The sequence below is a fragment of the Balaenoptera borealis genome, assembly GCF_965194805.1.
Source record: "Balaenoptera borealis genome assembly, chromosome: 14".
Taxonomy (NCBI): domain Eukaryota; kingdom Metazoa; phylum Chordata; class Mammalia; order Artiodactyla; family Balaenopteridae; genus Balaenoptera; species Balaenoptera borealis.
This window is the reverse complement of record NC_138875.1, coordinates 9,330,648-9,619,005: the sequence shown is the minus strand read 5'-3', so window position 1 is coordinate 9,619,005 and position 288,358 is coordinate 9,330,648. Positions and strand designations below refer to the sequence as shown.

The following is a 288,358-nucleotide window of genomic DNA, read 5'->3' as shown; positions in this document are numbered from 1 at the left end:
TGGGATGTCTCAGGAGGCAGAGTAAAGATCTCACATGGTGGAGTCAAAAGACATGTAGAACAATGAACTAGGGATGGATTCCCACAGATTAGAACTAGGCGAAGTGACATACACTGCTGCTTCAGCAGGTGGGCCTGGCACCAGATGCCCACTGGAATTTCATGTTTTCTGTGGACCAGTAACTCCATGTACATCTCACTCTTCATGTCTTAAAACATGAGGGTTTATTACAGTTATCCACCAGCTGTCTCACCATGATATTTACAAGTGTGAAAAGATCATTTGTTTCTTAGTTTATAGGACTGGAGATTAAGAGGTACCACACTTGAAAAACTGCACTGGGAGCATCTCCTTTCCACCTGAACTTCATATATATAATGGGTGTAATGTAGATCATAATCTGGGATTTTGATATCATAATTGGATGATAATTTTGGAAGTCTTTGGATGGAAGTGATATTTTACACATGAGGAATGCAACAAAGACTAGGGTAGATTTCAAAATTAATTTTAAATTCTTCTCTTTTCATCAAAAGTGGATCTATTATTTAACTCTTAAATCTAGGTTGACCATGTGTGTTTTCTTGGCTAGTAGAACATTACCATTTCATAAAAGATATATACAAATATTTCATTCTAGATTTGATTATAGTATATTACCCTAACAAGTAGCTAAATGTTTTGCCGTATAAAGCTCTTTGTGGAATATTCATGTTTGCCTAGTGGTAAATAAATTAACATTGTGTACAAAAAAAAAGAGACAATTTTCACTGTTTTATTTACTCTGAAATCTTTTGCAGTCGTGGAGCATAGTGTAGGTAAAAGCTAAATAATAGTTTTATTGATGCATAAGAGAGTATTTCAATTACAATACAGTAATATGACTAAATTTTCTTAGCCTGTTAAGTTAGACATCAAACCAAAAATATGCTAATAATATAAGGTTTAAATATATAAAATTACACATAATTGTAAAACACTGATGATAATAGTAAAATACATGATTTAATAAACTTTAGTAATTTTAGTCATGATATTCAAAAATGGAAACACAAAGACAAATATTTTTCTCTTTTAATTACCATTCTATATTACTTTGCAATTGAAATAATTAGTGTTAGAAATCAAGTCAAGTTTTTTCTTTCCTTCACCTAAAAAATATATATGTATATATAAAAAACACAAGTACTTATACATATTGTATATACGATATATATTATTTCTTCACAGTAAATATATATACATATATAATATTTAGTTATATAGTGTGTAATGTAACAACCCACAAATATAATTTTGTGTTTTAAAATAATTTGAAAAGAAAATATACATAAGCTTTTTTGCATGATAAAATGTCATCTATTTAAATTCAAATATACTATAATATACACTGTAGTATAAATTAATATGTATTGATCTGCTGCAAGAAGATAGTTATGGATTTAATAAACACTTATTAAGCAACTGCTATGTATAGGGCATTTCATTATAAATGTTACACATACAAAAAGAACTAAAAGGTAATTCTTTTGATTGAAAGATTAAGTGTTCATCTATCTGGAACATTTAAGCATATTGATTAATGACAACAAACTCCTTTCAACATACAGAAAACAACTTAGTTCTTGTCTGCTCAATCCAAGACTTTGGTTTGAATGATGAGCCCATAAGCCTTTCAGATAATCCTAGGAAGGAGCTAAATATTAACTTTCAAAAGCAACCAAAAATAAGCCTTTCAAATATAAACTTAGGTGTATACCTCTTCCTAACTCTAACATCTACACATTACAAAACCCTTAACTCAGACAGGTGTTTAAGAAAAGTTTGTTGATTGATATTTGTTGAATAACTTCAGCTTGGATTTACCTCACTGTGATGATGGCCTTTCTGATATCCCTAGACATCAGCAGTGAATTGGATGTTTGTTCTCAAATTTTCATACCTTCACTGTTTTGGAATTATCCATCTGTGCTCTTTGACATTTGGCTTTTTATTTCCTCCCACAATAGATGGAATGTTATCTCTCATCCCTTTGATGTTGGGCTGTCTGATGACTGTGTTTTGCCCAGACAATAAGGGCAGAACTATATCCGTTCTCAGCATAGGTCTTAGGAGACAGCACATGTTTTTGCTCACTCTCTGGCATCCTGTAGATGAGTGGGGGCCTGTGATCCCAGATCACAAAGAATTATGGAGTAGACCTGAACCTAACCAGCCATGGCTCATAAAGCCTAGCCACTCCATTTGCCCCCATGAAGATCAATCAGTCAATCAATACAGTATTTGTTATTAAAAGACAATGAGATTTATTGTTGCTTTCTGTACAGCATTATTGCAGAAAAAGGCAAAAGTCTTTTTGGATGTTGTAAATCCTATTGAGTTATAAGTAGAAATAGAGTTAGGATTTTTAAAAAAGAAGTGCCAAAACTATCTTTTCCTTCCCTCCCTCCCTCCCTTCCTTCCTTCCTTCTGTTTTTATTAAAATTTAAAAGAATAGGTAAAAAATAGAATATATAGTATGTCTAGGATGTGTTTTTATGAAATTCAAATTTCCAAACAGTATCACTGATCATTAAAGTAAAGTTAAAAAGTAGCTTATGTAACTATTCAAATTTATACTTATACCCTTTGCATGTATAGCAAATAGTAAATGATTTTTTGCTCATCTTCCTAAAATTGCTAGATATTTCTTTTTTTTGATTACAAAGAAAAAGCAAAGTAGTGTTTCTTTATTGTTTTCATATTTAATATTGATCTATGATGTTTCAGTAACAGTTTTCCCTGTCCCAGGGAGCTCACTATTGTTTGAGCATTAGGATTGATGTCAACAAACCTTCCCTACTATTATAATAATTTCCTTTATGTATCATCAGAAACATAGAAAGTTAATACTTACACATGAATCAAGTAGATTAATGACATCACAGGCTTATCAGTGTGTCATATGTTTACAAATATAGAACCTTCTGACATTAGTCAGTCATTGATCGTCGTTCGCTACATTCTCCTTACAGTTAAGTTCAAAGAAATTTGATGAAATTTTAATACTGCAAAACCTCTGTAAACATTTTCCTACAGCAATCAAGGTGCATAAATTGTAGTAAATCAAATTTCCTTGCACTAGGTAAGAATTTAAACGCTGGTTTTATGAAGGACCATTTTTTTCCAATATATCATTTGTTTTAATTAATTTTTATTGGAGTATAGTTGCTTTACAACGTTGTGTTAGTTTCTACTGTACAGCAAAGTGACCCAGTTATACCTATACATATATCCACTCTTTTTTTAGATTCTTTTCCCATATAGGCCATTACAGTGTATTGAGTAGAGTTCCCTGTGCTATACAGTAGGTTCTCATTAGTTATCTACTTTATACATAGTATCAGTAGTGTATATATGTCAATCCCAATCTCCCAATTCCTCCCACCCCACCCTTTCCCCCTTGGTATCTATACATTTGTTCTCTATGTCTGTCTCTACTTCTGCTTTGCAAATAAGATCCTCTATACCATTTTTCTAGATCCTGCATATATGCATTAATACACAATATTTGTTTTTCTCTTTCTGACTTACTTCACTCTGTATGACAGTCTCTAAGTCCATCCACATCTCTACAAATGCTAGATACTTCTTATTCTCCTGTTGAAAATAGATGGGATTGATACATTTCACACCGTAAGAAACTTGATGCCCAGGCTGAAGTTCAGCACAATGACATCATAAAAGCATAACTTTTATATCTTAGAACATTCTTTACATCCAACAAGAAAAACCAGGGAAGAAATTCTTCCTAGATTTTGTACATAGATATTTCTTAATAGACTTTATATTTACTGTATCAGCAGACTTACTGATAACAAAAAAATTCAAATGTGAATCAGGAAGTAAAGGGAAGAAATGAAACGTAGACATTCCTGGACTCCTGAGAGATTAAATCCTTCCTGTATTAATTGTATTTTCTTCTCCTTCTCCTTCTGTTTCTTTGTACCTAAAGCCATGACATCAATACATGGGAAGTAAAAATTGAGGCAACTACACTTTTACTTGTGGGCGCAACACTAAAATACTTTAATGTACATTCATGTGGGAGGAGGACAGTCTGTCAACTTTGAGAGAGGCACCACCGTGGGACAGCTACTGTGCATCTGGAGGCCACTTGGGGCCTGGGAGTAAGAGGGAAATGGACAGTTTGCTTTCTTTGTTGCTTTCACTTACTCTTCTTTACCTATTTTGCTTAAGGCCAGTTTTCATTACCCGTAACAGAAAGATAGGGTACAGATAGAAAGTGTGGGTCTTGTTACTGAGATAAATGACTGTTCCAAGTCATATTTTTCTACCAAGAAAAAATAAGACCAGCCAAGATGCTCTCATAAATAAAAAGCATATATTTAAACATTAATATCATATTTTTCCAGATGAGTCATTTATTCAATAACTAATTAAATGTTGATTATTACATGACTCATATACTGTGCCCGTTTTTCTCTATATCAGCATAAAATTTAAAATGCTGATTTAAAATTTCACAGGAAATAGAGATGGGCTTTATCGATGGCCTCAAGTTATCACCATAAAAATCTGTCACTAACACAAAGGCATGTTAACAATAATACCAGGAATCAAGGTACCCAGGAAATGGTTAACATTCAGGGGGAAAAAATTAAGAGCTAGAAATTAAAAATAAATGTGGAAATTCTGTAACCATGGGTTTATTTAAGGTTTTATAGATTTCAAAAACAACTCCATCCCCCAAAGAATTAGGAAGATCCAAATACGTATTTTGCTGGATTTGGTCTTCCAGTTTCGCATGCTAAAACCAAACATTTTGTCTATGATTATTGGAAACTGCCCAAAATTTCTGGAATATTTAATGTCAATCCTCAAATATGTTTCCCCAAAACACATTCAACTCTGTTTTAATCAGCAGTTACTCCTCATGTTGCTTTTATATTCCATATGAAATATTAAGTTTCCCCATATGACCAAATTAATGTAGAGGAACCAGGGTTAAGAAAATGTAAAGAATAAAAAATTCATGGCATAGCAAATACATGTAATTCCAATTTAAATAAATATACATAGTTTATGCTTTGGTGGCTTCATTTTATTTTCTTTTAGTGCATATGCATTTGTGTTTTTCTTTCATCTGTGTCCTCAAATTATATTGTATTTTAATCCACTTTCATTCTATCTGAAATAAAATATCCAAATTCCCTCTATTATGATATGAGTAGTTGATAGGGTATATTTTAACTAGCTGGGGACAGGCTAGTTACAGGTGCTGAAAAGAGTCCAAACAGAGTATTGTCGATATTGTCAACTGAAATAGCAGAGGACACCAAAAACAAAGGTTCACACAAAGTCAGAAAGCATGCAAGTAGGCCGAGTCTTCCAAAGGAAGGTGGGTAAACCCCATTGTCGGTAGATTTAAAAAGAGCATGGAAATTAGAAGTCCTATGCCAAGGAAATGAGGACAAGAAGATGTGAATCAGAAGCAAAGGGTGGAGGGATTGATGTGAAAAGAAAAAAAAAAATCACTAATTTGGTTTTAGTTTGTTTTTATGAAATGACAAAGACTTGGTGGATTGGCTGGACTTAAAGAACTGACTGGTGTTCATCTGGTCCTCTCAAATGTAGACTTTGTATTATTCACCTCTGTATTCCTCACTGTATCTGATCAAAATGCTTTCCAAATAAAAGGTGCACAATGACTATTGTTGAATGGATGAATACGTGGATCATAAGACAGAGCTCTCTGAACCAGGTAACTGTGAGTGGCCTTCTGTTTGTCCCGGAATAAATCCTGATGCTCTTGCTGTTTTGGCAAGTTTTCACAAGATGCCCAAGGCATTCTAGGTGCTACAAACTGCTTCCCGACTCTTGCCGTGTGCAGGTTTTCAGAGCTCAAACTATCCTATGAATCCCTCCCTTTCTCTACAGACTTCCTTCCCCAGTATCAAATCGCCTTGGTGATGTCCATTGGGGCTTATTACTTTCACTTTTTTTATTTTCCCTTGGACATATATTTTTTTCCAGCCTCTGAAACAAAGAAACATGAGATCCTGAAAATGAATGGTCACATTAACCCTTTCTTTAGTATCAGCTGAAAGGCAAAAATGTCACTTTATCTCATGCCTGGACAATGTTTTTCTGTATTTGTTTTCTTAGAATCTTTCACTTGCAGCCAATGCATTGTTAAAGTAATTATTCAGAGCAAATGCCTATTTCTGCAAATGAATATATAAGTAATTAGTTAAAATGGATTAAGTGACAAATAGAATATTTATCATAGTACTTTCTAACTGAATTTTTTCTTAATAGGTATTAAAATTATGTTAAGAAAATAATATTGAATACAAAACACTTCAGAATAAATAGTCTTTAACTTCTGTTATACCAAGTCTCCTTTGGTTTAATATGTTAGTGTTTAAAATTGAATGAAATAAAATCACCAGCCATTTGTTTGAAGTACTGTGTGAGCAGTATTTTGACTGTATTTAAATCGCCATCACATATAGTTATAAACATCTTATCGTGTACATCGTCTCTGTTGATGTGTTCACCCACACTTCATTACTTTTTCATGTATCATTTTAGGGGTTTTTTATAAGGATATAGTCAATGTTTGGGGAAAATGAAGAAATGTGCATGCTCTTCTCTCTTAAAAACCATCTTCAAATTCGAAATCAATCTTTATTATTTATTATACATTAATTAGCCTTTTCAAAAGTTGAATTTCACAAAGACTTTCTACCACAGTTGATTTGAATTTCACAAAGACTTTCTACCACAGTTGGTTGCTTCTACTTTATATGCAATGCTCAGTTTGCTAGGACACATAATGTGAATGAGGAGTCATAGATGTATAAATATATAATATTTATACATTTTAAATCTTTCTTTAAAACAAGAGAGATGATGATTTTCAAACTATATTAGTCTCATTTATCTCCATGATGCCATTAATGTTGTAAAATGTTGCAGCGACATTACTAACTTCTGAAGGCCTGCATCAGCCTTTAGCTACTCAGCCGCATTATTAGATTGTCAACATAATTCAGACATCTCATATAGAAGGAGCCAACCCGCTGGCTCCAATGCTTTGTAAATGTATTTGCTTGATGAAGTAGCTCTGAACATATTGAGGCCTTTACTATTTCTATGCATATCACACTTGCAGAATTATCTCTATTGCTGCTTCAAAAATGCACTTAGATTTACACCTTTGTTTTCCTGTCTCGTACACTTCAATATATCTCAATTCTCAGTCACCAAGGAGCAGAGGATAAAAGAAAATACAACTTGAGGGCTTCCCTGGTGGCGCAGTGGTTGAGAGTCTGCCTGCCGGTGCAGGGGACGCGGGCTCGAGCCCTGGTCTGGGAAGATCCCACATGCCGCGGAGCGACTGGGCCCGTGGGCCACAGCTACTGAGCCTGCGCGTCTGGAGCCTGTGCTCCGCAACAAGAGAGGCCGCGATAGTGAGAGGCCCGCGCACCGCGATGAAGAGTGGCCCCCGCTTGCCGCAACTAGAGAAAGCCCTAGCACAGAAACGAAGACCCAACATAGTAATCAATCAATCAATAAATCTTTAAAAAAAAATAAAAAGCCTGTGCCTTTAAAAACCATATTAAAAAAAAAAAAAAAAAGAAAATACAACTTGTAAAATTAGCTTAAAAAATCAGTGTTATACTGATCAGCATTACAAAATGACATTTTCATTTACTTTTCCAATTAAGAGATAAAATAAAGCCTCCAAATGTAAAGATAAGATAACATATTTAAGAAATCTGCCCAAATATTTATGGGGTAGAGTGGATGCTTTGGTTTTGCAATTAATGGGTATAGCCCTGTCAGGTGAGTTTTACATATCAAAATAGAAAAAAAAAAAGCAAAAATAATAGTTCCCTTTTAAACTAAATTCAAACATGGAGCACATACGCAAAAATCCAGAACTGAATTTAACATCAGAGTGGAAAAACAGTGGAGATCTGTTTGAAGAGACAGGACACTTGAAATCACAGTGGATCAACAGAGGATACATGAAGTTGAAAGACACAAAATAGAGAACATTCTGTTGTACGCAGAATTTACTTCATCACTCCCTGTCTGCAGATGCAATACTAATTTGAATTGACTTAGCACTCCCAAGTTAAGCTTTATTTATTTTGGATTATTTTGTTTTTCTAATGCCTCAAAGATAATCACAACGTGTATATTTAGAAGATCTAAGTTGGATAAAGAATCAAACTCTATCACCAACTAAAACAACCTTCCAGGCAACCCAGTGAGAGGAAATAATGTGGCATAGTACACATAGTGTAGTACACATGGTGGTGATTCTGGAATCCCCTTTTCTTTCCCTACATCTGCTCGGCTTATCAATCATTTAATCACAACAGACTCTATCTCTTATGCTGGGAGCTTAGTTACAGAATCATTCAATGCAATCTGGGAGTTTAGCTACAGAATCATTCAGTGCTATCTGCAAATACTTACTGAATCCTTGTTATGAGCTAGATACCATGCTAGGCACGCAAGAATCAAAGATGTGAAGCTGAGAACATGCAGCCTCAGAAAAGAGACAAGCTCCTAGATGGGACAAGTATGCAAGCCGACAAAGCAACACGCTGTGAGAAGTAAAACAACAAAGTACGAACAAAGTGGCCACAGATTTGGGTTGCAGTCATTTCATCTGCTTGGAGGCACTATGGATTAACTACAAGCAGAAATATATTCATTGTTTTTTTTTCCAGCTTTATTGAGGATATAACTGATGTATAACACTTTGTAAGTCTAAGGTATACAATGTGATGATTTGATACATGTATATATTGTGAAATGACTATCACAATAAGATTAGTTAACACGTGCATAGTTACATAATCACATAATTATAATTCTTTTTGTGGTGAGAACATTTAAGATTCATCTCTTAGGAACTTTCAAGTATATAATACAGTATTGTTTACTATCATCACCATGCTGAATATTAGATCCCAAGAATTTATTCATTTTATAACTGGAAGTTTATACCCTTTGACTGACATTTCCTCATTTCCCCGACCCTAGCCCCTGGTAACCACCAAGCTACTCTATGTTTCTCTGGGTTTTGGTTTTTTTTAGATTCCACTAAGTGAGATTAGTATTTGTCTTTCTCTGTCTGACTTATTTCACTTAGCATAATGCCCTCAAAGTCTAGCCGCATTATCGAAAATGGCAGAATTTCCTTCTTTTTTTATGGCTAAGTATATATTTATTTTTCATTGTTTATGTATATATATATATAAACATCTTCATTTATATATATATATATAAAACATCTTCTTTATATATTCATTTGTTAATGAACACTTACATTGTCTTCATATCTTGGCTACTGTAAAAAATGCTGCAATGAACATGGGAGTGTAGATATCTCTTTGAGATAGTGATTTCATCCCCATTGTATATATACCCAAAAGTGGTTTGCTGGATCATATGGTAGTTATAGTCTTAATTCTTTGAGGAACCTCCATACTATTTCCATACTGGCTGCATCAATTTATATTCCCACCAATAGTGTGCAAGGGTTTCCCTTACTCCACAGGCCTCTCCAATACTTGTCTCTTTGACTTTTTGTGCTAGCCACTCTAACAGGTGTGAGAAGATATCACATTGTGGTTTTGATTTGCGTTTCCCTGATGATTAGTGATGTTGAGCTTCTTTTAATGTACTAATTGGCTATTTCCCTGTCTTCTTTGGGAAAATGTCTATTTCACATCCTTTGTCCATTTTTAAATTGGATCGTTTGTAGGTTATTTTGTTTTGCTTTGTTTTAGCTATTGAGTTGTATGAGTTTCTTACATATTTTGGCGATTAACTTCCAAACTGATATATGGTTTGCAAATGTTTTCTCCCATTCTGTAGGTGCCTTTTAGTTCTGTTGATTATTTCTTTTGCTCTGCAGAAGTTTTTAGTTTGATGATGTAGTTCCACTTTTTTTTTTTTCTTTGCTTTTGTGCTTGTACTTTTGGTGTCGTATCCAAAAAATCATTGCCAAGGCCAACGTCAAGGAGTTTTTACCTATATTTTCCTGCAGGAATTTTACATTTCTACACATTACATTTAAGTCCTTTAATCCATTTCAATTTTTGTGAGTGGTGTAAGATAGGGGTCCAATTTTGTTCTTTTTGTGTGAATATCCAGTTTTCCCAGCATAATTTATTGAAAAACTTTCTTTTACCCATTGAGTATTTTTGGCTTCCTTGTCAAATATTAGTTGACCATGGGTTTACTTCCAGATTCTTGATTTTATTCCATTGTTCTTTGTGTCTATTTTTAGGCCAGTGCTATACTGTTTTGATTATTATAGTTTTGTAATATAGTTTGAAATCAGAAAGTGCAATGCCTTTAGATTTGTTCTTCTTGCTTTGGCTATTTGGGGTCTTTTGTGGATCTATACAAATTTTAGGTTTCTTCTATTTCTATGAAAAAATATCATAAAAATTTTGATAGGAATTACATTGACCCTATAGATAGTTTTGAGTACTTTGGATATTTTAACAATATTAATCCTTCTGATCCACAGACACAGGATATCTTTCAATTTATTTGTGTCTTCTTCAGTTTATTTCATTTACATGTTATAGTTTTCAGTGTACAAATCTTTCATATTCTTGGTTAAACTTATTCCTAAATATTTTATTGTTTTTTTTTATTCTATTGTAAATGTAATTGTTTTCTTTATTTTGCTTTCAGATATGTTGTTGTTAGTTTATAGAAATGCAGTTGATTTTTGTATGTTGATTTTTTTTTATGCTGAAACTTTCCTGACTTCATTGATTAGCTCTACCAGTTTTTTTATTTGTTTGTTTGTTTTTGGTGCAATTTAGGGTTTTCTATATATTAGTGTAATCTGCAAATAGAGACCATTTTACTTCTTTTCATTCCTTCTGGATTTTTTTTTCCTAGCCTAATACCTGTGGTCAGGACTTCGAGTACTATGTTGAATAAAAGTGGAGAGGAAGCAAACTTGTCTTGTTCCCGACTTTAGAGAAAAAGCTTTTAGCTTTTCAACATCGACTATGATGTTAGCTGTGGGTTTGTTATATATGGCATTTATTATGTTAAGGTGTGTTCCTTCTATCTCTAATTTGTTGAGAGCTTTTATTTTGCAACATGGTTTTAGAAAGATAAATCTGAGCTGAGTTGCTGGGTTGAGGAGAAGGGTATTCCAGACATAGAGATGTAACAGTCATGTTTAGAATATTGTTTTATAATGATAAAGATGAAAGAATCCTAAGAAATCATTTTTTTAAGGTCTGTTATTTTACTGATGAGAAAATCAAGGCCCATTCAAATCTATTGACTTGTCCAAGTCAGTTAGCTAGTTATTGGTAGAAGCAACTTTAGAAGATATACTCTAATCACCAGACAATTCTCTGTGTGATGTCCTATACCCTGTTGTCCTTTACCCTTTTTTTTAATCATTTGGCCTTATGCTACTATACATTTCAAGTCTTGTCTCTTTCCTCAGAATTCTCTTGCTTTTTATGCTTTTGCTATTGTTTCATATTCTGTTATTTTCCTGACTTGATCTTGCTTGGTACTCCAAGGATATTGAAGGCTAGCACTTTGTCAGTGGTTTCTATATGGACCTTATCATATTTTAGTTAAAATACATTTTGCACTTCCAAAACAGGATACACAATAAACATACAGAAGTAGGTAAAAAAAAATTAAGAAAATATCTCATAGCCTCACCACCCAAAGATTATCACTGTTAACACATCTGTGTAGATCCTTCCAAATATTTTCCTGTTCTACATTTTTATCCTATGTATTTGAGTTAGTAATTTTGACCTTTCCATTTCTATACATTTAATTTTTAATACTCATTCCATATTCAAATTCCCCATTGTCCCTAAAATTTTCTTCATGGCTGGTTTGTTCCAGTCTAGATCAACTGACAACCTCTCATTTCAATGGAGTCTTATTGTTACAGCTCCTTTTATCTAGAACAGTTTTATTATTTTTTCCTATCTCTGACTTACGGAAAAGATCAGGCTGTTTATTCCCCAGATTATTCCAACTCCTCAACATTTCTAACTACTTTTTTGAGGTATTATCTTCCTCCTAATATTCAATATTTTCTGTAAAATAGAAATTAATTCTTAAAATGTAGATTCAGGTTTTTGGCTAAAATACATCTTAATGGTTATTTACTTTGTAGTGCTTCACATCCCATAATACTAATCATCCTGTATGTCCAACCATACTGTTGCTAGGATTCATTAATAATTTAGGCATTGATATTAGTTACTTTTCCTCTTCTAAGTAGCAAGTAATATGCATAATATTTCTTTGGCATCGTACAAATATCTTATTCCCATCAAGCATTCCCTTAACAGTCTTGAAAGCAGTTATTGGCACCTGAAATAATATCTCTCTCTCTCACTATCTATCTATCTATCTACCTATCTAATATAGGGTTATAAAATTATGATTTTCAAAATAGTTCATTCCCTTATTGACTGATGCCCTTTGGTTATCCTGACATAGAGTTTCTACTGAGAATGTTGGATCAATGTTTAATTTTCTCTATTTAATTACCTTATTTTCAAGGAAGAAACAGGTTTAATAACTATCTCTAATGATAACATATGGGTGTTATCCAGCTTTCCCTATTGTGAGCAAAATGAGGAGTTAATGGATTTTTAATAATTCAATTAATATTTATCCAATAAAATAATTATTATTTTAGCAAACATTAATAGTGGAATTATCTTCAAACAGATGTCTATATCCTGTTTATATAGCTCCCTAAATTACTATGTTTCCTTTTCTTCCACCACAATATATTATAATATCCCAAGTTCATCTTGTGTCCTTCTTGCTTTACTCCTGGAATCAGCTGTTGTTCAAGGAATCCTGATTCTGTTTAATGTAAACTGGCATTAGAAATCTCTACTTTATCTACGTGATGTTAGGGTTACTCATTTTACTGAGATAAAATTGCTTCCAAGAAATTTCAATTGACAGAGCTAAAAAAAAAATAGTACACATACATGCATACATGTATTTAAACATTTTAACTATAAATAAACATATAATATAAACATTAAAATACATGTATTTACTTTATATGTATATATTTATATATTACATATTACATGTATTATAAAATTACATTTCATGAACTAAAAGCTTATATATGCATATATCTTAAGTCCATGAATTTGTATTGAAAGTTCTAATTTAATTTTAATATTTTAGTTCTTTTGTTATGCTTTATAATTGTACATATTTTCTCCGAATCCAAAAATCTTGATTTGTAACACAGTTTACATAGTAATTACTTAATCTGGCAATATATAACAGTAGTTTCAAAACAAAATATCAACTTTGTTACTAAAAATAACACATAGTGTGAAATTTTAAACGTCCTTGTACTTTTTTTTTCATTCATGCATCACATAAAGTACAATCTTACAGTACAGTCAACACCTTTCCCTTCAATTACTTGACATAAGTTATTTCTTCCTGTGTTAATACTATGAAATTGATCCAAGATTAGGTTGATTTGTTTCAGTTTGTATTCATTTATAGAACTTTTTTATAATTTAGATTTTTATACTTATTTTTTGGAATTAGGAGTGTATTTATTTGATCAAAGACAAAGATTATGTGGAAATTTGTCTTACCTTCCCCCTTAAGCTTGTGACCATATAACCTCTCACCAACTAAAGGTAACTAATGGTATTGGTTTCTTGGTTATACCGTAGGGTCATTGCGTTTTCCATATGAGTATAAAAAATACATACTCATGTGGATTTAAATATGTATTCTGACTACATCTACCACCTCCTTTTTCTTTCCTTCTTCTTAAAAGTGCAAATGTTCATGTATTAAGTACATTGTTCTGAACTCTGCTTATCAAAATAAACAGGAACCCTCTACTGTTTTTTTTTTTTTTAACATCTTTATTGGAGTATAATTGCTTTACAATGGTGTGTTAGTTTCTGCTTTATAACAAAGTGAATCAGTTATACATATACATATATCCAAATATCTCTTCCCTCTTGTGTCTCCCTCCCTCCCACCCTCCCTATCCCACCTCTCTAGGTGGTCACAAAGCACTGAGCTGATCTCCCTGTGCTGTGTGGCTGCTTCCCACTAGCTATCTATTTTACATTTGGTAGTGTATATATGTCCATGCCACTCTCTCACTTTGTCCCAGCTTACCCTTCCCCTTCCCCATATCCTCATGTCCATTCTCTAGGAGATCTGCATCTTTATTCCTGTCTTGCCCCTAGGTTTTTCATGACTTTTTTTTTTTTTTTTAGATTCCATATATATGTGTTGCATACGGTATTTGTATTTTTCTTTCTGACTTACTTCACTCTGTACGACAGACTCTAGGTCCATCCACCTCACTACAAATAACTCAATTTCGTTTCTTTTTATGGCTGAGTAATATTCTATTGTATATATGTGCCACATCTTCTTTATCCATTCATCTGTTGATGGACACTTAGGTTGCTTCCATGTCCTGGCTATTGTAAATAGAGCTGCAGTGAACATTGTGGTTCCTGGCTCATTTTGAATTATGGTTTTCTCGGGGTATATGCCCAGTAGTGGGATTGCTGGGTCATATGGTAGTTCTATTTTTAGTTTTTTAAGGAACCTCCATACTATTCTCCATAGTGGCTGTATCAGTTTACATTCCCACCAACAGTGCAAGAGGGTTCCCTTTTCTCCACATCCTCTCCAGCATTTATTGTTTGTAGATTTTTTGATGATGGGCATTCTGACAAGTGTAAGGTGATACCTCATTATAGTTTTGATTTGCATTTCTCTAATGATTAATGATGTTGAGCATTCGTTCATGTGTTTGTTGGCACTCTGTATATCTTCTTTGGAGAAATGTCTAGGTCTTCTGCCCATTTTTGGATTGGGTTGTTTGTTTTTTTGATATTGAGCTGCATGAGTTGCTTGTAAATTTTGGAGATTAATCCTTTGTCAGTTGCTTCATTTGCAAATATTTTCTCCCATTCTGAGGGTTGTCTTTTCGTCTTGTTTATGGTTTCCTTTGCTGTGCAAAAGCTTTTAAGTTTCATTAGGTCCCATTTGTTTATTTTTGTTTTTATTTCCATTTCTCTAAGAGGTGGGTCAAAAAGGATCTTGCTGTGATTTATGTCATAGAGTGTTCTGCCTGTATTTTCCTCTAAGAGTTTGTTAGAATCTGGCCTTACATTTAGGTCTTTAATCCATTTTGAATTTATTTTTGTGTTTGGTGTTAGGGAGTGTTCTAATTTCATTCTTTTACATGTAGCTGTCCAGTTTGCCAAGCACCACTTATTGAAGAGGCTGTCTTTTCTCCACTGTATATTCTTGCCTCCTTTATCGAAGATAAGGTGACCATATGTGCGTGTGTTTAACTCTGGGCTTTCTCTCCTGTTCCCTTGATCTATATTTCTGTTTTTGTGCCAGTACCATACTGTCTTGATTACTGTAGCTTTGTAGTATAGTCTGAAGTCAGGGAGCCTTATTCCTCCAGCTCCGTTTTCCTTTCTCAAGATTGCTTTGGCTATTTGGGTTCTTTTGTGTCTCCATACAAATTGTGAAATTTTTTGTTCTAGTTCTGTGAAAAATGCCATTGGTAGTTTGATAGGGATTGCATTGAATCTGTAGATTGCTTTGGGTAGTACAGTCGTTTTCACAATGTTGATTCTTCCAATCCAAGAATATGATATATCTCTCCATCTATTTGTATCATCTTTAATTTCTTTCATCCGTGTCTTATAATTTTCTGCATACAGGTCTTTTGTCTCCTTAGGTAGGTTTACTCCTAGATATTTTATTCTTTTTGTTGCAGTGGTAAATGGGAGTGTTTTCTTAATTTCACTTTCAGATTTTTCATCATTAGTGTATAGGAATGCAAGAGATTTCTGTGCATTAATTTTGTATCCTCTACTTTACCAAATTCATTGATTAGCTCTAGTAGTTTTCTGGTAGCATCTTTAGGATTCTCTATGTATAGTATCATGTTATCTGCAAACAGTGACATCTTTACTTCTTCTTTTCCAGTTTGGATTTCTTTTATTTCTTTTTCTTCTCTGATTGCTGTGGCTAAAACTTCCAAAACTATGTTGAATAGTAGTGGTGAGAGTGGGCAACCTTGTCTTGTTCCTGATCTTAGTGGAAATGATTTCAATTTTTCACCATTGAGGATGATGTTGGCTGTGGGTTTGTCATATATGGCCTTTATCATGTTTAGGTAAGTTCCCTCTATGCCAACTTTCTGGAGGGTTTTTATCATAAATGGGTGTTGAATTTTGTTGAAAGCTTTCTCTGCATCTATTGAGATGATCATATGTTTTTTTCTCATCCAATTTGTTAATATGGTATATCACATTGATTGATTTATCAAGTCCAGAAAGCACAGAGTGTCCCATACAGGATAAATCCAAGGAGAAACACGCCAAGACACATATTAATCAAACTATCAAAAATTAAATACAAAGAAAAAATTAAAAGCAGCAAGGGAAAAACAGCAAATGACATACAAGGGAATCCCCATAAGGTTAATAGCTGATATTTCAGCAGAAACTCTGCAAGCCAGAAGGGAGTGGGAGGACATATTTAAAGTGATATAGGGGAAAAGCCTACAACCAAGATTACTCTACCCAGCAAGGATATCATTCAGATTTGATGGAGAAATTAAAACCTTTACAGACAAGCAAAAGCTAAGAGAATTCAGCACCACCAAACCAGCTTTACAACAAACGCTAAAGGAACTTCTCTAGGCAGGAAACATAAGAGAAGGAAAAGATCTATAATAATAAACCCAAAATAATTAAGAAAATGGTAATAGGAACATACATATCGATAATTACCTTAAATGTATATGGATTAAATGCTCCAACCAAAAGACATAGACTGGCTGAATGGATACAAAAACAAGACCCATATATATGCTGTCTACAAGAGACCCACTTCAGCCCTAGGGACACATACAGACTGAAAGTGAAGGGATGGAAAAAGTTTTTCCATGCAAGTGGAAATCAAAAGAAAGCTGGAGTAGCAATTCTCATATCAGGCAAAATAGACCCCCTACTGTTTTTAGGCTCTTTGTTTATACTTCTATGATAGTTTAAATAATTTTCCAGTGTTCTTTGAGTTACAGTCATTAATATTTGTTTGTTCCTCCATTGGATTATGAGTCCCTGGATATAGAAATCATGTTCTATCAGAATTTTACAATATAAAAAATTTTTCATTTATTAATTAATCATTTATCTGTTTCTTTTATTTTTGACCCATAATAGGTGCTTACTGATTCCTTCTTAAGCAAGAGTGTAAATAAAATTTTTTTCCCAAGAGTCTAAACCATTCTTCAAGGATTCAGTAATGTTGTATTCTTTTTTCCAATTCTACAGAAAGTAAAATTTAATTTCTTCACAGCAGACTTGCTCCACAGCACCCATAGCAGCAGTGTCCCTCCTGCTCCATCTGCTTGTCTTATCCAACTTCAGCCTGCTCTTTTGGGAAGTGAGTCTTTCACTTTAAAGAGTTAGTCTTTAACTTTGAAGGGTTTCATCAGAAAGGGACAGAGGCGTCTTACAGATGTTCATGACCCATTTAGAGAATTCTTGGGTTCTTGATGAATTCCAGCTTTCCTGTTTACCTTGAACTGCTTATAAATTCCGAAAAGCACAGATCATTTTTCTTCCTCTCCTCAGGAGTCATCTGTATTTTTATAGATCAGAAAAGAATTCTTTTTAACATATCTTACAAATGGTTTGTGGTAACCATGATATCTGTAATCTAGAGATTATTACAATTCTTCCAGCAATTGTTTTATATGTATTATTTCTTTCCCTTAATCTTCCTAATAGCCCTACAAAGACATCAATATCTTTTTCTTTTTATCATGAAACTATATCTTAAATTTTAGGTATTTTCTCAAGAGTTTCCAGTTAACACTAATTTTTAAAAGGGCCACAATTATGAATTAAATCTGTATGACTTCAATATCTGAGCTCTGACCACTGCAATTCATGTCCTAACAGGATAAAAGTATTTAAAAATTGAATTCACCTAGATGTTCCATAGGATTGCTGGTGTCATTCTGTCATTTCAGCTCTGTGTTTACAGTTACCAATAGATTAAAAGAATGATGAAAAGACCCCATATATGTAATTTTTTCTCACCTTATAAATAAGCATTGTCGTACTGAGTGATACTAGGGCCCGAGACATAAGGTAAAATTAGTAATACTGATCCTGTATTTATTTAAAATTATATATTTTGTTCATTATGAATTTTTGCATTAATTGTAATTTTTAAAATATATTACATTCATTATTTATCTTGCTGCATGAGAGGTTTTTTTGGTGCTCCCCTTAGTTTTGCACTCAAAGTGAGTACCACATTTACTTCCTCCGAGCCCCAGCCCTGTAAATAAGAAAGGTGTTTGTTATTAGGGAACCATGTAAAACTCAGTCATTATCTACAGGACCAAAATAGGATGGGCATCTTGGGGAATAATAAGAATCAGAGTCATGGTCTTGGGCTTGAGAAGTTTTCGGTGAGGTTGTGTCCATAAACTATTAGTATGCAAATGCACTATAGGGATGAGCATATGGCAAGTTCAAAATAAAAATAATTTGCTTTCTAGTTCTGACAATAGCAGGATCTGAATGTGTCAGAGGAGCTAGAGAAGGTGTTATTGTGTAGATGGACCTTGATTTGGAGCTTTCAGAATTTGTAATAATCAAACTGAGGAGACCAGGAGGACACTGCATTTCAGGGAAATATCATGAGCCATTAAAGGTTAGAATTTGGAGGGTTTGGGAGGAGGGACTAATATAAATGGATCAGAAAGTTCATGCAGTGAATTAGTATAAGTGAATTTGTAAGATTTGATTGTGAAAACTTTGTAAGATTACCAAATCCAGGACAAACCTTAAAAAAAAAGGGGAGGGAATCATATTTCATAGGAAGTTTCTGGACAAGCTTATTTTGGCAAACAGGAAGAGTTGCAAGGATAGAAAATTATCCCTGCATATTGAAATCTGAAATGAAGTAATAGGGACCTAATAACATGAAGTGGAACATTTTAATGTCCATCATTTAATAAAAAATAACTATATTCCATCAAAAATAATAGTTGCAGAGCTAACAATTATTGAACATATACCACGTGGTAGGCTCTGCTTCTAAGGCTGCAAAATGGTTGATAGAAACAGAGAGATTTATTAAAGAACTTAGAAGAAAAATTCTTAATTTATTTGCCATTTGAATGATGTTACTTGTATTTATTTTAGACACTTTATCATATTAAGAAACTGTTTTATAGCAAATGATTTTTTCAGCATCCATTGAATTGTTCATATGTTTTTTCTACTTCTTTCTGCTAATGTGAAAAATCACATTGTTAATAAATTTAAGTGTAAATCACCTTTCAATTCTAAACATAATCATTACATGGTTATGATACAGCATCCTTTGTTATATTTTGGTAGGTTTGATTTGTTGACATTTTTATTGAATTTTACATCTGTAGTTCCCCCACCTTGGTATCTTTTTCAGATTTTAGTACAGTCGTTATACTGAATCCATAAAATGATTTGAGAACTTCTACCTCCTCTTCCTTTTTCTGGAAGTTTAAGATGGAGATCATATTTTCCTTAAGTATATGGAAGAATACACAAGCAAATCTGTTCTGGATCTGGAGTACTGTTGTGGTTCATTACATTTTTGCTGATCGTGGATATTTTTGAAGAGGTTTAATTATATATTTAATTTTTTTACAATATCTAGGTGCATTTTCCCCAAGTTAGATATTTAAAAGTACTCACAAGAGTCTACAGAGATTTAGAGTGAGGGATATGATGCAGTAAGAGAAAGAGAACACGAGTTCCAAGTCTGAGGGACACCCCTGTGCATGCACTGTCCTTGGACAGCTGTTCGTGTGTATCACACTGTGTCCCCAGCCTGAACCTCCATATCTGTTTGAGGACCCTTGGCTTGGGAGAGCTCTTAGCATCCCTGTATATAACTAGAAACTTTATTAAACTCCTCATGACTTTTTCTACCTAATCATATTACGTCAGAGAAAAGTTCTGCGTCTGACATTCCCTATTGTATATCCTTTCTTGAATTGTATTATCTTTGACTTAGTCTCATTAACGCTGCTGAAATATTAAGGTCAAACTTTTATTTATAAATGATATTTGAAAAGTCAGCGCAATTGGCAACATCATGAAGTGAATCACAGAGGGAACTTTGCCTGTAATAATTCAACATTAGTGGGAGAAAAATCTTTCATCAAGCAAACTTCCATCTTTGATATTAGGTCATGTGTCTGTATTATTATCTCCTAATCGGTCATCAGTCTGTCTTGTCGCTCTGACATAGGATCCTAAATGGTAAAATATGATTCCCTATGACAGGTTATTTTTTCCCTTTCAATTTTTTCCCAACACTTTCCCTATATGTCACTGTTCAGTTGAGGATAAGGAAGTAATTTTCTACTTGGAAGTCAGAACACTCAACTGCCAAAATGGCACAAAATAATCCCATTTGACAATGGCTGGCACTGCATCAATAATGCTTCAAGTCACAAAATACTTTTCCAGAACATTGTTCTTCTCTTCCTTCTTCTTTTTCACTCTCTCCTCTCGCTCTATTATCACTCCAGTTAAGCTGCACTTTTTTTTTTTTCATTAAGTAGAAGGTACAAAGCATGCCAACTTTTAACAGGCCCAACTGTAAGTCACACTGTAAGTGGAGATTTCTTGACTTTTCCTTAGCATAACTGAAGCTGCCCTTTACTCTGAGAAATTTTTAAACTCTAGCTCTACTGTTTGAACTATGTTTCATTAAAAAAGTGTTCTAAATCAAATAATTAATAATATATTAGGCACTATAGTATATGCCCTCTTAAAGGCAGAATAAGAATAAAAATTTCTAAAATAGTGGAGCAAAAGGTAATTGACTGTTTGTCTATGGGGGGAGGTTACAGAGGTCAGCAAAGGCCAGAGTATATTGTAATAGGCACGGTGTGAGTCAAGCTACTTCCTACTATAAAGGATTAAATTACCACACACACACCCCACCCTGTTGAGAAGTCTGACAGAAAAAGAGGGGTGCCCTTTGCTAGGTATAAATATCATTTACCTTAGTCTCTACTGTTCTTCTGCTCTCTACTCTTCCTTTACTTGGGTTTGAAAATGAGCTTTACTGCTCTCTGGCTGCAGGAGAATGTGAAAATTGCTTAATACTTTGTTTGAAAATTGCACAGTGTATGAAAAATTGTAGAGGTTCAGTCTAATGTTATCTTCTTCCTGTAAGAATAAATTTGCTCCTAGAAACTTGTAAATCTAGGGTCAAATCACCTTTATCTAATCAGTGTTTGAGATGATTTGAACCTGGTTACAGTATTTATAAGTTTGCCCCTACTATTATGTTTTAGCCTCAAGGGGTCTCCTTTGAAAGTGTGGGCTGTTAACCAGGCCACCTCTCCCTTTGTAGATCCTGGGTTTACACTGCTTCCCTTCTCAGCACTGAGATGGCTGAAAGTCCTCCCTAGCTCTTTGGCCTTTTAAGTTGATGCTCTCTTATTGGCCTCTTGCTCTACACAGCTTAGGCGCCCCAGATGCTTTGAGACAACGTGTGAAACAGAATATCAGGCTGACTTCACTGTGGTTCCCAATCTCTACGTTTTTGGCTGCTCAAATTCAGACCATGCTTAGGAACTCTCAGCAGCATTCTTCCATTTTTGTAAGACTGCAGAAAGTGTGACACTGGGCCCCTTATTGCCTGTGGGTTGTCAATCCTCTCAAACGGAGAATTAGTGGAGAGTGATGGACTTGCCTGAATTCATGTCCCTTCTCCAAGGATCTTGGCTATTTCATCCTGGCTAACTCAGTTGCTCTATAGTTCATTCAAAGAACTGTTCTATTTTTTTCCCCTGGTTTGTTTTATTTTATGTCATTAGAGGAGTTTGATTAAAAACTACCCATTGCCTTCAAAAGCAGATATATAGCAATAGAGCAGATGGTGAAATTTAGTTTGTTTATTTTCTGAGAAACATAGGGACCCAGGACCATACAAGCTTTTTTTAAACTTCATGTCCTTGGCACTTTTATGATCAACCTGGGGCAATTTCTTTTTTTTCTTTTTTTTTTTTTAATTTTATTTTTATTTATTTATTTATGGCTGTGTTGGGTCTTCGTTTCTGTGTGAGGGCTTCCTCCAATTGTGGCAAGCGGGGGCCACTCTTCATCGCGGTGCGCGGGCCTCTCACTATCACGGCCTCTCTTGTTGCGGAGCACAGGCTCCAGACGCGCAGGCTCGGTAATTGTGGCTCACGGGCCCAGTTGCTCCGCGGCATGTGGGATCCTCCCAGACCAGGGCTCGAACCCGTGTTCCCTGCACTGGCAGGCAGATTCTCAACCACTGCGCCACCAGGGAAGCCCGACCATACAAGCTTTTAGCTGCACAGTCAGAAGTGGGATTCTGTTCCTTGAGAGAGGGGGAGAAAAAAAAAAAGAAAGAGAGAAGGAAAGAAGGAAAAGAATGCCTAGTTTCCTGACTTCCTACATTGCTATATCCGTTTCCACTGTGTGAATTCAGTTACTATTATACTGGGAATGAGATGTGATATGATTCATCAGACCATTGAAGGAATCACTATTTCAGTTAGACCAAAAAGGTATCTACCATTTTCACTTGTGGAACACTCTATATAAAACTACTCTTTGTTTTGAGTCAGAGAACAATTGTGTCTTATTAAAAGCCTTTTTGTAGAACTAATTTTGTCTGAATATATTAATTGAACTTCTTATTTTTGATACTAGTATTGAACTTCAAGAAATTAGTTACATTTCTCTGTATCAATATATTATAAATGTATAATAATAGCTACTAAATATTTTCAAAATTGAATCACACATGTTAACCAACATTTATATTGTCTCCACTGTTCTTCCTCAATTGCAAAGATATTTGTATTTTCTTAGTTCCCATACTCATTCTTAAACCTAGATCCAATCCCTATGTTTAACTATACTAAGCTATGTGTTAAGTCACTTTGCGGATAATTAACAGAAATATTTTTATAAATAATAAAAATAGAAACAAAGTTGAAAATTGTAGTGGTCTAAAGTCCTATATTTTATCTAATACTATAATTTATTCAATAATTTCACCATACTATTTAGTTTATACTTGCATGCTTCTAGGTTTGTAACTAATGCTATACAAATTTTATGTTACTCAAATTTGTTCTGGTAATGAAAATAAAATGTATTTCTTTTAGAAAATGTAGAAAAGCAAATATATAGATATATCCATATCAATACCAAGATCATCCATAAATAAACTAAAATATAAGAAGTATTTATTTGAAAATTTCAATAATACTTTTAAAGAATGAAAAGATAGTATAATGAACACCTATTAATGTGTGTTTATCCATACAAACATGGTCAGATTTTGTATAATTCTTTTTCTTTAGAGCTGTGTAAGGGTCACAGCAAAAATGAGGGAAAAATACAATGATATCCTGTATCTCCCCTGCCCTACACAAGCATAGCCTCCACCATATTCAACATCCCCTATCAGAGTGGTACATTTGTTACAGTTGACGAACCTAATTAGACACATTGTAATCACCCAAAGACCATAGTTTACACTACATTCCACTCTTGGTGTGCACATTATGTGGATTTGGACAAATGTATATTGACATGTATCCATCATTATGGTATCATACAGAGTATTTTGCCCTAAAAATACTCTGTTCCCTGCCTATTCATTCCTCCCACAACCTTAATCCCTAGCAAACACTGATCTTTTTACTGTCTTCATAGTTTTGCCTTTTTCAAAATGTCATGCAGTTGAATCATACACTATGTAGCCTTTTCAGATTCTTTCACTTAGTATCAATAATATGCATTTAAATTTCCTCTATGTCTTTTCTTGGATTGATAACTCATTGCTTCTAGTGCTGAATAATACCATACAGTTTTTTATATGTAATTTAATTTCACTGTAGTCAGAGATCCTACTGTGTATGAACTGACTCCTTTTAGATTTATTTTGACTCAGTGAGTGGGCCAGAATATGACCCATTTTGATAAATACTCCATATGCTCTTGGAAAGAATGTGCGTTCGTTCTACTGATGTTGTTTAGAGGGTTCTATCCAAATCACCTTGGTCAAGTTGTTTGATAGCACTGCTTAAGTTTTCTATTTTCTCACTGATTTTCTGTCTACCTGCTCTTTCAGTTATTGAGAAAGAGAGGTGTTAAAATTTCTGACTATATATGTATATTTCTCTGTTTAAAAAAATGCTATCAGTCTTTGTTTCATATAAATTGAAGCTTTGTTTTTAGATACATAAAATGCTTATATTCTTTATGTACTCCTCATTAATAAATGCCTTTATCATCAGGAAATATCCACTTTACCCTTGGTAATATTCTTTGTTCTGAAACCTACTTTGTCTGATATTAATAGCCACTCTAGTTTTCTTCTGATTATTATTAGTACATTATACCTTAGTCTGTCCATTATCTTTTAATATTTTGTGTCTTTATATATAAAGTAAGCTTCCAATAGGCAATATATAGTTAAGTCTTATTTGTGTGTGCGTGTGTGTGTGTGCATGTGTGTTTTTGTGCATGCACATTTTCAATCAACGACCTTCAGTGTGCTAGTCCATATGCTTTATGTTGTAACAAAAATATAAATCAGACTGTGTACTCAGGAGTTCTGCATTCAGTTAAATAAGCTCATATATACCCAGTTAACTATATGTAACAAAAAAGGGCAGAGCAGGTGATCTAAACGTAATATTGTGAGTTCTCAGAAGATGCAACAATATTAAGCTAATCTAAATTATAACTTTATTCTGATCATTTAAGTGATTATCCAGGTTGTTAATCAAACCTTCTATTAAAAATATTTGAATTGTGTTAAATAAGTTAAGGTATAATAGTATATCATATAAAACATGGCACAAGTTAATATTTTGCCATTCATCATTTCTTAGTCCAACAGATCAGGGCCAGAAGAACCAAACAGCAAACAAAGTGAAAAACACTTTCACCAGAGAAAATAGCTGAACCTGCAAATCAGCAGCAGTCTCTCATGCTGAGACATTCTCGGGTTCGATTGGGGGAAAATGAAAAGCTACAGGGAACAAGATATGAAAAGCTATTGAAAATCCAGGTGAACTGGATAAGGAAAAATAACATCCTACCATATTTCAAATGTGCATCAGTGAAAAGCAGTAGTTACAGGCAAAAAATATTTCCAAATGTTATCAAAAACCCTGAAATAATTGATTTAAAAGGTGTGTCATATTTATCCCATTATGTCTCTGGGGAAAATAATTTTAATTATGATGTGGTTTCAAACTTTAACCAATAGAATTTGTGATATGATTTTAATCATTATTTTCTATGTTATTTTCTGCACTATAGGTCAATTTCTCAAACAGAAGATGCTTACTCTCTGATTTAGTTCATATTTGTTAGAAATAGCTAACTTTACGATATGTTGGCTATTAGTAATAAGCCCAGATATTTTAAGTAATTACCCCCATAAGTTCAGTATTCTTAGCAAAATTCTGCCGCTGATCAAAAAAGAGATACACCATGGCAGTTGCCAGAGTCAGGGTGGCCTTGTTTTTTATACCCATGAAAGTTCTATTATGGGATCCCCAAAGCAGGCTAGATTTGTCCTATAACTTCTACCATAATCTAAAGCTGAAATATCTAATCATCTCAGGCATGGAGATTCTTTACACACTTCAGATAACTTTATGGACCCCCACGACATGTATGATAGTTGAATTTTTGGTATCAAAAGCAAATAGCAAAAGAATAATGACAAAGGTTTCCATAAATTCAGTAATGTTTTAAAATAAACTTCTCTATATAATTGTGAGACAACAGGTATTAAGTACATAAACAATGCTCATTTTCCATGGAGATTGTGAACACTTTCTAATAAGCATTACTTTCTAATAAAAAGCTTCCTAATAACAAGACATGTAAAAATGTTGGTATGTATTTTCATCTATTGTTCTTTTCTGAAAGTTCAGAATATGGTAAATAAAAGTTTCTCATCAATAGTGAAATAAGGCAGCACTTAGCTAATTTGAAACTGTTTTTATATATATGGGTCATAACCATAAAGCATTTAAATCCAATAATGATTCAGTCATTTAGTAACTGCTATTTCAATCTTGGTCAAAAGCATTTTAATAGATTCACTTATAATTAATTTCAATGTCTGATATAGTGCACACAATTATTTGAAAGTCCAGTTAAACAAAATACCTTAATAAAATGCTTTACATGTGTTGCAATAGAGTCAAGCTAATAAAATCACACAGATTGTTGATGTACCCCATCTCCTAAGATAATAGGTCAACCTGTGGAATTTTTGTAGCAGCAGCATTCTTATCTTTTATCAGGAAGACTGATGCTCAAACTAACGAAAGGATAAGAAGAAGAGATGACAGAACCAGCAGTTTCTGGACCAAAGTATACTTACGTATTTTATACACTCAAGAATTCTCGATCCATTGAAAAAACGTATATAAGTTTAAAAAAATCATTGACAAAAATATACATACAAAATGACGTTTAATGTGTATTTAAAGAAGGTTTAATTTGCAACAAATTAAATCATTTTATTAGTCTTTTTATGCAACTTCATAACGTTTATATGACAAACTCATTTCTAGGGATAAGAGTAAGAATTACAATGAGTAATCAAAGGCTTTTTATTGTGTCAAGTGCTTTGCATTGACTATCACATATACTCCTTATGATGACTCTGTGAGCTAGGTGCTTTTTCAACATCTATGTAATAAATGAGGAAATTGAAGCTTAGATGGTTAAATAATTTACAGAAGCTTAAAAGGTTTAATAAGTCTCACAGCATTGTAACATATATTCATGCTACTACTATGGTGTTACTATTTTTTGAAGGTTGTAGACCTAAAAGAAACAAAATATTAAAATAGTCTGTATAACTACACTAATACAAACAATATATACTTCTTCACATTGATAATACAAACTAATATTTTTTGGGCACTTACTAAGTATCAAATAAAGTTGCACATGCTTTACACATAATAACTAAACAGTAATCTCAGAAAACATTTAGGAAAATATTAACCTTGTCTCTAATTTGTAGACAGAAAATACAGGCACAGAGGTATTAATTAGATTGCTTAAGCCTCAGGCAAAATGGAGCAACAAAGAAGAGCTTTAAATTCTACTTGAAACAACCAAAAAATTTTGACAAAATATTTTTTGAAATAATGAACCTTAAGACATTAGTATCAAGCAGCAATGAATAATGATTCCTGAGAGATGGGAAACAAATGAGGTGAGTCCTATAACTGCTCAAGGCTACTTCCTTAAGAGCATCTTCAGGTAGTAGTTCAGGAGGGGGAACCCAGACTGCAGCTCAGTGGACTCCATGAACAAAATTGTAGAAGTCACAGGAGGCTATATCACAGAGGAGAAAGAACCCTCAAGATCTGGAGAGGCGAGAAACAAACTTTCATAAAGAATGTAGGGAACAGGGCCAAGGATCCACATAGGGCCAGTAGTAGAGCTTACTTCCACCAGCCAAACAGGAAAATCTCATAATTTATAGGGCAACAGGTAGAGCACTTAGAAAGATATTGCCTCACTAACTAGTCCTGCATAACTAGTCCTATATTAAACATAGTTCTGACCCCCCCCCCCATAAATCTTTAAAGCCAAGCACTGAAAGCATCAAACTATTTCCAAGTAACTTAACTTCATCCCAGAACTGTGCTCAAGAATATAGGAATACAAAAATATCAGACACCAATAAGTTAAAATTTATAATGACTAGCATCCAGTCAAAGATCACCAGGTATGAAAAGCAGCAGAAAAAGCAACCCATAATGATAAAAAAAAAATCATAATAGACCCATGATCAACACTATATGATAATTAGGAGACAAGAAAATTAAAAGTTATTCCTACCACATTCCACATGTTCGAAAGTTAAGTAGAGCCATGGAAGTTAAAAAAAAAAAAAAAGATCCAGAAAATTGGTATGATGACACAACTTTTCAAATTGTACATTTTAAATGTGTATAGTTTATTGTATGCTATTTATGCCTTAGTAAAACTGTAAAAAAGAAAAAAAAAAAGATGGTATGGAAATAAATGAAGAAATATTGACTCAGGCACACAACTAAACCTCAAACCAGAATGTAAACCCAAACCTTTTGACTCTAGTTCCCTTACCCACTCTGCTGGAATAGCTCTAATAGAATCTGTTACACAGAGAAGTCAACATAAAGTACCACTGTGAGAGGCACCTGCTGTGTAGTTTCTTAAACATGAAGCAGTTTTTTTGCTTTTAATATATGACCAAGATATGCCTGATTTCTTTAGCACGGCCAGCCAAGAAAGATTTGGCATTAAGCCTCCTATTTTTCTTCACTAATTTAACTGAAGATTACGGATTGATTGATATTGAAACAATAATAATTAATTATCCCCTTCTCATTTCCCCACTATGATATCAATACTGCATTTCAAATCTTTTAAATGTTCATAATCTTAAAATGATAAATTGAATACAATATCACACTGATGTCTTAAGATAATTTTACAAAAAAATAAACAACAAAAACCAAGAAGCATACATTATTAAGGAAGCATGGTTTCACTGGAAGTTTACACTGTACCTAGAATCAGGACAACTTTTCTCCTTTATCCAGAGAACTTTTTTTTTTTCCTGAAAGTTAAGTCCAAGCTTCATTCAAGCTGAAACTCCTTCTCTCCTGACATAATCCAATGACCAGAATCTTCTCTCCTCTGTTTCTTTTGACTTTCACATGTTCCTCGATATGTCCCCTATGTAAGTTAGAAAACTCAACCAACAAAAACCAATGCCCACAGCCCTGGTCCCATCTGCATCAAGCTTTTGCTGACATGATTATGTATACCATGTCCTTACCATATAGGACAGAGGCCCTCACCCCAAGGTTTCCTGGTCACAAATGTGTTTTTCTTGGAAATGAGCCTCCATGATACCCCAAGCTCGTTAGCTCAATTCCACCAACCCTAAAATTCTGCAGCTTCACCCTGCACCCAGTGAATACTATTGCATATAAATCATCAGGGTGGGTATACCTCATAACATCTTCTGAAGTCCTGAGTATTCAACAAGCATCAATCACTTCCTCTTATCTCTGGTGTATCTTCCTTGCAAGCTATTTCCTGGAACTCAGGGTTCAGTCCACCCCAAGTTCTCAAAGTCCCTCCTGAGTTCCCTGTGTTTCCCTTGCATTCACTCTTTTCTTTCAAGCTCGTTTCTTAACTCTGATTTTTTTTTATAAACTAGTGATTGCTTACATAAAACTTCAGTTATTACAGAAATCTTGTGAAAATATCTTATCCCTCATACTGGAACACATGATTGACACAATATTCTGTGAGATTTCTTTCCATTTCCAACAACATGTCCTCATTCCTTTATACTATGTATGTGTTTTCCCACTCTCACAACTTAAAAAAATGATGTTTCAATCACTATTTTTATACAACATGGGTTGGGAAATAATCCTCATAACATATAAACCTATTTCAATTTAATTAATTTAAATAAAAATTTTAAAACTATACTGACTTAAAATTCATTACTTAAGAATATAATTATTTGAAGTAAAAAGCAATTACATCATATGTAATGTTGAATATGATTGTATAACAAAATACTGGTTTCTAAAGTTTTGTATAAAATTTTGCATTTCTTCACAATTTAGATAATTCTTGGGAAATGATGGGAGAGGAACAATTAACAACAATACAAAGGAATCCATCTTTTAAGATGAAAATATCCATTAGATGTAAGAATATTCCAGTAATCATTACACAAAACATTTAAAAGTCATGCCATTTTGTACAACAGTGAAGATACACACACACACACACACACACACACACACCACAATTATCCTTAAAGTAATATCTGAATTATAGGAGACTTCGTTTTAAATACATATGACACCCGTAAATTGCTTTTTAAATTACTATAAATTGCCCAAATCACAATGCAAACATGCAGACCAATAAATCTAAAAAAAAGTGTACTTATAGTCGAATATAATCACCTATGAAATATCTATCTGTAAATATATTTATATATTATTTATCTATACCTATCTGCATTTTCTAGTTTGGTGAATTATTTTAAATGTTTTTAGTCAAATTAAAAATCATTTTGTTGATTGAAACAACTTCTAATCCCAACAGATGATATAATGCAGATCCAAAAATTTCTAAAGTGCTAGGGGTTTATCCTGCTTGAATGGAAGCCTCACTAAACCTCAGTTGCATCCAGACATTGTGTTCTACCTCAATGGTAATGAGTAACAGAAGAAAAAAATCCATTCCTTCAGTTAACTCATGGCAGCATTAAGTTAATATTCTATACTAAGGTGACAGCAAATGATTTATTCACATCCCTATTGCTGGAGTGATGTACAATTGCATAAGATGATAGGCTGGTAAAAACCACTGTCGATGTAATACCGCTGTAGTGCCATGATGCTGATGACTTGAGGGAAGACATTATTAAGGAAATACCACGCTGATTACTTGCCTCTGTAATCTATCATTAATCTGATGACATTACTAAGATGTATAAGTGTAATCTATAATCTGCAAAGTGGAAGGTGAGAGCAAGACTTTCATCTAAGTAATCGATTAAAGGATTTATTTTTGAAAACTTTATTTTAAGTACTTAGGAGAAGGTTTGGTGAGTTAAGATTAATTAAAGATGAAGGTCATATATTGAAGTCATAGAACAGGTATAATGGAAAGATTTGGTTGAATCACTGTCAGTTTTCATTGTGAGGCGGGCCAAGCAATGGCCCTGCCCAGAATTTTTGGTTTAATCAAGAATTCCATCTCAATAATGGCAGGCTAATTTAAGACCTGTGACAAGTGCCCTAGTTTAAAAAGCATTTTGGCATGTTTTAACTTCCATTTTGATGATGTTTCTTATTAAGATCGTTGAGGAAGGAATTCTGAGGCTTTTTAAATAATTAAACAGTCAGATATTAAAATCTACTTATCTCATGTAACTGCAGTAGCACAGTGGAGGAATAGGATGTAAGGTGGGTATTCAAGATTCTCATCTCGCATGCCAATAATAATCCGTGATTATAATCAACTTGGCCGTCTTGACATTAGTTTTCTTCATCTATAAAATAGCTTAATTTAAATAAGGTAATCTTCACGATTATAGTTGAATTTGATTCCAAGTACTTTCTTTAGAGCAAAAAAGCAATTATTCAACACAGTCTTTCAAAAATAATAATAGGAAAAAAACCCAATGTACTTGATGTTTCACAAGAAATAATTTCCTAACCCTGTGGAAATATGAAGCCACTTTCTGTGTTCTTAAATTTGAGGATACATAAGCAGATTGTTTAATAATACATTTCAAACAATATGTTTAGTTTATCATAGGATTAAAAGTTAACACCAAAATGACCCTTAGAAACACATTTCTTCATGAATATACCTTCCAGTGCATTTGCCCACCAACTGTCCAGAAAAACCTAGACAGCTCTGTGCTCATAGAGGATAAAGAACTCTCCTCATTCTGAGAGCCTCAAATATAAAACATTACTGAACATTTTCACAAATAAAACCATTATGAAAGTCCTAATTCTAAGATCTTTAATTCCCTCTTTAGAAATAGAAATAAAAACTATGTCCAGAATTATTCTAAAATTCAGTCAACGCCATAGCCAAACACCTTTATGTATACGAATCTCCCAATCAGGACATTTTTCATGCAACTCTGTTTTCCAAAAAATTACTCTTTTCCCAGGGTGTTCTGCAATAGGCTCACTTCAGTTGTGAATCTGGCTAAAAGTAACAACTCCTTTATAGAATTCACTAAGGCTTTGCTTATTTAAATAACATTCATAACTGAAGAAAGAGGAGACATAGGGAAAATACAGTGTAATTAGAGTGAGTAGGAAGACAAGGAAGAATGCTCATATGTGGTTTTCTAATATGCAGATTTTTTTGTTTTGCTTTCTGTCCGCAGGTTTAGTGAGGTATAATTGACATACAAATAACTGAACATATCTAATGCACGCAGTTTAGTGAGTTTGGACATATGAACATACCAGTGATGCCATCACCACAAACAAGGAAATAGATATATACAACACCTTCCCACCTCCCAGCAGTGTTTTTGTTTTTGTTTTTGTTTTTTGGAGTTGTTTTCTTTTGTTGTAAAACACTTCTCATGAAATCTGCCCTCTTAACACACTGTGAAGTGCACAATACGATACTGTTATCTATAGGTACTATGCTGCACAGCACATCTCTATAACTTAGTCATCTGTCCTAACAGAAATGGTACACCCAATTGAACAACTCCCCATTTACCCCCAACATCCAGACCCTGGAAACCACACTTGTATTCTCTGTTTCTATGAGTTTGACTATTTCAGATTCTTCATATAAGTGGAATCATGTAGTACTTGTCTTTCTGTAACCGGCTTATTTCACTTAACATAATGTCCTCCAGGTTCATCCACATTGCAGCAAGTGACAGAACTTTCTTCCTTTATGAGGCTGAATAATATTCCATTGTATGTATACACCATTTTCTTTACCCATTAATCTGGATGAATATTTAGGTTGTTTCCATATCTTGGCCATTGTGAATAATGCTGCAATAAACATAGGAGTGCAAATATCTCTTTAAGATCCTGATTTCAGTTCTTTTGTATATATACCCAGAAGTGGGATTGTGATTCATATGGGAGTCTACTTTTAATTTTTTGAGGAACTTCCATACTGTTTTTCCATAGTTGCCTCACTATTTTACATTCCCACCAACAGTGTACAATTGTTCCATTTTCTTCACATCCTCACCAACACTTAACTTTGGATTTTTTTTTTTTTTTTTTTTTTTTTTTGGATAATAGCCATCCTGACAGATATGAAGTGATATCTCATTGTAGTTTTTATTTTCATATCACTGATAATTATTGATGTTGAGCATCTTTTAATATACCTTTTGGCCATTTGTATGTCTTTGGAGAAATGTCTGTTCAAGTTCTTTGCCCATTTTTTTTAAATTGGGCTATTTTGTTTTGTTTTGTTTTGCTATTGAGTTGTATGAGTTCCTTATACATTTTGGATATTAACCTCTTGTCAGATGTGTGGCTTACAAATATTTACTCCAACTCTGGAGGTTGCCTTATTATACCGAATGTAAAGGCAAAACTTGTTATTAAGGCATGATACTGACAAAACTTTTTGCCCTTTGGAGATGGTGTGGTGTGTACCGATGTGTGACATAGATAGTGGGTCCTTGCCACAGTTATTTGGCAACACACATACTCCAAATACTCTGTAAATTTGGTTTACCTTAAGATTTAAGTGTTTACCAAGAGTCTTGGAAACACTGAAGAAAATTTCTGCCATTATCAGGTTGCTGAGTGTGTGTCTTAAACAATTCTGTGCATGTTTCCTAAAAAACAAAAATAATTCGGCTCCAGAGAAAGTAAGTGAACTGCCATAGAGAATCCCTGCTGTGCACCTCACTACAAATAACTCAATTTCGTTTCTTTTTATGGCTGAGTAATATTCCATTGTATATATGTGCCACATCTTCTTTATCCATTCATCTGTCGATGGACACTAAGGTTGCTTCCATGTCCTGGCTATTGTAAATAGTGTTGCAAAGAGGGGTGGGACAGGGAGGGTAGGAGGGAGATGCAAGAGGGAGGGGATATGGGGATATATGTATACCTATAGCTGATTCACTTTGTTATACAGCAGAAACTAACTAACACAACAATGTAAAGCAATTATACTCCAATAAAGATGTTAAAAAAAAAAGAAAGAAAGAAAATCCCTGCTGTGGCTAGCTCTAGGGAATGTATTGAATCTTTTGATAAAATGAGCTTTTTGTCTCTTGAAAATGTGTCTGAGTTGGCCATTTTAGGTTTGTGTTTATATTTTAGAATTGACTCAATATGCTGTTGGTATTAAATAATTAGCAGAGAAATGGCTGTTGGGGGGGGGATCCTTATACCCAGGTTATATCTGTTAGGAAAGCATAGCATTTTAAATGCAACTTATTAAATTGAATGGAGTGAGCCAATATCAATAGAAAAAACTACAGTAAATCAAAGTATAGTACAAAGTGAAAATAACTCAATTTATCTTCTTTAACTGCTTTTCTAATGGCTACACACTCTTAAGGCTGGTTTAAATCCCTGTACCTAATACCTTCATTCCATGAACCCTAGGACTCTCTGTAGCTTCTGTAATGCTTATTGTCACTTTAAAAATGTAGACTTCAAATTCAGTACTCATGGGTTCGAACTCTAAGCAAACTCTCTATTTCTTTGTATTTTTATCTTGCAAGAAATAGAGAACTGAGGTTCACAAAATCTCAATTCACTCTTATCCTTCATGCCCTCTCTGCCCCTGTAAATTCATGATTCTATGATCATATAATTAATATATATTAAAAGAATTAAATAAAACTTGTTATTTTCCACATGATGTTAATGAAAAGAAATTGCTTTAATAAGGACCCCAAGCTACAAAACTGTCAATTTTAAATATTTCAGTAAATTAAAAAATATATATATATCTTCTATTATTACAATCACTTTTATATTGGAATCTCTAATTCTAATATGCTTCTTACTAAGATGAGAGGAGTTAATAATCTTCACTTGCTTACCTGTGTTGTCACCAGTCCCCTAACTTGTTTTCAAGTAGCTACTACCTAAAAGCATCTAAAAATAATCCTTGTAAAAATATATATAGAAAAAAAATACTTGAAAACATCAAAAAGCCAAAATGTGCCAGACACTGAGAGAAAATAACCGTCAGTGCAACTGAGTTGGAAATCACAATAGTTATCCAGCAAAAAAGTTAATGCTGAAAGAGACAAATATTCTTTTTCCCTCACCCCAGGTCCTGAGCAGGGCTCTGAGACTGTCAGAAAAATAAGTAGCTTCTCTAGGACTGTGGTTCCTGGTATTTGAAGCAGCCACACAATGAAAATTCCTGCCCCTTAACCTAAAATTTCTTCCACTTAAGTGTTTACTCAGACATTGCCATTCTTGACAATTTTACATCTTCCTTTCTAATTTGGATGCCTTTCATTCCTTTTATTGATTCATTATTTTGAGCAAAGCTGCCAGTATAATATTGAATAGCAGTGATGAAAGTGAGCTTTCTTGTCTACTTTCTGATCCTAGGGAAAGCTTTCAGTTTTTCACCATTGCGTAAAATGTTTGCTGTGGATTTTTTGTGAATGCCCTTTATCATGTTGAGGAAGCTACTTTATGCTCCTAGTTTCCTGGGCAATTTTATCATGAAGGGGTTTTGGATTTTGAGAAATGTCTTTTCCTGTGTCAGTTGGAATGGTTATATATTTCATTCCTTCATTCCTCTAATGTAGTGTATTATTTAATTGACTTTCTTATGAAACACCTTGCATTCTTGAGATAAATCCCATGCAATCATGGGGTATTATCCTTTCAATATGCTGTTGTGTTCACTTTGCTAGTATTTTGTTGACATTTTGCATCAGTGTTCATAAGGGGGATAGTCTGTAGTTTTCTTGTGGTGTCTTCATCTGGTTCTGGTAACAGAGTAATACTGGTAACATAGAATTAATTAGGAAATGTTCCCTCCTGTTCTGTTTTTGGAAGTTTGACAAGGCTGTAGTAGAAGTGGAGCTTTCATACAATCCTGGTGGAATGTAAAATGGTGTAGTCACATGAGGAAGGAGTTTGACAGCTTATCAAAAAGTTATATTAGTCAGGGTTCTCCCAAGAAACAAGCAATAGTATCTACGTAGAGAGAAACTATTATAAGGTATTGGCTGATGTGATTGTGGAGGCTGAGAGTCCCAGGACTGGCAGTCTGCACTGGAGATGCAGGAAAGCCCAAGGTGAAGTTTGAAGGCCCGAGAGCCGGAGAGCTGACGGTCTAGGTTCCAGTTTGAGTCCAAAGGCCTGAGCACCAGGAGTGCTGAGGGCAGGAGAAGATCAATGTTCCAGCTCAGCAATTAGGTAGAGAGCAAATCCCATATGATCCGGCCATTCCACTCCCAAGAATTTACCCCAAGAGGAAAGAAGTCATATGTTCATATAAGTTTTGTACATGTTTATAGCAGTTGTGTTTGTAATCACAGAATCTAGAAATAACTCAAAATTTATCAATCAGTAAAAGTATAAACAAATTGTAGTGTATACGAACAATAGGGTTCTACTCAGGAAAAATAATTATTGAAACATACAATGTCATAAATAATTATAAGTGAAAAAAGGCAAAAAAGAAAGTATATACTATGATTCTGTTCACTAGAAACTTTAAAAAAATCTAATTTGTAGTGGCAGATAACAGATCAGTAGTCATCTAGGAGGGGGATTTGGGGAGGGATGGGGAAGAGAGATAACAGAAGGTCACATGGAAACTTATGAGGGTGATAGATTTGTTCACTTTCTTGACTGTGGTGATAAATTCACAAATGTAGGTATGAATTTATCAAATTGCACAGTGCAAATATGTACGGATTATTGTGTGTTAATCATACCTCAGTAAAATTGTTAAAAAATCAGCATCAGTCTACACTTCTTCCATACCCTCTTCCAGATAGAGTGGAAAATTCCACATTCATTGTTTCAAGTTTTGTTCGTTAAAAGAATTCCTGTCATTGTCTTTTGGAGCCATGACTAGGTGAAGTTTATAATCCTCAAGCTATCTAGTTTCATGTGTTCCACTTTCATGTGTAGAATCATCCAAACACCGGAAAAATAATACCTTCTTCTAGAGTCAATGAGTCATAGTGATTTCCCTATGATGCTATAGATATGGGTTGAGGGATAGGATTTAACGTAATAGTCATAGTTACGCTAATAATCTAAACTACTTGCTGTGCTTCTGTCCTTCAGAATTGTCTTAAATCTGACCTACCTTGTAGTACTATGACCACATCCACATCAGTTTCTTGATGGGCAGCTCAGGGCACCCCATGATCAAGTGTTCAATCTATACCAGGGATCAACAGCCAGCCAGAAACCGTTTTTCAATAGGATACTAAATGTTTGCAGATGTTCGCATATATTTTCAGGTATCTGCACGTGTGTGTGCAGGAAAGAATATGCAGGCCTGATCTAAGAAGGGCTTACTTACAGGATGGTGCCAGTCTGTCCACAGTGTTTCTACCATGTGAATATTTGATTTCCTTCTAGAAGTCCAGAATTTTGGTGGGTGGAAAGTGTCTGTGTGATTAGTCCTCAGTAAAACTCAGGCATTTAAGTCACAACAGGGCTTCCCTGGACAAAAATACTGCGCGCACACATTGATGCATGTTGCTGCTTGAGAAAAGGTCGTGACACCCTCCAAGGAGTGGGAGAAAGCATAGGAAGTCAACGCATGGATTTCTCCAGACTCTACCTGATGTGTCTTTTTCCCTGACTGGCCCAGTGGCATAGCCTCACTGTGTCCCTGTAGTAAACCTTACCTGTGAGTACAATCATATACTGAGTACAGTGAGTTCTTGTAGTGAAACACTGAACGTGCCGGTGATCTTGGCACCCCCGACCCAGCAAGTCAGTGATAGGAGAACCTCTCATGAAAACCTACCAAAGCCTGCAAATGGAATGACACAGACGCTTCACTCCTATAATCACCGTTTTCTTGGATGGATCATGTGGCCCAGCTAGCACGTGAGCTTGCGTGGCACTCAGGAGCGGCTGGAGAGCCTTGTCTTGCCTTTGGCGCAAACAAAACTGACCACCATAGGCTATCAGTAAGGGAACTGTAATTTCACACTCAAATATGTTATTTAAAATGTGTAGTTCTAAGAAGACCACCAGAAAGCTGCTTCAGTTTTCAGGAAGCTCTCAAACTCCCACCCTGTCTCTCCTCATGCAGCCTCAAAATGAGTGTTTCCCAAGGACTCACCACGAATCTGCTGGGAGTCTCAGGCCTGCAGGAGAGTCTGGAGGCAATTCTACCTACAAATGCAGCACCTTCCAAATAGAACCCCTTCCAAATATCACATGAGTTTATTGTGTTGGCAAATCGTAACCTGGAGCACAGAGGGAAGGGGATTCTGAGAAGTGAAGTCCTTAGCTTATTCTCTGAAATGCAGAGAAAAACTTAGAAGGCTTTGGGGATGATTCCAAGTTGGTAATAGACAATCCAGTACAGATAAATAATATCATATACAAATGTTCAATCGTCCTTTATTATATATGCATATTCTATATATGCATCTCATATTCTCATATTCATCTCAAATTCAAATTAATTATGAAATTTTAAGGGTTTAAATGTCAAGTCTGATTAAGCTTTGCAAGTCAAACTGTTTATTAATAGTGACAAATATAATAATTTAAAGTTTTTCTCTTTTCAAATAAAAAGAGAAGACAATCTCAGCTATCATTAAAAATCTGTGGATATTTCTCCATACCAGTATTTGTGTGTAGCATGCTGATTTTACCAGATTAGAAAAATAAAAGACTCACATAAGAGAAGGAGTGGCTGACTTAGGTAGCTTGAAACCAGTGTGAAAACAGAGAATCTCTCAGGATTCAGGTCCAAGAATGTGCACATTAAAGAAAAAGAAATATTTCAACTGAAGCTTAAAAGGGAAGAAGAGACATCTGCCTAGGGAGACAGAAAAATGCATGTCTTCTGTAATTGTTCTGTTATTTATTACATAATACCACCTTAGCTGTTATTCGAAAGGGAAATAGTTTTCAGCAGAGCCTGAAAGTAGGAGGTTGAGATTTTTCAAGGTTTCTCCTCAATCAGATGAACAGAACAGCAGTTCTGTCACCAGCCAGGTGCAGTGAGTATACATCCAGTTTCGCATCCTTTTTCTGAGAACTTCCTCCTTGTTGAAAATGGAGGGGTAAGAATTCAATAGAAACAGATTGCAGGTGACAAAGCCACTAGATTTTAAAAACACATTCATTGAAGCCAAGTTTGCTCTTTAATAAAAAGTAAAGAAGAAATCAAAATTACTTCACCTAGGACACTTTGTTGTAGGCTACATATTAAAGATACAAACAGACTGAAAGTAGTTATTTTTCAGGTTTATAAATAACACACATCTTTCTACTTTCTAATAAATTGTATAGCTCATAAGTCAGCTGATGTAACATGGTTAATGAAGGAAGACATGGTAGATAGTCTAGATGTGTCCATGGAGATATCCAAACCTTTTTATGAATCTAAAAAGCAAATGATTCCTTTCCAATATTTTAAAGATATTTGTGGATGAAAGTCATTTAAAAATAATACCATGTTTTTCATAAAAGGAGAGATAAAATTGGCCTGTTTCAGTTGGATAAAAACTATATTTCACTCTATATGATAATTTTTAAAGGTTAATATAGCACCAGAGGATGATAAACTGATATAATGGTTTCAAGTTAAAAGTTTTGTTCTCTTCAAAAATATAAGAATTCTTGAAGCATCACTGCCCTGATTATTTTTAACGATTTGACATGTTTATACTCTTTACATAATGCTAATTCATCATGGGAAAAATCTTCTTGGATCCCAACTTTTAATTTCTATATAAGTGTTCTCACTGTACTTTGTATATCTTTACTTCTTATAAACTCTATGTCAAAAAGCACATTAGATCATTTATTTTCATTGTTTATATTCTCTTTTCCTTTACATCACTCCTCACATACTTAGAAATGATAAAAAATAATGGGCAAGGAGAATTTCATCTGTAGTTATCCAGTTATATAAATACATAACTTGTACCGTGTTGTGTAAATCAATCCAAGGCTGTCTTATAGATCAACTCAAAAATTTTGAAAGAAATACTCAAATTTAGTAGATGTGTAGTTGAAATGAGTATTTTCTTTGAAAATATGTGATTATACTACAGTAATTATATAATTTTATGTTTATATATATGGTTTGTATAATAAATCAGATAATTTTAGTTCCTGTCTTTCTTTGATATAAACTTCTATTCTTGCCCCCTAAGAAGTTATTTGGGATAAAAATTCTTGGCAATAAAGACACACTAGGATTTGTGAATTTGGGTCTCTTTTTTGTGCAGTCTTCATCTTCATAATGCTTTTCAAATCCCTTTCCAAACCAAAGAGACACATTTTTTTTCTTTTTGGCTAATACATCAGCATTTATGAATCTACAATGATCTGGGCCCTTGACTAGGCTTTTTCCTGTAAATATATAAAGAAGAGGGAAACACATAGTCATTATTTCTGGATTTCATTTCAAAGCATCAAGCCTGAAAATGCTCCCCAAACTAAGGAGTCAGAATAGAGCCAAAGTGTGAGAGCCAGAAGCAAGTAAATGGATCTACATCAGAGCTGGAAAGGTTAAACGGAAACCAGGTGTGAAAGTGACCCGTAAAGCAGTCATAGCAAAGAGCTGCAGGTTCAGGAGAGATGGATTCTTCACCAGTTAGGGCAGTCACCCTCAAGCTTTCACACAATGACATTTATCATTCAGCCTGGTAAGGGATGGAGGCTGAGATGCATCAGACTGGAGATACTGATTACATGCTGCTCTTTATAGCAGCATTCCTCATCATGAGTCCACTTACAGAAATAGTGAGCTTCTTGAATTGTCAGACACTAAGCGAAGTAACTAAAAAATATGAGCAAAATTTTAGATTAAATTTTTTTTCATAAGGTAGGTGTTACTATATCTTTTTTATAGAGTAAGAATTTTGAGAATTAGCTTTCTGAAGAAAGCAACTAAACAATCAAGCAAATATACCACCTAAAAAAATGGCTAGTGATACATCTTTTAGTGTCCATTGGCTATTTATTAATAAACTAAAAGACTGTTTATTGGCTGTTCACTTGTTTGTTTTTGTTTACACAAACATAATTTTTTATTTTATTTTTCCAGCTTTATTAATACATAATTAACAAATTAAAATTGCATAAATTAGGTTGTACTATGTGATGATTTGTGTATACATTGTGAAATGATCACCGCAATCAAGTTAATTAACACATCCCTCAATTCATATAGTTACTATGATTTTGGTTTTTATGTGTGTATATGTGTAGTGAGAACATTTAAGATCTATTTTCTTGACAAATTTCAAGTATGCAATACAGAATTGTTCACTGTAATCACCATGCTGTACATTTGATCCCAGAACTTATTCATCTTATAACTTACAATTTATAATCTCTGGCCTGAAGAACTCTACATTCTATAGTCATATCACATACATACAACACAGCACACATACACACACACAAATACTAACAGAACTTAGCCTCACCAATATATTTTTCAAATGTTATGCAAATTCTGTGGATTCTGATACTCATTCATTTTATATATATATATTTTTTATTGAACTATAGTTGATTCACAATGTTGTGTTAGTTTCAGGTGTACAGCACAGTGATTTGGATATATATATATATATATATATATATATATATATATATATATATATATATACACACACATACATACACACACATTTATATATATACATACATATATATATTCTTTTTTAAGATTCTTTTCCTTTACAGATGATTACAAAATATCGAGCATATTTCCCTGTGCTATAGTCCTTGTTGGCTATCTATTTTATATACAGTAGTGTGTATGTTAATCCCAAACTCCTAATTTATCCCTCCACCACCCCTTTCCCCTTTGGTAACCATAAATTTATTTTCTATGTCTGTGGGTCTATTTCTGTTTTGCAAATAAGTTCATTTGTATCATGTTTTTTAGATTCCACATATAAGCAGTATCGTATGATAGCAGTCTTTGTCTGGCTTACGTCACTTAGTATGATAATCTCTAGATCTATCCATGTTGCTGCAAATGGCATTATTTCATTCTTTTTTACGGCTGAGTAATATTCCATTGTATATATGTACCACATCTTCTTTATCCATTCATCTGTTGATGGACACTTAGGTTGCTTCCATGTCTTGGCTATTATAAATAGTGCTGCAATGAACATTGGGGTGCATGTATCTCTTCTAATTATATTTTTCTCCAGATATATGCCCGGGGGGGGATTGCTGGATTATATGGTAACTCAACTCATTCCTTTTTGCTGAAAAAAATATTGAAATATATTAGGCTGCCTGAAAGTAAAGCAGAGAGTTGGAACATATGAAAAGGAGGGAGGGAGAAAAGAAAGGACAGAAAGAAGGAGAAAAGGAAGAGAAAGAGACAGGGACGGAGGGAGGGGGAGGGAGGAGAGAAAGAAACGAGGAGACTGGAGAGTTTGGGAGCAGGAGAACTAGGAGGAAAAGGAGTTTCCTAAATGGTGCTTTGAGGGATTACCATACGTTAAAAACTTTCCACCTTTATTATTTAACCTCAGAACAATCTAGCAAAGTAAATATTGCACTTTGTATATTTTTTTTCAAAAGTCACTCTTTTTTTTTTTTTTTAATATATATATATTTATTTATTTATTTCTGGCTGTGTTGGATCTTCGTTTCTGCGCGAGGGCTTTCTCCAGTTGCGGTGAGCGGGGGCCACTCTTCGTCGCGGTGCACGGGCCTCTCACTATCGCGGCGTCTCCCGTTGTGGAGCACAGGCTCCAGACGCGCAGGCTCAGTAGTTGTGGCTCACGGGCCCAGTCGCTCCGCAGCATGTGGGATCTTCCCAGACCAGGGCTCGAACCCGTGTCCCCTGCATTGGCAGGCGGATTCCCAACCACTGCACCACCAGGGAAGCCCTGTATATTTTTTAATGAGGGCAACATGGTGAGAGATGAGATTTACACCAGGCTAAACAGAAAGTAGGAAAGTCAGATTCTAGTTTGGCTTATCTGCTTCCAAGACACCTGCCCCCTGTCACACAGCACACTCTGCAGGGACTGTCTCAGTGTCCCTGACCTCATACATTTGATGGTATTGATCACATCACCCTCCCAGTTCTGTGGAAATGTAATCCACACTGATCTCTTTTTGTTTCTCAAAATTTTGGAGAAAACTTTTTAAAAAGAGAGAAAAAGTTCATAAGCCTTTACTCTCTGGAGAAACCGATATATAGAAATGATATAAAAATAAAATAACAATATGATCTTAATGAAATAAAAAGGAAAGGGTATTGCAGGAGGAAACTGAGATATAGTTTGAGCATGAGAGACATATATTCTCTGGGATCTGTCAACTAAAATGACTTATAAAACATGGAGAGTAATCCAGCGACTGTTGCCAAATATGCAACTGAAAGAAGTACCATTAATCATCTTTAAAAAAAAAATCCTCTTGTAAATCAGTGTTATAAATTAAAAGAACTCTGTCTGCAACAACAATTTCTCCCTGGACATTTGCCCACAGTAAGTCACAACTACCAAATGCTGTGCTTTCCCTCAAGTGTCAAGCCCATATTCCTGGGCCTGCTCCCTTCTGGACCTTCTCACTAAGCTGTTCACATCAGGCTTAATACCCACATAACTGTCTTCTTTGGCCAACAGTCAAAAATTGGTCCAATATCCCTTCACAAATATATATGCCTGGGTTCTAAAAACAAACTCAACTTATGACCACTGATAAGTTGACTTCTGGTTGATATGTGTGCACTTTATTATTATTACATTTAAACTAACCAAAATGTTACAATTATTCTTTAGTACTTATAAATCTTATATGTAATTAAAATTTAGAAATATTAATCATAATAATCCTCAATAAATTAATTAATCTTTTAGAACATCTGTCAAATTAGAATTTAAATATAGCAAAAATCTAATTAGATACTTTGGAAAAGGTAGACATAAGCCATGGATGATTTCATATCATTAAAAATAAAGCAATTTAAAAAAATTAATCAGAAAAATATTAAGCAAAAAATTGAAATAGTTTTTAATACATAGATATATGCATATTTCTACCTGTATGTGTGTGTGTATTTAAAGAGGAATACTACTGCTTTGTGATAAAAGAACAGTCCATTAAAACCCTTAACACTTGTGAAATTACAGTAAAATGAAGTCAGAATTCAATGTGGATTGAGAATCTTTTTTTTACATTTTTTGTGAGCAATTCAAGTTTTTCTTCTATTAATCAACGGTTCATAAACAGGAGGCCTCTGTTTCTTACTTGTTCAACTTGTGTTCTAAAACCACACTACAGATTTATCATAAGCCATGATATGTGTTGGGAAACACCTCCCAGTTTATGTTTCTTGAGAAATGTTTTGGCTATTCTCAGCCTTTTGCTCATCTATATAATTTTAAAATATGTTTGTCAGTATTCATCATAATTTTTATAGAAGCTCCATTAAGGGGCTTCCCTGGTGGCACAGTGGTTAAGAATACGCCTGCCAATGCAGGAGACACGGGTTCTATCCCTGGTCCAGGAGGATCCCGCATACCGTGGAGCAACTAAGCCCATGCGCCACAACTACTGAGCCTGCGCTCTAGAGCCCACGAACCACAACTACCGAGCCTGCGTGCCACAACTACTGAAGCTCGCGCGCCTGGAGCCCATGCTCCGCAACAAGAGAAGCCACCACAATGAGAAGCCCACGCACTGCAACGAAGAGTAGCCCCCGCTCGCCGCAACTAGAGAAAGCCCGCGGACAACAAAGAAGACCCAACGCATCCAAAAATAAATAAATAAATAAATTTATATAAAAAAAGAAATTTTATTAAATATACAGATAAATTTGGAAAGATTGATCATGTTTATGATATAATATTAATACTTATGTTTGCATTTACCTTCTCATATATTTAGGTCTTTAATGTATTATAAAACTTTCATACTGCTTCCAAAAATTCTGGCAAACTATCAGTGCAATATTTGCAGATACCTTATATTGTACTATCACTTTTTACCTTGCTGTTGCTATTAGATTTGCTATCTTTATTTAAATTGCTTTTCTAAGTCTTTTGCTGATGTATAGAAAGGATATATATATATATATATTCCTTATTTATAAAATGCCAAACTTAATTTCCTAATACTATGCTGAGAGTTTTTGCACCTATATTTATAGATGAACATGTCTGTAATTTTAAAATATTTTTTGGATTTGTGTTCAAAGGGTCAAGAGACTAAACAATCGATTGGGAAATGGTTTCTCTTTCTCCATTATCAGAAAGTTTATGGCAGCATTCACCTCTGTAAACATCTGGGCCTGTGTTTTGTGGGAAGATTTTTTTAAATCCAGTGGTTCACATGTAACTAATATGTGCTAGACTTATCCAACCTATTTCCTCCTTCAACCAGCTGTCGTGGGCTAATTTTTTTTGTGTAGAAAGTTGTGTGTTTGGCGCAGCTCCCTAATGAAGTGACATGGAGTTGGTTATTCACTGACTACCATTTTTTCAGTCATTTAAAAAGCTGATTTATGCTGTGATGCTCCCTTTTCATTTTCAATATTTTTGTCTAAAATATTTTTTGTTAACTGTTGTAGAGTACCAAGTTTTGGCATTGTCACTCCTCTTTACTGCATTTTTGTTTGTTATTGTATTCAAATGACAAGATGCCCATTTTTTCCCGTACACATTTGGAATCAATATATTTCCCTCCCATTGCTGATCACTTTTAATGTTTTACATGCATACTTACCTTAACAATTTGTAAAAAACTGTACCCACATTGGGTCCTCCCCCAGAATAAGATATGAATTTTAGAGCCTTGGCTCTTGGTACCTCTCTCTGACTTAACTAGTGTTCTTGTCTTCAGTTATATTTTTTTCATTATCTCCAAATCAAACACTCTTTTCGGTGTTGTAGCTATAAGCACTGGAGGTTTTTTTTTTGTTTTTTGTTTTGTTTTTTTTAGGTTTATCTGCTTATTTACCAAGGTTTTTGCCTATCCTTCCGTCAGCTCAGACATTCCTTCTAAAATCATTGTCTATTTTCCTTAAATCTTCTCGATTCCTAGTTGCCAGTTAGGTCTTACATTTTCAGCTTGGAGTTGTCTTCTGCTGAAATTGGCGACGTCCCAGATCTAGTTACAGAGCTGGTTCACGGATGGGTGGGTTCAGACCCTACTCCTGGGCAGTGCCTGTGTCTTCTCCCTAGGAAGTAACATACAAGAAACAGAGGGAGAGCAGCAGCTTTCTATTTTTCTGTGAGCAAAAGACCCTCATTGCTTCTTTCACATTTTGAAAAGTGTTCATGTTTTTAATCTTCTCTTTTTACAATTGATTTTTCTATTCCTATTTATCTTTTCTATGTGTTTGGAGTGATGCATATAGAATATGGCCTAAAACAGAAAACCTTACATTACTTTTATTTGTAGTTCAGTAAAACCACATTAATAAACTTTGAGCATTTTCAAATATTATAATCAATCAGCACTTATTATTTTTAAACACAGAAATAATAATGTCTTGGTAAATAAATAAATGAACAGTATAAAAGAGAATCTGTAGATGCAGAACTATCTACAAAGAGTAGTCTAGAGAAATATGTTTACCTCATTCACATGAGAAAAGATTATCTCCATAGAGAGCTTCTTAACACCTACATTCTGTTGCCTGTATCTTTTTAATTATGTGAGACAAATGAGAAATTGGCATACCCTACAGAATCTTATTATACTGAAACTTATCCACGTTTAGCTGTGATTTTAGCAAAATAATTATTTTCTGGCTTTTGAAAGTTTTGGCTGTTGGTGAATTCTTCTGGCTATTGGTAAAATCTGAAATTGTGAATGAGGTTGCTATAAAAATAAAGTTAGGCTTTTTAAATCCAATATAAAAATTCATGTTTATAGACACAGTAGTGAATTAGGCCTTCAGATTTCGAATACCATGTTGTAAAGATTTTCTCTTTCAGGGCTATCCACCCTCCAGTATGAGAAATCTTTTCAGCTCAAAACATAAGTGACTAACATGCCTTTTATAACTTTAGGGAAATGTGGGATTCATCTTGTATAATAAACTGATGAACATAAAATAAAATAAATAAAATGATAACCAAATCTCTTGACAACCACATGGCCCTAAAATAAACTTACATACTATATAAGAAACTTACATTCTGGTAATGTACCTCAGACAAAGTCTTGTTACTCTTTCTAGTATGCATTTGTTCTTTAAAATGAGATTGTCAGTCACTGTTTACAATTGTAGAGCCATTCCATATTTTTTCCTTATTTTTCCAATGAGCAAGCAGCCCTCAGCTGTATTACCAGTGCATTTGGAGGCATTTGGAGTGGGTCAAACAAGCCTTCTAGTGCTCTGTACTCTAAGAAGTACCCTGTGAGCCGTATCCCATGTTTGAAGTAATATGGACACTTCTAAGACCAACAGCTCCTTGTGCTGGTGGAGCTATTTGAGGGTAGTATTGAGTTGATTCTTTTACTGGCCTGGATGGTCCCTGCCACCTGAATGAGAAAAGCTCTGAATGTGAAGGTGCTGGGGGAGATTTCTCCTGTGCCAGGTGCCTTGCCATGGTCTTATTTTCCTGACTAATTCTTTCTAGATCTGGTCCCCATAATCAGGCCAGTTTCTCCTTTTCCACGCCTTGTCTCCTACCAGAGTGTGTGTGTGTGTCCTTGCGTGTGTTCTCATATTAAGTTGTAAACTGGCACCATCCTCACTGTTCCATGTAGACCTGTTTGATATCCTACCAAGGCCTTTACAACACCCCCTTGATTATCCATGCCGGCCTGGAATCAGGCTGCTCTTCCACATCTGGCTTTGGTTGTACCTCGGCGGTCACTTACCATATCCTTGATTGTTGCAACATGCAGGCACTCTCCTAAGGACTCCTTCCCCAGAGAGCTTGTCCTTCAATCATTGCTGTTGAAGGACAATATTCATGGTGACTGAGGCCTTAGGCACTTTCTACCATAGATATGTTTGTTTGGAGAAAATAAAATCCATATGATTGCATCCCTATTGTCAATTTTCTTAAACTGTTATTCTGAAAAAAAATATTTATTTTGTTTGCACTTATTTTTTGTGCCCTGTCACTATTATTGTCCATTTATTCATTTAGCAGTGAGTCTGAGGGAGATTCTTTCCAAAAAGTGTAGTGTGGAGACATCTGGTGGTCTTTCCGCAATATTCCATTTCACCATGTAATTGTTCATATTGGTTTATCAGATTTATAAATGCTGTACCATTCTATATCAACATTAAGTTAGGAAAAAGCTAGATCGTTCTTCAAAAAATGCATCCATAGCATCAATAATGAGGATCAGTTTCAAAACATAAAACATATGACAACATATGACAAGTTGCCTTTGGTGAAACACAAAGTTTTCCATGCCTATGAAGTAAATTTCCAAAGCAACATTTAAATAAGTGCTTATCTGACCTAGAACATATCCATGCTAAGGGAGAGAAAATCCTTCAAATAATAAATATTAGATTTAATAGTAACAATTACAATTATTGCAATGCAATTTATTTAATAAATGTTCTATATGTATTTATTGGATGTATTACAGACTTTCATTTAATATTTTGGGTGAGTTAATTTATATCAAATGAAATTTATGTTATAATAGACATTGGAAATTATGAATTCATCAAATAAATATTTTTATGATGCATAATGAAATAAAAGAAAATATTGAAGGTAAATTTGCAAAATAATAAGAAAACAACTTATATATATTTAAACACAATTTCCATACTAAGTTTTAAGGAATGAGGACATATCTAAGTCTCTGCTGACAGTCATAAAATAACTCATTTTTCCAATTACGTAAATTGTTGCTACAATATGACATTTCATAAAGTGACCTTAGAAATTATTGAGAGTAATTTGTGTCTAAAACAGTCTAAAACACTGTTTCAAAAGTAATTAATAACAATGAATAAAACAGTACATGGTTATTAATAATTACAATAATAATTTCCACTAATTTAATACTAATAAGTGGCAGGCTATAAATTTCATGAAACCCTATGAGGTGAGTTCTAATTTTATAAAGGCTTAGTGGAGTTCAGCAAGAGATAAATTACATGCACAAAGTCACATTAAGTTCCAGAATGAAAATCAAGTATTATTTTTTGCTATATTTTAACAATGCTAATTTGTGTGTGTATATATATATATATATATTTATTTATTCATTTATCAAAATTTGTAATTGATATTTTAAAGGAAAAAATCTATTTTGTTTGTGTAAAGTAATAACATATATGAGCTTTTTATTTAAAAATAGAATTTGGTTAGCATCTTAAATTTAGCAGTGCTCTACTTCTTTTTAAATTTCAAATCAGATGCAAGCAAAGTTGTAGCTCACAAGACTGAAAATGAAGACTGACAAATATTTATCTAGATCTCTGATAGGGTGAAATAACTATGAGGCAGATTGAGAAAAATCCATACAGACTTCAGAGTACTGCAGTCTTAAGTTTGCATGAAAAAAAAAAAAAAAGAAAAACAAAAATAAAGCATTATGCACCCTCACCATCAAATCCTAAATCATAGATTTGTGTATGAACAGTTAAGGAACCAGAAACTCATGCCCTGCTCTGACTTCTGGGGCACATTGAAAATGATGCAGAAAAGTGTATATCTCTCCCTATCTTCTTTTTTCTATATTTACCTATTCAGAGGAAGAATAAGAAAACTAAAGGTCAAAAAGTTGAAAGGAACTGAGAAAAATCTGATAGCAGTGATCTGTTTTATGAGAGATTAAAATCTCCGTGGAAATCATTTTATGTAGCAGCATAAATAAGAACAACTTTGGTAGAAATACAATGAGCCTTGTAGTTTTCTCAAGCTTTGCTTGAGTATGTAAGAATGAAAAATACATATTGCTGGATACATGAAATAAAAAGCATGCTTCACTTAATAAAGAAAATTGTTAAATAAAATTATGAGCTGAAAATAAAGATAGCATGGAAGTCAGACAAGGAAGAGTCAACAACTAAATGATTGGTCTTGAATGGTGCTGCAGAAGAAATAAATAAAGATATAATAGAAGAAAATATTCCTCAGCTAAATAAAAATCTACAAATGCAGACAAAAGTGTTGATGCATAGCTTGACACCTTTACATCATCAAATGCAAATAGTTTCTTGTAATCATGTCTGAAGTGAAATTGTTTTGTGTGTTAATCTCCAAGATTCCTCATTATTTATGATAAGAGCAACTCTATCATTAACTATGAACAGATGAAGTTTATTTTTCATTAATATAACTGGCATCTTATCCAAAGGAAAGGCAATCAATCTGAAGTTTGAACAGTTATAAAGCAAAAGTTAATAAATATGTCTGGGTATTTTTTAACATGGGTGTCTGTTTATTGGCATTCATTTGACTGTCATAATTCTGATGTTCAGAGTGTACAAGCTAAGAATTAATATTTAGAAAATTGTTAAATAAACAAAGTCTGTTTCTTCTGAGATCTGATTCATTTCACTTGAATTGCTTTTTAATAATACAGATAGAGAGAAAAATATTTCTACTTTTCAATGAGCTTTTTCAATGAGCGTGTTGTATCAAGTAAATACTTGAAGTTATTTTAGATTTATTAAATGTGACTACTACTGAAAATTGCCTTACTTTCTCTATTTTTAAACACAAAATATGATGATGATTTACTGCTAAAAATAGTGATATTATTTTGATTTCATATATTATATAATTTAAAGTCACACTATTAAAAGGAGTTTGGAAGGAGTGGGATTGATATATATGATGATATACGGATATAGTATCAGAATAAAAAGAGTCCAATAATAATAATATAACAAGTGGCTGTAAAATTAAATTTCAAATAGAATTATTGAGTAAGTCTAGATAGAAACCGTTTTTCAAAAAACTAGAATTATTGGTTTTGAGTGCACATAGAAAGCTACACATTTCTTGACTCTGAAAAAGAAATTACATCTCTTCATTCAACAATATTTATTACATCACTGTTTATTGAGTTTTACCACGTGTCAATCACTGTTGTAGGCACTAGGAATATAGCAGTAAACACAATAAATGAAAATTCTTGCTGTCCTGGAGCTGCCATTCTAGTATAAGGATTCATTCTGAAGACTGCACCACCCCCTAAACAGTGTCTGATACATTGCCTATACTCATCAAAGACTAACTGACTAATTGATTGATTGACACCTGTGTGAATGATAAAATTAATAAATAAAATAATTACTCTTTTAGTTTTTCCCAGACCACTTCATCTGTCATGGTCATATCCACTCCTGTACTCCTGTACAGTACACCCATGAAGTTCTCCTTGGAGTCTAGCCTATGCCTGTTTTTTGCTTTTTGACATCTTTTGTTAATATACCACCTGCTCTAGTAGATCCTGGGATCAGAACTGCCACCCCAGTGAGTCCAGAAGGCAGAACATCAAGCCAAAGCTTATTCTCAAAACTTAAGATCTCATTGTTTGTCAAATAAGCTCAAATATGACTGAGGAAATATGTTCAAACTAATTCATATTTTTAATAAAATTTTATCCTTTAATTTTTGTCTTTTCAATATTTCATAATATTTATTTATTCCATTTATAGAATAATTTGAGTTTATCTTCTTGGGCCAGTCACAGAAAATTATTCATAATGTGATGGTTCTCCTTAGTATATTATCAAATATAATAGGGAACTGAAATGTTGCTTAAATGGAAGCAAGACATTTTTCCATCTTACCAAATCAGCTTGATGTTTAAATACATTTTATGTAAATTGATTCATCTTATTTTTAGGTACATGTAACATTCCTTAAAAAATATTTCATTACTGCAACCATTCAAAAGAGAAGAAGAATTTACTTTTATGGTGTATAGTAGAAGATCAATAATATCAGAAATAACAAGTTGTGTCATATATAAATGATGAGAATGAGCAAGTTGGATAATGATTTCATTAACTCATTTTAATTGTGACTTGGGGAGATGAAGATGCAGACAACTTGGTGTATGTGTTGAAATATGTTGTGTTAAAATATAATGAGCTGTGAATTATATTTCTGAGTATTACTTTTGGATTCCTAGTGAGATGGTGAATTATGCGAGGAAAGTGTGACACCAAACCAATGCTATTAATCTGTAGACCAGTAAATGACGAGGCTCAGAGTGTGGCAATTTAAAATATTTTATAAAGAGTTACCATAAATGTGAATGCTTTGGTAAAATGAAAGGTCATGTCTTCACAAGTTTGAGTCATATTTAACTGATAATCATTTGAATAGTGCATTAGAAGTATTGTGAGTTTCCATTTTGCTGTTTTCGGCTGTTTAACACTAACTTTATTTAACAAAGTTAGTCTCTAGATTGTTGTTAATATAAATATTATTTTCCTGGGCTTATCATTTGTTTATATGTTTGTGTTATGACTATAGAACATGTGAAAACTAAATCAAGACTATAAACTTGGATAAAGCTGTGTATTGCATCTTATCAAACATATGGATTTTCATTTTTAAAGTTAGTTTTAAGGACTATTAACTTTTAATTCTAGAGTCAGGTATTGGTCTTATATAGTTGTAGGTGAAGTATTCTATTAACAAATTAGCAAATAAAAATAAATAATAAATCATTTTGTCTGCAGATCATATTTTGATAGGACTAGGAGAGATATTCTGAATACAAGAGTATATGTTTGATAAGTATATCATGCAGGTGAGGAAAAGGCTGGAAATTAGAGGCCTGGCCTTGAAAAAGAGCACTTAGGTTAAAATATTTTATGGTACAGGCTCTAGGGTCAAAATATTAGGATTCAAATTCTAAATCAGACATCCAGTAGGTATTTAACTGTGAGCAAGTTATTTAATCTTTCTGTGCTTCTGTTCCCTTATCTAAACACGTGAATACTATCAGTACCTACCTTATAATTCTGTTGTGAGGATTACTGAGGACTTGTCAAAGGCCTGTGTATGGTAAATGCAGTAAATTTAACCATTATTATCATCAACATTATTATTAAAACTATACTATATGCAAGATCCATTTCTAAATGCCTGATGAAATAGAAAGATGAATAAATCATGATCCCTTCTCAAAGGAGCAACTCCATGATTAAAATTATGATAATATGATCAGATCAGTATCAGCATCAGCATTTATCTCTTCTTCAGACAAAAATGTCATGAAAGAATGAAAATGGAATTTAAATCAATCAATCCTTAAGAATGCAGTGAAACTAGAAAGGCTTCTAAGAGTACATTTCCAATTTTAAGAATTGCTGAAATAGTTTAAATGCCAACATTATTAGGTTTATTTTTTAAAAAGCAAGTAGAAAGACAAACTAAAACCCAATAGATGCACATGAGCAGACAGCTGAGGAGGTAAGACAGTTCCAGAAATCACTAACTTAGAGGTGGCACAGCTATGGAGTATGTAGGATTCCTGAAGTAACCAGAAGCATAATTTATGAGGGAACTCTCTTTTAGGAACTGTGTGTTCATACTCCATCCATCTCGCTGAATGGCAAAAAAGTGCAGTATCGGCTTCCAAGATATGGCAGTGTAAGTAAACATGACCCAGGGCTGGAGAGTAGTGTTTCATCCAGAAACAACCTACGCTTATAAATACAACCTACCCAGCTATCCTCCCCCACAATCAGAAGAAGCTGACTACAGTACTAAGGAGCCAATGTACATTTCTCATATATGAGTATACAAAAATCAATAAATAGTTTATCCAGTCACTACAATAAACAGAGAAAAGCTAAAACCAGAGGAAACTCATATAATGTAGTCATAATCACTATAGTCAATTTCAATGGATAAGATATTATACCTATAAAATAATAACTTCCTATGAATAATTAATATCAATAATATTGGGAATACAAAGTGATCATAATGTGATCATCTAACTAAAAATTAATAGCGTAGAAGAGCAGAGCAAATATAATTGAAAAGGAAACCTGTTATATTAACTAAAGTAAATCTAGAACACAGAGCAAGTTGTTAGAAGTAAGAAGCAGAAATAAGGTATATAATTCCCATAGCACTTCAGGAAAAAATGGAACAAAGACATGACATCCATGATTTAGTAAATTGAAGGGAACAACAAAAACAAGATACCAAGACAGAGGTAGCCCTTCAGCTTTGTTCTTATTTTTCAAATTTTTCAAGAAGAGTAAAAATCTTTAAAATTTTTTTCTTGAATATTCTAGATGACTGAAAACTTCAACTTGTGGTATTATATACACATACAAAGTGATACAGGGAATTAAATATACTTTATTTGTATTGCACAATCATTGATTTTTATTTATTTAAATTGTACTATGTTTAGAGAGTGATAGGATGCCAAACAACTGGGATATTTTCTTTAACATATTCATCATATAATTGAAAAATTACTTTGCCATTATATTGTCATAGATAAAGGAAAAAATATATTCTCCATCCTGATATTAAATTTAATCTTGATTGTTTTTCTAAAGTATCTTCCAAATAATGATCTAGTATTTTCAGATTTCTTTTTTAAATTAGTTTATTGAAGGGTGATTGACATGTAAAAAATCTGTACATATTTAATATATATAACTCGGTGAGTTTGGGGAGAAGTACACACCCATGAAACCATCACAACCATAAAGGTCACAGACATAACCAATCACCTCACAAAGTTTCTGCCAACTTCCATTATTAGTAGTACTTTTTTGTGGTTAGACTACTTAACATAAGATCTGCTCTCACTCAAAATCCAAATAGTTTATGGGGGAAATTTAGGAGCTAGAGCCAACTGTAATGCAAGCCCTTATGTCCTATTTCCATTTCCCAATACAGCTCTCATTTGCCGAGTTGGAAAGGATCCAATTCATATAGGGATTTTTGATTCTGGATGGACATAAGGTCCCTTGATGACTCTTTTTATTATTGTTTTTGTATGGTGATAGTGGTAGTGATCGTTAAAATTTGTTTTTCTCCAACTAAGTCACAGTGAGAATCCAGCAACTGACTTTCAAAGGGACTAGTATTTCATATAACAGATTTAGGGAAGTGATAGTTCTTGAATTCCAAATTTGGGCCTTATATTTCCCCTACATGGGCCATTCAAAGGCTCTATGACATGAAATAGACACCTGAGATATTCAGAGTTGTTTCTAGGTGATGTGTGCTAAAGAAGGCTTGCGGCTTTCTCTCGGGCTTTGCAGCTATTGTTCACTATCCCAAACAGCAAAGATGTCATTTTTAGCAATTTAGAGCAAAAGATGAATATATATTCAATCTCTGTAAGATCTTAATCATGTCAATTAAATTGTGTTTACTAATATAACCTCTAGAATCAATCTGTCCTTTGATTATCCAAGTCTGTGGCTTAAATAAAAGTTCATCAATTCAACAAATAGATATTGAAAACCTACTGTTTGTCATGTCTTAGCAGACATCCATAAGTAAAAGGAATATTGATTTCTCAGAGAAGCACAGATGCAATTATCTTCATTTTGTCAAACTCCCTATAGGTAGTTTTGGCTTGAATTACTTCTGCTGGCATTAAGTATGTAAATGTTTACATTGACACTGTCCTTGCTGGGGCACTTTCACAGGCTGTGTTTTTTCAGTGGTCACCAGTTTATGCTATGCTCTATCCATTTAAGTTTGGCTTCTTCCCGTGCACATGATTGTAATAAATCAGTTATAAAAGTACAGAGACAGGGAAACCACCCTAAAAATTACTTGATTCCTTTTTTTTCAATATATCATATAATATTAGAGCAAGTCATCAAACTTTCATGACTCTTTTCTCATAATTTCTAAAGTTTAAAGTAGTTGCACTTCTAATTTTTTAATAGACAGATTACCTCTAATACTGTATCTAAATATTTCTGAATGTTTGAACCTTATATTTGGTCTAGACCATGTGAGTTCAGGCATAATTAATGTGGTAATGGAAGGAAAGATAATTGGTGTTTTTTGTCTTCTTCCAACAAGGCCCCTTCTGAACTGTACTCTTTTAGGAAACTCTCCTTACATTTAGAAAAATTAGGATAAATTAAAATAGTATGATATATGTACTCCCTTGCTGTTTAAATGCAGAGAGAAACAATTATAGTTATGATTGGAATGTTTCTTATTTGATACTGTTCTTGTATTGGATTTGTTCCCAAAACTTTTGAACTGGTAAAATGAGAGTTTGCCAAGGTTTTTGTTATGGCTGCAACAAAAATCGGAAATTTAATTTGCGTAGTACTACATTAACTTCTTTTACAATTTATAAATTAAATTTGTAAATGCACCAGTAAGCTTATTGTTCTTTTAAATGTTATTATTCCCAAAGCTGTGACCAAACCCATTACTTAATCTGGGCAATATTGCCAGGACCAGACAATGGGGCTTCAGATTGTCTTTCTTTAGCCAATAGTCAAAATTTCTTTCTCAGTAGGCCAGTCTACCTTAAAACATTTTCAGCAAAAAGGAGATAAGTTTTCAAAAACAGATTTAAGAAAACGTTTTCCTTCTTTTAGAAGGAAATGTGTCTGACTGGTTAGATTATAGAGTCAAAAAGGGCTTTCCTGAAGCAGCAAGGGTCTTGATACTTAATTCAAAGATTTTTAACAAAGAAATAATGGCCATGCACTTAAATTGATTCAGGCCAAAAGGTATGTCTTAATGGTCAGGCTTATAATTTTAATTTTTTGCCCCATCAATATGTCAAGTTAATAATCTTTTACCACCTACAAATGATAAAAATGTGAAACAGTTCATTTTTCTATCCTAAATCTCTATACCTCCTCTAATTCTGCTTGGATACTTCCTTACTATACTTTATCACTTATAGGTATAGGAACCAGCTTAACTTTCTAGCATTCTATCTGAAAAATATCTTGTCCAAGTCCACAAGTTCAGTGAGTATGCTTACAAGTTACCATAGACAAGTGTCCTACCAATTGTTTTACCACTGCTTAACTCATTTTTAAAAAAGCTGAAATTGATAAAATAGAAACAAACAGAATGAAGGAAATAGTTAAAAACAAAGTTATTTATTTGAAAAGACTAATTAATGAATCCCTGGCAAGCCTGATAAAAATAGATAAAATATTCAAATACATACCTGAATAATCCTGTTACTAAAGAAATTGAATCCATATATAAAACTCTTTCAACAAATAAGACATCAAGCCCAAGTAGATTTGATGTTTTATTTTCCCCCATATTTTACTGAGAAAGAATATCAAATCTACTATATCCTCCAGAATGTGGAAATCTTCCAAGCCTTTTATCACTTTCCTTTTTTTAAAAAAATTTCTTCCTCCTTTTCCCACTTTTTCCTCCATCTTTTCTTCCTTCCTTCTTTCCCTATTTTCTTTACTACATAGTTTTCAAGATTTCCTAATTTGGTTGAAATGCTTTAGTTTAAAGAAAACTGGAATAGTCTAATCATAAACTTTTGGTATGGAAGTCATTTATAATGATGTCACCAGTATTTTCTTATTCAGGGCAGTATCCTATAGCTCAGCAATGATGTTTTAATAGTATTTTTTGTAGTCTATATTATATCATACAAAATAATATGATATATTTTTCTTTCCTTTTAAATCCATTCATTTACTCTTATATAATTTTGTTAGAATTTTCAGTAAATTTCCATTACATATATAAAGATATAATACTGGAAATATTTAAAAATTAAAAGAAATTAAGGCCAAGGTACTGATGGGAGACCAATGTAAAATCTGACTTTTTCTTCAGTTGTTTTAAGATTTTGGAAATATGCTATGAATGGTGAATTAAAGTAAATCATAAATATTCATAAGGCTATAAGTTGATCTTCTTTGTGATTTACTTTGACTTCCTTTTTAGTGGTTGATGTAAAATTTGGCAGGGAGTATGGGTTAGAAGCGAGAATAATGAAGCACAATTACAGCCAAAATCAACAATAAGTTAACCCTCATTTAGATACTACTCATGTTTAGTTACCTTTATGGATAATTATATTGAATAAATTATTTAGTGTTACTTTTAATAAACTATTTTTATAATGGATCTCTTGATTAAGTTTAATGACTGGAGGTAATTAGCTACAATACAGATATCACAGTTAATTAAAATATTTGGCTACGTGCATGGATGAGTGTATCTTTATGATCCAGAATGATCTTAATTGTTGTCTAAGTACTTAATTTTAATATTGAGTTTAAGTGATTAAACTATACATTTGGCTAATATCATGAAAAATGATTCATGAGAAAAAGTTAAATGGAGCATAGATGTCAAAATTTTATAAATCAAAAATATATTGCTAAATTGAATATGACAGGTTAACTTCTAATATTTTGCTTATCCTTCGAGCTATAGCTCTGGAAGCAGAAGAGAAGAAAGATCTCAAAATTTCTAAAAAGTCTTATATCTAAAAATTTGGTAGCAATACAAAAATAGTTAATTCTTTCTATTTACCAGCATGTGAAAACGAACTGTCAGAATTAATTCTTTTTTTTTTTTCAAAAGAAAGTTTTAACTCTCGTGGAAAATTAGCCTTTTTGTTTCCCTAAGAGTTATTATGCTTTATTTTTGAATAATAATGGTGATTTTTATATATGTGGATATTAGAAAAAATTTTGTAAAATTCATAATACCCAATTTTGCGGTCAAGCAAGAACTCATAATATAAATCACCACTAATTGAAAAACATTGTAAGGTTGAACAGGAGATTTATTTTTTAGATTCAACAAAAGTTTTTTAAGCCCTTACTATATGCAGAGTCTGTTCTGAATATGGGAGATTATCATTTAACTAAGCATTCATGTAATTTATATTCTAGCTTGTGGAAATAGCCAACAAACAAAATAAAAATGGAAATATATAGTATGATAGAAAGTAACATGTGAGTTGGAGAAAAATAAAATATAGAAGGCGAATATGTGTTGAGAGAAGTTGTAAGTTTCAAAGGATGGGTTAGGGAAGGTGTGAAAATGACATTTAAGGAAAGATCTGAAGAATGTGAGGAAGTGAGATGAGGTCTTCAGAGGAGAGAACGATGCAGAGGGAACAGCAAGTGCATGTGCCTTCAGGGGGAGGGGGTGTTTTCTGACGACACACCAAGAAGAGCAGTATGATGAAGGGAGTATGGAAGGGGGTGTTATTAGGAGAAAAATACCGGGAGTGGATGATAGGTTCTTTGGCTTTTCATCTGAGTAATATGGGAAGCCACTGAAGGTTTTTAGAAAAAGAAATAAATAAGTACATTTGACAGGACGTGGTTGTGTTGAATACAGACTAAAAGAGGGCACAGATAGGGACAGGAATTGAATTATTCAGCTAAGAGAAGATGGTGTCTTGACACAAGATGTATCGTTTAGATCATTAACAGTGCATGGACACTGGATATACCCTGAGGATTATCTGATTGAGAAAGTAAGCTTTGAGGAAAACAATGTCAAGAATGATTCTAAGTTTGCCCTGAGGAACTGAAATGCCAATACATGAGATAGAGAGACAGCACAATTAGGCTTCCAAAGCAAGGTCAGGATTTAAGCTTGTAACATGCAAATATGTGCTACCTATTAAACATCCAGGTACAGAGATCAAGTAGACAGTTGCCTATATGAATTAGTAAATTAGGGGAAAGCTTTAGGGTATAGATACAAATTTAGGAGTTGCAGGCATGTATATGGCATAAAACACATGAGACTGAATAAAAATCACCAAAGGAGTGAATGATGATAGGGAAGAAAAAAGTCAGAGTCCTCGAGCTCAACTTTAAGTTGTTGGAGACTGAGAAAAAGCAGCCAAAAAAAATGGAGGAAAACAAGGAGTGAAGACTTTCTGAAACCAGGTGAAGAAAATTATTCAAGAAGTGGTGACCCTACCAATAGAACTTTCTGTGATGATGGAAATGTTCTATCTCTCTACTGTCCAATATACAGTAGCCATTAACAATGTGTGGCTATTGAGCACTTGAAACGTGGCTAGTGTGACTGAGGAACTGAATTTTTCATTTCATTTAATTTTAATTAATTAAAATTTAAATCTAAATAACCACATGTGGCTAGTGGCTGCTGTATTGGACAGTGTGGTTCTATAATGAGTACATATTACTTTGTTGCTTTATTTCCAAGGTTTATTTTTCCACTTTTAAAAATTGAGGTATAACATATAATAAAGTGTACAAATTTTAAGTTTGTAGCTTGATGAATTTTGGAAAAAAAACAAAAGAAGTAGTGACCATCTTTAACAAATACCTCTGTTGGGTCAATTAAGATACATACTGAGAAATGACCATTGGCTTTTCAACATGGAGGCCATTGGTAGACTTGACAAAAGAAAATTTGAAGGGCTTGATTTCAAGTGGGAGTGGGAGGAAACATGTAGAGACAAGTATAACCAATGCCTTTGAGGAGTTTGCTGAATGGAGATGGGAATGGTACAAAAAAATATTGGATACTGGTTGGGAAGAAGGAACATTTTTCTTTTTTAGATGAGGAAAATAATAGAAAGAATTTCCAATTTGAAATATCTGGTAGAGAGTGAAAAAGATCATGATAAAGAAGGAAAGTTGCATTTCATTTAACGTGATGTAGATGTAGAGAATAAGGAACTGGAATGGGACGTTTTTAATTATCTTTTTGTGAATAATGTAGTGAGTGTAACAGAATAAACCTATAGGGTTGTTAGACATCTTCTACTCACTTCCTTCCTCCCTGGATATTTAAGATGATTTGGTGCACGTGTCGTGAATTGATATATTTCAAATCTATTCATGTCTCTCTCTTTTTTTTTTTTTTCCAGTATTTTTGTTGATACAGTTAGCAAAAACCAGTTAAACACGTATTAGCGGTTAAGGGAAAAGAAAAAAATGAGAAATTAATAAAGGCAAAGAAGGCCACAATTAACCCTAGTTACTCTATAAAAAGATTAGCAAGAAATTCCCTTCATATCAAGGCATTTAGCAGTCATTTTGTAGTAAAAAATATAGCTGGTATCAGCTGTCTTTTTGTCATGATGCCTCTCTCTCCACCTTCTCCACTCTTGTTTGCTGTAGTTTCTCATGCATGTAGCTTTCAGTTGGCTTAGGTCAATGGGCTGCCCCAGAGAGACTAAGAGGGAAAAGTGTGGTCAGCGTATTTATCCCCATCCCCTCTCATCAGCCTGGTGCTGTGCTGTCCATGGCGAAGGTTACTACTCCTCCCGAGGGGCAAACTATATGGCATTGCTGCTCAAATTGTGCTTTGCTGACCAGCATGGCTCTGCCAGTTATTGTTACAAGCCTGCAATGAACTATGCACAAAAATGGTGAGCAGAGTTTAGAAAATGTTATAGCAGTTTCACAGGGTAAATTTATATCTGTCCAATCTAATAATACCAAAACTAGACTTGTATTTAAAGTATCTTTTTGCTGCATTTTTCTAGCGATTGATTTTCATTTTCCAAAATTTAATTTCACAAATTTCTAGTCATTTATTTTCTTTTTAATTGACCTTAATTTTCAAGTATTGATCTTCAACAGACTGGAAATGTGGAAAACAAACAAGCAAAGAACTAAACCTGATTCTTTAGCACGGTTTGAGAAGCCCAGCTCTATGGGACTTTCTCCATGAAAGTCCCCTCCTATTTATCCTTCAGGTTTATGAGCATTAACCACTAGGTGCTTCTAAGCTAGAAGTTAGACACCATCTCTGGTGTTCCCACACCGTCATCTTTGTCCACGGTATCTTTCAAAAAGAGAATCAAATGGGTCATCAATTTCCAGCTGGGACCTAACCTAATAATAACATTTTCATTTTAATATGAAACTTGCTTTTAGCTGAATGAAGACTCAATTCTTGGTAGAAGTAGAGAGAATCTCACATGGATTTCATTTTCAAGTGAAATAAGTCAATATCTGTCCTGGCTCACAGTGCTTGTTAGATAAGAGGAAGCTTTTCATGTGTAAGAAGTTGAACACTGCAGCAAAACATTTATTGTTTTCACTGAAACCCAAAGTGTGTCTAGGGGCAGATCAATATTTCGCATCTGGACTCCACAACCAGCCTTTACCTCACAGAATTCTTCCTCTTCTCACAAAGTCAATTTATGAGGCTGAACATAAGTTCCCCTGAACAGGTCTGTCATCTGGTCCCGCATTTGTGTTGAAAGGGAGGGAAACTTTTTCAATTTTGGTTCTGCAGTTCATCCAGGTGGTTTTCAATAAGACTCGAGATTTTCTGATAGCTTTCTCGCTCTGAATCTCCTGTGAGAATGGAAACATTTCAGAATTTCCTTTTGCGACACAGTCTTTCCAAAGATCTGTTTCCTTCTCAATCACTTGAAGACAAAACATGTGCCCTCTGGTCGTGTAGATTCCTGTCTGTCTGGTTCATGCGGTGAGGCTCTTCTTCTTAGTAGGCTATGCTCGTCAGCTGTCCTTCCTCTCCACAGCAGACAGAATATATGGCCTCCTATTTTCTTAGGAGTGTTCCTGCAATTCACCTTTCACTTCAGATATCCTGGTGAGAAGTCTTTCTCTGCTAAGCCACTAGATTACTCACTGTCGCAGGAGAATTAGGCATCTGTTATTCTGGTTTCCATATACTTTTGAACATCCTCAGTTGAACTAGCCCTACAGCACCAGCCATTATGTAACATCTTCCAGAACTATTTTTCATTTCCTATCCAAGTGTTTTTACCAAAAATTTCTCTCTGTGAAGAAGGCAGTGTTTTATGAAACATCAGGATTTTCGTTGTTTGTTTGCAATGAGAGGAGTGAAACATTTAAAACCCAAACATTGATTAATGGGCATCATCAGTACAGACACCAACAAAGTACCTCCGAGATAAACTTTTTGTTTCCAGATGAAGACAAAACACTAAATATATTTAAACTTCTGCTAGTCTGGGGCAGCTTACTGGAAGAATAATATAATGTTGTGGAATGTCACCATTATTTGCAAATCTTATGTTGAGGAGAATGATTTCCCACTTAGCCCACTTGGTTCTTTTGGCTGGTCTAATAATTAAATTGACATAACAGATTAATAGGCGAAAAAAAGAAAAAGCAAATTTAATTTATATGTACTGAGGGCTCATAGAAATAAGACCTAAGAAATGGCCAAAGCAGGCAGGTTTTACACCATTTTACACTTTTTAAAAAAATACTTTTTAGACAAAGAAATTTAAAAGTTGTGAGGAATTGGCAGGACAAAGAAACTTGGACTTGGGTGCTTAATTACTGAAGAATCTAAACAGAATTTGGGCTTGGGGTAGTAAATTAGTAAAGAAGTACAGTTGGCCCTCAGTATCACAAGGAATTGGTTCCAGGACCCGCCACGGATACCAAACTTTGCAGATGCTCAAATCCCATAGTCCACCCTCCATATCCCTGGATTCAACCAGCTACAGATCATGTAGTATTTCTTGAAAAAAAAAAATCTGCATATAATTGGACCCACACAATTCAAACCCACGTTGTTGAAGGGTCAGTCATATCAAGGTTTGTCTGCACAGCTTTCTCAGCCCTGGATTCCCTATCTCTGATGATAAGGATGTCTCTCTACCTCCTGATATAAGGAGGGTGCCTTTCACATGGGAGATTTATTTCCTGTTTTCAGGGAGATGGAGGGGATGGACATGGTCAGACAGAGAGTCGATATCAGCTGTTTCTCAGTTAACTTTAATCCAAAATAATCAATATTTCACTTTGACATATTTTGGAATGTCCTGTCTTGAGCCCCAACACTTACAATGCTACACATCACATATCTTGATACAATCAATCTGGAGAGAAAAAAGTTGTTCCCCAGCTTCTCACACTCAGCTTCCTTGGCATCACGTATGTGTCTTCAGCACTTACACTCGTGGTCCTGTTGGAGAAAGGGATCTTTTCAAGTTCTCATTCTGCATTCTGTCCTTGCATGTTACTTCACTCTAAATTTACAGGCAAATGCTATTAGGTCTTTACCAGTTGTGGGCCTTTTCTTCTTCTGGGCAAAAAATTCTGCTAATAAAGATCTTGTTTCCTGAGACTTTTTAAAGAATGTGACTTTTTTGTTTAACAAAATCTTAACTGTGTTTGAGATTCCCAATAGCCACTTAAAATAATCAGCACCTTTACTCCTTCAAAAGCTCTGATTTGTAGTTAAGTCCTTCTTGGATTTGCAGAGGGCATTGTTGTCTTTGTACACTGTTTTTCACAGATATTTCATAATGGAAAAGGGCAACATGGGGCACTAGCCCCTGTAAACCCCATTGGTAAGTAGCTCTTTTTGTGCATCTGGCCTTCTCTTGTGTCTTCTGTCACACTCATGAGCTCAAGTGCCTCAGATGATCATAACTCCGCATCAGTAACCTCATTTGAACTGTCCATTGGCCAACAACTGTAGCCATCCTTTTACATGTCACATCTTGTCTCAAAAATCACCTAGATGGGTGGGATGGTGGGGGGAGTGGGAGGGAGGTCCAAGAGGGAGGGGATATATGTATACATGTGGCTGAATCACTTCGTTGTACAGTAGAAACTAACACAACATTGTAAAGCAGCTATACCCCAATTAAAACAAAATCACCATATCAGGAATTCACACGTCTGCAAAACACAGCTCCTAAGAAAATACAAACAGAAGGAAATAATAAATAAATGAGGAAGCTCCAAAAAATTTAAAAGTTAAACATTTTACAATACAGTTCACCTTTGACCCATACCATCTGTGTTTCTAAGTCCTACAATACCAACAAAATGACAAAGTGGAAGCAGCTGAATGGCAGCATATAAAAATGCCGTTTTTCAAGACCAAAAGACAAGCCTCAGAATGGAGAAAATATTTGCAAATGAAGCAACTGACAAAGGATTAATCTCCAAAATTTACAAGCAGCTCATGCAGCTCAATAACAAAAAAACAAATAACTCAATCCAAAAATGGGCAGAAGACCTAAATAGACATTTCTCCAAAGAAGATATACAGATTGCCAACAAACACATGAAACAATGTTCAACATCATTAAGCATTAGAGAAATGCAAATCAAAACTACAATGAGATATCATCTCACACAGGTCAGAATGGCCATCATCAAAAAATCTAGAAACAGTAATGCTGGAGAGGGTGTGGAGAAAAGGGAACACTCTTGCACTGTTGGTGGGAATGTAAATTGATACAGCCACTATGGAGAACAGTATGGAGGTTCCTTAAAAAACTAAAAATAGAATTACCATACGACCCAGCAATCCCACTACTGGGCATATACCCTGAGAAAACCATAATTCAAAAAGAGTCATGTACCAAAATATTCATTGCAGCTCTATTTACAATAGCCAGGACATGGAAGCAACCTAAGTGTCCATCAGCAGATGAATGGATAAAGAAGATGTGGCACATATATACAATGGAATATTAGCCATAAAAAGAAATGAAATTGAGTTATTTGTAGTGAGGTGGATGGACCTAGAGTCTGTCATACAGAGTGAAGTAAGTCAGAAAGAGAAAAACAAATACCATATGCTAACACATACATATGGAATCTAAGAAAAAAAAAAAAAAAAGGTCATGAAGAACCTCGGGGTAAGACAGGAAAAAAGACACAGACCTACTAGAGAATGGACTTGAGGACACGGGGAGCGGGAAGGGTAAGCTGGGATGAAGTGAGAGAGTGGCATGGACATATATACACTACCAAATGTAAAATAGATAGCTAGTGGGAAGCAGTCGCATAGCACAGGGAGATCAGCTCAGTGGTTTGTGACCACCTAGCGGGGTGGGATAGGGTGGGTGGGAGGAGGGAAATGCAACAGGGAAGAGATATGGAGACATATGTATATGTATAACTGATTCACTTTGTTATAAAGCAGAAACTAACACACCATTGTAAAGCAATTATACTCCAATAAAGATGTTTAAAAAAAATGCCGTTTTTAGGTTGTAAATCCCCCTCTATTATTTTACACTTAAAGACCTTATTTGTCTCATAAAAATTAGTTAGAGGTGTGTAAGAAGAGTTTGGAAGAGTTAATGCAGGAAGAGACCGACGTTGCCAGGCTACGAACATCTCTGTACGCAGTACTCACCATCTGTCAACGGACATCTCTGTTTCTCTCCAAAAACTGAGATTGGATTTAGGCAAGCAACACAGTCCTACTGCGCCTTGTTATGTGGTGCTGAGAGACCTCAAACGAAAGAGTGAATGCTCTATCACCCCATGGGCATGTGGCATACAAAGTAAAAAAGAAAAAGAGCATTTTTTTAATCATAATTTCTTGCAGAACCCCTTAGAGAAAGTGTGTGGGATCTTAAGTTTCTACAGAATCTCCACTGACACACTGTAGTCTAGAGGACAAAACAGAACTCACTCTACTTACTTTTATGGCTAACGTGTGTATGTGAGTTTGGCAAGGGTGCGGGTTGGGGTGTGAATATAACATTTAGATGAATTATTCAGGAGTTAGAAAGGGAGGGTGCACCCAAAAAATATGAGATATACATGACACATTTATTGATATTTGCAAATGGCTGTGAATTCGTGTTCTTTGAATTACTTCAAATGAAACGTCTAAGTAGATGTGATGAGATAATAGATCTCAAGAAATATCACATCTTGTTGGGCAAAAATTAATCTAAATCCTCCTCACTATAGCACTTCATATTATTCGTTGAAAACAAAATGAAACTCATTAGAACTGCTGGGTGGGTATATGTGTGTAAATGTGTATGTGTGTATGTGAACAGTGATTCGGACGATTCAGCCATGAGATATAAATATGTGGAAAGCAAGTGCTTAAACTAAAAGGGATTTACAAGGATTTACTAGTTTTTCTAATCGGAGAATGTGCCGCAGTCTTTAGATTGTCCACCAGATGGCAAGCTTTCACTAGTAATCAGCCAACCATGCCCTGACACTAACATTTACTCCGGATGAAAATCATCCCATCAATAGAAGTCTTCTTTGGAAGAAAATACTGTAACATCAATCATATATTGAAACAAGTAAAATTATTTCTAAATACTTTTGATTTTTTTACAAACATGGTTTTCTTTCTAATTTGACTTTGAATTGACTTTAGCCAATATTAATTAATCATAATTGAAAAGAAAATAGCTCCAAAACATAACCTTAATCTCACCATAATTCTCCATACTTCAGATCACCAATCTACATCATTTAATTTAAATAATTCTGGCCAATTGTTTCTATGCGTCCATGAATACTTTAGTTTTGAATAAGACTTTCAAAGTGTCAAAACACTTTCCTCCACATTTTCCCCTCATAAGACTCCTTAGAGGCAGATATTGTTGTATTAATAAGAAAAAGGAACCGCAGGGAGGTTGCATGCCTTGTTTAAGTAATATATTTACTTTCAGAATTATAATCTGCAGAATTCAATCCTAGAACAATGTGCCTTCTTAAAATATTTAAAAGTGCAGAAAATAAAATGTAGAAAATAAAGCAATAATGATTAGCACCTAGCTTTATCAAATCTTAACAACGGCCCTATTTGCTTCAGATTTTTTTTTTCTAAGTGAATATTACGGAAAGAATTGAAGCCCAATTAAACCTTCCCAAACTGGTTCCCTTTCCTCCCATTCTAGAGGTGATACTTTGAAAGTAGTCAATATTCTATGTGGGGCATTTATTTCTTGTGCAAGTTTTATAATACAATTTCATATTCCACATTAATAAATTGTATGGATTTTGTTATAGTATCATGCTACTGTATCATGTATGGTTCTGCATCTTTCATTTATTTACATAACATAGTCGGTGAATTTTATTCAAGTCGATACGTGTAACTATTTTCCTATTTTAGGAAGTTATAAAATTTTCTTTTACAACTATAAAACAATTATAGATGTTCTTGTTAATGATTATTTGACCTAATTTCCATTTTACAGAAATGATAAAACATATTGCTGTGCTTATTTACTTGTAAACATATGTAAGAGTTTGGTGGGGTGTTTTTTTTGTTTTTTTTGGGTTTTTTTTTTGAGTAAGTACTTAGAAATGGAATTTCTGGTTCAAAGCTTAAGTATATGATATACATTACAATATTTTTTCTTCTAAAACAAATATTATTGTATTAAACTTGCTATCACTTGGTATTAAATTTTAAGACAAAATTTTAAAATGTTGTCAATGAAGTTGTTATATTTTCAGCATGGATTCTTTGCTTCAAACCAAATGCAGTCAAAAGGCCAACACACAAACTAGATGATGTGGGGTAAAGTGTGTCCACCGAAAAAAGATATGCTGAAGTCCTATCTCCTAGTAACTCAGAATATGGCCTCATTTGGAAATAGGGTCTTTACAAAAGTAATCGATTTAAAATGAGGTCCTTAGTGTGGGTCTTAATCAAATATGACTGGTATCATTATAAGAAGGGGAAATTTGGACATGGAGGCAGACACCCCTAGAGGAAAAAAGATAGAAAGAGACACGGAGAGAAAGCCACGTGTAGATGGACAATTGGAGTGATACTTCTATAAACCAGTGAGTGCCGAAGATTGCTGGCCAGCCACCAGAAACCTGAAAGAGGCAAGGAAGGATTCCCCTACAGGTTTCAGAGGGAGCACGGCCCTACCAAAACCTTGATTTTGGACTTCTAGGCCCCAGAACTCTGAGACAATAAATCTCTGGTGTTCTAGGCCAGTAAGTTTGTGGTACTTTGTTACTTCAGCCCTAGGAAGCTAATAGAGTTCCCAAAGTTTCCAGCTTCTTATATACACATACCGTCTCCCAACTATGATGTTAAAGAACTAATCTAGGTACCGCTGTGAAGGGATTTGGCAGATGTAGTTAATGTCCTAAATCAATTGAGCTTAAAATAAGGAGATTTTCTGGATCTAGCTTATCACATGAACCCATCCTGTGGAGTAGAGGATGGGAGTGATGCATCTACAAGCCATGGAATGGCAAAGATTGCAGACAAAGCACCAGAAGCTGGGACACAGGAGGGAACAGCTTCTCTCTAGTAGCCCTGCAAAAGAGTCATCTCTGCCCACATCTTGATTTTGGACTTACAGCCTCCAGAATGATGAGAGGATAAATCTGTGTTCTCCTAAAGCACCAAGTTTGTGCTACTTTGTCACAGCATCCTTAGGAAACCAATATGCCACATACAAGTGAATCTGTTTTGCCAAAGCCAGTCCGGGCTCAGCAGCCTGGTCACTCTTTCTCTGACCTCACTTCTGACCTCTGTGTTTCCTGAGCTTTTCAGAAGATACATTTGAGAAGGATAGTACTAAATTATATATCCTGAGAGACTTGAAAAAAAAAATGCAAATTACCTTTGATGAAATATCTTTAAAGAGATTCTTTGTAAGGTTTAACTCAATAACAACATGAAACAGTGTAGCACAGAAGCAGTCTATAAATCTATGGGACAGCTTTGTGGTCTTATTTAAACTAGATTAGACAAAATACTATGCAAGAAATGTATGTATATTTACAGAAAATATGTCTACATTTGCAAATGGTACTATGGTCTCTGATGGTGAGAAAGAGTAAAAATCAGATTATTCTTTCTCAATCATTTTAAACCTATCTATCCCTGGCAAATTACTTTCCTGGAATCATTAGTCACAGCCTCCTATATTTCCCTACCCCAAAATGAACCAGTTGTTTGATCCAGATTGTCTTCTGTCCTGTTCTCAATAGTATTCATCATTAAAATTGGTATATAGGCGATATATTTCAGTATGAAGAGTGTGGACTCAGGAATCATATTCTGTGTGCTCTTGGACAAATTACAACTATATTTATATACTATATATATACTACTACATAATTTTCCCCATCTGAAAAATGAGGATGATATGTTTACCTCTTAAACTAAATCGCTTCACATATGTTTACACCCAAAGAAAAATACATGACACATATTGTTTGGTGAATATTAGGTATTTTTATGCTGTGCCATGTAATTGTTAAATTTATATGTTCAGTACTTTTAAATGTATATATAGGTAATACTATATATATTTAATGATAGTATTAATAATATATGTATATGTTACTTTGTGCATCACTGTAAGTAACTAAAATATAGCATGACTCACTAATTCTATAAAATTCATTTAATATTTTTAAATCCTGTAAAATGTTTTCTTACTGTCAGTTTATTACTGAAATGAGAATTGGATGACACATACCATTAGGTATTAAAGATTATATCACGATCCTTTTAAAAAACATACATTGGGGGGGGCTTCCCTGGTGGCGCAGTGGTTGAGAATCTGCCTGCCAATGTAGGGGACATGGGTTCGAGCCCTGGTCTGGGAAGATCCCACAAGCCGCGGAGCAACTAGGCCCGTGAGCCACAACTACTGAGCCTGTGTGTCTGGAGCCTGTGCTCCACAACAAGAGAGGCCGCGATAATGAGAGGCCCGCGCACCGCCATGAAGAGTGGTCCCCGCTCGCCGCAACTAGAGAAAGCCCTCGCACAGAAACGAAGACCCAACACAGCCATAAAATAATTAATTAATTAATTAAAAAACAACAACAACAACAACAACAAAAAATCATACATTGGCAAATTGGTAAGAAGCTTAGGAAGATAAGACTTATAAATTACACCAAGTATATATTTCCAAATGAGACAAACAGTTCTTGAAAAAGAAAACAGAACTGAGATGGGAAATCACCTAAAAGCTCAGTGTTTGTTTGAATTTTCTTATCCATAAAAAATGTAGAGCAAGAGATTTTTATGTTCCTTTCCAGTTCTGAAACACTATTTCTCTATTTCAGTGCCTAACTGAAGTTAAAATAATTATATTCACAACATTTCCAAGTCTTTTTCATAGTAGAAGTATGTTTTACTTGAAATATATGCACTTTCTAATATTTGCCCTGTCTTACCTAAGGCAAAAATATACGACTATTTGAGCATTTGTGCTAGATTGTTGAATAATAAACATGAAAAGAAAAAACCTTACATAAGAGTACGTATTTTAGCCCTGAGTCTAAATTTTGACATTTTTCATATGTATAGGAACAATAATTTTAACCAAGCTTCTTACAGGAAGATGATATTTGCTCAGTTCCTAATATCTTTATCTGTCAAGAACTAGATAAGTCTCTTAAACCAGGAAGTGGAGAGTCCACGTCACAATACAGCTTGTGAGAGATTTCAGTGACAGCAAGAGGAAAGGACTTTTTGGGGCAGAGAGAGATCTTCAGAGGATACAAATGGGTCGATGTCCTTCTCAGGAAACCCACTGTCAAGCCCACCTGGCCCACAGCCTCAGGGTTGGAAAGGGACAGTGCAGTGGGATAGGGCAGGGAAGCTCTGTGGAAACCAGGGTAGCTTGAGAAAGAAACTGAGAACACCCGTCAGCCTTCTGCCTCCCTGCCATCTGCGGTCCCAGGCAAGCGCAGCTTAAACGGAGGAGGATTTCTAGGTGGGTGCTGGATCACGAAATAGTGTGAAAAAGAGAATTTTCTATGTGCCTACATGCCCCTCCTAGAGGGAAGGGGTGGGGAAGATTTTCACTTGTTGAGAGGACTGTAGATTGGGAGAGCCCAGTGTCTGGAGGAAGCAGCAGAGTATGGGAAACTAGAGATATAATAAGGTTTAATGTCTCCATAGGAAAGTATGGTAGCACCCCCTACCCCAAAAAACAGACACCCGGGAACCAGATTGTATCAGCCTCACTTCCAGAGAATTCAGAGAGGACGAAAGGATTTGTTATGTATTTAGTCTACATACTAAATACTATTCTGTAGCTAATGTCATAATATAACTGGGGAAAATAAAATTGTGTATATCTAAGATGTGGCTAAATTACAGTAGAGTTGTTAGAACAGAATTAGTTTTTGCTTCTGGATAAGATAGAGTCATTTCTTTCAGCTCGTTGCTCCCAGAGAGAACAAATAGAACAGGTGAATAAAGTACAAACCTCGTATTTTTTCAATATATCAAATTGCTGAGGGAGTACAAGGACTAAGGAGACGAAGATTTCTATTTCTATGGATGGGACAATGTATGAGCTGGGAATGTGCAGATCCCTTTTTCCCCCTGAGAGCAACTTATCAATTCTTGGCATGGCCTGTAGGCTGGGAATCCAGGCTTGCACCAGAAAAGGGTCGCTGCTGGGGGACAAACTACCCAGCAGTCCTTCAGGGAGCTTTATGGGACTGCAGTGAAATATTAGAAACTTAAGTTGTCACAAACACATGTTCAGTTTCTACCAAAATCCCTTGGTGAAACCTGCATTTGGAGGAGGTCAGAGACTGAAGAGTTAGGCTGAAAAACTCTGAAAAGCATAGTAGATTTTCCCTCATTCCCATTTAATGCTGTACGAACAAATATCTGCCCGAGAGAAACACCAGAGGAGAGTTGAAGACCCTAGTAGGAAACGTGAACCTAGAAGAATCTCCGTAGCCATTGTTCCCTGGACGTGCCCTTCTGAGGCCAGGTCCCGTCCCTGGATGAGTCTGGCATCAGCAGCGCGGTTGCTTGTTGCAGAGCTGGAAGGTCCTTCAGCAAGCTATGCAGAACAAAGAGCGTGAGAATTTGAGGAATAAATCTCTGAAAAATCAGAGTGGAATTTCCTCCAGCCTATCAGTGTGGAGGTCCGAATAATTCGTCAGATTCTGAATTGAAAGCTCTGGAGAGCCGGACGTGCCTCAGGAATAGGGACAGGCCAGAAGTACGCTGGGGGGGCAGCACGGACCCTGCGCTCACTGCCCCCGGGCTGTGGCGGAAGGTTATCGCCGTCGGCACCACTGCGGTGTAAACAGTCTACGGAGCATGTCATAAAAATGCACTATGAATGCTGACAGGTAGCACCGTACGGACAAGAATCGAAAGAAAACTCTAGAATAGGAGCGAGACAAGAGGTGGTGTTCATAGTGATGCTGGTAGATGAGGATGTTAATGAGTTAAAATAAATATGAGTAATATATTCCAGAAAAGAGAAAATGCAAACTAGATAAAAGGATGGGGGAAATGTAGCCAGATAATTGAAATTTTAAGAAATATAAAGTTATTATAAACAAATTTGGAAATTGCAAAACACAGGATCTGAAATTGAGAAATCATTGGATGGGCTTAACCACTGATTGTGTACTATAGAATTCAGGATTAATAAAATGAAAAAGTTGTCCACAGAAAATATCCAAGTTGAATACAGATAGAAAAATATAGATAATATATAATACAGATAGAAAATATGCATACACAATAGACAAAAATCATGAGACATGTGAGCCACTCTCAAAAGTTATACAGTTTAAATCTCAGAAGAAGAAAGAATGGACCAGAAAATTAGTTGAAAAATGAATTGGTAAGAATTATTTGTAACAAATGAATGACATCAACTCACAGAGTCAAAACAAGCAAACAAAAAAAAAACCTATGAGTATTCCAGTCAGAAATATTCTAACAGCACTTCTTTAAACATAGGAACAACAAAAAAAAAATGGGGGGCGGAGGGGAAGAAAGGGAGGAAGGAAGGGATAAAATCTTAAAGGTAAATAGATGTTTTAAAAAATAGAACTACTGTATGATCCAGCAACCCCACTTCTGGGTATATACCCAAAGCAATTGAAATGAGAATCTGCAAGATATATCTGCACATCAATGTTTATTGCAGCATTATCACAATATTTTAGGAAACAATCTAAATATCCATTGATGGATGAATGGATATAGAAAATGTGGTAGATACACACAGTGGAATATTTTCCAGCCTTAAAAAAGAAATTCTGTCATTTATGACAACATGGATAGACCTGGAGAACATTATGCTAAGAGAAGTAAGCAGACACAGAAAGACAACTACTGTATTATCTTACTTATACATAGAATCTAAAATAGTCAAGCTCATTGAAACGGAAACTAGAATGATGGTTGCCAGGGCCTGGGGTGAGGGGAAATGGGAATGTGATGGTCAAAATGTACAGTTTCAGATATATGACATAAGTTCTGGTGATCTACTATACAGCACAGTGCCTATAGCTAACAGTACCACATTGTACACTTAAAATTTGTTAAGATGGTAGACCTTATGTTAAGTGTTCTTAGTACTACTACTACTAAAAATAATTATAATAATAATAAAAGGGGCTGAAGGAAATTTTGGGTGGTGATGGATATGTTTATGGCTTTGATGGTGGTCTTGGTGTCATGGGTGTATACTTATCCCCAAATCATCAAGTTGCATGTATTAAGTATAAACACCTTTTTATATGACAATCATACCTCAATAACGTGGTTTAAAAATAACTAATACCTGTACATTCTATGATTCAACAGTATCAGACTGCTTACATCATAAAAGAAATGATAGAAGCCAGAACGCAATAATATGGTAACTGTATGGTGCTGAAAGAAAACTTCCCACCTAGAATTCTATATATAATGCCGTCTTTAAAAATTAAGAGAAATATGGATATATTCTAACAGACAAAACTGAGACAATTCATCTTCAACAGTATAAGTTAAGAAATGTACAAATAGGAATCCTGAAGGCAAAAAAAAAAAGAACCCCAATGGAAGCATAAAAATCAGGGAGGAGTAAATAGTACTATAAAGGTAACGATGTGGTAAAATTAAAAAAAAAATATATATATATATATATTCACATACACACACACATATCATTTATTAATTATGAAGTTTAAAATATGTTATAATACAATACAAAATTTAAATGCATATTTAAATTAAATTTATAAATACAAAAATTATATTTAAAGTTAAATGCATAAAATAGGAATAAGGTAAAACAAGTTAAATAGGAATAAGGTAAAACAAGTTACAATGCCTAGGGTTTCTATCCTTATCAGGATAATGGTAAAGTAAGAAGTCAAGCATGCGTGCTGTAATTTCTAGTGTGATCACAAAATAATAGAGAATGTATGTATATAGAACAAGTAAATAGAGGGCATTATAATCATTGTTAAACATTTGTTTAATCAAAATTAAGCAAGAAAGAAGCAATAAAGCAATATAAAAGAATCATGGAATAAAAAAATAGTAAAATAGCTAATAAAAATTCAAATAAATCAGTAATCACATTAGATTTAAATGGACTAAATGAAGGGAATAAGATTTTGAGATTAGATAAAAATATACCCTACTAAATTCTACTGAAAAGAGATGCTTTTTAAATATAAGCACAAAAAGTTGTTGAAAGTAACAGAATGAAATAACATACATCATGCAACATTAACCAAAAAACAAGCTGATGTAGCTATATTAACAGCAGAAAATGCAGACTTTACAGCAAGAAATGTAATTTGAGATTAAAAATGCGTATGTCATAGTGATTAAGGAATAATTTACCAGAAAGTTTTCAGTAGACTAATATTATGCCTTCAAAGTATATAAAGCAAAAAATTTAAGAAGACAAAAGGAGAAAAATTACATCTTAATATCTATTGGAAAAAGAAAACAGAAAAAGATCATTGACCTAAAAACTCATTTCAAAAATTTGACCTGATATTAATAATTGCAAAGTATATAATCTTTAAAAGATATATGGAATATATACCCTTACCTAATATATTGATGTGTTGATGCATATAAGAAGTATCAGTATACTTGGAATTACTGATTCCAAGGGCTGGAATTACTCAGAATATATATCTAACCACTGAGTAATTAAGCTGGATATCATAATAAAAATCTAAATAGAAAATACCCAGCTGTCTGAACATTCAGCAATATAGTTTTAAATAATTCACTAATCAAAGAAAAAAATAAGAAATTATAAAATATTTTCAACTGAATGAAAATTAAGATATAGTATATCAAAACTGATGAAATGAAGATAAAATAGTGTTTAAAAGCTACTTTACAGTGTCCAATGCATACGTGAAAAGAGTTCTCAATTGTCATGAAGAATAGACTCTAATTTTTGTGTTTTTCATTAGAAGATGCTCTCCTCATTTAGTAAGCACAATGTTTTTCTATGGAAATAAAGCACGTATTCAAAGATTTCACCACTTCCTGCAACTGGGTCCTTTGCCATGTGACCTTGAATTTCTTCCCATTAGAGGCAGAGGATTCCCACCCCTTGAGTATAAGCTGGCTCATGTGACTTGCTTTAACCAGTGGGATTTTAACAGTTGTGATAAGAGCAGAAGCCCAGAGTGTGCCTGTGTGATTGAGCTTGCTGTCATGAGCCTTAGCCATTGCCAGGAGAAGAACTTTCCCCCATGACCACTGCTTCTTCACTCTGAGCTCCTACTAAGCAGACACCAGCAGACCTGAGCCCAAACTATAGCAAGAACCAAGCTCTGGACGAGCAGCTTGAAGCAGAGGAGCTGACTTGAGCCCCAGCTGACCTATGTCTTGTTCAGACACATGAACAAGAATAAATAACTGTTCCTGTTCCTTTCAGCCTTAGATTTTTGGGATAATTTGTTATAAAGGAAATTTGACAGGTACACTCGCTAAAAAATATCTTGGAACAATAAACAACTGTGAATAATATTAGTTGATTACAAATACATGGAAGGATCACCAGGCAATGACCTGTTTTTTGGTTCATCAACGTATATACCAATTTAAATTTCTCTCAATTCTAGAGCAAGTATGAATATTTAGATTGATATTACATGAATAATGTATGTGTATGCGTTTATTCAATCTTATTTTAAAATATTAAATATCTAAATTCATCTGTTTCTTTTCAGAACTAAGCGGTTTTTTTAGTGAGAGGTTAATAAAACATTGAACTCCCACATTTAAAATAATCTTAAAAAATAAAATTCATGTGCTAAAATTTTCCATGTCAAAGAACTTACACTTAAGTTGAAATAACTAGTGGAATGTTTATTAAGCCTCATAATCCCTTTTAGTTCCAGTGGTAGCAGTTTTATCATGCGAACGTGGGACCACTATTTTCCCTGTTATGGTCCTCAACTGAAAAGTAATTTATTTCTTTAGATTTCTTGTAGTAAATTCGATCATTTATTCTGCAGGGTGACCTAAGCCAGGCTTTCAGTTTGTTTTACTAATAGAACATATTTCTGGCACATTCTCAGATTTTGTCTGATAAATGAGCTTAGTGAGAACAGGAGCAGAACAAAGAGTCAATACTATTTTTCTTGCTTATTAGCTTCCAAACATCTCAGGATACAAACACGAAGTGAACTGTAAACTGTTCAGCATATCTCTAATTGCTTTTGTGATGCTATTCAAGTGATGTCAGCAGGAACAAGAGCAACTGGCTTTCTTTGGCCACTCAGATTGCAGTTGTCTAAGGCTGGAAACCAAAGAATCAATAACTGTTAGAATTTTTTTTTTTTTTTTAAGTGGAGCACAAGAGGGAGATAGAGTACCTCCCTTCAAAATGTTCCTCCCCCGCCCACCCTCCATTGTTACTATTTTCCATTAGAAATCAGCGTCTTGGACCAGCAGAAGGTCAAGACCTGCCCAACATGATGAAAATTCTGAGCTTTTCATTCAGCCTTCTAAAGTAAAAGGAAAAGGGTTGCCTCATTTCTAGTTAAGGCTTAAACATGAAAACTCAGAAGGGTGTACATAATCTATGAAATCATGTCCTTTACAGAGAACAGGTTGGAAATATATGGTCTGAATAATTTTGATATTGATTCTTTAGAATTATCTGAATTAGCAGTTGAGTACAGGTATCCAAAGTGATTTTATATAAATTTAAAAAATCAGTTTTAACAGTAAAAAAATCTAAATTTAGTCTAACACCATATTGTGAAAGATGCCTTTTAATTTCATTGAAAAGTAAATATTACTATTTAAAGCATTTAAAAAAATAGATCCATTAAACTGTTGGTTGTGTTGCATGGAATGAAATATTTGAATCAGTTTCATATTTGAGGCATATTTGACCTTTAAACTATTTGCCTTTTTAGTTGAAAGAAAATCATAAGACATATTAATCTAAAATTAATTTTATGTAATTAAAAGTCATCTTAAAACTAACAAATATATTTAATTAAAAGTGGCACTCAGAAGAAACCTAAATTACTCTGTATTAGTCTTATATGGCTTTCCACCAAAATGTTTATCTACATTAGCTTGAAATTTTATTTATTTAATACTCAAATTCTTTACCAATTCATCATATATATATTTTGTTAAACTTTGACGGTACGGTTTTATGTGTTTAAAATCATTTAAGTAAAGAATCATTTTATTGTTTTAAAATAATTTTCAGATTTAGAATGTCCTTAATTCTTTTAAATATATGAACCTACATTTTAAGGTATTATATTGTCTTGTCACATTACATGTTCTATACCTACAGATTCCTTTTTTTTTTTTTTTTAACTCTTGACCATATTAGTATCACAGCCCATTATCTGAATACCATCTAAAGATGTTTAGGGGATGTTAACTATTTGTGCCTATATATCTTGAGAGCATAGGTAACAAGTGTGACTGCTGAGTCACAACTCTTTTCTTTCTTAAACAACCCTTGGCATCATGGATCATTTTGATTTGTTTTAAAAGCTTGTGTGTTTGTTTTAGGAATTTTATTGTTCTTACCAGTGATGAACATTCACAGCATAGCTTCAGTACTCTATTTTAAACACAAATTTGTTTATTTTTTAAAAGTATAGATAAAAATAGATCATTAAGGGTATCAAACAATTAAACAATTTGCCATTCAAATTGCCTCTTTTGTATGCTTAACAAAGAATTTACTTTATCTAAATATTCAATTTGACTCATTTCCCTTGTGCAATCAAGAGGCCCAGTTTTCCAATATCACTTGCTTATACACAGTTAGGAAATAAGATTCCTATTTAAATAAAATTATGTGTCTCAAAATCCAAGTAACCAATACAAATGATAAAATTAGTCATTTCAAATTATTATGAATCAGTCCTATTTAACATACCCATTATGAGCTTTAAGAGCAGCTCAAGGGTGCTGAAATTTCTTTTATTTGTTTATGATCAGTTAGTGGTTGTCATTCTTTGGGGGTATGACCTTTTGCAAGTTCAAGATGGTTAGAATATGAAGGAGAGATATTTCTCCCTTCTTGCCACTGCTGGCCAAGGAGATGATACCTGCACGCACAAGAGCTTCCTTTTCAAAGGAGACTTAAGTCAGACTGGAGGTGCCTGCACAGGTGATGGCTTTCCAGCTGTTTTTCTTAATTTTTCCCTTTCTTTTTTTATTTTCTCTTTTCTACGGAAAATGGAGATTGAATTGGAAACTTCAACCTCACTTGAGCAAATATCTGGATCTGTGACCAGAATAGCTTCCCCTACGCAGTCAGGCAATACCTCCCTTTTCTGTCTTGTTTCTGTCTTCTGATATTGGTGTGTCTGTGTGCCTCTTGTCCCTTTTTAGTTACAAAATTGAACACACTGTTTTTGATATATCATTGAAGATAAAAATCATCACCTTTTGACTTGTCTTAATTTTATGCTCCTTGAACTTATATGACAGTAAAAAGAGCCCACTTTTTGGTATGGTATAGCCCATTCCACTGTAGTTCTGCACATTAGAGTAGAAAGCCACTTACAGTTTTCCCTTTGAACTCTAAACCAATTGAAAAAAAAAATGGAAGAGTCATACAGAGTTTAAAATACCATCTTGGTTGCTGTTAAAAATGGATCAGACAGCTGCACTTGCACCCAAGGTCAAAATAGACTTCTCACCCCCTGCAATCAGTGAAAGACCCACCTAGCATTAAAATGTTTCTTAGCTTTTTCTTTTGTGTTTAAATTTTCTTTGGAGAGTTGATTGAGAAGAGTGTTTTGTCAAGGAGAGTTTTGATGTATTAATGGGACCGTTACCTAAATATTATCTTTTATTACTGTTATCTCCATAATAGCACAAGTCATTAATAACCATCTTCTTTGCTTCTAAACAGTATTAGCACATAATTAGTACAAAAATAATTCATAATTATTTTTACAGAAATTATTATAGGTAATTGATTTCATGGAAATTACTGGGTCAGCCTATCTTATCCCTGCATTTCCCTAGGCACCTGGAACTATTCTAAATAACAAACAAGAATACTTACTAAATATAAAGACTTAGACACTGAATTAACAAAGCATATAATGCATCACATATATCCAAAACTATGTGAGAGATTGTAAACAGGCACTAAAATTTCCCAGATAATCATAGTCTTTAGGAAACGTTCATTTTACTATTCCATTTTACTGATATGTTTGAGTCTTAATGCAGAATGGATGGTGACAGCAGTATTTTTTAATTGATGTATAAAGCAAAAACCTTTTCTAGACAAAATTACCCTAGGAAGTCTATTAAATCACCCAAAATGCATGTCATGAAATACATCATCTAGCAATAATTCCAAGTACTGTACAGCCAAATTTTTCTCCAAAACAGATTGTTATTTCTTTCAATATGTCCTGAGTGATATACTTGACCCGGGTTTGAAGGACACAATGTACACGTAGAGTTACATTTTGAGCAATATTCATAGACAGAGAGCAACATGTGCATTGTAAAAGACCAAAGGGAAATTAAATGTTCTGAGGTACAAAGTATTCAAATACCCATTTCTCTCTCACTTTGGATTATGATGAATTTGGATAACCCAAAGTATTTAAATCTTCCACTCACACACATACAGTGTTTTACTGGTAAGCAGAGGTGTGTGTGTGTGTGTGTGTGTGTGTGTTTGTGTATGTAATGTACCTGCATTGTTGGTCCTCTCCAGATTTTTGCTTTTGTACATTCTTCAAATGTACAAACTCTCAGCTTCCCAGAACTCAACTATATGTATCTGCTTTCGTCAGGTTTATGCTATAGATGGCAGGGAAGAGAAGGAGGTACCCCATTGTTACTGCTAGTTCAAAGTGCAGCTCACATAGAAATTTATAAATGTGTAAGAAATTTCTTTCAGATATGTTCTAACTAAACTGCTACCTTTCCTTTACCTTTCTGAGGGCTGGAGAGATAATTCTTTTTTCAGAAATATTTTGGGACCCACAGATTGTAGAAATCTTGTTATACTTATTATGTTCAGTTTTCTTTTGACTTGACATTCTCTTGTCACTGGAAGTTTTGGTATATTTCCAGTGGAGAAGATAACTTGATTTATGATGACAACCATCTCTTTTCTCTGTTCAAAAATCATTGTTGTGACATCTTTGATTTCCTTCCCATCTTCTCATGTCATTCGTCCAAGAAACTCTCATAAATAAATTCTTCTCTGATATTGCCTTTCTATATGATGTGTTATTAAAGCACATTCTTGAAAACAGACACGTTTTATGAAGTGTTTTTAGGAAAATCACTCATGGTGCATGGAAGTGTGTGTGTGCATGTGTGCACCTTTTTGTGTTGAAGAGGAGTTTAGTTTTTCGACTAACACGATTAAAAGAGTCAGAAAAAAAATGACCTTTGAAATTGATGTGGCATAAGTGATTGACTTTATGTTCTTAGAAGAGGACTAGATCCTTTGTCACAAAATAAAAGCTTTCTCATAATTTATCATTGATATTTTTGCATAGGATTTACATACGAGAAGCTTACTGCAAATACTTGCTTTTTACCTTTAATATAACTATTAATAGAATTCTAAATCCCTCCATTAATCTTTTTTCTTCCTAATTCAGGCAAATTGACACTGAAATGCAGATCTATTCCACAAATTCCTCACTCTCCTGGGTCTCTGCAACTATATCCACTTCTATCATCAAACAATTTAAATGGCTATTAAATGGAAAAATAGCTGGGGCTTTCCATACACCAAGTAATTCATAGTAAAACTAGGTGTCATTTCTGTTTTACAAATTCATCTTTCAAATTTCATAATACATTTTGGGGACAATCTTAACATAAAAGTATTGAAAGCTCAGCCCAGTGCATTAATTAAAATTAAATTATTATTTTGGAAGAGCAGTGCATAATGGAATGATTACTTCTGATAATAAAGTAAATTATGTTCCCCCAATATTATGATTAACTTTAGAATGTCTACTATTTATTAAATCCTTGTGTCAACAATTGTACAAATTACCTTAATTTTCTTTTTTTATTAATTAATTATTTTTATTTTTTGGCTGCATTGGGTCTTCGTTGCCGCGCGCAGACTTTCTCTAGTTGTCGCGAGCGGGGGCTACTCTTAGTTGCGGTGCGCAGGCTTCTCACTGCGGTGGTTTCTCTTGTTGCAGAGCACGGGCTCTAGGCACCCGGGCTCAGTAGTTGTGGCACACAGGCTCAGTAGTTGTGGTATGCGGGCTCTAGAGCGCAGGCTCAGCAGTTGTGACGCACGGGCTTAGTTGCTCCGTGGCATGTGGGATCTTCCTGGACCACGGCTCAAACCCATGTCCCCTGCATTGGCAGGCGGATTCTTAACCACTCTGCCACCAGGGAAGTCCCCCTTAATTTTCTAATTTAGCATCTTAGCAATCCTTTAAAAATGTATTATTTACTCTATCTTAAAGATGCAGAAACCAAGGTTTAGAGGTCTTACTACTAGTCATACCTATTACACGATTTAATCATGCAACATCTGCATGTATATTATCTCAATATATGACAAATATATATAAGTGGCCTTGAGATGCTACAGATTAAACACCATTTAAACGATCACATTAATGTAACTACTACTATTAATAATAATACCACTAAAATAAATTTGTTGACAATCCTGAGTCTGATTCCTCACTATACCCCCCAAAACCTGTATTACCTTGAAAGGATTTGATATTTAGCAATAACAGTCACTGAATGATTTGTGGGACAGCTAGTCTGAAAATTGCAAGTTCTACCATTACTAGCCTGGAGAGTCTCAAGAAGCAGTCACTCAGCAACACATCTGTGGATTCTACTTGACAATGGATTCTATGTTATTGTTAGCAGATGATTGTTCTTATATTTAAGAGGGGGAAGTCACAACCTATTGATGTTCTAATGCAGGCTCAACTTTCTTTCTAGAAAAATGTACAGAAAAAAATCTTTACGTATTGTTTACAGAGATCCATTAACCCCTAAAATACTCTCAATGAGCACCAAAAGATCTATGAATGCCAAGTTAAGAACTCCTTTATCAGATTATGCATCAGAAATTTTGAAAGCTTTGTACAGTAATTATAAGCTGAGTCTCAAAAGGTGAGAAGGATTTGGCATATGGAACTGGACTCATCAAGATATAGATATATCTTATATTATATCTACATATATATCTTGTCAGCCACCTTCTAATTCTCAGGAATCTCAAGTAGGATATATATATTCAGGACATGGGTAGGCAAAGAAATCTCTCCTTACTGGTTGTCTCTTTGGCCCTAAGATCCAATACAAAACTTGATTTCTTATGAACAGACCTAGACTACCTGGAGAAATGAGAACCTATTTGGTCTTCTTAGATTAGTTGGCTGAACCTTTGTTCCAGACTCAATTCATGGATTTATAATAAATTGGCAATATGCTCCACTTAATAAGCAAGCAAATCTCCCAAACACCACCTTACATCACATTCATGAAAGAGAAAATGAGAAGAAGATTTTCTAAATATATGCTAATCTATACAAATTGTGCAAAGGTTCCATTCCTGTTATAGGTGACCTCATTAATGTCTTAACTATAACTGATCTATACAAAAAACTCCCCCTCCTTGAGAGTGAGCACGGAAAGCACAAAAAGAGAGTAATTTAATAACTGACAACAGTTCACCACTTTCTGTTTTTATTTTCTTGTTTTCTTTTAATTCAGTGAGTTTAACAACCAAACATTCAGACTACAGGGATATTGATGTTTCCAAGGAGAAATGTAAGAGATGCTTTGTTACCTTAATGGAATCATGTACATAATTATCCTCATGGCTCTCATGTGTTTTTCTACGAATAATAAAAACAGGAAGCCTAGCCCTTTAATATATTTATAAATGTCATATTGATCCTGGCTGAAGAAAGTCTGATTTCCATTTGGACCGAACTTAAATTTATTTAAAATTATACTTCATATAATACAACAGAAAAAGGAGTAATTCCATTCTTTCTGTTCTTCTCTAATTAAGTGAAGCAATTACTTTAACAATTTTATTGGATTATACAATGTGCAACTCAAGATAGCATAGCTTAAGTGATATGGTTCCTGTTAAATGTCCATAACCTGCTACTACACTACATCCCTGAGCAAATAAACGTCCGTGCATCTTTATGTAAACCCTTGAACTACAGAGAAATTAAAGTTCGCCAAGTTATCTGTCCTCTCCTCTTTCATATTGGGAAATTAAAGACCCAGGAAATATTCTTCTCTAAAGAATATTCTTGCCATATGAAGATTTACTCCCCAGCCCTAAAGTAGTCTACATAAAAGGTTGGTAGAACTGCATAGGGATGGCCAAGCTTAAGCTGCAATGACCTGAAACTTAGACACAAAACAGGGAATTAACTCCTTGAATTCTTTCTCTAGAAGTTCACTACAAATTCCAGACTTTACCGCTTACAGGGAACATAATAGGTTAAAAGTGGAAGTTCATGATAAGGAAAGAGGATAATTTCCACCACAGGTTTGTTTGATAGCTCTCATTAAGCCTTTACAACTAGAAAATTATGCTTGCTATTTAGCCATGCATTTTCTTTTTGAAGGTTGAGTAAGCTGAAAAGGAACTGTGATCTTCTGTTACACGGAAATTTGATGTACAAAAACGAACCTACTGCTGCAGTAAATCTTTATACATTCACACAACTATATATATCTATATAACAGGAAGGAGGGATAAAGGATAAAGATAGTGGTAGAAACTGCACTGCACTGAGTCAGTCAGCAGATCTTTTGCCAAACAGGTGCAGGTATTTGATTATTTGCAAGTCACCATTTCTCAATTGTTTAATCATTTGTATGATAAACAGATTGGTAGGACTCGCAAGTATTGTGAACCCTCCTTGCAGGTTTAATGAGCAAGAAATGATACTCTTCAGTTATAGCAATGTCAGCAAGACATCAAAACTAAAATTAGATTCAAATAAGATATCTTGCTATATCTATAAGCTAAAATAAATCATTTATAATAAAAGACATTTGCCTCTTTCAAAGAAAAAAATCTCAAAACTTGTCTTCAAGTAAAACTCTTGAAGTTTCTAAAATAAATTTGAGAAGATTAAAACTCACAAATTCATTGTGCAATCCCAGTTTCACAAAACACTATGATTCACCCCAGCAGCAAGGATTATTACTTGTATCATCCATTTCACATTGTATTCAATTGAATTGTAGTGACCGGAATTGGCATAAAAGTAAATGATGTCGGGGGAAGGGCAAACTGTGACAAAGTGAGAGAGTGGCATGGACATATATACACTACCAAACGTAAAATAGGTAGCTAGTGGGAAGCAGCCGCATAGCACAGGGAGATCAGCTCGGTGCTTTGTGACCACCTAGAGGGGTGGGATAGGGAGGGTGGGAGGGAGGGAGATGCAAGAGGGAAGAGATATGGGAACATATGTATATGTATAACTGATTCACTTTGTTATAAAGCAGAAACTAACACAGCCTTGTAAAGCAATTATACTCCAATAAAGATGTTAAAAAAAAAAAAAAAGTAAATGATGTCAACCACTGGCAAGAAAATACATAACAAAATTATTAGGAAAAAAGCATTTTATGTTTTCTAATATAAAGCTTGGATTCCCATACTTATGCAATCTGAGTTTCCAAAACAAGCTAATTTTTAAGCCCACTGTGAAATCCAGCAGGACTGATGACAGCTTCTTTTGACCTAAGGAGCTTCTTCTAATGTAGACCCTTTCTGTCTGTGTGTCTCTGTCTCCCAGTCTATGCTCAGGGCACAGAGGGGAAAATATCTCTACTTTCCCACCAGGTAAACTCCCAGAGGAAGACCCTAGTCCTGCAACCGTCACCTGTATTTTGGCAGTAGTTTCAAGTATAGTGAAGCCTAAAATGCCTGTACATCTAAGTCATATCCTGCAATCCAGATTTTTATATTAAAAAATTAAAAATTCATACCCGTAAGGCAGATTGCCACCTCTGTCTCAATTCTGAACTTAAAGGAAAAGATAGACATTGCTATTAAACCCGAAAAACCCCAACCTTTTCCTAAACTATAATTTTAACCAAACTCAGACCACTCTTGTTAAATATTCTACAAATATTCTTCTGTAGCCCAAGATATTTAGGAAAGTATAAATTGTTAGGTATATACTATAGGCTAAACACAGTGCAAATTATTTGGCTTACTTAGTTATTATTTCAAATGTGCAAGGTGGATGTTATTTCTTCAATTTTATATGTGAGGTCACTGAAGGTCAAAGCAAAGGCTTATGATGTTTAGGAGCTCTAAGCCATGAAAAGATTTTGTGTGTACTTCCACATGCAGTTAAAAAGAAATGCTAAACCATTAAATAAGTGTTAGCAACACTAATTAAATTTAATTTCCCATTACAACCATATATTTTTAGAGCAATGACATTTTCTTTGTAAAGTTCCTTCTCATTCTTCTGGTTGTCCTGCTGCTTGAAGCCCACTACATGTGATTAGGCTCCCAATTAGACCGTGGCACAGGAAGGTCAGAAAGGTTAAATAACTAGTAAGTGGCTAAGCCAAGAGTCTAAAGCCGATGTTCATTCTTCTGCAATATATCATGTTTGTTATCCTGAAAATTCAGTCCCACTTTGTCTTATAATTTCCTGTAATGTAAGAGATGAATTCCTTTTAAATTCCTAGGGGGCCCTGTTATTTTACATACTATTTATCAAAAAGTTTTATTATAAATATACTCCATTACATCACACTTTCTTCACCCCTTGGAACTAAAGGAGTTTCCAAATGTTTGCTTTTTTGATTTCCATCTAAAGAATGGTATACAATCATATTCATCCTACCCAATTTGAATGCATTCCAAAATATGTTCTGTTTTCTTAATGGTTACCATCATTATTTCTAAGTTTTTACAAACCTTTTATTCTATTTTTCAAGTAGCTTCAAAATCATAGTATCCCTTTTATCTTATTTTAAGTTCTTAATTCTCTAATATCTAAATTTGTGAGTTAACATAATTTTAGCACTAGCTACCTACATGTAGAAACTTATATTTGATTTATATTTATTACTTAGGGAGAACAGCTTAAATTTCTGTGTAAACATTAGGTAATTTTTATAGTGTATAGATTCTCAGGGCACATGAAAAACAACTGTTATGGAAGTGGCAGATGTGGAAACCCTAAATGCTCTTCAGTGATACGTTTTATGACAAATATGTATATACGGAATACATTTATGAATCATTCAGTGGTCAAGTAGGTAAATCACCTTTTTTTGTAAATTTTGTACTGAAGCTTTCCTTTCCCTCTCCCCCAGGACTCAGTTGATGACTTCTGCTTGGGCTTTGCTCTAAGAATGATGAGGGCTGGGCTTTTGGCTACAGACGTTCAGAGAGACTCAGGATCCAGATGTGAACTGAGGGTTAAGGTAAGAGATTAATTCTGAGTCCCATGGAGAAAAAAAAAAAATGTTATATAAAAATTAAGAATTAAAATTCATATGTACTTATAAAAATATACATTATACTCATTTATTCTGCAAATATTCACTGAGTCAGGCATGTTTCAATCACAGGGGTTACCGTGGTGAACAATTCATACAATGATTCTCATACTCATAATTTTCATTTTATTGGGCTGACAAAAAGTAAACCACTCTTATTTATATATAATTAATAAAATATGGTAGATGGAGATACAAGGAATAATAATAATAATGAGCAGATGATGATGATAAGAATAAAATGCCAATTTTGAATAGTTATTATCTGCCAGACACTGTTCTAAATGATTTATATGCTTTGATTCATTCAATGAGCAGAACCTTAGGAGGTATGTAATATGATGATTTCCATTTTATGGATGAAAAGAACTGAAGGACTGATTAAGTAACCAAATAACAGAGCAAAAATGGGTATAGTGAGGATCAGGGTCCACACAGAGTAACAATTTTGAAGTGAAGTTCCAACATTGATCAGTCAAAGCACAGTTGTTTCATATCTTACTATTCCTAGAGATACAGAGAGTGTGCCTTAAGCAGGTAGGTGAGCGGAAATAGCAGATAAAACACAGTCCAAAATACTGAGGATGAGAGAAGGGGATATGATAGCAGAGTAAAGAAGCAAATTTTTTTTTTTTTGCAATTTACCTACTTTGTTCTTAATCAATTTTATTTTTTTAAATGAGGAAAATAAAAGTGGAAAAATAATGAGAAAAGACTTAAATGTGGCTGATTTCAATGAAGGCTATAGTTGAATCCAGGTAAGACTTAAATGCAGTTAACAGCATTCTCAGTTGACTCTTATCAGTGATATTAAGAGTAACCTAGGATATGAATATCAGTGCACTTTTTAATCCATAAGGAAGCTTCCCTTGTTAAATTCTTTAATATGTGCACCTTTCATATTTATAACATGTTTACAATATATATTCATATATATGCATTTGTAGGCATCTTTTTCTAAGAGAAATCTGAAGGTATTACATAGCTCTTCAAGGGGCTTTGAATATCCAGAAGGGCAATGTGATAGGTGGATGAATGGACTCTAAAACAAAAGGCAGAATTATTGTTTATCTCTGCAGTGCACAATGTTTTGCTATAAGCACTGTCTATATTTTCTGTTTCAATACTGGCCCTAAACATATACATATACACAATGAAACAGAAAATTTATATCAAATTATTTAGAAAATGCAATATGTGTCAATATGCTTCTGACTAAAAAAACAGTAAATTGAAGGCTCATATGGGAACATCAACTAATTAGGTAAATATCTTTTATAAAAAAGCTTAGTTCCAAAACAAATAGATGACATTATTTCTAGATGTAGAGTAGATTTCCAAGAAGTCAAAATGTCCCAAACACATATAGGGTAAGAAGCGGTTGAACTAATTTTTATTTCTATTAATTTTTAAATACAGAAGTGATAAAACATATTTCAGTATCTAAAAATGCTCATTCAAATTTAATGAAAACTATAGTTTTGCTTATGAATGGTGGTGTTTTTCTTTTAATTTTATTGTCTTTATGATGTTTATAGGAAGTCATGAACTGTTACCTATGTTTTCTTTCACTTGGCTTTTAGGAAATGGATTTTGTCTTCCAGAAATGTGATGATCCCACATATATTTTATTATGTTTCTCATTATTATAAAGAGGTTTGCTACTGTTGACAGATGATAAAATATGAAAACTGTAGAATTACATAGTTTAATGGTTGAGCAAATACATATATACATATAGAAAAGGCAAGCAAAATTTAAAGTATTGACAATTGTAGAATCTAGGTGATGGGTAGACAGATGTTCATTGTATCATTCTTTCAACTTTTCTCTATGTGTTCAATTTTTAATAATAGAATTATTTTATTTAATGTTTTATTGCTTAACTGTGAGTATGTAGGGGACTTACTGTACTTGGAAGTAGGAACCCAGTTTTTACTTCATGTCTTATCTCCCAAATTCAGTAGAATGCTTAACACACACACAGAACTCAATGGATAGGTATGAAGAAAATGAATACAAATAAAAATGCAAGTGAGAATAAAAGAATGCAATTATATTTATGAACATATGACTTCATACTAAACACAGTACTAAGTGCTTTACATGAACGATTTCAGTTAATTATTACATAAATTCACTGGGAAAGGTGTTGCAAATACAAGTTTATGTATGCAGAAACTGGGAATCAGAAAGTTAAATAACTGCCTCAAGCCAACCAAGTGTTAAGTGAATAAATGAATCAATAAAGATTCTGGAATAGGAGTTGTGAATAATTCACTATCCCATGTTTCATTCTATATTAAAGAGAATAAATAAAAGAATCCAAGGTAAACAGAGACTGATAATGAGATGGATGAAATCATTGAAGCTGGAACAGCGTACAAGGGAAAATTAAATCAAGTCATTCTACCAAAGTCACCATTACTTACTATTCCAACATAAATGCAAGTGTAAAATCTTGGCATTCTGGTGCTTTAAACCATGTTTTACTGATAATGGAGCTGCAGAGGAAGGGGAGTTTTAATTCCTGATTCCCGTGGAGTCTGGGTGACTCTTAAATTTAGTACTCTTTCAAGTCCCTACACTGACTGTATCTCTATTTTCACTTTTATCCTGCTTAACATGATTGCTTCTGAAAATATCTTTTTTTCTTTTGACAGTTTTTTTCTTTTGATTAATTTATAGGTGCTAAATTCTACCATGATCTATTAATGGGTTTTTAATATGCAGATGAGTAAGCATGAGTACTTAGTGTTAATTGGCTAATCACTCAAATAATTTTTACTCATTTCCCATAGTCTGAAGATATATGAAGGTCATTTTTGTGTTTGAAAAGTGCCTTTAAGTAAAGCCTAGAGCCAAGTAAATACAGAGGAGATGTATACTAATAATGATCTTTGTAGTATTATATAGCTCGTTTGTTTTCTCTTTAACAGAGCTGATTTTTGTGAGCTTACTATAAGGCAGTGGATAAATACTACACAGACAGACATATCGTCATTATACAAGAGCATACAACAATTAGTGTTTGAAAGCGCAATTAGACCCTCAGTTGCATTATCAGTATATACCTTGTGAATTAACTTGGTATTGAACCACAGATACATATATAACTGTCACTATTCTTAATCATTGTATGTTTTAAAGTTTGGGCTTTTACATTCAAATCACCATTTATAAAAATAATCTGCCACCGAGAAGCTTATTCAAAATCTTGTCTATATTATGTTGCTGATTCCATAAACCTTGTCATTTGTCCTTGACGTGACATTTATTGAGTTCCCACTGGGTGCCAGGCGCTGCATTGTGAATTGACAGGAAGAGGAGATTTTAATGTGAGATGCTGCTGAACGCAGTTCATGCAGCTCTAATTTATTTTAAAGACAGGAGGCACCTGCCACTGCCATAGGTGACAACAAGGGCTCAAGAGTGGTGGCAGACATTAAGCTTCACCCTATAGGCGGCACATGGGTGCTGGAGCACCGATCTAATACAAACTTCCCAGAGCTCGTAAGCTAGCCCACATTCCCTGTACTTGCACCACTGCAGTCATAACACAGTCTGTGTCATCTCCTCTCTATATCCTAGCATAAACTGTTAGAATCATAAAAGAAAACACCTCTATGGGTGTGGGATAGGGAGGGCGGGAGGGAGGGAGATGCAAGAGGGAAGAGATATGGGAACATATGTATATGTATAACTGATTCACTTTGTTATAAAGCAGAAACTAACACACCATTGTAAAGCAATTATACTCCAATAAAGACGTTAAAAAAAAAAAAAGAAAACACCTCTATGGAGCTCAGTTACCTGCTTTTAAAAAGAGGGGGTTGGCTTAGGTAATATTCCCTATTCATGTCAGTGCTAATTGTATGCAGCTAGGTATTTTCAGAATCAGCTCCACTCTGACTGCACCGCCCTGATTACTGTTACCCACAGTCAAGTAGTTATTTGAAAGCAAAGGAGGTCAACACGATGGAATATCTTGTTGAGGCTACACCAATGAGCAGAAGTGAGGAAGAACAAACCTGGGTGATGCTTTAATCGTTTCTCCTACTAAAGAAGACAAGGAAGAAATTAAGGAACATCACTTTATCTTTTCAGTGATATATCTAACATGGGAGCAAATGAGTGACTCTTTGTGAAGAAATTTTTTAAATATTTCATAAATATACTTATATTTATAGACATGGAAGTGAAAAATGAACTATTTCAGTTTCTTGTAGGGCCAGGAAGTAGACAATCAGAGAAAGGGTGGGAGAGCGGGATTCTGTATTTAGGACCTTTCAGGAGATTTGCTTACTGACTTAGAAGGGCTGTGCTATGGGTCTGTCTGGTGCTGCATCATCAGTTGGTGCAGGTTGGAAAAGATGCACCAGCCTCATCCTGGCTCATTCACTCTGTTTTGAAGCTTCCAAGTCACCAAGTATCCTATCATAGCGGCTGGACAAAGTAATGAAAAAATCCAGGGCAAGATGAACATCACGCTGCACAGTGTGCTATTTCAGGGATTGTAGGTCAGCATTCAGTGTCACGTTAGAAGGCCTAAGGTGGAGAGTCAGTCAATCCTAGGAAGGATGTCAGGGACCAAACCCACCTGCCAGGCCTGGACTTGCTACATCGCGATCAGATGGCTCAGCATAGAGAGGCTATATGCCAGCGGTCACTGGTAAGTCTCAGGCCCTCTTCATTTCATATACACAGGGAATACTTATTAATCCAATAAAAAAACTAATTAAGCTCTTATTAAATGCCTAATCTGACTGGAATCAAAGGAGGCTAGGCGACCTATGATAGCCTCTAGTGGACCCCCCTATTTAAACAATGAAAGGTGGAGACAGTTGTAGGAGAGAGAGCTCATTAAAGCAACCCTCTTACTGAGTGCTTTTTGATAATAGGAACCATTTTCTCAAGTGCCCGGAGCCAATTCCTTTGATGTGGAAAAGGCCAGTGATTAATGCAGCACTCAGTTACCAGATTTCATCTCAATGGCTCATCAGCGGCATTTGACATCACTGTTTCCGTCCTTATAGACACATCAGTTTCTCTAAACTCTCTCCACTTTGCTCCTCACTCTTGGAGAGTTCCTTTTTTAGTCTCATTGGCTGATTTAACTCTTTCTACATGAGCTCTTAATATTTTTCTGTGCCAGAACTGAATCTTCCGTCTTTTCCTCATTGGTGTTTACACTCATATTTTCGTTGGTCTCATCAAGTTTCATGGTTTCACACCTGTATTGTTAGAAAAAATTAGGTTTTAAAAAGTTTCATTTAGTAGAGTTGGGGAGAGAACACAGAGTTTCTCATATAAAATATAACCATAAAATTTGAGATGGATTAAGTAGAGGCATCAAATTGTAATTTTCAACTTCAAACCTGTTGTGGTAAATAGAATAATGACCCTTCAAAGACGTCCACGTCCAAATCCCCAGGACCTCTACATATGTTATGTTACACGGCAGGGGCTAATTAGGGTTGCAGATGGAAGCAGGTTGCTCATCAGCTGACCTTAAAAAATGGAAATTATTCTAGATTATCTCTGTGGGTTCATTGTCATTGCAAGGGTCTTTTAAAGTGGAAGAGAGGCAGAAAAGAAGAGCATTGACAGAGGGAAATTTGAAGATGCTAAACTCCTGACTTTGAAGGTGGAACCAAAGGAAATGAGCACCCAAAATGCAGGTAGTGCCCAAAAGCTGGAAAAGGCAAGAAAACAGATTCTCCCCCAGAGCCTCAAAAAAGAAACATAGCTCTGCTATCACCTTGGTTTTTAACCCTGGAAACCCGTTTCAGATTTGTGACCTCCAGAATCATAAGAAAATAAATGTGTGTTCTTCGAAGCCACTCAGTTTGTCATAATTTATTACAGCACTAATAGGAAACGGATTTACCCACTCAGATACTAACATCATACTTTTTGTTTTACAACTCATTGTTCTTCCACTTGCATAGAATAGATAAAGTTTAAATACTTATCTTCACAGAGGCTCACAGTGTTATCTTTCACATTAACTTGGATGACTTATCTTGCTTTGAAACTGTTTCCTGACACACCGGCATTTATTCTTCTTACTCTGCAGTTTTGTTCCCATTACTGTCCAACATGCTGCTTCCTACCCACGGCTTCTCTAGGGTTTTGGCCTCATATCTCTTTTATTCACAGTTTCAGCATTAATCTTTTGCTGACGCTGCTACTACTTTGTCACAGATATCTTCTGCTTAATGTACTTCCCATGGGCAAGTTTCTCAAGCAACATTTATCACTGTTGCCTGATACAAAGTGAAAATCAGCTTCTAGTGTCATGTGGAAATTTAACAACATTTATTACAAAGGAAAATTATGTTAATACAAATAAAAATATAGCCACTTATGATTATCCTTTGCGCTAGAACATATTTTGAAATGTGTAAGCATAATTTAAAGAAATACATCATTGTTTGTCCTGCGTAAATGAAAAAGAAATGTATGCATGTTTTGGTTTAATATATGGAAGCTTTTAGATATTTTTTTTTTTTAATTAAAATTTACTTTTTTTTAACATCTTTATTGGAGCATAATTGCTTTACATTGTTGTGTTAGTTGCTGCTTTATAACAAAGTGAATATTTTTGATGCATCACTTTATTCAGCTTAACTCATGTACCTCAATTTTTTGCAGCTATGTAATTTCTAAGACTTATTTCCCTTTTCTCATCCCCCAATTCCTCCTTTCTGGTACTGCTGTAAAGTCAAGTCAGTAATATTCCTAAATAAATTATAGTAAATAATCCTAAAGCCAGATTTAGATTAGACATAGATGTAACATCACCATTTGAAATCATAATATATATTTATTTCTTTAAAGTTAAAAAAGAATTGCTGAACTTCCAGATAAACATTTTATTGATACAAGAAATATATGTTTCAAAAGTTTCCCTGTGAATAAGTAATATGCAAAAATATTAGGAGGCTGGAATAATATGGATTTATAAATGCCATTTTCAATTTTAGGAGTTGAACTGCATATAGATCTCTTGTCATGCATGGTGAAGTCTGTACTCCTGCACAGCATTTCACATCCACTCACTGGATGGGTGACTAAGTCATTATTCATATTTTGTCAAGATTTATAATATTTATAATGTCACAATAATCCCCTTAGTTGATTATTCTTATTTCTCTAATTAATATATTCCATTTATACATATATTCTCTATCATTTATTTATTTATTGAAGAGCTGAATTTATTGTCAATAATTTATTTTTAAAAGAAGAAATTGTAATTGTTTCTAAGAAGTCAGGCAATTGATAATAAGAAGTGATTGCTTTTATATTCAAGGGAATATAAACTGGCTTGAATATAAAATATAAACTGGCTGGCTGTAATGTTATTGGCTCACACATGTTTTCCTTTAGAACATTGATTTTGCTCTGCCCTCTTTTTGCACTGGGATTACTGTGGCTGATTACTACCGTTACTTTCAGGCTAGCCTAACTTCTTTCTCTTGTGGATGACATGCCTTTACTGTTTGAATCCCTGAAGATGTGTTTATTTTTCCTAGAGGGTAAATAACCATAAAATGTAGTTGATATAATTGTTCTATATCAAATTTTCCTGGAATACGAAAAGCACATATTTTTTAAAAATTCAGTTATTCTTACATTCCAGGGAATTTTTCATGAATTCTAGCTCTGGAAATCTTTTCTCTTCCATTTATTTAATTCTGCAAATAGAGGCCATAAAATATCTATATGTTCTATTAAAAAATTATATATATATGGTCATTAAGAGCTATAAAAGTTGTCATTTTGTCTGAATTCAGTTAATTATTGCAAGATATTCCATTTTCAGTACTTTGTACTTTCATACAAGGTAAAATCCTTTAGCCAGTTTTCCTGTTAAATACCAGTACTATTTTCTAAGTACTTTGATTTTTCATTTGTGCTTATTTATTCTCTTGTTGGTTATGCTAAATTTTTTAAGTCTGCAGATATATTTTTGATTCTCAAATTTTGTCTTCAACTCTGAAAGCCCCCTTTTCATTATTGTAAGAGATCATTTGAAGTATTACATGAAAGATGAAAGTTCTATCTATATCTCCATAATTTCAAACTTATAGTTAAAATTTTAAGACTCCTACAAATTAATAAGAAACTAGACAGAATAAAATGGCTAATGTCTTGAACAGCCACTTCCCAATACACTTATGAAAAGATGCTTAATTTTTTTTTTTTTTTTCTGGACAAAGTACCATAAATGGCAGTACCAGGGCAAGAGGGTTTGATGTGAATGCCCTTTTAACATCTTCATTAATGATCAATCAGAAGAAGTCTAGGGCACAGTGCTGACAACAGGGGCAGATAACGGTACAAGATAAGGGAAAAAAAAAGAGCAGGAAGGTCCACATCAGGAAATTCTTTTTGTTAGTAAGATTTGTGGCATCATCATGCAATTTTTGAAAGAAAGGTGAAAGTTCAAGGATATGGCCTCAGGAATGTCATTATTATGTTCATTGAATGTAGTATAGTGACCCCTGGGCTTATTCATAGGCACAACAAGAAAAGATGGCTTTTTCTTTCATACAAGGTAAAACCTTTTAGCCAGTTTTTCTTTTAAATATCAATACTATTTTCTAAGTAAATTTACCTCAGTTTTTCAAGTAAAATCTTCAAGCTCAATCATGTTTTCACTGTAAATTTTTGCTAAGTTTCCTACCACACATTATGATATCTTATTATGTCTGTTGTTCCCTTCTGTCTTTGCATTATCTTCTAGAATATAATGTGCCATCAGCCAAGTGATTTCAGTTTAAATGTTCTTTATGTGTTATTTATGGAATAATAATGATCAGCTTCATCTCCTGCCATTCACACCACTTACATAACATAGTCATTGGACAGACTACTCATTCTTTCTATACAACTTACATATGTATATTGAAATGCATTTTCTTAACGTATTAGACTGCTTATAGACTGCCTTTTTCCAAAAACTGCATGAAAAGTCTGAATCTTTAATGTCCAACTCAAGTGTCATTTCTGTGCAGTATTTTAATCATATCAGATCTTCTGGTCACACAGACCCTTCCCAACCCTTCAAGACCCAGAAAAAAATTTGTTACCCTTGTGATCCTAAAGAATTTTGTGCATACCACTAGCATGCTACCTTTCCCATTAAATTATTGCTAATTACTGTATTTGAGAACCTAATGAGAATTTGCCTTTGTATAAATTTATATAAAGCATTAGGATTATGTCTAGCACATAAATACATAATCAGAAAATATATGTTTAATTGAATTGAATAATATATGAATTGCCTCCACTGAAAAAAAGTGTTTGGGGAAAGAATTTAGAAAAAAATAGGAAAGAAAATATGTCTAAAGTTAAGAGGTAGAATGAAGGGTTTCTGCCCTTTCTAGGGTGGGCCCTCTTTGAGGAATTAACAAACATATATCTTTCACTGAAAATCTTCCACATGTGAAATACGTCATCCTTAATCATATAAGGGTTCCACTTGATAAGTATACTATCATAATAAGAATTAAGGGAACTTTCTTTCTAATATATGAGGAAGTCTTTGATCTTCATTTCGTGGACCAGCAGCAGTTTTGCTAATACTAGGAAGATACTGCCTTTGGGTATGTGTTTCAAAATGTAAAGATGAGATGTAACTTCCACTTATTAAACCTAAATACTAAGTGATACAAAGAGTGAAGAAGTGATTTCACAATTGTAAAGGTAGCATTCAGAGTTAAGTTTCAATTAGAGGCCATTTACATATGTTGGTACTCTGTGTAGTGTTGCCAGGTAGCACATGTACAACTGAATTTACCCATCTTAATATTTTCCATATTGGTGAGATGAGAGAAAAATAGGTATAAAATTGATGAACTTGGCAATAAAGTGATTAAAATAACTTACCCCATAATCCAAGGCTCAGATAATTGAAAGGACTCCTAAGACTCCACAGTCCTGTAAGGCTTTAATAAAGATACATGTCCTGTAAGGCTTTAATAAAGGTACATGATCAGTAAAGCAGAGGGAATAAACACAGTCGTTGAGAGGCCCACGGCTTCTAAATGCAACTTCCCATCCTTTCTCTAACATACAGAACACACTGTGCCTTCAGACTCTGAACCATCAAGAAATATGAAAGGTATCTTGGTTAGGGAAGCTAAGGCACAAGTTTACCGGGGGTCTTTTATACCTTGCTAGTCACATAACTAAAATCAGTCTAACAAGTCAAGGAGGGTCAAACCATCCGTCCATACATTTTCTCTAAACAGTGTAGACAAACTAGCACTGCTCAGCCTCCGGAGCAGTGTGAACATTAAACAGCACATTATAAATCACTGCATAGCACATTCCATCCTTATCCTGGCCAAGTGTCAACACCATCCTTCCAGAAATCCCTGGAGATCAGCATACTGCTCCCCCAGGACCAGATGCAAGTTCACTGTATCCTTATATATCTGGATAGGGAAATCATTTAAAATATGAGGCAGTTAATAGAAAAGGAGAAAGTTTAAGTATCCAAAGATTGCAAGAGAACAAGAAGGTGTCAAAAAACTGTAAAGGATCTGAGATTTTTGCTCTATTTGCAAGCTAACAAGTTAGCCTCTCCTGTCTCTGGGTGCTGGCAGAAGACACAAGAGTCCTGAGTCAGAGACAAAGACAAAAGACAAAAGATTTATTATTCATCACTTGTTGCACAGCAGGTAGCATGCACTGAATGTTTGCATGATCTCCCCTTTCCCCCCAAGTCTCACAGCACGCTGTGGAGCATCCCAGGTGAATGCGACATCCACAGTGGGCCTGTGTTATAGCCAGAAACCCCCAGCTTAGGAAACATCCAGTGTGAAGAAGGGCTGGGAAGAAACCTGAAGAAAGACATTATTTTTATTATCCTGATGTGCAAAAAATCTGCCTTCTGCCCCAAGGGAAACACTGTCTCTATAGCCCAAAGTTGTTAATATAAACATCCTTAGAAAGATAATCTGGAATAAAAGTTGTCCAATGTATGCAGAAACATGAGAGATCCATGAAGAATTATCTTCTAGAGAGAAAGATGTGAAAGTATGACTAGGAAGAAGATTTTTCTAAAAGTATTTTCAAGGTGAAGCAGTTCTCTGCAATCTGAATTCTAGGGCATGGCAACAGAATGAGTGGCTGAAGTAGAGTCGAGTGATGGTAGCTGGATATAAGGAGATAAGAAAATTGAGAGGCCAGGATATTAGATACGTCATGCATGTGACATTTGAGAGCTTTCCTGCTGTTGGTAGAGTGATGACTTGGACTAGGAATTGGTGCCAAAGCATGCAATTAATGAAAGGGAAAAATGACAGCAATTAGAATAGGTAAAGTCGGCATTCCTGATTATCCCTGGAATGATCTTGAAGCAACAGGGTAGAATGAGGATTCACCCCGATTCTAGATCCTAGGTGAGCAGGGTGCTTGAGCTTTCTGTTGTTGTCATAGCAAATTACCACCACCAACCACCATTTATTATCCTAGTCTTCTGCAAATCAGAAGTCTGGGTACAGCATGGCTCAGCTGAGCTTTCTGCAGTGACTCCCACAAGACTGAAATCAGGGTGCTGGAGGGGCTCTGAGCCCTGCCAGAGGCTCTAGGGATGAACCGTCCCCATGTTCATTCAGGATATTGGCCAAATTCATTTCCATGTGCTCATAGAACTGAGGTCCTCATAGGACTGAGATCCCCATTTCTTTGCTGGTTGTTGGCAGAGGGCCAGCCTTTGCTCCTAGAAGCTACCCACATTCCTTCCCCTGCTCTCTGTGTGGCTCCTTCTAGAAATAGTGGTTGGAGAAAAACGTGTGCTTCAAATCTCCCCTTTCTGCTGCATCTCTCTGATTCCAGTTGGAGAAAGTTCTGCTCTTAAGGGCTCATGTGATTAGACAGTGCCCCCCCAGATAGGCTCGGATAATCTATTATAAGACTCCTAACGTTAACTATACCTGCACTGTCCCTCTTTGTGTCATGTAACAATGTATTCACAGGTTCCAGTGATTAAGATGTGACATTTTTTTGAAGGCCAGTATTCTGACTAGCATGAAGGTATAATGAGCAACTTTTGCTTGAGACGACCACAGGGAAAGTATTATTTTAAGTGGATGAGGATGTATGGATAGACTTTAATCCATCACTGGGGTTTTTCATAATGTGCAGATCAAAGGTTGGGAAGGGAGAAGGGAAAAAGGATTCTGGGGTTAGAGGATAGACACTCAGTATCACAGGGGGGCTTAAAATCAGAATAGGACATTTGGGTTATCTAACTTCCTGCACTCCATTATATACCTGACAATATTTCTTAAATGTGAAAAATAAACCAGTATTACAAAGTACTTAAATTTTGAGGCCTCAGGAAGGAAATGAAAGGAACATAATTATATGCTGAAGACTGAACAAGGCTAATATTAGGACAAAGAGAGAAGCTATTTTGTAATCTGGGGTTGCATTATTCAAGCTTTTGTTCCAGCCTAGCAGAGCACCTCTTTCAGCAGGTTAAAAGGAAGGAGGAGAAACTGTTCTTGGTACTGCTGATGTGATAGCTCATGTGGTTTGATGTCTTTCACGAGCTGGGGTATGTTTCACATCCCTTACATGATTGCTCTGTAACTTTCATTCTCTCTGCCTCCATTATTTGGTACCCTGCTTGAATGGGAACAATTTCTCCTTTATGTGTAGGCGAATACTATTGAATTATTTGAGTGCTATTCTTATTTATATATGTCCCTCAGCATAATGCCCTATCTAGAAGCTGTGAATATGTCACCTAAGGGTGATGGAGATCTCCAAATAGTCACTTTCCAAAGTTGTAACTGGCACTTGCTTTAAATTGGTGTGATTATGTCTAAGCCATGTGATTTGAAAGGACGGTGCTGACATGCACAGACCCTTTCTATTGCTTTAACGCCTTTCTACCTATCTCAGAACCAAACAACATTTTTATCTCTTGACTGAATATGACAGCTGTGTGATTCCTTGTTCTCTGTGAATCCAATTAATCTGTCTATGCTTCTGGGCTTTGTAATTTTTTGGCATATGCCTTTTCTTTCTTTTTTTTCTAAACAAGTTGTTTACATTCTCAGAATGTTTATCTTTAGATCTTCATGCTTGTCTGCTTTTCAAATTACTTGCCCTTTTATCCTAGCTTCCTTTTATGGGTTTACTAATGATCATCCTCATCTCTCTTACTCTATACTAAGCTTTGATTTAGTTTCTTCTCTCACACATGCACTGGAATTACTTGAAGTGCATTCAATAGCTCACTTAAAAGAAGCAGACACAATAATCCTGACAAAGTCTCAGCATTGATTTTGTACTCTGTAAAGGTTTACAAGAGCTTAATGTGAATGTTATGAAAACTAAGGACATCAGACAACTAATTGTTTCAACCAATACTCTTTAAGAAATAGATAAAAACAGATACAAAGAAAAGAATCAAAAGTCATTTGTAAGGACATATGAAATGTACTGATGTAGCAGTTAAAGAAAGCAACTTGCTTGAAAGATGTCTACTTCATTCCCATCATGAAACTCATTTACAAAAACTGTTAAATGAGATAATATATGTAAACTCACATGCGGGGAACCCCGATAATGGTTAAATTGCACATTTACCCTTGCTTTACTAATTGAGAAATCAATCAAATGTAACAGCAAATGTTCATTTAATATAACATTTTTTAGTGTTTTTTTCTTTGCTACCAGATACAGTTAAATCAATTTTCAAAGATGCACAAAATCTGAGAGTTTAACCACAGTGACAATATAATTTAATGGATTAGAAGAGCAAGATTATTTTCAAAGATGTAATTGTAAGAATAAGGAAGTATGGTAGATCTGAGAAAATCATAGTTAATCACCTATAAAATTCTTATGAACTACCCCATCCAAAAAATTGTTTAAAATGGAACATCTAAAAAAAAAAAAAACAAAAGACAAAATCATATAAAACAGAGCATTAAATTTATTTCAGTTGTATCCTGATGTTCTTATGTATGTCTCATATTTAATATAGAACTTCATGATAGAAATATATTTGAGATGAAACTTAATTTTTAAATATTACAAATAAGGATATGAGTCTTAGAGGATAATTTACTTATCCATCATCACAAAATTTCTTATAGACCTAGGACTATGAAGAATATGACCCTTATATCCTAGTTTTAATCTGTTTATACTGTACCATACTGCTAACTACAACAATAGAACAAATCTCATTTTTTTCTGACCTAATAGATCACAGAAAACTTTATTTCTTTCATTTATTCTAACTGAAGCAGTGATTATCAATCATGCTCCACTCGTGTTAGTCTGAAATGACCCACAGGTTATGCTGAAACATCTCTTAGGGGACCTTGACTCATTATGTCCTGTTAAAAACAACCAAACTAGGATAACAGCTACATTCTGGTTAAGAATTTAATGTCATATCATGTTGCTTAGATATATTTCTCCCTCTGTAGTTCTGGAACTTAGTTGAGAAATAAAACATCAATAGTGTAATTTGGGGGTTGATTTCGAAGACTTTGGATATCTCATCTAAACCCTAATTTAATAAAGATATAACTTATATGTGAGAAATAGTTCATTCACTTTTGACTAATTCACTAATTAGTCAATTAATTTGAATTCTTAATTTGAATTCTGGTTCTTAGTTACTTATTTTACAAATGAAATCCCAGTTTTCTACCCAGAGAAAGGCCACAGACCATGCTTTCTTTCAGATTCTTCAGTCCTGGTAAAAATAATACATGCCCTTATTATAAAGTATTTTTATTATAAAGTATGAGGTGCAACATCAATGACAAGTCTATTAGAGGAAACATAGTTTCAGTAAATATGTACAGAGGAGGATCTGCCTCCCATGATGTATTTCATTTCTGAACATATATTTTCAAACATAAGTAACATTCTCTTCATTTTCATATTTGACACACAGATTTCTAAGCCAACAAGAAAGTGTTTCTATTCTGTGTATATAGCTAAGGTGTCTTGATAATATTTCAAAGACCCTCTGGGTTAGAAGTTAGAAAGATAAATAAATAGCAGGGTTGAACTCTCGCTCCATGAGAGGGTGATGTTGGGTTTCCTTCTCACAGCACTGTTTCCTTGGGAAAAAAATAAAGGGAGGGGGAGGAGTGGAATGATGGGAAAGAGTGGAGGGAATCAAAAGGGAGGGATAAAAAATATATATGTACATATATATAAATGTAAAAAGCAGGTAAAGGTGTAATGCTGAAGGTGTCACCAGGCAATCGTGATTATTGTCCTGACTAGTGCACTGACGAAGAGTGGACATGTGGACCCTAAAAGCCATCCTGGACTGCACGACTGACTGTCACAACAAAGCATGCTCTTTCTGGGGGCTGGAACACCCCATTCCTTTCCCACCCAAGCCTCAGATCCCAGAGCATATTAAAGGTTCTGGTGAGTGAGAGCCGGTGGTGTCCACCCTAGATTTCCCCTCATCCAACTTTCCCCTTCCTGAGACCCATGTGGAGGCTGCACTATAAGGGATTCTCCCATTTTCCCCTCTGCTCTGTGCTGGACAAAGAGAGAGGGGCTGATTCCCTGCAGTTGCCTCAGCCTGAGCCCAGGAAAGAGAGCGGCACTGACTTGAAGACAGATGCTGTGTCCTCTCTATGGGACAGAGTGACCATAATTGATCCCAAAGGCCCAGGCATCATCGTATATTTGCTCAGCCTTTTACCCCCATATTCTTTCAGCCACCAGCCTCCATGACCAGCCCCTGTCTCAGCGCAAGCCCCAACTCTTAAGGTTACTATAACAACCCTCACATTTATTCCCTTGGCAGTCAAGTTTATCCTTGGAGACTCTGGCCACACCAGGGCCCAAAGCAATTAAAAGATGCATCTGCCCAAAGCTTCCTTTTCTACTGGCACGTGTTCCCTCATTGCCAATTTCACTTAGACTTAAAAGACGGAGAACACTTGAGTACAGGAGAAGCAGCTCCCAATGCTCCCTTCGAATGAGTACTCTTCGTTTCCTCTGATTCTGGAAAGGCGGAACAGCTGACCAATGAGAGACATGGAGTGGAAACACAAGCCAATCACCATGAATGATGTGGCCTCTGGCACCGTCCCTGGCACATGCTAACATACCATCCCTGTGCTGGGGCCCCTCTTCCACATAACAGTTTCACCTGTCCCAGCACAACCTGGAGGGTGGTCTCTACCCTGACACCCTAGAGGAACCTAGGGGGTACTCAGGGGCCTTGTCAGAGCAGATGCTGATCTGCTCCCCTGGCTTCTGTGTCTGTCCCCTGAATGCATAGCCCTTGCTGTGGACCAGATTAGCCAGCCTCACTTCGTCACAAGCAACCACTGGCCACATGCTCCAGAGTTTTAGATTGTACAATGCCCATTATGTCCTAATGCCTGATCATAATGAGACCCTGGTACCAGAGATGCTGCTTAATTTTTGCACATGAACGTGTGAAGACTCTTCATTGAGGATGATGATGAGAAAAGCCCAATGATGTAGGGATGCACACTCAGTTATAAGTGCAACAGCGCTGGAGCAGAGACCTGGATGTGGGCTGCAACTCCATGGCATGTCTTTGAACCACTCGTAAAGAAACCATTTTCTCTGTCAAAGTGCAATACACAATCCAGTCACATTGGCATAGCTTGGGATTTGGTTAGAAATACAGAATCTCAGGCCTCATCCCCATAACTACTGAGTCAACATTTCCATTATAACAAGCTCTTTGTGTGATTCTTATTCACATTAGAGTTTGAGAAGACCTGCTCTATTCCAAATATCAGCTTAACCTTCCAGGAACCGAGAGCCTCAGCTCATTATGTCATAAGAACTCTTCTTATATTGCACAGAAAAATACACCCAAGCTCCCTGTGTGCATGTCTCGAGGAGTGGGTAGCAAGCAGATTTAGTGCTACTGTTAAACAGCAACGATGCCCGTGGAGGCTCCTGAGCATCTACTGTGCTTGCGTCTAAGAAGACGGACACACCTCTATCCGGTCCGGAAGAATGCACTGGCCACTTTGCTCTCATAGACCCCACCGCCTTCAGGTTAGAGCTAGAGCTACAATAATTACAAAAAATTTCCAGCAGCCCTTTTGTCCCAGGAGTGCAGATGGAGAAAAGACAAGGAGACGATACAATAAACCTAATATAAAGGAGATTACCATAAACTACAATGTGTGAAATCATCCCAAGTGGCTATTATCAGGTATCTTCTTTTTTCTGCCTTCTGTTAAATTTATTGCTGGCTAATTACATTATCTGATCCAATTTACCTCCTTGTAAAATGTCAACCTTGAATTTTTTTTTTTTCTAAGCCCATTTTATTTCAACTAGTGTGTGTATGTGAATGCAGATTGTGTTGTGTGCATTATGTATGTGACATTTTTATTATCTACCAAGATCTCTCTGGTCCTACTTGAAAAATAAAGACGTTCAGGTGAGATCAGTTCTTAATCCTGGCTGCATATTAGAAACATCTTTTTATCTGAAAATGTATACAAATACCTGGGCTACAGCCAAGACCAACCACATTTGAACCTCTGGGGGTGGGGAGTCAGGCATGGGTACTTTAAAAAATTTCCCCGGTGATTCCATCGTATAGCCAGATGGAGACTAGGTCTAACTAGACTATGCCAGGATTTTAAGCATAGAAAACTTGTTTGTTTGTTTGATATTTGCTATGGAAATGCCTGATGTGAAAGAGCCACTTGTCTGATTAAAACCAGGCTGAGGTATTTTTCATTTGCCATGCCCACACTCCCTACACCCCGTGAGCACTTAGGTCTAATTTCCAAAGCTCCACAGAGGTTGTTTAGAAACTGTGCTAGATTTAATATTGACATTTTCTAAGATTTATACTTCTATTACTTAAATCTTCATTTAAAAATAAAAGCTGAGAGAACATATGAAAGACAAATATAGTATTCAAATCTTAATTTTAAAATGAATCAAGGTGAACTATTTTTTATATTTATTCTATTTTCTTTAACTCAAAGATTTATCTAAATGACAAACATCACAAGAGGTGGCTATCAGTTTTGTATGTGTGTGTGTAAATTAGGTAGATTTCAATGATGGTTATTTAATGGCACTCTAAGAAATATATGTTGATATCTTAATGATGACAAATGTTAGGCAATGCCATCAATCTTTTGTTTTCATATTCCACACATGGCAGCGGACATAAGGTACATCTTTGATGAAAGCAGGCTATTTATCACATCCATTCCAAAGTACTAAGGCATGCATTTTTCAGCGAGGCATATTTCTCTGAAGGCAGCATTGCTAAATGACCATCTTTTCAACTTATCCTCCTTATGGGAGAATATTTTAAAGATCTTTAGAAGTAGGCCTGCCAATCTGATTCATTTTCAGAGTTTTCAGACTCGGAGGTGATTAAAGACATGAAAGGGTTCTCCAACTAATAAGCTGTGTGATTTATGCACCTGAAAGACAAAAATAAAACCCAATCCAACAGAAGTGTGATGACTAATTTGCCAGGAAATATAAAGCATGGTTAATCTTTCAAACGTAGGAAGAAACATTATTAAATCAAACTTTTGGGGAAGATAGAGGAGCTGATTCAAACATTATATGAGTCATACTTTCACCTAGTTAATTAATTCAGATCTCTATCTTCAAAAACATTTTAACAGGAACCCAAGCCAAAGTTTTATGATTGTTACATAAATTACAATTCCTCACAGGTTTCAAATGCTTATTTCTAAAAGATGCTGTGGTTGAGATGAAGTGAATTTATCTAAGTTTATCTCTATTTCAAATTTAGTCCTTCTTCAAAAATTATGACCCCCTGCTTAATAAATTACCTGAATTGAGTTAGTTTTAATCCTCTACATTCAAATAAACAGATATTTAAATCATTTAAATCATTTACTGTTTAGTTTAGTATAGGATCATAAGGGGCAAACAGATTATATCTTGCCAAAAAAGTCATGTTTTCTCAGAAAACAAAATATGAGTATAACGCACATGCAGTCTGGGTATCTGATTTGATTGACTTCCAAGCCCTAGGTCACCATGCATTCATGTGACTCTGTTTTATTTGTATTGCAGATGTACCCATAGATTTAGCTTCCTAGGAAGTATGATCATTTTAGGACTTATTATTTGGTTTGTGCTTACTTTTAAAGCTAATTAAAGCTAAAATCAGTTTTTTTCTTCAGTCATACTTTGTTTTATCAGGACTGTAAATGTAAATAACATCTTTCTGAATTCAGTTGCCTATTAAAACTTGACATCAGTAAGATATCAAATAATATCGTAGCCCTGTATCAGATACTCAAGTTGGAAGATGTTCAGTTCTGCTTTTCACCTAATTAACTGTTATAGATTTGAAAGATTGTTTATATAGATTCATTCAATATTTTCACAAACTAAAGAATGCATACGCTCAGTTAATTTACATGATTTTGGGTCCATCTCCTATTCTCTAGAATTTCTTTTATTTTCTTTATGTTATACGAATCCAACGTGTTATATACCTTATCAGATAATAAGTCGGAGGATGCATTTATAAGTGTAGATACTGACAAGAGTGTGGTAAGGTGCTTTGTGATAAGACTTTGAATAAAAAAGCTTTTGTTTTAATAATGGTATTTGTTCTAACAATATCTTTTAAAGGTCTTTGTAACATGAAATAACTAATATAGATCCCTGAAGCAATTGAAAATTACACATTTCCTTTTAACTCATGTATGTATGCTTTGAATTTCTTGTTCCAATTATATACATCTTCCAATTGTATACATCTTTTAATTGCTGTCTTAGAAAATTCTCAGCGATTAAAAAGAGACATGACATTTTTGTCAAAGGAATTTTTGCTTACTTTTTTGTGTAGCTTAAAAATATTATAATTGTAAAACTCATTTTTAGTATGTTTCTTATAATTTGAATGCAACTTTATTTCATGCTTCCTAAAAAACAATTGAGCATTCCAATTATAAAAATTATTTTAGACAAATTGCAAAAAACATATCTGTAACAGGAACTGCAAGGTTCCATACTGCTTTCAGAATGATTAAAATATTGTATCACATTTAATGTTAGTTGTATTTCTGCTAAAATATCTCCTTTAGGATGGCTTTCTGAATCTTCATACTCTCATCCTCCTCCCAGGTGCAGTAAGTGCCTTCTCTATGCATTTTCATTACAGTCCATCAATTCTCCACCTGATATCTATATGTTAATTGTTGGTTTCATTCTCTGTTTCTCCCCAGGATACCAAGGTCCCCTTGAAATTAAAGGCTATGCTTTTTTTCATTGTTATTCACAGCCCATAGGACTATGTGTGTTGCATAAAAATGATGGTGAATATTCGTTATATAAATGAATTACTTGAAAATATACATTCAATTTTAGTACCTAATCTTGTAGTTATCATACTATTATTAAACCGAATTGTAAACTACAGTGTGTTTTTTTAATGGAAAAATACTTTATGAAAATTTAGAAAAGTAAGTGAAAAGCAACAAAAATTCCCAAAGTACTACTGAGAAAGAAATCATGACTTTTAACGTCCAACAAAGAACATCAAAAACTTTGACCTGTAACTAGACCCAATATTTCAGTATTTTAAAAAGCCATTGTGGTTTCATGATTCCACACATGAGAGACACTGAAATGAGATAGCAAAGTACAAGCAAAGCAGCCATAAATATCTCTGTTGTGTTTCACCCCTAGTCTTTACCTAGCATCTTGACACATGTCTGGGCATGCATCAGTAGTCATGGTCATTTCTAAACAGGATATTTTTTTGCTGACACACAGTTTGAATCAGTATACATTATATTCCCCATGACAATATACTCTGGCAACATGAAGTCAAATGCATTTTATTCCATTCTAACAACAGAGAGAAATAGCCCATATAATATTTACATGTATAAATTTATTTCATACAGTTTTCTTAGTGATAGAGTGTTTCCTTTTATAATTCAATGAAATACTTTACAATGCAAAATTTCAGGGTGATAGAAAAATAAGACACTATAATGTATATATAGTATATATTCTATAGTAATATTATTTAAATATGAGAGTTGAGACAAATAGTATCAAAATTGTGTCTCAGTCTGACATCCCTACATGTGATATACAGAAATGATAATCTCACTCCCATATTTTAATGTGAAAATGCCTAGACAGCTCCTGAGTCATGAGACTGTAGCTTAAACTGGAACAATTCAATTTGGATTTTCATGTAGCTCAAGAAATTCTAAGCCAGTGATTAGATATCAAGTTTCATTTAATCCCTGTATGAATATCAGGTAATGATACCACTCAGGTACCCTACATTTATATTTGAAATATGATACAGCAGCTGGCAATTTCTTACAAAACTATATACACTCTTAACCTATGATCCACAAGTGTGCTCTTTGGTATACAACCAAATGAGTGAAAACATATGTCTACATAAAAACCTACACATGATATTTATAGTATCCTTATTCATAATTGCCAAAACTTGGAAGAAACCAAGATGCCCTTCAGTAGGTGAATGGATAAACAAACTCTGGTACATCCAGACATGAACTATCAAGCCATGAAAAGACATAGAAAAACCTTAAGTGTATATTACTAAGTGAAAGAAGCCAAACCAAAAAGTATACTGTATGAATCCAGCGATATGACATTCTGGAAAAGACAAAATTATGGAGACAGTAAAAAGATCAGGGATTTGGTGGGAGGGCAGGCTGAATAAGAGGAATACAGGGGATTTTTAGGGCAGTGAAACTATTCCCTGTGATATTATAATGGTGGATACATGTCATTATTCATTTGTACCCATAGAATATACAACACTAAGAGTGAACACTGATGTAAGAATGGACTTTGATTGATAACACTGTATCAATGTTGATTCATCAGTTGTAAAACCGGTACCACTCTAGGGCAGGATGTAGTATGCTAGAGGTGGGAGAGGGTCTCTGTGTGATTTGGTGAGTGTGTGAGGAAGGTATTATGGGAACTCTGTGCTTTTTGCTCAATTTTGTTGAAAATCTAAAACTGCCCTAAAAAATAAAGTCTATAAAAATATGCTACACTTCCAAATTGTTGCACTTACTTTGGTTAATTCTAATAAGCTTAGGACCCTCTATGACTTTTGTATATTGGTGTTAATCCTTCTAACTATAAATTTAATTACAAAGGAAAAGGACAACATTATCCTATACAAAATATCCTATACGATATTCACTCATTTTTTCCCCCTTTACTAACAAAACTTTGATTCTGTTCAGTATAGTGACTTATCCATTGAAAAGTGACGTTCCCCAACCTTGTTTGCAGTTAGGGGATTTCATATTTCATAATTATGATCATGAGAAATATGTGAAAGACAGCTGTGAATTTCTACTTTTTTTTCTTTTGTGACTCATGTGTCATCCCTTTTTCTTGTTTTTCTCCATTTTTCTTGCTGAAATATGGACATGGCAGTCAGTCATGGTGGCTGCAGCAGGCATATTGTAACCTTAATGAAAAGTTCAAGAATGTCTCAGTGTCCTCAGCTTTGCCCAATTCCAGACTTCTAGCTTCATGAAACAAACAAATAAACAAGGACTTCTAATCTATTCTTGGAGGTGACAGGATTTCTGTTACTCACAGCCTAATATAAGCCTAACTATTCAGAGAACCCGTATAAAATGCTAAAAATAATCATTGACAATTTATTCTAATTGATAATGAATGCTTGGGCGATTAGAATATGGGACATTTTTGGCATTCCGGAGATTATCTTCTTTCTCTATTAACATGAAATTCCATTATTCAACTTTAATGTAGAATGAATACCATAAATAGAGAAAGGCCTATAAAAAGTTTTTGTTTCCTATTACAGTAGCTTTCTTCCTTTCTAAAGCCTCTGTTCTATTTACACAAATGCCACAATCCCATATTAATTGTCCTTAGTAGAATGAGAGTGAAAGAACTTCTGGGAGATAAAATGATGGTGAAGACATGGTATCTGCCCAAAGGTTTGCAATCTAGATGGAAGGAGAAAACATATGCAAAGAGATAAATATAATGTAAATGTGGAGATGAAGCAAAATATTTTTCAATTCAGAAAGAGTAAAAAGGAAAGAAAACAGAATAATATAGTTCGAGTGAAAGATGCCTTTAGACCAGAAATACAAGTTGATGCAAATTTGAAGAGATGTTTGAATAGAAGCTCAAGGCATTTGGACTTTATTTGAAAGGCAGTAAAGATATTAGTGTGTTTGCTTAAGGAAATGTTATAGGGTGCAGGCAGTGAAATGCAAAGAGACAGATGAGGGTGTTTTTTGAAGTGAGAATTGACAGGAATAGGGAGCCATATTCACATGCACTCAATTGTCTCAGTATAGGCTGTTTGCTCTTTATTGTAGAAAGCTGAGCTCTGAGAGAAAAAAATTTTTTGGGCGGGGAAAAGGTGAGAAAACAGGAAAAACATACAAATAAAGCTAATTTCTTGATATTTATTTTTTGTAACAATTTTTGGTTCTTTCCCAATGATGAAATTCTCAAATAAAGAAATCTGCAAAGACTTTCTTCTCTAACCATGCCATAAAGAAGATAAAGAATTTCTGCATACAGTGTGAAATAGAACACTTGGTTATTTTTACTTCGATCCAAGTTACAAAAGAACAGATAAATAAGTAGCTAAAATCTATGGAAATGAGAGGCAGAATTGTTTTGGAAGAAATAACAGAAAGGTTATTTCTAGCTGGGGAAGCAGCTGCCTGGTGTCATTTCTGAACAGATGTAGAGAAGCTGAGAGTAGAGATGTTATGGAAAGGTTGTTTGATCATTTTGTTAAAGTTTTTCAGAGAATTAAGTGTGTTTGTCACAATATTGTGAGGTATACCTGACAAAGCATGAAATATTTTATTCTGATTGAGAACGACTGACTGTGAACAAAACTGATGTTGGAAAAAGAAAAAACATGGGACAGTAAAAATAATAAATTCAACTTCAAGGAGAGTATGGTGGTTTAATATCTTCATCTTTTATTATTTCCATTTTCATTGAATTAATTGCTAATACCTTTTATCCAATAGCACGGTGGAAATGAGGCAATATTTGCATGTATCTGGAGAGAATATATAAGAAAAAAGAGAGAGATTTATTATAAGAAATTGGCTCAAGTGATTATGAAGGCAGGGAAGTCCAAGATCTGCCGTCTGTTAGCTGGAGAACCAAGGAAACCAGTTATGTTTGAGGTATTGTTGTTATTCTTATTAACTGTTGTAAAAATTAGTGAACTACGTAAGATCTCTGCAACTTCATGGTTCCCATGAGGTAATGAGAATTATAATACCAACAGCACAGAACTGAGTGAGCATAAGACGAAGTACTGAATGCATATGGCATATATTCATTCATTGCTTCTAAGTGAAGTTACTATTACTACTTTTTTAAAACTAATACCTGGCTCATGTTTTCTTTGCCCCCTCTACGGGTCTATTATAGAATCTAGTGATGTCAATTTAAAAAATAATCCTCGTATTCAGTAAAATGTTTGTGTATTTTGTGTTTGTTTTCACTCATTTCTAGATCTCAAATGTCTATTTGGGGAGGCATTCAGAACACAATTGAAGAGGAGAAGGAGATTTGGTAGAGAAGGAGCCAACTCATATATATATATACTAGCCCAATTATAGGGGAGTAAAACTGGTAAAAGACTAGAACAGCTTCTAAGGAAAACAAGTATGAGACTGGAGTTATGTGGAATAATAAAACAAAACAATATAGGAGCTCCACTAGTTAGACGTCAAATCAGAGGACCTGGGTATTTTGCCACGGTCCAGTCTTCAAAACTCTTTTGGACTCAGTTTCTTCCTCTATGAAGGATGAATATTATTAATTGCTTCAAAGAGCTGATATTTGTTGATATAATGTGATGACCTGATAAATAGTAATATGTGGGTTATCACTGCCCCATACTCTCCATGACAGTAGAGGACACCATCCTCTTGTTAAAAAACTGGCTGTTGCCCCCATGTAACAGCCTACCATAGGAATTTTACAAGCGTTTGTTACACAATGAAAGAATAAAGTGGGGTGATTGGTAATCTGTTCTCCCTAGGAAGACATAAAAACACCCAAGCAGAGTGAAGGAGATTTGAAGAATAGAACTTCCCATATATTTCAGTTGTTATTGCTTGAATCCATAATCTGAGGAGAAAGACGAAGAGGACCACCCCTCTTTCAATTTATCATTTGCCAGGTTTTCCCACTCAGGTAATCATGGTGAGGAGAGAAGCAAAGATACATTCTGTTTTTTAATAAAGACTGCTACTGACGGGTTCTCCTCTCATTTGTAGACAAAGGCATGACAGATGGGATGCACAGAGAGAACTTAAATATTTAGACCCATGCCTAAAATTTAAATTAATCATTCATTCATGAAGCACTTAACGCCAAATTTATCCAGGCAGTGTGTCAGCATGTGGAATAAAGATATGAAGGGAAAAAGACAGAAAGAGAAAGAAGGAAATCAATCTCACAGCCCCATGTCCTCAAGGAATTCATTGTCCATCAGGGAAAACAAAAATATAAATAGGCAAGCACAATAAGATATGATTAAGAGCAGAGTTTGCACAGGGCCTGAGAGAAGGGGAAATTAACACTGCCTTGGGCATTTCATTTATTAACCTACTTCTAAAGTTTATTTCCTGGTGAGTGATTTTAAAAACACTGTGCTTCCTAGGTACAATTAAATTCAATTTAAAATGTATTAAGTGACATTCTGTGAAAAATACTTTACAAATAGCTCAGCTCTAGGAAACATGCTGATCTTTGAGACACAGCTCTTATTCCAAAGGTTTTGGGGTATTACTATCACAAACATCTTACACACTTGTAAGTATATCTCTAGATGTAAAATGTAATGTCACCGGCCATAAGCACCACAGGAATTTAGAGTGGGGACAGAGTAATGTGATCTAAAGGAGTTTCAAGGGGTTGGGGGTGGATTTGGGATGTGAAATGTGGGATAAAGACAGTATTTGTGTGGCTAACATGTTAATGGGCATGAAATGATTAACTAGATAGTCTGAGCTGCCCTTGCCAGGCAGAGGGAGAAAATCTAATACTGTTGCACAGAGGGTATCATTGAGACATGGTTACTGTGTAATGGTGAATGTTTTTCAAGCTGTTCTCTAACTGAAAACTGCTTTCTGGCCAAAAGAGAGTGGGATGTAATTACTTCCAACATCACTTAACAGTGATGATCGGAGGGAAAGAACAATAGAGCAAAGAGCTGAGCACTTCACAAATAGAAATGCGCTTTTTTCTTCTTCCTGAAAAATAAAAGGAGAAATGAGAAAGGGCATACTGAAGGACTACAAACTAAATTTACATTTGCATGGATTTGCACAGTAGCTGCTAGACACAAGGGAAGCCAGTGTTTTTTATTATACGACCAGTATTTTTTAAACACTTTGAACTTTGAGAAAGAAGACAGAATGAGGAACTGAATATTATCTGAAATTAATAATCACAGCACAAAACCATGGCAAGCATACTACAAGTAAAGCAATGCTACCTTTGTGCTATGAGAATTCCCTTTAGCCTTTTTCCAAAAGTCATGAAAACTAGGCTTGGAATAGAGTTCAGAAGACTGAAAAATTTGAGTGTCACTGGACTGAAATGAGATAGCAATTACAGAACATCATCACTTTCAGTATTTCAAGGGCACTTGAAGAAAGCCCAGAAGCCAGTTAGACATTCTGTCTGAACAAGATGGACAGAGGCTGAAAACAACGAGGCAGAACATAGCCAATCAGCTGCCTCTTTTTATAGACAGCACTGGGGGACTCCAAGACTGTAAATCTGGCATTACCTTTGTAAAACTCGCTGTATCTTCTTTTACACTTTTTTTTTTTTTGGTTGTTGTTATTGTTTTTATTTATTTTCAATCTTTAATTTGAACTTCTAATCGATCCTAAAAATCAAATATTTTAGATTTTTAAGTTCATTTTAGAGGTGGCTCTAATGTCTTAGAATCCTATGAAACAAACCAAAACCTAAGCCAGAGTGAATTCCTGTAAATGAACTCACATTGGAGAAAACCAAAATTAAAGATAACCAATTACACACAGCCCCTTAGACTTTCCCAGATAAGGCTACTTGCATTGCTTCTGCATCTGCACTATAAAAGCCTATAAAATGCTCCTGTCCCCAGCATTCCCAGCCACTTCTGGTTTGGCACTGCCTGACTGGAATCAAAATTTGCTCAAATAAACTCTAGAACATTTTAGTGTTCCTGAGTTTACCTTTTAACAGATTATTGCACTATTCTTAAATATATTATAGAGTACTCTACTGTTAGAGATTCTAACTGTATAGCACATTCAATTAAAATACGCCAATCTTATGAATATTTAACAGATTGTAGTGAATATAATTCTCAACATGTGATAAAAAACCATGAGATGAAATGCCAGTTTTACCATGAGCAACCATTGCTGTAAAAGAAAACATTGTCTTCCCTAGATACATTGCAGTTAGTTTGTGTGTGTGCAAGTTGAGACTGTGTATGATGAGACAATTAATAGCTTTTGAAACTGTTACAATGAAGAGTCCATTTCTCAAACATGAGTAGATGCTCCAGCAGAAAGAGATCATAACCATCCTCCCAACGCCCTCTATTTCAACCCCTATAATAACCCAAATACTTTGTACTACAGATAACTTAGCAATGAGATTATAGTTTCTTTTTGCTGTCTCTGCTTTTGCAGTTTACACCATATGGATTAATTACCTAGAAATTCATGATAATTGATTCAGAATTTTCAATAAATAGCAGAGATACATTTTGTTTCAACTTCACTCCATATTACTTCATCAAAATTAATTTTTTCTATTTTCCATTTTCAGATTCTTCATTTAGCTTTCTAATATATTGAAAAAATATATGCAAACATTATTTAAAATCTATTCAAATATAAGTTTTTATTGCTTATAATTCAAGGACTAAAAACAACCTTCACACTATTTTTGACAAAATTATAATTATATAATTATAATTTAAAAGTTTATCATTTAAAAGTTTAAATTTATAATTTAAACTTTATAATTATAAATTATAATTATATAATTTTAAAGTTATAAAGTTTGGACTCCTATTCAAAGAAAAAAGTAAATAAAAACAAATATTGTCAATGTATAATTAATGTTTTATTACAATCAGTGATTTTTATTATTGTTGGCCTCATAATTAACTTAGTTATAATGTGATATTAATTCAAATTCTTAAGCCATATTCATAAGCCAGTGAAATGATACAGCACAAAATATCTGTTTGGCTCTAGATTCATTGGATTATATATTTTATTTATATTCTTATATAAATGTGGTTACAGTTAGAAAAACTTCTAATCAAATCTTTGTGTTTTAACTTGTGTTGTTAAAATAAATATCTGTTACATGAGTCATCAGTATGTTTCCTCTGAGGAAAAAAGATTGATTTAGAAAAACACTCCCAAAATAGATTGTAAAAAAAATATTATTACAGTTATATAATCTATGACTAATATTTCTAAGAAAAGTCTTTATCTTATTTCTATAATATTAATATTTTCTCTATGACATTTAAATCTTGTTTTACAGATTTTTTTTTTAATAAAATATTCCTGGGGCTTTTTAGATAAGATAATAAAACTATTTAGTATGATAAATAACTGCCATTTGTCAAGGCTCTGGTATATATATAGTCTCCCCTGACTTTTAACTTCAGCCCATTCATTCTACCCTCCATTTCCTCACTGAACTTTAGTCACAGAACTGGTTTCTTTGCATTGTTGAGCAGCCCCATTTCATGCTTCAGACCATCAGGTCTGCAGTCTTGTCCACCTGGACTCAGGCTTCATCTGCCTCCTCACTTGGCTGGATCCTGCTTACCTGCCAGGCTTCAGCTTAAATGAGACTTCCTTGGAACCCAGAATTTATGGAGGCTCTCTCACTGTTACCTATGTTGCTTCCTCATCAGAACTGCAATAGGGGAATTAATTAAGGTATTAATTTTTGTTTTGTCTTTGCTAGCATATAAGAGTAAGAGAGACAGAGGCTCACAGCAATAGAGGGAGTGTTCACTATTCTTTTTATTATTGATGTCTTAGTCTTCTAGGGCTGCCATACAAAATACCACTGGGTGGGTGGGTGGCTCAAACAAAATAAATCTATTTTCTCACAGTTCTGGAGGCTGGAAGTTCAAGATTAATGTGTCAGCAGGTTTGGTTTCTCCTGAGGTCTCTCTCCTTGGTGTGCAGATGGCCACTTTCTCACCGTGTCCTCATAGCCTTTTCTCTGTGTGTGCATCCCTGGCGTATTTCCCTGTGCCCTAATGTCCTCTTCTTATCAGGACACCAGTCTGCTTGAATTAGGGCCCACCCTAAAGCCTCGCTTTAAAGTAATTACCTCTTTGAAGGTCCTAACTCCAAATACAAATTTTAAGGCAGTGGGGTTTAGAGCCACAACATATAAATTTTGGGGGAACTCAATTCAGTCTGTAACAGTTGAGGTTGTCATTATTCTCTATTCTCTATTTTATTCCAACAAGTTAGACTAGCTTATGTTTTCTTGCTGCACATTCATAAAGAAAACCTCCCTTCCTGAATTTTGTGAACTTCTCATCACGAATCATTTCACCTATAGCACGTATCATTAATTATTTATATCATTAAAATAATATATGTCATCTCATTACAGTCTTTTACATTATCCTATCAATTATTTATCCTAGCTAATATTTAGTGAACATTGACAATATTCTATACATATTCTCAAGCCTTTCCAAGTATTAATACATTTAATCTTCGTAATAACACTAAGAAATGGGAACTATTATGAGCACCTATTTTACAGATGAGAACATTGAGGGACAAAAGCAGTAGATGGAGCAACTGGGATTTTATTATAGAAACTCTGGCTCTAGAGCTCAGGTTCATAATCACTCCATTGTGCTGTGTTTCCTCTGTAATTTTAATATGGTAAGATTCATGAAGGCAGAGATTGTCTACATCCTAGTCTTCGTACTGTAATCTCATAGAGGGCTAAGACCACCACAATCCTTACGTATCAGAGTTACAAATCTCTGACTTTACTCTTGGTTTCCTTGATGAACACTTCGACCATCTCTTTTCAGAAACCCAGAGCTGTTAATTAATCTCTAACTCCTCACCTCTCTTGTTATTTCTTGTCTTTTTTTTCTTTCTGGTAAAGGACTGAAGTGCCCATAGCATATACATTATCTGCTAATTGCTAGGAGGTGGAGACATTATTACTCTCAAATAAAGCTTCTACTTTCCCATGTGATTTTTTTGTCATCTTACTCTAGGATCGTTGACATTCCATAAATAGTTGTGGAATAAATGAAAGCATCTAGATTCTTCCATTAAATATGCCCCTTGTTGTAAATGTCTCCTGAAAGCATGCATACTATTTTGCCCATAGGGCCTACCAGAATACTGAACACACTGTAAGTACACATCATACATTTACATAATGAATACAAACTTGATCAGAGCCATATGATTAGATATTTTATACTTATTTTATACATGTCATAAAAAAGATATTTAAAAAGCCTCTCAGCAGACTATTTTTCACAGTTCGTGTTTAAAAAGAGAATGGCTTCTTTTATAATGATGCGTGTGTATTAAATAAATGTAGCAGTTTAATTGAATAAGCCTCACTATATAAATTGTAAGTAGAAAATAACTTTACTTTCCCAACACACCCTGTTAAAATCATTTTGTCCGTTTCTTCCTGTCCTTGAAAGAAATCACAGGGTAAGTCCCATCGATTTTCTAGGTGTTCAAAGATGATAAAGTCAGACTGTTATAGTCATCCGAACATTCTGATTTATTTAGGCCTGACTTCATTTAGTTTTCTTCTCCAATATCGGCTTTCTTGCTCAGTGAGGTATTTCCTGACCCGTCTGAGTAATAGAAAGCTCATACCTTCTTTATTCCCCTGCCCTGCTTTCTGTTTCTTCACAGTTTATTGTCTCTCTTATTCAACTAAAATGCTGGTCCAGGAGAACAGGCATATTGGCTTTTTATTCACTTCTATATCCCCAGCACCCTGCAAGCATGTCTATGACATTGTAGGTACTCCATAAATATTTGTTGACTGAATGAAAGTATTAATGAAGTTAGTAATGTAAAAGCCCTGTCCAGTAAAACTTCTCCTTCTTCCTACCCTCATCCCCATCCCCTCCTAGGGAGTCTTTTAAGCTTAGATACATTCAGTGGACACAGGATAGAAGCAGGTTGATTTCTTCTTTCTTTTCTATCTCTACTGCCTCACCTTCTTGCTACTCCAGGACACATCACACCTCCTAGTGCATCAGAAATAACAGGACCTCACACACAGTTTCAATTTCAGTTTAGCAGGTGTAGATGTTTATCAAGCTCCTCAGGACCTTGACAGTGATGTGTATTCAGGAGAGAGTTCTCACCAAGGTTCTTACCAAAGTTCTGAGTCGGGCTTAGGGGCTAGAGGATTAGAGGAGCAAATGCAGCTGTAATCTAGAAATATCTCCTCCAGAGACTGGAGGCACAGATGCTGGCTCTTTCTGTCCGGGGCTCTTTCTAGGAGAGCTCTTCCCACTGTTCATTCCCGGTACCCGTGTTCTTTACCTGCCTGTATTCTCCTCTCTCAGCCTCGGGCCATAGGTTTGCCTCCCCACACAGACTGACAATGATTGAAGAAATATTGATCTTAAAGAAAGTTTCTTAATTGAAGAAATATTAATCTTACTCCCTAGTGATATTATAATCTGAAGAATAATCCTAAATAATTTCTTCTAAAAGGAATTATGAAATTTACTTATCACTAAAATTTATATTTATCTTTTCTTTAAAGTATAAAACAATGTCCTAATGTTCTTTCCCTTACATTAAAAACTGCTTCATTAATATAATTTCTAGGGAAACCAAGAACATCAGCATGGTAAATTATTCTAAAGAACATTTCTAAGAAGAAAAATGTTTTTATTTGTCTGACCTCTTCATTAGTAAAAATTAACCAAATGTCTAAATGTATATTGTAGTAAGAAAAGATTGTGAGAGACAGAAGTGCATATGAATCATTACTTCATATAATTGTTTGATGTCTAATCTAACAGCTTTGAATCAAATTCTACATAGATACCCCAAAGGAGTAATGTATGTGTGTATTTGAGAAAAATAATATCTGCTTAATGTTATTGTAAACATATGTTAAGTATATGACATTTTTAAAAAAATTTATTAAGTTATAATTGAGGTATAATAAAAGTACATATTTAAAATATACTATATGAAGAGTTTTGATGTGTATATACAATTAGCAGACATTTGGTGCTGTCCAAAATGTCCATTGAGATATTTGGTTCATGCCAAATGGTCCTTGATATTTGGTCTTGTTGAAAACATCCATGCTTAGGAGACATCCCTGAGTTCAAATAGCCCATAACGTTTATTTATACTTTTGGTTTACAGGATTAATACGTTAAAAATACTATAATGTTTTATTGGTCTAATGATTGTGTTGTCACTGTATAGCCAATAATAACCCTTCTGGCCTTGGTAGCCTAGCTGGTGATGGCACATGGGGTTAGGTAGTTGGCTCAGGATTTGAATCTTGTAGGAAAGCAGGATTTATATGAACTGTGTGTATTGAGGAAGAGCCTACAGTTAGAGAAATGCACAGAGGTTGACAGGCTGAGGATGGAATCTTTCGATGCATGGCATATTTAATATGTCACTAGACATTTGGCTGGATGTAGCTGAGTTTTTCAATAAGGGCTGAGTTTGAAAGGAGGAGATTGGTCAAGCTACAATGTAAAACAGGTGGCAAATGACCTTGATAGAAGGTCTCACTTGTTCAGGAGGAGTGAGAACAGGTATAGCTCTTCTACCACAGAGAAGGAGGGTGTAATAGCCACAATGAGGGGGATATTGGGCATTTAATTGACCCCCTACAACTATCCCATCACCCAGGGTTAATGGGCAATGTTTCCCTTCAGTCAATGTCCTATAGAGGTACGACTGCAGTAGACAGCAAGAGGCACCTCCCCCTATCTGGAGAGGTTTCAGTGGATGTAACTCTCACACTTACCTGCTAATCAGTGTCATCACCATGCCATCAGCCGGTGCCTACCTACTGGCTGATCCAACCTGGCTGAACCAGGTGGCGAGACCATAAGACACTAGTAAGGTGTTCCCTACCAATAAACCTGTGACCATTGGTCAGATGGCTACTAAAGAAAAAATAATAATAATGATGCTTTTTCTGTTGCTTGGCAGTATGACATCTTTCTTTGAAAATTCTCAGGGAATATAGCAGAAATAGTATACTCACAACAAGAAAAGACAATGTTACTTTATAAAGGTTTTTGTTACCATTACCATTTAACAAAGATAGGAATGAAAATTACTGGAGTTGTGAAGGGCAGACAATCTGTAATGCCTGATACACAACTAGTTAGAATAACATTACAGTCATTCAAGATGGTACAGGGAAACGTCAGCACAATGTTTGTGTTGAAGGGAAAGTAAGGAAAACCCTGAACAGCTTAAAACAATATGCAGAATAAGAATCAAATGCAACACCGTCCCAGGGGGCTTTGAAGAGCTCTTTGTGAGATTCATGAGGAAGAGGTCCTATTAATGCTCCCAGAAAGAAACTCATTTGAGGCAATTATAAAACATAGAATCCAAAACAGACGTCATTTCATGGAATCAAAATTCCAGAGGAGTATAAAGTGACTAGGCACAGAAAACCACTTCTTACACATGATTTCAGTGCTCAAGATGACAAAAGAATTCTTATTTACATCAAGAATTTAAATTTAAATCAGCTAGGATAATGGTAAAAATATAATTATTTAAAACGGCCTGAGCAGAAAACAAACTGAATTTTTATATAACACAATGAGAATGATCTCATATTGTCATCACAAGGAAGTGAGTTTTCTTTTTTTTTCCATGAATTTTCCTATTCTACTTTTATTATCTGAGTCAAAAAGAAGACAAATAATTATATAAAATATGCTTTTTATTTTAAATTTGGCTTTTTATTTTTTATAAAGCTTGAATTTACTGTTCCAAAAGAATTATTTAAATAACATCATAATTATATTGTCATAATTAAATTATTTAATAATATCATTTACTCCATACATTGCTGATTTTAAAAGGCAAATTTGCATGACTTAATTGACCAAAGATTTATAAGACAAATACCACAAAAGAAATATAAAGACAAGTAAAAACCTCTAGAGGAAGTGAGTTCAATCTTGTTGGTATTAAAATAACAAAGAGCTGTAATCCTTCACCAAGTTGATTTTTCTTTACTGAAGTATAGTTGATCTGCAATACTGTGTTAATTTCAGGTATACAGCACAGTGACTTGTTGGGTTTTTTGCAGATTATATTCCACTATAGGTTATTTTAAGATATTGGGTATAATTCCCTCTGCTATACAATAAATCCTTGTTGCTTATCTATTTTATGTATAGTAGTGTGTATCTGTTAATCTCATACTCCTAACTTATCCCTCCCCACCTCCCTCTCCCCTTTGGTAACCATAAGTTTGTTTTCTATGTCTCTGGATCTGTTTCTGTTTTATATATAGATTCATTTGCATTATTTTTTAGATTCCACACATAAGTTATATCATATACAGCATTTGTCTTTCTCTGTGTGACTTATTTCACTAAGCGTAATGTTCTCTAGGTCCATCCATGTTGCTGCAAATGACATTACTTCATTCTTATTTATGGCTGAGTAATATTCCATTATATATATATATAAACACACATAATCGTCTTAAGCCAATCATCTGTTGATGGGCACCTGGCTTGCTTCCATGCCTTGGCTATTGTAAGCTGCTATGAACATTGGGGTGCATGTATCTTTTTGAATTATAGTTTTCTCCAGATATATACACAGAAGTGGAGTTGCTGGATCATATGGTAGTTCTATTTTTAGTTTTTTAAGGAACCTCCATACTGTTTTCCATAGTGGCTGCACCAATTTACATTCCCATTTGCAGACTTTTTGATGATAGCCATTCTGACTAGTGTGAGGTGATACCTCATTGTGGTTTTGATTTGCATTTCTCTAATAATTAGAGATGTTGAGCATCTTTTCATGTGCCTGTTAACCATCTGTATGTCTTTGATGGAAAAAATGTCTATTTAGGTTTTCTGCCCACTTTTTTTTTTTTTAATTTTATTTTTGGCTATGTTGGGTCTGCATTTCTGTGCGAGGGCTTTCTCTAGTTGTGACGAGTGGGGGCCACTCTTCATCGCGGTGCGCGGGCCTCTCACTGTCGCGGCCTCTATTGTTGCGGAGCACAGGCTCCAGACGTGCAGGCTCAGTAGTTATGGCTCACGGGCCTAGTTGCTCCGCGGCATGTGGGATCTTCCTGGACCAGGGCTCGAACCCATGTCCCCTGCATTGGCAGGCAGATTCTCAACCACTGCGCCACCAGGGAAGCCCCTTCTGCCCACTTTTTGCTTCGGTTGCTTGGTTTTTTGATATTGAATTGTATGAGCTGTTTGTATATTTTGGATATTAACTCCTTGTCAGTTGCATTCTTTTCAAATATTTTCTCCCATTCCGTAGGTTGTCTTTTGTTTTGTTGATGGTTTCCTTTGCTGTGCAAAAGCTTTTAAATTTGACTAGGTCCCATTTGCTTATTTTTGCCTTTATTTCTTTTGCCTTGGGAGACTGATCTAAGAAAACATTGCCATGTACTTATGTCAAAGAATGTTTTGCCTCTGTTCACTTCTAGGAGTTTTATGGTGTCATGTTTTACATTTAGGTATTTAAACCATTTTGAGTTTATTTTTGTACATGGCGTGAGGGAATTTCTAATTTCACTGTTTTACATGTAGTGTCCAGCTTTCCCAACACCACTTGTTGAAGAGACTGTCTTTTCTCCATTGTATATTCTTGCCTCCTTCATCATAGATTAACTGACTGTAGGTGCATGGGTTTATTTCTGGGCTCTCTATTCTGTTCTATTGATCTATGTGTCTGTTTTGATTACTGTAGCTTTGTAGTATTCAGTTTAACATGTTTTTGGAAGTCCTAGCCACAGCAATCACACAAGAAATAAAGGGTATCCAAATTGGAAGGGAAGAGGTAAAACTGTCACTATTTGCAGATGACATGATACTCTATATAGAGAACCCTAAAATCTCCACACAAAAACTCTTAGAACTAATAAATAATTCAGCAAGGTAACAGGATACAAGATTAATATACAGAAATCTGTCACATTTCTGTACACTAATAATGAAATATCAGAAAGAGAAAGTTAAAAAATAAATTCTGTTTAAAATCACGTCAAAAAAATACCTAGAAATAAACTTAACAAAGGAGATAAAAGACCCATACACTGAAAATTGTAAAATATTGATAAGGGAAATTGAAGATGATTCAAAGAAATGGAAAGATATCCTATGCTCTTGGATTGGAAGAATTAATATTGTTAAACTGACCATACTACTCAAAGCAATCAACAGATTTAATGCAATCTCTTTCAAAATACACGTGACATTTTTCACAGAAGTAGAACAAATAATACTTAAGTTTACACGGAACCACAAAAGACCCAGGATTGTCAAAGCATTCCTGAGAAAAAAAATAAAGTTAGAGCGACAACTCTTCCAGATTTCAAACTATACCAGATTGATATTTTAAACTACATCAAGTTGGTATGAGCAGGGAATTATTAAGTTTTGATTTATGAGAATATTTATGTGACAGTAAATTTATTGAAATTTTAAAGGGCTACCTCTTTGATGATGTTTATTCAGTTTATAAGAGTGGGCCAAAAAGATTAAGATTGGTGTTTTGAATTTTATTTTAACATATTGTGCTGTAAATATTAGTTTTTATTATGTTTTATAATATTAGCCTCAGAGAGGCACTTATCCAAATATATTCTTGGCATCACATATATTTAATAAGAACCTATTCAAACTTTTCAAATAATAAATCTAGCTCATGTAAGTATAAATCATGACATTAAATACTACAGAAATGAGAGAAACAAGTGACACATGAGAATTGCTATACAACTTCACATAGAATAGAATTTTTAAAAATTTACAACTCTAATTTTAAAATTGTTTGCTTCTTAATAATGGAAGAGTCCTTGATGTATTACTTCAGTTCTTTCATATGCAAAATAAATTAGCTGGCCTGAGAAAATACTCTCCAACTTAAGTGATGTACCAATATTTTAATAAATATTTATTTACTTGCTATTCAATGCTAAAGATTTAATTTATCTTGGCAAGATATTCCTTACCTTTTAATTTTATTTTGACAATTAAAATGATACAGTTAAAATTAGAGTTTTATTTAAAAGCTATAAACTCAATTTGACAATTTTCACCAGATGTTTAAGTTTATGCCATAATTTATAAAACAGAATAAGCAATCATAAAATAGTATTTATCATGCAAATTATATGAAAAAAACACATCTTCTTCTTTGTTCTCTATTTTTAATTACCAAATAAGTACATTTGGAATCATTTCTATTAAACAATCAACAGAATTTATTGTTGAAGAAAATATTCTGAATATTAAGACAATATAAATATGTATTCAAAACATTTGAGTTGTTTTAGTTTATGTTTAGTTTACATAATGTTATGAGTAGTAAATGAAATAATTTCCTCAGATCTACTGTATAAAGACATTGAGAGCATGTTTTCATATTAATATTTTTCTAATGTTATGGTTTTTTCATTCAAATTTATTAAAATCACCTTTCATATAAAGATATCAATTTTGTAATATTAGAGAATTTTCTTTTGTGTCATGGGTTTAGAAATTTACACGTGACTAAAAAATCACAGACCCTAGATAGTTTTAAAAATGCAACTGATTGACTATTCCAGAGTATAATGAACACATTAATAATTTTTTTAGGTATAATTTTTCTATTGCTGTTGTTGTTTTGCATTTGAGAATGCTGATTTTTTTTTTTAATTTTTTTTTTTAAATTATTTTATTTATTTATTTATGGCTGTGTTGGGTCTTCATTTCCGCACGAGGGCTTTCTCTAGTTGGGGCGAGCGGGGGCCACTCCTCATTGCGGTGCGCAGGCCTCTCATTATCGCGGCCTCTCTTGTTGCGGAGCACAGGCTCCAGACGCGCAGGCTCAGCAATTGTGGCTCACGGGCCTAGTTGCTCCGTGGCATGTGGGATCCTCCCAGACCAGGGCTCAAACCGGTGTCCCCTGCATTGGCAGGCAGATTCTCAACCACTGCGCCACCAGGGAAGCCCAGAGAATGCTGATTTTTTATGCACTTAATCTGTTTCAGGCCCCATTGTACTATTTTTTTTTTTTGCTCCAATTTGAAAACTAGTTATTGATTCCTGACATTTATTGACTGGAAATTTACACTTTGTTGTTTTTGGTCTTTCTGTGTCTGAATCCAGAGTTAAATTAATCCATTTCTATTTTGCCACTTAAATTATTTCTGAAATATGATGGAGTATAAACAAAACTAAATAAACAAACTGCCATTTGTAAAAATGTTGAGAACATTTTTAAAAGACAGACTAACCAGTACATAAAATCATATTTAGCATTAGACTGATAGTTTGCTTAACAGTCTTATGTTAATAAAAGTAAAATTTCCTGGTTAATTTAAAACTCAGCCTGCTCTTCATAATCAAGCTAAACAATAATAAATGAGAATAAAATGTGCATTGCTCTAATATGTATTCTCAACTGAAATAAAGTAACCAGGAGTTACATTTACTAAAGGAAAGAGATGACCTCTCTTAGGCATTGAACTTTGTTTATCAATAATTAATTACAACAATTTCTTGGGCCAAGTCATTTATTAAACCAAATGTTTAACACATCGGTAACTTTAATTATATATTAATTGTTTCTTTCCATTTTATTAGATTCAAGCTGTTTGTCTATTAACCATGTAATGATGATTCAACAATGATGATATGCTCTTTGAACACAATAAAAGGCTATTAACTTCTATTTATGGAAAATATGGGTAAAGCATTCTGTTTACTATAAAATCCTATTTTTAGTATCAAATTTTCAAAGAAAATTTTTGAAATTAATGACAGAAAAGTTACTATAACATCCACATTTTGTTAGGAAATTGTTTTTTTCTACTATGTCCTACTAATTGCAAAATTTATTTGATACAATTTTAGAAATAAAGATAAATTTAAGGAAGAGATTGAGTTTGTCTTCAGTCTTAAAGAGACTGTGTACTATAAATCTGTTTGTGCATCCATAAATAAAATTATTCTATCTTTAGATGTTAAACTATAGTCAAAAGCATACTAGAACATTCCAATTAAGATTCTAAAGAAAAAAGATACCAGTTTACATCATATATACATAAACTTTTGTTATGATTCAGACCAACACAATAAATATAACCAGAAATAAAATGTATAATTTGGGAAAACGAGATCATACATATATCTTATTATTTGGAAACATTTTGATTATATACTCAAAAAACAAGGAAATTAATTGAGAAATTATTTGAATGTATAGGAAATGCAGTAAACCTCTTCGATACAAGATAAATATTAAATAAAGAGGCCTATTTAAAATCCTAGATAGAAAGACTAAATATTGTAAAGATGTAATGTTTTTCTAGTTAATTTAAATGTATTACAATCATATTTACGTGACCAAGTATATGTGATAAACTTAAGAAAAAACTAATAGTAATGGAAACCCAAAGGGTTTCTGGGATGTATCAGATATGAACTAACAGGAAAAGAAGACACATATATATAGAGAGAGATATATATATCTGTACATATCTATATATATATAAAATAAATCACAGTGCTCAGTCATTACCACAATATTTGGCTTAATAAAATTTTACTGCTACTATTATTGGCATAATTATTTTTATTATACAATTATCACAATATATTAGAAGCTCAATTCATGTTTAAAAGCAAAGACTCCAAAAACCAATTCCAGCTATGATAAGAGTCCCAATGTAAAATAAACAAATAAATGAGAAGATAGTTTAATAGAATATTTTCAGGAAAGCATGGTAAGAAACACTCTGTTTTAAGAGAAAATATATAAATATCATATATTGTGACAAAATGATTAATAAATATGACTGTTAAATTAATAAAACAACCTGCACTGTAAAATATAATGTAAAAAGTTTTTTAAAAAATCAACAATAGGAGACAAAATTTTCATTGTCATAGCTAGCAAAGAATTAGTATCAAGGATAAACAATTTCTTAAATCAATAAGGCAATGCAAATACCTGTGTTTTACAGAGAGTACAGAGAAAAAAATGCCAATACATGGCTGGTGACCTTAACTTGGTACAATCACTAAGGGTAACTATCGGCAGTATTTGATGGTATCCATAGTTTCCTACCTGTTCCAGTCAGGGTAAACATACCCCCAGGAGTTGTGAAAGCTAGACCCTTCCAAAACTGCCTTTGAAAGTGTTTTTCCTCGGGGGAGGCGGCGGGGGGGGGGGGGCGGGGGGGAATGAATTGGGAGATCGGGATTGACACATATACACTATTGATACTATGTATAAAATAGATAACTAATGAGAACCTACTCTATAGCTCAGAGAACTCTACTCAGTGTTCTGTGGTGACCTAAATGGGAGGGCAATCCAAAAAGGAGGGGATATATGTATACGTATAGCTGATTCACTTTGCTGTACAGTAGAAATTAACACAATATTGTAAAGCAACCATACTCCAATAAAAATAAAAAATAAAGAAAGAAAGAAAATGTTTTTTCCTCCAGTGGGTCTCCCTCTATTGGCTAAACCTGAGTGTGGCCAGAGAGAAAAGGAGCCTATGGATGAGTGATGAGGTCAGCCTCCGTGTGCACCGCAGGGCACAACAGGATCCAAAACACGGACAGAGGGACACAATGCAAATGTTTAGCCAATCCCCTAAAGACACGTTCACAGGTGAACGCTGGAAGAGGGTAATCATTGGCGGACAATTTTTATAAAAGCAAAACATTGGAAGTAAAGCGTACCAACAGAAGACTAAGAAAACAACTTGCCACAGTAACAAATAGGACATTCTCTAGCAGCGAAATTATTGAACTAACACTACCTAATCAACATGGCTCCATCAGAAAGCTTTGAAACCTATAAAAATATTTTTATTTCTCTACCAGTATTTAGGAAAAAGTGAAACAAACATGAAATTAAACAATAAACACCAGACTCAAAATAATGAAGATGAATGGGAACTGGGATTAGGGTAGGGATAGATTAGAAAGTAACATCTATATTTATAATTATCTAATTCTCTAAATATATTAGAAGCAAATATGTCATGAATATAATAATTGATAAGTGTCAACATGCCATATATCCATTAGTATTTTCATATTGATACTAGAGTAGTCTCTAAAATTAAACGAAGAAAACTAAAAGAGCCTCAAGGAAACAGTAATGAAATATAATCAGGGAAATGAAAGCTTCACATTTATCAAATTGAGAACAATTATTCTGATAAAGTTAATATTGGCAAGGAATTTGGCATATGGGAATGCTCATGAGAATATACTTTGTTGAACAAAATTACTTTGAAGAGCAATGTGTAGATACCCAGTGAGTACGTATTATACCACTAACAATTAGAGGTGGGCATCTGCTCTACATGAACACCTGTTCATAATATGCACAAGAATATCTTTCCCAGACTGCTTATAACATTTAAAAGTGTTAACAGCATCTGAATAGTCATTATCCAGTCTTACCAGGGAATGTATTAACAAAGTGTTGCTTATTATTTTTTAAAAAGCAAATTATGCAACATTAAAAATAAATGAATTTGTTCTATATGCAATATTATACATGAAGTTCAAAAGCCCCAAATTAAATAATCAGAAGTTATAGTATATGTATAACCTATGTCAATGCAAATATTTAAACATATAAAACAATTAACATATACATTTTTAGATATGTATCTTGGTAGTAAAAGTTTTCTAAGACTCATGTGAATTACTTATACCAATTTCAGAAGATAAATTACCTCTAGTGATAAGGAGGAAGTATAGATAAGAATCAGAACTTAGCTACATATGTAACAATTTATTTCTTAATTTCTGAATCACTATATTTCAGCTAAATTTAGGGCTGAAATTTTAGCACTATAAGTATGTTTCATCTTATTGTACATACTTAGATGATTATTATTTTTTTTCTATCTCTTCATCTATGAAATTTTATAGAGAAAACAATTTTTAAAAATATTCTGAGGTTGGTTCCAAAGCTAACATTGTAGAAAACACCTCAGATTATCTCAAGCAGAAAGTTTACTGGAAGGCTGTTGAGTGCCTCCTAAAATTGACAAGAAGGCTAGAAGGAGGCTCACAGTGTCACAGGAAGCATGACCAAGACCTAGGCTGAAATACGGTGCCTTTACCACTGATGGTGCCGTTTGGTGTCCATGACTTAAGCACCTTGAGGGTTTTAAATAGGATTCAAGCAGAATTATTTAAGCACAGTAGTTCTATTCTGTACAAAGCCTGATTTCTGCTCTGTTCTTTATCGACTCCTACTTGAAAAATAAGTAAACTGATGGCATTTGCTGTGTATTCAAGTAAGCTTGATAGCTGTTTTCATCGCCATAGCATGCATTCTCTTGCGTTCTTTTGGAATAAGACCAAAAATTTTCCTTTCATCTTCATCAACACCGTCTTCTAAGAAAATAGTAATTTGCAGTATTTTCTTCAACAATACATCCGAAATGATATCAAGAAACACACTTCCATGCAAGGAAGGGAAAATGGAACTCCAGATTATGTTTCACAGTGAAGTTAGCCTCACTCATTGCATGTAATCAAGGATGCATTTTGATTATTCAGCTACAGCCTTACTAAGTCACAGCGTTTAGCACTTGCTTGCCACACAGTGCTTGGCACACAACTTAGCACAAAACATAAGCTGTTATTAAAAACTCTTTTAAAAAGTAGACAGCCATTAATATCATTATCAGAGCAAATGAGAGTGCAGGGGAAAATTATTTCAAAATCTCTCCATAAACACTGGCAGAGACTTTCTGTGGTAACCGCAAGTCATTCTGTTAAACCTGATTTGGAGACAGAGTGTGTGAAAACATAATGCTCTTTTATTTTAATCCCGGTTAACTTTATTATGACCTAGAAAAGCATGGCTTAATCAAAGGTCTTCTTAAACAAATTCCAATTTTTTTCACCATTTACTTTTATTAAACCCAGCCTTGAAATTGCCCTTAAAATGTTAAGATAAGGGGGAAAAAGCAAACAACTGGAATAAGCTGAAATGACACTTTTCCCATAATTTTGTGACCAGAGTAGCCAAATGCCAGCCTTCCTTAAATTGGTCATTGTGGCATCCAACAGAGGGAAGATGGCAGACTATATGGGAGAAGGCTTGACTGCAGCCATTTTTCTCCATGTCCCGCCCACTGTTCCAACCCTCTAAGAGTGGTATCAGCAAGTAAATTGGGAACATCTGATACGATTTTATAAAATTTAAAGAAAAATGCCAGAAAGCTTGGACCATGCCTTCCCAAACCAAAGATCCATTAATTTTTTCTTAAAAGAAATAAAAAGAGGAGAAACCTATACAGGTTCTACATGTCCCCAAACAGTTTTAAAACATTTTTAAAAAGATAATTCAACATAAAACAGTTAAAAGGAAAATAATGCAACAGTGCAGACATGATGATTATTAGCTCCCTTCGCAACAAGAACTAAGATGTGTGGTACGTTTTACAATGTTGGGAGAATAGACTCATGCTGGTAGTTGGTCAGACAGAGATGACTCATTCTAGTCTGAGTTTTAGGTTTTGTTTTTGTTTGTTATTATTTTTTTAAATGCACATTAACAAAATTTAAGTTCCTCTGCTTATCAAATTTGTAGATTTATGTTGCTTTGTGTGTCTGAAATAATATATTATTTGTAACTTTCAAATAATTTTTCCCTTGGTAATTTCATTAAACAACAGGGTATCAACATTGTGCCATAGGGCTGTTGTATAGTGAACAATACAGACCTGGAATTTTCACTCCAGGGTGGGACAGAGTAAACCAAAACACAGACATAAAGCTGAAAACTCTAGTCAATTATATAGAAGAAAATAAGACTGCTATAAGAGTATATTAGAGTGAGACCCATTTCCTTCAGAGAACTTCAAGTAGACTTTTCTGGAGAAAAGACATTTTCGTTGAAATTTGAAGAATCATTAAGACTTGAGAGACTAAAAGCGGGAGGAAGAACATTCCAGGAAGTGGAAAAGGTTTGTGTGCCTTATGTGGAAACAGCTTGGTCTGTTGGAGACCTGGAAGAAGATCATGAGGCAAGAGAGTGAGGTCTGTAGATAAGGTTGCAATGTTAGATGGGGCTCCCGCTGTTCAGGGTTTGTACAGAAATCAAGGCTGCTTTATTTAATCCTAGTGAAATGGGAAAACCTTTATCATGTTTAAGAAAGGCAATGACGTGATTATTTTGGATTCTAAAGCAATTGTTTGAATTGCTGGATGGATATCGGATTGTAGGCAGGCAAAAGAACAATGGAGACTCTGTTTCGAATCCCATTATAATAATTTAAGAAAAAGGTGGTAAATTGAACTAAGGATGTTACAATGGAAGAGTGAAGCATGAAGATTTGAGATGTACTCCCTCCCCCGGCTTTATTGCAGTGTTATTAAATTTGCATTTAATAATATGCATACATTTCAAATGTAACTTTGATGAATTTTGGCAGTTATATAAAGTTCTGAAATCATAACACAATCAAGATATATAATGTTTCCATCACCCTAAAAAGTTCCCTCAGTCCTTTCTGCAAAAGATCCCAGTCCTTGGCAACCACTCAGTTTCTGCCACTATGCTTTGCCTTTTCTAAAATTACCTAAGAGTAGAATAATATAGTATATAGTCTGCATTTGACTTCTTTTTCTTAGTATTTTGTTTTTACAGATTCATCCATGTTATTAAGTGAATCAACATTCTAGTCTTTGTTATTGCTAAGTAGTATTATATAACATGGAAATAAAATAATGTGTTTACCAAATCATTCATTGATTAACATGTGGTTTCTTTCTATGTTTGAGTTATTATAAATAATGGTACTTCGAATATTTGTTTAAAAGTATTTTGTGGATATATGTTTTCATTTGCCTTAGATAAATTCTACACTCAAACTCATTTTTAGATAAATTTCCAGATATTTCTAATCTGTGGCTTGACTTTTTATTTTTCAGCTGCTTTTGAAAAGCAAACTTTGTTTTCTTTTATGATTGGCACTTTGTGACATTTTGTGTGTGTGTAATTTAAAAAATTGTGCTCTAACCTAATGTCACAAATAATTTCTTCTACATTTTCCTCAAGAAGTTTTATAGTTTTAGCTCTAACTGTTAGGTTTATGAGATATCAATATTTTGAGTTAGTTTTTGTGGATGGTGTGAAGTAAGGATGAGAGTTCATTTTTTCCCCCCTTTTCATGCAGATACCCATTTGTTCTAGAAAAATTTGTTGAAAAGACTATCCTTTCTGTATTGAATTACCCTGGCATCTTTGTAGAAAATATTTTTTTACCAAAAGTGTGGGTCTATTTCTTAAATATCTTTTCTGACACATTGGGTTATATATCTAACTTTACATAAATAACCCACTGTTTTGATTACCGTAGCTCTATACTAACTCTTTAAATCTATTAATTGTGATATACATTCTCTAACCTTGTTTTTTTACAAAAGTTTTTTACTATTTTATATCTTCTGCCTTTCAATAAAAAATTTATAACTAGACAATTTATTAAAAAAGAACAAAAACAAAACCTTGCTAGTATTTTGATTGGGATCACATCCTGAGACATTGGTAAATCTACTTGTTAATTGTAGTAACCTTTTGTTCATTCATTAGGAATTTTTATGTATACAACCATATCACCTGAAGATAAGGATTTTTACTATTTCCTTTCCAAAATGTATATCTTTTATTTGTTTTATCTGCCCTACCATACTGGTGAGAACCTCCAGTTACATAGAAGTACTGAGGGTGGATATTCTTGTTTTGTTCTGATCTTAGGTAGAAGGAATTGAATATCTCATAACTGAGTGCACATTTAACTGTATCTTTTTCACAACTGCGTTTAGTCAGAATGAGAAAGTTACTTCTTATACCTAAGTTTTTCACGAATGAATTTTTAATGCCATTTTTGCATTGATTGAAATACTGATACTGTTTTCTCCTTCAGTCTATTTAATTGATTAGCTATATTTATTAATTTGAAAATGTTATATTAACCTTGCATTCTCAGATAAATAGCAATTGCTCTTCATGTATGATCTTTTTTATATATTGTTGGATTTTAGTTGCTAAAACTTTGCTAAGAATTTTTTGTATCTATATTCATACAGGATATTAATCTGTAGGTTTATTTCCTCTTGTGATATATTTTTCTAGTTTTATCATCAGGGCAATACTGACATTATAAATATGAGGTTTCTGGAAATTTGTATATTATCTATTCAATTATTTTTATTCTGAAATATTATTTATTCTGGAAACTTGTTTTTATTTATTAAATATATGATAGAATTTCCCAATTAAGCCATGGGGGTATTGATTTTAAACTTTCTGTTTCTTCTTGAGTCTATTTTGGTAGTTTGTGTCTTCAAGGAATTTTGTCCATTTCACCTAATTCTTCAAGTTTGATTAAGAGGGAAAACTGAATGCTAAACAATTAGCTTTTTTATGCAAATGGTGTTTTACTTTGAAAAAAATTACACTGATTATCATTGTGTCTATAAATCCCAGATCAATATATTTAGAATTATTTCTACTGTTTTTGTTTTTCAAAACAGTCACTAATTTTATATCATTAAAATTACCAGAATAAATTTATGTTTGTCCAAAAGATAATTAGGATTAAGAATAGTTCATGAGAATCAACTTAACATATCTTGTTCCCATACAAGTTGCTTTCTTCTAATCACTAAGACATGATTTCCTTTAATCACTAAGCCTTTGATGACTCTGAAAGTTACTGTCAGTATCATGAGTTGTGTGTTTTTTTGGGTTTTTTTTTAGTGATTGGATCATTGTAGCTAAAACAAATGTGAATTATATATACACAGGTGGATGGTATCTGTAGAATTCTTTTGCTGTCATTACTGTGTTTCTAAAGAGAAAAAATTACAGGTTCTAATTTGCATTGTAAGTTCATAATATGATTTCATACATTTATTCTGAGGAATAGAAAAGCAGCCACTGGCAAGCAGGAACTGTTCTGGCTCTTAGAACTAGGTCTCGATATTCTTCCGTTGAACACAACCAATCTTACATCAGAAAAGATTCATCTCTGGCCTGGATGGATCAAGACAAAACAGTTTCACTCCATATCATGTTTTAAAAAAGATACAAACATAAATACCGTACAAACAAAAAAATGATTAAATGTCCTTATCCTGACTAACACAAGTGACTTCCACTTCTTAATTAGTTACAGCTTTAGTTTTCTTCGTTTCTCCCACCTTACAGATAAAATTTATTAAGATACAAAAACATAGAATTGCCCCATTTCCTGACAGCATTCAATATCAGGCAAAAACCCTGATTCCTTGAACTCTTCCCCAAATTACCCAAATGCTATAATTAGTGCATTGTAATATCCTCTTATTGTGATGACTACAGTTCCCCATAGTGTGATCTCCTTCATTGCGATGAGTTACAAACCCAGCTTCTGCAGCTACATGTGTGTAACTGGTAGTCTTTGAATGGACAGCGCTGACATATTCAATTAAACTTTAAAAGGAAATGATATTTCTATTAATTATAAGTAATATATTCTATGGTGCTTTACTAATCTTGCTACCCCCTTCTTCAAATGCCAGTTGCTATGGTAGCAGTATATCATGTTTGGAAATGAAAAGAAAATCAGGCTAACACTAATTTTGAAGAGTTGTTTCAGCTCTCTCTGAGATGTCTACTTTTAACTTCTGTCTTTATTTTAGTAAATGTACCTGGTACTGTAGAACATATATAAATTCATATTTAACTGTGTTTATTTACTCCTAAAAGATTAATAGTCACCACATGATACATTAACATTGATTTCACAGTACCCATTATAAATTAATAGGAGTCCTTGGTATATAAGTATGTCTAGCAGGCTATTGATAGCAAGTTGTAATATTTCAGATGGGTATTGCATTTGCATTGTTAGATTTTATTTTTTTAATTTTTTTTTTTTTGTTTTTTTTTTAACATATTCATTGGGATACAATTGCTTTACAATGTTGTGTTAGATTCTGCTGTATAACAAAGTGAATCAGCTATAATATACATATATCCCCATATCTCCTCCCTCTTGCATCTCCATACCACCCTCCCTATCCCACCCATCTAGTTGGACAAAAAGCACCGAGCTGATCTCCCTGTGTTATGCAGCTGCTTCCCACTAGCTATCTATTTTATATTTGGTAGTATATATATATGTCAATGCTACTCTCTCACTTCGTCCCAGATTACCCTTATCCCTCCCCATAACCTCAAGTCCATTCTCTATGTCTGTGTCTTTATTCCTGTCCTGCCCCTGGGTTCATCAGAACCATTTTTATTTTAGATTCCATATATATGTGTTAGCATACCGTATTTGTTTTTCTCTTTCTGACTTACTTAACCCTGTATAACAGACGCTAGGTCCATCCACCTCACTACAAATAACTCAATTTCATTACTTTTTGTGGCTGAGTAATATTCCATTGTACATATGTGCCACATCTTCTTTATCCATTCATCTGTTGATGGACACTTAGGTTGCTTCCATGTCCTGACTACTGTAAATAGAGCTGCAATGAACATTGTGGTACATGATTCTTTGTGAATTATGGTTTTCTCTGGGTATATGCCCAGAAGTGGGCATATGGTAGTTCTATTATTAGTTTTTTAAGGAACCTCCATACTGTTCTCCATAGTGGTTGTATCAATTTACATTCCCACCAACAGTGCAAGAGGGTTCCCTTCTCTCCACACCCTCTCCAGCATTTATTGTTTGTAGATTTTTTGATGATGGCCATTCTGACTGGTGTGAGATCATACCTCAGGGTAGTTTTGATTTGCATTTCTCTAATGATTAGTAATGTTGAGCATCCTTTCATGTGTTTGTTGGCAATCTGTATATCTTCTTTGGAGAAATGTCTATTTAGGTCTTCTGCCCATTTTTGGATTGGGTTGTTTGTTTTTTTATACTGAGCTGCATGAGCTGCTTGTAAATTTTGGAGATTAATCCTTTGTCAGCTGCTTCATTTGCAAATATTTTCTCCCATTCTGAGGGTTGTCTTTTTGTCATGTTTATGGCTTCCTTTGCTGTGCAAAAACTTTTAAGTTTCATTAGGTCCCATTGGTTTATTTTTGTTTTTATTTCCATTTCTCTAAGAGGTGGGTCAAAAATGGATCTTGCTGTGATTCATGTCATAGAGTGTTCTGCCTATGCTTTCCTCTACGAGTTTTATAGTGTCTGGCCTTACATTTAGGTCTTTAATCCATTTTGAGTTTATTTTTCTCTATGGTGTTAGGGAGTGTTCTAATTTCGTTCATTTACATGTAGCTGTCCAGTTTTCCCGGCACCAATTATTGAAGATGCTGTCTTTGCTCCATTGTATATTGTTGCCTCCTTTATCAAAGATAAGGTGACCATATGTGCATGGGTTTATCTCTGGGCTTTCTATCCTGTTCCATTGATCTATATTTCTGTTTGTGTGCCAGTACCATACTGTCTTCAGTACTGTAGCTTTGTAGTATAGTCTGAAATCAGGGAGCCTGATTCCTCCAGATCCATTTTGCTTTCTCAAGATTGCTTTGACTATTTGGGGTCTTTTGTGTTTCCATACAAATTGTGAAATTTTTTGTTCTAGTTCTGTGAAAAATGCCATTGGTAGTTTGATAGGGATTGCATTGAATCTGTAGATTGCTTTGGGTAGTGTAGTCATTTTCACAATGTTGATTCTTCCAATCAGGAACATGGTATATCTCTCCATCTGTCTGTATCATCTTTAATTTCTTTCATCAGTGTCTTACAGTTTTCTGCATACAGGTCTTTTGTCTCCTTAGGTAGGTTTATTCCTAGGAATTTTATTTTTTTTTGTTGCAATGGTAAGTGGGAGTGTTTCCTTAATTTCTCTTTCAGATTTTTCATCATTAGTGTATAGGAATGCAAGAGATTTCTGTGCATTAATTTTGTATTCTGCAACTTTACCAAATTCATTGATTAGCTCTAGTAGTTTTCTGGTAGCGTCTTTAGGATTCTCTATATATAGTATCATGTCATCTGCAATCAGTGATAGTTTTACTTCTTCTTTTCCAGTTTGGATTTCTTTTATTTCTTTTTCTTCTCTGATTGCCATGGCTAGGACTTCCAGAACTATGTTGAATAATAGTGGTGAGAGTGGACATCCTTGTCTCGTTCCTGATCTTAGAGGAAATGCTTTCAGTTTTTCACCATTGAGAATGATGTTGGCTGTAGATTTGTCATATATGGCCTTTATTATGTCGAGGTAAGTTCCCTCTATGCCTACTTCTGGAGGGTTTTTATCATAAATGGTGTTGAATTTTGTCGAAAGCTTTTTCTGCGTCTATTGAGATGATCGTATGATTTTTCTTCTTCAATTTGTTAATATGGTGTATCACATTGATTGATTTGTGTATATTGAAGAATCCTTGCATTCCTGGGATAAACCCCTTGATCATGGTGTATGATCCTTTTAATGTGCTGTTGGATTCTGTTTGCTAGTATTGTGTTGAGGATTTTTGCATCTATGTTCATCTGTGATATTGGCTTGTAGTTTTCTTTCTTTGGGACATCTTTGTCTAGTTTTGGTATCAGGGTGATGGAGGCCTCGTAGAATGAGTTTGGGAGTGTTCCCCTCTCTGCTATATTTTGGAAGAGTTTGAGAAGGATAGGTGTTAGCTCTTCTCTAAATGTTTGATAGAATTCTCCTGTGAAGCCATCTGGTCCTGGGCTTTTGTTTGTTGGAAGATTTTTAATCACAGTTTCAATTTCAGTGCTTATGATTGGTCTGTTTATATTTTCTATTTCTTCCTGGTTCAGTCTCGGAAATTGTGCTTTTCTAAGAATTTGTCCATTTCTTCCAGGTTGTCCATTTTATTGGCATAGAGTTGCTTGTAGTAATCTCTCATATCCTTTGTATTTCTGCAGTGTCTGTTGTTACTTTTCCGTTTTCATTTTTAATTCTGTTGATTTGTGTCTTTTCCCATTTTTTCTGATGAGTCTGGCTAATGGTTTATCAATTTTGTTTATCTTCTCAGAGAACCAGCTTTTAGTTTTATTGATTTTTCTATCATTTCCTTCATTATTTTTCATTTATTTCTGATCTGGTGTTTATCATTTCTTTCTTTCTGCTAACTTTGGGAGTTTTTTGTTCTTCTTTCTCTTAATGCTTTAGGTGTAAGGTTAGGTTGTTTATTTGAGATGTTTCTTGTTTCTTGAGGTAGGATTGTATTGCTATAAACTTCCCACTTAGAACTGCTTTTGCTGAATCCCATAGTCCTGAGTCATCATGTTTTCATTGTCATTTGTTTCTAGGTATTTTTTGATTTCCCCTGTGATGTCTTCAGGGATTGCTTGGTTATTTAGTAATGTATTGTTTATCCTCCATGTGTTTGTATTTTTTACATTTTTTTCCCTGTAATTGATATCTAGTCTCATAGCATTGTGGTCAGAAAAGATATCTGATACGATTTCAATTTTATTAAATTTACCAAGGTTTGATTTGTGACCCAAGATATGGTCTATCCTGGAGAATAGTCTGTGAGCACTTGAGAAGAAAGTGTATTCTCTTGGTTTTGGATCTCATGCCCTGTAGATATCAATTAAGTCCATCTCATTTAATATGTCATTTAAAGCTTGTGTTTCCTTATTTATTTTCTGTTTGGATGATCTGTCCATTGGTGAAATTAGGGTGTTACAGTCCCCTGCTATAATTGTGTTACTGTCTATTTCCCCTTTTATGGCTGTTAGCATTTGCCTTATGTATAGTGGTGCTCCTATGTTGGGTGCATAAAGATTTACAATTGGTATATCTTCTTCTTGGATTGATCAGTTGATCATTATGTAGTGTCCTTCTTTGTCTCTTGCAGTAGTCTTCATTTTAAAGTCTATTTTGTCTGATATGAGAATTGCTACTCCAGCTTTCTTTTGATTTCCATTTGCATGGAATATCTTTTTCCATACCCTCACTTTCAGTCTGTATGTGTCCCTTGGTCTGAAGTGTGGCTCATGTAGACAGCATATATATGGGTCTTGTTTTTGTACCCATTCAGCCAGTCTATATCTTTTGGTTGGAACATTTAATCCATTTACATTTAAGGTAATTATCAATATGTATGTTCCTATTACATTTTCTTAATTGTTTTGGGTTTGTTATTATAGGTCTTTTCCTTCTCTTGTGTTTCCTGCCTAAAGAAGTTCCTTTAGCATTTGTTGTAAAGCTGGTTTGGTGGTGCTGAATTCCCTTAACTTTTGCTTCTCTCTAAAGGTTTTAATTTCTCCATCAAATCTGAATGAAATCCTTGCTGGGTGACATAATCTTGGTTGTAGGTTTTTCCCTTTCATGACTTTAAATATGTCCTGCCACACCCTTCTGGCTTGCAGAGTTTGTGATGAAATATCAGCTGTTAACCTTATGGGGATTCCCTTGTATGTTATTTGTTGCTTTTCCATTGTTGCTTTTAATATTTTTTCTTTGTATTTAATTTTTGATAGTTTGATTAATATGTGTCTTGGCATGTTTCTTTTTGGATTTATCCTGTATGAGACTCTCTGCACTTCCTACACTTGATTGACTATTTCCTTTCCCATATTAGGGAAATTTTCAACTATAATCTCTTCAAATATTTTCTCAGTCCCTTTCTTTTCTCTTCTTCTTCTTGGACCCCTATAATTCAAATGTTGGTGCATTTAATGTTGTCCCAGAGGTCTCTGAAACTGTCCTCAATTCTTTTCATTCTTTATTCTTTATTCTGCTTTGTGGTATTTATTTCCACTATTTTATCTTCCAGGTCACTTATCCGTTCTTCTTCCTCAGTTATTCTGTTATTGATTCCTTCTAGAGAAATTTTAATTTCATTTATTGCGTTGTTCATCATTGGTTGTTTGCTCTTTAGTTCTTCTAAGTCCCTGTTAAACGTTTCTTGTATTTTCTCCATTGTATTTCCAAGATTTTGGATCATCTTTACTTTCATTACTCTGAATTCTTTTTCAGGTAGATTGCCTATTTCCTCCTCATTTGTTTGGTCTGGTGGATTTTTACTTTGCTCCTTCATCTGCTGAGTATTTCTCTGTCATTTCATTTTGCTTAACTTACTGTGTTTGGGGTCTCCTTTTTGCAGGCTGCAGGTTCGTAGTTCCTGTTATTTTTGGTGTCTGCCCCTAGTGGCTAAGGTTGGTTCAGTGTGTTGTGTAGGCTTCCTGGTGGAGGGGACTGGTGCCTGTGTTCTGGTGGATGAGGCTGGACCTTGTCTTTCTGGTGGGCAGGACCACATCCGGTGGTGTGTTTTGGCATGTCTTTGAACTTATTATGGTTTTTGGCAGCCTCTCTGCTAATGGGTGGGATTGTGTTCCACTCCTGCTAGTTGTTTGGCATGGGGTGTCCAGCACTGCAGCTTGCTGGTCATTTAATGGAGCTGGGTCTTAGCATTGAGATGGAGATCTCTGGGAGAGTTCTCACCAATTGATATTTGTGGGGCTGGGAGGTCTCTGGTTGTCCAATGTCCTGAAATCGGCTCTGCCACCTAAGGGGCTCAGGCCTGACACCTGGCCGGAGCACCTAGACCCTGTCAGCCACACGGCTCAGAAGTAAAGGGTGAAAAAAAAGAAAGAAGAAAAAAATAAAATAAATAAATTAAAAAGTTTTAAAATTATTAAAATAAAAAATAATAAAAACATAAAAGAAGAGAGCAACCAGACCAGTAAACAAATCCACCAATAATAACAAGTGCTAAAAACTATACTAAGATAAACATAATCAGAAACTAGTATGTCGCATACAGCAAAACTCAAGTCTACAGTTGCTCCCTAAATTCCACAGCCTCAATTTTGGGAAGATTTTTTGTCTATTCAGGTATTCCAGAGATGCAAGATTCATCAACTTGATTGTGGAGGTTTTATCTGCTGCTCTTGAGGCTGCTGGGAGAGATTTCCCCTTTCTCTTCTTTGTTCGCTCAGCTGCTGGGGTTCAGCTTTGCATTTGGCCCTGCCTCTGCGTGTAGGTCGCCTGAGGGCATCTGTTCTTCACTGAGACAGGACAGGGTTAAAGGAGTGGCTGATTAGGGGGGCTCTGGCTCACTCACACCAGGGGGAGGGAAGAGTACGGAATGCAGGGCGACCCTGTGGCAGCAGAGGCCAGCGTGACGTTGCACCAGCCTGAGGTGCGCCATATGTTCTCCCCGGGAAGTTGTCCCTGGATCACGGGAGCCTGGTAGTTGCGGGCTGCACAGGCTCCCGGCAGGGGCGGTGTGGATAGTGACCTGTGCTCGCACACAGGATTATTGGTGGCTGCAGCAGCATCCTTAGCGTCTCATGTGTCCACGCTGATAGCCGCAGCTCGTGCCCATCTCTGAAGCTCGTTTAGGCGGTATTCTGAATCTCCTCTCCTCGCGCACCCGTTTGGGAAGTCTGAGGTCTTCTGCCGGCGTTCAGTAGGTGTTCTGTATGGGCTGTTCCATACGCAGATTTTTTTTGATGTATTTGTGGGGAGGAAGGTGATCTCCATATCTTACTCCTACACCATCTTGAAGGTCCTCCAAGTTAGATATTAAAAAATGATTTGACTCTCTATAGTACAGGCTACAGTAGAATCAGACTTAGATAAGTTATATTAAAGTCCAAGTGCGTTTATGTATAATCATAATTCCACTCTACTATAGGAGTAAAAGAGAATCATAGGTAAATCAAACAGCCTGATAATGTAAAAATAAAACATATCTATATATACCTGTGGAGAAAAGGGAACCCTAGTACGCTGTGGTGGGATTTTAGATTGCTGCAGCCACCATAGAAAACAAAATGGAGATCCTCAAAATTTTAAATTTAATTACACTCAGGTCATTAGCAAAACCTATTGGATGGGTGTAGTTCTAGAATATAACAGCTCCAGTGTGGACTGAGATTGTTATTGGAAGAGTTAACTATTGGAGGAGGAATTCTGGAGTGCTATCAGTTGTCTATTTTTAATATGAATGATGATTACAAGAGTGCTAACATTATAATTATTGGTCAAATATATATTTATGTTTCATAGATTTTTCTGTATTTTATTATCACACACACAGAAGAACACACACACACACATAAACGAAGCTGATAAAAAGAGTGAATAGGCAACAGCACACTAATTCTACTCTTCCATTAACCAAAGGAAACCAAAAGCTCTATAATTACAGTTTTGGTTTGTTGCTTTGGGAAAGACATAAAATGATTTTTAGACCAATGTAAACTGAAAGGGCTCAGCAATGTGTGTGGCTAAAGAGATTTTGATTTTGGCTTTTTTTTGTCTTTATGTGGGAATCAAATTTGCCCACAGCTGTCTCACTGACATCTAAATTACAAATTGTTATGTGAGACTATTTACCCAGAAAACAGACAGTAAGAAAAAGACAAGGAACTAATGTTAACCAAAGTAACCACAAGTGGAAAAAAAAATTTGGTGAAAAGGCCATTTATTAATAGAAAAGTATAGTGAAATCTGTTATTAAAGATTTTCTGCTTTCAGTTCGGTAGAAAGTCTTTAGAGAATTATTTTGCTTTTTTGCCTCTATTTTCTTCCAACTTTTAATTTATTGCTCCAATATTCCTCTTTTGGAATAATAAACCTGGAAGTGTCCCAGGTTTTGAGTTACCTGTGGAAACAGCAAGACTATTCCCCTGCAAACACACATTGAGTCCACACTCAGTCTGAGAAAACATCAACTCTCTTTCTTTCCTGCATGTAAAGCCGTAATTTTGTAAGTCTTGGGATGTAAAAAGAAGGTGTTTCTGGAGATCATTTAATTTAATATGCAGATTATTGGTCAATGGAGATCAAAGTGATTAAACAGACCATTTTATACAAAAATGTTTTGAATAGTCTAGACAAAAGTATTTTTTCAAATTTGTTAAATTAATAGAGTTAGATATTACTTTACTCAGACACAAATGAAACTAAAGGAATGAACAATAATAACAACCACACAAAACTGCTTCAGTCTGCTCATAGCACATTTGAATTTCTTTCATTGTTCACTTACTAAATGATTTTGTAAAAATAGCTTTATTTACAAGACATGTTTTAACATTTAAACTATAGAATTTATCACCTACCCCATGGCAGCTGGAAAATTTTTATTTTACCACGTAAAATTCATAGTCATATGTACTGATGCCCAATTTGCTTTGCAACAATAACATGTGTTTCTGTATGTTACGAGTTGCGGTGCTGTCAACATAGTGCTTAATGGAATTAGCCACTGCTCTGAGATCAGCAATAGGATAATGCTCAAAAGCATCTTGCATTTGAATGCAATATTATCTGAAGTAAAGCGGTCAAGGTCCAAATTTGCTTTGGTTTTGTTTGTTTGTCTTTCTATGGCAAATCCGAAATCATTTTAATTAACGAAGTAATCACATTACTATGTGCAATGAGAATACTCTATAAAAAAATTCATTTCGTTTCAGAAGAGCTGTGCTGGCTTGCACTGCAAGTCGGTGCTATGAAAGGAAATTACCTAAATAAAAACAGGGAAAGTTCCTAGTTAGCAGGCTTTATGACAATGATTATGTGGTGTGTTTAATCTCTTGATCATATTGAGTATAATTCTCACTAGGAATGTAATAAAGTGAGATGCATAAAAAAGAAGAAAGAAAGAGAGGATACCTTTCCGCTAAAACAATTTATGCCATCTGAGCATCTCTATGATTAATATCGTAATTACTGTTTATGATATGAGGACTCAGTGATGTGTGAAGGCAATGCTAACTTCAATCGACGAGATGCAAAAGTTAATTTAATTGTCACATGGTATTTGCTATTACTAGCATATTGATGTGGCACATTTGCATAATAACTCCTTTAAGCAAAAGCACCTTTCTTTTTTAATTGAATGGAGTGGCTTCATTATTTTCCTAACCTCTGTGGACTTTTAAAAGATGTACCTTTAGTTTGCATGGGAATAAGTTGGAAAGATTGTTGCCTATGGTTGCTTTAAGCAGTCCAGGAGAAACCAGAAGAGTTTAATGGTTTTTTAAAATTCATTTACTTGTTTATTCAACAAATATGCTTCATTGTGCCAAGTGGTAGGGAAAGAGAAGTGAGCAAGACAATCTGGCTGCTGAAGTTATAAAGTTTATAATCTACTGGAGAAAAGAAGTATTAAGAAATACACACATATATATACATATATGTATATTGTTGACTTAAAAAAATTCACAATATGAGAGTTGCAAGTTACGTTTTATTTGGGGCAAAATGAGGACTATAGCCCAGGAGACAGCATGGAGAAACTGCTCCAAAGAGGTAGGGGGGAAAGTCAGTATAGATGTGATTTTGGTGAAGGGGGAGTACATTGCAATCAAGCACACATTTTTTGCAGGTTTCTGCTAGTCTCGTGAAGGTTACTGCTAGTCACGAGGAACAGACGTCACCTTGAAGGATTTTAGTGCTTTCCTAGATATGAGGAGATGCAAGAATTGGGCTCATAAAATCAGCTCCTGAAAATATCTAACTATCTGAAGACCTGGTCTGCCAGTTTTTCCCAGAGCACAGAGTGTCTCATTTCTGCTCTCCACCCTGAACTCCTGGCAGGGGGTGTTGAAGGTCAGCAGCTGCAGCAGCATATGATTTAATCCTCGTAGAGGTAGATGGCAAGTGCCAATGGCAAGTGCCAACTTGTAGTTGACAATATGTATACATATGTATATATACGTATATATTTATACATAAATTTTCTAGTTAGAATTAGGTTAAGTGCTACAACAGAGAACTACCAGGTGCAGTGAACCCATGTGCAGGGAGACCTAAATTACTAGGAGGAGTTGGGAAGGTCTTTGAGGAAGTAATATTTAAAATGAGCCCTGAAAGCTGAGCTAAAAAAGGAGTTGGTATCTGGATTGTGCTGAAGAAGAGAAATCAGTTGACACAAAAGATCTAAATTGACAGGAATGTGGCATATGTAAGGTACAGCTGAATCTTAGGGACCAAGGGAAGAACTGCATGGTGAGGACAGAGTGGAAGGCAGGGAAGGGATTCACACTTAATCAGTTACTTTCTTCCTGAACTTCCTTCTTTACGTGGCTCTAAAATCCCCACATCTCCCTCATCTTCCTCCTAACTTCCTTCTTCTCATTCTCTATGCTTACTCTTCCAGATGTTCCAGTTCCGCGGGGCCTAACCCCCTGCCAGCTTCCTTCTAGAAGTACTGTACTCCCTGGGTGCTCCTCACTGTCCTGTCTTTAAATGTTGTCTACGTTACAATTACTCTAAAAGGTATGCCTGGGACCATGACCGCTGCCCTGAATCCCAGACTGCCCAGAATTCACCTGAATTTCAACACCTGAAAGGTAATTCAAAAGTACCATGTCCTAATGAGTAACACAGGTTGCCCCTCCCCTGGATTCATAGTTTTATAAATAGTGCCACAATTCACCAATTGCTCAGATCATTTATCTTGCATTATTCCTCAACTCTCATGTCAACATAAAAATTCATGAGTAATTTCAGTCATTTTGACCTCTAAAGTATATCCCCAATCCAGTGGATCCCCTCCATTACTAACACCTTGAAGGACAAATAAAAATAAAAAATGAGAGGATTAATTCTCCCTGTTAAAAATAATGAAAGACACACTACTCCCTTTCCTTAGAGCATATCTTTTCTAAACTTGTAATTGTAAATTCTTTCTCTACCCCTTAGAGATTCACATAAATTTCCTTTTAAATAGCTTTTTGTCAGGTTTGCAACCCAGTACTGTCTTTGTTAAGAAACTGGAATTGAATGTAAAATCAAGGGAGATAAGGAGGAGCTTATTCCAAGCGTGCAAGGCATGTTCAACATTTGTAAATCAACCAACATAATCCCACACATCAAGAAACTAAAATAAAAATCAATCGATACAGAAAAAGCACTTGACAAAATCCAACATCTGTTCATGATTAAGAAAAAAAACAAACAAAAACAAAACCAACTCTCAGCATACGAGGGATAAATGGGAATTTCTTCAAATTTATAAAGAACGTCTATAAAAACACCTACAACTATCATCATACTTAATGGTAAGAAACTGGATGCATTCCCCCTAGAGCAGGGATAGGGCAAGACTCTCTTCTCTCATTTCTTCTATCCAGCATGATACTGTAGTACCTAATTCGTGCACTGATAGTAGAAAATGAAATAAAATTCTCTTTGCCTCTGTGGTCTTTCTCCTAAAAGCCCATAAACCCAGCTAACCATGAGAAAATCTCCAGGAAAATCCTAATTGAGGCACATTCTACAACATATCTGAGCAGTATTCAAAACTGTCAGGGTCATTGAAAGCAAGGAATGTCAAAGAAACTGTTACAGCTGAGAGGAAAGAACCCCAGGAGACAGGATTATTAATTGTAATGTGGGGACCTGGATGGAATCCTGGAGCAGGAAAAGCATTAAATAAAAACTAAGCAAATCTGAGTAAAGTCTGGACTTCAGGTATTTGTGCTGGTTTATTAATTGTAACTAATGTTCCAAACTAATATAAGATGTTAACAATGGGGGACAATGGATGTGAGGTATACAGGAATTCTCTGCATTATCCTCACAATTTTTCTGTAAATCTAAAATTGTTCTAAATTTTAAAAAATATTTTAAAAAAGAAACAGGAATAACCATTGAAAAATATAAATTATATTTAATTCTCCTATAATAAGAACTTTCCAGTGACATATCTTCTACATATCTTTCCATTCTCTGCCTATGGTTTTGCCCTTCTTCATTCTGTTCCAATACGTTGCCCTCCATTTATCTCAAATTCAAAACCACATTGGATCTTTGCCTTATTTTCATCTCTCTGCCTGAAAAACACTGAATTTCATGGCTTTCTGTCAGTCTTCACTCAGTACACTGTTTAGGTGCCACCTTCTCTTCAAATCCTTCTTTGAAATAAATTAAATTGCATCTATCTCTTTATTTTCCCTTTCCTTGAATAAATGGAGCAAGAAATTAGAAGTTCATTAAATATATCTAGTTTTAGTTATTTTCAGTAAAATATTATAACTCATCAGCTGTGAGAGTTTGAAAGAATGAGATGCCAGTTCTTATGCCAGTTTGCTGACACAAGTAATTAACAATGAATAAGTCACGAAATATTGAGATGAAAAGTCTGGAAATTAATGATGCTTAGATTATGGAGAAATCATGAGTAGTTTTAACATATTCACTTAGATATTATAAGTGGAAATGTCAAATTAATATTTGAGTATACAGATGTAGAGATAAAAATATGATATTTGAAGCCATAGTGATGAAATGAAATAGTCTGTGGTTGGAGCATAGTTTAAGATGAAAAAAACGAAAGACCCAGGATCAAACTTGAGGAACACAAATGATTAAAGGCCCTACAGAAAAGGGGACACCAAAAATAACTGAGATATAGAAGCTGAAAAGTCAGAGGGGAAAAGAAATGGGTGCCATGTCCCAAAAAAGGAATTTTCCCAGGATGGTGTGGTTGAGTCTCTTGATACATAGACAGGTTAAACTAAAAGGAAAAGAGTCCTGAAAATTGCCATTGGAATTAAGAACTTTCACATGATTTTAGCAAGAAAAGATTGATGATGCCTAAAATAAGACTAAATTCCTACAGACTGAAGAGTGGAGTGACAGGTGGCCAGAAAATGGAGCCAGAGTGTAAAGCAAATTGTTTTGTAAAACTTGGCCATTAAAAGCTTCAGTTGAGAAGAATGAGATCCAGAGGAAATATGTTTATTTTTTGAAATGGAAGAAACAAGAGTAGATTCTCCACACTGATTGGAGAGATCTAATAAATGGGAAGAGGTCTAGAAACAGGAAAAGAGGAATTTTTGGAGAAAGTATTGAACATAAGCATGAGGGGCTTAAAACTTTCTATTCACATTTTCTTTTCTTTTTTTTTTTTGAGTTTAAAAAGGTATTATTCTTTATTTTAAAAAATAGTGATAAAATATACATAACGTAAAACTTACCATCTTCACTATATTTAAGTGTACAGTTCAGTGGCATTAAGTACATTCACATTGTTTGTGCAACCATCACCACCATCCGTCTCCAGAACATTATTCTTTTCCTTTTTTTTCTTTTTTTTTACACACACACACACTGTATTTTATTTTTACAAGAGATAAATAGACTGACACCAAGCATTGTAAATGGATGACCACAACGAAAGCAACAATGATTGCAATTACCAAACACGAAACACACTCATACTATGTCATAATATTGACATTCAGTCCAGTAATCCTCCACTGTAACAGCTCCTTTACTTTACAGTGAAAATTGATTTGTATATTTTTTGCCTCTGAGTCCTTGTGGGATTTTTTTTTTTTATTCAAACAGAAAGTCACAAAAATTATAATCATCCTCATCAGTTCACTCAGTCCCATGTAATTTTTTTTTTCATCTTGATCTTTTCTTAGCACTTTTATGAATTCATCAGTTTTTTATTAGAGTTCTGAAAATGCTTCTTCATTCAGTTCAGCAGTATAGTCAGTTACCAGAAACCTGTACTTGTCAGAGTCTTTCCCATGAATTCCTTGAAGATGAAACCCTTTTATAGGAACATTTTTGCAAAAGCATCAGCATATACCCAGAACTGTCTGTAAATGACAAAAGATTTAAAAATGACCTCAGTTAAAGATTTGATGAAAGTTCATAATAATGCAATTGACAAGGAAATTTAGTTATTTCTGAGATATACATTTTAAAGTAATAACTAGAATTATGACTTATAACATTATACCAGAACATATAAGATTTTTAGAAATTTCATGTAATGTTTGAAACGTTTATATTAACATATTTCCATACAAATAACCCAAAGAAAGTTTAGTATTAGTTGTTTTTTGTTTGTTTGTTTGTTTGTTTGTTTTATATTCTCCACACTGATTGGAGAGATCTAATAAATGGGAAGAGGTCTAGAAACAGGAAAAGAGGAATTTTTGGAGAAAGTATTGAACATAAGCATGAAGGGCTTAAAACTTTCTATTCACATTTTCAAACCTACATACCTGAGAGGGGTGTGTTTTCCTCCACTTCCTCTTCCTCAATCTTCAGATTCAATCCTTCCTTCTTGGGAATGTTTGAGATGCTCTTTTCCTCTATTCACACCTTTGGATCTCAGGATATTTAAGGGAGAGATTCTCGGTATGTTGTCTATTTTTCAGATCCAATCTCTCCCTGGGCCAGGTTTTCACATGTACTAATCCTAGGAGAGGAAATAGGCAAGCAAATTGTGGTCACTTCTAATTTGTATTTTTCAGTATCACTTTATCATTACTAGAAGCTACTTTGAATTCTACCATTTAAATTCCTGAGTGTTGCATCTCAATTGTTTTAGAATTTGAATTGGGCTTTAAGGCAGGAGTGATTAATCAACTTGAAACTATACATCATGTTGTCCCTTTCTTATATCTATTTATTGCCTTATTACCAGATGTAAGAGTAAATATAAGTCTAGAAAATGATGAGTAGATTGGTCTCTTCAATACTTCTAGCTTTAAAATTACTTGATTATTAATTTCTTTCATACAATGCTTGTGAATTTCATATCTATTCAATGTATAAAAATACTTTGGCATAGTCACATCTATAAATAAAACTAATGATTAAAGTAGATGGTTTTATGTTCAGATTAAACCCTAATCAGCTATTACTGACTTTTTTTTATATTTGTTTTTTGATTTTGGGGTTGTTTGTTTGGTAGGGACCACAAATGTAAGCAAAGCCATTTATTAGTGAGCGACTGTTGGAGTACCCGTTTGTCCTTCTATGTTCATTCTCCAAACTTCTGTGCTGTGCGTAACATTTGTCCAGGGCCCTAATGGATGTGGATGGCATCAGAGGGCTCTTTTGCCCTAAGTCTTCCACTTGGGTTCAGCCAGTGGTCAGCACAAGCAGGAACTGGAAGAGAAGAAATGGAGTGAGGCTGAGGTGCTTATTCTTTCAGTTCATTTCTGTAGGATTGTTTTAGGATGGCTGAATCCCTCGACTGAAGGGCACAGCTCCTGCCAGATGGGTTTCTCTAAACAGCCTCCTTCTAGGTCCTAGTGATGGCTCCCTTCCCTCACCAATTCACACCTGTTTACTAGCCTGTTACCCTCACTAGTTACAGGGTACTATACTATTCATTGTAGATTCCTTGCACTTTGGTCACCTTGCTTGCTTGCTTTAAATAACATCTTCTATAAAATGTTATTTTTAAAAAGCTTTCAAATTACCCAATTTTGTCATATTGGCAAATCATAATATATAGTTAAGTACTCGATTTTAAGAAGATAATTTCAGGAAATTCACAGATCAATTTAGCAAATTGTGATTCTTGCTTGTTCATTTAATAAATATGGAAAAACTGCTATACGTCAAGAGCTCTTCAGGCTGCTAGGTATATATCACTGAACAAAAAGGTCATGGAATATTTGCCCTCATGGAGCTTCTGTAATAGCTTGTAGTAATACTTAGCCAGAAACCTAGTACTTCATCAACATTTAAATGTTGTTCTCTTTATAAAATGAACAAAATACTGAATTTTTTTTTTTATTTTATAGATAATAAGTTGTAAATCTTTTACCAGACTATACCATTATTTTTTTCTAATAGCTATTTATTATTCACAAACTTCTAAGGTTTACTATTTAATGTGATGAACAATTTAGGATATACTAACTGCTCTAGCAAGTAGTTCCAAAACTACATAGTATCTAAAATATAACAGAAGTTTGTTTTCCTCACACAGCAGTACCATGAAGTAAACAAGCCAACAGGGCAGCCCTGTAATCCATCTTTAACTAATGGCTTCCAAGTTTACTCTGGCAGTTGTTTTCAATCCAGCCAGCCAGAAAGGCAAAGGAGCACAGAGTTGGTTTCCATGGGCCATTCATGAATGTGTCATATAACACTTCTGCGTATGTTCCAGTGGCAGGCAAGCACTCAGTCACAGGAGCACTGCTAATCTCAAGGGAAACTAGGAAGTGTAGTCTAGCTGTGTGTCCAGGAAAGAGAAGAAAATTTGGAGTTCAATAATATAGCAGTCTCCACTGTATTGCATATTGCATAAACACATACCCATATACATTCGGGTTATACATTTATATATGAATATCAAACATGTATATGTGGAATATTTATATGTGTATGGAGTAATTATCCTTATGTGCATTGTGACTGTTATATCAGAAAAACATGAAAATACTTTAGTTTCTTCTATTATCTATTTGAGATGATTGTGCTCTACAACATTATTATTAATCAAACTCAGTGAAGCTAGAATTAATATTCATGGTACATCTAGACCTCAGGACTTTTGGAAGATTTATGGACCTTTTCAATACCTACTTTGAGTAGAGATCAGAGCATAAGAGCATAATGCCCTGTTCCTTGAGCCTCCGTAGTTAAACAGATTTTCTCAATTTTAATGTCAACTTTATGTTCTGGGTGACCTGTATTATGGTCAGGCTCATCTGAGCTGATTGAAAAGAAGAGAAATTCCCTCAAACATAGTATTTTATTGTGATAATACACCAGAGAAATGAACCATTGCTTGAAACCGCCTTGTAATCAAGCCTAGAGACCTCCAAGGTCTTTTGGAATATGGCAGCAGGATCCTGCTATGTCCTCAGGGGCAGGCTTTCATAGCATCTAATTCTGCAGTGGTGAAATTGAAATATTTAACCAGCAGTAAGGCACATCCTCAATCAATCAGAATAAAGGCTCCAGGCTTTAACACCTTAGCTCCTGGATGGAGGAGTAGCCAGGGCTGCTGGTGGTGAGGGGTAGATGTGCAGGAGCCTCAGAGAGGCAGCGATTTACCAAGCATTTTGAACTTATTTCAATGTTTAAGTGACAACATGGCCATGCCAGCCTGTGCCAGCTGAGTGGCAGCCCTGCATCGCTCACTGGACTGCTCTTGTGATGTGGCTTTTCTATTTATCTTCTCTGTCTACATATGAAAACACTTTCAGTGGCTTCTCCTTACTATGCTTCTCCTACTTCAGGATATTTTGTGGTCACGGCTTCCATAACTTCGTGGCTCTTATGGTTTTTCTTTATGCCTTTATATGTGTTTCTGTGTGTTTTGTGTCCAAGCTCCCTGAAGATCAGATTGGTCTAATTAGTCACAATCAAAATAGGGTGTATCTTTTGGCCAGAGTTTCATACCACCTTATTTAGGCTGTTGAAAACTGCCCTTTAAAGACCTGTCACAGTTCCCTGTGACCCAGGCATTCTGGTCTCATGATTTAAAGGAATGTATCCTATGTGTAAATAATCCCTGGTGGCTACTTTTTTAGGAGGTGCATGGAACACATCAGGTAAGATGAGTATCAGAGTTTCTTCTCCAGATCAAACATGCTCCAGTGCTCTGCAGAGCTAAAAACCTCACATTCTTACAATATTATTTATCATTTTCCTTGTGAGAAGACAACTAGAAAAAGAAAATAATATGCAGGGGTTTCAGCAAAAAAACATTTTATTAAGTGCCCTCTAATTCCTTTCCCTACATTATTACCACAACCATGTCTAGGCAAAAATGACTTTGGAAGGAGTGAGAAAAAACAACAACAACAAAAACAAGAATGTCACCTTCATAATGTTAAGCATGAAACTCTGTTAACCATTTTTAAATTAATTATTCACTTGGGAACCTACTGAAAAAAATTAATTTACTTGTGAATATGACCAGTCATCACTGCTTTTACTGTAATTCAGACATATTCATCTTTGTCTATAATATCCAGCATTGTTGGAAAGCTAACAGACAAGAAGGCATTAAAACAAACCCCAAAGGATCAGTGAAATGAATTTATAATTTATGGCTTCATGCCTATATTTTCAGACTGTCGCTAATGGGACAATTACACTCTGATGACCTTCCACTAAGTGGAAGCCAAAAATATAATTCAGTTTTGTATAAATTAAAACAAATGAAATGGCTTTCAATTTAGCACTGCTGACATCTCTCTTCAAAGAACCATTTTTAGAGTAAAAATACTAAGATTAAGACTATTTAGGGGGAAAAGTATATGCAAACAATTTATCATTTGTCAGATTGCAAGAGCCACAAATTCCAAATAGAGAGTCCATGTAAGACTCTTAAAAAAAGTTGACTTTGTCTCAAAGGCAAGAGCTATGAGATTCATTTTCTGTTACTAACTGGCAGTTTATGTCTGAAGACAAACTTCTTTAATTTAATGATATATAAATTTACATATATATGTATATTCTTTAAAAATAAAATATATTTATATTTGTATATTAACCTTAAATAAATGAATATTTATATTAGGTTCTTATAACCTGAAAACCTAGATTTTATCAGTGATCTTAATAAGAAATGATGGTTTGAAGTTTCCCAGAAAGAGATTATCTCTTGGTCATACTTCCAGGAACTCAGAAGCCTCTGAGTGATACATAAGTTACATTAAGGAGAGCTTTCAATTTCTTTTTTACCAAATTTTCACTGTTAAACTTACGAGGTGATGATATTTTTATTCTTCACCCTATGCTGACTCTATTTAAGTACTCATGATGACTTTTTTCAGGCATTTGCTACCAAAGAGTTTTTTTTTCACCATCCTTGTAAAGTTCTCATTGGATTTCTATTGTGTAGTGTTTTGATATGATTCCAAATCCACTTGTTTTATGACAAAAATGAAGCTGTTTATATAAGTAAATTTGTTTTGATATGAAAGTGAGATTGTTTCCAAGAAGTCATCATCCACAATCTGTGGTTTCTGAGAAGTACTCAGTAGCTCAGTTGCTGAGGGGCATTTCTCGGGGCTTATCAATAAGAACATAGGAAGAAGCAACTATGGCAAAGGGACCTTTAAGCTCTAAGTACCCAGATTTGTGAGGGTTGTCAGAAAGTGCTTGGTCTGGACAAGGTGACTCTTTTTTGAATGAAATAGCTCTCCGAAGACCTTGGGGAATTAGCTCCTTCCCGGGCAAGGCAACTCTTTGCCAGGTGGTGGTGAAGACCACACAGTGGCCCCGAGAAGGGGGTCATCTTGACCACCAACACCAGTGCCTTCCTTCCCAGCAATGTGCTCCAGCATCGAGGGACTCTTCCTCTTGCTCTGGCAGCTGGGCATCAGCTCTGGTTTGGCTAAGCCATCTCTCCTGAGAACCAACTCCTAGAAAGATACACCTCGAAATCAATTCGGACTTTATTCCTTTCATATCCCCTTGTCTGGAACATAGTGTAATGAATCGATCATTGGTTTGAAGTAGTTATTTCTTTATTGCTTTTTAAGAGACATTATCCTGTGTACTACTGGCTTGTGAAATTATTATAATTCCTGCAGTGAACCTGTGTTAAATAAAACATTGGCAAAGGCGATTTCAGTCTCCGAGCCACTTTCTTATGTTTCAGGCTGATCTCTTCTCCCAGCTTCTCCAACAGTAGTCTTTTCTTCCAAGTCTTGATGTCTTTGAGGGCTGTTCACAGCTCACAGCACCCAATGTCTCAGGTCTATGTTTCTCAAACTTGAGTAAAGAGAGTGAATATATAGAAGAGACATTTAGCCAACAATTTGCCTCAGTGAATTTCCCTCTGTTGTTTTAACAATAGTGGCACATAATCTTTGTCCTAAGTTTCTGGATATCTACTTATACTATACTACACTATTTCTCTTTGTTAAGCTTTGTTATGGAATGGACTTACTTCCAAATACGTGTTTGCTTTACAATAAAGCTTTCTTTCTGCTCATAAATGTAGTCTCATCTGGTGAAAGACAAAAAGACAGAATGCAAGTTGCCTAGTAAAAATATCACTAATCTTTTAAATAATTAATATATTCTGTATGTTTTTGTTCACACATGGGGGCTACAAATTTGAGGTCATTGTCATCTGTCCTCTTTACCCTGAATGCAGAAGCCTCAATTCACTTCTTATTATTGATTCTTCAAAAATATTGATGAAGTACCACCATGGCTGAGAAGACCAAAGCAAAATGAAGTTGATATGTAATCAGAGCAGGGCCTCAGTGTCTGTAAACAATAAAAACAGCATGAGAGAGAACTATATTAAATGTCCTGTTTACCCTTGGCCATTTCCACATGTCAAGAATTCCATCATCTGTGAACACATGATATTGGTACATTGTCACAGGGAAACATAGTGTATCAAGACCAATGGTGCCCTAATTTCTTGATAAATTTTCCATTATTATAATAAGGGAAAGAAAGGAAAACCTGAAATGTTCTGTCGTGAGAATTTTTGTGTGCCTACTGTTTTGTTATACTTCTCTAAGAAAATAATGAAGGTATCCTCCCAGTGCCCCAGATAAGAAAGAAAAGGTTGTAAAATATTAATCTTCTTAGAAATAAAAGAGAGAGGCAGGTCAACGAGAGGAAGAGCAGCAGTAAGTAGGCTTTGCCCAAAATGCTGGATAATTGGTCAGTCATTTTTGTTTACCTCTCAACAGGATAGAGGTAGCTGAGGAAGAGGGGGAGAGTCTCACACCTTTTAAAGAGTTGAGAGAGAGACAGAGACAGAGACAGAGAGGGAGGTGTGTTGAATCAGTAGGGGATGGCCATTTCTACTTGATTCTTTATTTTTGAACCTAATATCTAATTGTTACTTATGTTATCAAGGGCAGAAAGCCATGAACTCTTTAAAATTCCCTCAGGCTGATATCTGCAAGTTGAAGTTCTGAACCTTTCCTTTATCTTCTTAAAAATATAATTAAAAACTAATAGTTAATTTGGGAACTGTTAAGAAGAAGCTGAATCTCCCCTGATACTTAAACCAGATCCTCCTGAAACAATGAAAAAAGTAGTATTTTTGACCGATATATACAGATTAGATGAACTCTCTATATTATTCAAATACATTGAGTAATTTAAGGAAAAATGAAGGCAAAGTTCCAACTGTGAAAGATATATATGTATATATATTATTTTATTTTTATTATATGTGAATGTATTATATCTATATATTTCTATATTATGTACATTCATATTATATATATTTATTGTGTGTTTTCTATAAATAATTTCAGAAGAGAAGAATACTCTCACTCACCATCAAATCTGCAGAATTAGTTTTATTTTCTTCCTGTGTAGTATAGAAAGTGACCCATATCTAATCAGTGTTTCACTCTTTCTTATATATTGGGTCCAACCCATTGCATCTTTTCAGTGGCCTGTTTCTATTGTTTATTTTTTCCTTCATTGTCAGCTTTCTATTGGCTTTTCCCCATGAGCATTTACTGCAGCTTTCATAACTCTCAATAGTTTTAAAGACCGTCCATTGATCCCCAAAGCCCTAGAACTACCACCCTATCTCTTTCTTTCCATTGGCAACTTCCTTCTATTCTTCCTAACTTCCCTTTACTCTTCAATCTGCTCCATCCTACTTTCTATTCCTACAGCTCCAGGGAAGCTCTTCTTGTTTTCTTTACTAATTACATCCATGTTGCCAAATTCGATAAGCAAGTTTCAGGCCTCATTATTATTTGAATTCTAAGGATCATACCATATAATTAATAAAGGGTTACTTGAAACACTATTTCTTGGCCTCCATGTCACTATATACATACATTTTCTAGCTCTTTCAACTCTTTCTTTGCTTTTTGCTTATTTCTCCTGCTCTACTTCATAATATACAATGAATTTTTCTAAACTAGGTTTTTGCCTCTCTCTTCTCATTCCCGCCTTTCTCTTTATTTGTTTAAATGCCATCTATATTCCAATTGATATTTCCATATGTAACTGCCAAATTAACATCACTATTTGTATATCTCAAAGGAAATTAAAAGCTAACATGGCCAGAATGGAACTTTTATTTTGCTTCTGAAATCTCTTTCAGTTTTGCCCAGCAAAGTACTTACTATTCAATGTCATCCTCGGAAGTATTTGTGTTCCCAAAGTGGCCATCTTTCTTCACACCGCTGTCACTTTCACCTATTAGTATTCTCTCTCCCCAGCCACAGTATCTAATCCATAAACAAGTCCAAAAATGTATAGAGTTAAGATTTACTGTGAATCTTTCATTTTCACTTTCTGTATCTACTGCATTATCCTTGTCCAAGCCAACTTCATCTGCCTAGACTTCTATAATAGCAACCCTACTGGTGTTTCCAGTGTCAGTCTTGCCTCCCCTTTGCTCCTTTGTCTTAAGCTATTCTCCTAGAGAGCCTAAAGTAAGGTTTTTAGTATTAAAAATAAATCACAAAACTCCCCACTTGAAATCCTTCAATTACTTATTTTTTTCCTTAGCATAAAAGGCAAAATTGTTAATATAGTCAACAAGATCTTATATCCTCTGGTCCTGCCCAATTTCCCTCCTCAGCATCCTATCGTGCAACTCACATCCTATCAGCCACCCTGACCTCCCTCCTGTTCCTTAAATAAACCAGCATCTTCCACCCTCATGGGTTTTGAACATGTTGTTTCTTCTTGAAAATTATTTTTCACAGATCTTTGCTGCCTCAATTCTACTCAATTCCACGTCTCATAAATTTCATTCAATGAGACCTCCACTAGTTTTCATCTAATTTCAGTCCTCCTGTTGAGTGTCTATTCTAAAATTTCCCTTCACAGTGTTCATTAACACTTTTTCTTTTTTTCCTAATTACCTAATTTTGTGGCTATGTAAAAAAACAAACCAAAACAAAAAACCTATACTTTCTCTTACTTTATTAGTTTCAGATATCAGGGGCTGGTTTTTTTTGTTGTTCATCATGGTATAATCTCACCAAGTGGTTCAGAACCTTGATTTATAAAAGGAGCTTAGTGACCAAAAAATGCATATTTATATGAATAAATAGATGGACATGTTTATGAGGTCTATTCTTATATAACTCAATAGTTATTTAAGACAAGATTTTAAACAGTTAAATAGGATGAGGGTCCATGAAAAAGACGGGACTTGAACCTTTTAGACATACAGTATCACAAGGCATTTTTTCATATGAATGTCAGTAATACCTTCCCCCCAAATACCTCTAAGTGTATTGTTGTAAAATATAAGCAACAAAGAACTAATGAAATATTAGAATATGTTTAGCTTATCTCAACATTGTTTTCCTTTTCTGCAATCAAATGTATTATCATTACCCAAGTATTTCAACTTTCATCACAATCTTAATTATTATTGTTAGAACACAGACAATATACAGCCCCTTGAAACAAGAAAGTGTCAAAAAAAAACCCCCAAAAAACCTGTTTTCTTCCCTATTAGAATTTCTATTTTCAGATTCGCATGTTCTATATTCAATACTACCCTTTAACGCTTATGAAAGTTGTGCTTCCTAATTTTTATATATCAGAATTCACATTGTGAAAAATTATGGTTTAGGGGAAAAAAGAAGTATATAGGTATAGATAGCATAGGTATTTTTCTCCCCGCCCCAGACTCCTCCTCGACCCTTCGGCACAGTCACCGTGTGGGTTCGGCTAGGTTGGGGGGAGGGGCTTTGGCGCAAAGGCTGTCCAGGGGCGGAACTGCGCACGCGCGTGGCACAGTTCTGCAGCCTTCCGGAAGGCCCAGGTTAAGTTGTGCCGCTTTGTGGCACAGAATCTGGGGCCCCAGTCTGAGGTCCGCCGAGGTCCTAAGCCACAGCAGCCCTCACAGCCTTCCATCGCACAGCCTTGGGGCCAGTTGTCCCTCTGGGCAGCTTTGAGGTATCTAGCACTCGTCCTGGAGGCCGGCAGCTTTTGCTTGAACAGCCCTAGGGCCCTGCTCTCCTACTGACCCAGCCCAACTGCTCGCACCCTGCGAAGGGGAAGCTATGGCCTCCCACAAACCGCTCCATCGGGAAATCTCCTCCTGAACGCCACAGGGGACGACCAGGGCCCAGGGGCGAGGCCTGTGCGAGTGGGTGGAAAATGTGGAGTTTTCCAGAAAGGCAGACAGGGTGCGGTTGGAGCCTGCGGGTGGCTTGAGTGTGGGGGGCAGTAAGTGTGGGTCCTGGTGGAGGGCCGGGGGAGGATGGGCGGGGATGCGGGTCGGGCGGCTCCGTGAATCGCTGAATCCGGCGCCAGGCCCTGTTGCCGGCTACAGCTCTTCCCAGAGGCGGCCCAGTGTCGGGGGTCTCGGGAGATCTAAAGGGGCCACAGGGGAGGCCTGGGGTCAGAAACACCTGGTACCTCGGGTGCCGGCGGCCCCTTGCCGTATCCTCGGCTGCGAGACTCACCAAGCAGACCCCAATCCCCTTCGCCATCCCTGCCTCCCCCCCCAAGCCGTATGTATATCAATAAACTTGTCTGGTTAATAAACATAAAATATGCTTTAAATAATTAATAGTAAGATATATTAAAATTAAAGGACTGAATTAATTAATAGTAAAATGATTTAGAGTTAAGCTTAGAACTTAAAACGAATTAAAATGTAAAGATATAGCATGTTTCCATGTACTATAACAGAGGATATGTGTTTTGTTTTTTTTAATTTTATTTTATTTATTTATTTATTTATGGCAGTGTTGGGTCTTCGTTTCTGTGCGAGGGCTTTCTCTAGTTGCGGCAAGTGGGGGCCACTCTTCATCGCGGTGTGCGGGCCTCTCACTATCGCGGCCTCTCTTGTTGCAGAGCACAGGCTCCAGACGCGCAGGCTCAGCAATTGTGGCTCACGGGCCTAGTCGCTTCGCGGCATGTGGGATCTTCCCAGACCAGGGCTCGAGCCCGTGTCCCCTGCATTGGCAGGCAGATTCTCAACCACTGTGCCACCAGGGAACTCTCCGATATGTGTTTTATATTTGCTAGTAACAGGATGTTATAATACTGGCCTTACAAATTCTATTGTTCCATTCCTTCTCCTAAATGTCCTATATATTTATTGAGTTCCTTCTGTGTACTAGTAGATCATGGGAACACTGAGACAAGTTCCTGCCCTTAAGTAGATACATTCTAGAGAAAGTATTATAGATTGCCACTTTAGGAAAGGAACTTGGCAGTATGTAGAATGAACTTTAAAAGTGGTCACTAATAATTCCATTTGCAATAGTACATCCTGTGAAAGGATGTGAAAATAATTTAAACTAGTTGGTTATGCCCAAGAAAATAAATTAAAAATGGTTTATAAGGGAATGGGTTAGGGACATTTGATCAAATATTCCGCCAAAGCAATTATAGCAATTAATGGGGCTGCAAGCCAGATGATACACACCGTGAGGATAACTATGTAGGCATTATGATGTTTATGGACAATGTTAACATTGTAGGAAAATGCTTATGAAATAAATATATTTGATCCAGAATTAACACAAAAAATAAAATCTATTTGAAAATGCCGGAAGGAAGCACAGCAGGATATCTCCTGATGTTAGAAGTGGGTGCTTTGTTTATTAGATTTTCTGTATTAAAGTAAGGCAAAATAACTGTTGGTTGGAATGTAAATTGATACAGCCACTATGGAGAACAGTATGGAGGTTCCTTAAAAAACTAAAAATAGAACTACCATACGACCCAGCAATCCCACTACTGGGCATATACCCTGAGAAAACCATAATTCAAAAAGGGTCATATACCACAATGTTCATTGCAGCTCTATTTACAATAACCAGGACATGGAAGCAACCTAAATGCCCATCGACAGATGAATGGACAAAGAGGATATGGCACATATATACAATGGAATATTACTCAGCCATAAAAAGGGATGAAATGGAGTCATTTGTAGAGACGTGGCTGGACCTAGAGACTGTCATACAGAGTGAAGTAAGTCAGAAAGAGAAAAACAAATATTGTGTATTAACACATATATGTGGAACCTAGAAAAATGGTACAGATGAACTGGTTTGCAAGGCAGAAATATAGACACAGATGTAGAGAACAAATGTATGGGCACCAAAGGGGGGAAAGCGGCGGGGGCTGGTGGTGGTGGTGTGACGAATTGGGAGATTGGGATTGACATGTATACACTGATGTGTATAAAATGGATGACTAATAAGAACCTGCTATATAAAAAAATAAAACAAAATTCAAAAAAGAAAAAAGTCAAAAAAATTATATTTACTTGAAACTTCATTGGAAATAAACTATTTGATCTTAAAAAAATAAAAATAAAGTAAGGCAAAGTAGTATTTCTAAAATTCCTAACTTATAAAAGTAACATCTTGCTTTTATTTTCTATTATGAGAATATGGAACATTTTTCTGTTCTAACAATTTTTTTTCATTTAATAAAATCTCATTTGGATAATAAAATAGTAACAAAGCCAAGACAAAGAAGTCAATTCATAAATAACAATTACATATCCACTGTACATAATGCCCAGTGTAAAACTTAAAGAATTAGGGATACTTTGAGATGGTTTTTATTTTTAAGAAAGATTTTTATAAACAAACCTCAACCATCCTCAAAGCAACAGCTTAGTGAGGTACTTCAGAATTGGCTTTTGTTGTAAATATATACTTGCTCATTGTGTACCTGAAGTTAGTTTTAGGGAATATTAAAGAATTTTACAAGGACAGCATGAATGTGATTTTTCATGAATAACCTTTTCTGGGAAATAAAAAAAAAAGGCTGATACGCTTATTACTGTAATTTTTATGTCAATCACAGTAGTTTTATGTTTCTTGATTTTTGCCTCCATTTATTATTGGTCATAACATAATTTATTCTTAAGTGATGAAAGAATTTGTTTTCATCTTTAAACACACAAAACTAATGAACGTGTGTTAGAATATTCTACCTATTTTGTGTTTACACTTTTATATTTTACTGAAAGCCCCATACTCCTTTTATAAACAGATATCAAAATTGTATAAGGCATCATTTCACGATACTCTTTTCATAATACACCCTAAATCTTGATCAAATAATACTGTACTGCCCTATTAAAAAGAGTTCCTAGACTGAAAGAATCTGAAAGCATCCAGGCTCCTGTAACTTCTAGATTCCCATAGTATGAAATATTAAATTACCCGTGAAGGCGCAGCCCAGTTCCCCCGTGGTGGGCTCTGGCCAGTGCCTGTGCAATACAGTTCAGCAGGTCTTTATCCAGTGAGTCTAGCTGTGGTACTACTGGACCATGTGCCATATTTGTTCTGACTTCATAGATAATTTCATGTTATCGTATCTTATCCCCACTTTTCCCTGCAGTTGTGATAAGAACACCCTCCTGTGGGTTTTCTTTTATTTTTATTGACCGAAAAATGCAGATACCTAGACCCCTGCCTGATAAACTCTGACAGACACCAAAGTTTGAAAGTCATTGCTTTAGCTTCACTCTGATTAAAGAAAATACAGTTGCCAAAGTGACTGCATTCTCTTTTCAGTAAAGGTAGGTAAATTTTTTTGTGATTAAAATCTTACATCATTTCAGAGTTGATGTGATTGCCAATGAGCTGACCAGTAGAACATGATTTTTATTAAAAGATTTTTGTTTTTTTGAAAAATGTTTTGTATGCTGGTGTTCTAAAAGATAATTCAACAACAGAGATTTAATTACTGAAGTGATCATTAGAGTAGTGAGGTTTATGCCCCAGAAATCAACATGAGGAAATAATGATTCAAAATAGTAACACAGGTTGTATTTTTAAACCACCTATATAGTCAGTAAAATTTAGCATACCATATATTAAAAAATATTTCATGTACTAAAAATATTCTGCATTTTAACTAAACCACCTAAAACCTATGTAAAAATTATGCATTGAAGTTTAGTTACTGGGGCTAAGAAAATTAAATGCAATAAAGATTCAGAACAAAGCATAGACCAGTATTTTCCCACACTGTGTAGGTAAACAGCAGTCGTGTAGTCCTTTCACACTGGGACTTGAATGACTCCTTTATGATTTTTTTAATTTGTATCAAATTAACCAATTATAAAACGATTCCAGAGTTGTTTGTTTACTAAATATTGGCTAAAATAATGATTCTTAAGTATTGTAATGATAAATCAATATTTTATAAGACTTAGATTTAATTAATGTGATCTAAATGTACTCATTAAATTTCCTTAATATAGTAACATTATTTTAATTTTCTTTGTTGAAGTGATTCCAAAATTACCGTCCCAGATCAGAATGCAGCTAATAAAATAAAATTCTCAAAACCTAATATTTTAAAGATTAAAAGATACACAAGAAAGGGCAACACAAGAAAATTAAAGTTTATAAATTCATATTTCTCACATTATTTTTCCATTATGACTTATCAAAGAAAGTGTATTAATCCACAAAGGATACATAGGTTAATATAACAATATTTTGCCCATAGTCACCCATCATTTTAAACATTACACAAATATTTATTATGGCTTAAATATAACCATTTTTACATTTCTATCTAGAAATAACAGTAATTAATACAATATTAAGAGAAGATAAGAACTTATTTTTATCTATTTGCTAAGATTAACCTATTTTTTTCATTTTTTCTACTGTTTCTAGAGAAATTATTTGTTAGCAGTTAGCATGTAAATAAGTGTAACTCTTCATATTCTAGTTTTAATTTTTTAATAAAACATACAGCTGAGACAATTTATAAGAAGAAAGAATTTGAAATATTAAGGTAAATGATGTTAATGTGTGTTAGTATCAACTTCAAACATAATATACGCTCAAAACATGCTTCTTTCTATAATTTACCCAATATATAACTGTTATCCATGCAATTGTTTAAACTACTTTATAATCTGACATTTTATTTACTTACAACTTTTGATATAATAAAATCTATGAATTGCTTTATGCTATTGCAGTATAAGCTTTGCTATTTTTACAAAACATAGTTATTACACTTTTAAATGGTTCATCTTCATTCAGTTATAAATTTGTGGAAAAATAATTATCTTAACAAAATTCTTCATTATATAGTTGAAAATGATTCCCTCCAATAACTCTTAATTTTTATTTCTTAAATTATGAATACAAGTACTTACTTGATAGATACAAAGCTGCAATTTTTGTTCTTACGATTTTTTTTTCAAAAAATTTCAGTCAGAAAATTTAGTAAGTAGGTTGTGATTGAAGTAATAATATATAAAGGTTATCTAGGGGAAATAAATATGTTCTGCTTTGCTTCCAACATGATTCTTGAGACGCATACTGTCATATTTTTATACACATGCATATACACATAAACATACATTTCTCTGATTATGTATTTGACCTATTCAATATAGTAATTGTATCTATTAGTATATACTTTTCTGTATTATTAATAATAGTTCAGAAACATGACATTTTTTAACACTCATGCCCATAAATTTACCTATCATTATTGAAATTAATTTTCCTGTCTTTACATGATCATATAATTTGGGGAATGTTATTTAAATGGATTCATTATGACCTTGACATTTTACTACCCAATAAATCTTACAGTTTTGTAAAATCTCAACTATTTAATTGTGAATTCTTTATTTTTCATTAAAAATACCAAAATATAACTAGTTATATTTATAGAGAACATCACTATTTACACAGCTTCTTCAAAGTAAAAATAAGTTTATTGACATCTTTAATGTTGTTTTTGAATGCTAAATTCATAATGTTGATAAACATGTTACATTATTTCGTGATTAGTATGTTCTAAACACGTACACATGCACACATAAGCTTAGATGGATCGAAGGATAGATGGATGATGATGACAGATAGATAGGTAGATAGATGAATATAGATAGATATTCTGGAGTGAAATCTTGAGTATTTTTCAGAATTCCACATGAATAATACAATTTCATTACATGTTGTTTTTGTTTTAGCCACATGCACAGGTACTGTCTCAAATAGATTTAAAAGAATTGTTGAGCACGATACCACCTTCTAAATTTATTCTGATATGTGACGACTAAAGGTAGAAGTTATTACTATTCCTGGTTAATATAAAATATTGACTATTTTAACATCAGTTGACATGCTATTCTCTTATATTATGTGGCAGCTTGCTCACTTTGTCTTTCCCCATGTAAATAATTTACCCAGAAATACAGTTATAAAATAGCAACAATTTGTATAGGTATCTGCTTAGTTTTTAATTGACTTTTTAAAAGCATATGAAACTCAAACTAAAATCAAAAATAAAAATAAAAGGTAAATAATGCATTAAAAAGCTAAGGATTATATGGAATGTTACAAAAGAGATTTAAAAATAACAATTGTTTAAAAGAACTACTAATGACAGCCAGATAAGACTAACGGAAAGCTTACATAATTGATTTCAGTGTTTAAAGATCAGAATGAAATTGTTTTCTTTTATGAATCAAACTAAATTATGCTATCCTTTTTATCATTCTGTGAATTGATATCAATTTTCTGCTGGATATTATACATATCCTTCTATAGTTTTTAGAAAGAACACTCCTATAATTACTTTACTGAATAACATAAAACATGCTGCTCTCTTTACCTGGAGATAAAAAGGTTACTATTTGTACAATTATTATTTTTCCTAATTTCTAAATAAGTTTCAAAAGTATTGGAAAGTCTTTGATTTCAAATTATTTTCTACTTACCATCCTCCTATAAAAATATATCTATATATGTGCATGTGAACACATTCTGAGTGATTTTCTGAGGTCAAACATAGGGAATATCGGATTCACTATATTTGTGTAGTCACTACAAAATTTTAATAAGAAATTTCAGTGTTTGAAAGTTTGAGATATAAGACGACATGATAAATTGTGTGACTTGTGAATTTAAATATATGTGACATTTAATTAACTATATTTTGAGTTTGAGGTCAATGTTAATTTAGGAAATGAAGGTGTGGGAGAAAGTTCAAGGAATCATTTAATAAAAAACTGATTTTTTCATTGATATATATGAAATTATATATGTATAAAACTGTATATATATCAAAACTGTATTCAGTTATATATTTCAGTTATGCCTTATTATATTACTAAGTAACATAACAAAGAATTAACTTATACTCTATTTTATATATACTCTTACACTTAATCAAAATTAAAGTCCCAGGTATATATGATACAGTATAGGTTTTTGTTTAGGGGGGTTTCTAAACTTGAAGTAATTGCACTGACAAAATCTTTTTGGAAGGTGTTATTGACCTCTTGTATTGATTCTTCTAAGATGTACGTAGAAGGATAGTGTAACACATTCTCTAAAATCACCCAAACCTTAATGACTACTAATCCATTAAACCACTGAAAATGCTGACGAAAACTAAGACTTTTAAAATCAATATTTATATGTAGTATGACAGGTATTTAAAATCTATTTAGATATACTTGTTTTTGTTTTTATAAAGACTGTTGCTTTTTTTATTTATGTGTTTATTTATTTATTTATTTATTTATTTATTTATGGCTGTGTTGGGTCTTCGTTTCTATGCGAGGGCTTTCTCCAGTTGCGGCAAGTGGGGGCCACTCTTCATCGCGGTGCGCGGGCCTCTCACTGTCGCGGCCTCTCTTGTTGCGGAGCACAGGCTCCAGATGCGCAGGCTCAGTAGTTGTGGCTCACGGGCGTACTTGCTCCGCGGCATGTGGGATCTTCCCAGACCAGGGCTCGAACCCGTGTCCCCTGCATTGGCAGGCAGATTCTCAACCACTGCGCCACCAGGGAAACCCCTAGATATACTTTTAATAATACTTAAAGCTAAGATGAGTTTCTGGAGGGCTATTTTATTATTGAGAGTATACTTAATAACTGCTATCAGAAAACCCTGCTGCCTGTGAGATATTATTCACTGTGTCTCATTTACTGCTATCCGTTTTAATTATAATTTGGAGAAACCTAATCAAGCGTTTTCCCTAACTAAACAAACCACTTAGATCAAACTGCATTTATCCTTATGAAAAATTTACTATCCTTCCAAAAGCTGCAAATGGGTATTTAAACTTCAAATAGAGTTTATGCAGGAAGGTCGATCTTTATTGACTTACCCTGATCTTCCAGAGGGTCCTCTTATTTACCAAATAGGCTTCCTAAATTAGTAAAGATAGGGCTTAAACATTCTGTGAACTATCTGGAATGTGTGTATTTTAAAGTGAAAGTCTGTGTAGTATGTTTCAGAGAAAAATCAATTTGATCCAACTATATTTTTGTTTCCTTACACTAATTGGATCTAATCAGGAAGTTTTGTTTTTCGGATATCTTTCAGAACACAGTCAATAAGAATCCGCCTACTCTGGACTTGAGAAATAAAAAATCTGCATGATTTTTTTTTTTTCCCCAGAGTTAGGTTGTGGTCAAAGACATTTTAAAGAATCTAGCATTGTTAACACTTTTTTTTTTTTCCCTCTGAATACAGTTTTGTTCCCTTTAGACCTCTTCATTATGCCCAGTATCAGCTAGTATTTCGTATGGGAATTGCCTTTGCTTACGTATCTAGTTTGGTTTTGCTGTAATAAATACAGGAATGATGCTTTAGGAAAAATATCTGACTTATGTTGTTATATTAAAAAGTATTGAAGAGGACCCTTTGTGGATTTCATCGTAATTTATCATTCTGCCATTGCTCTAGGAATTTACCATTACCCTTGAATTATGTATAAATGCTCTGCTTCCTCTACTGTTATTGCTTATCAGTTTACTTAAGATAATACTTTTTCCTTCACGAACTGTATCTCAGAACAGAAAGCCTGTAGCTAGTCCGGGGTGTTGAGACTTCACAGGGCTCTAGGGTCACGTCTGATGCAGAGCCGCACCTCTGTGTGTGTTCAAAGAATGACTCACAGAAAGTCTGGAACCTGGAGAGGTCACTTGGTTTAGAAAATGATGAAATATTCCACCCTGACTCATTTAGGTCATAATAAAATTCTCTTTTCCCACATAATTGGAGAGCTTTAGAACTGCTATAGAAGAGTACACAGCCAATAATTTGTGTGGTGCACAGCTTCTACAGAGTGCAAAAATGATTTATACCTGAAAACCTGGCCCTGAAAATTGGAGGAGTATTTGGGATTCCCATGGCACCGAAACCACTAGAAATAGGTTGTTCAAAGAGTAAAACTTTCTCCACGTTTATGAAAGTGTGGTCCGGGTTTTAACTTGTGAGGGATGAAACGCAGACAATAAATTTTGAGACTGAGAATTCAGGAGATTGGAATATTTGGAAGTACTTGGAACAGAAACTGAAAATTGGAAAAGAAATGATGAGCCTAATGAAGATGACTTGCAGTGTATCTTTTTATTTTCCTTTTCACTCTTATGAATAAGAATTTGTTACCAAACCCTACTAATACGTGAAACTGAAGAAAGAGAGCATGCTTCTGAAAATTCATACAACAGGGTTTTAGGAAGAGCTGAAGGTGAAAAAGTCTGTTGACTGTGAAATAAACCAGAGAATTAGGATCAATCATCTCATCAGAGAAAAAGAGACAAAGAAGGACAATTTCTTGTCTCCACGTTCAACATAACTGACACAAAAAAAAGTTTTGGTATTAGGAGTCCTATTTCCAAATTCAGTTTTCCATTTAATATATTTGTTGTGTATGTCAATCAAATCTTTCTATATACAATGTAACAAAAGTTCATTCTAATTCAAGAGTAGAACATTACATTTCGATATTCAAAGTGAATAATGTGTATGATGTGACAAACCTTATGTTTAAATTGTGGTTAACATGAGGATAACCTGAGATTTCATAGAATGGGTTTGAAAAGAGATTTCAAGAATGGGTCTGATATAAAACTTTTTCATAAGTTTGGGAAATTCTATTTCAGTGTTTACTGGACAGAGACTATTTTTTTAATGTTCAGTTTCTACAACTGTCATTTACAATGAGAAAACCCAATTCTTGAAATATAAACATTGATTTTCTATTAATAGTAGAATTCTTTACATTCATCAAGTCTGTTGTTTTAGCACATTCTCTTTCCAATACTGTTTCAACTTTCCTTAGCTCCCTGAAGGCTAATGCTTGTGATTATCTTTTAAATTTTCTGTTACCTATACTTTTTCCTTATAGATTATCCCATTTTTATTTACTGATGGCCTAAATGTTATCTCTTCTGACTGTATCTTACTACCATCTACTAAAGAACAGACATGGCCTTTGGATTTCTCCAAATTCTCGTGTCTAAATTATTTATACCCATTGTTTCAAAATTGCAGTACTAACACTGATGTATAATGTGGATTTTGCTTACATCCAATCACATATTTATAAGACAAAGTCAAAAGTTATGTTGCTAACATTTTAAAATATTTTATCATTTGTAATTATCTTATAAAATTCAATATACATAATATAAATTACTCGTCAAGCTCTAGATTCTGTTATAGTTTTTTTTTTTTTAATAGCCCTGTTCTATTCAGGAAGGAGTAGATCACTAAAAAATAATTCTTCTCTCTTAACTATTGCAATACAGAGTTAATAGTTCCTTAAATAATTGGTTTAAGTGCAGTAAGTATTTACTTTTAATCACTATGACTAAAGTACCTATATGAAAAAAATAACTTTTGCATTTTTCTTAAAAACATTAAGTGGAACGCAGTATTATTCAATGCTGGGAAGTTTTTATAATCACTATATAACCCTATACATAAAATATTAAGGAAGTTCAGGACTTTAAAACAACTATAAAATATGATTATGTACGTTGCTGTGAAATTCCTTTCGACAAATCCACCCTAAAATTCATAAAGTTTCTCAGAGAAGAAAAGAAACAGCTTACAATTAAATTCATCATCTGTATTCTATTTGATATACTAATATAGATATTGTATCTGCTTTTCAAATATGAGAATTAACTAATTTCTCATTGTTTATAGAGAAGGTATTTAATTGCCTCTGTCTTTAATTAATCTGAAATTGAGAAATATTTTTCTATGAACTATGATAAGATAGAAATATATATTTATGTAAATTAATTTTAAAAACCTGATTCTTAAATATAGCATAATCTTTGGTTATTAATTATGACAAAGACTAAAATTCATAGTTATATAGGCTTTCTATTAAATATGTACTTAAAAATAGGTCAGTGGATAGACCAAATGTTTGTGTCCCCCCCAAATTCATATGCTGAAACCAAAATCCCCAATGTGATGGTATTAGGAAATGGGGCCTTTGGGAGATGATTAGGTAATTAAAGTGGAGCCCTCATGAATGGGATTAGTGCCCTTATAAAAGAGACCCCAGAAAGTTCCCTTACCCCTTCTGCCATGTAGGGACACAGCATGAAGACAGCTGTCTGTGAATCCGGAGGCAGGCCCTCACCAAACACCAAATCTTCCTGCAACTTGATTTTGGACTTCCAGCCTCCAGAACTGTGAGAAATGGATTTCTGTTGTTTATAAGCCACCCAGTCTATGATGTTCTGTTATAGCAGCCCAAACAGAGTAAAACAGTTAACTGATTTTAGTTCTCAACTTATCTCTATGACACTACTAACTGAAGGGTGATATAATCAAGTTAGACTGGTTTTACTAATTGGAGATTCTACTGAATATATGAGGAAATGATTGCAATGTCTACTATGGGAAATTTTAGATATTTCTTTAATGATGACTTAGAGTTTTTCCAACAGCAGATTCCAAACATGGCCATGGGCACAAGTAGTATATTTGAGGGGTAATCCCTTAATGCAGCAAGCTGGGGGAGTGAGACAGAGAAGGAGGAACAGACAATCAATGATTATTTAACTGGTTATCACTGAGCAACTAATGCTTAATATAATGTTCCTGAATTTTACTCCAAATGAACCTTGGAATTGTTTCTCCAAAGAGTGGAAGGCTGGAAATTTATTCACATTGTCCTTCCCCTCACTGTTTGAGAATTGACCTAAGGGACATTAACTGCTGTGCACTTAATAACTGTTGAAAAAGTTTGTAAAAACTCTGTGGCAGAAAACCAAGTGATCCAGCAGGTACATGCTGTGGGAAGCAGCCTGTGTTTATGGGAAGCCTATAGCCCAGCTGTAGCTAAAATCCAAGCTTGGTCATGGGATAGAGAGCTGCACACAGAAGTGGTCTGTTAGACTCAATTTTGGGCATGATTAAAGTAATGAAAATATTACACTAAGGGAAAAAATAGATCATAGGCTTTAATGTGTACTTCCTTGGGAATATCGGCTTTTTTTATTATTCCTTACTAGAAAAAAAAGAATATTCTACATATTACTTTTATCCTCATTGTCCACTTTTAAAAAGTGCTTTATTTTACGCTTTAGAGTGTACTCCTTTGTTTTAACAGTCACTCTTAATTTTTTTTTTTATGTACCTTATGTACTTTTGTAAAGTAATACATATAAAAATGCTTAAATGAGTATTTTGTATATTGGTTAGTTATCTTTTTTTTTTTTTTGGTGAGTGACTATTTATTTTATTTATTATTTTTGGCTGTGTTGGGTCTTCGTTTCTGTGCAAGGGCTTTCTCTAGTTGCGGCGAGCGGGGGCCACTCTTCATCGCAGTGCGCGGGCCTCTCACTGTCGTGGCCTCTCTTGTTGTGGAGCACAGGCTCCAGACGCGCAGGCTCAGTAATTGTGGCTCACGGGCCTAGTTGCTCCGCGGCATGTGGGATCTTCCCAGACCAGGGCTCGAACCCGTGTCCCCTGCATTAGCAGGCAGACTCTCAACCACTGCGCCAACAGGGAAGCCCCTATCTTTTTTTTTTTTTAATTTAATTTAATTTATTTATTTTTTATACAGCAGGTTCTTATTAGTTATCCATTTTATACACATTAGTGTATATATATATGTGAATCCCAATCTCCCAATTCATCACACCACCACCACCCCCCGTCCCAGCCACTTTCCCCCCATGGTGTCCATACATTTGTTCTCTACATCTGTGTAATAGTCACCCTTAATTTTTTAATGTGGATTCTTCTTTATAGATTGTTTTAGTGAATTCAAAAGCTGTCTTCTCCCTCATGATGGTTATTAACAAGAATTTTATCATACAATTGCCCATTGAACACTACCCCTCTTTTTATTATTATTGCAAAGTTTAACTTTATATTTTCAATAGTTATCATTGTGTTAGTCATTCATTGCTGCATTAAAAACACCCCAAAACTTAGCAGCTTAAAATTACAAATGTTTATTATCTCAGAGTTTCTGTGAGTCAAGAATATGGGTGTAACTTAGGTGGATGCCTTTGGCCCAAGGTCTTTCAAGTTGTTATTCTTGGCTGTGGCCTCATCTGAAGGCTTGATGGAGACTCATCTGCTTCCAAGCTCACTTAATGGTTGTTGGCAGATCTTGGTCCCTTGACACTTGGATCCGTACATGGTGCTGCCTTACAACACAAAAGCTGGCTTTTGCCTGTGTGAGATGCAAGGGAGAGCAAGAGAGAGAGTGTCAAAGCCAGCAGCCACAGTTGTTTCTGTAACCTAAGCTCAGAAGTGACATTTCATCACATCTGTCATATTAGAAATGAATTAAAAGTTCCAGCCCATACCAAAGGGGAGGTAGTAGCACAAAAACTTAAATACTAGGAGGAAGAGATTGTTAGGGGCTGTGTCAGGGGCTGCCTATCGCAATAATTTCAACTTGATATCATTCAAACTTTAATTAGCTCACAATTGCATCCCTTTTTCTTGTATTTTGTATATCTAAGTATACATTGCTACTTTTTGAATATCCTTTTTAAATAGTTTATATCTGTGAGTAGTAGAACATTGTACCTTTATAGGTCTAGAAATACCTTTATCTATACTGTTGATAACAGTTTGGTTAAGTTAAAATTATCTTCTTTTGAAAGTGTTCCATCTACTGTCATGGAAGGGAAATCTGATGTCAATCTACCTGAAACTCTTTTTTTCAGGTATTTTGTCTTTTCTCTGATTATTTAAAAATATTTTCATTATCCCTGTGAATCTGTAATTTTATTGTGGTGTGTTTAGTTTTTCAATTTTTTACTTATGTTGTTTATTACTAAGGAGTATTCTTTCAGTAAGTTTTATATCTGTACATCTTTTGGAGAATATTTCAGAAATCATTCCTGCTTTTTTGTAGTATTTTGTTTCTCCTTCATAATCTCTCACCTTTTCAAACTGCACACATATGTTCAAAAAGTATTTATTGAGGACTTATTCACTAGTTAGCGGGAACAGCAAAATTAAAAACAAACAGAAAACACAGACATGATCTCTGCCCTTAGTTTAATTGAAGTTATTCTTTCATTAATTTCTTTGAACATCTTAAACATAGTTATTATAAAATTATTTAAAATTTTCCCTACAAACTTCATTTTCTCCGGAATGACTTCATGTCCACTAAAATGAAATTTTCAGTAAGGCTGATTCCTTGTGTGATGTTTTAACTCTGTTTTTATAGTTTCTGGAACAATCTCTGGCACATTTAGAGACACAGTAAATAATTGTTAATGAATGATTGTTGATTTTGTTGATTCTCTTCCATACTAAGCTGTCTCTTCTTACATACTGAAATTTGGGCTTGCAGGACCATTTTTTTAAGATCTTTTCTTTAATTTTTTCATTATGTTTTAGAATTTTAAAAAATTCAAGTATAGCCGATTTTCAATGTTGTGTTGATTTCCGTTGTACAACAAAGTGATTCAGTTATACATATATGTGTGTGTGTGTGTGTGTATATATATATATATATATATATATATATATATATATATATACACACACACACACATTCAGTTATACATGCATATACATACATATATATATACACACGCACACTTTCTTTTTCATTTGGTTTCTTTTCCACTGTGGTTTATCCCAGGATATTGACTATAGTTCCCCGTGCTCTGCAGTAGGGCCTTGTTGTTTAGCCATTCTGTAATGTAATGGTTTGCACCTGCCAACCCCACTCTCCAAGTCCATCCTTCCCACCAGCCCCAGCAACCACAAGTCTTCTCTCTCTGTCTGTGAGTCTGTTTGGTGGAAAAGTTCATTTGCATCATATTTTAGATTTCACATATAAGTGATAATCATATGGTGTTTGTCTTTCTCTTCCTGACCTACTTCACTTAGTATGATAATCTCTGGGTCTGTCCATGTTGCTGCAAATGGCATTATTTCATTTAAAGATTTTATTTATTAAAGCAGTTTTAGGTTCACAACAAAATTGAGAAGAAGGTACAAAAATGTCCCCTATACTCCTCGCCTTTGCACCTGAATAGCCTCCCCCATTGTCAACATCCTGCATCAGAGTGGCACATTTGTTTTAATTGATAAACCTACACTGATACAGCATTGTAACCCAAAGTCCATAGTTTACATTATGATTCACTCTTGGTGCTATACACGCTATGAGTTTAGACAAATGCATAATGACACATTCATCATTGTAGTATCATACAGATGCTGCCATAAAAATCCTCTGTGTTCTACCTATTCGTGCCTGTCACCACCTGCAGGATCAGTTTTCTTTGGAGAGTTTTTTGTTTTTTTGTTTTTAATTTCCTTTATGTGTCCAGTTTCAAATATCCTTTCCTGCCAACTTGTTTAATGTTTTCTTCATTTAGCACCCTGAGCTTCCTCTATAATAGCATCTCTGTCTTCTGTGCCAAAGTGATATTGGGGATGGTACAGATCCAGATGCCCAACTACCTGTGGCTGGATTCAGTTCCTGATGGAGAGAACTAACCTTTGTTCTCTCTCTCACTATAATCATGGCTGATTATTAAATCAAATCCCAAGGAATTGACTAGTAGTAGGTTTTTCATCCCCATTTTAGCACATGCTTTCAAGGTGTGAGTCAGTTCTAGTTGCACTTCCGGAGAAGAACAGGGCTCAGTCTCAGGGCCTGAACTCCACTGCTGCCTGTGTTTTCACCAGAGGCCAGCGGCTTGAGCTGTGAATTTGCATTTCTTTGATTCTCTACAGCTCGCATTCATATCTCCATCTTCTCCTGAGTTTGACTTTACATTTCTGGTTATTTCTTTTTTATAAATATACGTCACCCATTTTTGCAGTGTGTGTTAAGAAATGGTTTGCCCAACTATGACTCACTAGGTAGATGTGTTGTGAATCAAGCAAGGTGTATCCCGTGCAGCCTGTCAGAGACTTTAATGACCTCAGCAGTTATTTCACGGAGAGTCATCCTGGGCTGTACCTATTTTTAAATGGCTGCTGTTGACACCAAGGAGCCACTGATGGGTTATCGCCAGGTGACTCCCATAAGATGAGTATCCTATTGCAAACATGGAGGTTAAAAAGGGAAAGAGTATTCGGCAGTAAGAAGACTTAGAGACTAGCACGGCAGATGATGAAGGCTTCAAGTCAGGCAATGATGGGGGTAATTGATAGAATGTGGATTCAAGGGGTACCTAAGAAGAAGTGAGGAATCTCAAGAAGCAAGAAGATATTCAAGCTCTTGAAAGAAAAAAAAAAAAAAAAAAAAAACAATGACAAAAACAAACAAAAAACCCTTGGTTTGTGTAATGTTTGCTTTAGGTTCTGATGAGTTGGAAGATAACACCAGGATAACACCAGGCAGATTGGTGATATAAGTCTGTAAATATGGAAACTGATTAAAAAGTTGAGGAAAAAAATAGGAGTTACTATTATTGATAATTAAAGACATTAAAGTGAACTCTCTTACTCAGTCATACAATCATTCATTGAACTTGCTTGTATTAAGCAGCCACCACCTGCCAAATGCCTTTTAGATGCCGAGGTTACAGTATTAACTGAAGCAGACCAAAATGTTTGCCCTAATAAGACTTCGATTTTAGTGGGGAAGACAGAAAATAAACATATAAAACAGTGCAATATCTACTTCAAGTGATGAAAAATGCAACTGAAAAAGATAAAGTGAGGAAAGGTAGATGAATGCCATTTGGGAGCTTGCTGTTTTTAGCATGGTTGTTTAGGAAAAGCTTGCTGATGCAATATGATTTGAGACTTTATGGAATTTAGGAGTCATGGTAATGAAGGATGCTCTGATATCCCTGGGATTCTTGCAGTAACTGACATAAAGAGGGATAAAAGGCATAGTGAGACTAGGCAAACAGATGGCAAGGAAAAGTAGAACTCAGGGACAGAAGGAAAAGATTTTAAAAGGTATCTAATGCTGTACTGAAAATAGGCAATTTTGTTTAATAATTAAGTTTTACTTAGTAAATTTGAGTGTCCAGTTTCATAGCATTATGATGTTTGAAAACCAAATTGCAATGGGTATGTAATAATTTTCTAGAAGTGAATAAAGTTTGATTAGAGAAGGTTGACCAGATATAATAATATGCTAATAAGCTATAATATTAAAAATGTGATACTGAAACAAGAAGGAGAAAAAATAAATAGACCCATAAAGAGGAATTTATTATGTAAGAAATAAGAAATAAGATCACAGTTGAAAAGACGGAAGAGTCAACAAATAATTCAAATAATTAAATTATTTAAATATAATAATTAAATATTAAAATAATTATTTGTTCCTTGGGAAAATATCCTAACAGATCCCAACACTGCACAATTCACAAATACATATTTTATTTAAAATGGATAAAGAAGACAATACAGAGAGAATAATACAGTAAGTGCAACAATCTCCAAAAAATATTGGAAAGAAGATGGATAAGTGATTACTGATTTAGCCCACTAGAGAAAGCTGAACAGTATTGTAGGAACAAGCATGTATTGAGGCACGGGAAATATAAGAGGCATGGGAAATATAAGAGGCATGGGAAACTGGTTCAGATCACCAGTTTTCAGAGAGATCCAGAAATAGTAATGTTACCTCAAAGGTGGGATGTGATGGGGCTGAAACCGAAAGATTAGTTGAAAGTCTGTATAAGAAACTGATAAAAATATAAAATACATATAAAGTCACTAGGATCCCTCTCTACACACACACACAGAGTAAACTCTGCTGAGCCATGTGTCTATAGCTACTCTAACCCTGCTGAAGACGGCAGGACTATTTTGCAGAGAAACAAAAGCCGTGAGACCCAACACAGTGACAAGAATCACAGCAAAGGACCTAGTAGAGAAGAACTACTGAAAACACTTCCAGGATGGAAAGCTGAAGTTAACACATTGAATGGTGAGCCTCTCCACTTCCATTGCCTGCCTTAGTTCCAAGAGACCTGGCAGAAGAAGCTTGGAGTCTTCTCCTTACGGAAAAGCAGCAGCCTGGGAGAAAAGACCCCAGCGACTGGTAATGACCTGGTCAAGCCCATACCCTAAACAAGGATTTATAAAAGACCCATAAGAAAGTACCTTATCTTCAGATTGCAAGAGACCTGAGATAAAGAGTCAATCTCAAAAGCTCCTAGATTAAAATACAGGCCATCATGAATCATTATAGATTAGATAACTTGGTACTACTTGACAACACCAGTGGAAGCATGAGGGCATTGGAACAATTAATTCATATTCTGAGGAAAAATTATTTCACTTTTGCATTATATACCCGAATCACTGTTGTTATATCAGAATAGAATAAAGATATTTTTAAGTTAAGAAGTTCTCAAAAAATTACTTACGCTCACATCATCCGAAAGCCAGTGGAAGTTAGATGTAGCAAATTAAATGAAAGAAGTCAAGAAGGAATAAGACAAAATGTGCTAGATTGCCTTGCCCTTGGGAAGACTGTACTGCTTTCTCCACGTGGGGGCTTTGTCATGTGACCTACTCAGGCTAGTGGCACGTGAGTAGAAGTGAAGTGTCACACTTCCATAGGAACGTTTTAAAGCCACTTTTAGTGCTAAAGTTTATTTGGAATGAGAAATGCGTCTTCTGCTCTCTGGCAATCTTCACTATTAGAAAAATAATCAGAAACTTTTTTATTAGATCAAAACATTTTCTAAACTTTATAATTCTATAGTAAGTGAGTTTTTAGAGGGCATGAAGATATGGCAAGTAATTAGTCTAACTAGAGATTTTCATATTATTTTGGCTTAGCACTTGTGCCTCGTCTTAGTCATCTTTAGAACTATGGATTAACATAGAGGGGTTTCTATTTTACTTCAGCTTCAAATTCAGTTACAGAGGCTTATTATATAGTAGAGGTTCTTTTGAAATATAACTCTCGATTCACACAAGGACCAACTTTAGTTTAACTTATTTTGGGTATGTACATGAACTCCAGAAATATATACTTTCTCATTTTTTATTCTGTACCTAATTATTTTCTGACTTAGATACTCATTATTTTATAATGAGCCAAACTTTGATACTGGTTTTAGGCAGCTGAAAACTAAACTGTATTTATGATCATTGCCAGTAACATCTTATTGCATATGTATATTTTATTTTTGTGTGTATGAGGCAATTGCAATTTCTTTTGATTTTTCTTTCCTTAAATGTAAAACTGTGGTATCTACTCACCATGAAAAATAACATCTAAACCATTAGATGGTAATTTTAATATGGGAGAGAAGAAAGCAGAGTATAGTTTCAGTATTCTATTGAGAAGAATGTTGGAATTCAGATGAGATATTTCCTAATCTCAGAAGGCTTTTCTATGAAATTTGCTATGTTCCTTCCCATTCAGTTTTATTGAGAGCGCTTTCATAAAGCTTTGTGGCCTTTTCTTCTTACCTTCCCCATTTTAAGTCACCAGTAGATTGACATCCTCAAATGCAGATCATTTAGATGCCAATCATTTAAAGAAATGTTTTTTAATCCAATTTTTTTTTCTATAACAGGTAAAAAAAATTCCTAAGTGTTATATTAAGACATTTATTGGTAGTAAGAGACCTTAGATTCTCAAAAGAGATTTTTTATGATGATATTTTTTAAATTCACCAGGTAACAGCAGAAGCAAGCTTTAAAATGTCAATTCTAAAATGCTTGATTAATTTATCTTTTTACAATTGACTCTTTATATGATGTGTGAAGTAAAATTTGTGAAGGATGCCTCTTGCTGCATTTTAATAGGGGTAAATCTTAACAGTGTTTGCTATACTTGAAAGTAGCAAACAGGTTTTCCCCCTACAAATGCTCCTTTGCTTATAAACTTGTTTTCTTAGAGTATAGCTATAAACATTTATATTTTTTCCCTCAAGCATTTGGCTACATTGCCTAACAGAGTTAGTCAAATATCACTATAAGCTAAAGTTATAAAGATGTTTGGACAGTACTGAAAAAATTTAGAATGTGTTAATAAGGAATGGTATGAACTGAAAACCACTTAAAAAGCTATCAAACTTTATAGCTGGGTATAATATACACATATGCATACATACACGTATACATACCTGTGTGTATGACCCACCAGAATATGCTTGGTGCAGCTGTGAACCAATAAAATATGAGGCACAACAAAAATGTCCAGTTTCTCCAATTAGTAAAAAGGCCTGACCTGCTAGAAAACATAAGGCACTGACTCTGCATTTTTCTGGAGTGTCCTGAGATTTTTGCAGACCAGTGCTGGTTGAGTTAGGGATTCAAGCCTCTTGTTCATATTGGAGTGAAGCCATCTGTAAGTGGAGGCCATGGAGCAGGCCAGCGGAGAGTGATGGCTGAGCGCGTGAGTGAGGTGGGCTGACCCCTCGACAGGTAGCCTGGGTCTCTCGCCCTCCTTGTCGGCTTGCTTACAGTTGCCATTTCATTTGTTGAAGAAAATAAGTGACGATTGTTTAAGTGGTGGTTGTGTGCCATTAGTTTTGTGTGTGTATTATTTACGTGTCAAAACCCAGCATCTGGGTTCTTGTTTTAACCTTAGGACAGAATTTGGGTCGTTTAGTGATTCATTCATTGGAGGAATTTTGACTCTGTGTCTTTCTGAACTCATCTAACTTTGAGTTTGTATACATTTTGTCAAAATCTAACAGGTTAAGAAGTTCTAAAAATTATAGTCAGCTCTGGTTATATGAGCAAAGTGAATACTGAACTACATAGTCAACAAAACTAAATCTCTTATTACTACAAAACATTGTAGTCAGGTTTTTTCCCCACGTAAGTACACTCCTAGAGCTTGTGTGTCTTTACCACAGCTCTAGTTTCCAGCCTCCTGAAATAAAACAAAACAAAAATATAATAGAAGGTACATCACTGTTTACACTAGAATTGCTTAGCTTATTTCATCTGCAATGTCTCGTCCTTGTTCACATCACTGCTTAATGCATCAGAGAACACCTAATCATGGTGTTCTATAGGCTACTAAACATATAAATCATAAAAGTGAAAAAAATCATGAAAGTTAATTCCTTATCTACAGAGAAGAACTTTACAAAGGAAATGAGAAAATGACCTTACGACAAACCAATATAAAATTTAAAAATATTTTGAGTTAAATAAAAGTTTGAAGGACAAAACGTGGTAAGCCACAAATTATTTGTAACGGACTGAAAAACAAAAGGCCATGAACTGAAGCTAAACCTAAGAAAAGACAGTGCTGCAAGGGAATTCATGAAAAATGTCCTTGGGCAGAGGGTGATTAGTGTGTGGAACAATAAGCAATTAGAGGCAAAGAACATTGTTATAAAATCTGACCGCTGCTCCTCACATGGATGGATGTAACTGGACAGCAGAGTCTTTAATTCTTAAACTCTTGTGTGTAAGCAGAAGAGCATAAAGAAGAGACACTTAAATTTTTAAAAATATAGTATATGTGTCAGTTGAATGATTAAACTAATCTTAAGAGGGCAGGTGAGTGTATGGTTGTATATGTAGAGAATAGTAATTATGGAAGATTAAGGGGTCACTGTGATCAATACCATTTGGGATAACAGCACTAACGCGGATCAAGTATGTCTAGAATAGAGGCTGAACAGATGTAGAGATTAGCATGAGGAATGCTTCCAGACCCTGGCATGCGGGGCAACCCCACTGTCCCCCCATGAGACCTACAATTTCAACATTAACTTCCAATCATTTAAATTAAGGTGATTTGACCATAGTAAAGTAATTATTTTACACATTATTTTAAAGCAATATATTAGCTTTAAACAATGCTAAAATTTTCAGGAAAAAGCAGAGTCATGAAGAAATAAAATATAAGGAAACAGATTTTAAAGAGGGCATTTGGGATTTAAAGCATTAACCAGGTGTCGGATATAAAACTTCTGCAGGGGTTTTTGGGCAGCCATGGAGAGTAGAAGGTATATGTGAAACATGGTTGATATACCTACAGGGGCGTCAGGATTTCTGGTGACAGCAGTTTCACAATTCTGTGTAAGACTATCTCTGAAAGGAACTTTCTAAATTTATAAAGTTCTGACGTTCTTACAAAGGTACTAAAATATCTTTGTAAGAGTGGCTCTCTTTCCCTGATCCCTATGATCCCAGGAATAAGTTGATGATAAAAATGTCCATTATTTAAGTTGGAGAAGGATTCAGCTTCCACTAGTTCCTGGAATGCTGTGAATCCTAGAAAACCATGGGCAGCGTAGAAAGATGCATTCAGAATATGCACATATGGCAATTATAACACGTTAGACTCAGTCTTCCAGGCTAGGCTTAACTGGCTAGCTGCCCAGGATAAATGCAGGTGTTGAATAAGAGTAACTCTAAAGCTTTGTTGTATTTATCAGGTATGATCTGAAAGAGAATTTTCCAGATCTCTGAAAACAAAAAATGTTAAGAGAATAATGAAAATCCATTATGAGGCAATTGGACAGGAACCATATACAGCGTGCTGGAGATAGAATGGTTGAAATGGAGGAAGGGTGGCTGTGCCTGGGGTAATTCCCTGAGCCAACTGAAAGAAAATACCACCTCATTTTCATAAAAAAGGGTACTTGTTTAAGGCTAATATCCCCAGCCCAGACTCAGTGGACGTACAGGAAAGAATTTTATTCGATGCACCCTCTTCTCATAAAAGGTCTCTTCAAAAATTATTTTTACTTAATGTGTCCTCATCTATATAATGTTAATTAATGCATCTCTACTATAATCCAGGTTCTCAACGGGACCCTGGGGACTCAATGCCTCATTGATCATCACAGCTGAGAAATGTACTAGTGTCCTAAGCAGGCTGATTCAGTTTTAATTGCTGTCCTAAAGGACAACCAGTGCACCTTAGCTTTTTGTTGTTTTTGTTATTTATACTTTTGTTACTAAGTTGTTGGAGGAGTTGGTCAATTTACTTTGAGACTGGTGGACTCCATTTAAATAGGAGTAATGGAAAACTACAGTTTGATGGCAAGGATTATAAGGATTATAGTTGAAAATCATCATCTGAAGAAGTGAGAATAACGATTTATAAAAGGGAAACAAGTGAAGCACAATCAAAGCCTTAGGAATGCTAACATGTGCGGAAGGCAGAATGGCCATTCTGTGATGCTTCAAAGAACAGTAAGAGGAAAGTCAGGAGGAAATTATTGGGAAGCATACTTTATGTGAAAGTATTTTCTAACAATTGGTATTGACCAGAAGACAGACATTGCTGAAAATATTCAAGTAGAGTCAAAGGAATTATATACCCATATTAGGATTGGAGTTCATTTTTAAGAAGGCTTTTTTTTTTTTTTTTTTTTTTTTTGAAGAGGTTAAGAGCATAGGTTTTAGAGTCAGATAGATTTTGGATCAAATGCCAAACTTACTACATAGTAGCTCTCTTATGTTGGGCAATTTACTAATCTTTCTAAGTGTCAGCTCAACCATTTGTGTAGCATAGATAACTATGTCTGTGTAGCCATGACAGTGGATGGCTAACTAAGGTAAGAATTTAGAGCAGTGTTTGGCATGTGGTAAATTTTGTTAAGATTGTACACTGAGTGCACATAAATTAGGGAATTATCTGGATTTCAAAACTATAACCCCCATTATTATCTATAATTTATTGCTATATATTTATTATTTGTTAAGGATAATATTAAAGAATACACCTTCTGATGATCTACTGTGAAATATTGGGAAAATATTAGTCCCAAAGAAGAAAATCATAAAAAAATAAAATATTAAGTATTATGTATTTCTAAGAATTCTTGTCTCAGGAGCTGTGATTGTTAAGTAATGATGAAATATTAATACATAATCCTTTATATCTCACAAATATTACTTGAGACAGACTGGAAAATATCAGGTGCAATTAAAGTGTAAATCTGTAAGACTTAGACAAAAGGTAAATGTGACGTATGAATGAAGTTAAGTGATATGTAAAAAAATCACCACCATCTACACCATAAAATGCTTACAGTTGAATATTATAAATTTACAAGACAAATTCCAAATCTCAGTTTTTTACGCCCTATAGCAATATTTTCCACTGAAAATATGTCAAGCGATTCTCAGTACACCCAAATATCTCAGTTGCTAAGCAACTGCTAATGAATTTTCCACCAAAAAGGTTTAAGACCAGACCTCTGAGATATCAAATACTCACACAGCCCTTGATGCTTTTGCAAATGTCCCTCTACTGTAGCATGAAAAAGTTACTGTAAATAATAAGTATCTACTGATTATAGCATAGTATTGGGAGAAAAGCAAATAAAAATCATTTTAGTTTACTGTTCCTGAGTCTCTTTTATAACTTTTCCCCCTAAGAACATACAGATAATTTAACACCCATAAATGTATTTTGTAAAAAATTAATATACCCCAATGACTTCAAATTTCCAAATTTTATGATTAAAATTTTGAATTTGTGTTATTTTTATTTAATAATTTAATTCAAGTAACTTAAATGTAATGATTTTATGTTTACTGTAATTGTGATTGTATCATTAAAAATACAGATAATTTTTATACCTAATACCAAAAAAATCTTTCCTTACGGGAAATTCTGATTCATACAGAGGCACTGTGTGGGTTAATTGTTTCTCTGAAGTAGATTGTGTATGCACGGATTCTAGAAATGGAAAATTATGAAGGAACGTATGATCGCAGTTAGCACAATTTTTTGTTTTTCTCCAGCTACACGTGCAGGAATGGAGTAGTAAATTTTAGATTTATCCAGGGTTATGTATATGGAACTTAATGAATGTGAAGGAGAGGAAACAGCCCTCACTGGAAAAGGCTGCATGGGATACGCTGGTTTTATGAAGAGCCAGATAAGAAAACAGATGGTAAAGATTTAGATAATCTGATAATCTTGATATTTTTCAACAGTGTTCCTATATTAGCCTTCAGTTGCTATGTAGCAACTTACCATGCACTTAGTGACTTAAAGCAACACACTTTTGTTGTCTCATCATTTACATGAATTAGAAGTCTGAGCATGGTTTGCTTAGGGTCACAGGTGACAATCAAGGTATCAGCCAGCTGTTTTCTCATCTGGAGTCTCCATATAGGGAAGAGAATGCTTCCAAGCTCATTCAGATTGTTGGAAGAATTCATTTCCTTGTGGTTGTATGACTGAAAGTCCTGGTTTCTTACTGGATCCAGCCTCAGGTCTGGAGGTCCGCCGCAGTTCCCTGCTCTGTGGCCCTTGACATAGGTGTTTTCTTGCAGAACAGCATGAAAATATTTCTCTTCAGTTGGAAAAAGCAGATTCTTATGACATAATCAAGGCAGTGACATCCTATTGCCTCTGCCATATAATGTAAACTAACGAAGGGAGTGGCATTCTATCACCCTTTCCACATTCTGTTGGGTAGAAGCAAGTCACATATCTTCAGGTGGTGAATGGCACTGGGTGTGATTCACAGGGTTTCATTTAGGGTGTGTCAGCTGCAGGATCCAATTGGTTTTCATCTCTTTTTCTGCTTTCTTGGGTTGATTCTGTCCTCCATCCTGTTACTTGCTTTGGCCAATGGAATAACAGCAAATTTAATGCAAGCAGAGACTTGAAAAGTGCTTGCATTTTAAGACTTGTTTTCTAGCCTCATCCACCAGAGGGCAGACAGCAGAAGCAAGAAGAGCTACAATCCTGCAGCCTGTGGAACAAAAACCACATTCACAGAAAGACAGATAAAATGAAAAGGCAGAGGACTATGTACCAGATAAAGGAACAAGATGAAACCCAAGAAAAATAATTAAATGAAGCAGGGATAGGCAACATCCCAAGAAAAGAATTCAGAATGATGATAGTTGAGATGATCCAGGACCTCAAAAAAAGAATGGAGGCAAAGATCAAGAAGATGCAAGAAATGATTAAAAAAGACCTAGAAGAATTAAAGAACAAACACCTAGAAGAATTAAAGAACAAACAAACAGAGATGAACAATACGATAACTGAAATGAAAAATACACTAGAACACATCAATAGCACAATAACTGAGGCAGAAGAATGGATAAGTGACCTGGAAGACAGAATGGTGGAAACACTGCCACAGAACAGAATAAAGAAAAAGGAATGAAAAGAAATGAAGACAGCCTAAGAGACATCTGGGACAACATTAAACACACCAACATTCACATTATAGGGGTACCAGAAGGACAAGAGAGAGAAAGGACCCAAGACAATATTTGAAGAGTTTAGAGTTGAAAACTTCCCTAACATTAGAAAAGAAATAGGCACCCAAGTCCAGGAAGTACAGAGAGTCCCAGGCAGGATAAACCCAAGGAGAAACATGCTGAGACACATATTAATCAAACTGACAAAAATTAAAGACAAAGAAAAATTATTAAAAGCAACAAGGAAAGAATGACAAATAACATGTAAGGGAACTCCCATAAGGTTAACAGCTGATTTCTCAGCAGAAACTCTACAAGCCAGAAGGGAGTGGCACGATATACTTAAAGTGATGAAAAGGAAGAACGTACAACCAAGATTACTCTACCTGGCAAAGATCTCATTCAGATTCTACAGAGAAATCAAAAGCTTTACGGAAAAGCAAAAGCTAGGAGAATTCATCACCAACAAACCAGCTCTACAACAAATGCTAAAGGAACTTCTCTAGGCAAGAAACACAAGAGAAGGAAAAGACCTACAAAAACAAACCCAAAACAATAAAAGAAAATGGTCATAGGGACATACATATCAATAATTGCCTTAAATGTGACTGGATTAAATGCTCCAACCAAAAGACACAGGCTCGCTGAATGGATCCAAAAACAAGACCCATATACATGAAGTTTACAAGAGACCCACTTCAGACCTAGGGACACATACAGACTGAAAGTCAGGGGATGGAAAAAGATATTCCATGCCAATGGAAATCAAAAGAAAGCTGGAGTAACAATACTCATATCAGATAAAATAGATTTTAAAATAAAGAATGTTACAAGAGACAAGGAAGGACCCTACATAATGATCAAGGGATCAATCCAAGAAGAAGATATAACAATTATAAATATATATGCACCCAACATAGGAGCACCTCAATACATAAGGCAACTGCTAACAGCTATAAAAGAGGAAATTGACAGTAACACAATAATAGTGGGGGACTTTAACACCTCACTTACACCAATGGAAAGATCATCCAGACAGAAAATTAATAAGGAAACACAAGCTTTAAATGGCACAATAGACCAGATAGATTTAATTGATATTTATAGAACATTTCCTTCAGAAAACAGCAGATTACACTTTCTTCTCAAGTGCACACAGAACATTCTCCGGGATAGATCACATCTTGGGCCACAAATCAAGCCTCAGTAAATTTAAGAAAACTGAAATCATATCAAGCATTTTTTCCAACCACAACACTATGAGATTAGAAATCAATTACAGGGGAAAATAAAATAAAAAACACAAACACATGAAGGCTAAACAATGTGTTACTAAATAACCAAGAGATCACTGAAGAAATCAAAGTGGAAATTACAAAATGCCTAGAGACAAATGACAATGAAAACACGATGATCCCAAACCTATGGGACAGAGCAAAAGCAGTTCTAAGAGGGAACTTTATAGCAATACAATCCTACCTCAAGAAACAAGAAAAATCTCAAATAAACAATCTAACCTTACACCTAAAGGAACTAGAGAAAGAAGAAAAACCAAAACCCAAAGTTAGTAGAAGGAAAGAAATCATAAAGATCAGAGCGGAAATAAATGAAGTAGAAACAAAGAAAACTATAGCAAAGATCAATAAAACTATAAGTTGGTTCTTTGAGAAGATAAGCAAAATTGATAAACCTTTAGCCGACTCATCAAGAAAAAGAGGGAGAGAACTCAAATCAATAAAGTTAGAAATGAAAAAGAAGTTACAATGGACACCGCAGAAATACAGAGCATCATAAGAGACTACTGCAAGCAACTCTATGCCAATAAAATGGACAACCTGGAAAAAATGGGCAAATATTTAGAAATGTATAACCTTCCAAGACTGAACCAGGAAGAAATAGAAAATATGAACAGACCAATCACAAGTGATGAAATTGAAACTGTGATTAAAAATCTTCCAACAAACAAAAGCCCAGGACCAAATGGCTTCACAGGTGAATTCTATCAAACATTTAGAGAAGAGCAAACACCCATCCTTCTCAAACTCGTCCAAAAAATTGCAGAGGAAGGAAGACTCCCACACTCATTCTACTTGGCCACAATCACCCTGATATAAAAACCAGACAAAGATACTACAAAAAAAAGAAAATTACAGACCAATATCACTGATGAATATAGATGTAAAAATCCTCAACAAAATACTAGCAAACAGAATCCAACAACACATTAAAAGGATCATACACCATGATCAAGTGGGATTTATCCCAGGGATGCAAGGATTCTTCAATATACACAAATCAATCAATGTGATGCACTATGTTAACAAATTGAAGAAAAAACCATATGATCATCTCAATATATGCAGAAAAAGCTTTTGACAAAATTCAACACCCATTTATGATAAAAACTCTCCAGAAAATGAGCATTGAGGGAAATTACCTCAACATAATAAAGGCCATATACAACAAACCCACAACAAACATCATTCCCAATGGTGAAAAACTGAAACCGTTTCCTCTAAGATCAAGAACAAGACAAGGATGTCCACTCTCACCACTATTATTCAACATAGTTTTGGAAGTCCTAGCCACAACAATCAGAGAAGAAAAAGAAAGAAAAGGAATACAAATCAGAAAAGAAGAAGTAAAACTGTCACTGTTTCCAGGTGACATGATACTATACATAGAGAATCCTTAAGGTGCTATCAGGAAACTACTAGAGCTAATCAATGAATTTGGTAAAGTAGCAGGATACAAAATTAATGCACAGAAATCTCTTGTATTCCTATACAGTAATGATGAAAAAATCTGAAAGAGAAATTAAGGAAACACTCCCATTTACCACTGCAACAAAAAGAATAAAATACGTAGGAATAAACCTACCTAAGGAGACAAAAGACATGTATGCAGAAAACTATAAGACACTGATGAAAGAAATTAAAGATGATAAAAACAGATGGAGAGATAGACCATGTTCCTAGATTGGAAGAATCAACATTGTGAAAATGACTACCCAAAGCAATCTACAGATTCAGTGCAATCCCTATCAAATTACCAATGGCATTTTTTTACAGAGCTAGAACAAAAAATCTCAGAATTTGTGTGGAGACAAAACATTCCGCATAGCCAAAGCAATCTTGAGGGGGAAAAAAACGGAGCTGGAGGAATCAGACTTCCTGACTTCAGACTATACTGCAAAGCTATAGTAATCAAGACAATATGGTACTGGCACAAAAACAGAAGTATAGGTCAGTGGAACAGTATAGAAAGCCCAGAGATAAACCCACGCACCTATGGTCAACTATTCTATGACAAAGGGGGAAAGCATATACAGTGGAGAAAAGACAGTCTCTTCAACAAGTGGTGCTGGGAAAACTGGACAGCTACATGTAAAACAATGAAATTAGAACACTCCCTAACACCATACACAAAAATAACTCAAAATGGATTAAAGACCTAAGTGTAAGACCGGACACTAAAAAACTCTTAGAGGAAAACATAGGAAGAACACTCTTTGACATAAATCACAGCAAGAACTTTTTTGACCCACCTCCTAGAGAATGGAAATAAAAATAAAAATAAACAAATGGGGGCTTCCCTGGTGGTGCAGTGGTTGGGAGTCTGCCTGCCAATGCAGGGGACACGGGTTCGAGCCCTGGTCTGGGAAGATCCCACAAGCCGCGGAGTGACTGGGCCCGTGAGCCACAACTAATGAGCCTGTGCGTCTGGAGCCTGTGCTCCGCAACAGGAGAGGCCGCGATAGCGAGAGGCCCGCGCACCGCGATGAAGAGTGGCCCCTGCTTGCCACAACTAGAGAAAGCCCTCCCACAGAAACGAAGACCCAACACAGCCATAAATTAATTAATTAATTAATTAATTAATTAATTAATTAAAAAATAAAATAAAATAAAATAAACAAATGGGACCTAATGAAACTTCAAAGCTTTTGCACAGCAAAGGAAACCATAAACAAGAAGAAAAGCAACCCTCAGAATGGGAGAAAATATTTGCAAATGAAGCAGCTGACAGAGGATTAATCTCCAAAATTTACAAGCAGCTCATGCAGCCCAATATCAAAAAAACAAACAACCCAATCCAAAAATGGGCAGAAGACCTAAACAGACATTTCTCCAAAGAAGATATACAGATTGCCAACAAACATATGAAAGGATGCTCAACATCACTAATCATTAGAGAAATGCAAATCAAAAGTACAATGAGGTATCATCTCACACCGGTTAGAATGGGCATCATCAGAAAATCTATAAGCAGCAAATGCTGGAGAGGGTGTGGAGAAAAGGGAACCCTCGTGCACTGTTGGTGGGAATGTAAAATGATACAGCCACTATGGGGAACAGTATGGAGGTTCCTTAAAAAACTAAAAATAGAATTACCATATGACCTAGCAATTCCCCTACTGGCCATATACCCAGAGAAAACTGTAATTCGAAATGTCACATGCACCCCAATGTTCATTGCAGCACTGTTTACATTATCCAGGTCATGGAAGCAGCCTAAATGCCCATTGACAGACGAATGTATAAAGAAGATGTGGTACATATATACAATGGAATATTACTCAGCATAAAAAGGAATGAAATTGGATCATTTGTAGAGATGTGGATGGACCTAGAGACTGTCATACATAATAAAGTAAGTCAGAAGGAGAAAAATGAGTTTCATATATTAACACATATATGTGGAATCTAGAAAAATGGTACAGATCCACTGGTTTTTAAGGCAGAAATAGAGACACAGATGTAGAGAACAAATGTATGGACACCAAGGGGGGAAAGTGGGGGGAGGGTGAGATGAATTGGGAGATTGGGATTGACTTATATACACTAATATGTGTAAAATAGATATCTAATGAGAACCTGCTGTATTAAAAAATAAAATAAAATAAAATTCAAAAAAAAAAAAAAAAGACCTGCTTTTTCTTGGAACCCCATTACTATTGGAAGAAGCCAGGCTAGCATGCTGGGTAGTGACAAAGTGTCACACGTGAGAGTGAGGGTGTCCTAGGTAATGCAGCTCCAGCCACTGCATCAATTGATCACAAATGCATGAGTGCCCAGGAGAGATCAGCTGAGCTTTCCCAGAGCAGCTGGCTTGCCTCTGTGACTTTACAGTTCCACTTAGATTCTGTCTACGTACTCTCTGCATTCTTTCAATAAGATGGAATTTTATATTTTACCCCTGAAACTTATATTTAATTGTCTTCTGTATAATGGTATCTGTGTAGATACCTGTCATGGGTTGAACTGTGCCCTCCTCAAAAGATATGTTGAAGTCCTGACTCACAGAATCTCAGAACGGGACCTTATTTGGAAATAGGGTTCTTGCAGGTGCAATTGCCTATTTTTAATGCATTTATGTAAGCTTGGTATTAAGTCTTCTTTAAATATTTTATATAATTTACTAGTGAAGTCATTGCAGCCTATAACTTTCTCTGTGGGAAGGATTTGCATTAGAAATTTAATTTCTTGAAGATACAGTGATACAGAATTTCTATTTCTTCTTATGCCAGTTTAAAGAGTTTGGCTACTTAAGGTAATTTTTCCATTTCCTCCAAGTTGTTGAAATTGTTACCTTAAAGCTATTTATTATAAGATGTTTAGTGATGTCCTCTTTTCTCTCCGAATATCGATATTATTTTTTAAATCCTCCATTAAGTTATTTATCATATTTATCAATCTTTCTGTAGAAACAGCTTTTGAGTACATTAATTCTTTCTATGTTTTTCTTCTCCACTTTATGGATTTATATTCCTTTAATGTCTATTCCTTTTATCCTCTACTTTGTACTTTGAGTTTAATTTTCTCTTGTTTGCTTAACTTCTAAGGTAAAATTTTAGATAATAAATTTCTGCGGTTTCTTCTTTTCAAACGTAAGCATTGGATTGGCCAATTTCCCTGCAAACACTACTGAACTGCATTCCATGGATTTTGCTGTGTTGTATTTCTACTTTCATTTGATTAAAATATTTCTAATGTACTGAGTGATTTCCTCTTTTATTCATGTGTTATTTAAAGTTATAATATTTAATTTTGGGGTATTTGGTTATTTTTAAATGTTTTGTTATTTATTTCTAATTTAAGTCCATTTGGTCAAAGACCTTACTCTAAATGATTTTAATATGTTTAAATATATTGAGACTTAGTTTTCACAGCATACGTTCTACCTATGAATGGCATGTGTGGCTATTCTATGTGCATTTGAAAATTTATAATTTGAAAACTCATTTGAGTTCCCACACCTTGCCTCTGATCTTCTAATATCTGTTTTTTCAGTTCACTCACCAAGCATATATACAGACCATTTCAAACCTTCCCTAATCTCCTCAAATTTCTAAACTTTCTCATCTATTTTTCACAGAAAATGACCTCACTTCTCACTGCATAGCGAAAATAGACGGTCCAGACAGGAGTGCTCTCACTTTCTGATACCAAATATAGAAACCTATTTTCCTTTTCACCTGATAAAGTAGTGGAGTTTTTCTTCCTATCAAAGACTAATCCCTTTGCTCAGAAACTTGTATCTCTCTCTCTTTCATAAACCTTACCCCAAAGTATATCCCTTATCTCTCATATAGTTTAAGCCCTTCAAGTAGTTCTTTCCCACTTGTTATTAAATTTGCTGCAACTAAGGAAGAATAAAAAGCAACCCGACAACTAAACCCCTTTCTTAACTGCTCATTCTCCTGGTGTTACCATCAGATATGTTTTCTCTCCCTCATGGCAAAATTTCTCAAACATTTTTTCTATAGTCTATTTATTTCCTCACCTTCTGTTCATTCCTCTCCATACAGAAATTTTACTGTTTTCCTTTCAGATAGTGTTAGTTACTCTAATACATTGACTAGAATTGTCTGTCTTTTCATTAACACATGGCATTTATTTCCCCCAGGTGAGAAAGGGTAATCTCAGACTAGTGTCAAGGACCATACAAAGTACTTGTAATCATATACTGCAAGGAACAGACTCGTGGATACAGGCTGTTCAGTCTGAGCTGATGTCACCATTCCAGTAGATGGTGGTCAGAATTCTTCAAGGGACGGAGTGAGGATTTCCATGATTCCTTTTTCATCCTAAGTAGAAAACATAATGAGAGCTGACTGAATCCAAGTTCTTACAAAAAATAAATAAATAAATAAAAATAACATAGATTATAATAATAATAATGAGAGAATATAATTTTGGTTATCTGTTTTGAAATATTGCTGTTATTGTGCTAATGTCTATATTCTGATAGCATATGCAGCAATCTTTTACATTCTTTCTAATCTACTTCTAATTTTAATACACTATGCTTATATAAACTGAAGTGAAACACTGCTAGATTGACATCTTGTTATCACTGACCCCACAGAAATACTTCTAGGAAGTAACTTTGCTTTTCATGGCAGTATAGTTATTTGCATGCATTCGAAAAGAACGTTCTCTGTTTTGCCAGGTTATAATTATACAAATCCATTGCACAATAAAGATTATATTTTGAGGCTTATGTATGAAAATAACCCTTATTTGGAAAGCGAACTATTGTGCAACATTATTGTAAATCCTTTGTGGGACAAGTGCCTTCCTGGGAAACTGGTATAGTGTCTCCTCTGCGGCTTGAAGCATTCACAGTAGGGAAAGTCACTTTCTGGCATGTCAGAAACCTTAGCAAATTTGAGGAAATGCAAAAAGAGAATAATTCACCCACGTTAAAATTTCTGTAGGCAAAACTTGGTAAAGATGAATTTCTTGGTTTTGATTTCCTAGCCTTGGAATATACAAATAACTATGCAAAATAGAAACTATTAAAAATGCAACACTACTACCCTTAAATAATATCTAATGTGAAATCTTAGTATGGTTCACCAAGTATTTGCATTAGGGTTATATTTTTTTTAACATTTTTAGGATTATCCTCTGTCAGCTTATCTGATTGGAATTAATGATAGAGATCAGTGCCTTGACTATAATTCTCTTAACCAGATTAGTCTCTGAGAACAGGCTAGCTTCCAGAAAGAAAAACACGCAACTATAAAGGACCTGATTCAGGAAAGGATAGGGCATGAGCTAGAAGCATATTTCACCAGAAAATTTACCATATGCAAATGGTAAAAAATTATACAGTTAAAAAAGTAACAAACTCAATAATTAAATATAAAAATGAGCAGATCTCAAAAATTTAATGCCAAGTAAAAAAAGTAAAATCAGCGCAATAGGGGGTGTGTATTAGAGGAGTGCCAAAAAGAGTAAGAATGGGTTATGAAAGCAGGGAATAGAAACTAAAATATAACAAAATCAATTTAAAATGGTGACATCTATACAGCCAGGACTATGATTTGCTGTAAAGGAGAATGATGATCAAAATGAATGAAAGAGGCAAGAGATGAAGTTGAAAATTTATGTAGAGACCAGGTTGTGCAGGGCTTTATAAGCCATAAGAAAAGTTTAAGCAGACTAGAGACATCAGCTGATTCATATTTCAAATTGATGACTTGTATTGCTGTGTAGACTGGATGGAAAGGGGATAAAAGAGGTCATTGTGGGTCCACTGCAGTAGTTCAGGTGAAAGTGTGGGAGCAGTGAGGGATCAGAGATGAGATAGCAGATTGGAGTAGGAAAGGGGCAGTGCAGGAAGAAATAAGTGATTGGATTCAGATAAATTTTGGAGTTAAATCACCAAGCTTCCTGATTTTCTGCAGTGGACCCTGGAATGTGTGAGGATGTGGCGAAGAACAGAGTTCAATTTTGACTTTCAGCAAAGTGGGACAGGAGATCTATTAAACAGTTCATAATTTTTAAAATTTAGATTGGGTAAAAATTATGAATGCCTATTTATATATACAAATTATATCAGTGTATTTATATACAGATTGCCTTTAATCTTCCTGGCTAGCGTTGGTCCTGCTACACAAACAATATGTTAGACCCACTCTAGCAAGATGAAAAATAGATACATTCAGAGGAGTATAAACTAATAGGTCTGAATTTCTATGGTAGAAGTAGGGAAAAGTATTAAGTGAATCTATGTTAGAGGTAGATAGTCTCTAGAATATGTAAATCAACCATATATAAACAGAATGTCATCCTCTTTTAAAGGACTCAAAAATGGACCTAGTAATAAGATATTGTTAAAACTGAGTATTCATTTTTGAATAAACAAGGAAAGAGCTCTTAATTTCCTATAAAAGGAAAGATATTTTCTCAACTTGCTGAAAATTATCTACCAGAAATTGCTGTAAACAAAATACTTAATGATGAAACGTTAGAAGAAATTTCATTAAAGTCAAGAATAATTATTATACACACCATCACTATAATTGTCCAACACACGAGTAGCATACTGGAATAAATTATCTCTCACATCAGCAAAACTCATGCAGACAATAAAATAAGCAGAATTCATAATACAGACACTCCCTGAGAACATTCAGATTAAAGAAATATAGAGAGCTTCTTAAGTGGATGGCATGAAGGAACCTTCTGATTAATAATAGGAATACTTGAAACATATATACCACTTACTAGATACAGTTCTTATTTTTTCAAACATATATTAACATTTCTAAAACCCTCTCAACAACCTTATGAAATTGGTACAATTATTATCCCTGTTTTATAGATTTAGTAAAATGATATATGGAGATATTAAGTTGACCAGAATCAACTTACTAGCAAAGATCCAAACACAGGCAGTCTGGCTCAAAAACCTGTAAGTTTTAATCACTAAACTTTCTCACTGGCTTGACACATTTACTTTAACACTTATTCCCATCGTGAGCAATTCTTTGTTCTACTGCCTAATCATTCCGTGCTTTTGATTTCTTAGACAACTCTAAGTAAGTTTTATGATTATTGTAATGCAACATGAAAGAAATCCCCCAAAATATCTCTTGCTGTATTATTGTATATATTTAAAAGTGTGTCAATCTAATGGTTAGTCAACTAAGAAAATATTAGAAAATCATCCCCTACAGGCACAGATTTTAGGACTCTTGTCCTTGCAGCTTCCCTGATATAAACTCTTCCAATTATGCCCCCTCCATTTGTTTAGAATATTTATTTTCATCGTTAAACTAGAGCATATGGTCAGACTCAAGGAAATCTGTATACTCTTTATATAATTATTTATTTTTGTTAATAAATGATACTCTTAAAAACGTCAGGAAGAGTGGTACTTGGGAATAACAGTGCCTTGAATATCATGTCCTTTCTAGTGGAGCAATTGATTACCCTCATCAGTGTGCACAGACTGGAAAGTATTCATTGTTAACTCTGAATGGAGTATCCAAGTCCAAAACAAGCATTGCTAATAATGAACTTACAGTTAAATTCAGTTGCATTAAATTTTAGGACTGAGTTTCTAATAGTGGTATTTTCAGGCTAACACAATAATTAGAAAAAAAAACATATCTTTAATACAAAGTGTTAATGAATTTCTTGATATTAACTGGTTTTTAAGCAAACAAGAAAGAACTTTGCCAAGTACAAGATTTTTCAAAGACAGTGAAAAGAAATAAGATAATTCACCTAAGATCACAACTATTGCTTTCTTAATAAATAAGGTTAAGAATATTTTATAATATGAGCAAAAACCTAAATAAACAAGAAAAAATGAGGTGAGATACACCCGTTATTTGTGTTCTATTTTTTTAAGCTTTATTGAGATATGTGACAAATAAAATTGGAATATGTTTATACAGTGTGATACACAGTCAGTTTAATTAACACATCAGTTACCTCGTAGATTTACCTACCTCAGAAAACATTTAGCAAAATAGCAATGGTATGTCCATAACTATCAATAATTAAGTGTAAATGGACTAAATTCTCCAATCAGAGACGTAGAGTGGCTGAGTGCATTAAAAAATGAAAACAGACCCAACTATATGCTATTTATAAGAGACTCCATTCAGCTTTAAGGGAGACATAGGCTGAAAATGAAGGCATAGAAAAAGATATTTGTATAATAATTTTATCAATCTAAGGAAGAAGTCTATCTAAAAGAGAGAATTTATTTAAATGAAAAAGAAGTATTCCTAATTACTTTTCCCTACCATTGTGCATATGTTTTAAGGAAAGTGATACATACTATAAAAATACAAAAATTATATATAAGTAATTAATTTTATTAGTATTAGTAGGTGCCAACTCAATAACTCTATAGCATTATAAAACATATATACTTTGTTACGTGCTAAGTATATCTTGAAAGTAACTACTTTCCCACTTCCTCTCCTTACTCCTTCCAGTGCCTTCTTTACATACCTACAAAAGAGATCTTAAACATGTGAAGCATTACTGCTCTCTTGCTAAAGTTTTTGCATGACTATTCATTACTTTTAGAATTAAGTCCAAACTACTTAAATTACCTACGTGAGTCTACGTATTTCTTTTTCTAGTCAATCTCTTTGACCTCTTATGCATCCACGTGCCCTATTCAGTACAGTCAAGTCACATTGGTTTTCTTTCAGTTGATCATTCTCAGTTCTGTGCCAACTCAAGGCCATGGATACACTGTTTCTTCTACCTAAAAATGCTATTACCCTCAGGATTTACGTGGGTAGTTCCTTCTCATTAGTTACAGCTCGACAAAATGACATCTCAATAGATACGGGAAGTCTCCTTTAAAATCCTCAGTAAAGAATTCCCCCTCGCATATTATTTGTCAGACCCTTGTTTTTTTCTTCACGTTATTTTATTCATTTGTGTTTACCTCTTTCTGTCTGAGTCCTCTACTAGAACATACATTCTGTGAAGGCAGGAACCATGTCTGTCTTGTTCAATATTCTTAGCTCCTGGCCAAGCAGGTGAACTATAAATATTGGTTGAATGAGTAAAGCAGTGATGACTAATTGGAAAATAACATTTTTTGTAAAACAAATCTGAGAAATGACAGATGAAAAACAGTGGCATTATATTGTATTCCTATAAGCTGTGTAGCTTTAGGTCTAAAACCTTTTTTTTTTAATTTAGGAGTGAGAATTTGATTGATAATAATATTGAAATTCTTCACTCTAATGAATTTCTTGAGGTTACATTTTAAAGCCTATTTGCTTATTCTGTAAATCTTTTTCTCCACATACCTTTTCTCAGTTTGGTATATATTAGGCATGTCCAATTTGCTCTGTGTAAATTATAACTCATAATTCCACCCTCTCATCCAGGTCTATTTATCTCCTAGTTTTTCTATTTTAGTAAAAGACTCCACCATCCACAGAACCCACAAGTCTTCTTTAATCGTACTCTTTTCTTCACCCCTTAGAGCCAGTCTGTCAGCAGGTCCCAACTCTGACCTGCTGAAATCCCAACTGTAAAACATATCATGACTCACCCTGCTTCGTTTCGGCTGTACACTTTCCACCTTAGATCAAGAGGTTAGCAAGTGCCAAGGCTTTTGCTAGAATGACTGCCTTTATTGTCTGATGGTGTGGAAATCACTATGCAAAAGGAGCAGAACCATGGTGACAAGAATGAGAAGAGATGTTTATATGCATACTGAGTGGTGTTTAAGAGATATTCTGTTCTGAAACACCAGAAGGACTGGCATAGTGACTGAAATATATGTACGTATAAGGAGAAATGTGTGGGAGGGTGAGGGAGTTACATGAATGAGTAGCATCATTGAAACAGCATCACAGAAACAAATGACATTAGATTGCAGAGGGGTTGTCTTTCAGGCCCATGTATATTGTATCAATTAGACTCTCAGTGTGCTTGGGTCTGTGGCACAGGTTCAAGTTCTTCTGTGTATCTCTTGTAGTATCTTGGGCACCTGGATCATTAGTACAGTGATATTATCTTAATTATTTTCTGCGTTTTACAGACTAGAAAATTCAACATCAGATAAGGTAAACAACTAAGTTACAAGAAAAAGTAACCCTCAACTTGAAACAAATGTTTTCTGACTTTGAAGTCTGTACCCTTTACACTGTACCACAATGATTGGCCCGTGTCTTATTCATACTCATATCAACAGTGCTAGTATTACATCTAATACTTACTGGAGCCTGTTTAATTTAACTTATAAACTGATACCACTTCAGTATGAAGAACGTTCATTTTTTTTACAAAGATATTTATATTTCTCACTGAGTAAGGACTAATTTAGTCAATTGATCAACATTTGGCAGTGAATTACTGAGCTAATGTTTTAGCCAAAGCTCAGCAGGGCTTCTATAACATCCCCACAGATGTTCATGGTTCATACATGATTCACTTGTACATAGTCTGCTTCCCATAAAAATAATCTAAAATCATTTTTTTCATCAAATTAAAAAGCCTTCCATTCATATACTTTGATGGCTACTAAATTACAGTGTCAGCATACAGATGTGAAACTGAACTATATTTAGAGAAATGGCAACACTCTGAAATAAATGAGTTCAGGTGAATAATTACTTTCTATCTGTAAGACTGGGAATTTCTAATATATCATCTGCCTGTTCCAACAATGCAGAAAGGAAGAGTTAGTTCTTTGCGAATTGTTAATTATAACCCGTAATAACTGATTGCAAACTCTCACTAGAGTATATATTACTTCATTATAAATTGCACTCTGGAAACATGACATTTTAAGGAAATACAGTGAGAGATTTGCTTGTAAAAGATAGTCTACCTAGATATTAATCTATAATTAAATTATTTTAAAAATTCTGCAGTTAGGTCCACAATATCTACATAGGTACCTGCAATATCATTAATGAGAATTTCAGTGATACTGACTTCAAATCTCCTTTTACTTCCACCTAGTAAATATTTGCATGCAATTCCTGTACATTATTCTCTACAAAGTTTATTATGGAGGACTACTCCTCCAGACATTAGTTATTATAGAGCACAACACCAACAATTTTCATTTGACTATTCAGAGAAGCCTTGTGTGGTTCTAAGAAAATGTCCAGGGAGGTGGGAGTGAGCATCAAAGCTGGTAGGTTCCTGGCGTGGCAAATCTTCCTCCTGGTGTTCAAGACAGACTAACTTGTGCCTTTACATGATCTTTCAAGGTTATCTCTGTCAGAGTATGGCACAGTATTTGGGGGATACAGATGGCTTACATCTAAGCTAGCTGTGTATTACTCCTGCAAGACAACTCTAACTTTAGAACTAGATCAAAGACAATAATTTATATATATTTTTAGGACATTTCCCAGATAACATGTTCTGAGTTATTACTGTTGTATCTGATACTGTACTCAATATTTTAACTGTGCTATGTTAATACCCTTAAAGGTTGCATAAGGGAAGTACTATGATTATCTTTATTTGCAGAGGGGAAACCAAGGTTCAAGGAGGCTTTGTCACTTGGTCTAGGACACGTAATATGTGAAAGCCATGATGACTTTGTTCTAGACTGTGTTCTAGGAGGGGGCTGATTTTTTGTTCAACAGATTTATGTGCCTTATTCGCTGTTATAATTCACCTGCTTTAAATTATACATGCCATTTTAAGAGTTGTACTTTCAGCATTCAATTATTTTAATTTCCTTTAAATATAAAATGTTCAGAACTAGTGAACTAAGTCATCTGTATTTGAAATCATAAAAAGCTTTAAACATATAGAGTTCATCTTATCGTTGCAGCAATTAAGTGGGTTCAAGTGGAAGTACAAAAAGGGTATTAGTCCCTCATTATATTTTAGGAATATTATCCTTGTTGTACCAATTTGTCTAAAATGCAGCTGATAAGCTATTTAAATATGAAATGTGTTTTAGCTGATAAAATATCAGTAAAACTAAAAATGAATGAATGCCGTGTAAAAGCCAGGTTAATTAGGAAATGATCCCTCGAGTACCTTCTGGAATATAATGGAATTAGTGATTTCAACACTTTATGTTGATGCAAAGCCAAGGAGCCATGAAGAGAGAGTTTTATTCTGATAATTAGAGAAAGCAGTGTTCCAAGGCACTGGGAAGTTATGAGGTCAGGCTCTCTTTTATGTTTGAATCAGCTCCAAAATGCCATTTACTAGTACTATGCAGCTCATTTTTGAAGATTTTGAAGATTTTACTATCATTCAGTACCTCATGAATCCTGAATTTTAGCATTTTATGGATATTTTTCTTTTTGTTCTAGAAACATTATCCTTACATCATCAAGCTGAGTCTGTATCCATAAAAGAACAATTATGAGAATTGAGTATTTTTAAGTATTTGAAAGTGCTTTGTAAATATTAATGCACTTTATCATGCTCACTTTTACCTGACAATTTAAGTAGGTATATGTATGTATATGTATACATAAAACATGTATTCCAAATATTCTATTAATATGTGGTTAAATATTGTAAATTACTCAATTTAACAAAATGGGATAAATATATATATATTCTATATAAATATATCACCATACAAATATTATTTGTAACTGACATATAAAGAGAGTGTCTATAAACCCTTCTTCCTTTCCTCTTTTCATTACAGTATTATTTACTCTTTTCTCTATAGCCCCTCTTCCTTATTAATTTTACTAGTCTGTGTTCAACTTTTACTTACATATAACTAATATGTTATTCCAAACCTCATTATTTTTCTAAAGATCCCATCTTAATACTCAGCACCTCACTCACAGCAGGAAGTCTTGCTCCTATATCATTGGAAAACATGAAAGAGGCAAAGTTATTTATGGTACACCATGGGCTATATTCATCTTATCCAGTAACTAAAAGTATTTCCAATGAATCTGTACATTTTTTAATACCCTCTGTAGTGTGATCCTATGGTCAAACTGTCTCAGAGCTTATTTTTTAAAAACACATTCTTTAAAAACTCAGGGAAAAAAATAGTCATAATTATAATCTGGATTGTTACACAGTTTACTAGAGTGAATGGAAACCTGAAATTGCACATGGTCACTAGGAAGACAATTCTTACTAAAAAAAAAAAAAAAAAAGGAATGAGTGAGTCACCACCTGAGGTCATTACCCAAGCTTGATCAAAACCATATTTCCTAAAACGTAAGAATCTTGGATGGTATTGGACATGAGTGATGTAATAATATCCAAATTATCAAAACCATGATAATTAAGATTTTTTAAAAAACTTAAACAAAAGTATAAAAGTAACTTATTGTCACATGGATGACTTAAGTGAGGAAAAAAATAAGAAAGAAAACAAAAAGAAAGGGCTAATGTATCACTGTGGGAGAAACACTTAAGGGTTTAATCTCACACTATATAAAAAAGTAAGCTCAAAATGGATTGAAGGCTGAAATATAGGAACTGAAATTATAAAACTACCAGAAGAAAACATAGGGAAAAAATTTCTTGACGTTGGTCTGAGCAAGGAGTTTTTAGATATGACACGGAAAGCACAGACAACAAAGCAGAAATACATTAAACTAAAAAGTCTGCACAGCAAACAATCAACAGAGAGAAGGGTAACCTATAGAATGGGAGAAAATATTTGCAAATCATATATCTGATAAAGGGTTAATATCCAAAATATGTAAGAAACTCATACAACTGAAAAGCAAAAAAACTAGTAACACAATTTAAAAATGGGCAAAGGACCTAAATAGATAGTTCTCAAAAGAACACATACAAATGACCAAAAATGTAAAAAGGTACTCAACATAACTTATCATCAGGAAAATGCAAATCAAAACCACACTGAGATATCATCTCACATCTGTTAAAATGGCTATCATCAAAAAGATAAAAAGTAAGTAGTGGTGAGAATGTTGAAAAAGAGGAACCCTCCTACACTGTTGGTGGAAATGTAAATTGGTACAGCCATTATGGAAAACAGTAAGGAGGTTCCCCCCACCAAATTTAAAATAGAACTACCATAACATTCAGCAATCCCACTTCTGGGTGTATATCCAAAGGCAATGAAATCAGTATCTCAAAGAGATACCTGCGCCCCCATGTTCATTACAGAATTATTTACAGTAGCCAACACATGGAAACAATGTGTCCATCAACAGACAAATGGATAAAGAAAATGCAGTATATAAATATACAGTGGAACATTACTCAGCCATAAAAAGAAACGAAATCCTGCCACTTGCAACAACGTGGATGAACCTGGAGTGCATTGTGCTAAGTGAAATAAGGCAGACGGACAAATATTGGATGATCTCAGGTATATGTGGAATCTAAAGTAGTCAAACTCATAAAAGTAGAGAGTGAAATGATGGTTGCCAGAGTCTGGAGCAAGAGGGAAATGGGGAGAAGGTGGTCAAAAGGTACAGATCTCTATAGTTATCCAAGGTGAATACGCTCTGGAGATCTAATGTCCAGCAATGTGACTGGACATAATAACAATGCAATAATAACAGTGCAAATCTAATCCAATTGATTTATATGGTTGCTAGGACACCTCCTGGTAAATTCCTCAGAGTTTGTTCATTTTTGGAGCCAAGCCATATACAGCCAAACCTGTTGAAGTGGATGGAGCAATGGAAACTGGGCTGGTAAAAGGGTGTGACTTCCAGAGGCAGATAAAAGATCTGAGATTCCATAGCGAGCAGTGGTTCAGCGTGTAGGCACTTTCATAAATCCATCCTCCAAAAGGATTCACGCCAAACTCTCTGACCTTTCAATTCCCAAGATGCCTTCTGTGTGGAGCGGGTCAGGGAAGAAGGAGGTCATTTACCTGCCTATATGGTGAAAGAAAGGCAAGCGTAAGCAAGGAGAACAAAGGATGGCAAACATTTGTTCCCTGAGAGCAGAGACTGGGGCTGCTTTGCCCAACATTTTATTTCACATTTTCTCACACAGTTTTTGACACTTAGGTGATCCTCTATACACGTGAGATAAATGAACATTGATAATAGGAGTAGGACTTTGTGTAGCAATCCAGAGACCAGCAGGAAACTTTTTAGAGAACTTGTTAGCAGGAAACTTGGTAGAGAACTAATATTTAATATATTTAGAGAATCAAGATTTCAAATGTGTAAGGTTAAACAAAAATAATTCTTACCATTTTCCTTTTGAAAAACTAAGTGTATCTCAATGGTTTTATAACAGTTAATGACATAAATATGGTAGCCAATGTATCCATGATCCTTCATCTCTTTGTGTGTAGAAACAAGATCTTAACCATTTGACTCTAATGCCCTAACCCAGTGGCTCCCAATTATGAAATGCACAGACCCCAAACATGCCCACGGGTGTAAACTGGAGAAAATAGTTTCTGTATGACAAAATTGTAGTTGAAATACTTATCAAAACAATATAGACTTTGATGTCAATATGTCGATATATACATACACAAATATATAATTGTACAATATGTATTTCAAAACCTGGAGAAAAGTAACTCTCTGTATCAAATTGGGACTGTCACACCCTATTTTAAGCAAGGATGAACTGATATGAGGTATCTAAAAGCAGATTTCAGCGATATTTGTAAGGTAGCTGAAGTCAGGATTGGTGCAATTTATGCTACGTAGGCATAAAAGGCAACCCATTGCCTGCTTCTCTGGAATAATAATTCCCAAAATGGTTACTTTGAGGGAATAAAACTTTTTAAACATACGCCTTCCAACCTCTGCAAATAATACTGCAGAAGCCTTCAGTCAAGATGCCTCCCTCCTTTTAAGTGAGTGTCACTGATATCTGTCACGTGGGCTCCCAACATCGCCTGAAAGTTTGTTTCACTCAGATTGGCTCAAATTTTAAGGGCAGTCACAACATGATCAAAATAAATGTCTTTATTTTTTTAATACAGCAACTATTCCCCAAATCTTATTTTACTCAGTACTTATGTACCTGTTTCTGTGTGTCTTTATCAATAAAGCAAATCTTCATCCTAAAACCAAGAATAACACCATGAAAGTCAAATCCTTTCACCTATCAAAATTGGTAGAAAATTTTCTGACAAAGTAATAATTGCCACCGGATGCTTCAACAGCTCTGCTGCAGTTATCATTATAGATTTGGTGACAGTGAATCTTTCTGACATGACATTATATAAATTAGGGTATAATGTGTTAAATTACTGCCCCAGCAGGAGATGCAGGTCTGAAAGAAGAAACACTGAGAATCTTGAGTATCAGATAATTAGAAAAGATAAATTATTAGAGGTCAGTTAGTCCATTATGTATTTATTTCCCTGATAAATGACATATAAAATAGATATTTTGCATTCTAATTCAAAGATTTTAAAATATAAATGCGAAATAAAATTGCAGTGAATTGACTCACCCTTAGACTGACTATAATAATCTCTGATTTCTTAGCACATTTAGCTGACAACAAAAAAATCCAACAAAGAACTTTGGGGTCACTATTTCCTTTGGAAAAAGGAGATATATTTCATTTGCAATGTTGCTGATATTAAAAGCGGATATATTTTCTGACTTAAACACTGTTGGATTTACTGGCACTTTAAGAATAAGCAAGAAGAGCTTAAGAAATTGTTTTCTGTAATTGGAGAAATGCTTCGTCTGGAATTCTTGGAACCAAGTTTCCTAAATTGTTTTGCATTTTTTGCATTTTGGCTTCTGACCAGATCAAAATATTTTGTATTTGTGAAGGCCCCGCTGAGACTGTACAAATCTGGTTGGAGTAATTGGGTATGTTGGACTGTATTGTACTGATTATTCAGAAAGAGAGTACTTAAGTGACGTGGACCATCTTCTCTAGTTTTTGTAATAGAAACTAATTTCTTATGTTAAGTACATGCTTCCTTTGTATATTAAGGAGCTTTAGAAACCTGCTCTTTTGGTTGGCTTGGGAATTTGAGAGTGAACTTCCTGGCAATAGAACACCATCAAGAATCCAGAATCCAAAGTTAGTGGAGAGATAACATATACCCAAAGGCAGACACCAACAGAATCTAGAAACGTTGCAGTAGATATTTCTACTCTAAGTGGTGATATATGCACTGTGTGTGTGTATGGCAAAATGTTGTTAGCCTACTGAATATTATATTACTATCTGTCTTGAATGTAGTTTGTCTCTGTCATAGAGCTGGGCAGAGAATTCCAGCTCTGATTCTTTTTGTTGGAGACTGGCACCAGTTCATATTTTCACAGTCAAGCACACTGACAGAGAAAGATCTTCCTGGGGCTTTCTGAAGCTAGAAGGCAAAATATTTCATGCGAACTCAATTGATATTTCTTAAAACAGCTGTTTTGGAAAAATGACACGGAGTCTGATAAAAGTATGTCAGCTTTTTTTAATGTCAGAAAAATCCCTTTGAGACAAAGCAAGATCTGTTTTTCCATGGCTCATTGTAAAACCTGAAATGATGTTGGAAAAGGACTATTCTGAGTAAATAATGTCTTTAACTTTGAATTTGTAAATATTTTTACCGTTTGAAAGGGTAAGTTAAACGTCAATAAAACAGAAGACTTTATATCAGTGATGAAATTGCTTTAAAAATAATTTTTAAACTATTTGTTTTATTTTCAGTGTAAAAGCCTACAATTTACAAAGTGGTACTAGATTAATTTCTAGTTTAATATGATAACCACTTGTTTTTTAACCTTTGTGATCTATTTTTTAATTAATTTTTAAAGCAGTATTTGCAAAGAAGTTTTTATCAAATACATAGCACAACTGAGAGTTGTCATACTTTTTTCCATATAACTGATTTAGTCTATTCTTTGAATACATAAAAGTGATTAAAAATGTCGCTTACACACAATAGGAAAATGTGTTCATTACCATGATAGAATATTGTCTGAAATCTACAGTGCTTAGTAGCTTTTCTTCTACACTATTCAGGTTTCTCCACCTTTGATACTGCTGTCTGCAAGGACTCTGCCCAATCTTCCGTAAAGGGCTAGTCCTACTGGAGATCTTCCACATCTGCCAGTAGGGGCTCTTATATCTTCATATTCTTTCTTCCCAAGGTTAAATTAATGGCCTGTATCAAATCTCATGACCTAATGTCCACATGTATCATCCTTAAATGAATACAACTACTCAATATTTCCATAGCTATTGAGTTTTACTGAATCATACAAATCAGTTCCTCTATAAAAATAGACAGCAAATTCAGTTTAGCCTTTTATTCTCCCACACGACCTACTATGTTTTCTAACCAGCCTCTCTCCCATTCTCCATTTGCATAGATTTAAAACAAATGTACCCTTTTCAGATATTCTCCACCTCGCTGCAAATCACATCAACTGTGACCTCACTTTCCTGTAACAATTCTCTAAATGAACATTCCTTTTCACCCACTGGTTTCCTTTCCCTTCCTGGTACAAAGGGTCCCATCCCTTTCCTTTTTATATTCTATGATAATTTGTCTTTGTTGTTTATCTACTTATAGTCCATTTTCTTTTAAACATTCTTGAACCCAACATAAAAAAATAAGAATTAAAACTCTCTTCCATCATTCATTCTCCTCTTCTTCTTTAGCTCTAGTGCCCACTTTTCTGCTGTAATTGTTAACAAACTTTTCTGTGCATACTCTTTCCCTTTTGCTACTTCTGTTTGCTCTGAAATGCCCTTAATATTAACCAGATGTCCAAGTAACAAGTAGGGTGCATAATCATAGCTATTTTAGAATTATGACACATGGATGTTCTCAGAGAAAACAGGGAGGAGTGATTGCTGACCTGGAGTAGCTGAGCAATTATTAATGTATTTGTTGCACTAATTTAGAAGTACATCCTTGGCTGTGTAATAACTGCCAGTATAGTCTCACAATGTAAATTATAATCTTCTTGAAAATTGATACTATTTGTTAGATTTATGTATTACTTTACTCAATAAATAGAAGTGCTTAGTCACTATTTTATGGGAAATGAGAGAAAGTGTACATATAAATGCAAGTGTAAATAGAGTCCCTAAGCACAGCACCTTACAGACTTCTGAGAAGCTCAGAAATATCACTATAAGTGCACATTGTTCTTTTCTAGGGTGATTTACCCCCAGCATATCTGGGTCATAGAACTTGTGCTGACAGAAGGCAGGATCATAATGAAAAAGCATTGTATTGCCTAAGGAATGTTAATGAGAATTATACATTTTAAAAGGCTTTTTAATGTACTAGTAATTTTCTTTCCAAATAGCTTTGGATTTTAGAAAAGTCTAGTATTATCACTACTGATCTACAGATGAAAGAACGGACACCTAAGAAAGTTAAATAACATTGTAGGTGATATCAAGTTGTGTGTTGTATTCAGTTATGAATTGGAACTTGGCTTTGGGCTTTGAATATTGCTTTCTTTCTATCTCATTAGTCACAGTGGCTCCCTGTCAGGTGGTTTACTTCTTCTAGTCAATATGCCAGCTTCAGAAGCTCCAGAAGAGAAGCTGAGAGAATTTATGGCCCAGGCAAAGATGCATCTCTAAGGTGGCAACAGAGATGGCAGTCAGCCTAGGGCTCTGGAAGGTGGAGAAGGATGAGTGGGCCTGAAAGAGAAGGAACATCACCAGCCTGCCCCAGCCCAGCATCTGAGAAGCTGACCAAATGGACCAGCCTCACCTTCCATGAATAATCAATGGTGTGAATACCTCAGATCCAGACCTATATTTCTCGGCTGGCCAGGGGGCCAGGAAAATTCTGTCCCAGGAAAAGAACCCTCCTCCAAAACTCATTGTTGAAGCAGGGCTCATTCCCAGGCTGGTGGGGTTCCTGAAGACATCACCGCTGTTCGTAGCTAGAGGCAGCCTGGGCTCTGACCCGTTTTGCTTCAGGGACTTGGGAGCAGACCCTAGCCAGCCACTGGGGAAGGGCGGGGGCATCCAGCCCTTGACTGAGCTCTTACCTTCCTCTCGTAACTGTGTGTGAACAGGCAGGGGGGGCTCTTGTTAACAGAGCAGGTGATGGCCCACAGTTGAGACATCATCTGGAGCAGTGCCGTCCCACACCTGCTGGCCCTGGTGTCATCAACCAGACCAGTCTCAATGCTACGGAACATCACATGGATCTTGTCCAATCTGTGCTGAAACGGGAGTCCCTGCTCTCAGAAAAAGCAGTGAAGTAGATGTGGCCCGTCCTCTCCTACCTCCTGCACCTCCAGGACAGCGAGGTTCTCTCGGACACCCACTGAGCCCTGTCCTACCTCAGCGAGGGCTGCAGCAAGTGCATCAGCCTCGTGATGGACACAGGGGTCCCGCCCAGTCTGGTCCAGCTCTGGTCCAGCTCAGAACTCAATGTCTTAACCCCCTCTCTCCACACTGTGGGGTCATCATCCCTGGAGCAGGCCACAGACCCAGGTGGCATTGACACAGGCATGCTGAGCGTGCCCCCTCCAGCATGGATAGACCCCATGTCCTCCATCCAGAGGAGGCAGCCGGGACGCTGCCAGCTCCTCCAGCAGCTGCTTGCTTGTGGCATCATGCCTCCCTTGGCGGCTCTGCTGCAAAGTGGAAAGTTGAATGGCCAGAAGGAGGCTCTCTGGATGACGGCTGACTTCACAGCCAGGGGCACTGTGCGCGGGCTGACCCCGCCTGCCCACGCTGGGGCCTTGGAGCCCCTGATGGATCTGCTCACCGTGTGAGACGTCCTGGACGCCATCTGTTACACTCTCCAGATAGCAGAGAAGCTTGCTTTCTTTCTTTCTTGTTTTCACGACAATTTTATTTATTTTATTTATTTTTTAAAATTTATTTATTTATTTTTGGCTGCATTGGGTCTTCGTTGCTGTGCGCAGGCTTTCTCTAGTTGCGGCGAGTGGGGGCTACTATTCGTTGTGGTGCGCAGGCTTCTCATTGCAGTGGCTTCTCTTGTTGCAGAGCACAGGCTCTGGGCACGCGGGCTTCAGTAGTTGTAGCACACGGGCTCAGTAGTTGTGGCGCACGGGCTTAGTTGCTCCGCGGCATGTGGGATCTTCCCAGACCAGGGCTCAAACCCGTGTCCCCTGCATTGGCAGGCGGATTCTTAACCATTATGCCACCAGGGAAGCCCAGCAGAAAGCTTTCTGAGAAGGAAACCTGTGTCTTTTCATAGAAGAACCCCAAAAGGTAACTTCTTTAAGAAACAGCACTCCTGTATCTTAGTATATCATGGGTGTAAAGCTTTTTAAACTGAATGTTAATAAAGTTGAAACTTTCACCCCATCTATCAAAAAAATATATCACTGTAACTACACACTTCCGCACATACAGGCCCTTGCCCCAAAACCCAAAAGAACTGTACCTGAAATTGAGTGAGGCATTGTAAAGTATGACTATTGCAGTGATTTTCTGCTGTGCAAAAGCATGAACTTGAGGTTTTCACACACTGAAGTTGCCCAAACCGGGGAATCCTAGAAGGAAAAACCCACACTGGAGTTCCCAGGAAATGGAAAGGAAAGTTTTAAATGCATCACCTTTAGTTTATGGGAGGAATCATAACCAAGAGACAGAGCCAAGGTAGAGACTTATTTAAAAAAAAAACAGAAACAGGTAGAAAATATAGAAGAGCAAGGTCCTCTCGTTACTTTCGTAAGATAAAATGATTTAAAAGTGTAGATCAGGAGACGTGGTACCCGGCAGTTCCTCACAGGTTGAACTGAACCGTTTGTCATACTTTTGCTCGTTTAACAAAATCAGGTTTTCACATAAATTATGAGGTTACAGAATTGCCATCCTGTTTCATTCATGGCAGGTTTTCCTCTCAAAAGCCTTGGAACAACTTTAGGGTACTACAGTAAAGCCCCTGAGTATCATGTGATAATTTAAAGTTATTATACTTAACGTATCTACAGATGCTTATTCAATACTTTTTGGTGGAATGAAGTGTTATTTTATATCTGGTTAGTGAGAGAAATCTTGTTAAGTGAGATTCTGGAGACTATTGGAAAAATTTGGGGGGAAAGAATGAAATATATTTTATCAAACAAATGCTTTTTTTTAATATGTAAATATTTCTTGATATAATGGAAGCATCCATGAAATAGAGAGCCTTTTTATTAGTATACAGATAATGTAAACAGATCTAATCTGTTCTTCAGGCTATTTTCTGGTACTTTAATAACTTAATAATTAGAATGTGTTATGCTAAATTTTTTAAGTTTCTCCTAGATAAATTGTGCACAGAGAGAAGATAATTGTGCATGGAGAGAAGTAGTGTACATGAATTATCACTACTTTCAAATAATACAGCATCAAAGTTAATTAAGAATGACCCTAGTCTTAAGCAACGATGGCATCACTGACTGCATCATTCCGATGTGTATATTAAAGACTTTTCCATGGCTACATCTTTTATTAGATTCACTTCAATTAATTAGACGTCAGTTAAATAGATTAAAAATTAATGTTAATTTTAATAATAAAGCTAAGGACACATTTGTTTCTTGTGACCTTTCTATGTGAGGTTGGTTAGTATGTGAGATTGGTTATGTTTAACCTTTGTTATGTTCCTGGTTCACTTCTTATGAATCAGTCAGAAGGGTGCCTGATTGAGGTTGCAGGTGGCGTAAATCAGTATTTGATGAAATCTATGTTTAAATGGGAATAAACAGAGTAATTGGCACTTAATTAACATCAGCGATAAGACGAAGTAACAAGCCTATCTTTGAGTGCATATGGATTTTTGTAAAAGTCTACTGCTGTTTGTTTATAATCCAAGTACTCTTGAATAAATCTTTATGATATATTTAACTTCTATTGACGTATAGGTTTATTAGCCAGATTCTAACGTTGTGTTTACCAAAATCCATGATATTGCTTAGATACAAATTATTAGTTATCTTCAACTGTTACACTGTTTACCTGAAATTATGTTCACTGTGCATATACGTATACACGTAATTATATTACGTATAATTCTATGTAACTACTATACCTCAAATTTTATTGACAAAATATGCTCATTAAGATTAAAAGTAGTTACACATACACATGTATAACTGAATCACTTTGATGTACACCAGAAACTAACACAACATTGTAAATCAACTATACTTCAATAAAATAAATAAAATTTTAAAAGCAAAAAAAAAAAAAAAAAAAGGTTAAAAGTAGTGATGAATTTTTTCTTTGATACTAACGTTTTGCCAAACTCCCATAATTTAATTTTTTTCTGAAGTTTTCTCACCTGGAACATCAAACAGCATCTCTGGATCATGAATATTTCATTTTAGTTCATACCAGTTCTTTTATGATACCTGAAACTGCACTTCATGTGGCCTCAGCTTCTCAATATATAAAACAAAGAAAACTACTTTTATTGTCAATAGTACAATTTTTAATACAAAAGCAATACATGTTTAACTTAAGGGAAAAATATTTGCAGATCAAGAAATAGAATGATGGAACAGCCTATACATATAATCTGTCTCCAAAGAAATCATATCCCTTTTTGTCAACAACTATAATGGCCTTGGGCTCCTTACTTAATTCTAGACTCTCTCAATGTCCTTGCCTCCAAAGTGGACAGTTGAACCACGTGATAGTTTAGGTTGCTTCTTGTCTGAATTTGCGGTTTAGACATGCTTATTCTCCCCCAAATACAGCACATTGAGTCCTGAGCACCACCCTCTCGTCACCAGTTCACACCACTTTTGCTGCTTGAAATACAGTCCGCACCTCAAGCCCACTCCTCCAGTGCCTGAAATGGACATTTCCTCTCTGATTTAGGGTACTTGAAATGTATTTAGCTGATGAGAGCTCATAATCTAGAATATGTGATTTTATTTCAGTAGGTGGATAATTTACTAAGATTTTCTGTTTTATCTGCTAAATTAGAGGATAGTCTGTGAGGTAGACATTTATAAATTGCACTCTTTCGAGTCAGATGCCTGAAAATAAATCCATGTATCCAGGAGATAAACAGTATTCAGCCACGGTCTTTTTAGCACTCACCCCATGACCAGTGGGGAAATATATCTAGAAAAAGATTACTTCAGAACAGCATGAATACATTCAGATATCTGCTAAATGTCCAAATATTATTTAACCATGGTGACATCAGATATTTTATTATCATAAGTAGAAAATAATACTGTACCCGCGACTTACTCTTAAGCATTCTTAGTACGTTTTTAAAAACAATTTCCCATTTTAAAACTGTGAATCTGTAGAAATAATGAAGGTACAGATTAACTATATGAGCGAGTCTATTTCTGATTTAGGTCTCAAATTTTTTTTTTTTTTAAACATCTTTATTGGAGTATAATTGCTTTACAATGGTGTGTTAGTTTTAGGTCTCAATTTTAAGGGAATTGTTCATTGTATTGAACGTTCTTTTAAGCAAATGGTAAATTTGCTCACAAATAACAAAGAATTTTGAGTAAGTCATCAACATTAATCTAGAAATTGCTACCTGTGTAATAGTTACCATTTTAGGACATATTGTGGATTTTCTACTGTGACCTTTAATCGTTTAAATACAGACAGTCCTTGACTTAGGATGGTGGTTTGGCCTACAGTTCTTTTGACTTTAAGATGATGGGAAAGTGACACATGTTCAGTAGAAACTACTTCAAAATTTGAACTTTGAGCCTTTCCCAGGGTAGTGATACGCGGTTCGATCCTCTCTCCTGTTGCTGGGCAGTGGTAGCTCCCAGTCAGCCGTGCAATCACCAGGGTAAACAGCTGAGACACTTGAACAATTCTGTACTCAGACAACCATTCTGCTTTTCACTTTCCATACAGTATCCAATACATTATGTGAGCTATTCAACACTTTATTATAAAACAGGCTTTGGGTTAGGTGATTTTGCCTAACTGTAGGCTAATGTAGGTGTACTGAGCACGTTTCAGGTAGGCCAGGCTAAGCTATGATGTTTGGTGGGTTAGCTTTATTAAATGCATTTTTGACTTATGACATTTTCAGCTTAGAATGGGGTTATTGGGACATAACCCCATTGTAAGTTGAGGAAGATTGGTATTTTATTAAATTAAATGTTCCAAGATATTTGGTCTTCCCTATTTTATTACCTTTGAGATAGTAAGAGTACAGTGGAGTACTCTGACTACCGGGTTCTTATTTCTTTCTGGACTGGAGAGATCTCTTCCACCACCAAGCGCTTTGACCCCTCTCCCCTCTTAAAAATAAGAACCTTTGGTTTAGGAAACAGGAAGCAGCTAAGGGACATGTGACTTCCTCTTTCTCTGCCTGACAGTCTCATCCTAACTCTGCTTGTTTTGACTTTGCAGGGGAAGGAACATAACAGCCCTCAGTCTATCAAGAAGAACAACAGGAAAAGGTGACAAGCTTTATTTTTCATGACTTTATATCATAATTCACTTAGATTAAAAAAACTATGGATTTCTAAATCTTCATCCAGGAAAGAGATTTTCTGTATCAAAGAACAACTGAAACATGAATATGCTACAGGTGCCCTCCTTCCATAGCAAGGTGGTTGCCGAGCAACCGAGAGCCATCAAGGACTCTTAGTTTTTACAAATCTCCGATGGCTGGAGAGGACCACTGCTCTCCTCCTTGACGCACTGACAGGACTGTTGAATTGTGTTCTTATTAGTTTTTGTGTGTTACTTGTTTGAGGCGGCAATAGCAGCAGCAGATATTCCACATCAAGGAGTAGGATGTATGCTATTTGGAATAGAGTAACAGGTCTTAGAGTTGGAAATGAAAATTTAATTAGTAAAATAAGTATTTCAAGGCTGAAATGAGCAACAGAAAATGCACTTATCTCTGCTTTCATGTGCATCTCAGACCTGAAACTGTCTAAACTCCGAATAAGAGTTTGAATTAGCCATGCTATTGAACACAATTTACAGAGTGAAAATGATTAGTATGATTAAAATTCTCAAGTTACATGTCTCTGGTTGAGAATGATAGTATATTATATTAGTAGTTGTGACAGAGGTCCTCTTAGAAAAAAAAAGTGTTTGCTAAGAAGCATAATTTAATAATGGCTTTGGGCTGAATTTGAGCATCTGTCGGTTCTTTTGCGGTTTGTACCATTGAGAGGAGACAGTTTTCTAGATAATTGAGGTGGGAGAGCATAGAGTCCCAGCCTGGAGGGAGATGATTAAAAGTGGGGAGGTAGGAAAAAGTTATGGAAGGAAGAAGTCCCATAAACTTTGCTATAAAAAGCAAACTTTCTTCATGACCATTAAAAAATGCTCTGTGTAAAGTTTATAAAATCCCAAAGTGCTTCATATGAGTGATTTTTGTAGCTAATAGGGAAGTTGATTAGGGACTAAGATTCATAGTGTTTCACTGTAGGTATAAGCAAAGAAAGGGCATCCCAAGAAATCAAGAAGCAGAGAAGGTCAGGACCTCACACAATGGAGGCTTAATTGTAATATGATAAACAGGGCAAGGTGGAGAAAGCTCTTGACGTAGGTTGTGGTGGCCACGAAGGTTCTCCACTCAAATCTCTTTCAAAGAACCTGCTTCTGGGAGCATAGCTGACTGATGGTCTCCAGTTAAAGTTGGAGCCTGGCCTCTTCCCAGCCAGTGATGGATCATGGCAGGGGGATTGGTGGGAGACACTCCTTCCCAACACTGGACTTTTTCATCAGCAAACTTTGCTCAGGATGCTCCCCAGAGTATTCCCCAGAGGCCTGGCAGAGACTGTCCAGGAGCTGTGCTGTGGTCTGAAGCTTTCTAACCGAAGCTTCCTTCCCTCTTTCTTTTCAAGGAGCGGTAGTCTGAGGCCTCCCTTGACTGTCCATCCTTACTGTTCACCTTTCACAGGCATTTCCCCAATAAATCTCTGGTATAACTGTTTCCACCTTAACATCAACTTCTCAAAGTAACACAGAGGTTAGCCTTGAGTCAAGAAGTTGGCAGCTGCTGTAAATAATCTACAGAGCCAGTATTTTTTTTTTATGTAACCTGTATTCTTCACTAGGATTAGGCAAGTAATAAAAAAAATCATACCCCCAAATGGCCAGGCTCTGTCCAAGAGGATATGCCTGCATACATGGTAAGATTTGGGGGAAGGAGATTAGAGGTAAGACAGTAGTGCTATTCCTTTCTCCTTTCTGTCCACACGCCCAAGTCAAAGGGACATTTTCCCTATCTTCTTCATGTCTGGCATTCAATTGTTAAGACAGTTGAAACACATAAGTAGCCTAGGCAACATTTAAATAAATGATTTTCTTATTATTCAGTTTTTCCCATAAGCTATTTTGTAACAGTGCTAACACACATTTCTCTCAGGGGAGAAATCCCACCAGATTGTAGTTTCCACTCAGAGTTCAAATACATCTTTCTAAGATAATCTCAGCCTCAATATATTTCCCAAGGTCTACTATCCAGTCTTATTCGTTTCTACCTTATTATAAAGGTATGAAACAGATGGGGGAATATTTTTCTCATTCTACTCAGTACATTGAGTTTACTTCTTTTGAAGTACTCCCGGCAAACGTTCCCATTTTATTTTTGCATTAAAATATAAACTCTATGATACAATCTCATTAAAAGTCCAAAACTGAATATATATTTATGAATAATTGAATAGAGAACACTTTATACTCCTAAATTCCTATTTGAGAGAAAACTACGGTTTTGGAAGAAATATTGTGACAAAATGCTTTGGTTGTGTATAATACCACAAGACTGATATAATACTAATGGCCTCTCAACTGCCTTCTGAGAAGAATCTAGAAAAACCTTTGGTATTTCTGATCAAATTTTGCTAAAAAAGCGTTGGGATTGGGAACTGAGTAAGAACTGAATGGTTCTAAATGTAAAAGAGAAGAACGTGAAGTATTTAAATGGAAAAGCTAGGACAGAGCTAAGAATATACAAGAAAGGCCACAATTTGTATTTTTGTATTTTATTCCTTCTTTTTCTTCTACCAGTTGATTAAAACTTTCTTTGTACTTTTAATTTTACATTTTTTTGAGAGGGAGAGGATCTGATAGCATTTGCTAATAGTCACTATCACGTTAGGCAGATATTTTGAAACCAGATCACCTTACAATTTGTTGTCTCAAGAGATGAGGGCCTATGGTAGAGAGTATGACCAACTGAAACTCCAACTTTTATAGAGAATTTGAGGCATGACAGTTTACCTTAAATGAGGAATATGGGGATACATGGTAGCATTATTGAGGAGAAGGCATTGCTCAGTACCATACTGAACTGATAGGAATGAGACAATCTTGGGACATCAAGGTAGTGTCTTTTACTGAAGCAAAATGTGGCCATGCTTACCGACCAATAAAATAAATAGCAATAGTCTTCTTCTGGAGCAAAGGGCAGTCAGGCTTAATGTCCATTAAAAACGATTCAGGGTTCTTTTTCTGTAACACACCCCGCTGTGTGTGTAGGTGTCACCTGGCCCTCTTCCTGCCACCCTCTGGGAATTGGAGATCTGAGAACTGGCACAATAAAATACTAATACTTTGGTATGACTGTTGGTGTGAGTAATAAAATCCTCTGTCTCTGACCCAGGAGTGTCTTGTCTCCTGCGGACTTTCATGGAACTGCAGCAGCCTTGTGTGTTCGTCTGCAGGTAGACTAGAATCTCTGTCCCTTCATAGTTTTTAACAGTTTTGGTGATGAGGGTGAGATGCTGAGAGGAGCGTGGACTTCTGGAAGAGGACGGGCAAGAGCCTCATGGGTTAATTAACATAATTTGAGGGAAGTCCGTGAAAGTTGGTAAAATGTATCGTCAGTCAGGTAACAAACTGTCCTCCTGTTAATGGGTGCCTACTAAGAAGTAGTTTCCAAGACAACTGCCTGACTTGTTGCTGACTCCCTTTGAGGGGAGAGTACTTTCTCACCAATCGTTCGGGCAGCCTCAGGTTTAACTGCTCTAACAACAGTACTAACATTCAGCTAGTACTCTCGGAACTGATAAAAGGAGGTAAAGTACTAACTCATTTCAGAAAAAAAAAATTAAACCACTGAGCACCAACTCATCTCACTCTCATGAGTGAGAACTGATAGAAACTTGTAGCCACTACGGGCAGTAAACAGGCGCATTATTAGAACTTTGGCTCATTCCGTTGAGAGATGAGAGAGTGAGGGACTTAATGCCTTATACAGAAGAATTGGCACCAGATACACTGTTGCTCAGCCCCTCCTGCTGTCAGCCAACCTTGGATCTGTTCGCCCCTTAGAGTAAAATGTCTCAGATTTTTTTGAAGTGAATCCTGGGGCTATAATGTGACTTTGACTGTCTCAGGAAGATTTTCCAGAAGCAGGCAAATTCCAATATAAAATCATCCATGACTGGCTACTGACTAGTATTCCAGCTTTTAGGGCTCCGGATTGTTTACAGCACTGATGAAGGCAACCCACTGGCCGAGGAGAAATTAAATCCTCAAAAATCCAGATAAATTCTTGCAGTAAACCTGACCACTCTGGAAAATTCCCCAGCCCTCAAATTGAAACCAGGCATGGCTTTAGGAAATGTTATCATGCTAATGAGACAGCAGATGTTTCAAGTTCATATGCTCCTGTGCACTTCCCAAACTCAGGATAGCAAAGGGGAGCAAAGCCCAGGGTCCTAGAGGAAAGTGCTGTGTCTTTGGCTGTGCCTGTTGAGTCGAGGGGCTCCTAGAGGTGAAATACATGGTGTCCAGAAGGATGGTGTTACCATCCCCCCATCCAATATGTGGATTTTGGAGCAGTAAAGATATTAGAATGTTGCTGGCTGAGCTGCAAGCGACCACCAGGTTGCTCACTGGCCAGAGCTGCTCTCTGTGGCCAGTCACACGTCCCTCCCGCTGCCCTCCTGCCTCAGCCGCTTTCTGAGGAAAGACGATTGAAACTGAGTCCAGGGTCTCTCTGTGCCCATGAGAGACTGAAGGCCATATACAGTCATCCCCTAAGCCGGGGACTTAGGAGAGGGGAAGAACTAAAACTCTTATGGCTTTGATGAAAACAGGTATGAGTCTTGATCCCACCTGATCCTACTAAAAGTGAGATCACTTATATTCAGTTTCCTAGGGTTTGGCAGGTGTCATAATGGGGAAGGGAAGCCAATATGAGAGTCGTTGCTTCTACATCTAATTGTATAGTAGGAATTGATACATTGTGTGCTTGTACTTCCCCATCCCATAAGTTAGATGTAAGATTAGATTCTGTGATCTAGGAATCATTCTTGTCTATCTTATTATGCAAACCATTCTTTGGAAAAGGTCTAGCTTATTTGAAAGAGGGAATATATACATATACTCTACAAAATGTCAGATTCAATATGGAAATCGAACAAATAAAAGTCAGATTACCTTAAAGTATCTTGTTAACTAGATGGCTGGCCCTTTTTGTTCAATAGCGAAATAGATCTTTTTCAAAACAAAACAAACAAAAGCCAACCCCTTAAATCTGTTGCACAACAAAGGTCTTCAAATTTCCTGCTAGTTTGTAATGTAGCCAATTAGGTTATCAGAATACAGTTGATCAATCAATAAACAATCAATAATTATAAAATAATGAAAAGGTTCCTAAGGGATAATTTATTTAGGGAGTTGCTATGCCGGCAAAGCTCATGAGCACTCTGTAAATCTAGCATCTCTTCCTATGGGAAGCTATCCTTCACACACCATGGATGTTAGTACCCTTCCCCAGTGCTCACATATGCTCCTGTTTAAGAACGTATTCCGTATTGAGCCTGTGCTCTAGAGCCCGCGTGCCACAACTACTGAAGCCCATGTGCCTAAAGCCCTTGCTCCTCAACAAGAGAAGCCACCGCAATGAGAAGCCGGTGCACCACAACAAAGAGTAGCAGCCCTCACTCGCTGCAACTAGAGAAACCCTGCACGCAGCAACGAAGATCCAACACGGCCAAAAATAAATTAGCAAACAAACAAACAAATAAATAAATAAATCTATTTAAAAAAAAGAATGTATTACTGGCCTTGTGATGGCATTTCTCTTTAAACAGACAGTTAGCTTCTTAAAGGCAGGAACTTCATCATATTACATTATATTTTGCCACACATTCATACAAAGCTTAACACATACCAAGTGATTCTTTTATTCTTTTGGGCGGGGTGGGGATACATAATAAACCATATATGTTGGGAAGAATATATTCTAAACCACCTTGAAAAAAAATTATTTGCCAAAGTAGTAGAACTACTGTTCCCTCACAGCCTATTAAATCAGTGTTAGATGGGTTCCTATATCTAGGCAAATATCTCATATATATGTTAATACAGAATAACAGCTATATCCCAAAAGGATATTAACAGTAAGTTTGACTTTTTGAAAATAAATATAATAAAAATGCAAGAGGTTTGTTTGGATTTGCCTCTGGAAAAAAAGTCTGTTTTGCTGTCAGTAAAAATGATGTTCTGCACATCTCTGTGGGCCACATGGCTGAGCCTTTTCTTGTTACATTTTGAAGTAGAAAGCTTTCTCCTTGTCACCTTCAATTTGACATTTTACAGGAACTAGAAGCATAAGTCAGGTAGGGAGACACGTTATATATTGTTTTTTCCCCTCTAACTGACTACCAGTAATCTTAAAAGTCAACAATGTTGGACTTCAATTTTGTTCACAGAATTACCACACTGTGCATTGAAAAAAACAATCGCTACTGCTTTCATTATTCTAAATCTTTCCTATGGGATGATTAAAAGGAGAGAAAAAAAAAACAAAAAAACAAACTTGACTTGCCTGACAACTGGTTTTATTTTACCTTGCTTAAACATAATACTTTAAACTTCTTATTGAATTGGGCAGATGGAGCAGTTACCTGCCTAATACAATATGTATAAACTAAGAAGGAAATCAGCTCTGTCAACTGGCCTTGAGCATTTATTCAACGATTTTTGTTGTCATTGTTAGGTGCCTACTATGTGAAATGTACTATATGAGCTGTGGATTGGTTACAAAAATGAATGACACAAATATCTGTTTGGAAGGGTTTTAATGGACTCCACCTTTGGGGAAATAGTTACTATATTATTGTTTATGGTAAAAAATAATAATAATTTCTTCCCCAAAACCTGTTGATTTTTACTGCAGGACCTTATTTCTATTTATAAAATCATAAAACAAAATACAGGATGTCTTTTTTCATACATTTAATTTGTAAGCTTTACCTTCATCATATGTGGATCAAATCATTAATATCAACAGCAGTGACTTAGTAAATCTCTATAAATGTTCACATGGTGTATTCAGTTAACTAAAATGCATAGATTTGGATGTGCTGTAATGCCTTGCTGATTCATTGAAGCAGAATTGGTAAATTCTCTAGAGAGATTATTGTGGGCCAAGCCCCCCTACCCAGAACTTTTACCTGTATTTCATTGTATCACCACCATGTAGCAGTAGAGTCCTGATAGAGAGTACTCAACAGAGAACAAGAGATACAGCATCATTTGGAAAAAATGAAATCTTGTGCTGAGTACAGTAGTTAGTTATAGAAATAGCTAGATTAACAAATTTAAGAACCAAACTACTAAACTGCTTTACAAAGTAATCAGTTTTAAAATAGAAAAATATTCTGAAAGTATTTCATTCATTTAGTTTTTCAGTAAATATGTATTGAACACCTGATAGGTTTTCAGGCAACTCCCAAGGGTCTGGGGAGAAGAAAGGACAAGACAGAGATGGTCCCTGTTCTCCTAGCGCTTCAGTGTGTGGGGGTCATTAATTTATGATTAGTAAAATAATTTGTAATTGCAAGTAATACAGCAAGGAAAAAAAGCAGAGTACTCTGTTAGAACATAGAACATAGCAGTGAGGAGGGGCTCTAATCTCTCTGGGTGATATTTAATTTGAGACCTCATTTTAAAAAAAGAAGAGGAAAAGACAACCAGAAGAGGATGATGGGAAGAACATCTCACCAAGAATGTTTCATGAAAAAAAAAAAAAGCAACAGGCCTTGTACTCAAAAAGTAATATAATATTTATTAAGAGAGTTACTTTCTTTGCAAGAACCTGATCATTTTCCATTATGAAACTACCCCTAACCAATCTTAGCCTTTAGACAGTTTCTCTACAACGGCAACAAAAAGTAGTTTCAAAATTGATAGTAGAGGGTATAACAATGATTTATTCAGTACTGGGTGTGATGTTTCTGGTTGTCCTTGCCTCTTGAGAATATATAACTAGCACATGCCCTTAGCAAAGGGCCATCCTGTCACCAGTTGTTTCAGAGTCCACAGATGTCACTGTGAAATCCCATCAAGTATGACGAGCCGCTTCATCACTTAAAAATATGTCACTGCTATCCTATTGCTCAACTGAACACAATACATAAAAACGATAGCAGTTAGTTTCTCTCTGAATTAAATGTTTCCTTTTCCTACTTGAGAATTTATTGACTGTCATGCACAGCTGAGAGAGGCATTTCTCCAGAACTGGTGTTGAGGCATCTCAATATCAGAACTCCCCTATTTCTCTTGCACTGCAGCAATCAAGCATTGCTTGATAACTTCAATATGTTGTGTTTTTTCACTAAAGTATTAAAAAGCAGCAAGTGCTAAATGCTCCATTTTAGGTTAAAAATGAAATTTAGACACGATGTATTTTACTACTAGATAACAATACCAAAATAAGAAAATTTAATCAGAAATAAAAATAAAGGGAGAAAAAAGTAAAGGAAAATGGAAGTATATATTAATTCATGAGATAAAAGCTTTATAGTCAACAGAGTATAGATCACCAAAAAACTCTGTGATTTGTCTCACTTGTTCATTGCTTTGTCACCTGTGTACATATATATTTCCATGGTATTAGCATCCACGTGAGTTAAAATATCAGCATTTTCATGCCACCACACAGTCCCTTGAGGCCTTGGAGAGATCAAGGTGGGACTAATATAATTCGGCTTAAGAGCTATCCCACAGGGCATCTGAAGATACAGGTAGACAAGTCCTAGGTGTGCCATTTATCCCTGAGTTTGTGGAGACATTATCATCGGAGAGGGGAGAAATATGTGTATGTATATATGTTTTCTCTAACCAATCTACATATTGATTGAATTGAACATTTTTATTCCCAAGATCTGATCAAGAAAAAGGATCCTAGTTTTAAAAAAGAACAAAAAAAGAACTAGTGACACCAACTGCCCAGACTTTTAGTTTTCTACCTTGGTTCCATTTCAGGTGTATACTTCACTGTAAATGCTAGCGTAACATCTCCAGGACCAAAGCTCTGATGATTATTCAAAGTGGAAAAGATAAATAGTCTAGTTATTTCTCAGTCTCATACAAACAAGCAGGGTGGTCATGGCAGCAGATGTCACTTTATGTGATAAGATCCACCCACATACGGTATCATCCACCATCCCCACCCCAATTCTGTTTTCAGAGGCACCTGCTAAGCCTCACTGTTACATCTCCAAGTGGTTCTACAACAGAAACAGGTGTACAAGTTCTCATTGACTTGTTTAATCCTAAAAGCCTCATTTTAGAAACACGACACTAATTAGGCTCAACAGTAGTGTCTCCCCTAGAGAGATGAAGTTTAATAACATTGAGAACAAAACAATTTGTGATGAGCTCCTAAATAATTTGTACTGGATTCTTAACTATTCCTTTTCCATCATAATTGAAATTCAGGTTCAGATTCTAATTTATCCTTTTATTTGAATAATATTAGAGTTACCATGCTGAAAAGAGAAAGCTGACCAGGCAGGCCACAGAAAGGCCAGGAATAAAGGAATTATTCTAGATTTACATTTGGCATAAGGAATAATTTCTAACGAACAATAGGTAATTAATTCCTTCAGCATGGCATCATTATGGATTGGCTTTTGGTTCTTGAATCATTAAGCTGATGACATAAATTCCAGAAAGATAATCTAATCAACATTTCTGCCAAAATTTAAAGTAATGTGGCAGAAGTATTCGTGAAGAAAAACCCAGGTATTAACCAAGATGAGAATGAAAAAAATCAACATAACTGCCTGTGCTTAGCTGAAGTCAATGCTTTACCTCATTGTTAAAACTTTTTTTTTTTAACATCTTTATTGGAGTGTAATTGCTTTACAATCGTGTGTTAGTTTCTGCTTTATAACAAAGTGAATCAGTTATACATATACATATCTCCCCATATCTCTTCCCTGTTGCATCTCCCTCCCTCCCACCCTCCCTATTCCACCCCTCTAGGTGGTCACAAAGCACCGAGCTGATCTCCCTGTGCTATGGGGCTGCTTCCCACTAGCTATCTATTTTACATTTGGTAGTGTGTATATGTCCATGCCACTCTCTCACTTTGCCCCAGCTTACCCTTCCCCCTCCCAGTATCCTTAAGTCCATTCCCTAGTAGGTCTGCATCATTGTTCCCATCTTGCCCCTAGGTTCCTCATGATATATATATATATATATTTTTAGATTCCATATATATGTGTTAGCATACGGTATTTGTTTTTCTCTTTCTGACTTACTTCACTCTGTATGACAGTCTCTAGGTCCATCCACCTCACTACAAATAACTCAGTTTTGTTTCTTTTTATGGCTGAGTAATATTCCATTGTATATATGTGCCACTTCTTCTTTATCCATTCATCTGTTGACGGACACTTTGGTTGCTTCCATGTCCTGGCTATTGTAAATAGAGTTACAGTGAACATTTTGGTACATGACCCTTTTTGAATTATGATTTTCTCAGGGTATATGCCAAGTAGTGGGGTTGCTGGGTTGTATGGTAGTTCTATTTTTAGTGTTTTAAGGAACGTCTATACTGTTCTCCATAGTGGTGGTATCAATTTACATTCCTACCAACAGTGCAAGAGGGTCCCCTTTTCTCCACACCCTCTCCAGCATTTATTGTTTCTAGATTTTTTGATCATGGCCATCCTGACTGTTGTGAGATGATATCTCATTGTAGTTTTGATTTGCATTTCTCTAATGATTAATGATGTTGTGCATTCTTTCATGTGTCTGTTGGCAATCTGTATATCTTCTTTGGAGAAATGTCTGTTTAGGTCTTCTGCCCATTTTTGGATTGGGTTGTCTGTTTTTTTGTTATTGAGCTGCATGAGCTGCTTGTAAATTTTGGAGATTAATCCTTTGTCAGTTGCTTCATTTGCAAATATTTTCTCCCATTCTGAGGGTTGTCTTTTTGTCTTGTTTATGGTTTCCTTTGCTGTGCAAATGCTCTTAAGTTTCATTAGGACCCATTTGTTTATTTTGTTTTTTTCTCTAGGAGGAGGCTCAAAAAGGATCATGCTGTGATTTATGTCATAGAGTGTTCTGCCTATGGTTTCCTCTAAGAGTTTGATGGTGTCTGGCCTTACATTTAGGTGTTTAATCCATTTTGAGTTTATTTTTGTGTATGGTGTTAGGGAGTGTTCTAATTTCATTCTTTTACATGTAGCTGTCCAGTTTTCCCAGCACCACTTATTGAAGAGGCTGTCTTTTCTCCACTGTATATTCTTGCCTCCTTTATCAAAGATAAGGTGACCATATGTGCATGGGTTTATCTTGTTCCATTGATCTATATTTCTGTTTCTGTGCCAGTACCGTACTGTCTTGATTACTGTAGCTTCGTAGTATAGTCTGAAGTCAGGGAGTCTGATTCCTCCAGCTCCGTTTTTCTTTCTCAAGATTGCTTTGGCTATTCAGGCTCTTTTGAGTTTCCATACAAATTGTGAAATATTTTGTTCTAGTTCTGTGAAAAATGCGATTGGTAGTTTGATACGGATTGCACTGAATCTGTAGATTGCTTTGGGTAGTAGAGTCCTTTTCACAATGTTGATTCTTCCAATCCAAGAACATGGTATATCTCTCCATCTATTTGTATCATCTTTAATTTCTTTCATCAGTGTCTTATAATTTGCTGCATACAGGTCTTTTGTCTCCTTAGGTAGGTTTATTCCTAGATATTTTATTATTTTTGTTACAGTGGTAAATGGGAGTGTTTTCTTAATTTCACTTTCAGATTTTTCATCATTAGTGTATAGGAATGCAAGAGATTTCTTTGCATTAATTTTATATCCTGCTACTTTACCAAATTCATTGATTAGCTCTAGTAGTTTTCTGGTAGCATCTTTAGGATTCTCTATGTATAGTATCATGTCATCTGCAAACAGTGACAGCTTCACTTCTTTTCCAATTTGGATTCCTTTTATTTCTTTTTCCTCTCTGATTGCTGTGGCTAAAACTTCCAAAACTATGTTGAATAATAGTGGTGAGAGTGCGCAACCTTGTCTTGTTTCTGATCTTAGTGGAAATGGTTTCAATTTTTCACCATGGAGGACGATGTTGGCTGTGGGTTTGTCATATATGGCCCTTATTATGTTGAGGAAAGTTCCCTCTATGCCTACTTTCTGGAGGGTTTTTATCATAAATGGATGTTGAATTTCGTCAAAAGCTTTCTCTGCATCTATTGAGATGATCATATGGTTTTTCTCCTTCAATTTGTTAATATGATGTATCACGTTGATTGATTTGCGTATATTGAAGAATCCTTGCTTTCCTGGGGTAAAGCCCACTTGATCATAGTGTATGATCCTTTTAATGTGCTGTTGGATTCTGTTTGCTAGTATTTTGTTGAGGATTTTTGCATCTATATTCATAAGTGATATTGGCCTATAGTTTTCTCTCTTTGTGATATCTTTGTCTGGTTTTGGTATCAGGGTGATGGTGGCCTCGTAGAATGAGTTTGGGAGTGTTCCTCCCTCTGCTATATTTTGGAAGAGTTTGAGAAGGATAGGTGTTAGCTCTTCTCTAAATGTTTGATAGAATTCTCCTGTGAAGCCATCTGGTCCTGGGCTTTTGTTTGTTGGAAGATTTTTAATCACAGTTTCAATTTCAGTGCTTGTGATTGGTCTGTTCATATATTCTATTTCTTCCTGGTTCAGTCTTGGAAGGTTGTGCATTTCTAAGAATTTGTCCATTTCTTCCAGGTTGTCCATTTTATTGGCACAGAGTTGTTTGTAGTAATCTCTCATGATCCTTTGTACTTCTGCAGTGTCGGTTGTTACTTCTCCTTTTTCATTTCTAATTCTATTGATTTGAGTCTTCTCCCTTTTTTTCTTGATGAGTCTGGCTAATGGTTTATCAATTTTGTTTATCTTCTCAAAGAACTAGCTTTTAGTTTTATTTATCTTTGCTATTGTTTCCTTCATTTCTTTTTCATTTATTTCTGATCTGTTCTTTATGATTTCTTTCCTTATGGTAACTTTGGGGTTTTTTTGTTCTTCTTTCTCCAGTTACTTTAGATGTAAGGTTAGGTTGTTTATTTGAGATGTTTCTTGTTTCTTAAGGTAGGCTTGTATAGCTATAAAGTTCCCTCTTATAACTGCTTTTGCTGCATCCCATAAATTTTGGGTTGTCGTGTTTTCATTGTCATTTGTTTCTAGGTAATTTTTGATTTCCTCTTTGATTTCTTCAGTGATCTCTTGGTTATTAAGTAGTGTGTTGTTTAGCCTCCATGTGTTTGTATTTATTACAGATTTTTTCCTGTAATTGATATCTAGTGTCATAGCGTTGTGGTCGGAAAAGACACTTGATACGATTTCAATTTTCTTAAATTCACCAAGGCTTGATTTGTGACCTAAGATATGATCTATCCTGGAGAATGTTCCATGAGCACCTGAGAAGAATGTGTATTCTGTTGTGTTTGGATGGAATGTCCTATAAATATCAATAAGTCCATCTTGTTTAATGTATCATTTAAAGCTTGTATTTCCTTATTTATTTTCATTTTGGATGATCTGTCCATTGGTGAAAGTGGGGTGTTAAAGTCCCCCACTATTATTGTGTTACTGTCGATTTCCTCTTTTATAGCTGTTAGCAGTTGCCTTATGTATTGAGGTGGTCCTATGTTGGGTGCATAAATATTTACAATTGTTATATCTTCTTCTTGGATTGCTCCCTTGATCATTATGTAGTGTCCTTCTTTGTCTCTTGTAGTAGTCTTTGTTTTAAAGTCTATTTTGTCTGATATGAGAATTGCTACTCCAGCTTTCTTTTCAGTTCCATTTGCATGGAATATCTTTTTCCATCCCCTCACTTTCAGTCTGTATGTGTCCCTAGGTCTGAAGTGGGTCTCCTGTAGACAGCATATATACGGGTCTTGTTTTTGTATCCATTCAGCCAGTCTATGTCTTTTGGTTGGAGCATTTAATCCATTTGCATTTAAGGTCATTATCGATATGTATGTTCCTGTTACCATTTTCTTAACTGTTTTGGGTTTATTATTGTAGGTCTCTTCCTTCTCTTGTGTTTCCTGCCTAGAGAAGTTCCTTTAGCATTTGTTGTAAAGCTGGTTTGGTGGTACTGAATTGTCTTAGCTTTTGCTTGTCTGTAAAGGTTTTAATTTCTCCGTCAAATCTGAATGAGATCCTTGCTGGGTGGAGTAATTTTGGTTGTAGGTTTTTTTCCTTCATCACTTTAAATATGTCCTGCCACTCCCTTCTGGCTTGCAGAGTTTCTGCTGAAAGATCAGCTGTTAACCTTATTGGGATTCCCTTGTGTTATTTGTTGTTTTTCCCTTGCTGCTTTTAATATTTATTCTTTGTATTTAATTTTTGATAGTTTGATTAATATGTGTCTTGGCATGTTTCTTCTTGGACTTATCCCGTATAGGACTCTGTGTGCTTCCTGGACTTGATTAACTATTTCCTTTCCCATATTAGGGAAGTTTTCAACTATAATCTCTTCAAATATTTTCTCAGTCCCTTTTTTTTTCTCTTCTTCTTCTGGGACCCCTATAATTCGAATGTTGGTGCATTTAATGTTGTCCCAGCGGTCTCTGAAACTGTCCTCAATTCTTTTCATTCTTTTTTCTTTATTCTGCTCTGCAGTGGTTATTTCCACTGTTTTATCTTTCAGGTCACTTATCCGTTTTTCTGCCTCAGTTATTCTGCTATTGATCCATTCTGGATAATTTTTAATTTCATTTATTGTATTGTTCATCACTGTTTGTTTGCTCTTTAGTTCTTCTAGGTCCTTGTGAAACGTTTCTTTTATTTTCTCCGTTCTATTTCCAAGATTTTGGATCATCTTTACTATCATTATTTTGAAATCTTTTTCAGGTAGACTGCCTATTTTCTCTTCATTTGTTAGGTCTGGTGGGCTTTTGCCTTGCTCCTTCATCTGCTGTGTGTTTGTCTGTCTTCTCATTTTGCTTAACTTACTGTATTTGGGGTCTCCTTTTTGCAGGCTGCAGGTTCGTAGTTCCCATTGTTTTTCGTGTCTGTCCCCAGTGGCTAAGGTTGGTTCAGTGGGTTGTGTAGGCTTCCTGGTGGAGGGGACTAGTGCCTGTGTTCTGCTGGATGAGGCTGGATCTTGTCTTTCTCTTGGGCAGGTCCACGTCTGGTGGTGTGTTTTGGGGGTGTCTGTGGCCTTATTATGATTTTAGGCAGGCTCTCTGCTAATGGGTGGGGTTGTGTTCCTGTCTTGCTAGTTGTTTGGTATAGGGTGTCCAGCACTGTAGTTTGCTGGTCGTTGAGTGGAGCTGTGTCTTGGCATTGAGATAGAGATCTCTGGGAGATTTTCACCGTTTGATATTACGTGGAGCTGGGAGGTCTCTTGTGGACCAGTGTCCTGAACTTGGCTCTGCCACCTCAGTGGCACAGCCCTGACACCTGGCTGGAGCACCAGAAGCCTGTCCTCCACACTGCTCAGAATAAAAGGGAGGAAAAAAAGAAAGAAAGAAAGAAGATAAATAAAATAAAATAAAATAAAATAGTAAAATAAAATTAAAAAGTAAAATAAAATAAAGTTATTAAAATAAAAATTAAAAAATATTAAGGAAAAAAATTTTAAGTAATTAAAAAAAAAAAAACAACAGACAGACAGAACCCTAGGACAAATGGTAAAAGCAAAGCTATACAGACAAAAATCACACACAGAAGCGTATACATACACACTCACAAAAAGAGAAAAAGGGAAAAAAATATATATATTGTTGCTCCCAAAGTCCACCTCCTCAGTTTGGGATGATTCGTTGTCTATTCAGTTGTTCCACAGGTGCAGGTACATCAAGTTGACTGTGGAGATTTAATCCGTTGCTCCTGAGGCTGATGGGAGGAATTTCCCTTTCTCTTCTTTGTTCGCACAGCTCCTGGGGTTCAGCTTTGGATTTGGACCCGCCTCTGCGTGTAGGTTGCCTGAGGGCATCTGTTCTTCGCTCACACAGATCAGGGTTAAAGGAGCAGCTGCTTCGGGGGCTCTGGCTCACTCAGGCGGGGGGGAGGGAGCGGTACGGAGGAGGCGGGGCGAGCCTGCGGCGTCAGAGGCCGGCGTGACGTTGCAGAAGCCGGCGTGACGTTGCAGCAGCCTAAGGTGCCGTGCGTTCTCCCGGGGAAGTTGTCCCTGGATCTCGGGACGCTGGCAGTGGCGGGCTGCACAGGCTCCCGGGAGGGGCGGTGTGGAGAGTGACCTGTGCTCGCACACAGGCTTCTTGGTGGCGGCGGCAGCAACCTTAGCATTTCATGCCCGTCTCTGGGGTCCGCACTGTAGCCACGGCTCGCGCCCGCCTCTGGAGCTCCTTTAAGCGGCGCTGTTAATCTCCTCTCCTCGCTCAGCAGGAAACAAGGAGGTAAGAAAGTCTCTTGCCTCTTCGGCAGCTGCAGACTTTTTCCCGGACTCCCTCCCAGCCAGCTGTGGTGCGCTAACCCCTTCAGGCTGTGTTCACGCCGCCAACCCCAGTCCTCTCCCTGCGATCCAACCGAAGCCCGAGCCTCAGCTCCCAGCCCCGCCCGCCCCGGCGGCTGAGCAGACAAGCCTCTCGGGCTGGTGAGTGCTGCTCGGCGCCGCTCCTCCATGCGGGAATCTCTCCGCTTTGCCCTCCGCACCCCTGTGGCTGCGCTCTCCTCCGTGTCTCCGAAGCTTCCCCCCTCCTCCACCCACAGTCTCTGCCCGCGAAGGGGCTTCCTAGTGTGTGGAAACCTTTCCTCCTTCACGGCTCCCTCCCAGAGGTGCTGGTCCCATCCCTATTCTTTTGTCTCTGATTTTTCTTTTTTCTTTTGCCCTACCCAGGTACACGGGGAGTTTCTTTTTTTTTTTTTTTTTTTGAAGTATTTGTTTATTTATTTATTTATGGTTGTGTTGGGTCTTCGTTTCTGTGCGAGGGCTTTCTCTAGTTGTGGCAAGCGGGGGCCACTCTTCATCGCGGTGCGCGGGCCTCTCACTGTCGCGGCCTCTCTTGTTGCGGAGCACAGGCTCCAGACGCGCAGGCTCAGTAATTGTGGCTCACGGGCCCAGCTGCTCCGCAGCACGTGAGATCTTCCCAGACCAGGGCTCGAGCCCGTGTCCCCTGCATTGGCAGGCAGATTCTCAACCACTGCGCCACCAGGGAAGCCCCACGTGGAGTTTCTTGCTTTTTGGGAGGTCTGAGGTCTTCTGCCAGCGTTCAGTAGGTGTTCTGTAGGAGTTGTTCCACATGTAGATGTAGTTTGATGTATTTGTGGGGAGGAAGGTGAACTCCGCCTCTTACTCTTCCGCCATCTTGAAGCTCCTCGTTTACAACTTTTAAAACAGTTGTATCCTAAACTTTAATCATTAAACCTTAATGTTTAAATGTGCCCCTTTGTAAATATTTTAAATTTAAATGGTAAATTTTAATGGGAAAAAAGAAAACAACTTATGCATACTCTATTTTTTAAGCGTATAATACAATACTAGTTATAATAGTTAGGATTCAATAGACATTTTCACAACCAAATTCAAGAATATCGGGAATTGAGAACCTATGCCCTGTTGTCAAAAGCTGTGAAGGGTCTGAGGTGTTTCCCTACTTGTGAGCTAACTAGTCAGGTGCCACATGTCCATGCATGCTGACAGAAGTTACGGAGTGCCAGTGTCAGAGGTGAAGGATAGTATTATACTCACAGCAGTAGAAGTAGCCAGAACATAAGCATTTGCACTATTTCCCTGAGTTTCACTTCTGACGAAGTGAAACAGACATGGCCAGACTATGCTACACACACACAGTGAGCTGTGTTACAAGACAAGAACCCAGAGCTTAGAGAGCTCAAATCTTTTATAATCAACAGTGAGCCTGCCTGACCTTCACCATGGAGAGGAACAGCATCTTTATGATGCTGGACAGCAAACAAGCCTGCCCTTTACTCCAGAGGGAGAAACTCTCTCTCATTTCCAAGGCTGTTTGCTGTACAAATAATCCTTGAAAAGGCAATCCAGAACAAAGGCAGTCAGTGCTTCTGTTTGCAAGATGTGCAGAAACTTAAGACACCCACAGAGAATTTTCCTGACGTACATTCCCCCAAACTTCTCCAGTCTTCAAAGCATCACCTTCCTGCCATATCCCAGTCAAGTAAACCTTGTACACTGTGTTGGAATTTTCTGTTTAGTCTTGTTACCTACAGCTGCCACTGATATCTGTCCCCCTTATTTTCAGCAAAAACCTAACAAAGTGGCCCTAGCAAATATGTTTTTAACAAGTTAATTAAAAAATGAGTGATAGATTAATATATGATAAAAAAAGAGGAAACAATGAATACATTTTTTATTCTCCACTGGGGATGAGGGAAAGAATAATTTTTTAAAAAGAAATCCAGGTTACTAATGAGAAATTTAAACTATGAATTGTGTATAGTCTCAATAAAAGTAATCTTTAGGAGAAAGTTTTCAGTGATGAAAGACAACCAACACTTTCAATCTCTTTTGATTACAAATATATTAGCAAGGGCTATGTTCAAAGATGCAAAAGTCTTCAAAAGCTAACTCCAACTTCAAAGAAGTATCCAGTGCATGCAGAAAGGATGTCTTCTTTAAGAGTTTTTCAAGTCCTGGATGAATTTCGCAACATAAAATCAGTCTTTTAAAGTCAGTGAATAAAAAAGACAAAGTCTTAGAAAAGAATATGGGCTTTGAAATGCCCCACAGCAGTATCATAATGCAATACTAGTAAAGTACAAAATAGGACATTCCTGCAAATTTTTGTTAAATAAAAAATATTGAATGATTGGATGAAGGTTAGAAATATCATTTTTCCCTTCTTTTTATTTTTTTAAATACCTCAGCAGAAATAACAAGGCAACTAACACCAGACAGTTTCTATACTATAAGACTTTGTTAGCAGTTACCATTGATTTACCAAACCAAGAGTTTTCGCATATGCCCCAGAGTATAAGAGCAAACTGAGTCACATGTTTGTAAGTAAAAATGACCATCACTATATTAGCCCACTTTTGAAGACTGATTAATTTAATTTTATAGGGTCAAACATATCCACCCCACACAATACTTTATTTCCTTATCATGGCACTTATGGGGATGCCACCCGCATTGTGATTAAAGATGGATCAGTGGCTTTGGCCTGGGAGAAGGGAGTTCTTTTCCAGCGTCAACTGCTATTGGACTGTATAAAAATTGGGCATAATAATTTAAAGAGGGATATTCATAAAACTGCATCCTCTAAAGTACCGTAGAGAAAACAAAGCAGAGCTGCTTTGTAAGCATGCCCATCCAGCTTGCTCACAATACACGCAGCCTCCTTCTGAACCGAACCGCTGAGTGTAAACTTATTCCTCGCATTTGGGAGACCCAGGGGGGAGGTTTGACTTTTGAACTTGCTCTTAAAGAGAGAATACAAGCAACTCACAACCCTCCCCACCAAAAAATATTATACTTTGTTCACTGTGTGTATTCTAGTGCCCAGTTTGGTCAACCCACAGGAAAAGCTGAGGAGAGAGAGATCTGAGCTCTATTAAAGGAATAATCATATTGCCCAAAGGGCTTTTAACCAAATTTAAATCATAATTTATGATAAAATTTCTTGAGAAATCAAAAGGTTGTAAGTGCAGGAGAACCCTCTGCCGCCACAGACATGCATGTCCTTGGATCGGTTTAAAGCACCCCAGGTCTGGACGTATCCAATGACTGATGTCATAGCTCTTCCAGACACTCTCACAGCCCGTCATCATAGTCCCTTACACACGTCCTCGCCTTTAACCTAGTATCCTCAGACTTGGGAACTCCTTCCACTCTTCTCTCCACTCCCCAAAGACTGTCTCTCAGAGCACGATCAGCTCAATGTGCCCCACTCTTCTCCTAGGCTGCTCCCTCCTAGTGTTCAGAGAGAACCAGTATGCAGGAGTTTTGATGCTTTGCTGTGCCATAGAGCCCGGTGTAAGAGCAGACTTCTTTTTCCCTTTGCCTTTGCATTAGGGTGTAAGGGGTTTGAATGACGTCTGCCAGTTCTTCTGTGCTGATTTTTCAAGGTTCAGAAAATCTCATCCTGAGTGTTGGCAGTAAGTGTACAATACAGACTTTCTTTTTATTCAGGTATAAGTATGTGTCATTTTTTTCGCAATTCAGTTATCTCTTGAGATTACCAGTAGCTTAATGATAAGGAGTAAAGTACAAATGTGTGAGAGTGACTAGCTGATGAAATATAGTTCCCATTACTTGAGTTGAAGGATTAAAGCCTCATTTTTGTCAATTTCTTTCTGTAAATTCTTCAATAGAGTTGTAAGCTTTCATTCCACCCAGAGTCATTATAATTATCATTACTGTCATTTAGTCAAGTGCGACAGCCACGTGGTTCCCCAAGCATTTAAATCAGTAGGTGCTTTATCAAAACTGATAATTGTTAACCATGATGCCACACCATTCCACAAATTTCCAGTATCCCATTGCCAGTTAGGGAGGATCACGGTTTGCAAGTCCAAAGGCACAACCTAATTAATTCCAGAATCTCAGCTTTTAGGATTGAGTTTCATGGACAATTCCTGCTACTTAGTACCATACCAGTCAGTGTCGAGTCAGGAAAATAGAATCTACATGTTATTGAAACAGAGTGAATTTAATATAGGGAATTCTTTGAACAGGTATTTAAAGAAGGACTGAAAAGGCAAAAAGGAAATACTGAAAATAAAAGAGACAATAACTCTTCTCATTTAGGAATGAGAAAACAGAAGGGAGAGGAGAGGACTGTTACCTTCTAGAAGCTATGAGGATGAGGGACCCCAAAGGGTTAGAGCAGAGACCTCTAAGAACAGGTGCAGCCCAGAAGGTCCTGGCATCTCAGAAGTTCAGAGGGGATGCCAAGCACAGCTGAGACATAAACCTCTAAGGAGAGGCAGCTACTCATCTGGTGTTAGTGCCCCTGAGAGGAGATGTGAGGACTACTCCGGGAGCGTGAATAAAAACCTGGACACTGGAACTACTTGCTACTAATCAGCCCGTGCTCCTGAGAATGAGGTTGGGGAAGAGAGCTGCTGGAGAATTATGCAGAGAAAAGCAAGTGAAGCAGAAGGAACAAGTCCGTCTGCGTCCTCCTGCCTTCCTGCCCCCCACCAGCATCCCCTGTTGTCACATCCTAACAGGGAGTCTGGCTGGCCTTGGCAGAGTCCCTGCACCAATATCATGATAAAGAAGTAGAGAATCTAGAAAAGTGGGTATCTTAAAGTGGGCATCTTTTTAATATAAGATAATCTGTGGTCTTGATGGAAGAAGGAAAATTTTAATGCTGTAGCCCGTCACCAAGGATTTTTGCTCCTCTTAATTTCCTATATAATTCTATGTGCCATGATTGATCCTAAGTACTTATCTGAGAAATAAAGCACACACAAAAAAACATGCACTAGAATGAGATTGGTAAATGTAGAAACAAAAACATTCTGAGCAAGCAGCATAGTCTACAGTGGCTGGGACTGGCTTCAGAGAAAGCAAATTCCATATGAACTAGCGACCACCATGATGTTGTTAGAAACAGAAATGATTGGGATTTCTGGGGTAGAATTTCTAATATTTATACACAGTATGCTTCATATTTTACTATTGCTTCATATTTTAAAAATAATTTTAATTTATTCAAATCTACAATGCCATTGTTTATTGAATAGGGAACTCTAATTTTTAACAGCAAAGAAGTTTGACAGTTTGACAACAGAGAAGAAAAATCACTGTAGTATCTTTTTTAACATGTTATTGATTTTTCACATGATCTTAATGTATTTAACCCAGTGGAGGCAAAGACAGTTATAACTGGCTTCGACTTTCCCAAACTTATGGTTGATTACAATTCAACATCAAACATTATTTTTATGTACATTTGATTTTTTATAAATAGATCAACATACATAAAGTTTATTATGCAAATGGACTGTCTACCTCTTTCATATTCTCAGCTCAGGAAATTTTGAAATATTTCAATTAATTTGGAAGTCTCTTCCACTCTGTCAGGTTTTTCTCTGGGATTATGCCTTACTAAATAAAAAAGGTAGTCATAAAATTGAACAATTTTTTAACCAGAGAATACTGCACCCCCAGACTCTCTTCAATGAAGTAACGTATATTAAACAAAAAAGTAACACTAGGTGGTGAAGAGAACTAAAAGTATATTATAATCATTTTAAGCAGCAATAACCAATAATATATTAAGCATTACTTTCAATTCTTAGACCTGAATTTTTGCTATTTTAAATTCCTCTGTGAGTTATTCTCATCTACTTATTAGGGAGATGTGTCTCATTCTAGTACTGAGTAAATTATGAACCCACATTCTGAAGAATAAGGTTGTATTCCTTGGTCTGCTCCCATTGACTTTTCCCATTAGCAGCTATCAGCAAAACAACTGAGACAGAAAGCTGGGGAGAGAGAGAGGCAGAAATAAATGGACAACATGTGTCAGTTCATATTATGGGAAAACTACTATCCTAGGAGTTTAAAGGAATAGAAAAAAATGTTTTAATATATTTAATATATATTATCCTTTCTGCTGAAGCCCTTTGTCAGGTGGAGAAATGTGATATATACATAAGGAGGATGAACATGACATGACCACTGAATCAGTAAACAGCACTTACCCACCTCATAGTGGTCAGATTTGGTAGTTGATTCAAGCAGAGACAAGTCTGTATCTAGGCGTCCACTTACACTATTTAATATAAAACTGAATACAGACGGTGGCACCTCTCACCAGCCTGTGCCCAGTGATATATCTGTGAATTCCATTCTAACTTTAAGGCTAACCAAGTGGGCGAAGAGAAACATTATCTTCTACCACTTGGTATCAATGTTGAGTTTTGTGTGAGGACTGCACCCACTTAATTCAGTGATCAATCATACATCCAAATGCAAAGCTGCACTGCTTTTTTCCAGGACCCTGAGTACACACCATGGCAGACTAGACTTTTCTTCAGAGTGATACACTAGGGTGTCACACAGCTGGAAAAATTACTTTAATAACCAGAAAATCAATCAGCAGTTACAATGTTGCTATCTTTTACAATCAGTGGGAGAAATTAAAACCTCATGCTTAAGCATCAGCAGCTTGGCAAATTATCTTCCCTCCCTGGGCCTCCTTCCTCATCTCTAAAATCAGAGATATACTATTCAGAGGGTTATTGGATTAGTTAAATCAGTTAAAACATGAAATGTACACTGTGTCAGGTGACCTAAGAAGTACTCAGATATGTTATTTATATTACATTTGATCTTAGCCCAAAGGCTGAGAGGTGATTTATATCTTATTTGTAAATACTATTATGAAATCATTAGGAATTTGCAAGGATTGTACATTGATTTCAGTGTATCAAAATGCCACTGTCATTAATGGTATTGAGCTTGTATGTCCATGTCCTGTGGATATCCATGTGTCATGTTCATCATGAGATGAACACAGGACCACACAAAAGAGAACATGCCTTATATCATTCAGCAAATCCTCATGGAAAACAAAAGAAAGGCGCAGACATTTTTTAAATGTCTCCGACATGCTCTGTGTGAGCTAGAAATTTTGTATGGATTATGTCCTTTAAACTTAACAACATTCTCATGAGTGTATAATTATCACTATTTTAGTATCAATGTAAATGAGTAAGATTAAATAATTGGTTTAAGACCAATGTAAACTACCTTTTATTAGACTCCAAAATTTCATACCTTTCTCATGATTATATTGAATCCCACAACTTACCAAGAGAAGTGTATGTAATATCTACTTCTAGAATCATTATTTAAAATAATAATAGCAATTTGTCACGTTAACATGACATTTAAAAATATGCATTATGACCAAGATATAGAAACAGCCTAAGTGTCCATCAACAGATGAATGGATAAAGAAGATGTGGTATGTGTGTGTGTGTGTATGTATATATATATATATATATATATATATATATATATATATATATATATATATATATGTATGTGTATATATATATGCATATATATTCAGCCATGAGAAAAAATAGAATCCTACCATTTGTGCCAACATAGGTAGACCTGGGGCGTCATGTTAAGTGATTAAATCAGACAGAGAAAGACAGATACTGTGTGATATCACTTATATGTGGAATCTTTTTTTAAAAGTCTAATTCACAGAAACAGAGAGTAGAAATGTGGTTGCCAGAGGCTGGGTGTTGGGGGTAGGAAATGAGGAGATGTTGGTCAGAGTACAAACTTCTGAATATGAATAAATTCTTGGAATCTCATGCACAGCATTGCAATTATAAATAACAATAACAATGCTGTACAATATACTTAAAAGTTGCTAAGAGAATAGGTCTTAAATGTTTTTATAGCACACACAAAAACAGTAATTATGTAATGTGATAAAGATGTTGGCTAATTCTAAAATGGTAATCGTATTGCAATATATGAGAATCAAATCAATACTTTGTATACCTTAAACTTACACAATGTCATATATCAATTAGATTTCAATAAAGCTGGGGGAAATATGCATTATCTCATTTGGTTTGCATGAATACCTAACTTTAGAGATTCTAGATAATATGCTACCATTGATTAAGCAAGCTATAAAATATCCAGAAAAAAAGCAAGATACCAAATAGGTTGTATATTTATGTTATTTCCCTACTCCTCATAGGTTTTTTAAAACAATCATCCAGGAAATATGATATTATTTCATAAATCTATATATCATTTGTATATTTTCCAGGGGTAGATAGAGGGAGATTTTGGTGTTGAAAGGCATTGAAATACGAGGTCTATCAGGAAAGTTCTCCTTCAAAATGTGCCTGTTCAGGCCTGTACTGGGAGCACGATTGCTCTCAAGGACACTTCGCCTGTAAGCTTTGAATTGGTGTCAGGAGCTTAGCTTGCTGTGCTCCCAGAGCTGTGAATAACCTCTGATTACCAGACCGCAGATCTTCCACATTGATTTGGGAGCATTTTTTCTTTTGTGTTTTTTTTCTTTTTTGCGGGGAGTCTTGGCTGCTCCCAAGTGACAGTCTTAGGGTATAACTGAGGATATCTACCCATGTGATTCACTGTGAAGAATCAAACTAGACCCCAAACTTTTATCATTTCTTGCACTCAAGTGGTTGCTGGCTGATAATCTTACACATGGACTCAGAATCTAATGAAGGATTTGGTGCTAGACATAAATGCTTTTAATGGAAATACTGTTTCCTATGTAAGAATAAGAATGAGTAAGAAAAGTTAAGAAGAAATAATTCTTCATTTCCTTTTGTTTATTTTGTTTTCTGTGTCTTTAAACTAGAATACACATAATATACCTAACATTTTTCTTGGAGAATCTGCTCTTGGAAGAGATTGAAGAAAAATAAAATTTTTGCCTCAGTTTCACCAGAGGCATAATGAGATTTTTCTGAAGTAAGAGACATACCTTTTGGGGTGAAAATTAGAAACTAAGACCTCGGAAACTATAAACATGTTACATAAAACTGTAAATTTCTCTCAAAATGTGATTTGAACATAAGTAAACCAGAAATGATAGATGTTTTAATAAAAGACACTACAGCCAGCTACTGTATGTAATTATTGTTGGTTTCATTTAGAGAAATGTATGTTTTCTCAGAATAAAATAGCAGAACACACACAGACAGGCACACACACACACACACACACACACAAATATGCAAACTAGCACCTAAAATCACTTTATTGTCTTTCTCACACACATACTTCTAAAATAGTATATAAATAAGTACATAAGTACATACATGAATTAAAAAAGTAATTCATTAAAAAAAGATCTTAATTCATACGGTCCTAAAAAAAAATTTAGTGAGTGAAAACACATACATGCGCGCCAGAGGAATAGATATATAAACAAAATTAACAATGTAAGGCCAGAACTGAAATTGGGATACACTTGTGAGAATGGCAGAGCAGAGTGACAGAAGCCAGATATCAAGAAAGATTTTATTATAAAGGAGGAAGTTGGCTATAAAGGAGCAAGATTCAGCAATGAAACTTGTGGAACACAGGGCAGTCTGATGTTTTGACAACCTGGCTACTGCTACTTGAACCCTTTCCAACACAGCCACTTCAGAAGTGTGTGTGCGTCCAGGGAAGAGCAGATGAAAGCAGGTCTAAAAGAACTGCCTCACTGCGTTGAGTGACACCATGCACCCTTTCTACAGGGAGACACAAAAGAAGAATTCTCCTCCTCAATTTACTGCAGCTCTGGTCCATCTCAGCCCTGAAAGTCTTGGTAGGCATAATGACCAGCTGGACTCTGAACCTATATTTTATATTTTTTCTCACATCTGTGAACTCAAAGAATAGCCAGGTGTGGGGAATTAAACAGCAGACTGGCCGCAGTAGGGAATAGCCTACCTTGATTCTAGAGCTCATATTGGAATCCCGGAAGTGCTAGTATGAAAAGCCTTGAAAATTGCAGTTATCCAGTGCAATCTGTTTATTAATTTTAATTGGACTGCATTAACTCCTGGAGACTAGTGTAGCCTGAGCATCTATGAAGACATATTTATAATAGTGCAGAAAACCACAAACAAGTTCGGTCCAAAGCTTGATAATTGTCCTTCAGAAATTAATATCTTGAAGATGGACATTGTGAAATAAATAGGTGTTATATCAGCATAAATGTAGAATTCTTCAAAGTTTTACCTATGTCATTTTTGTATGTAAATTTTAGTAGTTTAGTAGCCTGTTATTTTTAAAAAAAGAAACAATGTTAGGAAGTTAAGTAGGAACCTAGGTGGGAGCTTCTAAGGAAGACTTTTAGTACCAAAGACTCACTAAAATTTCCCTTTATCTACCCCTAGAAAACATACAAATTATATATAGATTTATGAAATAATACATGTTTCCTGGATAATTTTTTTTAAACCTATGAGGAGTATGGGAATAACATAAAAATACAACTCCTTTGCTATCCTGCTTTTTTTTATATTGTATAACTTGCCTAATCAATGGTAGCATACTATCTAGAATCTCTAAACTTAGGCATTCATGCAAACCAAATGAGATAATGTTCTTACCACACACACAGGAAATAGTAATTATATGATTTGATGAAGACATTAGCTAACACTAAAATGGTAATCGTGTTGCAATATATAAGTGAATCAAATCAACACTTTGCACACCTTAAACTTATACAATGTCATATGTTAATTAGATTTCGACAAAACTGGGGAAAATATGCATTATCTCACAATTTTAGATATGGAGCATAAAATTATAAAATATCAGAACTGGAAGAGTCCACAAAGATCATCTTGTCTAAAACTGAAATTTACAGTTAAGAAACAGCTACAGAATTAAAAAGACAAAATCATGTAACTAAGATAAGAATATTAGTAATAAGAATGAGGAAAAAATGCAGGAAGGAAAGGAGGAGGGAAAATTGTGATTTTTATTTGTGTATACTACATGCTGTACATCACAGAGCACGATTTGTTCTCTTAATTTTTCTACTATACCAGAACACTGAATGAAGATTTTCAAAAATATTCAGACATATCACATTCATAATCTTCAAGAAAACCCAGTTCCTTTGGAAAAGAGGACCTCATTTCATTAGGGAAAGCAGATTGCATTTCTTTGCTTCTATTAGCATTTTGCAGCAATGTTCTCACCACAGAAAGAGAAGAGTCATGGAAATATTCTGAAATGCTGACCCTCCTTAGATATTTTGTTAGAATATAATTTTCCTCACTCCCTTACGCAATTCAATCACTAGATATAAAGCAACATGAAAAACGTCTGTCTTCATTTTCATGTATGCTGCCTAATGTATTTGTTTTGTTGCTGTTGCTGCTTTGTTCTGTTTTTAACCTGTTAACCTACTACTTACTAATCTGCTATTCTTGCCTGTATTTACTTTAGGTTTACTTATATTTACTTTAAAATTTTGTATTAGTTGAAATTCAGGTTCAATTGTTAGTGAATGAGACCCAACTGTAGTGACTTCAGAAATCAGGTTTATTCTTTCATGTAAAGGAAGTCTGGAGGTAGCTGGTCAAAGGCTGGCATTGCAGGTAATTCTGTGACATCATTAACCAAGAATTTTCTCTCCTCTGATATCATTAGTATTTGGCTCACAAGCTCAAGGTTACCCCATGGTTTAAAATGGCTGCTGAGACTCAGGGCATCAAGTCAAATAAAAAACAATAATTACAAATTTTCCTAAGCCACAGGCAGAAATACAGACTCTTGCTGCAGAATTCAGGATTTTATTAGATATATATTATTTTGTATTACAGGTATGTAACAACTAGTTTAGTTAATGAAACTCTTAGAGATAAGGTGTTAAAAAGCAGCATGGTAGAAATAGGTTTAAATAATCTAATTATATAATTTTTTTTCCTTATTTATTTATTTATTTATTTTTTAATGAGTCATCAATTTTATACACATCAGTATATACATGTCAATCCCAATCGCCCAATTCAGCACACCACCATCCCCACCCCACCACAGTTTTCCCCCCTTGGTGTCCATATGTTTGTTCTCTACACCTGTGTCTCAACTTCTGCCCTGCAAACCAGTCATCTGTACCATTTTTCTAGGTTCCACATACATGCATTAATATACGATATTTGTTTTTCTCTTTCTGACTTACGTCACTCTGTATGACAGTCTCTAGATCCATCCACGTCTCAACAAATGACTCAATTTCGTTCCTTTTTATGGCTGAGTAATATTCCATTGTATATATGTACCACAACTTCTTTATCCATTCGTCTGTTGATGGGAATTTAGGTTGCTTCCATGACCTGGCTATTGTAAATAGTGCTGCAATGAACATTGGGGTGCATGTGTCTTTTTGAATTATGGTTTTCTCTGGGTATATGCCCAGTAGTGGGATTGCTGGGTCATATGGTAATTCAATTTTTAGTTTTTTAAGGAACCTCCATATTGTTCTCCATAGTGGCTGTATCAATTTACATTCCCACCCACAGTGCAAGAGGGTTCCCTTTTCTCCACACCCTCTCCAGCATTTGTTGTTTGTAGATTTTTCTGATGATGCCCATTCTAACAGGAGTGAGGTGATACCTCATTGTAGTTTTCATTTGCATTTCTCTAATAATTAGTGATGTTGAGCATCTTTTCATGTGCTTCTTGGCCATCTGTATGTCTTCTTTGGAGAAATGTCTATTTAGGTCTTCTGCCCATTTTTGGATTGGGTTGTTTGATTCTTTAATATTGAGCTGAATGAGCTGTTTATATATTTTGGAGATTAATCCTTTGTCTGTTGATTCGTTTGCAAATATTTTCTCCCATTCTGAGGGTTGTCTTTTCGTCTTGTTTATGGTTTCCTTTGCTGTGCAAAAGCTTTGAAGTTTCATTAGGTCCCATTTGTTTATTTTTGTTTTTATTTCCATTACTCTAGGAGGTGGATCAAAAAAGATCTTGCTGTGATTTATGTCAAAGAGTGTTCTTCCTATGTTTTCCTCTAAGAGTTTTATAGTGTCCGGTCTTACATTTAGGTCTCGAATCCATTTTGAGTTTATTTTTGTGTATGGTGTTAGGGAGTATTCTAATTTGATTCTTTTACATGTAGCTGTCCAGTTTTCCCTGTACCACTAACTGAAGAGACTGTCTTTTCTCCATTGTATATCTTTGCCTCCTTTGTCATAGATTAGTTGACCATAGGTGCGTGGGTTTATCTCTGGGCTTTCTATCTTGTTCCATTGATCTATGTTTCTGTTTTTGTGCCACTACCATATTGTCTTGATTACTGTAGCTTTGTAGTATAGTCTGAAGTCAGGGAGTCTGATTCCTCCAGTTCCGTTTTTTCCCTCAAGACTGCTTTGGCTATTCGGGGTCTTTTATGTCTCCATACAAATTTTAAGATGATTTGTTCTAGTTCCATGGAAAATGCCATTGGTAATTTGATAGGGCTTGCACTGAATCTGTAGATTGCTTTGGATAGTATAGTCATTTTCACAATATTGATTCTTCCAATCCAAGAACATAGTATATCTCTCCATGTGTTGGTATCATCTTTAATTTCTTTCATCAGTGTCTTATAGTTTTCTGCATACAGGTCTTTTGTCTCCCTAGGTAGGTTTATTCCTAGGTATTTTATTCTTTTTGTTGCAATGGTAAATGGGAGTGTTTCCTTAACTTCTCTTTCAGATTTTTCATCATTAGTGTATAGGAATGCAAGAGATTTCTGTGCATTAATTTTGTATCCTGCAACTTTACCAAATTCATTGATTAGCTCTAGTAGTTTTCTGGTGGCATTTTTAGGATTCCCTATGTATAGTATCATGTCATCTGCAAACAGTGACAGTTTTACTTCTTCTTTTCCAATTTGTATTCCTTTTATTTCTTTTTCTTCTCTGTTTGCCGTGGCTAGGACTTCCAAAACTATGTTGAATAATAGTGGTGAGAGTGGACATCCTTGTCTCATTCCTGATCTTAGAGGAAATGCTTTCAGTTTTTCACCATTGAGAATGATGTTGGCTGTGGGTTTGTCATATATGGCCTTTATTATATTGAGGTAGGTTCCCTCTATGCCTACTTTCTGGAGAGTTTTTATCATAAATGGGTGTTGAATTTTGTCAAAAGCTTTTTCTGCATCTATTGAGACGATTATATGGTTTTTCTTCTTCAGTTTGTTAATATGGTGTAGCACATTGATTGATTTGTGTATATTGAAGAATCCTTGCATCTCTGGGGTAAATCCCACTTGATCGTGGTGTATGATCCTTTTAATGTGTTGTTGGATTCTGTTTGCTAGTATTTTGTTGAGGATTTTTGCATCTATATTCATCAGTGATATTGGTTTGTAATTTTCTTTTTTTGTAATATCTTTGTCTGGTTTTGGTATCAGTGTGATGGTGGCCTCATAGAATGAGTTTGGGAGTGTTCCTTCCTCTGCAATTTTTTGGAAGAGTTTGAGAAGGATGGGTGTTAGCTCTTCTCTAAATGTTTGATAGAATTTACCTGTGAAGCCATCTGGTCCTGTACTTTTGTTTGTTGGAAGATTTTTAATCACAGTTTCAGTGTCATTACTTGTGATTGGTCTGTTCATATTTTCTGTTTCTTCCTGGTTCAGTCTTGGAAGGTTATACCTTTCTAAGAATTTGTCCATTTCTTCCAGATTGTCCATTTTATTGGCATAGAGTTGCTTGTAGTAGTCTGCCTTTAAAGGGCAAATATATCACCACATAATGCTATTTAAGAAGGTATTATTTTTCACAAAGTCCTACCAATAGTTCAAAAATATAAACTAAATAAAGATGAGAAATAGACTTTAGGTAGGCTCAAGCTTCAGGTGGACTCAACAGCTTAAATAAACGGAGTCATGTATTTTTCACAAATGGATTCAATTGTTAAATTAAAATTTAGTCAGAAAAATATAAATTGAAATATGAAATTTACAATTTGGAAAATAACCAAAATTTTAGAGATCCATATAAAAAAATAATAATTTTTAACTCCGAAAAAGACAACCAGCTCATGAAAGAACTCTAAGACCAAATTTCCTCAGTTATCTAAGAATTAAGAGCCAGTAGAGAAGGATACATATAAACTAACTGCAAGCAAAAGGGCTCTTGGAAGATCCTGTTTACCATATTGATAGGAAACAAGAATTGTCAAAACCTGTTCAGTTATATCCCTTTGAGGAAAAAATTAGTATTCCAGAAACTTCCTGTCATTTTTCTTAACTCCCAAGTGGCATTGTCTGCAAATATAGAAAAATTACCATATACTCATAAATTTTAAGCCACTCTATCCACAATTAATTCCAGCTTCGTAGAACAGTATATTCTTTAGCGGAAATGTAAGTAGTTTGAAAAAACTAAGAATGAAGACAAATTGTAATAAGTATAAAAGGAAAAAATAGAGTACTTTTTGTTTTAAAGTAAAACATCTGGTTGTATCATAAAATATAAGAAAACAGCAAAGGACAGAAGTTGTGTGTGTAGTCAGTTGTAGAAAGCTTGAGGGAAAATTGATTTTATTTTCTCTGCTTTACTGGAACTAATCAAGGAGTGGAACTTTGTAACAATCCTAAATACTTTTCAATTTCTAACATGGACCTTCAATTTGGGAACTGTTATCATAGAATATTCCTTTCTTCTTTTTGATATAACCTGTAAAAATTTAATAAGCAGGATTTATTCTGCAAATAGAACTGTCAGATAAAATATATTAAAATTTCTTTTAATTTAACTGCATATAATCAGATTATAGCTGATCTAGAAATTAGAATACTACATTATGTATGAGACAGGAAATGAGCAAAGAATTACCCAAAGTCCGAGAATCCCTATGGAGAAAAGACTAATGGGGCATAGATAGAATAATTGGAGAAAAATCTGTGAGAATCCAGATTGATTCTTCTTAGATTAATGTAGATCTTTATTTTGGTATGAATATGAAGAGGTTAAGATTATGCTCTTAGGGCATTAACTCAGGGCCCACATCAAAGATCTATTGTCTATAAAAACTGACTTCTGATCCAGTAGCCAGAAATTCTCCTTCTTGCCTCAGATCAATGAGTCCTCAACTAAATTAGTCAAAATATCTTCATGTCTTATACTAGGGTCATCTTTAAATCCAATGCTACTATACTAAATGAATCACTGTGGCTAATGAAAAACACACATATTTCTAGTTAATTATTTATAAATAAGTTTTGTTTTTTTCTTCTCATATTGCCATTCATTTTTGTAATGTTCCTAATCAAGCAACTCTATAAAGCTTACACAGTGAAGAATCTCATGACTGTGATTTTGTAGTTAGAGAAGTATCTGTACACAGGAAGGATTTTTGTCCATTCTCATACCAAAATGAGTCTTAATGCTTTTCTTCATGGCAATTATCTTAAAAATAAAAAGAGTTGATACCAGCCTGGCTGTGCATAGTCAGTCTCTTGTAGAATTCCATTCCTAACCAGGAGCAAAATAGGTTCAAAAGTTTAAGAGCTGGCCCTTTCTAGGGCATGTCAGTTTGCCATAAATAAAGAGATAAGTATATACACCAAAAGTAAACGTATTTGGAGTAATGATTATGTGATGCCTTTTGTCATTAGTGAAAAAGTCAGTAATAAAATGGTAATACAGAGTCTACAGAAAATATTGTTAGCAGATTATCATGCTAAATAGGTTGCCCTGGCAAAATCTTTATGCAAGAATCTTTTGTAAAAGAAACACAAAGCATGAGAAGGATCAAAAATTCCATCATAGATATGGAAATGTGCTGTGATTCAAAAAATGAACACTGGAAATTATCATATTTAAAATCCATGGGAATAAGATTTAGAAATGTTAGAATAGCCATCTGACTGCCCCAGATAAAACCTCAGTTGCACACTTGCCAAAACCCTCCTTGAAGCAATGCAGTAGAGATTAACTGTAAACATTAAGCAAACATTGTGAGAAACACCAGGAGGAAACTTTTCTAAGATAGCAGAGCCTGGGGAATTCATGACTTTTATGTGATTGATATAATTAAGAAAAAGTAAAGGTAAGATTGAACTGGAACTACGTCCTAAAAGATCCTTTCATCCTCTTCAAATAGATTTAATATAATTTCCTTCCGCTATGGTTATGGCAATATCCTAATAATAGTTTATTATCTGAACTGGTTGGACCATTTTCCTGTAGAACTACAACCCTCATAATGGCTAAAACAAAAATAGCTACTCTGTTTCCCAGCTGGGACATTCAGATTTATCTACCCAGTGATAGAGGAACATATTTTACTGGGAGAGCTGTTTATAAACTATGCAAAGATTTGTCACTTACTCAGAAGCTTAATTTCCTTATCATTCCCAATACTCTTGAAAAGTGGAAAAAAATAAACATTAAAACTAAAATTAGCTAACCAACCAGATACCATTGAATTCCTGTGGCTTAAAGTACTACCCTTGGCTTATATGGCCCTGTGGTCTTGCCGCTCAGATACTGATAGATTGTGTCTTTATGATCATTCTCAAGCAGGCCCCTGCAGCTAGAAATGTAGCCATTCACACTGGGTTCAACAGTCTAAATGTTGCTCTAGCTAATCATTGTAGGGGGATGATGAAATATAATCAGTCCTACCATTTACAGGTATAGGCTGTCGTTCCTCAAAAACCACCTAACCAGGCCCTCACATGACCAAAAAACAGGTGAACAAGTGCCCTGGAGGAGACACCAGAGAAAGATTACCCTTAAAACCTGCTGGTGGAAGACCTTATCAAGGACTCTATTGCCCGTACAGAAATTAATGACAAGGAATTAATCCTTGGATACATATTTCTCAACTAACATGACCACACAGCCTACAAGAATTGGGATAACACCTATTAAACATCTTAAACTGTTGTTCTTCACAGAACTTTCAGAAGCGATTGGTACATAGAACACTAACACAGGATATTTGGAAAACACAGACAAACACCACAGAGAGTTCTGCCGAAGACCACTGGAAAAATATTCTATATGTCATACCTTCATTTGCTATGCTTTTAAAAAAATTATCCCTTTGGTCATACATTTCCTTTTCACTGTTTTGAGATGATGTGCTTCTGACTTTGCCTTTTTTTTTCACATTGTTAGTAATAATACCTTCCTTAGATTTAAGGTTTACTAGAGAAAATCACTACCCTAATTTAACTTTCATGAGATATTGTCAGGCACCAATATTAAAAATAATATTGCTATGTTTCACTAACGTTACCAATACTGTAATGATATGTTTAAGTGAAATGTTCTTGCTCTACATAAGGGGAATACACTGATTCTTGGGCTGTAACAGTAACTGTCATGATGACACCAAGAAACAATATCTTACAGCTCAAAGAAGTTAATTGTATCTCTTTTGAAGCTTCTGGATTATCTATGTGGGAGATTAGACTCTTCAATGCGTGGGTTTAAGAATCATAGTTTCATGGAGTTAGTAGTTAGACCACTCCAGCACCCTCACAAGGAGTCCAAAAGGATAAAAACGTTTGGGGTGAAGTAAATAATAACTGGTAGAACAGATTTCTAAGACTATCAATTTAATCTATAGTAATGACCATGGAACGTTAAGCATTTAAAAGGAAAGGGAAGAACTTGTTTTTCTAAAAATTGTTAGTATATTAAGACTTATAGACAGAGTGCTCCGTGGACCTGATCTGATTCTGCGTCACATATCAGAGGTGTTGTCTGTAGTAAATAGTGATCCCTTGGCTTCTAGTTACCTATCCAGTCTTGTTACCCATCAGAGAAAAAGGCCGTGTCTGGAGCCTGCTTGATTGACACAAGACTCTTCAAAGAAATCAACTATTTGTCCTAAAATGAATGTCTTATACTCTCTGGTAATAGTTATCCATGTGGGGTACTGACTTACCAAACAAAATCTTTCCTCTGACCTTACACTAAACTTTTAAAATGTGTTTTTGTAGGGAAAAAAAGTCATCACAAGGAAGAGCCCACAAGTTTCACTTTTATGGAGATTCAGAATGTCACTGGGAAATGAAATTTGTTTAATTACTTCCTATCAAATTTGATAGTCTAAATGCTTAAATAGGAGATGCTGTTTTAAAGTATGCCAAAGTTGTCTCCTGGTATAGTTTGCTGATCATTATTTTTATGTGTGAAAAAAAAAACAATTTTAATGAAAGAAAATTTAGTTATCCTTGTGGAAAGATTTCATTGTTACTGGTTCTACATGAAGTTTCCTCTAGACAGTGTTAAACTTTTAAAGTGGAAAATGATTGTTGATAAACTATAATAATATCCTTCTACATGCTTTATAATAGGAAAGAGCTTTGGAGGAATAGAATGATCACCATTTCAACAGTATCAATTATACATTCATGGCCATCAATGCATGTTATAAGTTGAATTATGACATTCACTGTAGGGCTTCATGGGAATATGAGCAGCTTGCATATAAGGGCTTAGGGACCATCAACTGCATCACAATTACCTATAAAACAGAGGTTAAAGAAATGTAAAAGAAATTGTGTCTCGTTTTCTTCTATGCAAAATGCCTTTAAAAATCTTTCACATGATTTGCAATTTATTTTGTCCTTTAATGAAACTCAGTAATATATTTAAAAATTTGGAGTATGTTCCATGGTCAAAAATCCCTGACTCTTCCAGGGTTCAGTAGTTTGCCAGGAACTATTTTTTCAAAAGGTACATAATTCTATATTTCGGTTGGCATATTTTAGTTCAGAAAACTCTCATGGTCAATGCAGTGATTATTCCATTAGGTCTTATTACATATGGTGTCTTTTCTCATCCTTGATAACATTACACGTGCCATATGGTCCAAGCAGCTGTCTAAGACCTGCCATGGAGAACATCTGTGTCTGTGCTCCACTGAAAGCTGACACCTTTCCTGTCACCCACCATCTGCATTAAACTGCTGATGATAAATGGTGCAAAATAAACTGGTAGATATCGTTTCAATTTGTATTTTCTGTGGACTAAGGTGAACATGACTGCTTGATGAAAATTCTGAAAATGATTGCCAAGACACAAAATATTTGGATACTCTGGAGTAGATTTAATAATATATCAAATTCATTAATGGTTAATGCAAATACTAAATTTATAATTTAAAAAAACATTGAAAGCAATCAAGACTTCAGTAAGTCCACTCTACTGGGTTTTATGGCACTTAAGCAGAAATGGTGTTAGAGTCATTTCATTTGACAGAATGATTTGTTCCATATTGCAGTTAAGAAAAATGATTAAAGCTCTTCGATTCAGTTAGCAAAGAGACTTTGAAAGTTTTTAAAATTTATGCAACTGCTTTCTGAAACCCCATATCTACTTCCTATAACTGCTCACGAGATCTGCATACCAACAGGAGAAAACAGTAACAACTTTCAAGGTTAATCATCCAGACTTCTTTAGTTCTAACCATGTTGAATTTCCTATTGAACTTCAAATCTTTTATTGATCACTCAATATTGATATAATGTTGTTGCTGCCTTATTCCTAAGATAAAATCACTCTGGTATTTCAGCAGACTGGTCTCCTTCTCCTCTTATTTTACATTGTTCTTCTCCTCCCCCTTCTTCTAAAATACCCCTGGGGCTTCCCTGGTGGCGCAGTGGTTGAGAATCTGCCTGCCAATGCAGGGCACACGGGTTCGAGCCCTGGTCTGGGAAGATCCCACATGCCGCAGAGCGACTAGGCCCGTGAGCCACAATTACTGAGCCTGCGCGTCTGGAGCCTGTGCTCCGCAACAAGAGAGGCCGCGATAGTGAGAGGCCCGCGCACCGCGATGAAGAGTGGCCCCCACTTGCCGCAACTAGAGAAAGCCCTCCCACAGAAACGAAGACCCAACACAGCCATAAATAAATAAATAAATAAATAAATAAATAAAAATTAAAAAATAAAATAAAATACCCCTGGATGCATGTTATTAATGATAATTAATTAATGATAATTCTTGTTTCATAACACACCAATATTATTAGTCCATGCATGGCCCCTTCCTTCCTTCCTCCCTTCCTTCTTCCCTTCCTTCCCTTCCACCCTTCCTCCCTCCCTCTTCCTTTCTCTTTTTCTTTCATTCTTAAAATTAATAAGATGAACATCTGAAACCTACTACCTTATCCAGCACTAGAACATTAACATTAAATTATGTCTGGGTTCCTCCCTCCTCCCATTCTTCTTACTCCTTCAATTTTTGAGGATTAAGTAAAGAGAAGAGAGGGCAAATTTAAAACGCTAATTTTGAGAAATTATCAGAAGAGAGAACATTAAGGAGACAAAGGATTGAGGTGAAATGGGCAGATGAACAGGAAGAAATGAGAGTCAAAACGGAAAGAACAGGATGGACAGAGGAAATACAAGAAGGAAGAGGATGGAGCATCTCTTTTCTCCACCCTCTTATTTCCCTCTTGGAGAGTATTTATTAGAGAGTGTGAGTCTGAGAAGGGGTGATGGCTGACAAGCCATTTAATCTTCCGAGCCTCAGGATTAGTCATTTTTAAGATCTTTTCCGGTTGAGATATTATTCTTATAACTTCTAAATTTCTGCACCTCATGGGAGGGATTATTTTGCCTTGTGGGACTAGCTTATGTAAAAATATTAGTGAAAGAGAGGAGTTTAAAGTAAACCTTCCCTGACTATCAGTCCAGTATTTACCAGGTTCACCCATAAACAACGATGTCTTTTAAGGCTCGTCCTGACTGGACTCTTCCTTCTTTAGGACAGAATTCCCTCTTAAAGTAAGACCATGTCATACTCAGCTAGTTTAGACATAATTTAAACTCAGCTTTTTTTTCAAATTCATGAATATTAAATGAAATGGAGAAAAAAATATGTATCTGTTTTTCTTCCTCATTCATTATTGACAATCATTAATGTATGTTGAAAACAACTGATGCTGTCACTGCACGACATCAGTACGACATTCTTTATTTAAATTTGAGGCAAATTCCATACCCTTACTTTTGAACACTTGAACCTTGTTCTTCATCACCTTCTAACATACAACATAATTTATTTACTGGTCCTATTGCTTATTTTTTACCCCTATAGAATGAAGGTAGAAATCTTTGTCTGATGACTAATATATCCCAAACACTTATAACTTCTTATACATATATTTATAGAGTAAGAGAAATGATTCCATTTAGAAACTATATATATTTCCACTTTAACAAAGTTTAATATTTTAATAAAATAATTCCTTTGAAATTTTCTCCATGAAAAAAATAAAGTTCTCAACTATGTTTTAGAGAGGAAATTCTTCCAACCTTTTATTACCCATCACTCAATCAACTTGATGTAAAATTAGCTTTTTGTCAACACAATACTCAATTCAAAATTATTATTACAGGGGGACCTTCAAGATGGTGGAGAAGTAAGATGTGGAGATCACCGTCCTCCCCACAAATACATCAAAACTACATCTACATGTGGAACAACTCCTACAGAACACCTACTGAACACTGGCAGAAGACCTCAGACTTCCCAAAAGGCAAGAAACTCCCCATGTACCTGGGTGGGGTAAAAGGAAAAAGAAAAAACAGAGACAAGAGAATAGGGATGGAACCTGCACCAGTGGGAGGGAGCTGTGAAGGAGGAAAGGTTTCCACACACTAGGAAGGCCCTTCACTGGCGGAGACTGGGGGTGGGTGGGGGGAAGCTTCAGAGCCATGGAGGAGAGCGCAGCAACAGGGGTGCAGAGGGCAAAGCGGAGAGGTTCCTGCACAGAGGATCTGTGTCGACCAGCACTCACCAGCCCGAGAGGATTGTCTGCTCATCCGCTGGGGTGGGTGGGGTCTGGGAGCTGAGGCTCGGGCTTCGGAGGTCGTATCCCAGGGAGAGGACTGGGGTTGGCTGCATGAACACAGCCTGAAGGGGGCTAGTGCGCCACAGCTAGCTGGGAGGGAGTCCAGGAAAATGTCTGGACCTGCCTAAGAGGCAAGACACCATTGTTTCAGGGTGCACGAGGAGAGGGGATTCAGAGCACCACCTAAATGAGCTCCAGAGACAGGCGCGAGCCGTGACTATCAGTGCAGACACCAGAGACGGGCATGAAATGCTAAGGCTGCTGCTGCTGCCACCAAGAAACCTGTGTGCAAGCACAGGTCACTATCCACACCACCCCTCCCAGGAGCCTGCATAGACTGCCACTGCCAGGTCCCGTGATACAGGGACAACTTCCCCGGGAGAATATACAGTGTACCTCAGGCTGTTGCAACGTCATGCTGGCCTCTGCCACCACAGGCTTGTCCCGCATTCTGTACCCCTACCCCCCTGGCCTGAGTGAGCCAGAGCCCCTACTCAGCCGCTCCTTTAACCCCGTCCTGTTGGGGCAAACAGGAGACACCCTCAGGAGACCTACATGCAGAGGCAGGGCCAAATCCAAAGCTGAACCCCAGGAGCTGTGCAAATAAAGAAGAGAAAGGGAAATCTCTCCCAGCAGCCTCAGGAGCAGCAGATTAAATCTCCTCAAATTGATGTACCTGCATCTGTGGGTATACCTGAATAGACAACGAATCATCCTAAAATCGAGGCAGTAGACTTTGGGAACAACTGTAGACTTGGGGTTTGCTTTCTGCATCTAGTTTGTTTCTAGTTTTATGTTTATCTTAGTTTAGTATTTAGAGCTTCTTATCATTGGTAGATTTGTTTATTGATTTGGTTGCTCTCTTCCTTTTTTTTTTAATATATATATATATTTTTTCCTTTTTCTCTTTTTGTGAGTGTGTATGTGTATGCTGCTTTGTGTGATTTTCTCTGCATAGCTTTGCTTTTACCTTTTGTCCTAGGGTCCTGTCTGTTGGTTTTTTTGTTTTTTGAGTTTCTTTTTAGTATAGTTTTTAGCACTTGTTATCATTGGTGGATTTGTTTATTGGTTTGGTTGCTCTCTTCTTTCTTTTTTAAATTTCTTTATTTTTAGTAATATTTTGTTTTATTTTTTATTTTAATAACTTTACTATATATATACTTTTTTCTTTCCTTCTTTTTTTTTTTCTCCCTTATCTTCTGAGCCGTGTGGCTGACAGGGTCTTGGTGCTCTGGCTGGGTGTCAGGCCTGAGCCTCTTAGGTGAGAAAGCCGAGTTTAGAACATAGGTCCAGCAGAGACCTCCTGGCCCCACGTAATATCAAATGGCAAAAGCTATCCAGGAGATCTCCATCTCAACGCTATGACCCAGCTCCACTCAATGACCAGCAAGCTACAGAGCTGGACACCCCATGCCAAACAACTAACAAGACAGGAACACAACCCCACCCATTAGCAGAGGGGCTGCCTAAAATCATAATAAGTTCACAGACACCCCAAAACACACCACCAGACATGGGCCTGCCCACCAGACAGACAAGATCCAGCCTCATCCACCAGAACACAGGTACCAGTCCCCTCCACCAGGAAGCCTACACAACCCACTGAACCAGCCTTAGCCACTGAGGGCAGACACCAAAAACAATGGGAACTACGAACCTGCACCCTGTGAAAAGGAGACCCCAAATGCAGTAAGTTAAACAAAATGAGAAGACAGAGAAATACACAGCAGATGAAGGAGCAAATAAATGAAGAGGAAATAGGCAGTCTACATAAAAAAGAATTCAGAGTAATGATAATAAAGATATCCAAAATCTTGGAAATAGAATGGAGAAAATACAAGAAACGTTTAACAAGGACCTAGAAGAACTAAAGCGCAAACAAACAATGATGAACAACACAAAAAAATGAAATTAAATATTCTCTAGAAGGAATCAATAGCAGAATAACTGAGGCAGAAGAACGGATAAGTGACCTGGAAGATAAAATAGTGGAAATAACTACTGTAGAGCAGAATAAAGAAAAAAGAATGAAAACAATTGAGGACAGTCTCAGAGACTTCTGGGAAAACATTAAACGCACCAACATTCAAATTATAGTGGTCCCAGAAGAACAAGAGAAGAAGAAAGGATCTGAGAAAATATTTGAAGAGATTATTGTTGAAAACGTCCCTAATATGGGAAAGGAAATAGTCAATCAAGTCCACGAAGTGCAGAGAGTCCCATACAGGATAAATCCAAAGAGAAACATGCCCAAACACATATTAATCAAACTATCAAAAATTAAATACAAAGAAAAAGTATTAAAAGCAGCAAGGGAAAAGCAACAAATAACATACAAGAGAATCCCCGTAAGGTTAACAGCTGATTTCTCAGCAGAAACCCTGCAAGCCAAAAGGGAGTGGTGGGACATATTTAAAGTGATGAAAGGGAAAAACCTACAACTAAGATTACTCTAGCCAGCAAGCATCTCATTCAGATTCGATGGAGAAATTAAAACCTTTACAGATAAGCAAAAGCTAAGAGAATTCAGCACCACCAAACCAGCTTTACAACAAATGCTAAAGGAACTCCTCTATGCAGGAAACACAAGAGAAGGAAAAGACCAACAATAACAAACCCAAAACATTTAAGAAAATGGGAATAGGAACGTACATATTGATAATTACCATGAATGTAAATGGATTAAATGCTCCAACCAAAAGACATAGACTGGCTGAATGGATACAAAAACAAGACCCATACGTGCTGTCTACAAGAGACCCACTTCAGACCTAGGGATACATACAGACCGAAAGTGAGGGGATGGAAAAAGATATTCCATGCAAATGGAAGTCAAAAGAAAGCTGGAGTAGCAAATCTCATATACAACAAAATAGACTTTAAAATAAAGAATGTTACAAGAGACAAAGAAGGACACTACATAATGATCAAGGGATCAATCTAAGAAGAAGATATAACAATTGTAAGTATTTATGCCCCCAACATAGGAGCACCTCAATACATGAGGCAAATGCTAACAGCCATAAAAGGAGAAATCAACAATAACACAATCATAGTTGGGGACTTTAACACCCCACTTTCACCAATGGACAGATCATCCAAAATGAAAATAAATAAGGAAACACAAGCTTTAAATGATACATTAAACAAGATGGACTTAACTGATATTTATAGAACATTCCATCCAAAAAAAACAGAATACACTTTCTTCTCAAGAGCTCATGGAACATTCTCCAAGATAGATCATATCTTCAGTCACAAATGAAACCTTGGTAAATTTAAGAAAACTGAAATTGTGTCAAGCATCTTATGACCACAACACTATGAGACTTGATATCAATTACAGGAAAAAATCTGTAAAAAATACAAACACATGGAAGCTAAAGAATACACTACTAAATAACCAAGAGATCACTGAAAAAATCAAAGAGGAAATCAAAAAATACCTAGAAACAAATAACAATGAAAACACGACAACCCAAAACCTATGGGATTCAGCAAAAGCAGTTCTAAGAGGGAAGTTTATATCAATACAATCCTACATCAAGAAATAAGAAACATCTCAAATAAACAACCTAACTGTACACCTAAAGCAAATAGAGAAAGAAGAACAAGAAAACCCCAACGTTAGCAGAAGGAAAGAAATCATAAAGATCAGATCAGAAATAAATGAAAAAGAAGTGAAGGAAATGATAGCAAAGATCAATAAAACTAAAAGCTGGTTCTTTGAGAAGATAAACAAAATGGATAAACCATTAGCCAGACTCATCAAGAATAAAAGGGAGAAGACCCAAATCAATAGAATTAGAAATGAAAAAGGAGAAGTAACAACTGACACTGCAGAAATACAAAGGATCATGAGAGATTACTACAAACAACTCTATGCCAATAACATGGACAACCTGCAAGAAATGGACAAATTCTTAGAAAAGCACAACCGTCTGAGACTGAACCAGGAAGAAATAGAAAATATGAACAGACAGTCACAAGCACTGAAATTGAAACTGTGATTATAATCTTCCAACAAACAAAAGCCCAGGACCAGATGGCTTCACAGGAAAATTCTATCAAACATTTAGAGAAGAGCTAACACCTATCCTTCTCAAACTCTTCCAAAATATAGCAGAGGGAGGAACACTCCCAAACTCATTCTGTGAGGCCACCATCACCCTGATACCAAACCCAGACAAAGATGTCACAAAAAAAGAAAACTACAGGCCAATATCACTGATGAACACAGATGCAAATATCCTCAACAAAATACTAGCAAACAGAATCCAACAGCACGTTAAAGGATCATACACCATGATCAAGTGTGGTTTATCCCAGGAATGCAAGGATTCTTCAATATACACCAAGCAATCAATGTGATACACCATATTAACAAACTGAAGAATAGAAACCATATGATCAACACAACAATTGCAGAAAATCTTTCGACAAAATTCAACACCGACTTGTGATAAAAACTCTCCAGAAAGTAGGCATAGAGGGAACTTACCTCAGCATAATAAAGGCCATATATGACAAACCCACAGCCAACATCGTCCTCAATCGTGAACAACTGAAAGCATTTCCACTTAGATCAGGAGCAAGACAAGTTTGCCCACTCTCACCACTATTATTCAACACAGTTTTGGAAGTTTTAGCCACAGTAATCAGAGAAGAAAAAGAAATAAAATAATCCAAATTGGAAAAGAAGAAGTAAACTGTCACTGTTTGCAGATGACATGATACTATACATAGAGAATCCTAAAGATGCTACCAGAAAACTACTAGAGCTAATCAATGAATTTGGTAAAGTAGCAGGATACAAAATTAATGCACAGAAATCTCTTGCATTCCTTTACACTAATGATGAAAAATCTGAAAGAGAAATTAAGGAAACACTCCCATTTACCATTGCAACAAAAAGAATTAAATACCAAGGAATAAACCTACCTAAGGAGACAAAAGACCTGTATGCAAAAAGCTATAAGACACTGATGAAAGAAATTAAAGATGATACAAACAGATGGAAAGATATAGCATGTTCTTGGATTGGAAGAATCAACATTGTGAAAATGACTCTACTACCCAAAGCAATCTACAGATTCAGTGCAATCCCTATCAAACTACCAATGGCATTTTTCACAGAACTAGAACAAAAAATTTCACAATTTGTATGGAAACACAGAAGACCCCGAATAGCCAAAGCAATCTTGAGAAACAAAAATGGAGCTGGAGGAATGAGGTGTTAATGTTTCTGCTTACAGTGAGCTTAATACTATTGTATTTAAGCATAGGTGTTGGTTTATTTCAGCATTTTAACACTTCACGGAGCCATATCAAAAATTATTTCCCTGTAGGAGACGGGGTAGGTTAGTGTTTAATGCTGAGGGATGATTTAATGTGGTGACAGTGTCTATTTCACTCCTTAATTGGTAACTTAAAAGGAGAGAAAGGAATATAAATATGGTGGTTTATTTTCCAGGAAAACCAAATTTTTTCCTCATTATAATAGCAACATCAAAGTGAGTATGTAAAAATGTGCTTGGCATTAAAATGGCTTTGTCAAAATATATACCCTTAGGAAGAGATAAGATCCAACAAGTAATCAGAGCCAAATAGTACATGCCCTTGGAGCGCATTATAATTAATTCTGTAGGTTAAGAGTCATTACTGGGATATTGTCAGGGGAATATGAGGGTGGAAGTGGTGTTTTGGGAGGATTAATTTAATCCATAGCTAGGATAGTTTCAAGTTTGGAGACCATAAAGGAAAAGGTCAGATAATCACCTATTATCATTATCCAGAATTAAAATAAGAAGTCATATAGGAGTGGAAATGAGAAGAGCAATTTCAAAGCAAGAAAACATGTGGTTAAGAGAAGTGTCATATACTGGAGATGAAGACTAGCAAGGAATATTAAATATAAAATTCCAGTTTGTTTGTTTTCTTATTAAAAAAGTATTCAAATGTAAGCAACCCAAGGCTGGTGCAGTTGCTTTTTGTTCTTGCCAGGAATTTTGGTTCACATCTGCTTTCCAGATGGGAAGAAGAGGGAAGGGGGGAAAGTTAGAAAAAGGAGCATTGGTACCATTTATCAACAAAGGAAAATAATTACACAAACATTTTTCAGATTTCCCCTTAGGTCTGATTTGTTAACATACGTGCCCACTGATTGCTGATTGCTGTGCCCACTGACCACACCAGCCAGCTCCCTTGTCTCTTGGCGTCTGCTGGGTGGGGCAGTGTCCAGTAGCAGTAGGAGACTGAGAGAGTTGGGAGTACTTAACTTCCCTGACTCTCCCTGCGGGGCTACAGTCTGGCAGTGATGAGACCAGCCTGCAGTGGCCACAGCCCATGTCAGGTGGTCCTCTCCTATGGCTTCTGCTCTCACAGGGTTATGGGGCAGTCCCTCTCCTCTCTTGCCCCTTTTGGCATCTCCCACTGGTTTCTCCTAACCCAGCCCACACCTTTGTAAACAGTTCCTTCGTTTCTTTAATCACTCTTTTTGTGAGTGCAACTTGTTTCCTGCTGAAACTCAGACTAACATATACAAAAAACAAATAACTTCAGTTAGAAAATTGTCTCTGAACAAAACTGGGGAAAAAGAAGTCAATAGATACTGAGTAGGAAGTTAGACAATAAAAAAATCAGTTAATACAAAAATTTAAAAATTCTCAAATTTCCATGAAAAATATTGCCTAAGAAAAATTTTAAACAGCCAATAAATTATTCTTATGTGAAGGTGAATGCAGGTTTTATGATTTTAAGGACTTAGATATAAAAGGGATCAGAAAATACACCATCAGTGTGTTCATCCTTTTAAAAATACTTAAAGCATATATACTGTGGGCTTTGAATCAGTTAAAATAGACGTAATTGAAAATAACTTTGGGAACATAGGATTTCTTTTTTTTTTTTTTGATATAAATTGACCTACTCTTTCAGTCTCTTTCTGTCTTATATCATGTACCTGTGTAAGGATTGTATATTTTATTTTATTTTACTTTAAATTTTTTTTTTTATTTTATTTTGGGAACATAGGATTTCTAAACTGAATGAAATGTCAAAATTTTTCTGAAAAATTACATTTTACTTTCATTCAAATAATATTTCAAAACAGCAATCAAGATTTCAAGTTTGAAATTATGATAAGTTAGAGAAATGATAGGAAGTTTACTTTTGAAGGATTGTTCAGAAGTTAAGTATTTGCTATGCTGCTTATCACAAATTTCTGGGAGTTACACTTGAATCTGATAATTAATAAATAAGAAAAGTGAATCACTTTGAAAAAATAAAAGATAGCCACAAGTAGAACTTAACACAAAATATATATCCTTCAAGACACTGAGGGAGAAAAAACAAACAAACTAACAAATGATGGAAAGGTAGGGTGTACATCAAAGGAAGAAACAAAAGAAACATAAAAAAATAAATTGTAGGTGACAGAACTAGAACTAAGCCGAATATTTAAGTTATAACAATCATTGTAAATAGAATGAAACGTTTTCATCAAACAACAGAGTAAGAAACTGATTGGGTCAAGTAGAAAATCCTATGTCATACAAGTTTCAAGAGACATGCCTTAAACAGAGTGACACTAAATAGCAGAGTAACATTAAAGGCAAATTACATCAGGCAAGTGCAAATAAAATTCAAGGCAAAATTCATTAAGTGGTACAGAATTAGTCATTTCTTGTAAGTAGAAAGAAATTTCATAATATAATCAAATTTATACTCAAAGTCTTTGTGACAAATGAAACTGAAAGAAATATATAAATCCCAAACTGCTTAAAATTTAAAGAAGGCATTGACATAAATTCAGAAGTTGTAGGACACAGATCGGCTTCTGTCATGTAGGCTGACATGTAAAGTACTTAGAAGTCTGAACATTAATTTTATGAAATATGGATTATATCTGTATTATATAAGAATACGTGTGTGTTAACAAAATGCATTCTTAATTTTTATAACATGACACTAAAAGAAAATACTTGTACTGAGTGACGTCTAGTTCCCTTACAGGGAACTAAAATCTTTTTTTTTTTTTTTGCTATCTTCTCAAACTGATGCATCAGTTGGTAAATTACTCCCTGAATGCACCTTAGTGTTTTTCTGTTTTTCTTTTTTTTGAAACTGCATCATGTCTTTCAGGCCACTAGAGTAACATCTGAAAAATTATCGCTTCATTGCCTCTTCATAGAATATATTTTTGAGTCTTACTTCCAATATTATATTCTGGGCAGCTGCCAGAAAACTACAAGACACTTTCCTTGTAGTATCTTGCCATTTTAGCATCCAGTTTTGGCTGAAAATCCAAAGAGAAAATGAGAAAAAGGTCAAATCTCTTAACATTGAGGAATTTATAAAACTCTAGGTAAAAGTTAATTCCCAAAGCTCTCATAAGAGAATAAGCACAACAGGGTTGTCTTGATATATAGGTTGTTGACAAAATAAACGTCTATTTTGAGTTTAATTTTTAATTAGCCAAGTGGGTTTTGTTGACCTAAACTGTCCATTCAATAAAATGCATTAGAAAAACTATTGGAAAACCTAACAAAAATCACTTTATAAAGATGTGCATTTTCATGATCTACAAAACTTCCCTCACTACTTACTTCTTGGGCAGAATTTCCTGTTTCTTAGCTTTGCAATATTGGGATGAAAATATGCTGGAGCAGTGTATCTACGTGTGGCAATTACTGTGATCCACTGGAATAGTGAGCTCTCCACCAATGAAATCAAATACAAAATGAATCAAAAATTTATGTAGTTACATGTAATTATGGCATTGAAAATATATTACACCATACAATTAATGTTCTCTTCTGATTTTCCCCTTCTGTTTGCATCTAATCTAAGATATGGACCTTGAGGGCACTATGCTAAGTGAAATACGTCAGAGAAAGACAAATACTGAATGATTTCACTTATTTATGGAATCTGAAAAACAAAGCAAAGTAAAACAAAACTCATAGATACAAAGAACAGATTGGTGGTTGCCAGAGGACAGGGAGATTGGGGGTATGGATGAAATGGGTGAAGAGGATAAAGTGGTACAAACTTCCAGTTATAAAATAAATAACTATAGGGATGTAATGTACAGCCTGGGGACTATAGTCAATAATGTTATATTGCAAACTTGAAAGTTGCTAAGAGAGTAAATCTTAAAATTTCTCATCATAAGAAAATAATTTGTAACTTTGGCAAGAGATTGTAAATAGACTTATTGTGGAATAGACTTATTGTGGTGATAATTCTGTAATGCATACAAATGTCGAATCATTATGTTGTACACCTGAAACTAATATAATATTGTATGTCAATTATACTTCAGTTAAAAACAATAAGAACTTCTGCTCTGAAAGACAATGTCAGAGAATGAGAAGACAAGCCACAGGCTGGGAGAAAATATTTGCCAAAAACATATCTGATAAAGGAATGTTATTCAAAATATACTATTAAAGAACTCTCAAGCTCAACAGTAAGAAGAGAAACAACTGGATTTAAAATTGGACCAAAGACATTAATAGACATCTCACCAAAAATATACAGATGGTAGATAAGCCTGTGAAAAAGTGTTCCACGTCATATATCATCAGTGAAATTCAAATGAAAGCAACACTAAACACCTATGAGAATGGCCAAAATACAAAACATTGACAATACCAAGTGCTGATGAGGATATGGAGTGACAGGAGCTCTTATTCATTGCTGGTGGAAATGTAAAATGGGAAAGCCACTTTGGAAGACAGTTTGACAGTTTCATATAAAACTAAACATGGTCTTACCATACATATTTTTATAAAGATAAATTATTACTGTCCTGCACAGAAATATGTAAACATAAAAAATAGGAAAGAAAATTGAGCTGAAATCAATTAAGGATTCACTCTTTCATTTGGTACTTTTCCTGACTTCAAGTCTTAAAGCAATTTCACTCTCAGATTCCTAAGGGAGCCTCCAGTTTTAATTTTGGGTTATGTTTTCTGGCTCCAGGCACAGAGTAGACCTTGGTTTCTAAATAAACAGCACAAGTATGGTGGGCAGCCTTAAAAAACGTGGTACAAAACTGGAGGAAATGAAAACGGACGTAAAAGCCCAATATTCTAACAATTCAGAAGACAGAAGGGCCCAAGAGAGCAAGTTAGAAATCAATAGAGATTAAAAGTTAACAAATGTAGCGTACTTACACTGAACAAGCATTCCTCTAAAAACTGATGTATTAACTCATTCAATCCACAGAACAACCCTATGAAGTAGGGGCTATAAAATTGAATTCCTACCTTACATCACACATAAAAGTCAATCAGTGATAGAGATCTAAATATGAAGATAAAACTATAAAACTTTTCAAAGACAATATTAGTGAATAGATTAGTGAAATGCTTTTTACATAAGACACAAAAAAGTACAAAAAAGAATGATAAACTGAGCTGAAATTAAAATTTAATATTCATGAAATGTCACCATAAAGAATATGAAAACACTAGACAGAAAGTCCAAGTAGGTTATTTACAACCCTTAAACTGACACAAGATTTATATACAAAATACATAAGGAACTGCCATGCTTTAAAAATAAGAAAACAAACAACAAAATTGTCTAAAGTCTTAAAGAGGTCTTGACAAAGAGTAAACCCAAACAACCAATGAACATATGAAAGAAAAGATGGTTAAATGTCTCATCGGGACAGTCCAAATTAAACACACAATGAAATACCCTTTAGTACCCTTCAGTTTGGCAAATATGAAAAAGTCTGGCAACATCAAGTATTATGAGAAAATGGAACAAGTCATACTCACTTTATTGCTGGTAAGAATGTAAACTGCTGCATGCACTCTGGGTAAGTGGTTGTGTATTAACTGGTGTAGCTGAATACGTTTGAATGTCTTACAGTCCAGATATTAGATGCCTGTACATATGCCCTAGAGAGACTACACAGTGCACAGGAGACATGTTAAGTAATGGTAATAACACCATCACCAACAGAACCAGAGATAACACTTGTACAGGGTCTATGTATGCAAAAGCTAATTTTAAATGCATCATAAAAGTCCTTCAGTCCTCAAAATAATCTTATAAAATGGGAAATGATATATTTCCAATTATTACTAAGCACACGTGCGTAGATGGCTAAATGTGAAAAAAATAAGATAAGACAAAGGAAAAATTTAAAACAAGTTGAGGTAATGGTTATCTTAATGGTCTATATATGTGAGTTTTGGACTGGTGGTGTAATGGGGCTTCTAACATACTGCAATATCCTATTCCATTTTTTATTCTAGGCAGTGGCAACATATATTCACTATTTCATGGTTTAATATATTCATTTTATATATGTTTCCATGTAAAATACATATATCACATTTAAAAAAGTATTTTCCATTAATCAGCATTTTCACTTCTGGCTATATACCCTAAAAATCCACATACAAATAAACACAAGGCTCTTTGTGGCATCTCTGTTGCAACATTGCCCCAGAAAACAAACAAACAGAAATACTGGAAATATTTAACATGCTCAACAACATGGGAATGTATAGACAACATAGGAATGTACTTGACAACATGGGAATGTATAGAATGTTTATACATGGTATAAACAGGTAAAACCATACAGTTGTTAAATATTGATACACAGAGCTCTAGTAATTAACTAGATCTTCAGGTATTAATATAGATAAGTATCTGCATTATTGTGATTTATAAGAAGTGTGTATTTGGTCATTCAGATGACCACAATACATTTCGCATATATATTTGGTCTTCATGCAGAGTTCCTGGCTCTCAGCTCCCCAAATCCTTGGAATTTCCTGAGCAATGAGAGCAATGGGAGAATATTTTGTTAGAATATTTGATCTCTTGTCCTTAGTTTCTGAAATCGCTCCAGAGACAGAAAGGTGAAATGGGTGTCTTTTTATTCATAACAAGCCCCTTTCCACCACAACTGAGTTGATGTTAATGAGGTGACTTTTGGAAAGCTGGTAAGGTTGCCAAGGGGACCAACCCCAAATAGAGGGCTGGAACTTTTATCCCACGCCCTGATTTCTGGGGAGGGGAGAGGAGCTGGAGTTTAACTCAGTCACCTATGGCCAGGGAGTTAATCAGTCATGCCTACATAATGAAGCCTCCATTAAAAAAAAAAAAAAAAAAAATGGGGGGTTCAGAGAGCTTCCAGGTTGGGGAACCAGAACACTTTCACATACTACCATGCCAGGCCCAAACTCCACTGGGACAGAAGCTCCGTTGTTTGGGAGTTTGGCTTATGTATCTCTTCAAATGGCTGTTGATTCCTAATCTTTAATGTCTTTTGTAATAAACCGGTAATCTTGTGAGTAAACAGGTTTCCTGGGTTCTGTGAGCCACTCTAGCAAATTAATAAAACCCAAGGAGGTGGTCATGGGAACCTCTGATTTATGGCCAGTTGGTCAGAGGTACAGGTAGAAGTTAGTTAGGTAGAAGTACAGTTGATCAAAGTACCTGGACTTCAGATTGGCATCCTGAGTCGGAGGGAGTTGTTTGAGCCTCTGATTTGTAGCACTCGATCAGAAGCAAAGGTAACAACATGTGCTTGTGATTAGCAAGTGAAGTAGGGGTGGTCTGGTGGGACTGAGCCCTTTACCTGTGGAATCTGCTCTTGTCTCCAGGTAGATAGTGTCAGAATTGAGTTGAATTGAGTTTCTTAGTGGTGTGGGGAAATCCCTCCCACACACATTGGTTGGGTCCAGAACCTAGATTATATCAGAAACATAACATTGACTAAAAAGGATGGAAAAAATGATCAATTCTAGTAGTAATTGCTTCTGGGAAGATGGATGAGTCTGAAAATGAAGCTGGTGTGATGCTTAAGAAGACATTAGTTTGTGAAATTTTAAATCTTAAAAATAAGTCAGAAAAGGACATAGCAGAAAGTTCAATTTTAAAATTTCGATGGGAGAATATAAATTATATGTAAAATTGCTTTTCTTTCTATACTTTGTTTGAATATGATCCTGTTCTGTCAAGGAACTATGAAAGATCCAAACTCTTATTTGGGCTGTAAATAAATTGCATAAATAAATTTACTTCTCTCTATATTCCAGGTTTCAGGGATAAATGGAAATATCTTCAGCTGAAAGGCAGACCTAGATCATGTAAGTATCAAGTGCCGAGAAGGCATGTACAGTTTGTTTTAAGAGCCCAATGGTGAGAGCAGACAGCACTGCTTAAAGAAACTCGGGAATCAGAAATGCTTCATGCAGAGGATTGCAGTTGCTCCGGGACTTGGAGGATAATTAGGGAATCTCCAGGTGGCAAAGGGGAGAAAGAGCACTTGTCCTTTCAACAAAATTAAAGAACTAAAAAGGGAAAAAGTAAGAAACCTGGAGAGGCCAAGTACAACAACTTAAATGTAGTAGCTTTAGTTAGTTGCCATGGAAAAACTCAGCTTCTATCAGGTCAGACTACCTCTGATGATAGACTGATTTTTTTATTTGATTAGCAGTCTTTAAATAATATTACTTCTTGATTATGTCAAGACTGTGTTGTTAAATCTATTTGCAATTACCTGACACTCTGATATATTGTGCCTAGTGATTGTAAAAAGAGATTTTTACTTCCTTCTCTAATTAAAAAACTCTAATCTTCACGGTTACCAAGTTATTTAAGAGGTTTGCCTACCTACTTGTTAAGTGGTAACCTCCTGAGCAGTCCTTATAAAGACATTAATTATATCATAAAAAGCTGTATTCAATTTTAATTACATCAGCATAGATTTCTTCCCCTGTCATTTTGCTGATAATAATCCCCCGAACAACAAGCAATCACCCAGTTACCTGGACATTTGGGAAAAACGAAGCATGTGAATACACCATTTATGTTAAATAGCATAAGGACCACTGGCTGCTGGAACAAACACCCCTGAGATCAGTGACTAACTCATGTCACAGGTGAGTGCAGGTCAGCTACTCTCCCCCAGTGACAAAGATTCAGTACCCTTTCATTCTTCTGCTCTGCCGTCTTGAAGTCCTTCACTTCCAGTTGCAAGGATGAGAGAAAGAGAGAGAGAGAACATGAGGATTTTGCAGGACATCATTTCTGTCCATATTGCATGGTTCAAAACCCAGTCACATTGCTCACACTTTATTCTATGGGAAGTTGGGGATGTTGAGAGATGTGGTCTGATCAGATAAAGGAAATAGAATCGGTGAACATCTAGCCAGTCTCCACCACACCTGCCTAAAGGATAAAAAGGAATAATCAATCAATCTCTCTTTCACACATACATACACACACACACACACACACACACAGTGATTTTGACAGTGGAGACAACGGAATGGGGGCATTAGTGGTTCCAGAATTTATATTAGAAAGGCTTAGAATATGCATGTTGCTTGGAAACAGGTGCCAGAGCTTTTGTTCCCACTATTTATTCAACAAACATACTTTCAAAAAAGTGTTGATGTGTCTTGAGGTGGGGGGAGGGTGCTAGGGTAAACATTTTTGGCTGGCTAATCTAACATCCTTTCTTAGTCCTTTTTCCCTTTGCCTTCCTCCCTTAAGGAGATAAAAATAATAAATTTTCCTATTTCTACACTCTCATGGCTAAGAATGGTCACATGTTACATTTCTGTCCAATGAGACATAATAAAAATTCTGCTAGAATTTTCTAGGGAAGATTTTGCTTTTCTGGTAAAGAGATTGAAGCATCTGTTGCCATCACTTCCTCTATCCCTCTGTCCTGGGGGGTGGATGTCATGTCTTGATACTGGCAGCTATTTTGTTACCACGAGAATATTAGAGCTGCTATGCCAACATCATGGAACCACTGAATCACTACTAGCATGTGCCTTTCTCTCAAGACTTTTTATTATCTTAGAAAAAGTAAATCCATATTTGTTAAATCCACTGCTTGGAATTTCTATTACTTGAAGCTGGAAGCATTCCTAGGTCTGGAAAGTTCATTCCTAGCTAAGAAAGCAAAGCTCAAGTATTTCAAGCTATGTCGTTGGTTCTCCCATTGGTTACGAAAAGAAATAATGGCATGATCCTGGGAAGTTATGAGAAAATTGGCAAGGGGTTAAAGAAAAATTTTTAAATAAAATAGAAAGAAATGTTCTTTCAATTTTCCTGTTTCTCTCTTCCTATACAAATGTGTGCACGTAGCATTGTGATTTTGGATATTTGAATGGTCTAGATTCTGGAGTACTAAAAAGTTAAGTTACAAGTAATGAATCTATTAAAATTTAATTCATCTATGGTGAAAACATTTCTGAAACTTGGTGAATATATTGAGATTTCTGCTATCCAATGTTGCTTTACATGTAAAACTTAAACATTTCCAAGTGCTCATCAATTTGGATCTTAGGTAACTAATTGTAGGTTTATCTCTATGTTATCTTAATTGACCAACTCCCCAAAACAGCTGTCAGGACCTCTGCTATTCTTCCCCTCTGAGGTATCACTGGGAGCCCCTCAAAGAGGGAAATTGACACAGGGATACTTTCTACTGCATCTTAACCCTCTACCTTCCTCTGGTCCATGTGCCGCTCTCCCTGTTCCTCTTGGCAACTGTCTGCTGCCATTTTCCTTGTTGGTTTATAATCCCTCAATAGGCCAAGGCCAGCCATGCTATGTCACTTAGCCCTTTGATTTTTAATGCCCATTAGTGAATTTGCTTGTTTCACCATTGTTGTCTCTATCTGACATTATTTCTCTCAAACCTTCCAGCCTCCAGAATTCAGGTGTTTACTTCCTTTAAAAGTTAATGGAAAACAATTTTCCATTCCCATACCCAATTCTTCTGTGGAGAAAAACCCAGACCAGAATGTTGGGCTTTAAGGATGTAATGGTTCACAGCCCTCTTTTTCTCAGATGACTCAGGAAAAGTACGCTTTAGTCCAGGCTAAATTATACCTATAACTACTGCTTCCCCCAGCTGCTGTATTTGACACACCATGACCATGCTGGTTCGTCTCTTGGGGCTCTGGTGTCTTTTCCTGGAGTATGACTTCCATTGGGAACTCTGTCTCTTCTCCACTCGACCCCATACCTCAGGCCTTCAAACATGTGGGCTATGTTGCTACACTAATTGGAGAGTGATTAATGCGTTTCTCATGACATACCTGGGGTCCATATTCCTTAAAGATTCTGGTTAGATAAAGAGGAGATGTCACTGAACTGCGCCTAGTGGTATATCCAATTCTTAGTTTTGATCCACTGTGGAGAACCACTTTACCTACTGACCTTTCTCAGATCTCAAAAGTGCAAAATGGGCTTCATTATCTCCATTTTAGGATAATGAAACTTAAATTCATAGAAGTTAGGTGACTAGATCACGATGACATGAAAAACCTAACAGTAAAACTGTTTTTATGTTAGGTATTGGCATATCCCAACGATCTGTACTGTTCTAGGGTGTGATAGCTTAGGAGTGAATGTGATTTGAACTTAATGCATTTTTAGAGGGTGTCAAATTCAGAACCAGGCAGATCCATCTCCTGACCCTAAACATGGTCCTAAAGTAAATTGCTTGAGGAAAGAGGATCCCAAAGATTACAGGTGGGGAATTGTGAAGTATGTCCATATTCCACTGGAGATCAAAGAAGCCCAACTAAAAGAACTGTGGACTGACTGACATGACAACTATGGATTGAGCAAAACTTCTTTTTCAAAGGACTGTCTTATCTCGGAGGTTATGACTTGGAGGAACTAAGATGATTGGCGATGGAAAGAATTAGAACATGTGAAATTCCTTAAAAACGTATTGACTTAAGTAATTTTGCCTATGTTACACATAATAAAACATATCCTTTAAAAAAACAAGATGACATAACTGAATGAGTAGAAGGCCCCATATCTGGCTTTCTGACTCAAATCCCACTTCACCAGTCATATTTTCTTCCTCTCTCTCTCTCCTCTCTTCTCTCTTCCTATCTTTCTCTCTATCTCTCCCTCTTTCTCTCCTTCATTCCTTCCTCATCAATATAAACTGGCCCCAAACTATTACCAATAAACTTAAAACCTCTAGATTGATATAGATGCACAGATATGCATCCTTGCAACTCCAGAAATTTAATTGTCTTAGATTCTCAAGAATCTTTACTAAAAATCTAATCTTTCAACCTTAATAATTTGGTACTACTATATTTAATTGCTTAACCACAAATGTAGAAAAATTAAGAATTAAACTAGACAAAGAATAGTTGGAATTTCAAGAGAACTATAAATATTATTTAAGGAGTTACTTGATTATAAGTTAAATAAAGAGAATTGCAATATATTTATTTCTTTGTACAAAGGGTGTCACATTAACTTGTGGTTATATACTGGATACTTGATGATGTACGTAGTTACTCATGCCAGAGTATTCTTAATTATAAACAAACGAATTCCATTAGCTCAGACTTAACTTCTTCAGAATACATAATACAATACAAACTTTAACAAGCCAAAATTTAACTTATCACCACCAGTAAATAAGAGGCACTTACTGAGCTAGTGGAAAATATTTTTAAAAAGTGATTCTCAAGAACTATATAAATTCAACGCCTAAGACATAGAATTTTAACACAAGCAAACACTGATTATATTGGTGATTTGAAATCCTCATTACAGATGTCTTCATCAAACATCAAAATTGCTTACCCTAGTTCAAATTACTACCATGGTTCCCATATTTCCCTTCAAAATGCCACTCCAAAACTGCACAGGGAAGCAGATGTTCGGTGGGAGGAGGGAGGTTGAAGGGAGTCTTCCCTGCGTGTGTTCTGTGTGGTTTGATTTTACTGTTGTGTGGTACCAGATGGTGCTCCTTCATTGATAAAAGGAAATATGGGGGACCAAAGGAAATCACCACTAATGAGTGAATTAAGGTGGGAAAAGTGAGCTGTAGGCTCCTCTGAAGCGCTTTTACATAAATACAGTTGGTGTGAAAGAGGCTATTTTCTGTGTGACATTCAAAAATGTCCTGCTATGAGACCATAATTATCCTAGAAGAAAATTACCATGCTTTAAAAGCTTGCCTTGGAAAGAAAAAAAGTCAACACACATTTAAAAAGAAAATACAAATATATTATGGTACCTAAATATGTATTTGATTGAGAACTAGAATACTACCTAGACTAAATTTTTAGAAGTTCAGAAAATGGGAGGATCAGTAAGAGAAATTTTTATGAAAGAGAGATAGATAATGCATATGTTGGATGTTAGAAAGTGACTTGGTCTTTGAACAAAGACTAAATATTGAAAAGATGTAAGTACTCTGAACTTGAAGTTGATAATATTAAGCTTAACATACTTTATATTTTTACTTCCTAAGTAATGTAGACTGGCCTTGCTTCATAATTTCCCCAAATATGTGTATGTCCTTTTCTAGGAGGACTAGTATTGGCCAAATTTTGTTTAAAAAATTAGGTGTAATAGCAATTGCTTCTTGAACTTCACAGAAAAAAAGTAAGTGGACATATGCAAAAGATACATAATTTGTGTACTTTATTAAAATAAATTGTAAAAATACACATTTTCGAACTCATGGAAACACATTATTTAACGTGTCCTTTGTGTCAGTCATCCTTAGAAGACAACTGCATAGTGTGTATTAGTATTATCATTTTACAGATGAGGAAACTATGGCTCAAAATGGTTAAGTAACTTGCACCAAGTCATACTACAAGCAAACCAAGTATTAAAAGTTAGGAATGCAGGCTCCTAAGACCCTGGCTACACGGTGCCGCTCAAATACCGCCCGCACTGACGTGGATTGCATATGGCGCCTCCATGGTAATCGGCCTTCCTTTCTGTATTCAGAGCCCGTTGCAGTATTACAGCCTCCACTGTATCCGCATAGCTTTCCACCAGACTGCGAGTTCTTTGTGTCTTCCTGAAAATCTGTGCCCAGTGCATAGCATCTCAATAAGTATTTTAATGACTGTTATTAAAAAAGCAAAGCCCCAGGTTGTAGTGAAAGGATCTTGATTTTGAGCCAGAATGACTCAAATGATATTTTGAGTTGAATTTAAAGCTCAGCTGAAGCATTTTTAATGATGCGTCACTTTCATAAAACAATGGTAATTTATCTCTCAAATAACTGCAAAAACTTTTTTTCTGCACATAAAATTTTCTCTCAGATGGAGAAAAATCACACTGTTAGAAAACCCACTTGGTAAACATTCGTTTCTTTCCATTCCTTTCCTATCATACAATCAAGATTTGATTATTTCATATTAAAATTGTGTCATATTATTCTGTAACTAGATAAATGGTCGATATCTTACAAAAATCCATGAACAGTAAAAATAATATAAATTTCAAAATTTATTTCCATGGTGGCAGAGAGACTGTCTCTATCATGATTATGTTTATGGCCCCAATATCCAATTTAATTAACATAAAAAAGCATTAAAATTTATTTTCTCTCCTAATCCATGATGTGAAGTGTCAGTTCTGAATTTAGCTGATTTTTCCTTCCGTTTGGCATGCAAAGCACAATTTGAAGCTTTCTAGCACACCAAGGAGAGAGGAGATGGGAAGAAGTTTTTTGTAAGGAGATGGCAGGTTGGGGCCAACAAAGAATCCCATATTTAATTTTAACTTCTTACAGGCATCATGCTAAAACACCCCTGAAATAACCCAAAAAACTCAGGAAAAGATATCACATCATGATCTTTTATTAATGTTGCATTAGAGGATTGAGAGCAGTTTATGTCCAAGTTTAGCACAAATCAAGCCGAGAGAAAATACCAAGGTGCAGGCAAGCAGGTCAGATTAGCAACTGATATCAGGAGAAGAGAGGAGGGGTGACAAATCACAACCCAAACAACAGGTAAGAAACCCAGTGGAATACTGTGAAATGCTGAGAAAATCATCAGAAAATTTTTGGAGGTCACTGAGATCGTAAATGTTATATGGCATCAGAAGTCAAATTATGTTTTTGTGCTTAAAAAATTGATAACCCCACAAAGCTGGATATCTTAAGAACATTTCATTTCGTTATAGGAATATCCTCATGCAAGCCCAAACATGTACTTTAAATGTGGAATGTTTCAATCCTAGGAATATGTATCTTGAACATAGTTCAGGCGTATTAGACAAAGAGCCGAACTTAAGAATCAGAATGCTGAGCTCAAGTCCTGGATTTTTCTAAGTGGCATGAAAAAAATCTCTAAGCCTTTATTTATTTCACTGGGAACGTATAATAGCTTAAAACATGCCGGCTGTTGTTCTAAGAGCTTTACGTGTCCAACTCAACCAACGTTTACAGTAACCTCATGGTAGGTTCTATTATTATAATTCTTTTACCGCTTGAGGAAACTGAGGCACAGAGATATTAAGTAACTGGCCTGAAGTCATGCATTGTAGAGACGAGATTTGAACTCAGGAAGTCTGGCTCCAACCAAATGGAAATGACTTCCTGTCTTGGTGTGGAGATTCATTTATTCTTTGCCTCAACCAACCTTTGCTTAGTTCCTGAGATGTGCATGGTTCCATCCCTGGTCTCAAAGAGCACATCACGCCAGAGGAGAAAGGTCTTCTATCCCACACCTTATACACAGATGCCTCGTTTTATTGGGAACGTACTCTGCAATTTATAGATTTTGGTGCAAAGGAAAACAGGTATTAGTAACATATTTATAAATATTCAGATAATTATTTTTTAATTGTTCCTCTCAGTATTTTCCATAGTTTAGACCAAAATTCTGTTTATATGTAAAAAATATATGTAAAACAGCTGTTACCAAAATAAATAGTTTGAAACTGAAAGCTCTTTGAACAAGTGGCAGAGAAGATTATTTGGAAAATTACTTCTTACAGTTCAATTTACTGGTGTATGCCTTGCTATTTCCCGACATATTTCAGTATAGTTAAAATACTATATAATGTTACCAACTTTCTTTTTAACTGACTTTAATAGGTTTCTAAAAATTTGTATTTATATTCAAACATAAATGCTCGTTTGTCTTTATCCACACTGGTTTTGACGTTTTGAGTGAATAGATAGATTTGTATTTCTAATGAAATGACTGGTCTTTGGGTGGAGAGGGGAATTCTTCCAACCCCCTGTGGTGGTTCCACCGGGAGGGGCTTTCACTGTGCCTGGTCAGTGGCTCTACTCTTCTCCCTGCGGGGAGATAGTGAACCTGAGAGGAGAACTGGCACATAGCCCACACTCTGTTGCACCCAAGAGTAGATGCTCTAATCTCTTCCCCCCGTGCCAAGAATACTATCAGGGTGGATTCCCATGGGAGGTTTCCAACACCGCTTGGGACCAATGGGAAACTTTGCCTGTATCCGGCCATAACGATCAAGGAGCCCATTTCTCCCCATATTCCTCCAGCCTAGTCATTCTCACTAATAAAGCTTCCATTTCGATCTTTAGCTGCCTATTCCTCTGTTGACTCTCTCTCTATCTCTCTGTTTCTCTGTCTCTGTCTCTCTTTCTCTCTCTCAGTAGAATCAGAACTTAAGCAGGGAAATAGAAATGCAAAGTACGTCCCTCCTCAAGACTTAGCAGTCTAGTCAATAAAGTTGCCTCCGTGTAGATTAAACCTCAGGTTTCCACTGGACTGTGACCTAACAAAACTTGGGTCCTCCTGCCCACCCACTGCAAAGCCAGTCTACTGACACCAGCTTGTGGTGAAGGAAAGGGCAGCATTTACTGCAGGCACAAGCAAAGGAATCCAGGCAGCTAGGCTTAAAAGACCCGAACACCCCTATGGCTTTCAGGGAAAGGTTTTTAAAGATGGGTGAAGGAGGGGGCTCGTGGGGTGTGTGATCAGCTCGTGGACACTGTTCTGATTGGTTGGTGGTGAGGTAATCGGGAGTCAACATCATCAACCTTCTGGTTCCAACTGGTCTGGGGGGTCCACATGCTTGTGGGCTGCATACAGTTAATTTCTTCCGCCTGGTGCGGGTTTCAGCATCTGCGAAACAGCCTAAAGGACATGGCTCGGAATATTATCTATAGCCTTTGAGGAGGAACAGAAGTTTCTTGACTTTAAGGGCTAAACTGTTAATATTTTGTCTTGCTTGACTGTTTTCCTTTGTTCCTGCATTTTCTTACTTCTCTGATTAAATTTACTCTTTGGAACTCTGGGAAGGCCTGAGAGGCTAAAGTTTTTCTACAAACAAGAGACAGGCAGAGGACGGGGGAATCTGTCCCCAGAAGGCCCCATAGGGTCCTGCTTGGTTATAAGACTTTATAAACACATTTACATATGTATATATGTCATATACATATATGCATGTGTGTAAAACACAAATTGTGGTGTGGAATATCAGCAAACTTTCAAATATATTTACTAAGCTACAAATGATGCTGCCTATTAGAACAAAATGATGCAAGAGTCCCTGCTATCAAGAATCTAATAATTCATCAACAATGACAGTACTTGGGTAATGGTATTACATACAAAATAAAATGCATGGTGATAGGCAGGATAATGCCCACCTAAGATGTCCACATACCAACTCCAGAACCTGTGAATATGTTAGCCTATATGGCAAAGGAGAACTAAGGTTTCATATTGAATTAATGTCGCCAATCAGCTGACTTTGGGATGGGGGGATTATTTTAGATTATCCGGGTGGGCCCGATGTAATCACATGGATCCTCAAAAGGAGAAGAGGCTGAGAGAGGAGGCAGGATTAGAGAGATGGCAGTGTGAGAAGGACATGGCCCAGTGTTGGTGTCTTAAAGATGAAGAAATGGGCATATGAGTCAAAGAATATGGGTGGCCTCTAGAAGCTTGAAAAGGCATGGAAACAGATTCTCCCCTAGAGACTCCAGAAAGAAACACCGATCTACCAACACCTTTATTTTAGCCCAGTGAGACCTATGTCAGACTTCTGACCTCTGTAATTGAAAGGTAATAAATTTGGATTGTCTTAAGCCACCAAGTTGATGGTAGTTTGTCACAGCAGCAACAATAACCTTATACCTACACCTACAGTCAAACTTTTATGAAAGCACAGAAAAATGTGTACCCAGTCCTTCTTGGATGCTTTGTGAATATTGGCCATAATCAAAAGTCAATCACAAGCAGAAATTTTCTCTCATTTTAGGTATGATTTTGTTAAGATTTTCACAATTATAAGCCTCACTGCCATTATAGATTAAAATATTTAAATTCGTGGCAAGAATTTATAGATGGGTAATTTCTGTAACTCATGTGCCCTCTGGTTTTCTACATGAGATGGTTTTACATATCAACTACATGAAAATAAAAGCAATTTGGGCACATCTTTAAAAAATGTTTAAGTAAACATTAGAATTTAACAAACTCTGCTAAGAACTGTCAAAAGAAGCAAGAAACATGAACACTTTTTAATACCACATTTGAAGTAGTTGCTCCTAGCATGAAGCCAGAATATATCAGTGACTCAGCACTGTGACAGCTAGCGCCCTGGAGATTAGCTCTTCAAAGTGTAGAGACGGACTGAGGAAATTAATGGTATTTTTGTCTCATTCAAACTAAATGGCTGCATATAAAGTACTGCAATACTATTGCCTGGCAGATAGTCACGTTTTCAAATTTAGTCAGATAATACGGTAAGGAATGCTAATTTTACTTTCAAATCTCCTGTCTTGCATTGCTAACTGATCAGGGCACCAAATACAGTTTTGCCCTGTACCAAAGTATTTGAATTTTTAAAATCATCTTAATACTTCCATGCCTGGAAGGAAGTATTTGCACACATTAAGTGAATCTTGATTTTGCACATTTGTGAAAAATTATCACCAAACACAAATGTAATAGAATATTTTGAATTTTATTCTTTCATCAAATATCCACACCAGAAAAAAGATGAACTCCATTTCTTTTATCAAAGTGTAACTTTAAGTACAGTTTATAAGATTTATCAGATTAACGGCCAGAACTCACTACTGATGAAGGATTGAAGATAAATTTTTAAAATACAGAATCACTTTATGTTAAATAAAAGTGAATTGCATAAGCTTACTGAATTTACTTCAAATTCTTGTCTTCCAGTCTGGTCAGCACACCTCTGTCTGAGACTGGCTTCTCTACTATGAGTTCTGTGAAATCAAAACACTGAGGTTAACCTCTGTGGGTGGTGATGTCACTTATCCAATCTAAATTATATCAATTAACAAGCAAAATGCAAGTTTGTCTGTCACTTTAAAAACATTATTGAGAAACACAGAATTGATTCAAAATGTGCATACAGGAGTTTAGTATGGGGATTGTTACTTTAGTAATAACCTTTGTTTGGTGAAAGTTGGAGAACAACAAAAAGTTACAACTGTAACAATATTTCCTATATTAATTACTTATGTGCACAATTTCAATGAATAACATGTATAGCTTTGCAACAGTTCTTTTTTCCTACTATATATTTGATTGGATTATTGAAATATGATCTTATGTCTATTGAGTCTAATAATAAAATGGTTCTGGTTTCATTTCTCTTTTATTTATCATTGTTCTAGCAATTTTATTTTTTTACATTTCATTTTTTATTGTATTTTACAAAAACATAGATCACTGACAATTAAAAAGCAAAACTGTCCCTTACCACAGATGGTTCAGGAAGCACTGCTATGAAATCCAGCCCATATTAAAGATAAGGAAAAGAAGCCAAAAAAAAGTTTTTCACAGAAAAATCAAGTTGTATTGTAGCTAGATGCCCAAAGAATGTTAATAAATATTAAACTACAAAGTGGAGTGTCTCTAGCAGAGTCCTACAGTGTGTGTTGCCTCTTATCCCTGTCTTGTTAAAAATTTGATTAATAACCAGGAGAAAGACAGATAAAGGGCATGGCTTTAAGATTTGTAGATGACAGCAAGCTGGAAGTGATAAGTAAAGGAATAGAAACAAAATCAAGAGGAAAAAAATGGTTTTGACAATCTGGTATGCTGTGTAGAAACCCAGACCAAACTTTATAGAAATTGAGCAGAAGTCTGGTACTTTTCAAAACTCAGTGGTATAATTTCAGAAAGGACAAAACCTGTTTTACAGTAGTTCCTTTAAAAAAATCTGGAGATTTGAATTGGACGTATATATACATTTTGATTAGCAGGGTGAGGTTCCTAAAAATTCTAACAGAGAAACGCTTGGTTTGCAAAATAGAAGGTTAACATTGGATGTTATATTCCACCGCCCTCCTGGGTTAAAAGGCAATTTCAAACTATATTTTTATTTCTCCCTTTTTCAGATGTAAAGGATATTTCTTTCCATCACAATCAGTCTCAATTTGTCCAGATCTTAAATCTAATGGCCGAGGGGGCAGCTTGTAAAGCCACACAGCAAGCAAGCTCTATTTCTTGCTTCTCAATTTTAAGTGAATATTTTTGCAGAGATACTGTCTCATGATTGTTAATATTAAAAATAATTTAATAATTTCACTATTAAAACATATCTATCTATAGCATGGGACAGTCTATGACATTTTTACTTCCTTTTTGAATGGGGCTTTAAAGAAATTTGGAGTGTGCAGTAGGCAACTCCAAGTAATATCCTCTGCCACCAGGTCCCCATTTCTCAAATGAGGATAATCATGGAACCACACTCCCTCTTTATGTCCATGTGATTGGCTTTGTTTTCACTCCATCATGAATATACAAGTTTCCATCTGTTTTGTTACTTCTTGTAGCTCAGATGAGCTGATGATACATTTTATCAGGCTTTGTGCATAAAACAGTATCTTTGTTTCTTTTTTCCTGAGACATCAGTTGATTGTATATAGAATTCTGGGTTGACAGGTTATTTTTTCATTCAGCACTATAAAGATGTTGGCCCAATATCCTCTGAACTCCATTGTTTTTGAAGTCACGAGTCATTTGAAATATTGCCCAGTGTATACATGGCACCGTTTTGCTCTCACTGCATTTAGATGTTCTGTTCAAAATACTTTAAGTGTTTTGACTATGGTGTATCTTGGCATAGTTTTCTTTACATTTAATCTACTTGAGGTTTTCTGAGCTCACTGAATATAAATTTGTATCTTTCAACAATTTTGAGGACATTTCAGTTATTATTCTTTGAATATATTTTTCTGTCCCGTTCTTTCTCTCTTTACAGGACTCCAAATATGTGTGTGTAATTGCTCCCAAATATTACTAATATTCTGTTTAGTTTTTAAATAATTTCTGTGGATCTATCTTCAAGTTCACAGTCTTTTACTATCTCCAGTTTGTTGTATTGCCACTGAGCATTTTTATTGGTTTTTTTTAAGATTTCAAATATTGAGGTTTTTAGCTATAGAATTTCCTTTTTATTTTTTATTTCTCAACTGAAATATTCCATTTTTCAGGTATTGCAAATTAAGCTTCCTTTATGCCATGGAGCATGGTTATAACAGCTGCTTTAAAATCCTAGTCTGCTAACTCGAAAATCTGGATCTTCTCATAGTCAGCCTCGAATATATTGTCTTCAACTTCGAGTATGGGCCACATTTCCCTGTTTCTTCATATACTGTGCAATTTTAGATTGTATCCTATGTGCTATGAAAAGTTTTTTGTTGGAGAATTTAGATTCTGTTATTTTACCCTAAAGAGACATTTTTGTTTCATTTTTAGTAGGCAACTAGTTTAGTTGTCCTCAGATTGAAAACTCAGTCTTTTGAGTATCAGGTATTAACATTAAATACAAAATGGAGACCAGACTTGAGAATTCCCTGAGAAGACTAAACCATTTAAGCCATGTAGACAAAACTAAATCTATTTCATGAACATAAGGGAAACATCCTAGGTTATTTCCTGTAAATGCCTTTGACAATCATAAAAGAAACTTAAGTCATCTTCCTAAAAATAATATGATGTCATCTTCCTAAAAATAATAATCACTCTTAACCAATCCCTTGCCATCTGGAAACCCCCACTGTAATAACCAATCTCTGTAAAGGGTAAACAACTTCCTCGTTTTCACGTTATAAGCCATCCTGTAATTTAATGAAGCCCTTTGAGCGTCACATCAGTTTTTACTTTTGAAAGATCCTGGTTTGCAAAATGTTCTTATATGCATGATAAACTCTTACTGAAGACTGTTTATTGATTTAGTGGCTTTAATTCTGCTAATTTCTGGATTTTTGACACAGATCAAATCTTTGCTCCATAATTTCATTTTTATGTATACAGCCAAGACTCTGCCCTTAGCTCTTGTGGTTTAGGGATAGGCCAGATATATAGGCAGGGTTTATGCATGTAATTTGTGCCCCCAATCTCTGGCACTCCCTTTTTCCAGTTTCCTCTTTCACTGGAAAGTGGCATTTTGTAGTCTATTGGCATTTTAGCTTCCGTGTATGGTGCAGGCGAGGCCTGCCTTCAGGCTAGAAGTGGTGAAATGACAAAATCACTAGTGCCACCTCCTTTTTCCAATGGTGAACTTCTTTCAAGTTTCTGCTACTCTTGGATCACTGTGCGGTGTCTGCCAGTAGTTGTGTGTGTGTTTGTTTATTATTTATTTTTAAACATTTTCTCCAGAGTTAACAGCTGCTGTCTGTGGGAGGGTTGAGGTAATCACAGCTTCCTTGGCCCTTATCAAAAGTGAACTCAGTATATTTTGGAGATTAATCCCTTGTTGGTCACTTCATATAGCACAAGGAACTCTATTCAATACTCTGTAATGACCTATATGAGAATAGAATTTTAAAAAGAGTGGATATATGTATATGTATAACTGACTCACTTTGCTGTACACCAGAAACTAACACAACACTGTAAATCAACTATACTCCAATAAAAAAATTAATTAAAAAAAAAAATGAACTCAGGCATGTAAATGTTGATTCATAGTTAGAAAGCCTTTTCCTGTACCCAGGTTGAAGAAAAGATTCTAAAGTAATCAGATAACTCTAACAAGGAGACATTTATCCTTTCTCAAATATTTATTTTCTCCAATTCTCATTACATTTTAGTTTTTTTAAGAATTTACGATCTATGCTCTTACTTTTTCCCATATTTATTGAGATGCAATTGGCAAATAGCATTGTATAAGTTTAAGGTGGACAACGTGATGTACATGTTTGAGAATATGTACATATTGAGAAATGAGTACCACGGTACGGCTAGTTAACACATCCACCACCTCACAGAGTGATCATTTTATTTTTGTGGTGAGAACATGTAAGATCTCTCTTAACAACTTGAAAGTATATAATAGAACGTTGTTAACTATAGTCCCCATGTTGTACATTAGGTTCCCAGAACTTATGTTATAACTGAAAGTTTGTACCCTTTGATCACCTTCACCCATTTCCCCCGTCCCCATTCCCCTGGCAACCACCATCTACTCTCTGTTTCGATGAGTTAGACTTTTTTAGATTCCACATATAAGTAATATCATACAGTATTTGACTTTATCTGACTTATTTCTCTTAGCATAGTACCCTAAGTTTCATCCATGTCATCGAAAATGGCAGGATTCCTTCTTTCTTATGACTGAATAATTTTCATATATATATATTTGTCACATTTTCTTTATCCATTCATCTTTTGACAGATACTTGTGTTGTTTCCCTGTGTTAACTATTGTAAATAATGCTGTAATGAACATGGGGGAAGGGTGCAGATTTCTCTTCGAGACACAGATTTCTTTTCCTTCAAGGCATATGCCCAGAAGTGGAAATGCTGGGTATTATGATAGTCCTATTTTTAATATTTTGAGGACCCTGCATACTGTTTTCTATAGTGGTTGCACCAATTTACATTCCCATCAACAGTGTACACAGGTTCTCTTTCTCCACATCCTTGCCAGCCCTTTATAAGTCTTATGTTTTAGTAATAGCCATTCTAACAAGTGTTAGGTGATATCTCATTAGGTTTTGATTTGCATTTCCCTGATGATTAGTGATGCCAACTACATTTTCATGTACCAGTTGACCATTCTTCTTTGGAAAAATACCTATTTAGACCATTTGCCCATTTTTTAACCAGATTTTTTTTTACTATTGAATTGTACAAGTTCCTTGTATAGTTTGGATATTAACCACTTGTCAGAGATATAGTTTGCAAATATTTTCTTCCATTCTGTAAGTTGCCCTTTCATTTGGTTGATTGTTTCTTGTGCTTTGCATAAGCTTCTTAGGTTTATGTAGTCCTGCTTGCTTATGTTTTCTTTGTTGCTTGTATTTTCAGTGTTATATTCAAAATATCATTGCTAAGCCCAATTCAAGGAGCTTTCCCTATGTTTTTTATTCCTCTTCTAAGAGTTTTAGAGTTCCACACATTTCATTTAAGTCTTTAATCCATTTCAAGTTAATTTTGGGGAGTGATGTAAAATAAAGGCCCAATTTCATTCTTTTGCATATGAATATTCACTTTTCCCAACAATATTCATTGAAAAGATTATCTTTTCAATAGTAGCCTTGGTTCCCTTGACAAATATTAGTTGACCTTATATGCATGGATTTATTTCTGGACTCTCGAATCTGTTCCATTGTCTATGTGTATGTTTTTATGCCAGTAACAATATTGCTTTCATCCCTGTAGCTTTGTAATATACAGTTGACCCTTGAACAACATGGGGGATAGGGGTGCTGACCCACTCACTGTCAAAAGTCCGAGTATGGCTTTACAGTTGGCCCTCCATATCATTGGTTTCGTGGATAAGGTTATGGATTCAGCCAACCACAGATCCTGTAGTAATGAAATAATGTATTTTAAAAAAAAAATCCAAACATAGGTGGACCAGTTCAAACCCATGTTGTTTACGGGTCGGCTTTAGTTGGAAATCTGGAAATGTGATGCTGCCAGCTTTGTTCTTTCTCGAGATTGCTTTGAGTATTCAGGCTCTTTTGTGGTTCTATTTGAATTTTAGGATTTTTCCATTTCTGTGAAATACACCATTGCAATTTTGACAGGGATTTGCACTTAATCTATAAGTGGCTTTGGGTAGTATGGGTATTTTTAAAATATTAATTCTTCCAATCCATGAACATGATAAACTATATCAGTTATTCAAGTCTTATTCATTTTCTATCATAAGTGTCTTATAGTTTTCAGTGTACAGATCTTTCACTACCTTAGTTAAATTAATTCCTAAGTATTTTATTATTTTATATGCTATTGTGAAAGAATTGTTTTTCTTATTTCTTTTTCAGATATTTTATTGTTAGTGTGTAGAGATGCAACTGATACTTGTGTGTTGATTTTGTATCCTGCAACTTTACTGGATTCATTGGTCATTTTCAAGTTTTTTTGCTAGAGTCTTTATGTTTTTTTATATATAACGTCATGTCATCTGCAAGCAGAGATGATTTTACTCCTTTTCTGATTTAGATGCCTTGTCTCTCTTTTTCTTGCCTGATTGCTTCTGACTAGTACTGTGATGACTAGGAGTGGTGAGAGTGGGCGCCCTTGTCTTCTTGTTCCTGATCTTAAAAGCTTTCAATCTTCTACCATTAAGTATGACGTTAACTTTGGGTCTGTCATATATAGACTATTAATGTTCTTGCACATTCCTTTTACACCCAATTTGTTCAGGTTTTTATCATGAAAGGAATTGAATTTTGTCAAATGCTTTTTCTGCATCTACCGAAATGATCATATGATTTTTATTCATTCTATTAATGTGGTATACCACATTTATTGATTTTTGTATGTTGAACCATCCTTGCTATCCAAGGATGAATCCCAGCTGATCATGGTATATGATCCTTTCAATGTGCTGTTGAATTCAGTTTGCTAGTATTTTGTTGAGAAATTTTCATTTGTATCGGATATTGGCCTGCAGTTTTATTTTCTTGCAGTGTTCTTTTCTGGTTTTGGTATTAGGGTAATTTTGGCCTTGTAAAAGGAGTTTGGGAGCATTCCCCCCTCTTTTATTTTTTGGAGAAGTTTGAGAAAGATTGGTGTTAATTATTCTTTAAATGTTTGATAGAATTCCAGTGAAATCATCTGGTCCTAGACTTTTATTTATTGGGAGTTTTTTGGTGGCTGATTCAATCTTCCTATTATTGGTCTTTTCAGATTTTATATTTCCTCATTAATTCAGTCTTAGCAGGATACATGTTTTTAGCAATGTATCTATTTCTTTGAGGTTGTCCAGTTTATTGGTATATAATTGTTCATCATAGTCTCTTAGGATCCTTTGTATTTCTGTGGTATTAATTTTAATTTCTCTCCTTTTACTTCTGCTTTTATTTATCTGGGTCCTCTCTCTGTTTTCTTGGTAAATAAAACCTAAAGTTTTATCAATTTTGTTTATCTTTTTGAAGAATTAGCACTTAGTTTTGTTAATCATTTCTATTGTTTTCCTATTCTCTATTCCATTTATTTCTATACTAATCTTTGTTATTTGCTTCCTTCTTCTAAATTTGGGCTTAATTTGTTCTTTTTCTAGCCCCCCTTGAAATATACTGTTAAGTTGTTTATTTGAGATCTTTTTTCTTAATGTAGTCATTTATAGTTATAACCTTTCCTCATAGAACTACTTTTGCTGTATCCCATGAGTTTTTATATATTGTGTTTGTCTCAAGATATTTTTTGATATCCCTTTTGATTTTTTCTTTGAGCAGTTGGTCTTTCAGGAGTGTACAGTTTAATATCCAGGTATTTGTGAATTTTCCAGCTTTCCTCCTGTTATTGATTTTTGTTGATTGGTTCAGCTCTGCAGATGTGCATAGCCACTGGCTGGGATCTCTACTCAGATACCACTATACGCAGGAATGCGGTCCACCAAGATCTGAACACTGGTTGCTGTTAAGTCCCGCCCCTCTTCTCCATTTCTGATCCCTAGTTATTGAGCTCCGCAGATTCTTCCAGTGATCCCCATGAGGTGAGACCCGAGTGGGCCCCCTGGAAAGTGCCCTGCAATGACAGGGAAGCTGGATATCCACCTTGGGCTTTTTTCCCCCACTGGATAACTTGCAGGCCCAGGGCGCCCTCTTCATGCAGCAATGTGCCAGCCTTGGGGCCCGGTTATGTGGTCAGAGTGTAGCCGCTCCCCTTACCCTTCTAAAGCTGTCCCTTCTCAGTCTCTGGAGTCCAGAGGGCTGCTTCAGTCTCTCCCCCGCCAGGTTCTGGGATTCTCATAATGGTGTTTTGTCTACGGATCATTGCTAGTTGTTGTTCTTGTGAGAGGGACTGAAGTCGGGAATGACCTTTGTCATCACCTGCCTTGAGGACTGACTTGTGATGCACTGTGGTTGAGCCTCTGGACACACATCTGGGTGGTGGTCTTCCTGTCCTGAGTGGCCTGCTGCCCTGCAGGCTGAAGTTGCTCAGCATGAGAAGGAGCTGAATTCCCTGAAGCAGAGGCTTGTGGCAGCTGTGTTGGCAGAGCCAAAGCTGGAGCCGAGCCAGAATGCATGGTTCTGGTATTGCAGCTGCCACCAAAGGCCGCCATATTCTCTTGTTGACTTTTAGTACAAAACCAATTCCATTCAATTAAGAAAAAAAACATGAATACTTTTGCTGCTAGTTGCAAAAGTTCAATCTTGTTTTAACAGCCTTATGTTAATATCTGAAAAGTAAGTTACCTGCTACGATGCCTTATAAAGTAATATTTCAGTGACTTTCAGAGATATCCTAATCACCAATAGCAAGTAACCTAGGTTCATCTTTACTGAAAAATTTGGGCAAAATGTTATTTAGTCAATAATAATCTGTGCTCAGGAGGGCATGCATACATCATGAAGCCTCTAAATGATTCAATTTGGGAGTTACTTTTTCATTTATATGAAAGATGAAAAAAAAAACCTAGGAAACAAAAGTGGTAAAGTTAATGATGACACCTGGGATTCATCCTATTCCTTTGCATTGAGTGTACCAGTTCTTTACTGACGTGAGAGAGTACTTTCAAGGATACTTGTTTAACTGGAGTCTGTTTGAATAGGTATGAGTCTCCATGCTGAATGGTCCCTAAATGCTGTGAATAGTTATCACTAGCATATCAAAAAAAACCCAAAGTGTTTCGGAGATTTTTTCTTTTTTTATCTGCAAGTTTCCTCTGGAAGAGGCTGGTAAGGAGTATGTCCTGGGATATGGGTTTTATTTCAAGGTTACTGAAGTATCACAAGAGTACAGTCAAATGAAAAACTGATGAATAATATCCAGAGGGCACTGACAGCAAGATAACTCTATAGTTTCAGGAAACTTGAGAAATGACAAAGAAACACTTTACATCTAGTTTGTTGTTAGTGAGAATAAAAATATATTTTGACAGACAACCAACATTTTTGTCCAAGTTTAACTATAAGTTAACTTATTTATAACTGTCTAATTCACAATGAATACCTATCATTTTGTGGTAATAAAGTCTCAAGTTCAAGAGATATGCAGTCTTTAAAACACAGATTTGTTGCCTAAAAAATAATATAAAATGAAATACATTCAAGACCATTTAGGATATTCATGTATTTTCCTTTAATAGTAAGTACTGGGGTGACTTTCAGGACGTTCACTACCAGTTTTGTCATTAACAATGTGCCAGTTAGAAAGATCACTCATGTTACCTAGGTATTATTTTCTTACAGCCAGACTCGGTGATCATAAAGATTCTTTTCAACTCAAAAATTCTTTCCTTCTACTTGAAGGCTGTCTACTATTTACTCTTGTCTACTAAATTGAAAACTCTAGTAAAGCAGCTGTAAGATATACAAATTAATAAATAATCGCACAAGAAAATAAATGAAAAAGTGAACACACATGTTCTCATCACTCAGCTTAAGAAAGTAAATATTATTTTATGTTTATAAACCCCTGTGTGGCTCTAAGCAAGTTAGCCTTATATTCAATGGCTAAAACTGAGCTAGAAGCCTGCATGTTTACTCTCAGCTGCTGTCAACAGCAGGGAGACAGAATTTGCAGTTTGAGTTTAGCCAGGTTAACCTTTAAAAATGAAAGGTTATGTACTCCCTGTAAATTTAATCCTAGAAGAATAGGAGGGAAAATATATTTGAAGAAATAAAGGACAAAATTTTCCTCAATTTGGTGAAAGACATAAATTTACAGATTTAAGAAGTTCATCAGTCTGAAGCAGAATAAATACAAAGAAAACAACCTGTACTCACATCATCATCAAACTGTTGACTATCAAGTTTAAGGAGAAAAATCTTCAAAGGAAAGATTTTTAAAGAACATTTTAAAAGTACATGGGAGAAGTGATATGAATGCACTATTCAAAAATAGTGGAAGACAGAAAACAGTGTAATAACATTTCAAGAGTCTAGAATATTTTTAACCTAGATTTTTATGTCCAGTGAAAATATCTTTCAAAAAGTAAAGCAAAATGAAAATATTTTCCAATGAGAGAGAGAGAGAGAATGCTTTGTCAGCATATCTGTACTGCAGGAAATTTTAAGGAAATCCCACAGGCTGAAGAGAAATTAGTAACGATATATATATTATGAACTAACTTGACCTAAACAACTATAAAATATTTCACTCAACAGTATCAGCATATGCATTTTTTCCAAGTGCACAGAGCACATTTATCAAGACAGACCATATTCTAGGCATAAAGGAATGCTCAGTAAATATAAAAGGATTGAAATTATACAAAGCATCTTCCCTAACCACAATGAAATTAAATTATAAAATAAAGGAAGAATAGAAATGAAAACTCTTAAGTATTTGAAAACTAAACACACACTTCTAAATATCCTGTGGTCAATTAATGAATAATAAAGAAACAGCCTAGTCATGTCTGGGTCTGCTGCAGCGTAGCCCTTTTAAAAGCAGCCGACGTAGAGCACCCAGAAGTAAAAAGCTAAAGGAAGCTAGGACGGTAGGAAAATCCTATCTTAAGCACCAAATACAAAATAGTAAATCAGGAGTGACAATGGTTGTCAACTACATTCTTGATGTACTACTTCCTTTTTCATTCACAATACCTTAAAAATAAATAAAACAACAACAAAAATGACAACCTAGCTCATTTTCTAAGTTTGGTGCTAAGTACTTACTTTGCTTATTTTTGACCACTGGATGGGCTTGGAATTGGGTTGGGTTGTTTTCTGGCCACTTTATTTTTCTAGCTATTTCCTGCAGTGATCTGTATCAATTTCCTTATTAATCTTTCATTTTATCCATCCATAATTGTCATTTCATCATTTCATAAATAGTCATTGAAGGAGGATAGGAAGATAAAAGAAAAAAGAAGGAAGGAAAGAAGAAATTAAATGTCTCTATTTCTAAAATTTATAAAGAAAACTTCACAAGTCTAATTATCTAAGCTCTGAATTACTTCCTCTGAAATATTTTTATATTAATGAAATAGATTTATTTGGAACTTTGTATTGGAAGTGCTGAACGAAAAAGTGTTCACATTTTTAAGCTTTTAATATTTATTGCTATTTATTATTTATGAAAGTTCTGTGAAGAGAAGCAGTATTTAAAAGCCCAATTTGATCCATAATAATCAGAAGTGTGTGTGTGTGTGTGTGTGTGTGTGTGTGTGTGCATAAAATGTTACTGTATAAATAGATAATATGTGTATATGCGGATATAAACATTAGATTGAATAATTTGAAATTACTGATATTTGATCACTGTTGACCTATTATAAAGACCATTTGGCATAGTTCATTGGACTAGGTGGATATAAATTTTATTTAATATAAAAATAAGATCATTTTGTAGTTGTTTTGTAATCAATTAATATTTTAAAGTATAAGGATTTTTTCTAATAAGCTAGTATGCATCTTCACTGATTTTTTTTCCCACCTTTAAGAAGTTTTCGTGTCCTGATATTATAAATGATTCTATAATGAACATCCTTTTGTATACATTTTTCTACCTT

At 35.3% G+C, this 288,358-nt stretch overlaps 1 long non-coding RNA gene across 2 annotated transcripts; it reads left to right on the top strand.

The window, feature by feature from the left end:
* Positions 1-77,145: 77,145 nt before the first annotated feature.
* Positions 77,146-252,687, top strand: LOC309611202. Of its 2 annotated transcripts, XR_014234388.1 has the most exons (4): positions 77,146-87,219; positions 94,284-94,366; positions 213,598-213,647; positions 252,227-252,687. It is a non-coding gene; the product is annotated as an uncharacterized lncRNA (long non-coding RNA). The 2 variants fall into 2 exon arrangements; XR_014234389.1 differs by lacking the exon at positions 252,227-252,687 and having other exon boundaries at positions 213,598-217,604.
* The last annotated feature ends 35,671 nt before the right edge of the window (positions 252,688-288,358 follow it).